This window comes from Salvelinus alpinus, chromosome 1 (genome assembly GCF_045679555.1).
Source record: "Salvelinus alpinus chromosome 1, SLU_Salpinus.1, whole genome shotgun sequence".
NCBI classification, from domain to species: domain Eukaryota; kingdom Metazoa; phylum Chordata; class Actinopteri; order Salmoniformes; family Salmonidae; genus Salvelinus; species Salvelinus alpinus.
Genome location: NC_092086.1, coordinates 62,229,542 through 62,496,496, shown reverse-complemented (window position 1 = coordinate 62,496,496; position 266,955 = coordinate 62,229,542). Strand labels below are relative to the sequence as shown.

The 266,955-nt window shown below is 43.5% G+C and overlaps 4 protein-coding genes and 1 long non-coding RNA gene across 11 annotated transcripts in view; 2 read left to right on the top strand and 3 right to left on the bottom strand.

Moving 5' to 3' along the window:
* Positions 1-5,771, top strand: part of LOC139582897 (heat shock protein beta-1-like) — a 6,087-nt gene extending 316 nt beyond the window's left edge. The window contains exons 1-3 of the mRNA XM_071413334.1: positions 1-317; positions 3,543-3,606; positions 4,720-5,771. The exon at positions 1-317 is cut by the window's left edge and continues 316 nt beyond it. Coding sequence (XP_071269435.1) covers positions 1-317; positions 3,543-3,606; positions 4,720-4,939 — 601 coding nt within the window. The 3' untranslated portion in view covers positions 4,940-5,771. The remainder of the gene's footprint in view (positions 318-3,542; positions 3,607-4,719) is intronic.
* A 7,501-nt stretch (positions 5,772-13,272) lies between these two features.
* Positions 13,273-29,145, bottom strand: LOC139582902 (14-3-3 protein gamma-1). The gene is made up of 2 exons (XM_071413345.1): positions 28,929-29,145; positions 13,273-16,155 (listed from the first exon to the last, which is right to left on the bottom strand). The coding sequence occupies exons 1-2, from the start codon at positions 29,013-29,015 to the stop codon at positions 15,499-15,501; spliced, it is 744 nt and encodes a 247-aa protein (XP_071269446.1). The 5' UTR covers positions 29,016-29,145; the 3' UTR covers positions 13,273-15,498.
* A 6,273-nt stretch (positions 29,146-35,418) lies between these two features.
* On the bottom strand, positions 35,419-48,050 carry LOC139582889 (scavenger receptor cysteine-rich domain-containing group B protein-like). Its single transcript, XM_071413321.1, has 11 exons — positions 45,959-48,050; positions 45,265-45,297; positions 42,675-42,722; positions 41,417-41,719; positions 41,153-41,221; positions 39,730-40,044; positions 39,498-39,575; positions 39,071-39,139; positions 38,549-38,863; positions 37,306-37,380; positions 35,419-37,088 (listed from the first exon to the last, which is right to left on the bottom strand). Exons 1-11 carry the CDS (start codon positions 46,083-46,085, stop codon positions 36,772-36,774), a joined length of 1,749 nt encoding a protein of 582 aa, XP_071269422.1. The 5' UTR covers positions 46,086-48,050; the 3' UTR covers positions 35,419-36,771.
* Positions 48,051-67,792: 19,742 nt separating this feature from the next.
* On the top strand, positions 67,793-261,908 carry LOC139582855 (peripheral-type benzodiazepine receptor-associated protein 1-like). Of its 7 annotated transcripts, none has more exons than XM_071413257.1 (32): positions 67,793-68,050; positions 68,771-70,229; positions 145,897-146,004; positions 154,643-154,771; positions 172,798-172,974; positions 196,574-196,777; positions 207,385-207,567; positions 208,497-208,580; positions 208,949-209,038; positions 209,303-209,425; positions 209,702-209,806; positions 211,757-211,807; positions 213,056-213,076; positions 219,296-219,470; positions 220,805-221,022; positions 231,819-231,925; positions 232,145-232,254; positions 232,735-233,652; positions 233,861-234,012; positions 234,478-235,155; positions 236,256-236,597; positions 238,167-238,322; positions 238,610-239,482; positions 239,939-240,041; positions 241,312-241,454; positions 241,688-241,856; positions 244,909-244,977; positions 245,533-245,580; positions 251,809-251,921; positions 256,675-256,746; positions 257,026-257,154; positions 258,103-261,908. In XM_071413257.1, exons 2-32 carry the CDS (start codon positions 69,156-69,158, stop codon positions 258,454-258,456), a joined length of 7,278 nt encoding a protein of 2,425 aa, XP_071269358.1. In that variant the 5' UTR covers positions 67,793-68,050; positions 68,771-69,155; the 3' UTR covers positions 258,457-261,908. The 7 variants fall into 7 exon arrangements, with proteins under 7 accessions (XP_071269358.1, XP_071269348.1, XP_071269384.1 ...); XM_071413247.1 differs by lacking the exon at positions 213,056-213,076 and adding an exon at positions 212,686-212,718; XM_071413266.1 differs by lacking the exon at positions 213,056-213,076 and having other exon boundaries at positions 67,794-68,050.
* A 93-nt stretch (positions 261,909-262,001) lies between these two features.
* LOC139582886 (uncharacterized) lies at positions 262,002-263,592 on the bottom strand. The gene is made up of 2 exons (XR_011676439.1): positions 263,503-263,592; positions 262,002-262,665 (listed from the first exon to the last, which is right to left on the bottom strand). It is a non-coding gene; the product is annotated as an uncharacterized lncRNA (long non-coding RNA).
* Positions 263,593-266,955: the final 3,363 nt, after the last annotated feature.

Below are 266,955 nucleotides of genomic sequence, written 5' to 3'. Positions count from 1 at the left end.
CTGGCCCGGATACATGCGCCCCGCCCTCAGCCACGACCTGTCCTCTGCCGGCTTCATGCCCTCTATGATGCCCCACCAGCAGAGTGCAATGATGCCCTTAGTCTCAATGATGCCCCAAGCCCCAATGATGGTCCAGGCCCCCATGATGGCCCAGGCTGGGGCAGCATCGTACGCCCGCGCCCTCTCCCGCCAGCTCAGCACTGGCGTGTCTGAGATCAAGCAGACCCAGGAGGCCTGGAAGGTCACTCTGGACGTCAACCACTTCTCCCCTGAAGAGTTGGTGGTCAAGACCAAGGATGGCGTGGTAGAGATCACTGGTAATAAACTCATATCTCTATCTAGCTTTGGCTCTGTCTCTGTCTGTATCTTTCTCTCTCCATAGCTGTGTTTACACAGGCAGCACAATTTAAAAAAAAAAATTGTTTGACCAATATGATCATCGCTGAAAAAGAACTGATGAGAAAATATCTGATGTGAATGGTCAAACGATCAGAATTAGGCTGCTTCTGTCTCACTGGCTCTGTCTCTGTCTGTCTTTCTTTCTGTGTGTCTCTGGCTCTCCCTTTCTCTGTATCTGTCTCTTTCTCTCCCTGTGTCTATGTGTCTGTCTCAGTAGACAAAATCAGTAGAACTTTGTAGCTACCACAGTACATTAAATTGACTTCATAATATGCAGAATTTGTTTATGTGCATCAAAACATTTTATTTTATTAGAATGAATAAAGTATCTGTGTATAGCGGAGCTGATTTCTGTTTTGCATCTCTTAGCATCATAATGTTTTATTTAACCTTTATTTAACCAGGTTAGTCTCGTTGAGATAAAAATCTATTTTTCAAGAGAGACCTGGACCTAATGAGTTTTAGTGGGTATATGTTACACATGCATTTAACGATGAATGAGGTACATGAGATGTCTCACTTACTAAATACTACTAAGCACACTATAGTGCTTCACTTGTCATAGTAAGTGAGTTGTTGCTGTGACATGGAGGACAGTGAGAGTAACACTTGTTGTAGCCCCATGTTGATTGTTTTATGTGAAAGGCTTAGCCCAAAGTCACATCACATAACATCACAATATATTACACAGACATGGTCTCTGTAGACCAAAGGGCTGGAAGGAGGGGAAGATGGACAGAGGGAGAGAGGGGAACAGAGCCCATAGATTCAGAGCCCATAGAGACATTATTCACATTACAACAACAGAGATATGTATTGTACTGTACACTAGTGGAAGTAGACCATTACAACAACATCAAGTGGGTTTAACGTTGTGTCCAAACCCATTTTATTGTGTTATATATGCTAGTTTTGAGTAGACTATTACAACAATAACATTGTTTTATAGTGGGGACTTGGGCAGTATGTCCAAACTGTAAACTAGACTTACAATAAGTCGCCTAGTGGTTAAGAGCGTTGGGCCAGTAATTGAAAGGTTGCTGGTTTGAATCTCTGAGCCGACTAGGTAAAAAATCTGTGCCCTTGAGCAAGGTACTTAACCATAGTTGCTCCCGTAAGTCGCCCTGGATAAGAGTGTCTGCTAAATGAATCAAATGTAATAAGGACCCTGTATTTTATGTTGAAGTATAACATACACTGTTAGGGTTAGGGTGTACAAACTGTAGATTGGACTTAAAATAACACTTTTTCATCTTGGCATTGAATATCTTCCCTTACTTACTTGTTGATTAGTCTGGAACAGAAAGTACTTTCAAGGACCTGTATTAATAATGTCGGAGAATAGTTAATGATATCATCAAATCCATGAGAGAACCCAGACCCTCTCTGGTACCATATCCACTCAAAGAGACAGAGACAGAGACAGTCAGAGACAGAGACAGAGGGAGAGGGAGAGGGAGAGAGGGGAAATTTATCCATGACTCACTCTCGCTGTGTCTCTGATCTGCTACTTTAAATGGGCTGCTGGTCCAGTTCCAGAGCGTATTCTTGTTCTCTCCTCCTCTAGCGGCAGACGGCTATGATCAACAAAGCTCTGACACTGGGAATGAACACTGCATCCTTGTATAGTTCCTTATAACACTTGCACGCTTCTCATGTTCCTATCAAAGCTGAGAAACTGGTGTGGCTGTTTATCAGTGTTTGATAAATGCCTGGTTAAAGGCCCTTTCACAGCGTTGTAGTCCTGCAGGAAAGGGGACTGGTCCCTGTGGCAAACTCCTATTATCAGATCAGCTGTTGTCATAACATAATCATAACAAAAAGATATGCTGTCAGTATTTCAAGCCTGTCATGTGTATTTGTAGGGACCTGGTGAGAGACATAGAGATATAAACCAGTTGGCACATACACTCAGTGGACAGTTTATTCGGGTCAAGAAAATGGATCGCTCCTACTGACAATGAGTCACGTGGCTATATAAAGCAAGTAGACAAGCATCGAGGCATTCAGTTACTGTTCATTGAACGTTAGAATGGGCAAAATGAGTGACATAATAGACTTTCAATGTGGTATGATTGTCGGTGCCAGGCACGCTGGAAAATGGTCGCCCTCCTGGGCTTTTCACGCACGTCAGTGTCTAGGGTTTACCGAGAATGGTACAACAAACCAAAAACATACAGTCAGCGGCAGTCCTGTGGGCGAAAACAGCTCATTGATGAGAGAGGTCAAAGGAGAATGGCAAGAATTGTGCAAGGAACGCACAATTCAATCCTTGTCACGGATGCAGCAGCAGAACCCACACCGGGTGGAACCCACACCGGGTTCCACTCCTACTAGCTAAAAACAAGAAGAAGCAGCTCCAGTGGGCACGCGATCACCAACACTGGACAATTGAGGAGTGGAAAAACATTGCCTGGTCCAACGGATCCCGGTTCCTGTTGGGTCATGCAGAGTCAGGATGGCAGAGTCAGGATTTGACTTAAGCAGCATGAGTCCATGGACCCATCCTGCCTGGTGTTAACGGTACAGGCTTGTGGTGGTTGTGTACTGGTGTGGGGAATGTTCTTCTGTCATACGTTACGTCCATTGATACCAACTGAGCCTCAATTGAAAAACACAGCGTATCTGAACATTATTGCTGACCAAACCCAATAGAGCATCTTTGGGATGAGATGGAATGGGATTTTGAATGTACCGCCGTCCAATCTGTAGCGACTGCGTGATTCCATCGTGTCAGTATGGACCAACATCCCTGTGGAATGTTTCCGACACCTTGTAGAATCCATGCCTCGAAGAATGCAAGGTGTTCTGGATGCAAAGGGGTGTCTGACCCGATACTAGATGGTGTGCCTAATAAATTGGCTACTGAGTGTACATCACACAGGTAACACGCTAGGGAACGTGTCAAAGGGGACATGCATGTACAGTACAGACACCAGGCAGGGGGACAGGGACAGGGACGTGACATCTATTCTCAACCCCTTGTCCAACAGAAAAGAAGGTTTTACTAAAAAAACGAGCAAGGAAGCTTGTGTTTTTGCACAAAATAACATTTATACACAGTGGTCATGGCACATGAAGTGACTGCAGTCTCCAGTGTGAGACAGGGCTAAGACTGACCCGTGTGTGTTTTGTGTCCACAGGCAAGCATGAGGAGAGGAAGGACGAGCATGGATTTGTGTCCAGATGCTTCACTAGGAAATACACGTAAGTAACACAACGAATAACCCATTGTTGCACAACCCGTCGTAGCAATTTTGTCACCATGCTGAAAAAGGCATCATAAAAATGTGTGTAGTGTCTCTGTCAATGACTGGCCAAAATAATGTCTCTCCCATTTGTTTCAATGTTGATTTCATCAACAACAAAAGTCTATTTTCACTGGAGGGTTGATTAAAGCTACTTCAAAGCTATTCCTAAATCTTCTGCTACAGAAATTGGTTGCTTATGCTACTTCATGGCAGCTTTTGTCAGCTTTCCGTCATATGCTGCATGCTCCAGGATTAGTCCAGACTCCAGTGATACTGTTATCATGGGTCTGGTCCTGTGAGCCTCTTTTGGTTGATTGGTCAAGCCTGCAGAGGGTTGAGTGTAGCGGAAGGCTGAGCAAAGCAACACCGGCGGCGACTGACTGTTTGTATAGTACAGCCAGCCGTCCTCCCTCTGGGCTGAGCTCCATGGGTCTCTGTATCGCCATCCATGGGCCACTACATATACCATTACTCTGACAATCAATACTGCCCCACCAGCAGACTGGAAAGCTTATAATAAATGAAGGTTCTATCAAATTACATTTCAAGAAAATGAAGATGTCTCAGTAAAGTATTTTATAGGCAGCATCCAAATAGAAGCCTTCCTTACTTGCTTAGGCTCATACTCCCCCTGGAGCATAAGCCATCGATAACAGCTTTCCAGCGTATCTGGTCTTGTACAGTAACCTGACTGTGCTGTTGTCTCTCCTCCCTGCTCCAGACTGCCCCCTAGTGCTGAAGCTGAATTTATACACCAGTGATTCTGAATAAAGTTGATATCAAATTACATTAAAGATATGGTATATTGCGAGATAAAAGCACTGTCTGCCTCAGTAAAGTATTTTTGTACTGTACAGTAGCCTGACTGTGATGTTTCCTTTCCTCCCTGCTCCAGACTGCCCCCTAGTGCTGAAGCTGAATTTATACACCAGTGATTCTGAATAAAGTTGATATCAAATTACATTAAAGATATGGTATATTGCGAGATAAAAGCACTGTCTGCCTCAGTAAAGTATTTTTGTACTGTACAGTAGCCTGACTGTGATGTTTCCTTTCCTCCCTGGTCCAGACTGCCCCCTATGGCTGACGCTGAGAAGGTGACGTCCACCTTGTCTCCTGAGGGAGTGCTGACCGTGGAGACTCCTCTGAACAGGCAGGCCATCAAGGCTGCAGAGATCTCCATCCCAGTCACCATGGGCAGCAGCAAGACCAAGCCCTACGACATGACGATGAGGAAGGGAAGTGGCAATGGGCACCAACATGATGAGCATCATGAAGAAGAGGAGTGAAACTCCAAACATAAACACACACACTCACACTCACACACACATAGTAGACACAGATGAAATGGTTAGACAGAAAGAGAGAAGGTAGGCAAAACTGTGCTAATTCCACACCTATTGTATAGTTACAGTAGGCTCTGGAAATGCATATATAACGTTATACGTTTCACGTGTGCTCACACTAACACCACTTGCATGCTCTATCCCACACTGCAGTAATTACTATCTGCATTTGAGTCAAGCAACAACAACAAAAAACAGTTACACACACACACATACACACACACTCTCCTCATTCCTATTATGCGCTTGCTAGGAACTGAAAACGATTAGATCTGCAAACAGTGACTGCAGCCCTGCTGTCATCATCATTCTGTGCTTGCTGCCTCTCTCTCTCTCTCTCTCTCTCTCTCTCTCTCTCTCTCTCTCTCTCTCTCTCTCTCTCTCTCTCTCTCTCTCTCTCTCTCTCTCTCTCTCCCTCTTTCTGCTTACAGACATTAACACAGCCAAGAAGAGCCAGGACACCAGTGATACTGTAGCCTAGTCCCAGATCATTTTGTTGACAATGACCATAGGAGTTGGAAAGACTGTACAAACTGATCTGGACCAGGCTAGTGATACACACAGAACACCAAAGAACCAATAAGGTCAGCACATGGGCCTCTGACTATTACACTCATAGAAATTCTATTCATTCTTTTTCTATGATTTCACCATCCTCTGACTGTTACTGGCCAATCACTGTTGTTAAAATATGGTCTAAAATACTGGTCTGTACTGTAGTTGCATTTGGGAAGCTGTACCCACGTATAACGGTGAATAAAGAAAAATCGTAATAGCTCGGGCCTCCTTTATCTGTTATCTCTTCTATTTAGGTAAGATGCGATCTGAGTGATGTAGCACAATTATTAACATGTTGTTTTGAATAATATGATTTCAATTATGTCATATTTTTGTTGTGGCGGTGGCATCAGTAGCATCTGACAATCTACCATGTGTTAGTCTGAAGATAAATGCTGTAGAGAGAACGAGAGAAAGGAGCGATAGATATCAGGTAGATAGATGGCCAGACCGGAGATTGAGCAACACTGCGGTAAATCACATCCCAATACACATGATGGGGTGTGATGGTCACTGACTGTGTCACACTTTGTCACACACCTGTTTCCATGGTTGCAGGTACTGTAGAGGACTCACACAAAGTGTTGATCAGACCACTGTGGAGAAACACAGGACTGGCATTAGAAAAGGAAATTGTGAGAGGAAGTGTTAAAATCCCTACCGCCACTGTTCCTACATGGTTATACCATGCCTTAGTACATATACACACACACACACACACTACACGCACACACACAGTCACTGTCCCCTCCAGCAGCATGGTATTACCTAATGCCATCTACTGAAGTTCCTGTGGTAGTAGGCTACATTCAAAATCACTCAAAATGTAAGTCTATGCTGTAGATTTGCCATTCTGACATTTTCCCTAGGAGGCTGAATTAACTTACTACTACAGTTGTTTGGTTTTCTCCAACCTTCATCCCAGTTGGAAAGGTCTGTCTGAGTTGGCGGTGTAGTAGAAAGAGGCTAGTTGTTGTTTATTTCCAACTTTCATTCTCTTCCACTTGAAACCCAGGCAGTGTACTAATGCACACGCTCCCTAGCTCTCCTCGATTGCTATTTATAGAGTAAGAGGACTGCTTTTTATTCTCTGCGCTTCCGGGCAACTTCTCTGACTACACTAGGAAGAAATCTGATGAGCACCAGGATTTTTTTTCTTTCCCTATCGAGTGAAAAGTTGTTGTTGGCCAGGCATTGGCATCTTGACCACACGCCAGGGTTGGGCGGTATCCAGATGTTCATACCATCCTACCATTTCTGTACCATACCGGGGTATACAGTATTAACGGAAGTGCACACAAATGGCTCTATTTCGAAAAAAACGAAACAATTTAGACATCAGGGATTTTGCAATGAGTAGGTCCGGAGACATGTTGGACAAAACCCAATGAGTCGATGATGGCTCCGAAAGCCTTTTGGAGTGGGTGAATATTAAAGTCGTCAAAAATTAGAATATGGTCTGCCATGACTACAAGGTCCGATAGGAATTCAGGGAACTCAGTGAGGAGCGCTGTATACGGCCCAGGAGGCCTGTAAACAGTAGCTATAAAAAGTGATTGAGTAGGCTGCATAGATTTCATGACTAGAAGCTCAAAAGATGAAAATGCAGTCACCTTTGTTTTGGTAAATTGAAATGTGCTGTCGTAAATGCTAGCAACACCTCTGCCTTTGTGGCATGCACAGGGGATATGGTCACTAGTGTAACCAGGAGGAGAGGCCTCATTTAAGACAGTCAATTCAACAGGCTTAATAATAAGCCATGTTTCAGTCAGGCCAATCGCATCAAGATTATGATCAGTGATTAGTTCATTGACTATGACTGCCTTGGAAGTGAGGGATCTAACATTAAGTAGCCCCATTTTGAGATGTGAGATATCACAATCTCTTCAAAAATGACAGGAATGGAGGAGGTCTTTATTCCAGTGAGATTGCTGAAGCGAACACCGCCATGTTTTGTTTGCTCAACCTAGATCGAGGCAGAGACACGATCTCAATGGAGATAGCTGAGCTGACTACACTGACTGTGCTAGAGGTTATAATTAACTAAGCAGTGGCGTAGCATGCAACACCGCAGCCCCGAGGTGAGGGTCAACCATGTTATGGTCAACCATGTTAATTTATTAGGCACTTAATAGGCACTTACTATAGTCATTCTATAGTAATTTTAACCTCTTGAGATGAGAAAACATGTTTTTTAGGAAGTTGAAGCTCTTTATGATCATGTTAAAATTAGGCAAAATCAAACGTTTTTGGGGACCAAGTTATACTTCTGAAAAGGCACTGAATTGGTTGAACGACTCATTACAGTATTTACTGCAGAGGGAGCTTTGTGGAAGTTCTATTTCAAAGTCACTGATAGGGCAAGACACTGAACTTCAGTCTTCTGCTTTTTTCTCGTATATGACTTACCATTCCCATTCCATTTTAATGTCTTGTTAAATTAGCAATCTCTATCTCATCTATCCTATCCAGCTGCAGCCACCCAGCCAACCCTAAGCCAGAGATATTCAGGGCTCGATCTCCATCTCTCAGCCCTGTGTGTGTGTGGGGGGGGGCACAATTAGCAATCGGCCCTCTTATTGGCTGCTTCATCCCCCGGATCCCTCTCCATCCTCCCCGATCCTCCCTCCATTCTCCCTCTATCCTCTCCACCCAGGCTGACAGGTCTAAGTAGGCCAGCTCGCTAAAGGCAGCAGCCCCCTTAACATGATCTGGAGACAATGTTTATAAATGCAAGGTGGGAAAGAATGGAATTTGTTCAGATGCTTTCCCCACCGCTCTCAGAGGCATCACTTCTGTATCTATGTTACAGTACCAGTTAAAGATGGACTCTTGGTAATTGAGCCTTTTTGGACTGCACTACACCGCACCACCAGCAATCGCCTATAACTACATTTAACAGGCAACATAAAGCCACAGCACCTGTTCACTGTAACATATAACTGTCAGGTAGAGGAAAGGCGAAGACAACCAGCGTCCACAGACGATGCCCCTTTCACACCCAATAAACAAATAAGTTCCTCCCTGAACTCACTCACCACATAGGACAACATCACCCTGAGAAAATTGATTTCAGAATGTTTGTGAGAGGCTGCACCATCAGCAGTACTCTGTGACCAAAAGTGAACACTCACTCCCAAGATCAGATGGATACACTCCAGCAGAGATGTCTGAGAACACAGGGTCACAGAAGCCAGTCGGGCCGCACAGCAGCCTGCAAGACATGAGGACAGGAGACACCTTCCTTATCTGGGAACAAACCAAGAATCCTCTTACCATATTAGTTTGTGACATGATGATGTATGGGGTCTTTTTCTGCTTGGAGGGCTGAATCCCTGTTGGAAATGCAATCCCATCAATCCTGTGTCTCAGACAGTAACAGGCAAAGGTAACCCATGATGACACTGACTGTGCCATGTGCCCCGTTGTTAAAATGTTTTGAACGTGTAAAAGTATGGTTAGGCCAATGCGTTTAAAATGGTCTGATGGCTTTGTAAGATATATGCCATGTGTGTGTGAGAGAGATATATGAGAGAGAGAGAAAGACACACACACACACACATACACACACATATCATATAATGCACTACTGTATCTGTATTAGTCATTCTCCCTCTTGCTGTGTATAATATAATGCATACCAGCAAGCGTGTCCTCATCTCTACCCCTCACTCCATCCCTTACTATATACGTTTATGCCCCCTCCTCTGTTTGTGCCGCTGTGAGGAGAGAAAAATGAGTAAGCAATCCTGCTCTCTGTGATGAGGGCACTTCTTCACAGAATAGTGTGAAGTGTAGGATAATGAGTAAAGGAGCAAATGAGAATGGGAGCAAAGGAAGGAACAGCCTGGACTCAGACTGAATGACAGCTGCATCAACCAATCCCTGCAGTTTATTATGGGCATCAACCAATCACTTCAGCAGGTTGTGGGCATAAACCCATCACATCAGCTCGTTGTGGGCATCAACCAATCATGTCATTTGTCTAAGAGACCCCTTTAGATAGGCTTCTAGTGTATAGGAGGGTTGTAATTTAAATCAATGGTAAATCCATCAGACAAATGCGCTAAGTGTTGTGTGTAGGATAGGACTTTTAACGGACAGAAAGACATCCCAGCTCAGCTATGCTGTCTCTGAGTAGCACATGGATGGAGGCCTTTGTGTCGAGCAGAAGTTATGTCATGAATGAACATCAAATCCTATTGAGAGAGTGGCTGTGGAGGAGGGACATGAGGATGAGCCTTTTGTTATGTAATTATCATCTGCAGACTTTGTACTTTCAGATTTTTTAAATATTTTTTTTATATTATACTTAAAAAATATATATACTGTATATCATTCTGTGCATTTCCAAGCACAGAATGATAGATTATTTGTTTCAACTGTATCTTTCTGTTTCAACAGATAACCATTTCAGCTCCTGCAACAACTAGACATAAAGAGCACACTTCCTCCCAAATTCCAAATGAGCTTCAACACATCTAGCTTTTATCTCCAGCAAAATGGGGATGAGAGAAGTGTATGTGTCTGGTACAGTAGCCCTATAATGAGGAGGGCTGCTGCTGAGAGTGGGGGATGCGTATTCTAGCCTTAGCAACAGCAACTGGATTGGTGAGTGCTGATGCTCTAGCCCGGCTACCATTGGCTAAAGCTTTTACTGGAGAACAGTGCATGATAATACATCTTCTGAAAGAACTTCTTTGAAAAGAAACGGCTTAGTAGCAGAGCCAAGTGAGGATGCATTTGTGTCATTTCATGCTTCACCCTTTCTCACATGAGTAGTCTTTTTCCCCCCAATGGTAGGTAATGAATTTGACTGTCATCATATGAGAAGATATGATGGATATTTACAGTCATTTGCATCTGATACATTTTCAGTCAGTAAAGTAAAGCAATTTCAAAAACAACTGGGTATGTGCACTGATAGATACACGTTTTATCTGGCAAATATGAAAGCTCGGTGCCATTGTAATTTACTGGTAGCCTATGTGATGGGCCCCTTGTTCTCTGTCCATCTGCTGTTCTGGAATAGCCCTGCTCTACCGGAATCGTCTAGTGTTTCATCAAGTGCTTTTCTCCTTCCCCGTCTTCGATTGACTGTGGAGGAACTGAGCCTGTTACCAAAATCAATAACTACTATGGGGAATGAACACAATCTGCTTACAGATGGCCTATTGACTCCATTTTACTCAGCCAGATAGATTGTGCTTTTGACTTTGGAAAGGGGGTAGGGTTGGGGTTGGATGGGGGCTAGGCCCGGTTCAGTTCCTGAGGTAACGTTTCTCCCCTGAGGTACCGTTTCTCCCCTTCAGCATGAGGTGCTCTTCTCTTTCTGTCATCCAGAGCTAACGTAAGACCTAATTTCACCTAAGTATCAAGTCCAGCCTATACTATAACCTATACTGAGGCGAAGCCTGGCTCGTGTGTGTGTGTGTGTGTATGTGTGTGTGTATGTGTGTGTGTGTGTGTGTGTGTGTGTGTGTGTGTGTGTGTGTGTGTGTGTGTGTGTGTGTGTGTGTGTGTGTGTGTGTGTGTGTGTGTGTGTGTGTGTGTGTGTGTGTGTGTGTGTGTGTGTGTGTGTGTGTGTGTGTGTGTGTGTGTGTGTGTGTGTGTGTGTGTGTGCGCATATGCCCATCAACCTTGCGTTGAAAGAAATTGTATTCAGATGCACTTTCTATGAACCAACATTTTTATTGATACATACCAGTGTTGCATTTGTTGGACGAGAAAACATTGGGTTTCAGTCATATGAGGCATCTTAACCTTCAGCCAGGTCAGGGGCGATCATAATAGTAAGGTACAGAAGAGTCATACTTTTGGAATAAGATTTTAAAATCACAATCATATCTAAATGAATGGGAATTCATATTTAAATTCATGTCACATTCACATCTAATACTGTTTGCCGATTGCATTATAAATGTATTCATCAATTGTGATGGGAAACCTGCAGTATCTGCCATAGTTCTTTCTATCAAGATTTATTTGTTTATCTATGTTCATCCGTAATGTCCCCGTGACAAAATAGGTGTATATGGAGAATAGGCAAAAAATAGAAATAGGCAAACAAACAAATAAATACAATTACACTTCACTGTCTTAGCAGGGCAGACAACCATAATCATCACTGTGTTTCCAGGTCAGCTGAACAGGTCACAGTTTGATGATGTCACACTGAGGACAACCAGCGGTTTGGCTTTCAGGATGTGACATAGGCAGATGTTACATTAAACCGACCTTATGTGGTTGGATAAGCGAGTAACCAGCTTTCAAACTTCAGTTGAGAACTGTTGATGCCAGATGCTAGATTAGATGCAGCATTAGTTAAGAGGCCCTCAACAATCTGAGAGATAGCATTGGGTGGCACTGGAGGAAGCCAGGACCAAATGCTGCTTTTCAACATGACAGTACACTACAACACAATCTTAGTTAAGTTACTGCAGATTTTCCCCAGTAGAGCAACTCAGCGGCTTGCTGTTTCTTATCCAAAATGTATGTTATAATTTGTTAACACCAAACTATAAAAATATATATCTAGCTACCTAACTATGTACCTACTTACAATATCTATCTATCTATCTATCTATCTATCTATCTATCTATCTATCTATCTATCTATCTATCTATCTATCTAAAATCTACCTACCTACCTACCTACACTTAGAAAAAAGGTGCCATCTAGAACCTAAAAGGGTTCTTTGGCTATCCCCATAGGAGAACCCTTTGAAGAACCCTTTATGTTCCAAGTAGAACCCTTTTTGAGTTATATGTTCAACCCTTTCCACAGAGGGTTCTACATGGAACCCAACGGGGTTCTACCGGGAACCAAAAAGGTTTATCCTATGGGGACAGCCAAAGAACCCTTCGTGTACCTACCTACCTACAGTACCTAGCCATCCACGAACAACTGTACAACTGCATTGACAACAGATGCAACAGAGGTGTGTTCACAATATATGATAAATATCTCATTATATACTATATAAAATGCAAATGTAACTATATTTAGTGTACAATCAATGTATAATTATATCTATCCATCTATATCTTCCTTCCTTCCTACCTACCTACCTGTAGTGAACAACAGGTATAACAGTATAACATCTGCCTCTTTGTACTAAAACAGTATCCATTATATTGCCATGACAAAAATGGGAATCTAAGGAGCCCCGTTAGATTCATCAAGAAGAAGTAACATTGTAAGAACACAAAGCAAAACAGCATCAGAAAGTCATCTGAAAAGGCCAAACACCTACTGCTGTATATGACGATAGGAATTCAACAACAGCAGCACGGAAATGTGGTTAGAAGAGCTATGTAATATTTGAATGAAGTTGTTATTATCATTGTTGTTATTATTGTCTCTTGTGCAACCGCTACATTATTCACATTTAAGATAGCAGAAGACAGATGAAAGTAAAAATGGTATAAAAAAAAAACTATAATAATGTTTCATGAAAAATCAAACACTGTTCAATCTTGACTATGTCACAGCATAATGTGACATTAAAAGCACAAACAGAAAGGCGACTCAAATAAATGAAAATTTTTACAGTGTGATCATTCTACATCTACACTATATGTCACTCTGACAAAACCTCCAGACGGTAAGGTCGAAGGTGGGTTTTTTTGTTCGGCTTTTATTATAATTGTTTGGGATCCTCCGGTCTTTTGTTATGCAAAAGCACAAATACAAGAATTGCATGTCACTATAGCAATGTCCGTTACAGATCAATTTATTGTTAACAATCATTGTTTTGGCATAGCGTACTTTCAGCAAATGGAGTAAGGGAAACACAGATTCAAATAAAATGTCAACAATCCAATATAAAGTATAAATAGAAAATAAATCAGATTGAAGTCTAGTCATTTCATGTTCATATGAATACGTAACATCCACATCATAAGTTAATAATAATAAAGTCAAGCTACTGTATATAAATACATCACCAGCATGCACAATATTATATTATCGAGAATATTAGAGCAGTTATCATCTTACACTGAAGAAACAGTTTAATAGGCAAGTGCATTTCTTCACAATTCAAAAAGTGAACACAAAAAGAAAATCCACAAACCTCAAATATGCTTTTAGATTGGGAGAGGCTATACACACATTCCTTGTGCCCAAAACTGTCACGCAGCGAGAGTTGAGTGGGAACAAACGGATTCGGTCCAGTCATTTCAGTCCAGGCGTCCTAATGAGCTTTTCCCAGCTAGCTAGTTTATGCTTGTGGCTAGAAACTTCAACCAGACTTTTTAACTTGTCTGCCGAAGCTGGGACTTGGGAGTGTTCAGAATCATTCTGTTTTTAACGGAAATAATTGTTCTTTTTTTAACAACAAAAAATTTACTTTTGGTGAAAATCATTACAATAACTGTGCTTTAGCTGTCACCCGGCCTGATATTGGCTAAACTATCTAGCTACTTTCCTCTCCTTACAGCAGGGCAGCAGTGCTCAGCAAGTGGGGTGAAGGACACACTGTGCCCCATGTTGTTGTGTTGCCGGCTTGCAGTGCAAACTCTCCCCATTGAACAGAAGACTGTATCACGGTGACATCCAGATGGTTACGAAACTACCAATATTACAAGTTATTTCGTCCGTGGAAATAAAAAGCACTTTATTTTACAAGTTATAACTAGTGCCATGCTGCTGTTGTTGCCAGCCAGCCAGCATAAACTAGCTAGCTGGGAAGGGGTCATCAGGACGGCTGACTGAACTGACTGTCAGTACCGAATCCATTCGTCTCCACTCACAGCTGTGACATACGTCATCAATTTTGGGCACCAGGCGTGTCCATATAGCCCAGGTAATGTGTATTTTGTCCACTGAGTATGTGGTTCCAGTCAACTCGGTGTCATGGATCCAAGATTGGATCCAAGATGGATCCATTTCATGATCCAAGATTGTTGTATATATGAATATACCGTAATTTAGGACAAAATATTCTGTTGTCTTACAATATCAAATGATCTCCTCTGCAAGAGAATTGTTTTTGTTGTTTTAGTGATTTTCTTTGTATTAGCATAGTTTGATATTCTATTAATATGGCACCCTTGACAACCTAGGTAAGGGGAGAGTAATAATAATAATAACCAGATGCTTGAAAATGTTTATGTATGTATAGCATATCAGCGCATTAGAGGGCTGTACTGGCTGTGTATTTACTACTTTAGTTACAGTAATATAGTTTGTGACTGAGTACAAACACATTCCTGACATCATGGGAACAAAACATTGGTTATGTATGTTCAATAATCACAGAGGATACCTGCTTTCACACAACGATTACCATTACAGGGTGATGCACACCTTTTAGATTCCATGTTGGTAAGTCTGAAGTGGTTAGCTAGAGGTACGATACCTATTTCTCCCTCTCTGGAACCTATTTGCAACTCTTTCTTTTTGCGAGGCGATGACATTCAAGTTTTTTTTTTTGCACAAGCTTCTATCTCCCCTTACGATTTTGAATGCTCCTCCTCCCTCACCACATCAGTTAAATAAGAAGCTCCATTTCATTTTAGTGCCATAAGAACAGTCTTTATGCCAGTGTGAGGGTGTCATTTCTAACCCAATAGCCAGACTCTACTTCCTGACTGACTGTTTGAGACACAGAACTTCTTCCTCTTTAAGTGGTTTGGCAAATGTCGCAGAGGTAATCAAGAAGGAAGGGGTTCAACTATTTATTTTTTAACTATACTAAAAACTAAAATCATCTCCCCTCCTACTCCTCTTTCAATTTTTTCTTAACTTTTTAAATTTGTGTAAAAATTAAGAACTGCAGCTGCGGTAGTATCATCAACGGCAAAAGTGGTTGCCAAAGTTCCACCAGCCAAATCATTTATTTCTAAGATCTGGTTTCATATTTTGTTGTGATTTGTGAGGGAGCGGGGTGTTGTGTGTATTGGCTGAAACAGGACACAGGGGTCTCTTTAGGGACTCTCTAGTTGTTGGTCTCACCACCCTCGTCATCCTGCTGGTCGCTGGTCCAGAGTGTCAAGTTGTCTCGTAGCAGCTGCATGATGAGGGTAGAGTCTTTGTAGGAGTCTTCGTTCAGGGTGTCCAGCTCAGCGATGGCGTCATCGAAGGCGGTCTTGGCCAAGTGGCAGGCCTGCTCAGGTGCATTCTGGATCTCGTAGTAGAACACGGAGTAGTTGAGGGCCAGACCCAGGCGGATAGGGTGGGTGGGCTGCATGTGCTCCTTGCTGATCTCATGGGCCTCGCTGTAGGACTTCTCAGAGGACTCCACCACGCCGGCCCTCTTCTCGCCCGTGGCCACCTCGGCCAGGTAGCGGTAGTAGTCGCCCTTCATCTTCAGGTAAAACACCTTGCTCTCGTGCTGCGTCTCGTTGCAGTTCTTGATCAGGAAGTTGTCCAGGAGGTTCAGCACGTCCTGGCACACGGTCTCCAGCTCCTTCTCGATTTTCTCGCGGTACGCACGCACCATCTCGATCTTTTTCTCGTTGCCGTCTGCTGAGGTCTTCTGCTCGATGCTGGAGATGACACGCCAGGATGAGCGCCGCGCCCCTACCACATTCTTATAGGCCACAGAGAGCAGGTTCCTCTCCTCATTGGACAAGGCCTCGTTCAACTCTGTCACCTATGAGACAAAGAGGGAGAAAGAGGGACATCAATGTTTCAGAGTTGCAGTTTACCTTAAAACAGTATTTTAATCTTGTAAATTACTTTTATTGTCAGATTTGAAAACTTGGCCGCAATTTTTTGTTAGGCCAATATGCAATCATTCATTGATGCCATGTTCTCTGATTTCAGCCAACATTATGGATAGGAAAGGATATAGTAATGCCATGCCATGTGTTCACTTGCTAGCTGAAATATCCTATTATATTGATATAATCTAAATAGCTATTCACATTTCGTCATTCATGATTCACAACGATTGAGGTCAGAGATGGGCTAACTCCCATGATCTTCTACACCACTGATCATGGCATTCAGAGGCTGCAGGCTGGGGTTGGACCACGCCTGCCTGTAGTAGGCTGACATCATCCCCCTGTCTCTGGCTTCTCATTGGCTTTCTCCTGCTCTGAAAGCTTGTTTTGTTTTGTTTCCACAGGCCTGTGTCTGTCTGGCTAGAGGATTTAATCCTTTATACCCCCACGAGAGGAGACCATGCGGTGCCGCACGCATCACAGCCATCTTTACATACTTAACCCTCTGCTCTGAATATAAAGCCAGCTACTCTCTGGTTGCATGTCCCAAATGGCACCCTATTCCATTTTATAGTACACTACTTTTCACCAGGGCCCAAAGGGCTCTGGTCAAAAGTAGTGCATATGGACACAGCCTCTGTTTCAGGGCCTAAATTCCCCTCCAATCCCATCTCTCCAAAGCAGAGCATGGGGCCCTGGCTGTGGCAGTATAGTTCGCAGCAAGCCCCCTTTGTCTGATGATAGCCCTACTGAATGTGTTGAAGAAAAAAAAAATATATATTCTTAACCTCCCGAACTAGAGAGATTTTGGTGATATTTAAATACACAAATTTCAGAAAAGCACAGAGCTAAACCCACTTGATTGCTTGCTTGCTTTAAGCCGCTTTGCTCTCTTGGCCCGTTGGCCGAGGGGTCCAGAAAAACAATCTACAGCTAGCTGTTTGATGATGTCAGCTTGGGAACTCAACGATAGTTTACTGCCAAAGCTAAAAGCATTGCCTTGAAGGTATATATTGTCATTTTCCAGTGCTGTTAGAACAACGGTTAAACTTAACCTTAACCTTAACGAGCAGTTGCTTATCAACAGATAGTTTGTTAATAGTATGACCATATGTAGAGCATCTACAGATGGATAATCCGGACAATTCAAATAAAGTGTGACACTTTGCTCTACTATATTTCTAATCAGAATCCTCAAAAGTATAACGAGAACAGGGTACTTTTTGAAACTTTTCTCAGCCTGGAGGTTCTGTAAGTCTTTCTCCAGTTTTGAGAGCATAGCACATCCAAGGGTTAGATAGTAACTACACTCCCAGCCCTCCCTTTCCAGTGAAGTCTAGGCCTAAATCACTCCTTTTATCTTTCCATGTCAGCTGTCATTTGATTGAGTAGGAGGAGATTGTTCACTATCATTTATTCTCTAATCTTTCTCAGTTCTCTCTCTCTTTCCATTTCTCTCACTCTCTCTCCCCATCTATTTATCTATCTATAGTCTGGAACATATCCCTTTCCCAGTCCCTTTTTCTGCTTCCCCTAACCAATCAAGAGGGGTTCCACTTTCTCCTCCGACAAATTCTGTACATTACAGCTTACAGTACATGTCCAGAATCAGAGCAAGTCATCTATGAGTCATAGCTCAATCTAATATTCCAAGCCGCTTATGATGATTACAGCCCTCGAATTGAAGAAATAAAGAGATTACTTTGCTGTCAGTGTTTTCTTCTGCTACACATAAAGCTTACTAAATTGTCCAAGTGGGAGTTGTTATTTTCGTTCCCACATGCTTGGAGCCTTGTACTGGCTATACAAGGAACTTTTTATTCCTGCAAAAATTTAATATATGCTGATACCTCTCACACGCACAGGTGTATCCTCCAACACACAGAAATGTTATCATATAGGAGAACACTGATTTCTCCCCTAACTCTTCCATAACACTACAATCCTTCATAGATCAACTTCCTTCAGTGATTCTTCAAAGTCAAAACAACACACGATTTTTTTTACATTTTTTATTTCACCTTTATTTAACCAGATAGGCCAGTTGAGAACAAGTTGTCATTTACAACTGCGACCTGGCCAAGATAAAGCAAAGCAGTGTGACAAAAACAACACAGAGTTACATATGGGATAAACAAATATACAGTCAATAACACAATAGAAAAAATCTATATACAGTGTGTGCGAATGTAGTAAGATTAGGGAGATAAGGCAACAAATAGGCCATTGTGGCGAAATAATTACAATTAGAATAAACACTGGAGTGATAAATGTGCAGATGATGATGTGCAAGTAGAGATACTGGGGTGCAAAAGAGCAAAAATAAATAACAATATGGGGATGAGGTAGTTGGGTGGGCTATTTACAGATGGGCCGTGTACAGGTGCAATGATCGGTAAGCTGCTCTGATTATTAAGTTTATGGTTAGGGCTAGGGTAAGTGGCTAGTTACAACCAGCCAATCCCAGCCTTCCGCTCTGGCCAGATGACTGGCTAGTGTCTACCTACTGTAACAGGGAGGGGCAGAACTCTGAAAGGCAAAAAAGATCTATCCATCATGCTATCTTCAGTTTCCATGGGAACTGACTGAGAGATCTGCTTTGTTTGGGACCACCAGATGTTCTATCTCTACAGCCCAAGGACAGGATAAGGAGAATGGCCAGTGGAGGTAGTGGATTGGGGTATAGTGTGGTAGTGGGTCAGGGGTAGGATCTGCTAATACACACACACACACACAGTCCACAAATAACTATGTCAAAGACAATCCTATGGGCTAATTCATAGTATCTCACAAGGAATTACCTTTTCACCCTATCTGTATCCACTGCTAAAACAACAGATCCTCTTCTTAAAATTTGATTTCAAATGATATAACAGTAGAACAACTAGCATCTCTCTGACACACGCTACAATTTCTATGCTTCCAAGACAATAATTGACACATTATCCTACTGACCTTGAGTTACCTTCATATAATGCAACGTGTTGCATCATAAAGCATCATAAATTGAACAATGACCATATAGATGACCTCTGGACTGGTGTTGTTGTGCTATTACTGAAAAGGTGGGAAAACAGATAAATGCGCATGACCAACAGAACAAACACTTGACACTACTTTTCAAACACACACACACACACACACACACACACACACACACACACACACACACACACACACACACACACACACACACACACACACACACACACACACACACACACACACACACACACACACACACACACACTAAGCAGGCCCTGGGCTGGCTTTGTAAAAACATGGCTGCCTTTATTTCAGCAGCCTGGGGATGAAACAGAAAGGACTGACGGAAGCTGTGGTGCAGGGATCACAATAGACCCCTCTGTCTGCCAGTAAAGCTCATCAATCGCCCTGGCTCTCTCGTGACTCATCCCCACTGGCTGATGTCAACTCCCTAACATCTGTGTTTGTTAAACGATAACAAAAGCAACAGGAAACCAAAATATCAATTATTTCTCTCTGATGGCTGTCTACTGTGCATCATGGCTCAGGCCCACTAATGTCTAATGTCTACAGAAGGGAAGGCGTGTAGGGGAGGAAGTGAGGTTGGTTAAAGTTGGAAAGGGTGCGGAGTGCCACCACACTCATTTTGTTCCACCTCTGCAACCCATCACACCTACTTGAAGGCCACACATGGATGCAGGGCTGGGTCATTCCTACAATCTGGTTCCTTTTGGACCGATATTGTCACGTTCCTGACCTGTTTTCTCTTGTTTTGTATGTCTTTATTGGTCAGGGCGTGAGTGTTGGGTGGGCAGTCTATGTTTTCTATTTCTATGTTGGGTTTTGTGTTCGGCCTGGTATGATTCTCAATTAGAGACAGGTGTGTATCGTTTGTCTCTGATTGAGAGTCATACTAAGGCAGCCAGGGTTTCACTGGTGTTTTGTGGGTGTTTGTTTCCTGTGTTAGCGTTTGGGCCACACAGGACTGTTGCAGGTTAGTCACGTTTGTTGTTTTGTTTATTTGTAGTGTTTGTTGGTTTGCCATTAAAATCATGAATACCTCCTACTCCGCATCTTGGTCCGATCCATGCTCCTCCTCGTCTGAGGAGGAGAACGACATTGACAGCCGTTACAGATATGTTTGACTTTCAAAAAAAGATATTTGTCAAACTCAGGCGCTTAAATCCTAAAAATTATAGGTGGATTGTTTACGCAATGAGATAAATATTTCCACCCTGTTAGGGATATACAACAAATTCGTATCTACAGTTGAAGTCGGAAGTTTACATACACCTTAGCCAAATACATTTAAACTCAGTTTTTCACAATTCTTGACATTTAATCCTAGTAAAAATTCCCTGTCTTAGGTCAGGTCCACTTTATTTTAAGAAAGTGAAATGTCAGAATAATAGTAGAGAGAATGATTTATTTCAGCTTTCATTTCTTTCATCACATTCCCAGTGGGTCAGAAGTTTACATAAACTCAATTAGTATTTGGTAGTATTGCCTTTAAATTGTTTAACTTGGGTCACACGTTTCGGGTAGCCTTCCACAAGCTTCCCACAATAAGTTGGGTGAATTTTGGCCCATTCCTCCTGACAGAGCTGGTGTAACTGAGTCAGGTTTGTAGGCCTCCTTGCTCGCACAAGCTTCTTCAATTCTGCCAAAAATGTTCTGTAGGGTTGAGGTCAGGGCTTTGTGATGGCCACTCCAATACCTTGACTTTGTTGTCCTTAAGCCATTTTGCCACAACTTTGGAAGTATGCTTGGGGTCATTGTCCAGTTGGAAGACCCATTTGTGACCAAGCTTTAACTTCCTGACTGATGTCTTGAGATGTTGCTTCAATATATCCAAATAATTTTCCTGCCTCATGATGCCATCTATTTTGTGAAGTGCACCAGTCCCTCGTGCAGCAAAGCACCCCCACAACATGATGCTGCCACCCCCGTGCTTCACGGTTGGGATGGTGTTCTTCGGCTTGCAAGCCTCCCCCTTTTTCCTCCAAACATAACGATGGTCATTATGGCCAAACAGTTCTATTTTTGTTTCATCGGACCAGAGGACATTTCTCCAAAAAATACGGTCTTGTGCAGTTGCAAACCGTAGTCTGGCTTTTTTATGGCGGTTTTGGAGCAGTGGCTTCTTCCTTGCTGAGCGGCCTTTCAGGTTATGTCAATATAGGACTCGTTTTACTGTGGATATAGATACTTTTGTACCGTTTTCCTCCAGCATCTTCACAAGGTCCTTTGCTGTTGTTCTGGGATTGATTTGCACTTTTCACACCAAAGTACGTTCATCTCTAGGAGACAGAGCGCGTCTCCTTCCTGAGAGGTATGACGGCTGCGTGGTCCCATGGTGTTTATACTTGCGTACTATTGTTTGTACAGATAAACGTGGTACCTTCAGGCGTTTGGAAATTGCTCGCAAGGATGAACCAGACTTTCTGAGGTCTTGGCTGATTTCTTTTGATTGTCCCATGATGTCAAGCAAAGAGGCATTGAGTTTGAAGGTAGGCCTTGAAATACATCCACAGGTACACTTCCAATTGACTCAAATTATGTCAATTAGCCTATCAGAAGCTTCTAAAGCCATGACATCTTTTTCTGTTATTGTCTAACCTTTTTTTCGGCACAGTCAACTTAGTGTATGTAAACTTCTGACCCACTGGATTTGTGATACAGTGAATTATAAGTGAAATAATCTGTCTGTAAACAATTGTTGGAAAAATTACTTGTGTCATGCACAAAGTAGATGTCCTAACCGACTTGCCAAAACTATAGTTTGTTAACAATACATTTGTGGAGTGAGCAGCGTCCGGCGACAGTATCCAGTCCAGAGCGTCCGGCTACAGTACCCAGTCCAGAGCGTCCGGCGACAGTACCCAGTCCAGAGCGTCCGGCGACAGTACCCAGTCCAGAGCGTCCGGCTACAGTACCCAGTCCAGAGCGTCCGGCGACAGTACCCAGTCCAGAGCGTCCGGCGACAGTTCACAGACCGGAACCTCCAATGACGGGCCACAGACCGGAACCTCCAATGACGGGCCACCGTCCGGAACCTCCAACGACGGGCCACCGTCCGGAACCTCCAATGACAGAACATAGAGCTGGCTCAATATGTCCTGGCTGGATGCCCATTCTAGCCCGGCAAATGCGAGGAGCTGGAATAGAGCGCATCGGGGCTAAGAATGGGAACTGGAGACACCATGCGCATCTCTGCATAACACGGTGCCTGACCAGTTACACGCTCCCCACGGTAAGCACGAGGAGTTGGCTCAGGTCTCCTACCTGACTCAGCCAATCTCCTCGTGTGCCCCCCCAAAAAATAATCTTGGGGCTGCCTCTCGGGCTTCCGTGCTAGCCGTGTACCTTCATATCGTTGCCGTTCCTCTATTCTCCGGTATTTTTCCTCGTAGTATTGCCGTTCCGCTTTCGCTGCCTCTAACTCCTCCTTAGGACGGCGATACTCCCCCGGCTGTGTCCAGGGTCCTGCTCCATCCAATATTTCCTCCCATGTCCAGGATCCTTTTCCGTCCAAAATCTCTTCCCAAGTCCATAACGTTTGCTCCTCTTTTTCACGCTGCTTGGTCCTGTTATGGTGGGTTATTCAGTCACGTTCGTCGTAGTGAGGAGACCAAGGCGCAGCGTGATTGGAATACATTCTTCTTTTAATGAAGAATAAACACAAAACAAACTAACAAAGATACAAAACGAACGTGAAGCTATAAACACTGAGTGCTGACATGCAACTACACATAGACAATAACCCACAAAACCTAAATGTAAAATGGCAACCTAAATAGGATCCCCAATCAGAGACAACGATAAACAGCTGTCTCTGATTGGGAACCAAATCAGGCCACCATAGACCTACAATATGCCTAGACAAACAAACACCCCTAGACATACAACAACCCTAGACAGGATAAACAAGCATACCCACCCTCGTCACACCCTTAACTGACCAAAATAATACATAAAACATAGAAAACTAAGGTCAGGGTGTGACAATCATACTTATTGTTTCCCTTTTCCCACCTGCATTGTGGGATATTGTTTTGTTTAGTGCCTATGTGCGCTACGAATGGCACGTTCGTTAATTCTTTGTTTTGAAGTTTCACTGTAATAAATATGTGGAACTCTACTCACGCTGCGCCTTGGTCCACTTATTTATTCAACGAACGTGACATCTAACATAAGTGCAAAAGGGTTTTCTAATGATCAATCAGCCTTTTAAAATACTAAACTTGGATTAGCTGACACAACGTGCCATTGGAGCACAGGATCAAATCAAATCAAATGTATGTATATAGCCCTTCGTACATCAGCTGATATCTCAAAGTGCTGTACAGAAACCCAGCCTAAAACCCCAAACAGCAAGCAATACAGGTGTAGAAGCATGGTGGCGAGGAAAAACTCCCTAGAAAGGCCAAAACCTAGGAAGAAACCTAGAGAGGAACCAGGCTATGAGGGGTGGCCAGTCCTCTTCTGGCTGTGCAGGGTGGAGATTTTAACAGAACATGGCCAAGATGTTCAAATATTCATAAATGACCAGCATAGTCAAATAATAATAATCACAGTAGTTGTCAAGGGTGCAGCACCTCAGGAGTAAATGTCAGTTGGCTTTTAATAGCCGATCATTAAGAGTATCTCTACCCCTCCTGCGGTCTCTAGGAGTGATGTTTGCTGATAATGGGCCTCTGTACACTTATGTAGATATTGCATAAAAAAATATGCTGTTTCCAGTTACATTAATCATTTACAACATTAACAATGTCTACACTGTATTTCTGATCAATTTGATGTTATTTTAATGGACAAAAAAATTGTTTTTCTTTCAAAAACAAGGGAATTTATAAGTGACCCCAAACTTTTGAACGGTAGTGTATATTTTTTATTAATATTAATTTAGCCTAACAGGGTGGACATTTATGAGTGACACAAACAGAATAACTCATGAAAAATATATAAAACAGTGTGTATATTTATTTAGCTTTGCACCGATGTTTTCACACTCAAAGAATTATGACACTTCCTGAACGTTATGTCATTGTGGGAATGGGCTGTTTTTTTTAAAGGGGAATTACAACAAACTAACAGGGTGGAAAGGGAAATCAGGGACCTTAAATACAAGAATAACAAATACAATAATCATGAACATTTTAAGTAGGGTTATAAAATAATGAAGAAAGATTTTGAATACTTTACTTTCTAATGGCTTATATCTCTTATAGAAGTTGGTGAATAGCACCCGGGGACAATGCAAAAATGCCTACATCCACTAAAAACAAAGTGCATAAAATCCCCTTTGAGATCCATTTCTTTGTGTTTTTATGGTAAAGGACACATAACTTTATCTTTAAAGCCCTGTGGAAGCCAAATTTGACACTAAATAGAAGGTGATACGAGGTGATATTTCCTGGGGATAGAAAAGGCACCAGATTGTAGGAATGACCCGGCTAACACAAGAGTGGGCTCAGTCTACATGTCCCTAGCTCCCGATCTCTTCATCGCTTACACCCCCCACCTCTGTTTCTCTCCCCATCTCTCTCTCATCCTTACTGTCATCACTTTCTCCTCATTCCCTTGCACTCCTCCCTTGCTTTCCCTCTCTCTCTAACTTAAAGTGACATCTCTCCTGCCTACCCTCTCCCTCTATCAGGCTACAGAGCACAGAGACGACGTGTGCTAGCGCTACCTGACGTCACTAGATGTGAGAGTGGTGCGAGCGTGGATGGCTGGTTAAAGCAGAGAGAGGGAGAGAGAAAGAGAGAGAGGAAGAGTGAAAGAGAGAGGGCGTGCTGCTGGGAAAGGGGGATGTGAGGGAGTGTGCGTGTGCGTGTGCGTGTGTGTGTGTGTGTGTGTGTGTGTGTGTGTGTGTTAGTGTGGGTGGGTGTGTGTGTGTGGGTGTTTCAGGGAAGGGGGTTGCTTCAAGTAGCTCTTTGTTGTTATATAACCATACATGACTGCAGTTTTTCATAGATGTTTTTCTCTCTCTCTGTCATTGCTGCTGCGGCCGGCTAATAAAAACACAATGCGTAAAAGGCAAGGAAAAAACACGAGTAAGTAACTGCATTAGTATGTTTTTTAAAGCCAGGTCCATGTTGGTAGTGAGGGTGATAACCTTCTCTGCCACAATACAGAGAGTGAGGAGGGTACAGTATTCAAGATATACAGCATCAAGGCAGGATTTACAATTCGACACATTTGAGTAATAGCCTACTGTCATTCAAAATCTGGAGAATGTTACCTTTCAATTGAGATCAAGCGGTATAAAATAATTCATAAGGTGCCAGTGAAAGGAGATGATCACAAAAGCTCTGACGACGGTTCGGGGGGAAGGAAAAGGATAGGGGGATCAGGTAGCTCCCGAGTGGCACAGTGGTCTAAGGCACTGCATGTCAGGTTCTAGAGGCGTCGCTACAGACCCTGGTTTGATTCCAGGCTGTATCACTTTGTTCACCATGGTGTTGTCGATTATTGTTCCCATGTCCGTTGGTGCGTGTGAGTACCTGTGCTATGTGTTTTGGGCTTTCGTGCCCTTGTGGATTGCGCAGATCATTACGGGTCTCGTCCTGTGTGATAATCATTGCGCGCTAGCGTTGTTTATTCGAGGTAGTCCTCGCTCTTTTGTTTGGGTTTCAGCCCTGTGTTTTTGTTACGTGTTTGTTTGGTCTTCGTCCCAGTGCCTTTATACGGCACGCCGTAATTTGGGTAAAATATGAAACCCTGTTTGACAGGTTTGGCCGGGGTAGGCCATCATTGTAAATAAGAATTTGTTCTTAACTGAATTGCCTAGTTAAATAAATGTTAAATTAAAAAATTAAAAATAAAAGCTGCCTATTCAGCAGCATGATGGTCTTTACTTTCTAATATGGTAAAGTAGGACAGACGCTAAAGGAAACATCACAGGGTGACACTGGATGCAACCCTCCTCCCCCCACTTCTCCCCATTCTCTCTCCCCCAAAGGATGAATGAACTGCCTCACCTCAGATAGAAGCCCAGCATGTGAACCATTTCTGACTCAGATTCTGAGTTACAGTGCGAGGGTTCATTCACCCAACTGATGAATCAAAAACATGTTACATCATCAGCCCAACCACATATGCTTTGCTGCTTTGAATTGAGTAGCTGTTAAAAATCCTGTTTATAACAACGTTACATACAACACTCAGTGCTTGAATTTGGCAAATTCACACGGGGGAGGCACATCTACATATCTACTGCTCTAGCCTAGTTTATAAGGATCCCCATTTGCTACTCTTCCTGGGGTCCTCGCTCTAGTACCACAACCAGAATAATTGCTCTAAAATATCAATACCAGTATTGTAAAAATGTCACCAGGGTGAAGGAAAATGTCATTATTGAATGCCATCCAAGCATACGTGCATCACATGCTCTTTTGACACGTTAATGGCCGACTAACTGGCTGACTTTAGAGGAGGGATCCTCTGTATGTGGGTAGTGACAACGAAGTAGAATGCCCGCATACCACTACTGACAACCACTCGTCATTTCCCCCAAAAATGTAACTGATAGCCCGGGAATCCCTTGCCACTGATGCCCAGTGGAGTGGCAGCTAAATAAAAAATCAGTCAGACACACCCTGATACCCACTGCTGCAGCACAGCCAGGGCTGGAGCTGGTGTTGGCGGCTGGCTCGGGCTGCATGGGGCTGGATATAGTGATGGGGCTGCATCTGCAGGGGAGTCAGGCCGGGCTGGGGCTGGGGATAAGGATGGGGGTGGACTTCCTCCGTCTCTGACTCAGCATCATTTAGAGGGAGGAGCCAAAGCCCTTCTCCCCTCTGACATTATCACCACCTGGCCCTGAAGCAGCCTGCTTTCCTGAAGAGTATGATTCATGACTAATACTACTGCCAGCTTCTGTAATTAAATCTGTGTCTGTGTTATTACAGTGTACTAAAGTAACCCCTCAACAACCCACCATTCAACATTATAGTGCACTGTTCACGGTAATTATACCATGCCTTCTATATAGTAGTCTGTGACAGAGCATTTTCTCAGAGGTGGACATAGACAATTTATTTAGGATGTTCTACTTAACGTGGATCGCCTACTATACTCTCTTCCTTCTATTCTATTGATGTAATACAGTTTGCTTTGATGCCTATTCTGAGTTTGTAGAGACTGAATACGCTATTGGGTAGATGGTAGGCTACAGTAATTGGCATTTATGTTTTTTGGGGGTCAGAATGAGGATGAGAGATAGGCTAGACAGGCAACCTCAGTGGATAGATCCCAGGAACACCATACTGGCCTGGCCAGATCATATCATTGGAGTAAGCCTCCATATCATATACTTCCTCAGCTATTGTATATACAGTGAGTAGGCGATATCATCAATGACATAATTCCTGCATTTCTGAATTGTGGGCTACAGATAAATGGGCTGAGTCTGATTCTGAAATGGTGCAATACGGGTACTGCACCTTGGCACACTGCGACACGCCTAGTGCAAGAAACTGCTATGCCTTCCTTTTGAGGGGGTCGAGGAGGACGCACGTATAAAGCATTGGATGCTATAATGTGTCTTTGAGATTGAATTCAGAACCCTGACCATTCGAACACGTTCTAGTCTGCACATTGAATCCACTGCAATATGACAACCACAGAACGTTCTGGAAGGATTTCTGCTGCCACCCACGTTTCACGTTCCCAGGATCATATTTTATGGGGATATTGTGTATTGCCCAAATCGATAACGGCTACGACACTAACGTTTGCGTTAGGCCTATTCTACACAGGTGGGTAGAATTTATGACATTGTGTGTGTGCGTAAATTGATTTCCTCACAATGTTAGATGTGACTAATAATGCATCTTCGCGGGAGATTGTCATGTTTAGGGAACATCATCACAATCAGGGAATGAGACATTCTTATCTCCAACCCTGCTGTCACTCTCATTGCAGTAGCCTACAGTAAACCTAGAGTCGGCTACCAGTAAATTGCTTTCCCTCTGGTGTCTACCCAAATGTTCATCATTTTACGAGAAGATTCCACTGCCCCTCCCTGCCAATTTGATCTGTCCTTTCAATTTAATTCAGTTAGATCAACAATTAAACAAACAGGTTTCATCTCCAGAGCAAGGTGCTTTGTCGGTTATTGCCCCCTATCATTATTGCCATGCTGTCTAGCTGATTAAAAAGCAACCTAGCAAAAGGCACCGCCCTAAGATCACACAGTCCGCATTCGTTCGCTGTTTTCATCATCTGACAGCCGTATTCCACATTGACAACCCATTTCTACTAGGCTATGAGGTAATAATTGACCATAGCTCAATGTTTCAATAAACATACCTTTCATAAAGATAACGAACGGTGAGCAAACAATCGCTGGATAAAAAATAAAAAACAGATGTCGAAAGGTATGGTGAAAGCCCACATGGGCCTTGCCAGTAAAGTTCCAGAAAATGTCACTGGCATGATATATTGGCTTTCCCCTGTCTTATTCCAGTTGAAGGTTTTGACATAATAATGGTCTTTCATGGCATGTTTAATACACCAAATATGGAACACTACAATAATCAGGGAACGATAATTGCCATAGGACACACCACAGTTATTCTTTATGTAGGCATAACTACATGTATATATCAAACAAAACAGAAAAAAATGAAAGTGTAAGTATTAGAAAGTGGAGGTTATTTATGATTCCTTATGATACTCAGAAATATGATTCCAAAGCAGAACTTACCGATTTCATGGCTGCTGCCATATCATCATATCTTTCAGCCTGTTCGGCCAGCCTGGCTTTCTGCACCAGTTGCTCGCGATCAACCATTTTAGCTGTCGTTAATACAATGTTATTCTAGAATTGTTAAAGTTGAAATGGTAATATGTCACTCTCAGCAATGCAGTGAATGTTACCAGAGGTCCTCTTGCTGCAGCTGCTCCCTGCTGTCTGCGCGTGCAGACGGGACACCCCCTCCCCCTCCTTACCACTTTCCCTGGATTGCGTCACCACCTGAAAAGGCGTGTCTATGCGAAGTGATGTAACAATCCTTATTGGGAGAACAGTCAGTGCCTGATACCGGTAACAAATAGGATTTTACCGTTAGACTCAGACGCTATTTACTCTGCGCAGGGTGCTGTGGGAAATGTAGTGGTTTAGGCTGCATCCTTCATTCTAAACCATCAAACACACTATAATTGAACAATGGTATGCATATAATCAATGAATGTGTTTCTGCCTGTAAAGAGAGAGGGTTATTCTTATACAAATTCTGCCACAGAAGGTCTAGTATAGCCTTCAATAGGGCCTTTATGGTGGAACGTGTAGGGCCTAGGCTACCTTTCATATTTGAGTCACTTTGCAAAGTAAGTGCTATCAAATAGAATATAATATTGCAGTCATTTATTAGCCTCTATGTTAAGCAGCAGAGTGCAGGCCTGTAGGCTACTGAACTCATCCACCAATAGCCTGTGTTCAGAGCGCTGCCCATGCAGCTTGACCATGTCAGTCAACCAGCCTGGCCACAGCCTGGCCACAGTGAGCAGCTGTTTGGATGAGTGATGCTCTTGGCTCTGGTAATAGAGAGCACCAAATGGCTGCTGGGTGGGTCGCCTGGTAATCCAAGTAAGGCCTGTTCCTCCCTATAGCAGCTTAGCTCTCAGAGAGTGACTGGTGGGTGGTGGCAAAGAGTGAGTCCGGTCCTACATACAGACAGACCCTTGCTTCGGCACCTATTGCCTAAAAGCTTGAACCTCAACACTATAGCTAGGACTCTGTGTCAATTCAAGTTTGTATTGTCACGTGCACAAGTACAGTGAAATGCCTTTCTTGCTTGCTCTTTCCCCGCAATGCAGTAATCAATATCAGTAGTACTATACAAAACAAATAAAACACGTATGTAGAACAAAATCACATGAGAAATAGAAATAAGAACATGAGAAAGTAAGTCAGCTATATAGAGGGTCAGTTGCAGGGTCAATGCCAATACCATATTAACAATGTGCAGGGATTCGACTGGAGTGGTAGGATTAGATACCGTATATAAGTTGATATACGATAAACAGAGTAGCAGCAGCGTATATGATGATTGTATGTGAGTGTATGTGCATTTGTGTAGAGTCAGTATGAATGTGTGTGCGTGTTATGTGTGTGTGAGCAAATTAAGTGTGTGTGTGTGTGTGTCTGGGTGTGTGTGTGTGTGTGTGTGTGTGTGTGTGTGTGTGTGTGTGTGTGTGTGTGTGTGTGTGTGTGTGTGTGTGTGTGTGTGTGTGTGTGTGTGTGTGTGTGTGTGTGTGTGTGTGTGTGTGTGTGTGTGTGTGTGTGTGTGTGTGTGAGTGTGCATAGAGTGAGTGTGCGTGAGCATATTTTTATAAAATAGAAGGGTCAATGAAGACAATCCATATGGCTTGGGGATAGAAGCTGTTAAGGAGCCTGTTGGTGTCAGACTTGCTCCGGTACTGCTTGCCGTGCGGACACAGATGACTGGAGTCTTTAACAATTTTCCGGGCCTTACTTTCACACCTACAGATATAGAGGTTCTGGATAGCAGGGAGCTTGGACCTGGTGATGTACTGGGCTGTCCGCATCACCCTCTGTAGCGCCATACAATCGAGGGCGGTGCAGTTGCCATGCCAAGCAATGATCCAGCCAGTCAAGATGCTGTCAATGGTGCAGGTGTATAACTTTTGAGGATTTGAGGGCCCATGCCAAATCGTTTCAACATCCTGAGGGTAAAGAGTTGCTATCACGTCTTCTTCACGACTGTTTGCATTTGTGAGGACCATTTTAAGTCCTTAGTGATTTTGACACAGAGGAACATGAAGTTCTCGACCTGCTTCACTGCAGCCCCACTTTCGATGTGGACTTCACGATCAGCTCCTTGGTCTTACTGACGTTGAGGGAGAGATTATTGTCCTGGCACCACACTGCCACATCACTGTCCTCCTCACTGTATACCACCGTCTTGTTGTCAGCAAACTTGATGATGGTGTTGGAGTTGTATGTGGCCACGCAGTGGTGGGTGAACAGGGAGTACAGGAGGGGACTAAGCACACACCTCTGTGGGGCCCCCTTGTTAAGGGTCAGCATGGCAGAGGTGACGTTGCCTACCCTCACCACCTGGGGTTGATCCGTCAGGAAGTCCAGGATCCAGTTGCAGAGGGAGGTGTTCAGTCCCAGGGTCCCAAGCTTGGTGACAAGTTTAGAGGGGACAATGGTGTTGAACGCTGAGCTGTAGTCAATTAACAGCATTCTCACATAAGTATTCCTCTTATCTAGGTGGGTAAGGGCAGTGTGGGAATAAAGAATGCTATGTGTCACTCTGATGCTGCTTCAGCACTGTCAGTGCATTTAAATTTGTACAAATAAAATGTTCTGATTTGAAGAAAGGTTGAGGACGCGGGAGGGCCTTGTATGCTTGCTTGTGGGTAGAGTAGCAGGACTTTATCGGCCATAGTGATGGAGGAGACGTGTTGATAGAAGTTGGGCATTACGTGTCTAAATGACACAAAATTAAACTCACCGGCAACAAGGAAAGCTGCCTCTTGGAGCATGGCTTCCTGCTTGTTTATAGCCTCAAACTGTTCGTTAAGTGCCAGCTTATTATTTTTCTGGAAAATAGGTGGAAAATATGCAGCAATCATGATAACAGCTGAAAGCTCTCTCGGGAGATAGAAGGGTCGACATTTGACCATCAGGTACTCCAAGACGGGTGAACAATGGGTCGAGACTTCCACTGCGCTTGAGTCAGCATACAATTTTCTGTTGATGAAGAGGCAACCCTTCCCCCTCTCTATTTCCCTAAATCCAATGTCCTGTCTACTCGGTGAATGAAGAATCCATCGAGTTGGATAGCCATGGGGGTTATCTTGTCCAAAAGCCATGTTTCAGAAAAGCTGAGAATATTGCAGTTAAGAGTGTCCTGGTGATCGCAAATCCGCGATCGGAGGTCATTCTTATTATTATCAAGAGACAGTACATTGGCCAATAGAATGGAGGGAAGAGGTGGGCGTTTTTCCTTTCGCCTTAATATCGCCAGGGCTCCCCTCTCCTGCCTCTTTTTCGCTGGTGTTTCCTCTTGGATAGCCCAAACATTGCTTCGGAATTACACAAAGAGGGCAGGGCAGATGATTCAAATTCGAAGTTGAAGCCAGAATTGAGGTAACTACCGATCTGATGAAGTGATAGCGAATACATTTTGCGAAACAACAAAAAATTGCTAAATAATCACAAAATAGCAAAGTTGGGTCACACTCGCAAGACAGCAGGCATACAGTTCGGCGCCATTTTAGGAGACATGGCAAAATGTCGTTATAATGATGATGATTATTATAACATTTTATTTGTACACATGTTTATGCACTGACAATGCTGAAGTAGCATCAGAGTGACACATAGCATGCTTTATTCTCAGTTAAATATATCACAAACACCACCTCACAGTAACATCTCTTCACTTTAACATAGCAGTCAATGGTTTAGCTGTATAAACACCACTATTCCGCTCACAGGTCCACAAATGAGGGAGGGAGGAAGATCTACAGGATCCTCTTATCTTTACTGATCTATTTTTTTTTATTGTTTTAATGAAAGTCTACACACCCCTTGCACAGTCTTCACATTTTGCTGCCTTAAAATTGAATCAAAAAATGTATTAAATTAGATTTTTTTTCTACCTATGTACACAACCAACTCCACGTTTCCAAAATGAATGAAAATGTATTTTTTTTAAATCTGTATAAAAATACAAAAAAAATATGTCTTGATTGCGTATGTCTTCAACTCTTCAGCAACATACAGTGCCTTCGGAAAGTATTCCGACCCCTTGACTTTTTCCACATTTTGTTACATTACAGCCTTATTCTAAAATTGACAAAATGGTTTGTTTTTTTCTCATCAATCTAAACACAATACCCCATAATGACGAAGCAAATTTATTACAAATTAAAAACATCAATAAAAGTTGCAGACCCTTTATTCAGTACTTTCTTGGAGCAGCTTCGGCAGCGATTACAGCATCGAATCTTCTTGGCACACCCGTATTTGGGGAGTTTCTCCCATTCTACTCTGCAGGTCCTCTCAAGCTCTGTCAGGTTGGATGGGGAGTGTTGCTGCACAGCTATTTTCAGGTCTCTCCAGAGATGTTTGATCAGGTTCAAGTCTGGGCCACTCAAGGACATTCAGAGACTTTTCCCGAAGCCACTCCTACGTTGTTTTGGCTGTGTGTTTAGGGTTGTTATCCTGTTGGAAAGTGAACCTTCGCCCCAGTCTGAGGTCCTGAGTACTCTGGAGAAAGTTTTCATCAAGGATCTCTCTGTACTTTCCTCCATTCATCCAGATGTGACGCTTGGCATTCAGACCAAAGAGTTCAATCTTGGTTTCATCAGACCAGAGAATCTTGTTTTTCATGGTCTGGGAGTTTTAAGGTGTCTTTTGGCAAACTCCAAGTGGGCTGTCATGTGCCTTTTACTGAGGAGTGTCCAATCGACCATAAAGGCCTGATTGGTGGAGTGCTGCAGAGATGGTTGTCCTTCTGGAAGTTTCTCCCATCTCCACAGAGGAACTCTAGAGCTCTGTCAGAGTGACCAACGGGTTCTTGGTTACCGCCTTGAGCAAGGCCCTTCTCCCCCGATTGCTCAGTTTGGCCGGTTGGCCAGCTCTAGGAAGAGTCTTGGTGGTTTAAAACTTCCTACATTTAAGAATGATGGAGGCCACTGTGTTCTTTGGGGACATTCAATGCTGCAGAAATGTTTTGGTACCCTTCCCCAGATCTGTGCCTCTACACAATCCTGTCTCGGGGCTCTACGGACTATTCCTTCAACCTCGTGTCTTGGTTTTTTCTCTGACATGCACTGTCAACTGTGAGACCTTATATATACAGATCTGTGGCTGTCTATCGAGTCTCATAGGAAAGGGTCTATATACTTACGTAAATAAGGTATTTCTGTCTTAGTTTTTTAATACATTTGCTAAGATTTAAAAAAAATGTTTTCGCTTTGTCATTATGGGGTATTGTGTGTAGATTGCTGAGGATTATATATTTTTGAAATCCATTTTAGAATAAGGCTGTAACGTAACACAATGTTGAAAAAGTCAAGGGGTCTGACAATATCCATTGTTTTTTGTCAAACTCGTTCAAGCTCAGTAAATTTTGTTTTGAGTCGTTGATGGACAGCAATATTCAAACCTTGTCTCTAATTTTCAAGCAATTTTGACACTGGACCATTCAGGATCACTCAACATCGTAAAGAAATTAACTTTTTTGCCTACCAGTAAATAAAAACTACATGCTTGGGTCAAATCCAATAGAACACAACACAGAGTGAACCCCTCTGTATTTTCAAGTATTGTGGTGGCAGCATCATGTTGTGGGTATGCTATTCACTGGCAGGGACTGAGGAGTTTGTTAGGATCAAACAAAATATGAAATCTGAAAGGAGCAAAGCCCAGGATAAAGTTGGAGGAAAACCTGTCTCAGTCTTCTGATTTCCTAACCCTGGAATGTTTAAAGTCAAAGGCAAACCAGAATGGCTTTCTAACAGGTGTTGAGTGTTCCTGAGTGGTCCAACCTCAGTCCTGACTTAAATTTGCTTTAAATTCAGAGACACGGTTTGACTATACTGTAGCTGTCCATCAACGACTCTAAAGCAAATTTACTGAGCTTGAGCAATTTTGACATAAACAATGGATTAATGTTGCCCTAAGAGTTTTGCAAAGTTGGTAGAATCTTATCCAAAATTATTCACAGCTGTAATGGCTGCCAAAGGTGCTTCCACCAAGTGTTAACTCTGGGGTGTGTATACATACGTCATCAAGACAACTTCGTTAAAAGAATTTAACTAATTCTGAAAATGTTCTGTATTTTTTCAATAACTTTGAAAATGTAGAGTAGGTTGTCTAGGAAAAATCCAATGTATTCCCTTTTGAGATTAACTTTAAGGCAGCAAATGGGAAGACTGTGCAAGGGGTACTGTATGTAGACTTTCACTAGCGACTGTACATAACATTTCGCACCAATTTCGCACCATGCCATACAGACTCTGGAATAACTTGGTGAGCCTTACACCTCAATTCATTCAGATTAATTTCCTGACCCCATATAGTTGAGGCATTTCGTTAAACCTGAGAATCGTTGTGCCACTCATGGCAAGAAGCTAACTATTGTTTCTGATGAAGGCTAACCGATTCTTGTGCCCTCCCTCTCAACCCCATTTATGGTGTTATTAAAGTAACATTTCCCAATCATTCATTCCCCATTTCGACTTTTTCAGATTCAGATTTAATCATTGCAGTGACAGATTTGAGTAATCTGACTGCTGCCATATTGTAATAATTCCCCAATCAGTGTACATGTCACTGACTGTATATACTGTACACACACATTCACAAACAGTACAGTAGATCTGACTCACCTGCCAGACACACAAATATTAACTCACAGACACAGAAGCACAGATCCTTACACACTGAAATTAAATGTACACATTGCAGTGCGAAATGTCTGATACAAAATACAAAATGAAGAGGCACGAGCAGATAATTGAAGATAACTCATTTCACATTAAGGATGTAGCTAAGGCTTAGATCATATGCCATACTCCACCTGAAATAGCACTGTGTCTGACAGAGAGAGAGAGAGAGAGCGAGAGAGAGAGAGAGAGAGAGAGAGCGAGAGAGAGGGAGAGACAGTGAAGACAAGCAAGCCTTTTCCAAAACCAGACATCAAAATACACAAGTCAGACAGAAAATAATGGGTCATCATGTTTCATAAGAGGGGAAAAAATAGAACACAAGCTAGCTAGGGTGATTATTTACACAATAAAGGTGTCAAATATAACAAATATTTCAGCAAAATAACCAAAATACTGGGGCTTTGGAAGTCATCATGTTCAGATTTCAGATACACATCCACCTCTGCTCAGGAATAATACATGAAAAAGCTTATCAAATTAGGAAGCATGTGCCAAGAGCACTACAGTGTCATGTACATGCACTGTCCATCTTTCTGCCTATGTTCAAACAAATAGATTTGGCCATAGAAATACATAGCTTTTTCTATAGATAGTCTATAGTCTCTATAGAGTCTATTTCTATAAGTTTGGCTTTGGTATTGTGGGCCTGGATTGTTGTTGTTGTTGTTGCTCACCATGCCCTGGTACAGTACACTATGGCTGTGTGTGCTGCTAGTGAGAAGAGGGTTAGTGGGTTAGTTACCTCTATTTTAGCATCTTGACAAAAAAAGAAAAGAGCCAGAGAGACAGAGAGTCGGTTAAAAACTTTGGTTTCCACTGTTTATCAAATATAAAAAAAATGTGTACAGCGTATTTTATATCATATATATTTATAAAGTGCTTAATAGGAATAGATTATTATAATATTTAATCATCTATCATCATATGTTAGTTTGTTTTCTTTGCTTGTTTGTTTGTTGTTGTTGTGGTCTTCCTTATGTTTGGCATTGGGATGAGCTGTTATTTACATAATGTTTACAAGTCCCGGGTTGTGCTACCCATGGTGCCCGTCCTATTAGTTGGCAGTGGAGTTGGGAGGAGTTTGGCGGCTCCATGGTGGCGAATCACTGCTGGAATCACGACAGTGAGCAGGTGACGCCGGCGTCTTCAGAGTGGTCACAGTTGTGCACTTCCCAGGATATGTGGGAGCACTGCTGGAGCGAGGCCTCAGAGCCGCTGCACTTCAGATTGTCCAGGAGGATGGTGCCGCTGCCGGGCCCAAAGAAGGCCTCCCCACGGGCCGCAGCAGCCTCCCCACAGCCCAGCTGGCGACACACCACCTGGGCATCAGGCATGTCCCAAGCATCGTCGCACACCGTACCCCATTCCGCCCCTGAGAACATCTCCACCCGGCCCTCGCAGCGGTGCTGCCCGCCCACAAGCCTCGCCAGGCCTAGAGGGAGAGACAGGGTAGAAACAGTCACATATACTGGAGCAAATAAACATTAAACACTAGAGACACATATCACATACCTGATCCTAAGACATGATTTAAGTATGATGCATTACATAAGACTGCCTCTGACAAGTGATGCTGGGAAGGTGTGTTGATCTTTGGATACCGTGAAACCCAGAACATGTAGCTAAACCTCAACAGGTACAAGACTCACCTTCACTTGGTGGTCTAGTGGTGGGCGTTCTCTCTGTCATCCCGAAGTCATTTCCAGGTCCCACAAGCTGAAAGGCTGGAGAAGGAGAAGGAGGGGGAGACAGTATGAGACTTTAATCTGCTGTGTATGTTTCCCAAGGGAGTGGTCATCTACTTGAGAACAACTGTTGATACAGTCCTATCAGAACATTCTGGAGCACTCAAAACATTGTAATGAGTTAATCAATTGATCAGTTAATCAGATATATCAGACGAAAACTGCTCCAGAAGTCAACTTAGTGATTCCCTTATCATCTCACTCAGAAATCAAAGGTTCACTGAGGTTCACTTGTTCACCTAGTCTGCTCTACTAACCATGATTTGATGTAGACCTGAGTAACAGGAATGAAGTCTTTGTCTCTTTCATTCTTTCTTTCTCTACTGTTTGTCTTATTTATCCTTAAAGAATGGAGGTTTAGCCTGCAGGCTTCCAGAGAGGCTAATGACCCCTGACTTCTCCACTCTATATTTCATGCCACCCAGCTACTCAACCCTGCACCTTAGAGGCTGCTGCCCTATACAGTATACATAGACATGCAATCACTGGCCACTTTAATAATGGAACACTAGTCACTTTAACTATGTTTACATACTGCTTTACTCATCTCATATGTATATACTGTTTTCTATTTTACTGTATTTAGTCAATACCACTCCGACATTGCTCGTCCTAATATTTACATATTTCTTAATTCCACTTTTACTTTTAGATTTGTGTGTTGTTGTGAATTGTTAGATACTACTGCACTGTTGGAGCTAGGAACGCGAGCATTTCGCTACACCCGCAATAACATCTGCTAAATATGTGTGTGATCAATACATTTGATTTGATTTGATGCACTTTGGACCATCTGGACGGGTGCCTGCTCCTCAGAGACAAACACTCACACAATTAAATGCACCAGCTCAGCAGGGAAGAGGAGAGATGGATGACTGTGGGAATAGTGACTATGGGGTGACTGTGTGAGTAACTGTGAGCGAAAGCTACAGAAGATTTTTGTGTGTGTTCATTTGAGTGTGTGTGTGTGTGTGTGAGTGCGTGAGTGTATTTGCGTGTGTGTGTTTATTTACTTGACTATGTGCCTAGCTGTCTCAGTCTTAACAAGTCACTACTGTAGCAGTACTGTCTGCAGCAGATCAACATATACATTTCTGATTCACATCGGACAACAAAGTTATATTGCCACAGTTCCAGTCGGTCTTACGTGTACAGATGACTCCAGCGTCTTCATGATGTCCACAGTTGTGCTGTCCCCAGCCCAGGTGGAAACAAGCCGCCAGCTCCCCTTCACTGCCCCTACAGTCCACATTGTCCAGCAGGATGGGGCCCGAGCCGTAGCCGAAGTAGGCCAGGACCTTGGCAGAGATGGCAGGGCCACAGCCCAGATGCCTACACACCACCTGGGCATTGGGCAGATCCCAGTCATCGTCACACACCGTGCCCCACTGGTTGTTGTGGAACACCTCCACACGGCCCTGGCAGCTGCTGTTACCATTCACCACGCGGATGGTGGTCCGCTCTAGAGGAGGAGAAGGAGAGACAGAGGGGTATGAGGAGATGAGAACATAATTCATGGAGAGGTTCATCGAAAATGGTGGTACTATGCCTCCCTGTTGCACAATTTAATATTTGTGAATAATAAGCCAATATTATAATAACTGATATATGAGTTTAGAGTGCATTAGCGGGAGTTTATAATTATCACATGGGGGTGCAACATCATTACCTCTTGTTGTCATGGCAACCGTTGTCACAGCCGTAGTTGCTTCGGTGACTAATTCTGTTTGGTCGGTTACTAGAATAATAGGAGAAATGCATTAGAATCAGAATGATGAGTCAGTTTACACATACGCAAGCTGATGCCTACAGTACACAGCAGAGGGTTTTCCATCCTCTGAGATGAGAGACTGGGAGGAGAGTGGGTGGGGCGACATGATTTACTTGCTCCACTACCACCATTGATTGAGTGGCGCTGCTGAGTCACAGATTAAAGACAGAGAAACCTATAGGGGAAACAGCACCGTCTGTTGCTCATAGGATAGAGGTACAGCAGTGTGGCCTGATGATCTGGATCTGATGAGGGCCTACACTGCAGCTGTTATTGCTATTGTAGTACTGCAGTACATGAAAACGGAAATGACTTCAACAATTACCTGCAGTGCTGGCAGTCTGAAAGAATCCCTTGCCCATGGTGTCAGTGTTCATAGGAGGAACGGTAGTGGATCCTGAGCCTGCACAGATAGAATAGACATGAACAGCAGATATTAAAAATAGTGTTAAAAGCCATTAGCGACACGAATTTAAGGAAGAGAGAGCCAGAGTGAAAGTGAGAGAGAGAGAGAGAGAGAGAAAAAGAGGCAGAGAGAATAAGAAAAAGCTTCTCACCTGAACAGACAACCCCGGCGTCCTCATGATGTCCACAGTTGTGTATCCCCCAGCCCAGGCTGTAGCATTTACTCAGCTGGTTCTCGTGGCCATTACAGTTGACGTTGTCCAGTAGAATCAGGCCTGTCCCGTAGCCAAAATAGGCGTTGGTGGTGGAGGAAACGGCATGGCCACAGTATATCTGCTGGCACACCACCCCTGCGTCTCTCATACCCCAGTCGTCATCACACACCGTCCCCCAGCTGCCACGGTAGTAGACCTCCACCCGTCCCTGGCAGTAGTCCAGTCCACCAACTAACCGGATCGTACCATCTCCTAAAATATAGGGGAGGGGAGGGATTCATCACCATTCCATACATCTTCTCAGTCAAAGCCTGGCTTCATTCTGACATACAGTACATGATGGCATAAAATCCTTCAAACTGAATATCTCTCTGTTTCACTATTTAGCTTGGATTCCAGGCTAGATTTATTGAGATCTTGTGTGCAGATGTTGTCTTTATACAACACATTGAATAAACACTCTGTATTGAGCATGTGTGTTCATTCTTTTTCAGTTCATTTTCTCTCCCTCTGTGACAGTGTTTGTAGACGGGTTGGCTGGCAACATCACGAAAATTGAAAAGTTGAAACAATACCAAAGTGTCCTCCCTGCCACTGTTTTGGTAAAAGGCTGAGGGATGGGGCTGGAGAAGTATAACCACTCTCAAATCCATAGATAGCAAAATTATAGTTTTAAGGCCCTGTGCAGGCAAAAACAGGATTTTCCTATGTTTTATATATTTAAACACTACGAGGTTGGAATAACACTGTGAAATTGTGAAAAGGATGATAATGCCCTTCATACGCAAGAGCTGTTTGAAAAGACTGCCTGAAATTTCACGCCTGTTTTGCTGCGATGGAGTTTTGGCCTGACTGGTAACATCACCAGGCAGTAAATTAGTTAATAGACCAATGAGAAAGAGAATAGAGTTTCAAACCTCTGTGCCAATAACAGCTAGTTTTCAGTTTTACCCTCCCCACTCAGACGACTCCCAGACAGTCCTAGCTAAATTCTTGATTGAGAAATTGCTCTTTGCTAAGAAGCTATTTTTGTTTATTTTTTTACCATTTTAATTGAAAACATTAAGAGTAAGGTACTTAAATGTTACCCAGAAATTATTTGATATTGAGATAAAAACAGCTGCATTGGACCTTTGAACATGTTTTGAGGCTATACGGTGTTTGTTTCCATTTTGAAGTTATATTCTTCAAGAATGAATGAGTACATATCATTGATTTAAAAATGGATGTAGCAACTGCAGATTGGTCCTTTAAACCTATTAAGTGAATAAAATAAACTCTTCTTGAATCAATTTTGTTCACTTATTTTGTGTTTGTGTTTGACTGAAATTAGAGAGAAATAAATGAAATGATCACCTACTTAACCCTGAGTTTCTCCTAGACGGAGTGGTGGGCTCGCCCATGCCCCGTGACTCCAGCACTGATGTATCTGAGGAGAGATGAGGTAAAAAAGGAGTGAAAATTTATGTTTTTATTAGTGAAAATATATTATTTTATCAGTCACCAGGGATATGTCCCTCTTAGAGATCTTAGAGATCCTTATAAATTGTAAAGACCCTACCTATAGAAAAGGAATTAGAACAGTTACAGACTAGATTTGTATATATATCTCTATGGGCCCTACCTTTACATGCGACAGACACGTCCTCATAGTGGTAACAGTTGTGGATGCCCCAGCCCAGACTTCCACACTGTCCCAGGTCTGTCTCCCCTCCTTTGCAGTCTACATTGTCCAGCAGGACGGGCCCTGAGCCCTGGCCATACTCTGAGATGCTGCCCACCGCCATGGCCAGACCACAGTCCAACTGCCGACACACCACGTTGGCATCTACCATGTCCCAATCGTCATCACACACTGTGCCCCATGTCCCGTTGTGCCAAACCTCCACACGCCCCTCACACCTGTTACGCCCATTCACCAGACGCACTGGAGAGGAGAGGGAAGAGAGATTCAAAGATACACGGTCAGCGAGATACAAAATAATATTACCAGACGCACTGAAGAGGAGGGAGAGCAAAATACAACATGGTCAGAGGATTCACAGAGGAATCAGCAATCAGGACAGCTGACCTCCCTGCTCCCTCCCACTCCGATGCTGATGTCATGAATGTGACCGTAAGTGTGTGATGTTGTCATATTATCCTGTCAGGAGGCTGGTTTCTAGATCTCATTTAAGTTCATTCAAACCTTGTCCATTTACTCACTTTGACTACACGCTAGCCACTCTTGTTGTGTTCTACATGTGCCACACAACATAGAACAAAAGTATGTGCAAGCACATAAAAAGCCTACTGTCTGTGGGACAGTATATACAGTGTGTTACTGTCTGGAAATATCACTATCATATAATGATAGTTAATAGTGACAAGAATCCGTTTAGAATAGCTTGTGTAATCCCTTCCACCTTCCAATTTAAGGAACAAAATAAGACTAAACAAGCCACATGAGAGAGAGAGGGAGAGATGGAGAGAGAGAGATAGAGTGAGGGATAGAAGGAGATGGCGAGAGAGAGAGAGAGAGAGAGAGAGAGAGAGAGAGAGAGAGAGAGAGAGAGAGAGAGAGAGAGAGAGAGAGAGAGAGAGAGGGAGATGAAGCACACACTGTAGCAGAATAAGTAATTCCGGGGGATTAGGTAAATTGAGAGCAAAGGGAAGTGACCTTGTTGTAGTGTCCCTGGGGCACTGATCTATCTCTCGCTCTCTCCTTTTCCTTCCTTTCCCCTCCCTCCTTCTCTCTCTCTCGCTTCACAAGTTAAGTTTGATAGTCTTTTATTCCTGAGTTGGATGTGGACATGTATTTGTTGAACATGGGTACTTCAGACAGACAGAAGGTGTGGTGGATGTGGTGAGAGTTGGCGAGAGCCCAGCAGCGCATTGCCAACCTTGAGAATGCGTTGTCTTCATGGCAGTCATCGTCGTCGTGCTATTGGCTGGAAAAAGAGGGAGGAAGGAGAGAGAGAAAGAGGGAGAGACTTTGGTCAAATGATTTGTTGAAAGGAGGTTCTTGGCCCTCCATAGTTACTGTATTCTGTATCTACTATATCTATTTTCCTGTAATCCGAGACGCAGCTTGAAAACGCAGCAGGAAGCCTGTTTAAACCATGTAGCTAAACCAGCTAAGAAGTCTACATAGAAATATGTACTGAAGGTTGACACATTCCAGTTTGTGAACTTTGGGGGTTATTGTTTTGAGAATGGAAACATAAAAGTTACCAAAATAATACCCACTGTCTCTTTTATTTTTAATAAGATTGTCAGGTTTTATTTTGTTAAAGTCACTGTAGAGTTGGATGTGGAACTGGGCACTCCAGGAGAGGTTTGGGAACACTAGTTTAAAATAATCCCTCAACAGTGCATTTGGAAAGTATTCAGACATTTTGCTACGTTACATCCTTATTCTAGAATGGATTAAATTGTTTTTTCCCCCCTCATCAATCTACAAACAATACCCCATAATGACAAAGCAAAAATAGGTTTTTAGAAATTTGAAAACTGAAATATTTACCTAAGTATTCAGACTATTTACTCAGTACTTTGTTGAAGCACCTTTGGCAGACATTACAGCCTCAAGTCTTCTTGGGTTTGACGCTAGAAGCTTGGCACATCTGTATTTGGGGAGTTTCTCTCATTCTTCTCTACAGATCCTCTCAAGCTCTGTCAGGTTGGATGGGGAGCATCGCTGCACAGCTATTTTCAGGTCTCTCCAGAAATGTTAGATCGGGTTCAGCTCTGGCTGGGACCCTCAGGGACATTCAAAAACTCGTCCAGAAGCCACTCCTGCATTATCTTGGCTGTGTGCTTAGGGTCGTTGTCCTGTTGGAAGGTGAACCTTCACCCCAGTCTGAGGTCCTGAGTGCTCTGGGGCAAGTTTTCATTGAGGATCTCTCTGTACTTTCCTCCGTTCATCTTTCCCTCGATCCTGACTAGTCTCCCAGTTCCTGCCGCTGAAAAACATTCCCACAGCATGAGGCTGCGGGATGTTTCCTCCAGACGTGACGCTTGGCATTCAGGCCAAAGAGTTAAATCTTGGTTTCATCAGACCAGAGAATCATGTTTCTCATGGTAATTTTCCTTTAGGTGTCTTTTGTCAAACTCCAAGCGGGCTGTCATGTTCCTTTTACAGAGGAGTGGCTTCCTTCTGGCCACTCTACCATAAAGGCCTGATTGGTGGAGTGCTGCAGAGATGGTTGTCCTTCTGGAAGGTTCTCCCATCTCCACAGAGGAACTCTGGAGCTCTGTCAGAGTGACCATCGGGTTCTTGGTCACCACCCTGACCAAGGCCCTTCTCCCCCGATTGCTCAACTTCTTTAATTTAAGAATGATGGAAGTCACTGTGTTCTTGAGGACCTTCAATGCTACCAAATTATTTGGTACCCGTCCCCAGATCTGTCCCTCAACACAATCCTGTCTCGGAGCTCTACGGACAATTCCTTCGACCTCATGTCTTGGTTTTTTCTCTGACATGCACTGTCAACTGTGGGACCTTATATAGACAGATTTGTGCCTTTCCAAATCCTGTCCAATCAATTGAATTTATCACAGGTGGACTCCAATCAAGTTGTAGAAACGTCTCAAGGATGATCAATAGAAACAGGATGCACCTGAGCTCAATTTCGAGTCTCATAGCAAAGGTTCTGAATACTTATTTAAATAAGGTATTTCTGTGTTTTATTTTTTATACATTTGCTAAAATCTCTATAAACTTATTTTTTTTCCGCTTTGTCAATATGGGGTATTGTGTGTAGATTGATGAGGAAAAACGTACATTTTATCCATTTAGAATAAGGCTGTAATGTAACAAAAACTGGAAGTCAAGGGGTCTGAATACTTTCTAAATGCACTATATGTCTTTGACTACGCATTAACCAAACATCTGATAAAAGTCAATACAGATATAATGATTGAACACCTCTTCTCCCATCATTTAGCAACCACACATTCTATAGGGTTGGGCTGTGTTTAGTACTGTGTTGACAAACTTCTAAGCCTCATTCACTTGGCTATATTGGTATGACTGTGAGAAATCTGGAAATTGAGATTGTGCTCTGTATTATTCCTCAGGTTCCTTTACTGGGATTTGTTGGCCTGTATGTCTGGGACCATAAAGTTTGAGGACATCAACTGTGTCTTATAGGGGAAGTATAAAGCCACTGAAACTGTGGTTTATGGTTACCTGCCTCACAAAGAGAGAAGAGGAACCTTTCTAAACATTATGCCAAAAATAGGTCAATTGAAGACTACCTGGCTCATTGAAACTAAAGGCCCTAAACACGTTAACAGTTATGTTATGTTCGTTATGTGAGTTAGTTATTGAAAGCGTCCTGGTATTAGAATATGGTGTTTCTTTGTTTTGTCATATGTATTCATAAGTGACGTAGGACTGAAATCTGGGGTGGGAACAGTAACGTTACGTGCATTTCAGAAAAGATGGGTCAGTAAAACGAGAAGAGATTGACTTGGAAATATACTCACTGGATATGGCTCGTCTGCTGATTTTGGTCATATCTTTTGAAATCAGAAAATAAAGAGTAGTATGTCAGCCACAAAGAGATGTCTTAGATACCACAGCAATCCAATGCACATTTGAAGTTTGTAAACATGTTCTATTTTTAGCTAGGGGTCCGTTCGATCCATAATGTTTAGTAGTATAATCAATAACTATTCAGTCACTCCCCGACCGTATCCCTGTTCCGAATAACTAGCAGAATGTTTGTACTTCAAAGCCTAACTGGGTAACAGCTACTAGAGGCAGGCAGTCCTACGGGGACCAATTCCTCTGTCCCAAGTACACCCAGGTACACCAGGTTCTCTAGCTCTGTAAAGGTTACATACACATGTAAATGTTCTGACTTATTCAGCTCATGACTAGGAAAATCATGACAGATCTGTCTCTTTGCAGTACATATCAAAACTAATTTCACCCACCAATTTATCTGCAAGGAGGGAGCATTCCTTGAGCTGGTGTAATGTTGGTTAATTCACCCACCCCCCAAAGCCCTCTTTTGCCCCCACACACACCCCAAACACCCCCCCCCCCCACTCCTCCCCCAACCACCCTTTCCACCCTTTCCACCCTCACCCCCCAACCCCCTCCACACACACAGCCCAGACAACTATGGGGTTTAAAAATGAGCAGCGGTGAAATAGCACACACACGTACACTCACCGATCTGCAGAATCCCACTGATGCCCACCAGTAGCAGGGAACCTAGCAGGGACAACAGCAGCCAGACAACCACTGTCCAGCCTCCACATGGTCTACGCACACAATCTGCTACACGCTGCCCTCGCATGGCTCGCTGTCTGACTGACGCTCCAATCAGTCTGGGTGCCTGGTGGAACACACACTTACACACACAACCAATCAGTGCACTGGACTCTCTATCTCCGTCTCTGTCTCTGTCTCTGTCTCTCTGTCACTCTCACACACACTATACCTACCTTCCTGCCTTTTTCTGTTTCTCTTCACTACTGAAACAGTCCTGGACCCCTAATACTGGTACTCACTGCCCACCACTAGTCTACTACTACTACTCATAATCAATAACCATTGTATTCTCAACATAGTATTGGATAGTCGTTTCTAGTGCAACCCCCTGCAGCCAAATGACTATACAGTAGTGGAGAGTTAGTATCGATGATAGTATCAGGCAAGTTAAGCTTATGGTTGGTAGTTGGAACATAAATAGTTTCCAAAAACCATGCGCTGAACTGAAACCGGTGTGTGTGTGTGTGTGTGTGTGTGTGTGTGTGTGTGTGTGTGTGTGTGTGTGTGTGTGTGTGTGTGTGTGTGTGTGTGTGTGTGTGTGTGTGTGTGTGTGTGTGTGTGTGTGTGTGTGTGTGTGTGTGTGTGTGTGTGTGTGTGTGTGTGTGTGTGTGTGTGTTCCAGTGATGGAGAGGAGAGGTGTGAGTGGGCACGCCATGCTGTGTGTCTGTGTCCACTCCAGATTGATTGGCACTAAAACAACTCCCAGTGTGCCCCAGGACCTGCTGGAGCATGAAGCCGACTGGCCCATTTCCCCAGGCCAAAATGGCTGCCTAGCTGCCTACTACACTGCCACCCCACCCCACTGCACACTGGCTGGCTGCTAAAACACTGGGCACAGAGAAACTGTTGTGACCTGTGGTGAGCATGCTGGTACAAAATGGATACCAGTGCCATGCATCACCCAGGTGGCAGTGAGTGGACATGTGCCACCGCTACCCCAACAGAGTGGCAAACATTCTATTTTCTTTTCAAATTTGTCTATTCTGTACTACGGAGGGCAGTAAGTAAGGGACACCAGTAGTTATACAGTATGTCTAGAAGGTGTAGACAGTACGGGTGCATCAAAGCTGGGACTAAGAGACTGATAAACAGCTTATTTCTCCGGTACCCTGCCCTGAACCACCTGCTATACTAGGAAGCACAAAAAACGTGACCAAAAAATCTGGTTTCATAGGGAGCAGCAAGAAACATTGCAAACTGCCGCTGCTGCTTGATTTCTCTTGATTTTGCCAACAAACAGCTCTTGCCTGGAGGGATGTTTGTTTTTCAAAATAGGTCTGACTCCAGTAATAAACTCTTTAATTGCATAGAACTATTGTCCTGAAATCACATCCTCATGCTCATATTTATCCACTGAATTCTGAAGAAAAGTTTGGTTTGTATAATTGTTTGATAAAGCGGTAAGCAATCTAAATGTGAAATATTTTCAAACGTCTTTTATTGAGGAAAATGCTTGTTTTGCCTATGTTTGATCAGACTTTTGGGTTGGTTGTTTGTCTTTGTATTGGACCAAAAGCCTCATTGACCTTACAGAGGAATGTGTACTAGTTAGTTTGGGGACTGGGGACGGATGATGAGGGGAGAAGGAGAATATGATATTGGCCCCTAGAGATAGTGGACATTCCGAGCCCAGGGGCCAACAAAAAGACATTTCTGCTGTCTGTGGTCCCGATCGTCAGGCCTAAACGCTGCTTCCTGCAATCTGTCACTGGAACTCTCCGAAACGCTTAGGCAGCCGATGACACCACAGGGGCGCCTCTCGGCTCCTGGGAGAATAGGAGGAGAGGGGGGTAAGCAGCAGCTAGAAGGGGAGGGTGGCAAGACCAAATTCACCCGCTCCTCTACCTGTAGATATGTGTCCAGTTCAGTTGGATTCTTCCCATATGTTGTAGTATAGTGTAGCTACACTGTATATTACCATAGCAGATGCTGTAATGTACTGTAAATACACTGACAGGTCAGCGAGGCCAAGTATCCTCCTCTAACACCCTTCAGCACCAATCAACAGCTTAACAAACCCGTTAACCTTGACCCTGTTCAACTACACTAACCCTGGCCAATGCATTTGGAGCCTCTACCCTGTGTTATTTAATTTAATTGTATTGACGGCCATATTCCATGTATGGAAGGCCATGACATTGAGTTGAAAGGTGAAAGGCAGGAGGGAGGAGGTTGTGGAGAGCAGAGGCAACCAGAGGTCATTGTGCTGTCCAATTAGGAAGCAGGGATTTTAATGCGGAGCAGCCCAGCACCATGGCTGTTCCATTGGGCACAGCATGCTAACAAACCGCTCGAAACCCTGGGACAAATGGTTCAGTTATGAGGGATGAAAAATAATCTAGTCCCCAATGTTGTATTTTTCAATACTCCATTCATAACGGGATGTAGCGCAGATCCGCCGGGGAATAATGTTGCCTTTTGTGTCGGCTGTGCTTCCCCTCCCTCCTCTTTGCCCCGCGCCCTGAGAAATAGCTGAAAGATCCTCTGCCCCATGAAAATACCCCTGAACGTCCGAGATAACCAGGAATATAACACTCTGACTCTCTCTCACGGTCACTCACACTAAAAGGGAGGAATTTTGACCCCTTTAAATTCAGATTCTTTGCGTCGGTCGACAGGTCTATCTGCCCCTTATCCATTTCCATGGGTAACATCATCCCCGCATTGCATATTTCTTGTTCTTTGCCCATTAAGACGCAGCAAATAAGACAGAAGAGTCATATCTTCAATCAGTTATTGACAAAAAGAAAATCATTTTCATGCTAACATAGGGTTGTAATTGTAATTGGTTATAATTGTGATATTATTTTGTAATTTTCCAATTAAAATGCCACTTTAGAAATCCCTCATTATTTATGTTCTTGTTTCATCCACTGAAATATTATTTGATTAACTACAGAGTGAATATAGTTATACAAAACCACTGTGGTGAGACATTCAAAAGGCACATTTCACACTACTATCCAATCACTGGCTTGAAATATAATATCTATTTAAACTAAGAGTTAGGATAATGTGCAATTTGAAAAATTTACAAAACATAAAGAAATTATAATAATTTTCAAAGATACCTGGAATAAAAGTTGCTCTCTTTTCCCACAGGATAAATAAAATAAAATAAATTTCCAAAAATATCTACAAACAAATTGTCCTTCGATTTTCTGATGGCAGGTAGCTCACAGAACAGTTCCCCAACTCTCGCAGCAGAAAAACATAGGAACTTTGTGTGGAAATAGAGGGAGAAAAAAACTGTCGTCCGGCTCTACATGTACCAAGCTGTCTTTCATCTCCTTCACCTTTCCGTGATTATAAGTACCTGGCTTCAGTGACAAGGATTACTTAAAACAATAAAGACAACAGCATTGTATGTTAATATCCTAATGCCCCGTGACTGCCTATGGTTAGAAGAAGCAGAAGAGAAAAAAAGGAAATGTTGAAAGCCAACCCTTCACATGTACATCTCCAGTTTCAGCTAGCGCTCATTCAAGGTGCGGTCTTCCTCATCTAAGGGACTGTACAGTCACAAGGGGAGAATATGGAGGAGAGGGCAGTGGCTGTGGCTGTGGCTGTGGCCGTGTGCATGTGTGTGTGTGTGTGCGTGCGTGTGTGTGCGTGTGTCTCCCACCCACAGTCATAATAGTAAAGTAACACAGTGTGAAACTGATTCAATGTTTCAGGTTCAGAGATTTGAAATAGAATTGCACCTTTAGTGTTTTTTTGTGAAAACAAAGAAACAAAAACGGACTCAAATATGATTGCAACAGCATTCAAACATGAGACACATCTACAGGGCACTGAGAGAGGTATATGTTTTTGTATAAGAGCACAAGCATGACATGATAACTGCCAGGTCTACAAAATAGAAGTTTCCATGAGTTGTGAGTTCAGGTACGCCTCCGCGCAACAGCAAACCAAGGAAAGTAAGAGGGGTGCTCGACAACAATGACAAAATCCAACAAAAGGGCTTACCATGAATAACTTGCAAAAGGTCTAATTCGAGGCGGAAAGGAGTTGGAGCACTCAAACAAAAACGGCAAAAGTCAGAGATTAATTTTATCCATTGTTCAGGATGAGTACAGGTGACTGATGCTTCCTTCCTCGAATAAGTCCTTTTTCATGGTAAGTCCATTTGTTGGATTTCCATGATGTGTCTTTGGTCACACGATACTTCCAGCACTCACTGAAATATACCTAGCATGTTTGTATAGAATAACAACATGCAGGGAAAATAGAGCAGTATCGAGTAGACCCCCCCCCCCCCCCGGCCACAGGGGGGTTCCATTTTTCCTCATAATCAGAATAATTATTTTGAAGTCATAAGAGCACACCTGCTGTGAGGTCAATACAGTGCTTGACCTTTTTACTGTACTCTCAATACCTCTGCACATAAAACCATTCACAGTATACTGTATCATAAGGAACTTTGTTGATATCAGTGACAATATTATATTAATTTGAAGAACTGAGGTATTGACGGGGTGGCCTGTTACAATAAATCACAAAACAACGCAACCAAATATAGCTCTTATCTCTGCTACTGGTCCGGTGCATTGCTACAAGAACAGGAAGGTTGAAAAGATTATAGTAGCAGTAACCCTACAGTCATACAGTACAAGCCGAAACAGGAGGCCTCCATCCTCCAATTGCGTATTTCTCACACAAGAAAAAGCCCTGAGCCCCCCATCCCTCGGCTGAATTGAATTGAGCCTCAGCAGAGAAACGTGGCTAGCTGCTCAGGCTCATTGTTAAGGTTCTCAAGGGCCAATTCAGGGCGCCTTCCTATGTTGTCACCGGAATCATCGGATGAGCCAAAATACAGGAATTTTGTTTCACAAGGCTAATCCTCTATAGTCTGAACCTCCAGGATTGGAGCCCAAACAAATTCTCTAACTGAGATATTAGCTACACTGTTAGTCGGATCATTTCGTAACCTGCTTGTGAGAGAAAAGGAAAAGCTAGCAAAAGCTAAAGCAACATGGTGCCATTATAAACACCACTACCCTCCTTGATCACTACTTCTCTTAATGCCACCACTGACTACAATAATAACAAATGCTACATACGACAACTACCACTGTTAATCTATTCATATAACATATATTCACCCCATTATTGGAGCCCTTGATAAAGATGAGCATAAAAGACTGTAAAAAATAAATTATACAAATACTAAGCTATACCGTATGCTCAAAAAACTAGATTGTTTTATACTAATACAATTGCTCCGAAAAATATTAATATTTTATTTTCTAAGAAAGATAGGTGTCAAAATGATTGCGCACCCTCCCCTTGCTAGGATGACGCAACCTAGTTTTTTTCCTATATATAATGTTTTTGAGATCGGAGAACCTATTGGAAGGGATCTTAGACCATTCTTCCATGCATAATCTTTCCAGATCATTGATATCTTTTGGTCTGCGCTTACGGACTGCCCTCTTCAATTCAAACCACTGATTTTCAATGGGGTTCAAGTCCGGAGACTGAGACTGCCATTGTAAAATAAATATTTTGTGGTCAAATAACTATTTCTTTGTGGATTCTGACGTGTGCTTAGGGTCATTGTCTTTCTGGAAGATCCACTCGCAGCTAAGTTTCAGCCTCCTGGCAGAGGCAACCAGGTTTTTGTCTCAAATGTCCTGGTACTTGGTAGAGTTCATGATGCTGTTGACCTTAACAAGGGCCCCAGGATCAGTGGAAGCAAAATAGCCCCATAACATCAAAGATACACCACCATATTTTGCAGTAGGTATGAGGTCATTTTCTGCATATGCATCCTTCTTTCGACGCAAACCCTCCACTGGTTTGCATTGCCAAAGGCCTCTATTTTCTACTCATCTGGTAAATAGCACCCAGTTCAAAACCAAGTGCCAATGCCGTTTAACTCCAGGAGTTTACACTTGTTGATTGCTCTCAATAAAGCCTTTTTTCTGGCAACCCTTCCAAAGAGCCTATTGGCATGGAGGTGGTTTGTAGATTGTTGGTTTGTAAATTGTAGATTTGAAGACATTGTGACCCTAAAATGCAAACAAATTCTGTAATTCTCCAACTGTGGCCCTTGCCTCCTGAACCATCTTGCTCACTGTGCGTCGGGACAAGATACACAGGCATCCTGTTCCAGTGGTTTTAAACTTCTTAATTATTGCCCTAATGGAGGTAATTGGTATATTTATTTGTTGCTCTTTTTTTTACCCATTGTTGGATTCATGAAGGTCAACAACCATTCGTCTCTTTTAGTTTTTAAGCTCTTTGCCTTTTCCCATGGTGATGGATGACAAATGATTTTTACATGTGTGATACCTCATTTTTAAACCTCAGTGAGACAGGAAGCTATGGAAGGCCACAATACAGTTCCTTAAAGTAACTGCCCAGTGATAATCCAAGCCATATAGTGTTCTCTCTGCTACTGCACGGCAAGCGGTACCAGCGCACCAAGTCTGGAACCAACATGACCCTGAACAGCTAATCCAATGGCTACATGGACTACCTGCATTGACCCTATTTTGCACTAACTCTCTTGCACATTGGACTCTTCCCACTCACTCACACACACTTAAACTGACACCCCAACACACAAATAACATTTTATTTGATTCTATTTGATTTATTTGTGTCCAAAGCATAAATTGGAGAAAAAACACTTCAAAAACTTAATATCAACTTCACTGGTATCTCAAACAGACCGTTTTATGCCATCTCCCTGAGGAGGATCAGCTGGCCAATCAGTGTGGGCTAGAGGAGGATGAGCTGGTTAATAAGCAGAATATTTTTTATGACTGGTACAGTATATGTCCACACCATTCTGTTGTTGGAGTACACCCACACCATTCCAACATAGAAAAGCTGCTTTTTAACATCCCTAATTACCATTTTTTGGAAGGAAAACTATTTACCTCATATGTGACTCATTTCAGGAAACTAGGTGTATGTTGCGCCTCACTACTTCAAAGGAGAGCCATTTGAACATACATTTAAAAAAAAATCTAAATGCCGGAAATGCCTTCTGGACAGCTGCCTCCTCTCTAACACAGCTTTTTTTGAAAGATATCATGTAGTAGAACTGCAAAAGTGTTGCTCTCCACTTTCTGGAGGACAGAGTGTTGAAATTAGTGGAATTAGAGTATGATAGCTAACGGGATGGAGAAAACACCTATCTCCGGATTACATCTTCAAACTAAGGGCAACCATGGGATCCATGACAGAGAGGGAGAAGCATCCATCCATGTATACCCGTAAGATAGTCTAGGTAGCTGCATTTTCAGATATTACACGTTTCTAATTTTGTCAGAAAGTCGTTTTCATTTCAAGTTTAAGTGTACTGTTAGCTAGCTAGCTAATGTTAGCTGGCTGGCTCGCTAGCTAACATTACGTGTAGGATCTGTGTAGTAATATTATTTGTATCTCAGAGCCATTTGCTTTGCTAGTTATAGCCTAATGTTAGCTAGCTAACACTGAACCTGGTTGGTTAGCTACCTGCAGATTCATGCAGGGAAGTATAACATCATAATTTGGGGTTATGGTTCATTGTTTAGCTAGCTAGCTAAGCTAGATGTCTTAACAAGAGACTCCACTATGCAAGTAACCATTTCAATAGAATGTGCATGATGTCACTGTGACAACTGTTGATAGACATAGCTGGTACATTTGCTCTGGCTATCTACTCCAATTTCAGAGCACTCTTGTCTGAGTGTGACAGAGCACAGAATAACTGACAAATTTACAAACGCTCAACACCTGTTGTATATGGCCGGTGTCAGTAAACGTTGGCAAAAAAGCGCAATCAAATTGTTGCCAGCCGCACAGTTGCAGTCACTCTGGATAATATAAAAACAGCCTAACCAGCTCTGCTAGGGCGAGTGAAATGGTTAGAGTGAGCTGTTCTCTCATTTGTGTCTGGAAGTAGCTGGCAAGCTAGCCAACGTTAGCCAGTTAGCTTGGGTGCTTGACTGCTGTTGTTCGGACAGAGCGCTTGGATCAACCCTACTCCTCGGCCTCACATGCAAATCCTTAAAGAGAGGGGTGGGGCTAAAGCTTAAGAGGGTGTGAACGATGCTGAATGGGTGTAGACAAAGAAGAGCTCTCCAGTAGGTGTACCAAAACATTCAGGCCATTTATCCTTTTTCTCAAAAGTGAGGTTACAAGTTTATCAATTTTCAAAGCAGAATTACTTTCCCATTCTTCCTTAACTGTAGTCTATGATATACAAATTTCTAGCTTTGAGTCTCTATACTTTTATCCAATGTAAAAAACACGAAAAACGCAGGGATGTCACTAGCTTACCCCAAATTCCCCTGTAGTAAGTAGTGCAAGGGCATTCTGTAGTGTTGACAACATAATGTAAGAACACAGCCCAAGTGGCCAGGTCCACTCTCTCTCTCGCTCTCTCTCTCGCTCTTGCTCTCTCTCAACAGCTCAGGACTGCCTGCCAGGAAGGTTATGTAAAAAATGAGGGGAAAAAAGATAGAACAAACAAAAGCCACAACGAATCAGAAACGCTCTTGATTGTGTGCCGCCGCAGAAATGTGCAAGATGATACAACGTCCAGAATAGGAAGGCACACACAGTGAGAAAGCCTGTGATTGTCTGATAGGAAAATATACAGTTTAATTAAAAATAACCATTCAACATTTAACTAATGGAGAAAAAATATATCAGTTGTGGGGGAAATAATCTCCAATCAAACTAGCACTGTTCCCCATTCACTAGTCATACTGCCACATGACAAAATCTGGAAAGCCTGATCTTGAATATTATTGTATGTGCACAGATAATGTAGAATCAACCTCCATTCAGATTTTCAATCCAACAAATCTCTTGATTGATAGAATTGTTATATTGAAAAGTGGTGGAGATGCATAATGTATACTTTCTAGATATCTCAATGTTCTAGTTGGAATGAAAACATTGTTTGTTCTTTGTTACCAAAAGGTGCTATGTTTTCTATAAATAGTTAGTTTTCTATAAAAAAAGACACTGATCTAACCCTGTCACAGCTATCAAATGCACATCTATGTACTATCAAATGTACCTATCACATGTATCATATACAGTACAGCAATAAACCATTCAACCAATCATGCCAGTCCTTCCTCAATCTCAGGCCTTTTGTGTCAGATCAAAAGGAATGCTTATATCACACCAGAAAATATTATTCCTAAAACAATGGCATGAATGCTATGGAATTTGGCTGAGATCAAAATCAATCATCTTATTTCTGAAACCTCACAACCATCACCATTCATGCCAAACCTTACCCCATTTCAAGTCGTGGCCAAAGATATTGCCACCTTTGCACTTTTTAGTAACTCACAATTTTCCCTAAAAATAAGTTGAAATTTACCAAAGTATTTGTTCTCCACAATTCTTTATTTCACTGTTAAAGTTACAGAGCCTTTGTTTTTGATTCAGAACTTAATATATCTATTTAAATCAGAAAATAAACAGAAATGGCATCGACAACATTATTGACACCCTAGACTTAATATTTGGTAACACAGCCTTTGGTCAAAATAACTGCAATCAAGCACTTCCTATAGCCATCGATGAGCTTCCTGCACCTCTGTACTGGCAGTTTGGCCCACTCCTCTTACGCAAATTGCTCCAGTTCTTCCAGATTTTAAGGGTGACTTCTCCCAACTGCTGTTTTTAGATCTCTCCATAAGTGTGTTTGGAGTCATTACCCTGCTGGAAGATCAATGACCTTTCGACGGAGATCCAGCTTTCTGACACTTGATCTGATATTGCGCTCCAAAATGCCTTGGTATTCTCCTGATTTCATGATGCCATGCACACGTTAAAGGCACCCAGTGCCAGAGGCAGGAAAGCAACCCCAAAACATCACTGAACATCCTCCACGTTTGACTGTAGGGAAGGTGTTCTTTTCTTTGAAGGCGCTATTTCCTTTTCTGTAAATGATGGTGATGGTGTGCTTTACCAAACAGTTATAATTTGGTCTCATCGGTCCACAGGACATTCTCCCAGAATAATTTTGTTCAGGTGTGTTTTGGGAAATTGCAGTCAGGCTTTCTTATGTGTCTCTCTCAGCAGTGGGGTCCTCCTGGGTCTCCAACCATATAACCCCCTTTCAATGAGTTGGCGACGGATGGTGCGAGTTGAATTGTCATACCTTGTGACTGAAGGTCATCTTGAATCTGTGTGGCACTTGAACAAGGTGCTTTTTCCACCATTTGAAAAAAATCCTTCGCTGCTATCTTCCATCAGGTTTTCTCTTGCGGCCACGTCCAGGAAGGTTGGCTACAGTGACTTGAGCCTTAAACTTCCTGACAACATTACGTACAGTGGAAACAGGAACATCAAGGACTATGGAGAAGGACTTATAGCCTTGAGATTGTCCATGCTTGGCTACAATCTTGTGTCTGACCTCCTTGGATAATTCTCTGGTTTTCTTTATTTTCTCTATGCTCTTTGCAGTACACACAGCGACACAAAACAGGAGAATGAGTCCTTTTCTCTATTCAAACTGGTTGAATGAGTGATTTTTATATTGCAGGCACCTGCAACTCACCATAGGTGAGTTCAATTCCAAAGTAAAGGAGAAGCACCGGCTTGAGATCTAATTATTTTGAATACTTCTAAAAGGTGCCAATAATATTGTCCTGGCCATTTTAGGATTTCTTTGTAGAATAAGCTAAGATTTAATACATTATTCAGATTTTTTTGTTTTGTTCAACTGCAAACCAAAGACATACATATGTGGATACCAAAATATTTTTACATTTCAACAGTTTTCTGGAAGAAATAGTGTGTTATTTGATAAAAGTGAATTGTATGGAATTTGACTGCAATCAAAACCCGTTATTATATTTGAGTTGTTCTAATCCTTACGCAACTGCTGTATCTTATGCATGCCAACACCTACAGATGCCCAATCTTGGCCCATCTCAGTCTTATTGTGTCTGATCAAAAGGTCGCTTACTTTTTTTTTTTTCTTCTCCTTTGCACCCCAGTATCTCTACTTGCACATTCATCATCTGCAAATCTATCCCTCAAATGTTTATTGCTAAATTGTAATTATTTCGCCACTATGGCCTATTTATTGCCTTACCTCCCTAATCTTACTACATTTGCACACACTGTATATAGACTTTTCTATTGTGTTATTGACTGTACGTTTGTTTATCCCATGTGTAACTCTGTGTTGTTTGTGTCGCAGTGCTTTGCTCTAACTTGGCCAGGTCGCAGTTGTAAATGAGAACTTGCTCTCAACTAGCCTACCTGGTTAAATAAAGGTAAAATTAAATAAAACATTTAATTAATAAATAAACATACTTTTCTCTCTCTAAAATATGTTTTAGCTGAAGTCAACACCCATTTTCTTATCTGAAATATTCCCCTCTCAGGCCTATTGTGTCTGGTGTGCTTTTAAGCCTTATTGTGTTACATTCAAAGACATTGTTAACCCAGTTAGTGTCCTTGTTAGATATAGAATCCCACCTCGGCAGCAGCCTGCAGTAAGAATGACTGTTGAAAAGACAATTCATTGCTATCTCCCTCATCCCTCTTTCCCTCTCTTCAAACTACTAGCTGTGACAGCCCAGCATGTGTCTCAGGGTTCGCATGTCGCCAGACGGTGGACGCCATTCATGGAGGTATCTCTCAGATTCCCGGCTGGCGCTGGTGCTGGAGTCCCACAACAATGATGGCTGAGATGGTCACTAATGATTAAGAAGGTATTAACTTAGCCTCATTTCAATTGCAATCTATGGGACTGAATGACCAGAATCCTACAGTGTTATCTCTTCATCTAACATTTGACATTTTGACACAAGTTCGACAAGAACTTGTGTCAACTTGAAAGCAAAAAGTTAAAACGGTGTTACTGTAGCTAGCCTCATCTGAACCTCCAGAAAGAACAACGTCCGATGTCTGTCTCTGTATAATGGATGGGTCAATAAAGATGTATTGTAGTATTGAATCTTACTGTCTTAACTGTTTCATCAAGGTGACTCACACCAAGTGTGGTAACATTTTACATTATGACGCATCGGAAATAGGGGGCAATCCCTAGAGAACTGATCCCTTTATATAATATTGCTCTAGAGACATTATGACTAGGGCCCTGTGTTTTGGGCTATCATGTCACATGACCTAGATTTTAACCTCTATTTCTGTTCCAGAAATTAGAATTACACCAAAAATTAAACTAATTGTCTGAGGAAGGGACAGTTTGTTAAAAAAGCTTAAAATCATTTGTGATTTACAGCACCCTACTAGCGTGGAGGGACTGTAAGAAATACCTGGGCATCTCCTCCCAAATATGCTCTCACTCGCCTATAGTAGGCAACCCAGACTTGCCAAAAGCCCTGAGGGATGCCAACTTTAATCTTTGGCATACTCTAGGAATCAGGACCTTTTCAGACCTATTTCATCAGAAGACCACTACACTGAAATCCTTTCAAGAGCTCTGCAGTGAATTCAATGTGCCAAGATCCCATTTTTTTAAATATCTTCAAATTAGACATGTCATCTCCTCATTTACTTCCAAGAGGAGGTTTAGAACTCAGTTGAACGAAGTTGAAACCCTTCTTGTCACAGCACAATCCATTAAAGGCAAAATATCCTATATCTATAGACTCCTTTCTGAGAAAGGAGGCTCCTCCTTTACTCCTTTGAAAATAATCTGGGAAAAGGACCTTGGTCTGACTATCAGTGATGAGTTATGGGCGGAGGTTTGCGACAGGGTATACTGCTCCTCTACTAATGTAAAAATGAAAGAATCGAATTACAAATTTTTGTACAAATTTTTGTACAAATTTTATTACACTCCCTTGAGACTCCATAAAATGAAAACAGACATTTCTCCTAACTGTAAAAGATGTACCTCTGAAAGTGGAACCTATATGCATGTATTTTGGAGCTGTAGAGAGATTGCCAGATTTTGGCAATCTATACATACTGCTGCACAGAAAATACTAGATGTACAGTTTGATATGACCCCGTGTCTCTATCTTCTTAATGCCCAGCAGGACTTTGTTCTTGATCCTGACAGAGAAAATTTGCTCATGACCATTACATACTTTGCTAAGAAATGTATCCTTCTATTGTGGGCCTCTAGTACCTCTCCTACATTTAAAATGTGGATTGACCAGATTGTTGACTTTCTCCCTCTTGAAAAGCTCACTTATGACCTCCACAAGAGACAGCCCAAGTTTGATAGACTCTGGTCTCCACTACTCCACTATATCTCAAATTGGACAGAGTGAATGGGGGGATCGGGGAGGTGAGCAGATGCGTGTTGTGTAAGGTGCTGTAAAATCTAAAAACTAATCATTGGCTCGTCATCTCAGCTAAGGCTGGAAATAGCAAATAAGAACCTTGATAGTGCTGCTGCAAGTTCTACATTTTAAATTTTGTTATAATTATTATTTGTGTGTATGTGTGTATGTATGTATATGTAGGTATGTATATATGTATATATATATATATAATTTTTTTTATTTTTTTTTTATTATTATTATTTATTTTTTTAAGTCTGTCACATCTGTGAATGTGGAATGTGTTTGGTTGGTTGTTTGAAAACTTAATAAAACTTTAAATAAAAAAAAATAAAAAAAGCTTAAAATAAAGGTAAAAATCCAGGTTATGTGACATGATTACGAAAAACAAGGTGGACAATCCCTACACAGTAAGGAACAGTCCCTACAGAATTGAACAATAAGAAACCCTGCTCAACTAACTTACTATACATTACAACAAAATTGCCATACTACAATATACAATGCTGTTACTAAAGTCATTACAGCATTACTACACAGGGATAAGAGAAACCTAATGTACAGAAAAGTATGTTATCCAAAGAGAGCTCACACTGGTCTCCAACTAAATGTTTGTAACTGTGGTTGTGATAGAATAGTCTTTATCTACCTATGCCATGGCTATTTCAATGGAAAAAAAACATGTACTTTTTTGTTATACTTTAGTAGAATCCAGAGGAGAGAGTCCAATATAAATGGGACTGCTTTTTCAAATACTGTATACACTATCTACAGTTTCATGGTCTTGTACTGTACATGGTACAAAATGTCTCCTATATGCTATTGTTTATCGACAGGAGACCAGCACTGTGAACAATGATGATCCTCATGCAAAAAGAGCAGCCAGTAATGTTAGAGACAGTACCACCTGTCCACAGAGACACCTTTACTTAACTCCTGATAGCTCGAAGACAATAGTGACACTACCGCCCACCTCTCTGGGTGTGAGACATACCAGTACCCACAAAACAATTAGAGAGAAAGAGATGGATAACCCCCATGACATAGTTTTACATAACACTGGACAATCTTAAGGGAGGCTATTACATCCTGTGTTATGTCATTGTGTCACAGAGAGAAATTGGTTATGGTTCTATGGGTTCTCTGTACCTTTTCTCTAAATGTTATGCAGCACCTTGATTGTTGAACATGACAAAATTCTTAGCTATAATATCCTGTCACCTTTGTCATACAGAACCATCCTAGTGGGCCATCACGACATTACAAAGTTCCCAACTAGCTGATCTTACATGTACAGTAGGTCTGTAAAAAAAAAGAAATGTGGTAACATACACATGTATACACACTACATTAACAAAAGTATGTGGAAAAAAGTCTGCTCGTCGAACACCTCATTCCAAAATCAAGAGCATTAATATGGAGTTGGTCCCCCCGTTGCTGCTATAACAGCATTAACTCTTCTGGGAAGGCTTTCCACTAGATGCGTGGACTTGCTTCCATTCAACCACAAGAGCATTAGTGAGGTTGGGCCCTGATGTTGCCGGATTAGGCCTGGGGATATAGGGGATGTTGTTCCCACTGTGATGATTAAAACCTACCCAAACCAAAAACCGTGGATTATGGCAGCATTCACGGAAAACTGAAAGCACAACCACATTTAACCATGGCAAGGAGACTGGGAATATGGTTGGGTACAAACAGTCCAGTTATGCCCTCCGTGAGACAATCAATACAGAGACAAAGTGGAGACAAACTGCTCAGACACGAGATGTATGTGGCAAGGTCAACAGGCAATCACAGATTTTACAGGGACACCAGCCACGTCGCGGACACCGACGTCTTGCACCAGGACAAGCTACACCTTCTTTGCCCACTTAGAGGGAAACAGTGCTGCTGACACAGGCCACAATCTCTCCCGTTGACTGTGAGCTCTCGTTCAACGTGGCCGACGTGACTAAAACATTTAAGCGTGTTAACCCTAGCAAGGCTGCCATCCCAGACGGGATCTCTAGCCGTGTCCTCAGAGCATGCGCAGACCAGCTGGCCGGAGTGTTTACGGACATATTCAATCTCTCCCTAGCACAGTCTACTGTCCCCACTTGCTTCAAGATGTCCACCACTGTTCCTGTATCCAAGAAAGCGAAGGTAACTGAACTAAATGTCTATCGCCCCGTAGCACTCACTTCTGTCATCATCATGAAGTGCTTTGAGAGGCTAGTTAAGGATCCTATCACCTCCACCGTACCCGACAACCTAGACCCACTGCAATTTGCATACTGCCCCAATAGATCCACAGATGACGCGATCACACTGCACACTGCCCTATCCCATCTGGACAAGAGGAATACCTATGTAAGAATGATGTTAATTGACTACAGCTTAGCTTTCAACACGATTGTACCCTCCAAGCTCATCACTAAGCTTGGGGTCCTGGGTCTGAATCCCACCCTGTGCAACTGGGTCCTAAACTTCCTGACAGGCCACCCCCAGTACCTCCACCATACTGATCCTCAACAAAGGGGCCCAACAAGGGTGCATACTCAGCCCCCTCCTGTACTCCCTGTTCACCCACGACTGTGTGGCCAAACACGACTCCAACACCATCTTTAAGTTTGCTGACAAAACAACAGTGGTAGGCCTGACCACCGACAACGATGAGACAGCCTATACGGAGGAGGTCAGAGACCTGGCAGTGTGGTGCCAGGACAACAACCTCTCCCTCCATATGAGCAAGACAGGAGCTGATTGTGGACTATAGGAAAAGGAGGGCTGAACAGGCCCCCATTAACATTGAAGGGGCTGAAGTGGAGCATGTTGAGAGTTTCAAGTTCCTTAGTGTCCACATTACCAACAAACAATCATGGTCCAAACACACCAAGACAGTGAAGAGGGCACGACAACACCTTTTCCCCCTCAGGAGACTGAAAAGATTTGGCATGGGTCCCCAGATCCTCAAAAAGTTCTACAGCTGCACCATTGAGAGCATCCTGATAGGTTGCATCACCACCTGGTATGACAACTGCTCGGCATCTGACCGTAAGGCGCTACAGAGGTTAGTGAGTACAGACCAGTGCATCATTGGGGCCAAGCTTCCTGACATCCAGGACCTACATACTAGGCGTTGTCAGAGGAAGGTCCAAAAAGTTTATTTAGTAAATATATTCTTAACTCTATTTCCTGAACTGCATTGCTGGTTGAGGGCTTGTAAGTAAGCATTTCACTGTAAGGTCTACCTGTTGTATTCGGCGCATGTGACAAATACAATTTGATTTGCACAGCAATAGTTAAATAGGATAGACCTTTTACTAGAACACAGTATATATACTGAACAAAAATATAAATGCAACATGCAACAGTTTCAACGATTTTATTGAGTTACAGTTCATATAAGGAAATCAGTCAATTGAAATAAATAAATTAGGCTCTAATCTATGGATTGCACATGACTGGGCAGGGGTGCAGCCATGGGCGGGCATTATATATTTTATTTAACCAGGCAAGTCAGTAAACAACTAATTCTTATTTACAATGACGGCCTAGCCCGTCCAAACCCGGACGATGCTGGGCCAATTATGCACCACCCTATGGGACTCCCAATCACGGCCGGATGTGATGCAGCCTGGATTCAAACCAGGTACTGCAGTGACACCTCTTGCACTGAGATGCAGTGTCTTAGACCACTGCGCCACTCGGGAGCCACTCGGCATAGGCCCACCTACTTGGCAGCAAGGCCCACCCACTGGGGAGCAAGGCCCAGCCAATCAGAATGAGTTTTTCCTCACAAAATGGCTTCAGAAATACTCAATTTCATCAGCTGTCCGGGTTCCTGGTCTCAGATGATCCCACAGGTGAAGAAGCCGGATGTGGAGGTCCTGGGCTTGCGTAGTTACACGTGGTTGCGGTTGTGAGGCCGGTTGGACGTACTACCAAATTCTCTAAAGGCGGCTTATGGTAGAGAAAGGAACATTTAATGGCAACAGCTGTGATGGACATTCCTGCAGTCAACATGCCAATTGCCCGCTCCCTCAAAACTCTGTGGCATTGTGTTGTGTGACAAAACTGCACATTTTATAATGGCATTTTATTGTCCCCAGCACAAGGTGCACCTGTGTAATCATCATGCTGTTTAATCAGCTTCTTGATATGCCACACCTGTCAGGTGGACGGATTATCTTGGCAAAGGAGAAATGTTCACTAACAGGGATGTAAACATATTTGTGCACAAAATTTGAGAGAAATAATATTTTTCTTTATTTGAAAAAATTCTGGAATATTCTATTTCAGGTCTTGAAACACTTAACATCAGTGGAGGCTGCTGAGGGGAGGATGGCTCATAATAACTTCTGGAACAGAGTGAATGATACCATTCAACAGATTCCGATCCAGCCATTACCAAGAGTCTGTTCTCCCCAATATATACAGTGGGGAGAACAAGTATTTGATACACTGCCGATTTTGCAGGTTTTCCTACTTACAAAGCATGTAGAGGTCTGTCATTTTTATCATAGGTACACTTCAACTGTGAGAGACTGAATCTAAAACAAAAATCCAGAAAATCACATTGTATGATTTTTAAGTAATTAATTAGCATTTTATTGCATGACATAAGTATTTGATACATCAGAAAAGCAGAACTTAATATTTAGTACAGAAACCTTTGTTTGCAATTACAGAGATCATACGTTTCCTGTAGTTCTTGACCAGGTTTGCACACACTGCAGCAGGGATTTTGGCCCACTCCTCCATACAGACCTTCTCCAGATCCTTCAGGTTTCGGGGCTGTCGCTGGGCAATACGGACTTTCAGCTCCCTCCAAAGATTTTCTATTGGGTTCAGGTCTGGAGACTGGCTAGGCCACTCCGGGACCTTGAGATGCTTCTTACGGAGCCACTCCTTAGTTGCCCTGGCTGTGTGTTGCGGGTCGTTGTCATGCTGGAAGACCCAGCCACGACCCATCTTCAATGCTCTTACTGAGGGAAGGAGGTTGTTGGCCAAGATCTCGCGATACATGGCCCCATCCATCCTCCCCTCAATACGGTGCAGTCGTCCTGTCCCCTTTGCAGAAAAGCATCCCCAAAGAATGATGTTTCCACCTCCATGCTTCACGATTGGGATGGTGTTCTTGGGGCTGTACTCATCCTTCTTCTTCCTCCAAACACGGCGAGTGGAGTTTAGACCAAAAAGCTCTATTTTTGTCTCATCAGACCACATGACCTTCACCCATTCCTCCTCTGGATCATCCAGATGGTCATTGGCAAACTTCAGACGGGCCTGGACATGCGCTGGCTTGAGCAGGGGGACCTTGCGTGCGCTGCAGTATTTTAATCCATGACGGCGTAATGTGTTACTAATGGTTTTCTTTGAGACTGTGGTCCCAGCTCTCTTCAGGTCATTGACCAGGTCCTGCCGTGTAGTTCTGGGCTGATCCCTCACCTTCCTCATGATCATTGATGCCCCACGAGGTGAGATCTTGCATGGAGCCCCAGACCGAGGGTGATTGACCGTCATCTTGAACTTCTTCCATTTTCTAATAATTGCGCCAACAGTTGTTGCCTTCTCACCAAGCTGCTTGCCTATTGTCCTGTAGCCCATCCCAGCCTTGTGCAGGTCTACAATTTTATCCCTGATGTCCTTACACAGCTTTCTGGTCTTGGCCATTGTGGAGAGGTTGGAGTCTGTTTGATTGAGTGTGTGGACAGGTGTCTTTTATACAGGTAATGAGTTCAAACAGGTGCAGTTAATACAGGTAATGAGTGGAGAACAGGAGGGCTTCTTAAAGTAAAACTAACAGGTCTGTGAGAGCCGGAATTCTTACTGGTTGGTAGGTGATCAAATACTTATGTCATGCAATAAAATGCAAATGAATTACTTAAAAATCATACAATGTGATTTTCTGGATTTTTGTTTTAGATTCCGCCTCTCACAGTTGAAGTGTACCTATGATAAAAATTACAGACCTCTACATGCTTTGTAAGTAGGAAAACCTGCAAAATCGGCAGTGTATCAAATACTTGTTCTCCCCACTGTATATACACTCTGGGCTCCGACATTGCTTGTCCTAATATATCTTTATTTCTTAATTCCATACTTTAACTTTTGATAACCTTGTGTATTGTTGGATATTACTGCACTGTTGGAGCTAGGAATACAAGCATTTTGCTACATCCGCAACATCTACTAAATGTATTTTTTATTTAACATTTAACTAGGCAAGTCAGTTAAGAACAAATTCTTATTTACAATGACAGCCTAACCCGGCCAAACCCTAACCCATTTTGCTACATCCGCAACATCTACTAAATGTATTTTTTATTTAACATTTAACTAGGCAAGTCAGTTAAGAACAAATTCTTATTTATAATGACGGCCTACCCCGGCCAAACCCTAACCCGGACGACGCTGGGCCAATTGTGCACAGCCCTATGGGACTCCCAATCACGGCCGGTTGTGATACAGCCTGGAATTGAACCAGGGTCTGTAGTGACGCCTCTATCACTGAGATGCAGCGCCTTAGACTGCTGCACTCAATGAACAGGATGCGGTAACATACAGTACACAGGAGGCCAGGCCTCTGTCTTTTTGTCTGTGTGTGTGTCTCTCTATCGTTCTGTCTGTCTCTCACCCTATCTCTGTCTGTCTCTCTTTCTCTCTCTCCGATTCTCTCTTTGGTGCCAGCTGTCTGCCACACGTGAACAGGTAGAGATGGGAATGAGAGAGGGAGCGGCCCAAGGACACCCTGATAACAAAGAGGAGTGTGCAAAACCACACTCTTTCTCTCTTTTTCTCTCTCTTTCCTCAAACATAAAATTGTACTGAATCACAAGTGGACACAATCATATTCACTCTGTATTTTATGTTTTTACATCATCAAATGTTGTGTGTAAGGCTTGGTTCTAAGTAGTTTATTTCACCAGGCTAATGGAGTTTGTTGGTGTAATTACCAGAGTAGCCTAGATAGAAGACAGTCATTCTCCACATAATTTCCTTGTTAGCTCAAACTCCCTCCAGTGGCTAAACAAGATACAGTACATACTCCCCTGGAGGACTTGGCACAATGGAATTGAAAAGATATGTAGCATACCTCAGGGGATTTAATCCATTCAATATCACAGGAAGTATTTTTCCCACATATTTATGCAATCCCAGGTATCATGTTATATGTTCCTGCTGGTCTGGACATATTCTCATGTGAAAAATGTAATAGTGCAATACCTGTGTTATTCTACTCCCATAACTCAAAGCATGCACAAAGACCTATTTATGACAGACAGTTGTCTTCAAAGCATGCACAAAGACCTATTTATGACAGACAGTTGTCTTCAAAGCATGCACAAAGACCTATTTATGACAGATACAGTTGTATTCTTTAATGATGAGTGGGGGTCATGTCAGATTGTGATTAGGGAGCTGAGGTCACCAGGGTCCTCTTCACTTTCATCTGGGGTACTTTACTATAGATATAATCTGGTTAAAAAACGGTGTTCAATCTGGTTTAACATAGCTACTATAGACATGCCCCTAAACATGTAGCTAGTTGAGGTCACCAGGTCTTTTTCACTGTGGTGTACTTGTACCTTAGAGACCTGCCCCTAAAATGTGAAACTCAACCCTTCTCATGTTCCTCTCAGTGACGTTTAAGGTAGAAATCAAATCTCAAGGGTTAATCTGTCACAAAGAAAACAAGGCAAAAACAACATTGATCAACAAAACAATGTAATGCTTCACAAAACTGTTTTTCTCCCTTTCCGAGATTTGGTCACGTGTGGAGCTGGAGGGCAGGGACAGCTTCCTCCTCTCAGAGTTTGGAGATCAGGGCATCAGGCCAGCATGAGAAAACATTTAGAAGAGAGAGAAGATTGAGGGGAAAAGAGTGAAAGAAAGGGAAGTTCACAATGATGTCTCTTTTCCCCAGTGTCTCAACCTGTAGAGACACCTGACACTACTGAGTGAGTAAAAGCATAACCCTGTGATGGCAGCAAGGAATAAAACAGCAGATAGTAGCAGAAGGTTGAGTGTGAGAGGAATGTGCAGAGACAAATAGGACACAAACGTTTCTTTGTCACAACAGACAGAGACACAGAGGAGGGACAGTCACAGGGCACAGCACACAGTCATCTCTGCCCGGGGTAGGCTGTCATTGTAAAATAAGAATTTGTTCTTATTAACTGACTTGCCTAGTTAAATACAGTTAAAATTATTTGATAATGATGTTAGTTCTGTGTGTGTTATAGACCATAGTTACAATGGTGAGGTGCCTGTGTTGAACCAGTTATATTTAGAATCTAATAATAGATAACAGTTATTTGTCATTTCAAATACGACTCTGCTAAAAACTTACAGCCTCCCTTCTTCACATTTCAACATGTGAACTAGTTTTTTTTAATCAGCCTTATAAATAACGGGCCATATGCCCTTGCATGTGCAAGCCACTAGTTGTCGCTCGACTTACGGTCAATTATCTTTGGTCCACTTGATGACGGGGCACGCTTAAGTGCTCGTCCAGAGATACTTAGAAAGGAGTAGGATACTCTACTGAAGCAACTGGTCCTCCCTTGAGATGCGGGTTTCGACCGAGGCCATTACGGTAGCTCGAGTAATATAAAGAACGGTTGTCTTACGTGGGCACCGGTTGAGGGCTTGTTCTAACTTTAAATTGTAAAAGGAATGGCTAGTTATTTTAGTAGCAACCGACTGGGTTATAACGTTAGCTATCTAAGTTTGTGTGTTGCTGTAGCTACCATTAGCTAACTGGTGAGAGGTGAGTTTGTAATGCTGTTTGTTATGTCTCGTGCCTTGATTGTCATCCACGTGTGGCTACTGGTTTTTAATTAGCTCCCGGACTAACTAGCAGTCAGCTGATTAACTAGCAAGCAAGTGGCAGATTAGCCTAGGCAGCCGATAGTGGCTAAGCTAGTACAGTAGCGGATGCAAGCGAGACGTTATCTCACTCTTCACATGTTTGTTGTCAATTATAGCCTCTTCGCTCCAGGATACCTGTACACACAGCTCCTGGAGCAGAGGCTATGCCAATTCTAGTTTTGGGGCACGATGACGTCAATTCCAAACATGGCCAGAGAACTGTCCATGTAACGTCAATGAGCTAGCTAGCTAATGAACATTTTATTAGGCTAAAAACAAACATGTTATTCTTGCCTAGCTATACGGCATCAACTTTGCTCACGTTGCATTGTATGAAGCCACTTGTTGCATTCCCGACATTTTCTTGCTTTAGTATGCATAATCAACTAGCTTAGCTAGCATGCATTTGCTAACATTTCATCCTTCACTGTGTGTATGTGTGTGTGTGGATCTGAATGACGTCTGCTGCACGTGGGCAGGTAGCTAGGTAGGAAGATAGTTACACATTGAGTGACACATTCCAAACAAGTTTGTAGGATCAATGACCAGTCATTTGTCATGCATGTGTATGGAATTTAACTTTTGACAGCTGTTTTCTCATCTTTTGTGGACATGCAAGCAAAGAGTTCCCTAGTCTCACTACATCAACTACCAACCAATTCTCATGAAAAATAGAACATAACTCATGCAATCACAGTGCTTTGACATCCATCAAACACTGATTTGCATCCTGCCATCTGATTTCCTGCCATCCATCCCCTCAACTTCTTTACAGTGATCTACTGTGTTAACTTCATGCTGCTTGTTTGATAAGTATCACCCCATTACATCTCAACCTCCTGCATGACTCCCCCCATAATCATCTGGCCCTCAGTCCAACTGCATGTGTCCTCCCCTTGCCTGAACTGAGTGGGCCTCCACTAAACTGCATGCGCTCTCCCCTGAACTGAACTGAGTGGGTCTCCCCTCGGCGCGCTTGCTTTTCTGTGAGTGCTTCACTGACCATGGGGAAGGACAGGGGAGGTAATGCTATGGTTCTGTCGTCGAAGAGGCCGTGCCACGGGTGGGGGGACCACGGTCGCGACCTGGAAAAGCTGCGTTCGGCCCTGGAGGCAGAGAAGTGCCATAACCATCAGACTCACCAGAGGTTCTCCCTGGAGCTGCGTCGGCTCCGCGAGGAGGCTGAGAGGGAGCAGCAGCGGGCCCTGAGGGAGCTGACGGCCAGGCACGAGCGACAGAAGGCCCTGGAACTCCAGCGGCTACAGGAGGTGCTGAGGAGGGAGCAGGCTGCTGAGGTGAGACACCTGCTGAGATCCAAAGGACAGGAGTTAAAGGCGGTAGGCACTGGGCTGGAGAGGGAAGCTGCCACCAGGCAGGCCAGGGAACTGCAGCGCCGGCTGGCTGAGGAGGCCAACACAACCATCACCAAGTCTGGGTGGAAGAGCAGGGGGGAGAACATAGACAGAGAGCCTGGTTGTGTCTGCAGCGGTGCCAGCTACCGTAAGCTGGAGCAGCTGCTGGTGAGGCTGCAGGTTACGGATAGAGATGGAGAGCAGGCTGTGTTCCTCCAGCGTCTCAGACAGGAGCTGGATCTGGAGAAGGACCTCTACCTCGGCCACCTGCTTGAAGTCGACGGACATGGACGACGACTAGGGACCAGGGAGGTGAAGGAGAGGAACCAGAGCTCCTCCAGGGCTCTCAAAACCAGGCACAGGTCTAAGAGCTGTGTCCATCTCCTCAGCAGCACCACCCAGGACCAGGAAGACCACTCCCATCGCAGTGGGCCTCCACCACTGGCCCGCTCCAGGTCCCTTTCCCAGAGCTCCAAGAGTCCCTCATCCCCTCCACCCAAGAAGAGAACCAGGAGAGAGCATATGAGCGTGGCTTCAGGAAGGAACCTCAGTGCAGCTGCCCGCTGCTCCTCTCCCCTGGCTGGGGACACCTGTCGAAGCTCCAGCCCCCCTCAGACCACATCCTCACCCCATGCAGGCTGGGACCTCCAGTCTAAGTCGCCTGGGTCAGACAAGTCCTCGCCCTCCAAATACTCTGACAAAGACAACATGGAGGACAACATGGAGGTAAGCTGCTTCATATTTGCATTTTCTCACCCCTCTTCCCTTTGACTATAGGTTGATGAGGTCATTTGAGGTCACCTTTCTGGTCTCATTATAGCAAATGCCATGGCTTCTCACTTTCTAGTTTGCAAATGCATTGATTTTGATGTAATGTGTTTCTGATTTGTTATTCAAGTCATTTGGGCATATGCTTTAATAATGCCAGCACAGGCTTTAGAAATGCAACCTTGCATATTTTTATTTTGCTCAATGAGCGTGTAAGATATGCAGTATAAAGCAAAAGCAATCCTTATAGTCATCGTCTTGGAAGGAGATCAGATAAAAGCTCAAGGAAATTGGATTAGGTCCGCTGGTCATAAACACCATGTCATTTCAGCAATCCATGACACCCACCATCACATATTGTTCTGAAATAGTTTATTGTAGTTAGAAACAGGTAAGATTAGCATTCCTGCAGCATTATTTTGTTAGCTTAATTTCTCAGATAAAATTAATTGATTGTGCCCAAATGTGCCCTTTTTTGATTTATAAGATTCACATAAGATTCAATATAGTACCCAACATCCAATGTTAGCCAGGAGTAGCCACTTGGATTGCAGCTAGCTAGCTGCGATGAGCCGGTGTAAAGGTCCAGAGCTTGTGGTAGGAATCCGGAGATGTGGTAGAGAAAAAGCAGTCCGATATGCTCTGGGTTGATATGTGCAAACTGGCAGGTATTGACCGAGCTGAGGCTGGCTGGTGTCCGAGTTAACAGTGAAGACCGCTAGCAGTGGATAACTGACTACTGGTTAGTAGCTAGTTAGCTGGCTAACTTCTGATGGGGGGGGGTTCCGGTTCTAAAGTATAAAAATAGCCGTACCACATTGGGTGAGGCGGGTTGCAGGAGAGTATATTCAGTCCGTAGATTGAAAGTGAGATTAATATATATATATATATATATGAAAAAAGAGAAACTATTTACACGGGACAAGACAAAACACACATCCGACTGCTACACCATCTTGGGATGTAGTCTAACTAGTCTAAAGCAGGCCAGTTTAATTGCTTCTTTAATCGACACGACAGTTTTCAGCTGTGCTAACATAACTGCAAAGGGTTTTCTAATGATCAATTAGCCTTTTTAACATGATGATAAACTTGGATTAGCTAACAACGTTCCATTGGAACACAGGCGTGATGGTTGCTGATAATGGGCCTCTGTATGCCTACAGTGTCTTGCAAAAGTATTCACCCCCCTTGGCGTTTTCCTATTTTGTTTCATTACAACCTGTAGTTTAAATGGATTTTTATTTGGATTTCATGTAATGAACATACACAAAATAGTCCAAATTGGTGAAGTGAAAAAAACTAAAAAAAACTTGTTCCATAAATTTCATAAATAAATATGGAAAGTGGTGCGTGCATGTGTATTCACCCCCTTTGCTATGAAGCCCCTAAAAAAAGATCTGGTGCAACTAATTACCTTCAGAAGTCACATAATTTGTTAGATTGCACACAGGTGGACTATATTTAAGTGTCACATGATCTCAGTGTGTATGTATATATATATATATATATATACACTGCTCCAAAAAATAAAGGGAACACTAAAATAACACATCCTAGATCTGAATGAATGAAATATTCTTATTAAATACTTTTTTCTTTACATAGTTGAATGTGCTGACAACAAAATCACACACAAATTATCAATGGAAATCAAATGTATCAACCCATGGAGGTCTGGATTTGGAGTCACTCAAAATTAAAGTGGAAAACCACACTACAGGCTGATCCAACTTTGATGTAATGTCCTTAAAACAAGTCAAAATGAGGCTCAGTAGTGTGTGTGGCCTCCACGTGCCTGTGTGACCTCCCTACAATGCCTGGGCATGCTCCTGATGAGGTGGCGGATGGTCTCCTGAGGGATCTCCTCCCAGACCTGGACTAAAGCATCCGCCAACTCCTGGACAGTCTGTGGTGTGGCGTTGGTGGATGGAGCGAGACATGATGTCCCAGTTGTGCTCAATTGGATTCAGGTCTGGGGAACGGGCGGGCCAGTCCATAGCATCAATGCCTTCCTCTTGCAGGAACTGCTGACACACTCCAGCCACATGAGGTCTAGCATTGTCTTGCATTAGGAGGAACCCAGGGCCAACCGCACCAGCATATGGTCTCACAAGGGGTCTGAGGATCTCATCTCGGTACCTAATGGCAGTCAGGCTACCTCTGGCGAGCACATGGAGGGCTGTGCGGCCCCCCAAAGAAATGCCACCCCACGACTGACCCACCGCCAAACCGGTCATGCTGGAGGATGTTGCAGGCAGCAGAACGTTCTCCACGGCGTCTCCAGACTCTGTCACATGTGCGTGTGAACCTGCTTTCATCTGTGAATAGCACAGGGCGCCAGTGGCGAATTTGCCAATCTTCGTGTTCTCTGGCAAATGCCAAACGTCCTGCACGGTGTTGGGCTGTAAGCACAACCCCCACCTGTGGACGTCGGGCCCTCATACCACCCTCATGGAGTCTGTTTCTGACCGTTTGAGCAGACACATGCACATTTGTGGCCTGCTGGAGGTCATTTTGCAGGGCTCTGGCAGTGCTCCACCTGCTCCTCCTTGCACAAAGGCGGAGGTAGCGGTCCTGCTGCTGGGTTGTTGCCCTCCTACGGCCTCCTCCACGTCTCCTGATGTACTGGCCTGTCTCCTGGTAGCGCCTCCATGCTCTGGACACTACGCTGACAGACACAGCAAACCTTCTTGCCACAGCTCGCATTGATGTGCCATCCTGGATGAGCTGCACTACCTGAGCCACTTGTGTGGGTTGTAGACTCCGTCTCATGCTACCACTAGAGTGAAAGCACCGCCAGCATTCAAAAGTGACCAAAACATCAGCCAGGAAGCATAGGAACTGAGAAGTGGTCTGTGGTCACCACCTGCAGAACCACTCCTTTATTGGGGGTGTCTTGCTAATTGCCTATAATTTCCACCTTTTGTCTATTCCAACAGCATGTGAAATTTATTGTCAATCAGTGTTGCTTCCTAAGTGGACAGTTTGATTTCACAGAAGTGTGATTGACTTGGAGTTATATTGTGTTTAAGTGTTCCCTTTATTTTTTTGAGCAGTGTATATACCTGTTCTGAAAGTCCCCAGAGTCTGCAACACCACTAAGCAAGGGGCACCACCAAGCAAGCAGCACTGTGAAGACCAATGAGCTCTCCAAACAGGTCAAGGACAAAGTTGAGGAGTACAGATCAGGGTTGGGTTATAAAAAATATTAGGAACTTTGAACATCCCACAGAGCACCATGAAATCCATTATTAAATAATGGAAAGAATATGGCACCACAACAAACCTGCCAAAAGAGGGCCGCCCACCAAAACTCAGACCAGGCAAGGAGGGCATTGATCAGAGGGGCAACAAAGAGACCAAAGATAACCCTGAAGCATCTGCAAAGCTCCACAGCGGAGATTGGAGTATCTGTCCATAGGACCACTTTAAGCCATACACTCCACAGAGTTGGGCTTAACGGAAGAGTGGCCAGAAAAAAAGCAATTTCTTAAAGAAAAAAATAAGCAAACACGTTTGGTTTTTGCCAAAAGGCATGTGGGAGACTCCCCAAACACATGGAAGAAGGTACTCTGGTCAGATTAGACTAAAATTGAGCTTTTTGGCCATCACGGAAAACGCTGAATGTCAACTCAGAATGTCCTTGAGTGGCCTAGCCAGAGCTGTTCAGCAACGATCCACATCCAACCTGACAGAGCTTGAGAAAATAATGGGGGAAAAACTCTCCAAATACAGGTGTGCCAAGCTTGTAGCATCATACCCAAGAAGACCAAGGCTGTACTGAGTAAAGGTTCTGGATACTTATGTAAATGTGCTTTGTAGAGGTCGACCGATTTATGATTTTTCAACGCCGATACCGATTTATTGGAGGACAAAAAAAAAAGCCGATTTGTATTTATTTATTTGTAATAATGACAATTATAACAATACTGAATGAACACTTATTTTAACTTAAAATAATACATCAATAAAAATCAATTTAGCCTCAAATAAATAATGAAACATGTTCAATTTGGTTTAAAAAATGCAGAAACAAATTGTTGGAGAAGTAAAAGTGCAATATGTGCCATGTAAAAAAAGCTAACGTTTAAGTTCCTTGCTCAGAACATGAGAACATATGTAAGCTGGTGGTTCCTTTTAACATGAGACTTCAATATTCCAAGGTAAGAGGTTTTAGGTTGTAGTTAATATAGTATTTATAGGACTATTTCTCTCTACCATTTGTATTCCATATACCTTTGACTATAGGATGTTATTATAGGCACTTTAGTATTGCCAGTGTAACAGTATAGCTTCCGTCCCTCTCCTCGCTCCTACCTTGGCTCGAACGAAGAACACATCGACAACAGCCACCCTCGAAGCAGCGTTACCCATGCAGAGCAAGGGGAATAACTACTCCAAGTCTCAGAGCGAGTGACGTTTGAAACGCTATTAGCGCGCACCCCGCTAACTAGCTAGCAATTTCACATCGGTTACACCAGCCTAATCTCGGAAGTTGATAGGCTTGAAGTCATAAACAGCGCAATGCTTGAAGTGCGGTTTGAATGAATTTTTACGAGCCTGCTGCTGCCTACCATCGCTCAGTCAGACTGCTCTATCAAATATCAAATCATAGACTTAATTATAACATAACACACAGAAATTACGAGCCTTAGTTTCCGGATTCGACCATATTAATGACCTATCATTTAGAATACAAAATGTTTATTATTATCGCGAATACCCTGACTCTGCGTGCAATGAACGCAAGAGAACTGACACAATTTCACCTGGTTAATATTGCCTGCTAACCTGAATTTCTTTTAGCTAAATATGCAGGTTTAAAAATACGTACTTCTGTGTACTGATTTTAAGAAAGGCATTGATGTTTATGGTTAGGTACACGTTGGAGCAACGACTGTCCTTTTTCGCGAATGCACACTGCATTGATTATATGCAACGCAGGACACGCTAGATAAATTAGTAATATCATCAACCATGTGTAGTTAACTAGTGATTATGATTGTTTGTTTTTTATAAGATAGGTTTAATGCTAGCTAGCAACTTACTGCATTCGCGTAACAGGCAGGCTCCTCGTGGAGTGCAATGAGAGGCAGGTGGTTAGAGCGTTGGACTAGTTAACTGTAAGGTTGCAAGATTGAATCCCCGAGCTGACAAGGTAAAAATCTGTCGTTCTGCCCCTGAACAAGGCAGTTAACCCACTGTTCCTAGGCCGTCATTGAAAATAATAACGTGTTCTTAACTGACTTGCCTAGTTAAATAAAGGTGTAAAAAATTATTATTATTATTTTTTAATCTGCCAATCGGTGTCCAAAAAGTAACGATTTCCGATTGTTATGAAAACTTGTAATCAGCCATTCCGATTAATCAGTCGACCTCTAGTGCTTTGTCACTATGGGGTATTGTGTGTAGATTGATTAGAGGGGAAAAAACGATTTAATCCATTTTAGAATAAGGCTGTAACTAGAAAAGTCTAGAGGTATGAATACTTTCTAAAAGCACTTTTAGATGTCTCATGGTAGGGTGGGATATGCAAAAGGGGTCAAATTTGAGAATGTTTATCTCTTGAATGTTTTGGAATTCGGGTCCAAAAAGTCACTTTCTGAGCACTTCTACAATGGGCAAATATGTATGGAAGGTTTCGTTAAAATCAAAATGGGCGCTGTCAAAAACGGATTGAAATCAAAATGATTTACCCAGTTGTCTTGCATGTTTGAACTGCTGCTGGCTGACACTCTGCTCTTTTTCTCTAGCTGTTGTTTTCCTATCAGTGCTCCCCGCCCCCAGTCGGGTTTCAATTAAAGATTTAAAGAGGTCGGACGCAGAGCGGGTGGGAGATTGGGGCTGTATGAGAGGAGAGCATGTTAGGGTTGGTTCCATTCATTGCCAAGGTCACGCTCACCCCAGTGCCGTGTAATTAAAGTTTTAACTGATGAGAAAATGGGGTGAAATGCAGTGAGAAGGAAAGGGTGTATCTGTTCTGTCTTTGTCTGGAGAGGGATGTTCTCTTGCTCTCCCTTTCTGTGCTATAGGCCAGGGCATTCACTTTCCATTTTCTTGCAGAGGCGGTTAGTTATGACATGCAATAAACATGTCTCCTACAGTATTTGTTGTTTGCTAAATCATTTCAATCATTCCTCCTGGCAATGTGCCTCAGGCCCTGCAATGGTCATGACCAGGATGTACAGAATGAAGCAGAGAAATCCTTGTCATCATGACAGGCACCTCTTATCCTCCTGAGGGATTTAGGCTACCAGGGTTGGTGGAGCATGGTGTGGGGATCTGTGGAAGGAGTGATAAAGCATTCTGTTTAATTGAAACAGTGACCGGAGTCTTAAAACTTGGCTTCAGACAGAGGTCGACAGGCCTCCATTTTCATTTTGATTACTCAGTCAGGTGCCCAGAAATAGATCTGCTTTAATGGGATGACATGCTCACTCACCCTCCCTAATACTGGAGAGTGGAGAGACACACGTGCAAACCCATGCTGCTGCGTATTATTACTACACATCTAAATGCATGGGTTCTCTAGCCAGCCAAGCTCCAATCTGTCTGCTCCAGCTAGCAAGAGCAGCTAAAAGTGATGCATACACTATTACAGTGCTGAATTTCCCCTTTTTATAGCTTCAGTTAAATTGCACAGACCAGAATACATGATCAGTCACTTTGGAAGGAAGGCTCTTATTTTTAAGGCAGATTCTAATTTCTCTAGCTGGAATATATGCCCAGCCTTGCCTCAAAATAAAGTGCAGATACCCAGGAGAGGGTTGAATTAAGCAGCAATTAGCTAATACATTATTGAATTACTAATAAGTTAAATTCAAAACCAAGACAAATATTGCACCCTAAATTCACAACTACTTTGTACGAGGCTACAGCAATGTTATGTTTATAAGCTGGTCGGCTACACCACTATTCCAATGTTTTTTGTTGTTGACATATTTCAAGATGTTATTGGTAGATAATCTCTTTACGTGCGCTCTAAACGTGCCGACCCTATGGCATGCTATGTAAACCAGTGGAATCAACCCTTAATGGGGTGATTTGATCTGCGGTCACGTCTCCTTGTTTGAGTTGCTTGGGGATGGGAGAGTGACAGCGTTCTGGGCCAGGTTATAGGTCTGGTAACTGATCATCTGCTGCTTGCAGAGTACTATTTAAACAAGGAAGGTCTGCAACTCAATGTGGGGGAAAGACCTGATATTGCTCCACCATCATTCAGTTAGAAATCCCTATCTGGAAGGAGTCCAACTTTGATATGTCATTTCCTCCTCATGGAATGAGATTCATATTCATTGGACGGCCACTGCAGCATTTACAACTCTCCCCTCTGCCTAGCTACAACTACAGTACGTAAGTCAGTCAGCAGGTTGCTGCCTGCTATAAACCAGGACAGGGTTTTGGCTTCAGCAGCTCACCCCAATTTGTCTGGACTATTGACTGTATGGTTAGTTCATGCTTGGCTATGAGTCTGCCTAGGTTTGTGTTCATCTCCCTGGGAGTACTGTCTCTCCCTCTGTTTGCACGATTGAGAAGCAATTAGTAGAGTAGCTGAATGGTCTGACTCTCAGCTTCGATAGATATGAATCTCAGCCAGCTGAGCTGCAGGATCATATGACAAGTTAATTCGCAAGACACCTGGGTGTGACGGTGACGCTGTGTGTATGTTGGTATTTGTGTGTGTGTGCACAGTATGCCATCGCTCTGCCTTCAGCCAGCCTTCCTGTGTAGCAGTGTGTGTGTGCCTCTTCGACAATGAATAGGCAAGCAACATCATTCCAGCGTCATCTCCGTGGAAACCAGCTCGAGCTGCAGTTGTGATTGGCCACCTCCCAGAGGCTGTCTTGATGTGATAGGAGGATAGAATCCCTTTCTTCCCACCCCCTCTCATGAACACAAACGCACACAGTTTGTTTTTCCCCTTCAGTTGGTCATCATCTTCCTTCACCTTAATGTTGTTATATGGGAAACGGGAATTAGACAGTTCATTGAGCCTCGTTGTTTTTAGCAGCACCGTCAACAAGGAGACCGGCACAGCTGGAGACCACTTGCATCTCAGCCAGCAGAGCGGGAGAGAGAGGACTGGAGAGGAGGTTGGACCTGTTAGTTAAACCAGTAATTTTCACCTGATCTTGTTTGCCTTCACACACACAATATACCAGCAGTGCTTCTTCTGTGCTGTCGTCACAGAGAACCAGAGTCAAGCTCATCTTCTAAGTGACGTACGAACTGCTAATGACTAGGCTTTCCTTTCCTGTTCCCGTTTTGTGGATGAGCAACAATGACAGATCCATCCCTCTGTGGCGTACAGAGGAGTGGGGAGGCAGCCTCCCTCAGTCAACCTAGCAAGTAGGACCCGGACTCAATCTGCACGCTTCACTGTTCTTATTAAATAGGATCACGGGGAAGTACATGCATGATCATTGCATAATTTCTACTGCAAATGCTTCATTGTTTGGTGTCTGTGCATGGACGTGCTATAAGAAGTGTTTGTCGTGAGTACACAATATCCTGCAGTATTTGAAGACTGTTTTTTTGTGGGAGACGTCATTGAGGGCATTTTTCCAGCCCCCCCTAAAAGTTCAAATTTTAAAGGAGGAGCTCTCTGGATTTTTTGTCTTGAGCTGGTTTTCTCTTGGAAATGTTGTAAGGAATATTTTATAAAAGGAACCGAACGAGGCAGTCTACCACTTAGTGCTATTTCTGTCACCGTGAAAGCGTCATCTTAGGGGTCCGACTAGCTACATTAACAAACTTATGAGGCGGCTGTGTTCTGTTACTGATGAGCCTGGTAATTACATCGCTGAGCTTACTGATCTTTTCGTGTCGGACACTTGAACTCAGCTCAGACCAAGTTACTACACCCCCCCCCCCCCCACCACCCCTTTTGTAAACTTACTGAAGATCAAGGAAGAGAAAGAAGGGGACAGGAGGGTGTCAGGGTAAAAAACAATTATCCTTGGTGGAGGCTGATCCATGATAACCTCCACCCCCCCCCAGCAGTGAATGACAAGATTGTGTCGCCCTTGCCCCCCCTGTTGGGCCTATTGATTTCTGCTGCTAATGCACTGCCGCTGCCTGCTTGTGACAGTAGAGAGTAATGTATGACCTGTGCACCAGGACCGAGCAGCCACCGGAACCTGAACCGGAGAAGCCTGCGTCTGCAGTGGATACAGACATGGAAAGGAGCAGTCGTGGAAAGGCTGAGGCCCCAGGACAGCAGAACAGGGAGAGGGATACTACGACAGAGGAGCAGCCGTATACTACTTCTACCAAGGGTGACTTAATGGACAAGGAACATCTAGACCGTGCCACTGTGACACCCACAGCATTGCTGGGCAAGAGGCATCACTCGCTCTATGAGGACCTCAACGACTGCGAGGTGGACCGGTTTCGCAAGGTAAGTCCTGGACTACAGTATGTTGTGATGGTGTACCTGTAACCCATCTCTACCTTTTTAATCCCTGAAATAGTTAAAATTCCTCCAGAAAAGATACACTGGACCTGTAGGACCCCCTAGAGTTTTGCGGTACCGCTGCAAAGTATTGGCTGTTGCATGCATGGATGGTCTGTTAATTAGATTGAACTGCTTATCTGATGCAGATTTTCTGCAGTTTGAAATGGGCCAGTTCTCTCGCAACTCTGCATAGGAACTTGTATGAGTATGTTGTCAGTTAAGCCTGTATGTTTAGGTTGTCATTGAACGTCCTGATCTGATCCTGCTTGAGTGCTATCGTAGGCAGCCCTGTTTTAGGTTGTCTGTCAATGAATGAACTGCCAGTTTGAGTACTGGTCTGAAGCAGGATTGTTTACAGTGGGAGAAAATGAAGCATTATGGTCAGAACAAGCAAGGAGGTGGGCCAAGCATGAGCTAGCAAGATCCTATTGGCGCATTGTAGCATGTATTTGCATATTTCCGTTTGTGCGCACTTCAGAAGGAGGCATTCCCTATCTCAATTCTAAATTCGACCTTGCAGTCCTGCTAAACAACAAAACAAATGTAACATTTTGGCAAAGCGTCATGTCTCCAAAACGTAGTGCACTATATTCGTTACAGATTCTTGTAGCTTTGGTAACTGAAACATTAAGATCAGATGTTTCATTGATGAAAACATTTGCAGAATGTCGGCCCAGTTTCACTCAGTTCCGTCCTCTACCACTACCGTCGACTAAACTTCCTCTCACTACCGTAGTTGGTGATGAGAAAACGTCTAAACGGATGCTTCAGCTTTATAGCCCCTGTGACGTGTCAGGGTAACCCTATCTGTCTGTGACTTCACTGTTAGTTTTATACTAGTTTGGTTGAGAATATAACCATCGGAATGGAGGTAGCCTATTATAAATCACTTACAGTTGAAGTTGGAAGTTTACATACACCTTAGCCAAATACATTTAAACTCAGTTTTTCACAATTCTTGACATTTAATCCTAGTAAAAATTCCCTGTCTTAGGTCAGTTAGGATCACTTTATTTTAAGAATGTGAAATGTCAGAATAATAGCAGAGTGATTTTATTTCAGCTTGTATTTCTTTCATCACGTTCCCAGTGGGTCAGAAGTTTACATACACTCAATTAGTATTTGGTAGTATTGCCTTTAAATTGTTTAACTCGGGTAAAACGTTTCGGGTAGCCTTCCACAAGCTTCCCACATTAAGTTGGGTGAATTTTGGCCCTTCCTCCTGACAGAGCTGGTGTAACTGAGTTTTGCCACAACTTTGGAAGTATGCTTGGGGTCATTGTCCATTTGGAAGACCCATTTGCGACCAAGCTTTAACTTCCTGACTGATATCTTGAGATGTTGCTTCAATATATCCATATAGTTTTCTATCCTCATGATGTCATCTATTTTGTGAAGTGCACCAGTCCCTCCTGCAGCAAACCACCCCCACAACATGGTGCTGCCACCCCCGTGCTTCACGGTTGGGATGGTGTGCTTCGGCTTGCAAGCCTCCCCCTTTTTCCTCCAAACATAACGATGGTCATTATGGCTGAACAGTTCTATTTTTGTTTCATCAGACCAGAGGACAAAAAGTACAATCTTTGTCCCCATGTGCAGTTGCAAACCGCAGTCTGGCTTTTTTATGGTGATTTTGGAGCAGTGGCTTCTTCCTTGCTGAGCGGCCTTTCAGGTTATGTCGATATAGGACTTGTTTTACTGTGGATATAGATACTTTTGTACCTGTTTCCCCCAGCATCTTCACGAGGTCCTTTGTTACCTTCAGGTGTTTGGAAATTGCTCCCAAGGATGTGCCAGACTTGAGATCTACAATTGTTTTTCTGAGGTCTTGGCTAATTTCTTTACATTTTCCCATGATGTCAAGCAAAGAGGCACTGAGTTTGAAGGTAGGCCTTGAAATGCATCCACAGGTACACCACGACTCAAATGAAGTCAATTAGCCTATCAGAAACTTCGACATCATTTCTGGAATTTTCCAGGCTGTTTAAAGGTACAGTCAACTTAGTGTATGTATATTTCTGACACACTGGAATTGTGATACAGTGAATAATAAGTTAAATAATCTGTCTGTAAACAATTGTTGGAGAAATTACTTGTGTCATGCACAAAGTAGATGTCCTAACCGACTTGCCAAAACTATAGTTTGTTAAAAATATATTTGTGGAGTGGTTGAAAAATGAGTTTTAATGACTCCAACCTAAGGGTATGTAAACTTCTGACTTCAGCTGTATAATTAATTTGTTGCCATCGTAAGGTCATGCACTACTCATAAAACATGAGGAGCCTTTCTTGTTCAGAAACATAAACTGGCTCATACTGCCATACCGTCCCAAAAAATGTATACTTAGCAAGAGAGTTGACCTCAACCCATATTTAACACCGCTGCAGACTTCCATTGAAAGTCAATAAGGGGAAGTTTGGAACCCAGAAGATCTCTCTCATAATTGGCATCTACTCGCAGCAAGTTGACTGTAACTAGTAGGATGAGTGACATGGTGATAAAGTCAGTTGTGTTAAAAATGGGGGCACGTGTACATTGTTTATATTTTAACTTTATTTAACCAGGCAAGTCAGTTAAGAACACATTATTATTTTACTATGACAGCCTACCCTTGCCAAACCCTCCCCTAACCCGGACGATGCTGTGCCAATTGTGCACCGCCAAATGGGACTCCCGATTACGACTGGTTTTGATACAACCCGGGATTTAACCAGTGTCTGTAGGGTCGCCCCTAGCACTGAGATGCAGTGCCTTAGACTGCTGCGCCACTCTGGACACCAAGGGTTGTTATGCACACTCATACACACAGTCAAATCAAATCAAATTTATTAGTCACATACACATGGTTAGCAGATGTTAATGCGAGTGTAGCGAAATGCTTGTGCTTCTAGTTCCGACAATGCAGTAATAACAACAAGTAATCTAACCTAACAATTCCGCAACTACTACCTTATACACGCAAGTGTAAAGGGATAAAGAATATGTACATAAAGATATATGAATGAGTGATGGTACAGACGGCATAGGCAAGGTGCAGTAGATGGTATAGAGTACGGTATATACCTATGAGATGAGTACTGTAGGGTATGTAAACATAAAGTGGCATAGTTTAAAGTGGCTAGTGGTCCATGTATTACATAAGATGGCAAGATGCAGTAGATGATATAGAGTACAGTATATACATAAGAGATGTGTAATGTAGGGTATGTAAACATTATATTAGGTGGCATTGTTTAAAGTGGCTGGTGGTACATTTTTACATAATTTCCATCAATTCCCATTTTTAAGGTGGCTGGAGCTGAGTCAGTTTGTTGGCAGCGGCCGCTAAATGTTAGTGGTGGCTGTTTAACAGTCTGATGGCCTTGAGATAGAAGCTGTTTTTCAGTCTCTCGGTCCCTGCTTGGATGCACCTGTACTGACCTCGCCTTCTGGATGATAGCGGGGTGAACAGGTAGTGGCTTGGGTGGTTGTTGTCCTTGATGATCTTTATGGCCTTCCTGTGACATCGGGTGGTGTAGGTGTCCTGGAGGGCAGGTAGTTTGCCCCGGGTGATGCGTTCTGCCGACCTCACTACCCTCTGGAGAGCCTTACGGTTGTGGGCGGAGCAGTTGCCGTACCAGGCGGTGATACAGCCCGACAGGATGCTCTCGATTGTGCATCTGTAGAAGTTTGTGAGTGCTTTTGGTGACAAGCCGAATTTCTTCAGCCTCCTGAGGTTGAAGAGGCGCTGCTGCGCCTTCTTCACAACGCTGTCTGTGTGGGTGGACCAATTCAGTTTGTCCGTGATGTGTACACCGAGGAACTTAAAACTTTCCACCTTCTCCACTACTGACCCGTCGATGTGGATAGGGGGGAGCTCCCTCTGCTGTTTCCTGAAGTCCACAATCATCTCCTTTGTTTTGTTGACGTTGAGTATGAGGTTATTTTCCTGACACCACACTCCGAGGGCCCTCACCTCCTCCCTGTAGGCCGTCTCGTCGTTGTTGGTAATCAAGCCTACCACTGTAGTGTCGTCCGCAAACTTGATGATTGAGTTGGAGGCGTGCATGGCCACGCAGTCGTGGGTGAACAGGGAGTACAGGAGAGGGCTCAGAACGCACCCTTGTGGGGCCCCAGTGTTGAGGATCAGCGGGGTGGAGATGTTGTTACCTACCCTCACCACCTGGGGGCGGCCCGTCAGGAAGTCCAGGACCCAGTTGCACAGGGCGGGGTCGAGGCCCAGGGTCTCGAGCTTGATGACGAGTTTGGAGGGTACTATGGTGTTAAATGCTGAGCTGTAGTCGATGAACAGCATTCTCACATAGGTATTCCTCTTGTCCAGATGGGTTAGGGCAGTGTGCAGTGTGGTTGCGATTGCGTCGTCTGTGGACCTATTGGGTCGGTAAGCAAATTGGAGTGGGTCTAGGGTGTCCGGTAGGGTGGAGGTGATATGGTCCTTGACTAGTCTCTCAAAGCACTTCATGATGACGGAAGTGAGTGCTACGGGGCGGTAGTCGTTTAGCTCAGTTACCTTAGCTTTCTTGGGAACAGGAACAATGGTGGCCCTCTTGAAGCATGTGGGAACAGCAGACTGGGCTAAGGATTGATTGAATATGTCCGTAAACACACCAGCCAGCTGGTCTGCGCATGCTCTGAGGACGCGGCTGGGAATGCCGTCTGGGCCTGCAGCCTTGCGAGGGTTAACACGTTTAAATGTTTTACTCACCTCGGCTGCAGTGAAGGAGAGCCCGCAGGTTTTGGTAGTGGGCCGTGTCAGTGGCACTGTATTATCCTCAAAGCGGGCAAAAAAGGTATTTAGCCTGTCTGGGAGCAAGACATCCTGATCCGCGACGGGGCTGCTTTTCTTTTTGTAATCCGTGATAGACTGTAGACCCTGCCACATACCCCTTGTGTCTGAGCTGTTGAATTGCGATTCAATTTTGTCTCTGTACTGGGACTTAGCCTGTTTGATAGCCTTGCGGAGAGAATAGCTACACTGTGTGTATTCGGTCATGTTTCCGGTCACCTTGCCCTGGTTAAAAGCAGTGGTTCGCGCTTTCAGTTTCACGCGAATGCTGCCGTTAATCCACGGTTTCTGGTTTGGGAATGTTTTAATCGTTGCTCTGGGTACGACATCGTCAATGCACTTCCTAATGAACTCGCTCACCGAATCTGCATATTCATCATTGTTGTTGTTGGACGCCGTGCGGAACATATTCCAATCCGCGTGATCAAAGCAGTCTTGAAGCGTGGATTCAGATTGGTCGGACCAGCGTTGAACAGACCTGAGCGCGGGAGCTTGTAGTTTTAATTTCTGTTTGTAGGCTGGAATCAACAAAATGGAGTCGTGGTCAGCTTTTCCGAAAGGAGGGCGGGGGAGGGCCTTATATGCGTCGCGGAAGTTAGTATAACAATGGTCCAGAGTTCTGCCAGCCCTGGTCGGACAATCGATGTGCTGATAGAATTTAGGGAGTTTTGTTTTTAGATTAGCCTTGTTAAAATCCCCAGCTACGATGAATGCAGCCTCAGGGTGTGTGGTTTCCAGTTTACAGAGAGTCAGAGTTCGTTCAGGGCCATCGATGTGTCTGCTTGGGGGGGAATATATACGGCTGTGATTATGACCGAAGTGAATTCCCTTGGTAGATAATGCGGTCTACATTTGATTGTGAGGAGTTCTAGATCAGGTGAACAGAATGACTTTAGTTCCTGAGTGTTGTTATGATGGTCACACCACGTCTCGTTAATCATGAGGCATACCCCCCCGCCCCTCTTCTTACCAGAAAGATGTATGTTTCTGTCTGCGCGATGCGTGAAGAAACCAGCTGGCTGCACCGACTCCGTTAGCGTCTTTTCAGTTAGCCATGTTTCCGTGAAGCAGAGCACGTTGCAATCCCTGATGTCTCTCTCGAATGTTACCCGTGCTCGGATTTCATCGACCTTATTCTCAAGAGACTGGACATTGGCGAGTAGTATGCTAGGGAGTGGAGCGCGATGTGCTCGTCTCCGAAGCCTGACCAGGAGACCGCTACGTTTGCCCCTTTTTCGGCGTCGTGTAGCTTCGCCGGCTGGGATCAGGTCCATTGTATTGGGTGGAAGGCAAGACACTGGATCCGTTTCGGGAAAGTCATATTCCTGGTAGGAAGGGTGGTTAGTTGACGTTAATCGTATATTCAGTAGTTCCTCCCGGCTGTATGTAATGAAACTTAAGATCACCCGGGGTACCAATGTAAGAAATAACACATAGAAAAACAAAATACTGCATATTTTCCAAGGAACGCGAAGCGAGGCAGCCATCCTGTTCGGCGCCGGAGTCTAGACACACTAAGTGTTTTCTTGTATTGTGCGTGTCACCTTTCTGTGTCCCTACATTTATGAATATGTACTAATAGGTTATTAGCGTAGAAAGAGCTTTGATTCTGGTTATGATTGAATTCTGCGGTTAGCAGCAATTGCAAAACAAAACGTGAGAGAAAATAACTCGGCTCTTTCCAAGCATCAGTAGCCTGTTTTCATATGGAACTGAATTGCTGTTGGTGTTTTTTTATTGAACTGTAGTGTACTAGAAGGAAATTGCATTTTATGTGGAGGGATTTAATGGGTAGCTTACATGATTTTGATCAAACACAAAACAACACTTGCTGATTTATTTAGGGAAGGATGGGGCAGAGATAGGTGGAGGGAGGGCGAGAGGGATGGATAGAGGAAGCAGGAGGGAGGGAGAGTTTGAAGAGCAGAGAGAGAGAGTCTTCCATGTGAGTTCCCCTGAGACGGTCTGTTTTGATGAGCAGAATATGAAGCTAGCTTTCGCGTGGCAGTCGTGAGGTAGGACAATCCCCCGCCCGCCTCAGCTTGACCCCACTATGACATCTCTCTCCTCCCTCCCAAATATCTGCTGAGAGTAACAGAAGCACTCCGTTTCCCTGCAAGGGGAGTGAAACCAGACTACTCAGCTTTTGGAGGAACATTCATTCATATTTAAAAGCCCATTGTAGAAGTACATCAGGTTAGCTTTTTCTTTTTGGTCTTAAAATCGTGTTGGGATTTTCTGAGTATTTCAGAGCTAAAAAATGATCTGTCAATGGGGGACGTCTGTTGCGCTCTCTCAGGATACTGGATGCTGGCCACTGGCCTCTGCCATTGCTTATCCTCATAAACAAAGCAATTAAGTCTCAATAGAAAACAAATATACTGCACCACAGACACACACACACACACATGGTGGTAGATGAATGGCCATCTGGCCACAGGAGCTGAGAGGGAGGGAGCATTTAAATGATGCATTAGCAATTATCTGATAGTCCTTTCAGCCCACTGGGAGGTGATCCCCAAGTATTGTTAAGATGGGAGGTTCTGTCAGTTTTTTTTAGAGATTACTATTTATTTTCTGGTTACATGTGGTGCAGAGTGGGCAACCTAGTGCGTGTCCTTATTCCCCTTTACCATTTCCAGCCTTGTGTGCGGCGTGTGACATTATAGCCCCCAACCCCCACCCAGCTGTTACAGCGGCCTATTATTCAGGAGGTGTGTGTAGAAAAAGGAGTCTATTGTGTGAGATGATGCTGTCGACGTTCCTTTGGATCTCCAATAAACCTCTGGGCTGTGATCAAATGTTTCATATGAGGCAACAGTATAGAATGTCACCTTCTTATTTGAATAATGATGCGTGGAAGGGTACAGAGGTATAAATATCATACACCCCCCCCCCCCCCCCCAAATGCTAATCTCCTGTGTTATTGGTACTGGTGAGAGGTTAGACTGTCTTGGGGGGTATGATCTTAGTGCCTCTATTCATGATTTTCTGTAATCATGGTAGCATCCACATTATTGTAGAAGTGATCAGAAACCTATTCTATTGTTATTTAGAATAAACGGGACTTCAAAATGACATACATTATTTACCATTCATTTCTATTGAGCACAACATCTGAAACACAACCAAAACAAACTGCAAATGCATCCAACAAGTTTGTAGAGTCACAAGCTTGATGTAGCTTTGTCATTGCGTGCTAGGAATATGGGATCAAATACTAAACTTTTGACGACTTTAGCACACACAGATGTGAATTTTTTCCAAATACTTATGACACCTTCCAATAATGGGACTAGATACAGAAAGTGCTTACATTTTCTAAATGGTAAAACAGATATATTAGAAAATGCCCTCAAATAAAAGGTGACATTCTGTACTGTCGCCTCAAATGAAACATTTGATCTCAAATCAAATGCTGGAGTATAGAGCCAAATTATACGTTTATACGTAGCTTCACTGTTCAAATAAATATGTATAGCGGCTGCTGTTTTACGGGCTCCTAACCAACTGTGCTATTTTATTTTTTCCCCCATTGTTTGTAACTTATTTTGTACATAAAGTTGCTGCTACCCGTCTCTTATGACCCGAAAAGAGCTTCTGTACATCGTAACATCGATTACTCACCTTGAACTAGACTAAGATCTTTTTCTGGTGCGCAATGTGTAATATTAAAGAAGTCACAAGGTATTGCTCGCCTAAGGTAGAGTACCTCATGATAAGCTGTAGACAACTCTTGGTAGATGGTGTGTTCATCTATTATTCATAGCCATCTATTTACCACCACAAACCGATGCTGGCACTAAGACCGCACTCAACGAGCTATATAAGGCCAAAAGCAAACAAGAAAATGCTCATCCAGAAGCGGCACTCCTAGTGGCGGGGACTTTAATGCAGTCAAACTTAAATCTGTTTGACCTCATTTCTACCAGCATGTCACATGTGCAACCAGAGGGAATAAAAAACTCTAGACCACCTTTACTCCACACACAGAGACATATACAAAGCTCGCCCTCCATTTGGCAAATCTGACCATATTTCTATCCCCCTGATTCCTGCTTACAAGCAGAAATTCAAGCAGGAAGTAACAGTGACTTGCTCAATACGGAAGTGGTCAGATGACGCGGATGCTACTCTACAGGACTGTTTCACTAACAGACTTTTCCGTGATTCATCCAATGGCATTGGAGTATACCACCTCAGTCACCGTCTTCAACAACAAGTGCATTGACGTCGTCATCCCTACAGTGGCCGTACGTACATATCCCATCCAGAAGCCATGGATTACAGGCAACATCTGCATCGAGCTAAAGGCTAGAGCTGCTAGCGTTCAAGGAGCGGGACACTAATCCGGACTCTTACAAGAAATCCCGCTATGCCCTCAGACGAACCATTGAATCCTATTACACTGGCTCTGACGCTCATCGGATGTGGCAGAGCTTGCAAACTATTACGGACTACAAAGGGAAACCCGGTGACGCGAGCCTACCAGACGAGTTAAATGACTTTTATGCTCCGATGCAAGCAATACTGAAGCATGCATGCGAGCACCAGCTGTTCCGGACAACTGTGTGATTACGCTCTCCGTAGCCGATGTGAGCAAGACCTTTAAACTGGTCAACATTCACAAGGCCGCAGGGCCAGACGGATTACCAGGACGTGTTCCTCAGAGCCTGCGCAGACCAACTGGCAAGTATCTTCACTGACATTTTCAACCTCTCACTGACCGTGTCTGTAATACCTACATGTTTCAAGCAGACCACCGTAGTCCCTGGGCCCAATAATGTGAAGGTAACCTGCCTAAATGACTACCGCCCGGTAGAACTCATGTCGGTAGCCATGAAGTGCTTTGAAAGGCTGGTCATGGCTCACGTCAACACCATCATCCCGGAAACCCGAGACCCACTCCAATTTGTATACCGCCCCAATAGATCTACAGAAGACGCAATCTCTATCGCACTCCACACTGCTCCTTCCCACCTGGTCAAAAGGAAAACCTATATGAGAATGCTATTCATTGACTACAGCTCGGCGTTCAACAACACTCTTGCCCTCAAAGCTTATCACTAGGCTAAGGACCATGGGACTAAACACCTCCCTCTGCAACTAGATCCTGGACTTCCTGACGGGCCGGCCCCAGGTTGTAAGGGTAGGCAACACAAACAAAGTTCAAATGCCTCTCCTGTGAAGTCGTGACTTGCGACATACACCTAGTTTCCTGAAACGGGTCATATATACAGTACTAGTCAAAAGTTTGGACTCACCTACTCATTCCAGGGCTTTTTTTGTTTAGACTATTTTCTACTTTGTAGAGAATTCCAAAAGAGTGCAAAGGGTGGCTACTTTGAAGAATCTCAAATCTAACATATTTTGATTTGTATAATGCTTTTTTGGTTACCAGATGATTCCATATGTGTTATTTCATAGTTTTGATGTCTTCACTGTTATTCTACAATGTAGAAAATAGTTAAATAAAGAAAAACCCTTGAAAGAGTATTTTTTTCCCCCCATTAGTTTATTTAGTAAAAAAAAATCTTTACTCTTTTTCTTGAACTGCATTGTTGGTTAAGGGCTTGTAAGTAAGCATTTCACGGTAAGGTCTACAGTATTCGGCTTATGTGACATACAATTTTATTTGAAGTAGGGGAGTGTAGATTTCCTTATTCCCTGTAGAGTAGACCAAGCCTACAGGGAAATTAATGCATTCATTATTTTTCGGTTATATCTTGACAAATGATTTGCTCCAATGTGTGTATCATCAGTTTGTATTTTTTAATTTTTTATGGCCATACAGATTTACAATGTGAAAATGTTTTGTTGTGCAATAGAATGTTCTAGCTCCATATTCCAGCCAGCTAAATGTGTCCTGCCTGCCTGCTTCAAAAGCTGTGGAGTTTTAACTCAATTCCGCATTGCTGTAGGGCACTATTCATGATTCATAGTCTCTCACTGTAGCCAAATTTGTCTCCCTTCTCAATCCTGAAACCTTTTAGAGGGTTTGGTATGTTATTTAAATAAAATAAAAATCCCCCACACAGCCAGGCACAGATGCTAGACCTAACGCTATTGTGTTTTGTATTGTATCAGTAATGGTTTGAACTGTATAAGTCAGGGTGATGTGGTCATGGTAAAGATTTAAAATCCCCAGAGGACTTAACAATGGCTCACAGGTGTCAAATTGGTATTGTTTGCCACTGCTGGCCACTGTTTTTATGATCTGCTTTGAAGAGTAGTTTTAGGGGATGAGTTTAACATGATGGGGCTATGAGGCTGTTTGATGAAACGCCTGAGGGAGAGCCTAGGGGATAGGAGTGACTAAGCCCCCCAGTGCTGTTTCCTGAGCCCCCCCCCCCCCCCCCACCACACAAGCGCACACACACACACACCTTCTCACCCACTGTGTTCATCAAACAGAATTAATCAGTCTCATATTCTGAAGAAGAATAATCTCATGTTTAAAAAAAAATCCTGTCCTTCACCTTGCTGTCCCATTCTAATTCATCCCCCTTCCATTTTGCAACTTTCTGACTCCACAGGCAGTTGTTGTCCGTCAGCCTTAGTGGCTGGTGTTGGTGTTAGTCTGGTGTGACCTGTGGCTGGACAGATGTCAGAGCAGACCTTCCTTGGTGATCTAAACTCAAAGCACCTGTCTTGATGCCAAATTACATTTCTACTTTTGAGCATCAACCCATCCAGCACAAGGTGTAGTGAGCTGAGGTCATCACTCAATCAATGGCTTTCCACTGGCTGGGTCACACTTCTAGGTTTTCCATGTGAACACAATGAATCATGTTATCTGATTAGCTGTCCATCTCATCTGGACCGTGATGCCTCAGTTACAGCTCAGGCCCACAGAAAATAATGAGTGGAGGAATAGATGTTGGATTGGTTTGGCAGTGTTTCAGAGAGCCTGTTTTATTGATCTGACTCACTCACTGCCTAGTGCTCTGCTGCTCGCTTTGGCTGAAACGTTTAAATTGAAAAGAATCAAATCAAAGTTTTTGTCACGTGCGCCGAATACAACAGGTGTAGACCTTACAGGCTCTAACCAATAGTGCAAAAAAAGGTATTAGGTGAACAATGGGTAGGTAAAGAAATAAGTTAGGCTGATTGAGGTAGTATGTACATGTAGATATGGTTAAAGTGACTATGCATATATGATGAACGGAGAGTAGCAGTAGCGTAAAAGATGGGTTGGCGGGTGGGACACAATGCAGATAGCCCGGTTAGCCAATGTTTGGGAGCACTGGTTGGTCGGCCCAATTGAGGTAGTATGTACATGAATGTATAGTTAAAGTGACTATGTTAATATGATAAAAAGAGAGTTGCAGCAGCATAAAAAGAGGGGTTTGGGGGGGGCACAATGCAAATAGTCCGGGTAGCCATTTGATTACCTGTTCAGTAGTCTTATGGCTTGGGGGTAAAAACTGTTGAGAAGCCTTTTTGTCCTAGACTTAGCACTCCGGTACCGCTTGCCATGCGGTAGTAGAGAGAACAGTCTATGACTGGGGTGGCTGGGGTCTTCTAGGGCCTTCCTCTGACACCGCCTGGTGTAGAGGTCCTGGATGGCAGGCAGCTTAGCCCCAGTGATGTACTGGGCTGTACGCACTACCTTCTGTAGTGCCTTGCGGTCAGAGGCTGAGCAATTGCCATACCTGGCAGTGATGCAACCAGTCGGGATGCTCTCGATGTTGCAGCTGTAGAACCTTTTGAGGATCTCAGGACCCATGCCAAATCTTTTTGGTTTCAGTGATGGGGAATAGGCTTTGTCGTGCCCTCTTCACGACTGTCTTGGTGTGTTTGGACCATTCTAGTTTGTTGTTCATGTGGACTCCAAGGAACTTGAAGCTCTCAACCTGCTCCACTACAGCCCCGTCAATGAGAATTGGGCCGTGCTCGGTCCTCCTTTTCCTGTAGTCCACAATCATCTCCTTAGTCTTGGTTACGTTGAGGGATAGGTTGTTATTCTGGCACCACCCGGCCAGGTCTCTGACCTCCTCCCTATAGGCTGTCTCGTTGTTGTCGGTGATCAGGCCTACTACTGTTGTGTCGTCTGCAAACTTAATGATGGTGTTGGAGTCATGCTTGGCCATGCAGTACAGGAGGGGACTGAGCACGCACCCCTGGGGAGCTCCAGTGTTGAGGATCAGTGTGGCAGATATTGCTACCTACCCTCACCGCCTGGAGGCGGCCCGTCAGGAAGTTCAGGATCCAGTTGCAGAGGGAGGTGTTTAGTCCTAGGATCCTTAACTTAGTGATGAGCTTTGAGGGTACTGTGGTATTGAACGCTGAGCTGTAGTCAATGAACAGCATTCTCACATAGGTGTTCCTTTTGTCCAGGTGGGAAAGGGCAGTGTGGAGTGCAATAGAGGTTGCATCATCTGTGGATCTGTTTGGGCGGTATACAAATTGGATTGGGTCTAGGGTTTCTGGGATAATGGTGTTGTGAGCCATTACCACCCTTTCAAAGCACTTCATGACTACGGACGTGAGTGCTACAGATCTGTAGTAATTTAGGCAGGTTGCCTTTGTGTTCTTGGGCACAGGGACTATGGTGATCTGCTTGAAACATGTTGGTATTACAGACTCAATCAGGGACATGTTGAAAATGTCAGTGAAGACACCTGCCAGTTGGTCAGCACATGCCCGGAGCACACATCCTGGTAATCCGTCTGGCCCCGCAGCCTTGTGTATGTTGACCTGTTTAAAGGTCTTATTCACGTCGGCTACGGAGAGCGTGATCACACAGTCATCCGGAACAGCTGATGCTCTCAAGCTTGCCTCGGTGTTGCTTGCCTCGAAGCGAGCATAGAAGTGATTTAGCTCGTCTGGTAGGCTTGTCACTGGGCAGCTCGTGGCTGTGCTTCATTTTGTAGTCTGTAATAGCATAAGACGATGTTCGGAGCCGGTGTAGTATGATTCAATCTTAGCCCTGTATTGACGCTTTGCCTGTTTGATGGTTCATCGCATTGCATAGCAGGATTTCGGGTTAGAGTCCCGCACCTTGAAAGCGACAGCTCTACCCTTTAGCTCAGTGCGAATGTTGCCTGTAATCCATGGCTTCTGGTTGGGGTATGTACGTACAATCACTGTGGGGACGATGTCCTCGATGCACTTATTGATAAAGCCAGTGACTGATGTGGTGTACTCCTCAATGCCATCGGAAGAATCCCGGAACATGTTCCAGTCTGTGATAGCAAAACAGTCCTGTAGTTTAGCATCTGCTTCATCTGACCACTTTTTATAGACCGAGTCACTGGTGCTTCCTGCTTTAATTTTAGCTTGTAAGCAGGAATCGGGAGGATAGAGTTGTGGTTGGATTTACCAAATCGAGAACGAGGGAGAGCTCTGTACGCGTCTCTGTGTGTGGAGTACAGGTGATACAGACCGCCCCCCCTTCGTCTTACCGGAGTGTGCTGTTCTATCTTTCCGGTGCAGCGTATATCCTGCTAGCTGAATATCCATGTCGTCATTCAGCCATGATTCTGTGAAACATAGGATATTACAGTTTTTGATGTCCCATTGGTAGGATATTCGTGATCGTACCTCGTTTATTGTACCGTAATTTTGACGGTAACGGCAGCTTTCCCTCTCTCCTTTTCCGGGTCCTGACCAGGCAGCCGGCTCTTTGTCCTCTGTACCTGTGTCGCTTCCTCTGGCAAATAACGGGGATGATGGCCCTGTGTTTGGAGAATGTCCTATGCGTCTTGCTTGTTGAAGAAAAAATCTTTGTCAATTCCGCTGTGAGTGATCGCAATCCTGATATCCAGAAGCTCTGTATGTACAAAATAAGTTATACACGACGCGAAAAAAAAACACATAATAGCACAATTTGTTGGACGCCTATAAAACTGCTGCGATTTCTTCCGAGGCCATCTGAAAAAGTAGAAGCAGACGATGTGAAACGTAATTTTCAAACATAAAATGTTTCGGTTGTCAGATGAACAATGTTTCCTCCGACACATTGGTGTTTCTGGGTTAAGCGGGCGGTTAACTTCTTGACGCACAGATCCCTTTATCATTTTCGTAAACAACCGCTGAATTGCAGAGCGCCAACTTCAAGAAAAATAACAAAAGATATTTATCATGAAATCACAAGTGAAATATACCAAAACACAGCTTAGCTTGTTGTTAATCCACCTATCGTGTCAGATTTTGAAAATATGCTTTACAGTGAAAGCAATCCAAGCGTTTGTGAGTATCAATCACTAGACAAAACAGTAAGAACAGCTAGCCGCAAATTAGCTTGGTCACGAAAGTCAGAAAAGCAATAAAATGAATCGCTTACCTTTGATAATCTTTGGATGTTTGTACTCACGAGACTCCCAGTTACACAATAAATGTTATTTTTGTTCGATAAAGATTAGTTTTATAACCAAAAACCGCCATTTGGTTTGCGCGTTATGTTCAGAAAACCACAGGCTCGTTCCGGTCCTGAAAGGCAGACAAATTCAAAAAAGTATCCGTAATGTTCGTAGAAACATGTCAAACGTTTTTTTATAATCAATCCTCAGGTTGTTTTTAACATACATAATCGATAATATTTCAACCGGACGGTAAACTACTCAATACTACAGAGAAAGAAAATGTCGAGCTACATCTCTTGCGCGCTGGAACTAATCAAAGGACACCTGACGCATTTTGATAAATCTCGCTCATTTTTCTAAATAAAATCCTGAAACTATGTCTAAAGCCTGGTCATAGCCTGAGGAAGCCATTGGAAAAGGAATCTGGTTGATACCCCTTTAAATGGAGGAGGGGCAGGCAATGAAACAGGGATTTTTCCAAATAAAAGGCACTTCCGGGTTGGATTTCCTCAGGTTTTCGCCTGCAAAATCAGTTCTGTTATACTCACAGACAATATTTTGACAGTTTTGGGAACTCTGGAGTGTTTTCTATCCTAATCTGTAAATTATATGCATATTCTACAATCTGGGCCTGAGAAATAGTCCGTTTACCTTGGGAACGTTATTTTTTCAAACATAAAAATAGTGCCCCCTAGCTGAAAGAAGTTAAGGAGCGTGGTTTGGTGGTTCATGTTTCGGAGGACGCGTGACTCGACCTTCGTCTCTCCAGAGCCAATTGTGTTGTTGCGGCGACGGGACAAGACATCACGAAAAATGGGTAAAAGAAAAAAAAATAGGGGGAATCTGAAGATGGAACAACTAGGATGAGTTGCTAATATGAATAGGATTGTGCATTTGGTTTCTGGACAATTAAAGAATGTTATGAAAACCAAAAGAAGAGGAGAAATCCAGATTTCAATGGCATATGTGACCGACCGACTCAAATCGATGTTATGTAGCAAAACATTTGAAATTGTGTTTTTTACTTTGGATAAAAGTAGAGACTCTTGGCTACAAAATGGTATAGCATACACTGCATTTTTAAGGAACAATGTGAAAGTAATTCTGCTTTGAAAGTTGCTAAACTTGTAAACTCACTGTTTAGAAAAGGGCCTTTGAATGTTTTGGTACCTACTGGAGTGCTCTACTTCTGTCTACTCCCATTCAGCGTTGTTCACACCTTAAGCCAGCCCCACCCATCTTTTTAAGGATTCACATGAGGTCATGTGCTGAGTAGTGTAGTAAAGATTAAGACTAAAAGTAGTAGCCTACAATAAGGAAAAATTTCAGGTACATTTTAGATGATGCTTACCCAGACACACTTGTCTAAATTTATGAGTCATGTGAAAGAAATGCTATAACCCCCAACCACATCTTGCTAAGTGGATGGGTCTCCACAGAAGGTGTAAACGGTACAGCCAAATGGTTATTTGTACAGTAGCAATAACAGAAATTTTTTAAATAATATACAGTATGTATAAGAACAATATCAATAACAATATCAGTGATAGTTAAGGTAGTTATATGCATACAATCAGGGGTAAAGTGGCTGAGCTGCAGGATAAAAAAAAAATAGTAGCAGCAACGTATGGCGTGTGTATTAGGAGAGAGTCATTTGAATAGAGGCACTGCAGATAGTGCTGATGTCTGGTCCGTCCGAACCACGCATGAACAAGGGAATCTATATTTGGAGAGCCTGTTTCTGTCCTGCCCTTGACTTTGGTGCAGGGCATGTGATGTCCATAGCCTCTTTGTCGCAAAACTCCCTGATCTTCTCGAAAACATAAGTTTGTCTAGCTGTGTCCAGTCTAGGTGTTGCTTGTACAGGCAGACCACCTATGGGAGGAATGATGTCGGAGTTGCACAGCATTTGAAACCTGGTCCCGACTGATGTCGAACGCTCCTTGGCGACAACACCACCAGGCTCCAGATTATCGAAGCTGTAAAACAGGAAATAACCAAAACAATGTAGAAGACATTACAACCTTGCATGACATCAATTCACCTCCCAAGTTTAGATTAGAAGAATAACCTCTTACAATGCAATGAAAATGATATTCACCTGAAGTGCTGGTACTGCTTGAACTGTGGCAGCAGCCTGAAGTACTGTCAGGTGTTGTTGCCAGCCATAGCTTTCCACTAGCACCGTACCATCCTCCAGTCCAACTAGCTGTGGGATGTTGACCCCTGTCACAGTGCTGGTGTTGTGAAGAACAACAATCTCAGACAGTGTTCACTCTGGTCTTTCTGAATGCGCTGCTTGATGAGGCTGAAGCACCAGTCGGGGGGGAAACCTGTGCATGGTCCGCCAGGCACAAACTAGTTCTTGTTTTGGCCACTGCCGTTATCACTATTCAGGTCCACATGTGTTTTCCCAACTCTGTAGTTGGTGAATAAATGGTGCATGTAGTTGATGACTGCGCTGCTGCCTTTGCTGGATGACATGCCTTCTTCAATCAAGTAGTTGACTTGTGGTATACCTTTACAGCAGACCCCAAACAAGCCACACTTGCAAGGAGTTGAAAAGTAGATGGGACCTGGCTGCATAGGGTCAGAAGGATAGTGCACCTGCAAACAACAAAAGAACATTAAGATAAGTTAGTGAAAAGAAAATGTAAAAATGTTTTAATGCATAATTATCAGGTAAGTTTCACTTACCTACAAATGAGCAGAGTGGCAGTACTGCATACAGAAACATCATCCTGGAACCAGAATAGGCTCTGTATGCTGTGCGTATGTGATCAATAAGATACATGAAGACTAACAGAAATACACAGGCCAATTTAATTCCACTAAATGAACCTATAAGCATGACTGTCCAAATGTTTTTTCATTAGCTGACAGATTAACTGTTAACATCCCTAACACACACATCAATCTTAACATCAATCTTAAATATTATCCTCCCTAGTGCTCTCCTCTGCTCCTCTGACTGAAAAAGTAGAAATGTAATTGTAGAGTTGATTGAATTCTCTTATGTTATTGACTATCCTCACATAGGCATTGCCTTAAAAGCTTACTTCCTCTCAGAATTTAATGCAGAAGAGATGCAGAGGTATAGCATAATCACAGAATGTAATGACGTGACACATTATTATTATATATTTTTTTATCAGAGGCAGTGGTGTGAAGTGTTAAGCGAGTGTGTGACTGATGCCACAGCCAGCCCTACAGGCAGCTCTCAGCTGACCCACTTTGGATCCATGGGAAGAGAAAAGTAGAACGAGGCTCCAGAACTTCCTCTCTCTCGCACTCTCTCGACACACAATTACCCCACCAGACATTCCACCAGGGGTCTTTTCACAGTCCCCAGGTCTACATTACATTACATTTAAGTCATTTAGCAGACGCTCTTATCCAGAGCGACTTACAAATTGGTGCATTCACCTTATGATATCCAGTGGAACAACCACTTTACAATAGTGCATCTAACTCTTTTAAGGGGGGGGGGGTTAGAAGGATTACTTTATCCTATCCTAGGTATTCCTTAAAGAGGTGGGGTTTCAGGTGTCTCCGGAAGGTGGTGATTGACTCCGCTGACCTGGCGTCGTGAGGGAGTTTGTTCCACCATTGGGGTGCCAGAGCAGCGAACAGTTTTGACTGGGCTGAGCGGGAACTGTACTTCCTCAGAGGTAGGGAGGCGAGCAGGCCAGAGGTGGATGAACGCAGTGCCCTTGTTTGGGTGTAGGGCCTGATCAGAGCCTGAAGGTACGGAGGTGCCGTTCCCCTCACAGCTCCGTAGGCAAGCACCATGGTCTTGTAGCGGATGCGAGCTTCAACTGGAAGCCAGTGGAGAGAGCGGAGGAGCGGGGTGACGTGAGAGAACTTGGGAAAGTTGAACACCAGACGGGCTGCGGCGTTCTGGATGAGTTGTAGGGGTTTAATGGCACAGGCAGGGAGCCCAGCCAACAGCGAGTTGCAGTAATCCAGACGGGAGATGACAAGTGCCTGGATTAGGACCTGCGCCGCTTCCTGCGTGAGGCAGGGTCGTACTCTGCGAATGTTGTAGAGCATGAACCTACAGGAACGGGTCACCGTCTAGAACAAATTCAAGGAAACATGCAGTATTATAGAGAGCCATGATTGCATGGAACTTCCTTCCATCTCGTATAGAGCAAGTGAACAGCAAACCTGGTTTCAAAAAAACAAATAATGCATCACCTTACGGAACAAAGCCTCTTCCCCATGTGACCTACTTGTTGTGTGTATGTACTGACGTGTGTAACTGATAGATGCACACACACACACACACACACACTACATGTTAATGTTTTTAAATGTATGTAAAGTATTTTGTCTGTATTTTTTTATGTTTCGGAACCCAGTGAGACTAGCTGTCACCATTGGCGTCAGCTAATGGGGATCCTAATCAAATAAAAACTTCTCTCTTTCTCTCTTCTGTCTCTTCTCACTTTCTCTCATCTCTCTCTTTCATCTTTCCTGTCTCCTCTCTTTTCTGTCGATTTTCTTCTTCTGCCTCTCCCCTCTATCTCTCTCTCTTGCTGCTCTGTCTCCCTCTGGCCTCCCCTGCTGCTCCAGTGCTTTCCCTACACATTTTTGGTGCACTACTTATTTATCAAACTTTTTTACACCACAACCAGTCCCCGTTAGATTTGACAAAAGTTTGCAGAACCTTATTTAAATGAAAGATGACCAGTTGTCTTTGAAAATGTTACATTTCACACACTCAGTGGTCTTTTTCAATATTTTGGTGGTATTCTCGTTGAGCAGTTCCCAAACTAGAAATGTTAAATGATTGAGAATCCTCATGGTTTATCGATCCCACCCCTCGTCATCGTACATAACTAGTTCCCGGCTGCGCCTCACAAAAGGAGAGTTTGAAATGCGGCAATTAAGATTATACTTTTTATTACAATGTGTGCATAGGCTCTAGTTGCTTTATCGGAATAGCCTGACTTTTTGTCCAGCTCAGATTTACTTGAGGCATACAACGCAACGTACGAATATATGTACTGTTAAACCCTTAATAACCATAGCCTCTAGCCTGGGAGTTGGGTCCTCCAGATCAGTATCGCCATACATGCTGTCCTGTTCTCTTCCCGTGATTTATAAACCCCTTATCATATGATTCACTCTGCTTTCAAAACATCAGGGGATAGGAAATGCTTGTCTCTGGGTTGTACTGCACCATCTTTTTCAGGTAAGAGTCCCGCCCACACAGTCTCCAATGTAATTCATTGCTGGAGCTTGTAGGTGTTGGCACTTACAAGCTATACAGAGACCTTAAAGGCTAAGACATTTTTCTATTTTCTCCAACAGTGATTATTCCGAACAGTGTTTTTAAAGTCTTTTTTGTTGTTGTTATTAAACCAGTCCTCTTACATAGTCTAGTCTTTGTGGGTTCATACTATACATTTCAATCACCTCGTCCTATGACTTAAGGGTTAAGGGCAGACATCAATACAGTCTAGCCCACCCCACATGTGCCAGGGTGGGGGTGAGTGAATGTCTTATGGCAGTCACAAGGTTTGTGTTGAGACATTTTATTGGTCACGTTCCAGGTTTTCTTTTTGCAGTCGCGCGCCCATATCAGAAGATTTCTGTAGCATATCCAATGTGGTTCCTGAAAAGTCAAACACTTCTCTTGCCATTTTTAGATCTGCGGGCCTGCAATAAAGACAACCTGGAACCTACCATTCCATTGTTTGCCCAGATGTGGAGACTAGAGACTTTTTGTTGGGCTGTAGGAGAGAGATTAGGTTTGTCTGACGATAAAGTAGATACACTTTTGGTTTTATCACTCCGTTTGGTATATCCCTGAGGGATGGTGACTTGACACGATCCTCCTGTATATCCCATCCCAGCAGTTCAGATGAAATCCCCTGGCCCCTGTATGCACACACATACACCCTTCACCCCCAATGACCTGTGAGCTCAGGATGAATGGCCTGTCTCTCTGTTTCCTAGTGTAATACATCTTCCACACACAAACACTGTTCTGCCTCATCATAATTAACGTGTTACAGAGCCCTTTGTATGCTTGGCCATTCACTTGCACATATGGTGATGTTTGGTGCAACAACACCAGGCCATTTGTCTGGAACAAAATAACTGGTGGTGTGCGCTTATGGGTGGATGTTTTCATACACTATCCTACAGTGGTGGAATAAATTCAACTATGCATGTTTGTTTCAGCACAAAACCGGAGGACAACATCTGTCCATTGAAGTCCACTAAGCAAATATTGCACGTAACATGACCTGCAGCAAGTTAATGTTTTTGACAGTTTACTAAAAAACTAGCTGCTGAGTTTAGAACCACCTGAGTTTTACATTTAACCTTTTATTTAACTAGGCAAGTCAGTTAAGAACAAATTATTATTTACAATGACGGCCAACCCCGACCAAACCCGGACGACGCTGAGCCAATTGTGCGCAGCCCTACGTGACACCCAATCACATCCGGATGTGATACAGCCTGGATTCAAACCAGGACTGTAGTGACGCCTCTTGCGCTGAGCTGCAGTGCCTTAGACCGCTGCGCCACTCGGGAGCCTAAATCAGCACAAAGACAACAGGAGCACTGCCTCTGCTATTCCAGCACTATTTCAACTTAAACCTTTAAACATCATCAAATCAACAATGCTATAAATGCTTAGATTAATACACTGAAAACAAACTTAAAGAAACCAATGTGAGTGTGTTGTTGACGCAACATGTTTACTAGCCTGAGTTACAATACTCAATACCATCATACATGTTTCACATCGTGAATTTTGCAAACATTCAAATGAATTGTGTGTTTGTTGTAGGTTTACCTTGGCCTGGCGGTTTTGATAGCTGTGTAATTCTCTCTCTGACAAGTTGAGAATTCCCTGTCAAGTAGACACACGAAAGCTTAGCTAGCCCAGCCTGTAGCCTCAAATAGAGGACTTTAACAAATGTTTTCAACACTGCAGGAGCATATACTTATTTTGCTTTATTCCAGGACAATGTGGACCACCCGAACTTTCAATGTAGCAACTGTTTGCTTGCAGAGGACTACAGGGGCGACATGGCTACTCTTAGCAAACAAGTAGAAAATGTACACAAGCTACTGGGGAATGCACGCTCGCCTACTTTTTTCTTTCTCTTCTACCCCAGTAGCCGGACGCCGCTCTGTCCTGGTGGAAGTGTCGCCGCTGTGTCGGCTCTCCACGGCCAACTGGTCGGTGCTCTGCAGGGATCGCTCCCCAAAGGGGTCTCCCCCTACCCTGGAGAATGGAGCTAGTAGGATTTCTCTGGATGACTTGGTGGATGTTACTGTTCTCGATCCTACCAACCAGTCATGGAGATATGTCACTCTCAGTGGAAGTCGAAAACAGTGACCATTGGCAACGGGGGCCTCCTTGGCAAGGGTTAAGGCTGTGGCAGTCACAAAATTTTGTCAGCTGGTGATTGTCAAGCAAATAACTGTCAGTCTCACAGTAATTGACCGCTAATTAACATAAACACATTTAGCATCTCCTGGCTTCCACAAAAAATCCCTTCAATATAGCCTACACCTTCACAATAAATCAATTATTTATTTTAGACAGGTCTGGAGAAGCATGATATGATTTTTTTTTTGTCTATTTCAGAAGAACAAAATAGAATACTCCGAGTAGTCCTTATGTTAGGTAATGATCTGGCTATGCCAAATGTCTGTGGCTACACTAGTTACTTTAGCAGACAAGATTTGCTTAGAATTCCATGGCATTATTTTATAGTATGAAAAATACAATTGAACAAAGTTGAATAAAATATCTATATTTTCTACGAACGATTTGAGGGTGTGCGCACATGCAGCTATTCTTTGTTGAGTGGTTAACAAAGAAATAGGTACTTCTATATGCTTAATTTAGAGTTATTCATGTAACTTTAGTTGTTCTACAAACGTTGGGCTATATGTTTTGATTATTAGATTGGAAGGCTGTATGATGCGACTCTAATGATGATTTGAAAAAAGCTGCTTTGTATTTTTGTGCAGGCTGTGCAGTCGTGGCCAAAAGTTTTGAATGACACAAATATTAATTTCCACAAAGTTTGCTGCTTCAGTGTCTTTAGATATTATTGTCAGATGTTGCTATGGAATACTGAAGTATAATTACAAGCATTTCATAAGTGTCAAAGGCTTTTATTGACAATTACATGAAGTTGATGCAAAGAGTCAATATTTGCAGTTTTGACACTTCTTTTTCAAGACCTCTAATCCGCCCTGGCATGCTGTCAATTAACTTCTGGGCTACATCCTGACTGATGGCAGCCCATTCTTGCATAATCAATGCTTGGAGTTTGTCAGAATTTGTGTGTTTTTGTTTGTCCACCCGCCTCTTGAGGATTGACCACAAGTTCTCAATGGGTTTAAGGTCTGGGGAGTTTCCTGGCCATGGACCCAAAATATCTATGTTTTGTTCACCAAGCCACTTAGTTATCACTTTTGCCTTATGGCAAGGTGCTCCATCATGCTGGAAAAGGCATTGTTCGTCACCAAACTGTTCCTGGATGGTTGGGGGAAGTTGCTCTCGAGAGAATGTGTTGGTACCATTCTTTATTCATGGCTGTGTTCTTAGGCAAAAGCTTCCAGTATTTTGAAGCTTGCACTCAAACAGCATGACAGAGTGATCTCCAGCCTTGTCCTCGTCAACACTCACACCTGTGTTAACGAGAATCACTGACATGTCAGCTGGTCCTTTTGTGGCAGGGCTGAAATGCAGTGGAAATGTTTTTTGTGGATTCAGTTCATTTGCATGACAAAGAGGGACTTTGCAATTAATCTGATCACTCTTCATAACATTCTGGAGTATATGCAAATTGCCATCATACAAACTGAGGCAACAGACTGTGAAAATTAATATTTGTGTCATTCTCAACTTTTGGCCACAACTGTACACACTTCATTAGTCTGTCATTCTCAATTTGACAAGCACTTAATAATGACACAAATAATAACAACGTGTTTGATTTTAGATTTTCGAACACATTTGAATTGATGTCAAAGTGATTCGAGGGACAATGGCTGAGTACCAGGCAGTTAGCAAGTACTAATGACCATCAGCAGCATCAGAGCTTGGAGAAGCCTAATTACCGTGACTAAACGGTCACATGGAATTTGATTTCCTTCATGACTCGTAAATGCCGGTGTGGCGGTAATATGGTCACCGCAACAGCCCTAGCGAAGGTAAGCCCGGACCGGACATAGTCTAGAAATAGCTTTGCCGCCCTGGATCCAGAGGTTCTGGCACCTTTTTTCCCTGGGAGCTTTCGATTTGAGATCAGATCCGGAGGTGCCTTCGTCCTCTGTTCTGTCTCTTTCTCCAGTGGCTTCTCAGAGCTCCCCCTTATCAGATCGTGAAGCTGTCTCGGACTCCGGCCGATTCATCATCCAAAATGGATACTACAGCTGGCTCGGGTCCATCGGCCCTAATGCCCTTCGGTCCACGGAGTTTGTGAAACCACTCTGGGTGAAAGAACGGCCGGACCTCCTCGGCCACTGCACCTGCTGTTGTCGTCAGCAGCTTTATGGTAAGAAATATTTCAGTACCTGTCTCAAAAACCCTGTGCTATCCTAGAGCACGAGTACAGGACATAACAAGGCTGCTTCCAACGCTGTCGTAGTCCATGTGGTATCAAACGACATTAGGAGGGCTAGCTCGGAACTGCTGAAAATGGTTCTGATTCCTTAAAGCGACCATTATTTCAGGTCCGGTACCATTGTTGGGCCGTGGGTGTGAAAGATTCAGCAGGCTAATGGCATTACACACCTGGCTAAAATATTACTGTAGCTCTGTTGGAATAACTTTTATTGATAACTTTGACAACTTCTGGAAACAGAAAATGCTCTGCAGGGATGATGGAGTCCATCCAAATTATCTTGACACCTGGACATTTCAAGTTTGCGTTGAGACATTGACTTATCAATGACCCAAGCCCAGTTCAGATAATTCCTACCATTGTGTCGAGTCTGTATGTAGGCAGCAGCCTGTCTGTGCTAGTGATGGCTGTTTAACAGTCTGATGGCCTTGAGATAGAAGCTGTTTTTCAGTCTCTTGGTCCCAACTTTGATGCACCTGTACTGACCTCGCCTTATGGATGGTAGCGGTATGAACAGGCAGTGGCTCGGGTGGTTGTTGTCCTTGATGATCTTTTTGGCCTTCCTGTGACATCGGGTGGTGTTGGTGTCCTGGAGGGTAGGTAGTTTGCCTCGGTGATGCGTTGTGAAGACCGCACCACCCTCTGGAGAGCCTTGTGGTTGTGGGCGGTGCAGTTGCCATACCAGGCGGTGATACAGCCCAACAGGATGCCCTCAATTATGCATCTGTAAAAGTTTGTGAGAGTTTCAGGTGCCAAGCCTGAAGTTGAAGAGGCGCTGTTGCGCCTTCACTACACTGTCTGTGATGTGTACGCCGAGGAACTTAAAGCTTTCCACCTTCTCCACTGTTGTCCTGTCGATGTGGATAGGGGGGTGCTCCCTCTGCTGTTTCCTGAAGTCCACGATCATCTCCTTTGTTTTGTTGACGTTGAGTGAGAGGTTGTTTTCTTTACACCACACTTCGAGTGCCCTCACCTCCTCCCTGTATGCTGTCTCGTCGTTGTTGTTAATCAAGCCCACTATAGTTGTGTCGTCTGCAAACTTGATGATCGAGTTGGAGGTGTGCATGGCCATGCAGTCATGGGTGAACAGGGAGTACAGGAGGGGGCTGAGCACGCACCCTTGTGTGGCGCCAGTGTTGAGGATCAGCGCAGTGGAGATGTTGTTTCCTACCTTCACCACCTGGGGGTGGCCCGTCAGAAAGTCCAGGACCCAATTGCATAGGGTGGGGTTGAGACCCAGGGCCTCAAGCTTAATGATGAGCTTGGAGGGTACTCTGGTGTTGAATGCTGAGCTGTAGTCAATGAACAGCTTTCTTACATAGGTATTCCTCTTTCCAGATGGGATAGGGCAGTGTGATGGCGATTGCATCGTCTGTGGACCTATTGGGACGGTATGCAAATTGGAGTGGGTTTAGGGTGGCAGGTAAGGTGGAGGTGATATGATCATTGACTAGTCTCTCAAGCACTTTATGATGACAGTAGGATGTCCACTGTGTGCCTCTCACCCTGCACTATCAGCTCAAACATAAATAATATTTTCATGTCTTCTTTTGATAAGCTTCCGAGGGTAAAGCAATAAATAATCACGTATCTCAGAAAAGTGCTCAAAATAGCTTACATTAACATATGTAGCCGAAGAAACAAGGTTCAAGAAATCCCATTTGCTAGTAACAGATGACATTCATATTTGGATTATCTCTGAAACTCACTTCGATAATACCTTTGATACATTGGTAGCAATACATTGCTATAACATCTACAGAAAATACATAAATGGCAGTGGGGGCGGTGTTGCGGCCTATATACAGGTTCCCTGACTAAAAGAACACCAGAGGGGGTGTGTGTTTCTAGTTCCTAGTTTTTGTAAGAAGTATTGACATGCTGAATGCACCGAGCTGTCTGTTTTGAGCTACTAGCACGCAGCTCGGACACCCATGCATACCCCACAAGACATACCACTAGAGGTGTCTTTACAATCCTAAAGTCCAGAACAGACTGGGAGGCTCACAGTACTACATAGAGCCATGGTTACATGCAACTCTATTCCACATCAGGTAACTGATGCAAGCAGTAGAATCAGATTTTTTTTTAAAGATAAAAATACACCTTATGGACATATGGGGACTGTGAAGAGACACGCACAGACACACGCTTACACATATACATGATATGACACGCACTCTACACATATGTACACATGGATTTTGTATTTTAGATATGTGGTAGTGGCCTGAGGGGGCACACAATGTGTTGTGAAAACTGTTATGAACTGTAATATTTTAAATTGGCTGCAGCTAGTGGGGATCCTTAATAAATACAAAAAATAAAAATACCAAAATCTATTTAGTCCAATAAATGTTGCTCACCTCCCTGACCAAGGCCCTTCTCCCCCGATTGCTCATTTGGCCGGGCAGCCAGCTCTAGGAAGATTCTTGGGGGTTCCACACTTCTCCCATTTAACAATGATGGAGGCCACTGTGTTCTTGGGGACCTTCAATGCTGCATACATTTTTTGGTACCCTTCCACAGATCTGTGCCTCGACACAATCTTGTTTCGGAGCTCTACGGAAGATTCTTTCGACCTCGTGGCTTGGTTTTTGCTCTGACATGCACTGTCAACTGTGGGACCTTATCTCCAATCAATTAAATTTAACACAGGTGGACTCCAAGTTGTAGAAACATCTCAAGGATTATCAATGTAAACAGGGTGCACCGGATCTCAATTTAGAGTCTCATAGCAAAGTGGCTGAATACTTATGTAAATAAGGTATTTCAGTTATTTTTATACATTTGCAAACATTTCTAAAAACCTGTTTTCGCTTTGTCATTACAGGGTATTGTGTGTAGATTGATGCATTTTAAAATATTTAATCAATTTTAGAATAAGGCTGTAACAAAATGTAGAAGAAGGGAAGGGGTCTGAACACTGAATGCACTGTATCTCGCTCTCTCAATTCTCTCTTCACCCCACTCCATCTCTTTCTCCCTCCTCCTCTTCTTTCTCTGTGTAGTGTTGGCCTCATTACATGCATCTTGTACTCCCACCTCGGTCCTCAGACTCCCAGACAGGCTCTGGTTCAGTCGGTCTCCTCTGTTCCTCTGAGGTTTGACTCCTTGCCCTCAGACCTACCCTCTCGACGCTCGGAGAGATGGGACCTATGATTATTGTTAATCTACACAATGAGAAACACTGAGTGGGGTGAGGGAGTGGGGGTTGGCCCGTGTTACTGAGAGAGCTTTTCTGAATGTCAATTGCTCTAGCTATATGTGACCCTGAGCTGAGGAGGTAGCTGGGTTGTAATTTTTTTAAATATTATCTGGGAATATTCGTATCATTGATCTGGTTGTACTTGCACATCATTGCAATACTGTACATGTCTGTTTTGCTGTTATTATAAGAGGGAATCTTCTCAAGATAAGAAACCTTATTGTTAAGATTCTTTTTGAAAAACACATCGCCGCTTTGGGCATATAAATGATGATATTCCTGTATGTTATTAAAGGGATATGATGTGACACAGTAAAGGAAGAGCTGACATTCCCCGTTCCTCTCCAAGGCTCTGAGGCACACTCCGAGTGGTGTGTCCTCTGTTGTCTGGAGTTCCTGTCTGGCATGTCTCAGATTGATGGTCCTGGCAACTCCTCCAGTCCCAGTCTCCCTGCCTCTGTCAGGCTGAATATGCTTTAGGGACCCGGCTCGCTCTGTTTCAGGAACATTCTACTCCTTTAGACACTGTCATGTTCTTCTCTCTCTGCTGTTTATCCTCGATGCTCCTTCATAATGTGTTGGGTGGAAACATTGAATATCTTATAGTCAAACCCTAATGTAAAAGCAGGTGAGCTGGTTCTACTCTTTTTGGCCGTTTTGTGTTGGTAACTGAGCGGGTCGTAACACGTCAACCCTGTTACCTATAGATAGACAGGCTAGAAATGTTTTAACAATAAACATTTTTTTGTGAAGCTTGCATACAATTGCCCCTCCCTGTTGCACATAACAAGCTTCCCTTTCCCCGGTCAAAAGGGAATTCATGGATGATTTAAGATTAAGTAACCCTGTTACTTTACTTGGCACTTAATATAGTCATGTTTTTTTATTTAACCTCTTGATGGGAAAACATGTTTTTATTAAGTTGAACATGTGCTCTTTATGACAATGTTAAAATGAGGTGAAACTGTTTTTTTGTTCACCAGGTTACAGTACTTGGTGGAACGACCCAATACATTTCTTATCTGAATTACAATTAAGCTGCCTAGTCAGTGTTTTTTTCCAACCTGATATAACCAGTCAGGGGCCTGGTGACGACCGGAGCCTTCTGTTGAGAGCCTGGTGAGGACTTGGAGGGGAGGCAGTGGTGTATAATGTAGTGATGGCGTAGTAGCACTTCCGGTGTACTCAGTGAAAACGTTGCTGCTTCTTTATGGGACCAAACTCTTCCTAAATTAATTGACGTCCTATATGATTTGCTCCAAATTTGTTTTGAGTACAGTATACTGCCATCCATTTGGTATAAGTCTATAGTGATTACCATTTCCAAATATTCAAGAAATTACCTGAGTGCCACTGAACTATAGAGCCATACGTTTATTAAGTAAGGTCTATAAATTATATTCATCTATCCTCAACAATAGGCTAATGACCTTTTTGGAGAATCAAAACATTCTGGTGGAAGAACTATGTTTTTTGTAAATCCAGAGCCTGTAAAGATCATATCTTCTCGGCCTGTACAATGATCAGAAATAGATTTCACAAAGAGAATCCTACTTTTGCATGTTTCATTGATTTCCAGAAAGCTTTTGATTTTGTAAATAGGGATATTTTAGCCTATAGGGGTTGATTGGACATTTTATCTCGCAATCCAGTCTCTTTACAAAGTACCAATTGCGTGTGTGCGTGTTAATGAATATCGTACAAATTGGTTTCCCACCCCCTCAGGTGTAAAACAAGGAGACGCCTTATCACCCACTTTGTTTGCTCTGTTTATAAATTATTTGGCAAAGAAATTAAACTGTTAAATATGGGAGTAAGATATGATGATGAAATGCTAAGTATCCTTTTATATGCTGCTATTATTTTGATGGCAGAAACGGAACAAGACCTGCAGAACATGTTATTATATGCAGTCAATTGGTGTATAAGATGGAGACTCGTGATCAACGAGACAAAAACACAGATAATGACTTTTAGAAAACCAGCTACTAAGAGAAGTGTTTTTCAGTTTTGTTTTTGGTGAACACATTTTTGAATTTACTAGCATTTATAAATATTTGGGTATTTTTATTGATGAACATATTACCTTTCTATATGCAAAATCTGCTCTGGCTGACTCAGCAAGTAGAGCTCTTGGGGAAGTTACAGGATGAACAAAAACACTCAAAGATATTGGTAATGCTACGTATTCCAAACTATATCAGACACGAGTGTGTCCTGTTCTGGACTACTCAGCAGGGGTGTGGGGTGCTAAGAGGTATTTTAAAAACGAACATGTCCATAACAGAGCAGTACATTCGTTTTTAGGTGTCTACAAGTCTGCACCTATGCTTGCAATAACTGGGGACATGGGCTGGGAACCTGTGAGGTGAGATGGAATAGACTGTTGGATATGCCAACTGCCAGAATAGCTAGTAAAGTTTTTCAATGGGATTTATCCATAGGGCGAGCCTGGACAACTGAAAGTCTTACCTTTTCCAACAGTCTGACTAAACATCTGTACGAAAACCAAATTAAGGGAGATGTACAGTTGAAGTCGGAAGTTTACATACACTTAGGTTGGAGTCATTAAAACACGTTTTTCAACCACTCCACAAATTTCTTGTTAACAAACCATAGTTTGTGAAGTCGGTTAGGACATCTACTTTGTGCATCACACATAATTTTTCCAACAATTGTTTACAGACAGATTATTTAACTTATTATTCACTGTATCACAATTCCAGTGTGTCAGAAATGTACATACACTAAGTTGACTGTGCCTTTAAACAGCCTGGAAAATTCCAGAAAATGATGTCATGGTTTAAGAAGTTTCTGATAGGCTAATTGACATCATTTGAGTCAATTGGTGGTGTACATGTGGATGTATTTCAAGGCCTACCTCCAAACTCAGTGCAAAAGTGCAAATCAATCCCAGAACAGCAGCAAAAGGACCTTGTGAAGATGCTGGAGGAAATGGGTACAAAAGTATCTATTTCCACAGTAAAACAAGTCCTATATCGACATAACCTGAAAGGCCGCTCAGCAAGGAAGAAGCCACTGCTCCAAAACCGCCTTTAAAATGCCAGATTACGGTTTGCAACTGCACATGGGGACAAATATCGTACTTTTTGGAGAAATGTCCTCTGGTCTGATGAAACAAAAATAGAACTGTTTGGCCATTATGACCATCGTTATGTTTGGAGGAAAAAGGGGGAGGCTAGCAAGCCGAAGAACACCATCCCAACCGTGAAGCACGGGGGTGGCAGCATCATGTTGTGGGGGTTCTTTGCTGCAGGAGGGACTGGTGCACTTCACAAAATAGATGACATCATGAGGAAGAAAATTATGTGGATATATTGAAGCAACATCTCAAGACATCAGTCAGGAAGTTAAAGCTTGGTCGCAAATGGGTCTTCCAAATGGACAATGACTCCAAGCATACTTCCAAAGTTGTGGCAAAATGGCTTAAGGACAACAAAGTCAAGTTATTGGAGTGGCCATCACAAAGCCCTGACCTCAATCCTATTTAAAAAAAATTGGGCCGAACTGAAAAAGCGTGTGCGAGCAAGGAGGCCTACAAACCTGACTCAGTTACACCAGCTCTGTCAGGAGGAATGGGCCAAAATTCACCCAACTCATTGTGGGAAGCTTGTGGAAGGCTACCGAAAGGTTTGACCCTAGTTAAACAATTTAAAGGCAATGCTAACAAATACTAATTGAGTTTATGTAAACTTCTGACCCACTGGGAATGTGATATGTAAACTTCCGAATTCAGCTGTGTGTGTATGTTGTGTGTGTGTGTGTGTGTGTGTGTCTCCCACACACTATTCAGTCAGTGGTTTCCAATGAGGTTAGTTGAACTGCTCTACTGGCAGTTCAACTTCTAGGCAGAGTTGCAAAGAAAAAGCCATATCTCAGACTGGCCAATAAAAATAAGATGGGCAAAAGAACACAGACACTGGACAGATCGAACCCACAAATTCTGATTCTCCAGATACTCAACTAGTTTAAAGAGGGCCAGTTTTATTGCTTCTTTAAAATCAGGACAACAGTTTTCAGCTGTGCTAACATAATTTAAAATGGTTTTCTAATGATCAATTAGCCTTTTAAAATGATAAACTTGGATAAGCAAATACAACGTGCCATTGGAATACAGGAGTGATGGTTGCTAATAATGGGCCTCTGTACGCCTATGTAGATATTCCATTAAAAAGCAGCCGTTTCCAGCTACAATAGACATTGTTAACGTTGTAAATTACTACACTGTATTGCTGATCAATTTGATGTTATTTTAATGGACCAAAAATGTGCTTTTCTTTCAAACTTAAGGACATTTCTAAGTGACCCCAAACTTTTGAATGGTAGTGTGTATATATATATATAAAAATACACTTAACATTAGAGACCAAACCAAAGAGGCTCATGGGTGGAAAAGAGGGGAGCTCTTAACAAAATCACATTCTAAATGGCATGGGGGGGAAACTAGTGGCGATATGAATCATATACATCATTGCTCTCAACTATCAGAAAGTAGTCTGGCCCATTATGAAGTCTCGTAGATCGATGCGTTGCAGTCTTTGTGTTTATAAAGCCCACTTGCATAAACTTCCGTCCCACCTTACTTCATTGTTAACCTACAGACGTACGCGCTACCTGGCGCTGTCTCAGAAATGGCTAACTGGAGATCCCTTCAATCTCCATTGAGTTAGGTAAATCTGCTTTTGTTTTTGCACCTTGTGTGGAATAATCTCCAAAGCTCTCCAAAATTGGAAGAGTTGGTGCCTCTAGGGAAATTCAGTCAGCTGATTGAGGACCTTTTTACTGACGAATGTGTATGTTTTATATGATTGTGTATTGATGTATATTGATGAGTATAGCGTAAATGGATGTGTATTAATGTGTATATTTGATACAGGACTCACCAGCATGATTCCCTGTTAAATAAAAACTAAAACAAATGGGAGATTTTGGTGTACACTAACTCAAGGTTAAAGTACAGTGTAATTCAAGGGACAAATCAGTTATGCACAAGTAGTATAAAGTAGGTGTTTTCGGCTTATGCATCCTCCTGTCTTTATTCATACTGTATGTGACAGGGGAGAACATAAACCGCTTTCTACTGGAATCCTGTTATAATAAAAGACAGAATTCCTCATACCATCTTCAGCCAATGACGAGTAAAAGTGAAGTTCAAAACATGTTGCAGGGCTACTTCTAGACAAAAAAGTGTGTGAGAAGGCACTGAGTGGATTTCTTTCTCTCCTCTTTGTTACCATCGATCAGGAAGTGATATGAAGTGATGAATGGTGGGATAGACCCCCGAAACAGAACCTTTGACGATCCCACTTACTCGTTAAAACTGCAGAAGTGCCAGGGAGGGAGTGATGCAAGAATGTTCTGTTCCCTCTTCTTCCCTCCCAAGAGTGGGAGTATTGTCCTCCAACACAAAAAAAAGAGAAACTAACCATCTCTGACCTACATCAACACTGTACAGTTAGACTCACAATGACCAGAGAATGGAAATGACAACTGCAAAAATGTACTTAGATGTTATTCTGCCATCAGAAGAAGTCTTCTTTTAACACATTACTCTATTCCACCTCAGTTCAAAATGTAATTGAGCTTTTGCCATGGTGCATTCGATGGGAAAACGAACACATTCTGTCTGATCTGTTAGGGAAGATCAATGCCTGCCATCTCTTTTCCAATTAGCCAACGTCTCTTATTTCATTAACCGAGTGCTGAGAATAGTCCCTGTTTATAGCCCGTTTTCCTGAACATCTCCTTTATTTCTCCCTATCCATTTTGGTTTCCTCATTAGAAGCACACTGACAGACCTCACCAGCCACCGGACTGTAATCTTGGTGTGGTGTGCAGAGCTTCAGCGGGTACCCAGACTACAGTACCCACAATCTACCTGTCCCGCAAAGTCCTTACTATCTGCTGAAACAAGCTGGACTAGAGCAACACAGAGCTCATATCAAAGCACAACACTCCTGGGTGTCTGAAATCACAACGGCACAAAAGAGAGGAGCAGAATGGAGAAAAATCCTAGACTTTTAGTTTCATCCTTGAACTAAACTGACAGTCAGATTATCTAAATTCAGCAGTTTGTCAACACTGTTAATCAAGAATCTGGGTCATTCACTTCCAGCATTGGGTTATAATACATGTATTTGTTGTCATTGCAGAAAGCATAAATGGCTGAGAAATCAGTCGTCCCCAGTTTATGGGCTTGTATTGTTGGATGTTGTGAAATAAAATGAACAGACTGCTCTATTAGGATACATAGAAAATTTAAAAAAATAAACTCTCAAATTGGATGGCTGGTATTCAAGAAGCGATGCAACACTCGAGTGGCTTCTTCTAGAACACTTCATCAGCTTGACTTAGTACCATGCTCAAGTAGAAGTAGATCTCCATGTAAATGAATAGCCAGTTGGGGCAATGTTTCCTCAGTCTCCGGTGGTACTAAGTATACTACTGTGTCTACAGCACTTCTTTTTTGGCAAATCAAGCTAGATAAATACTCCAAGTTAATATCGGCATCTTGTTTATAGCACTTATACACTTAACCTCTGCCTCGTTAATTGAAATCTACAGAAGACTGGGACTACGTACAGTGCAAAATCCTAGAGAGAAAAAATGAATACGACAGAACTAGCCTCAGCAGACTCTATAGATTTAATTTCCCAGGATCTTAATTGAGATTATGAGAGGGAAACTGGTAGCTGGCTAGTCTAAAACGCAGCTTAATGTCTCCCAAAGAAGCTGTCGAATCTCAATAAAGATCCAGAGAATGAAACGACAATATCTGTCTGCTGAGGCTAGTTCTGACTGTGGGCTCTGTCTGAGGGGTGATTAATAACAGCAGCTCTCCCCCCTCTCTCCCTGGCCCTCCACTCATCTATTAGTTATGAAACAACCCTTAAGTGTCCTCTCCAATCCCATCCTGCAGTTGTCACCGATCCATCGCCGCCGGACACTTTATGATGAAAGATTAGGGGGGTCTCAGCTTGCGCGCCGCAGACGAACAAAGAGACCCCCCACCAAAACACTCCCAATGTTACACACCACACACACTCCCCCAATAACACCGCTGTTACCCCAAACACACACGTAGACACAAACGCACACTTGCCCAGAACTCCCCTTCTCTCTCTATACTAAAGACCCTGTGGGTCATTCTGTTAATACTCCCCTGAGGCACTGCCCAAAATTAAAAAAGGACAGTCTGGATGTGGCCCCCAAAGCTGGCAGTATGTCTGCCCTCCATATGCTGCTAACGGAAGGATCTGAGACACTGAAGCTCTGAGGTAACATGCGAGGCACCTCTGTCTGGCTCTTACTTAACCTAATCTTAACCCAGGTCTAAGCTAAATCAAATGGTTGGGTGCTGCTATTGACATGTTACTACAGGTTTTAATGGATGATGAGGTTGTTTTGTCAAAAACATGAATTTTGCTCTCATGCTAGCTAGCAATTTCATTCTATTCTAGGTAGGAATTCGTAACAAATTGGCCAGGAAAGCCAAATCAATCATGTGACATACGAACCCCTCCCCAACCCCTCTCATCACCAGCCATTTCATGTTTTACCTGCCCTTTCCAAAGTGTGATCTTAGCAGCTCGTCGTCCCATCATCCTCATGAATCTCCTCTCTACTAAAGACCTAGAGGTCGGCTCAGATTTTAACCCCTCAATAACCTCTCTGCTCATTGGCCTTACAGCAAGAGTATAGTAATTAAGACTGACGCCGCCGCTCATCTCATAGCCCATGCATAAAATACATAAACCAAAGCCAGGGGTCGGGTGTGTGTGCGTGCGTCTGCTAATGTGTGTGTGTTTCTGAGGAGGTGTCAGACATGCAGAGGACATTGTCTGGCCTTTTAAAATTCAAAAGATGGGGGGGGGGGAAACATCAAGGCTCACCAAATTATTCAATGTAGTGCATTGTCAGAATAAAATAGGGTTGTCTGCACTCAGGTAGCCTAGAGATGATTTGTCTACCGTCCCTTCATCCCTCCTCATCCCACTTCCCTCGATCCTCCACCAGAGCCTAAATCCTGGCTGCTTCAAAAGGATATGAAGCCTTAATCTCGTCAAAGAGAAATGCATATTGCAAATGCACATCAACGCCTCTGCTTCCCACCCCGCCATCACCCTCACTTCAGTTGGTCACAACTTCATTAAGAACGGACAATAGACTACAGATTATGGTAAAATGTAACCAATACAGGCAGAATTTGGGAGATTCAAAATCAAATCGTATGTCACATGCGCCGAATACAACAGTGAAATGCTTACTTACAAGCCCTTAACCAACAATGCAGTTAAGAAAATAGTAAATAAGAAAATATTTACTAAATAAAATAAAGAGCAACAATAAAATAACGAGGCTATATACAGGGGGTACCGGTAAAGAGTCAATGTGGGGGGGTACACGTTAGCCGAGGTAATTTTGGTAATATGTACATGTAGGTAGGGGTAACGTGACTATGCATAGATAATGAACAGTGAGTAGCAGCAGTGTAACAAAGGGGGGAGGGAAGTCAATGCAAATAGTTTGGGTAGCCATTTGATTAGCTGTTCAGCAGTCTTATGGCTTGGGGGTAAAAGCTGTTAAGAAGCCTTTTGGACATACACGTGGCGCTTCAGTACTGCTTGCCATGCAGTAGCAGAGAGAACAGTCTATGACTAGGGCGGCTGGAGTCTAAGGGGCTTCCTCTGACACCGCCTGGTATAGAGGTTCTGGTTGGCAGGAAGCTTGGCCCCAGTGATGTACTGGGCCGTACCCACTACCCTCTTTAGCATCTTGTGGTCGGAGGCTGAGCAGTTGTCATACCAGGTGGTGTCGCAACCAGTCAGGATGCTCTCAATGATGCAGCTATAAAACGTTTTGAGGATCTGAGGACCCATGCCAAATTTTTTCAGTCTCCTGAGGGGGAATAGACGTTGTCATGCTCCCTTCAAGACTGTCTTGGTGTATTTGGACCATGATAGTTTGTTGGTGATGTGGACACCAAGGAACTTGAAGCTCTCAACCAGCTCCACTACAGCTCCGTCGATGAGAATGGGGGCGTGCTCGGCCCTCCTTTTGCTGTAGTGCACGATCACCTCCTTTGTTTTGATCACGTTGCGGGAGAGGTTATTGTCCTGGCACCACCTGGCCAGGTCTCTGACCTCCTCTCTATGTGCTGTCTCGTCGTTGTTGGTGATCAGGCCTACCAATGTTGTGTCGTCTGCAAACTTAATGATGGTGTTGGAGTCGTGCCTGGCCATGCAGTCGTGAGTGAACAGGGAGTACAGGAGGGGACTGAACACGCACCCCTTGGGAGCTCCAGTGTTGAGGATCAGCGTGGCAGATGTGTTGCTACCTACCCTCACCACCTGGGAGGCAGCCCGTCAGGAAGTGCAGGATCCAGTTGCAGAGGGAGGTGTTTAGTCAATGGGTCCTTAGCTTAGTGATGAGCTTTGAGGGTACTATGGTGTTGAACGCTGAGCTGTAGTCAATGAATAGATTCTCACATAAGTGTTCCTTTTGTCCAGGTGGGAAAGGGCAGTGTGGAGTGCAATAGAGATTGCATCATCTGTGGATCTGTTTGGGCGGTATGCAAATTGGAGTGGGTCTAGAGTTTCTGGGATAATGGTGTTGATGTGAGCCATTACCAACCTTTCAAGGCACTTTATGGCTACGGACGTGAGTGCTACGGGTCGGTAGTCATTTAGGCAGGTTGCCTTTGTGTTCTTGGGAACAGGGATTATGGTGGTCTGCTTGAAACATGTTGGTATTACAGACTCAATCAGGGACATGTTGAAAATGTAATTGAAGACACCTGCCAGTTGGTCAGCACATGCCCGGAGCACACGTCCTGGTAATCCGTCTGGCCCCGCAGCCTTGTGTATGTTGACCTGTTTAAAGGTCTTACTCACGTCGGCTACGGAGAGCGTGAACACACAGTCATCCGGAACAACTGATGCTCTCAAGCATGCCTCGGTGTTGCTTGCCTCGAAGCGAGCATAGAAGTGATTTAGCTTGTCTGGTAGGCTTGTCACTGGGCAGCTCGCGGCTGTGATTCCCTTTGTAGTCTGTAATAGTTTGCAAGCTCTGCCACATAAGACGAGCGTCGGAGCCGGTGTAGTATGATTCAATCTTAGCCCTGTATTGACTCTTTGCCTGTTTGATGGTTCATCGCATTGCATAGCAGGATTTCTTGTAAGATTCCGGGTTAGAGTCCTGCACCTTGAAAGCGACAGCTCTACCCTTTAGCTCAGTGCAAATGTTGCCTGTAATCCATGGCTTCTGGTTGGGGTATGTACGTACAGTCACTGTGGGGACGACGTCCTCGATGCACTTATTGATAAAGCCAGTGACTGATGTGGTGTACTCCTCAATGCCATCGGAAGAATCCCGGAACATGTTCCAGTCTGTGATAGCAAAACAGTCCTGTAGTTTAGCATCTGTTTCATCTGACCACTTTTTTATAGACCGAGTCACTGGTGCTTCCTGCTTAAATTTTTGCTTGTAAGCAGGAATCAGGAGGATAGAGTTGTGGTCAGATTTACCAAATGGAGGACGAGGGAGACCTCTGTACGCGTCGCTGTGTGTGGAGTACAGGTGATCTAGAATTTATTTCCCTCTGGTTGCACATTTAACATGCTGATGGAAATTTGATAGAACCGATTTAAGTTTCCCTGCATTAAAGTCTCCGGCCACTAGGAGCACCGCCTCTGGGTGAGTGGTTTCCTGTTTGCGTATTTCCTTATACAGCTGACTGAGTGCGGTCTTAGTGCCAGCATCTGTCTGTGGTGGTAAATAAACAGCCACGAAAAGTATAGCTGAAAAAGCTCTAGGCAAGTAGTTTGGCTTGCAATTTATCACAATATACTCTACTTCAGGCGAGCAAAATCTAGAGACTTCCTTAGATTACGTGCACCAGCTGTTGTTTACAAATATGCACAGACCGCCCCCCCTCGTCTTACCGGACGGAATGTGCTGTTCAATCTTGCCGGTGCAGCGTATATCCCGCTAGCTGAATATCCATGTTGTCATTCAGCCACGATTCCGTAAAACATAGGATATTACAATTTTGATGTCCCGTTGGTAGGATATTCGTGATCGTATCTCGTCTAGTTTATTGTCCAATGATTGCACGTTGGCGAGTAGTATTGACGGTAGCGGCAGCTTTCCCACTCGCCTTTTCCGGATCCTGACCAGGCATCCGGCTCCAGAGATGATGGCGCTGTCGGGTGTTTGGAGAATGTCTTGTGCTTCTTGCTTGTTGAAGGAAAATCTTTGTCTAATCCGAAGTGAGTGATCGCTGTCCTGATATCCAGAATCTATTTTTTGCCGTAAGATACGGTTGCAGAAACATTATGTACAAAATAAGTTACAAATAACGCAAAAAAAACACAATAGCACAATTGGTTGGGCGCCCGTAAAACTGCTGCCATTTCTTCCGGCGCATTTAGTAACCAAAAAAGTGTTAAGCAAATCAAAATATATTTGAGATTCTACAAAGTAGCCACCCTTTGCCTTGATGACCGCTTTGCACACTCTTGGCATTCTCTCAACAAGCTTTATGAGGTAGGCACCTGAAATGCATTTCAATTAACAGGTGTGCCTTGTTAAAAGTTAATTTGTGGAATTTCTTTCCTTCTTAATGCATTTGAGACAATCAGTTGTGTTGTGACAAGGTAGGGTTGGTATACAGAATATAGCCCTATCTGGTTAAAGACCAAGTCCATATTATGGCAAGAACAGCTCAAAAAAGCAAAGAGAAATGACAGTCCATCATTTCAGCATTGAATGTCCCGAAGAACACAGTTGCCTCCATCACTCTTAAATGGAAGAAGTTTGGAACCACAAAGACTCTTCCTAGAGCTCCCGCGCCAAACTGAGCAATCGGGGAGAAGGGTTTTGGTCACGGAGGTGGTCACTCTGACAGAGCTCCAGAGGTCCTCTGTGGAGATGGGCGAACCTTCCAGAAGGAAACCCATCTCTGCAGCACTCCACCAATCAGGCTTTTATGGTAGAGTGGCCAGACGGAAGCCACTCCTCAGTAAAAGGCACATGACAGTCCACTTGGAGATTGCCAAAAGGCACCTAATGACTCTCAGACCATGATAAATATTTTAGAATAAGGCTGTAACGTAACAAAACGTGGAAAAAGTCAAGGGATCTGAATACTTTCATAAGGCACTGTATATACATACATAACATATAATATAGAAAAATGAAACAGAAGGCATTTGAGTCAGGCACAAAGAGAATGTGGGACACAAGCCTATACACAATATAAATATATACACACACACGTGCCATTTACCACATAGAAGCTAAATATTGTTTAGAATTTAATTATAGGTAGTCCTTTTTCTTTTATTGCAGGCTTTATCTAAATATTCCGCAAACGGAAATACACAATGGACAAAAATACATTTCAGTTTCCTCATCGCTCAGCCACATAATAACAGGGTATATCTGGTGTGCTTTCTGGAATAAGAGCAATCGTATATCGTGTTAGAAAGGTCAGTAGAGGATTAAATGAGATTCATTCTCTATTTCTTCGAGGTCACAATAGTTACATAGCCTTTCCTCTTCCATTTCAGCACACCACTGACCTGTTTCAACACACAGAGGAAATATCCCTGATCTTACCCGTTTCAATACGCAGAGGCAGTATACCTGATCTTACCTGTGCATATAGCGATCTCTTGCTTTTATGTAAGTTTTACATAATATACAGTGCATTCGGGAAAGTATTCAGACCCCTTGACTTTTTCCACATTTTGTTACGTACAGCCCTATTCTGAAATGGATTAAATTAAAGTTGTTCCTCATCAATCTACACATAATACCCCATAATGACAAAGCGAACAGCTTTTTGGAAATTTTAGCAAATGTATTAATAATAAAAACAGAAATTCCTTATTTACATACGTTTTCAGACCCCTTGCTATGAGACTCGAAACTGAGCGCAGGTGCATCCTGTTTCCATTGATCATCGTTGAGATTTTTCTACAATTTTATTGGAGTCCACCACTCCTCAGTAAAAGGCACATGACAGCCCACTTGGAGTTTGCCAAAAGGCACGTAAAGGACTCAGACCATGAGATTCTCTGATCCGATGAAACCATGATTGAACTCTTTGGCCTGAATGTCAAGCGTGACGTCTGGAGGAAACCTGGCACAAACCTTACAGTGAAGCACGGTGGTGGCAGCAGCATGCTGTGGGGATGTCTAAAAAAAACAGTGTTTGCTTTGTCATTATGGGGTATTTTGTGTAAATTGCTGAGGGGAAAAAACAATTCAATCCATTTTAGAATAAGGCTGTAATGTAACAAAATTTGGAAGAATTCAATGGATCAAAACCCTTAATCAAACAAAAGGTTCTCAATTTGTATTCATGATTAATCTCCTCCACCCAAATGTTTTTCATTATCGCGTCAACAGTTGTTTTTTAATAATATCTACAGTTGGAGTCGGATGTTTACATACATCTTAGCCAAATAAATTTAAACTCAGTTTTTCACAATTCCTGACATTTAATTATTGTAAAAAATTCCCTGTCTTAGGTCAGTTAGGATCACCACTTTATTTTAAGAATGTGAAATGTCAGAATAACAGAGAGAATTATTTATTTCAGCTTTTATTTCTTTCATCACATTCCCAGTGGGTCAGAAGTTTACATAAGCTCAATTAGTATTTGTTAGCATTGCCTTTAAATTGTTTAAATAGGGTCAAACCTTTCGGGTAGCCTTCCACAAGCTTCCCACAATGAGTTGGGTGAATTTTGGCCCATTCCTCCTGACAGAGCTGGTGTAACTGAGTCAGGTTTGTAGGCCTCCTTGCTCGCACACGCTTTTTCAGTTCGGCCCAATTTTTTAAAAATAGGATTGAGGTCAGGGCTTTGTGATGGCCACTCCAATAACTTGACTTTGTTGTCCTTAAGCCATTTTGCCACAACTTTGGAAGTATGCTTGGAGTCATTGTCATTTTGGAAGACCCATTTGCGACCAAGCTTTAACTTCCTGACTTGATGTCTTGAGATGTTGCTTCAATATATCCACATAATTTTCTTCCTCATGATGTCATCTATTTTGTGAATTGCACCAGTCCCTCCTGCAGCAAAGAACCCCCACAACATGATGCTGCCACCCCCGTGCTTCACGGTTGGGATGGTGTTCTTCGGCTTACTAGCCTCCCCCTTTTTCCTCCAAACATAACGACGGTCATAATGGCCAAACAGTTCTATTTTTGTTTCATCAGACATTTCTCCAAATATTACGATCTTTGTCCCCATGTGCAGTTGCAAACCGTAGTCTGGTATTTTAAAGGCGGTTTTGGAGCAGTGGCTTCTTCCTTGCTGAGCGGCCTTTCAGGTTATGTCGATATAGGACTTGTTTTACTGTGGAAATAGATACTTTTGTACCCATTTCCTCCAGCATCTTCACAAGGTCCTTTGCTGCTGTTCTGGGATTGATTTGCACTTTTCGCACCAAAGTACATTCTTGGCTGATTTCTTTTGATTTTCCCATGATGTCAAGCAAAGAGGCACTGAGTTTCAAGGTAGGCCTTGAAATACATCCACAGGCACATCTCCAATTGGCTCAAATGATGTCAATTAGCCTATCAGAAGCTTCTAAAGCCATGACATAATTTTCTGGAATTTTTCAAGCTGTTTAAAGGCACAGTCAACTTAGTGTATGTAAACTTCTGACCCACTGGAATACAGTGAATAATAAGTGAAATAATCTGTCTGTAAACAATTGTTGGAAAAATTACGTGTCATGTACAAGGTAGATGTCCTAACCGACTTGCCAAAACTATAGTTTAACAAGAAATTTGTGGAGTGGTTGAAAATGAGTTTTAATGACTCCAACCTAAGTGTATGTAAACTTCCGACTTCAACTGTATGTTCTCTGAGAACTAAACTGGAAAATACACACACACACACACAAACACACACACACAGGGATGCCATTGATTAGTCTCTCTCTGTCTTAACGCTTCATTGGTGTCATTGTGTAACGCCGGTCTGTGGTGCTGGTTCCCAGATTAATGGAATGCAATTATAAACCAGTCTGGGGTGAATATTGTTCTTGCCCCTCTCTCTCCCTGCTATCGTAATTAAAAACGGGGGGAGCGACTTCATTTTACTGTGTCGTTTTGGGGGATGGAGGGGAGACGTAGAGGTTTCAGTCTTGCCAAGAGCTGTGCACACAAAGTGTCCCAGAGTAGGAGTGCTGATCTAGGATAATTTTTGCTGTTCTGGGATCTGTTTTGCCATGTAGATTATAATGAATAAGATTATATGGACATATCCTAGATCAGCACTTACTCTGAGATGCTTAGTGGATACGGGCCCAGGCCTGTATTCATTAGATATTTTGTTCAGATGCAGCAGCAGACTTCATGGCTCATTCAGGGTTATGAACTCTGGAAGCATTCACACATAGGCTCTAGTTTGCTAATGTTGCATTTTCCTAAATGAATCGGAGGTGAGCTATTACTTAAATGCAGATGGCTCACCAACTTTCACGGATCCCTCTGGAACTTTCATTACGCACACCTGGCCCCTATTCCCAGTGATTAGTAATTGTATAAGTGTGTCCTTGGTTTACCGTTGTCCTGTCGATTATTGTTACAATGTCTGTTGGTCTTGTGAGTACCTGTGCTGTGTGTTTTGGCTTTCGTGCCCTTGTGGATTGCGCTGATGATTTCTGGTCTTGTCCCGTGTGATAATCATTGTGCGCTTGTGTTATTTATTCAAGGTACTCCTCGCTATTTTGTTTGGGTTTCAACCCTGTGTGTTGTATACGTGTTTGTTTGGTCCTCGTCCCCCTGTCTTTACACGGCACGCTGTAATTTGGGTAAAGAAATAAAAACCCTATTGCACATTCCTGCCCCTGTCTCCCGACTCATTCATACCAACGTGACAGCAACTAGGCTACCTTAAAGGTCCGGCACAGTCATCCTATTTCCCAAGTAAAAATAGCCTTTGAATGACCAAAACATCACCCATAATAGTTTACACTATTAAAATGCTCAGATTTGAAGATATTGGACCTTTTCTCTCATCTCTAACTATCAGGAAGCCTGAAAGAACAGGCTTAGTGGCAGGGAGTTTATATTCTAGAGCTCACCTTGACTGACAGCTCTTTGAAACACCCTTTTGGTTGTAGCCAGATAACAGTGTCAATGATGATGACCAAGTAAACAATGGGCCACGTCATTCTGAGCCTAAACAAACTCAGCAAAAAATGAAACGTCACTGGCAACTGCGTTTATTGTCAGCAAACTTAACATGTGTAAATATTTGTATGAACATAAGATTCAACTGAGACATAAACTGAACAAGTTCCACAGATATGTGACCAACACATTGAATAATGTGTCCCTGAACAAAGGACTGCACCAGATTTGCCAGTTCTTGCTGTGAGATGTTACCCCACTCTTCCACCAAGGTACATGCAAGTTTCCGGACATTTCTGGGGGGAATGGCCCTAGCCCTCACCCTCCAATCCAACAGGTCCCAGACGTGCTCAATGGGATTGAGATCCAGGCTCTTCGCTGGCCATGGCAGAACACTGACATTCCTGTCTTGCAGGAAAACACGCACAGAACGAGCAGTATGTCTGGTGGCATTGTCATGCTGGAGTGTCATGTCAGGATGAGCCTGCAGGAAGGGTACCACGAGGGAAGAGGATGTCTTCCCTGTAACGTACAGCGTTGAGATTGATCAGTCCGATGATGCTGTGACACACCACGACGGACCCTCCGCCTCCAAATCGATCAGAATCCGCGAATCCGACCGTCACCCCTGGTGAGACAAAACTGCAACTTGTCAGTGAAGAGCACTTCTTGCCTGTCCTGTCTGGTCCACCGATGGTGGGTTTGTGCCCATAGGCGACGTTGTTGCCGGTGATGTCTGGTGAGGACATGCCTTACAACAGGCCTACAAGTCCTCAGACCAGCCTCTCTCAGCAATTGCGGACAGTCTGAGCACTGATGGAGGGATTGTGTGTTCCTGGTGTAACTCGGGCAGTTGTTGCCATCCTGTACCTGTCCCGCAGGTGTGATGTTCGGATGTAACGAACCTGTGCAGGTGTTGTTACACGTGGTTTGCCACTGCGAGGATGATCAGCTGTCTGTCCTGTCTCCCTGTAGCGCTCACAGTACGGACATTGCAATTTATTGCCCTGGCCACATCTGCAGTCCTCATGCCTCCTTGCAGCATGCCTAAGGCACGTTCACGCAGATGAGCAGGGACCCTGGGCATCTTTCTTTTGGTGTTTGAGTCAGTAGAAAGGCCTCTAGTGTCCTAAGTTTTCATAACTGTGACCTTAATTCCCTACCGTCTGTAAGCTGTTAGTGTCTTAACGACCGTTCCACAGGTGCATGTTCATTAAACAAGCATGGGAAAGTGTTTAAACCCTTTACAATTAAGATCTGTGAAGTTATTTGGATTTAAGAAATATTTTTGAAAGACAGGGTCCTGAGAAAGGGCTGTTTTTTGTTGTTGTTGAGTTTAGTATACCTCTCTATATTCTCTGCAAAATGCTCTCATGGTCAACAGAGCTGATCATGGACTGTTGGATATCAGACAAACAGTAGCAATACACAATTGCGTTTATATTTTTTTGTAACTTATTACAGAATACAGTTAATTTCTTCACAAGAATTAGTAAAGTCACTTTAGAAGCTTAGACATAAGGGAAGGTATGTGAAAACAGCATACAATAAAGTATACTGGACAATTTATTGGTTCTCTCTGTATTAGCTATAAGGCCAGACCCAGATGCAGATGGTTTGAGTCTTATTTATTTTATTCCAAAAAAGGGGTAGGCAAGAGAATGGTCGTGGACAGGCAAAAGGTCAAAACCAGTTCAGAGTCCAGGAGGTACAGTGTGGCAGGCACAGAGTCCAGAAACAAGCAAGGGTCAAAACCGGGAGGACTAGCAAATGAGAATAGAAAAAGCAGGAGCATGGGAAAAACACACTGGTTGACTTGAACAGACAAGACTAACTGGCACAGAGAGACAGGAAACACAGGGATAAATACATCAGGGAAAATAAGCGACACCTGGAGGGGGTGGAGACAATCACAAGGACAGGTGAAACAGATCAGGGCGTGACATTAGCATTATAAATTACAGTTATGTTCAGAGTTTTATGTATTCAGACATTTAAAATAGGCCAACATATCCAAAATATTTATCGACATGAACACGTGAGACATCAATTGACAGATAAAATGAATTAGAGCCATAAGCCTAATATAAGCACCAGGCCGCCCCATTGTGTGCTGCACCCATTGATTCGTACAATTTGTAACACTCATCTCACGTAAAAGTGAATTACTTAGGCTTTAGGAAATGCAACCAACTACAGAGATTGATGGGGAGCGGGACCTATGTACCCCGCTTCAATTAAGCAGACCTCAGTCAACCCCAAGATTGAAGCGGGAGACAAATCCAGCTATGGCCTCCTCCTTATCAGATCTCTCACACTAGGCAGACAAGGGTCCTGGGATGGACAGATCGCACAGCTTCCCCACATACGGCACTGGATCAAGGTTGACCCCTGCATACCCCCCCCCCCCCCCTTTGGTCTGTCTTCACAACATATCCCCCCTTTGGTCTGTCTTTACAGGCTTCACAGCATATCCCCCTGTTTGCTTTTGGGAAAGCTGATTTCGTATCACAGCATTCCTGCTGCGGTGGTTGCCTGTGCAGACAGAATAGATGTATAATTTTGTAAAATGTCTATAATTCTAGCTTGATGATAATGGAAAGTGAAATAGTTGATAAGTTACAACCCACACAATGGAATTGCAAATGTGATTCATGGATAAATTACAAATACTGTACACACCACATCTCCTTTTGTGGACAACATTGCTGTGTGCTGGGAAGTTCTCAGACTCAATGTAGGGGGCTTAGGGATTGTTACGCACGCCTCTGTGAAGAGGGAACGCAACGCCCTGCTACAACTCAACTCCCCGTGAAGTGAAAGAGGTATGGGACTGTAGGTGTGAGTAAGGACGACAAAAGGCAGAATTGACCGCTTACTAGGATTTATTTCCTTTACACGGTAATATGGGGAAAAGGGGCTGGACGGAACCAAAGCAAAGAAAGTAAATATCAAAGCTCCCCCTCTCCTATCTAACCTGCCTACCCACTACTTACCTAACTTAGCACCACCTGGTGCACTAACCAAAATACAGGGAGTGGTCCACCCAGGTCTTACATTGAATATACTACGGGTATATGTATGCCCGCGGGCCTCTTGCCTAAGCACTCCCTAGGTGCCTTCCCCTTCCCCCCTGGGAACAAATGAAACAGAATATTAAACAATCCAAAACTCAGGCCATTAAAGAAGCTCTGACAAAGCAACAAACACAGAACATACCAAAGCTGCTACCAACAACAACTAACATAGTACATACTCACGACCAACATGCTATACCCCTCAGCCATCAACCTTCTCTCTCAGCAATGATCTATATCACATTCAATCTCAGCCAGCAATGATCTCAGCCAGCAATAATTTCTCTCTCCTGAACAGAACACTGGCTTTTATAGCTTCAGGTGGCAATGGTGATTAGAAACAGCTGTATCTTGACGAGGGGGCGGGGTCAGCTCTCCAATCATCAATTGGGGCCGACCAATCAGCTGCTTGGGGAGAAATTCCAGGAAGCCATCTCCTGAAACACACACACTCAAATACAAACTACAACACAGAAACTGGGGAACGTAACAGGGATGGAAGAACAAAAACCATATAGTGACTATCAGGTGTTACAGAAAATATACCGTCAAAGCAGCCACAGTTAAAGTCACAGCCACCGTGTCAGACTCATCAAACTCTGATAGTCACATTATGGTCAGCGTTGGCAAGGTCCACTGATCCACTGTTAATGATGGTGTCTTCAGGATTAGCTTCCTGGCAACACCTATCAAATGTTCTCCCCAATTGATAAAGCAATGTGGATTGCGCACACGTGACATGATTGTAATTTTCGGTGCAGCCTGTCCACCCGAAATGAATAGCAGCCACTGCTGTCGGATGTCTTCATTCTTCTGGAAATAGTGTAACGTTAAATTAACACTATGGCATCCAGTCACAACAGTGTTTTATTTTCGTCATGCTGGTACGTAGCTTGCTAGCTAAAATTCACAACACAAAAAGGGGTTTGTTACCAGTTTCGTTCTGCTTGAATACAGTTTGTTAACAAAGCCGTATGATGTGCACCTGTGACGTTTTTAAGGCGTTACATATTTAAATTGAGATGATATAAAACCTGGCATTACGTGGCGTTGCATAATGTTTGAAGTAATGCCTGCCTATTAAATCCAAGTGTTTGACATGGGTGTGAGGGGGCCAGTAACTTTATCATTAGCTTTCTCAATGTACCAGCTACAGTCATTTTTCATACTTGGGTCAACCTACCATTTGCTTCATGCAGCACAACAAATCTGCTTTGCATAAAGTTGATCAGGCTGTTGGCTGTGCAAAGTTACTGCAACACACTGTTGTACACAAAGATCCAGAACATCCTAAATATGCTCAAAGGGTGACATGTCTGGTGAGTATGCAGGCCATGCAAGAACTGTGCCATTTTCAGCTTCCAGGAATTGTGTACAGATCCTTGCGACATGGGGATGTGCATTATCATGCTAAAACATAAGGTGATGGCGGTGGATGAATGTCACGACAATGGGCCTCAAGATCATCATGGTATCGCTGTGCATTCAAATTGCCATCGATGAAATGCAATTGTTTTTGTTGTCTGTAACTTATGCGTGCCCATACCATAACCCAACTGCCACCATTGGGCACTCTGTTCACAAAGTTGACATCAGCAAACCGCTTGCCCACACAACGCCATACACGATTGATGTCTGCCATCTGCCCGGTACAGTTGAAACCGGGATTGATCCGTGAAGAACACACCTCTATTGAAAGTGAACATTTGCCCACTGAAGTCGGTTACGACACCGAACAGCATTCAGGTCAAGACCCTGGTGAGGACAACGAGCATGCAGATGAGCTTCCCTGAGACGTTTCTGATGGTTTGTGCAGAAATTCTTCTGTTGTGCAAACCCACAGTTTCATCAGCTGTCCGGGTGTCTGGTCTCAGACGATCCAGCGGCTGAAAAAGCCAGATGTGGAGGTCCTGGGCTGGAGTGGTCACACGTGATCTGTGGTTGTGAGGCCGTTTGGACGTATTGCCAAATTCTCTAAAACAACGTTGGAAATGCGGCTTATGGTAGCGTAATGCACATTACATTCTCTGGCAACAGCTCTGGTGGACATTTCTGCGGTCAGCATGCCAATTGCACGCTCCCTCAAAACTTGAGACATCTGTGGCATTGTATTGTGTGACAAAACTACACATTTTAGAGTGGTCTTTTATCGTCATCAGCACAAGTGTAATGTGTAATGATCATGCTGTTTAATTAGCTTCTTGATATGCCACACCCATCAGGTGGCTGGGATCTTTTATTTCAGCTCATGAAACATTGGACCAACATTTTACATGTTGCGTTTATATTTTTGTTCAGTATACATGCATAATGATCTGCATGTCATTTTGGCAGTAAGGGGAAAACACCGCATGAAACCTTCTACTCTTCAGTTAACAGACACACACACACACACACACACACACACACACACACACACACACACACACACACACACACACACACACACACACACACACACACACACACTCTCTCCCTCTCTCTCATAAACACACATCACTCTCGCTCCCACAAACGCACACACTGCTCCCAACTTTAAAAACGTTAGGCATCAAACAGAATGTTAGGAGGAGCACCAGAAAGAGAGAGATCTTATGTATAGTTAGGCCTATATGAATCCTACCTTTTTGAAGCACATCTCATTAGTAGCAGACCCTTTTTTCCCTTTCTTCCTGGGCCAATCAAATTTGCCTAGACCAACTGTCAAGTTACCAGGTTGTTAGCTAGCTAGGTAACATGACTGAACAACGTTGTTTGTTATCAAACCAATAATTAGCAGGCCAGGATTAGTACAAGAAATGGCCGGTCACATAGTTTGTGAAATTATATTAAATGCACGTGAAATCGTACAGGAGGAAAAAAAGGTAGCCCCTGTTATGAGAGTCATATTATTATTATTTTATAATTTATTTGACCTCTTTTTCTCCCCAATTTTGCGATATCCAATACAGTCTTGTCCCATCGCTGCAATTCCCGTACGGATTTGGGAGAGGCGAAGGTCGAGAGCCATGCGTCCTCCGAAATATGACCCTGCCACACTACTCGCTTAACCCGGAAGCCAGCCACACCAATGTGTCGGAGGAAACACCGTACAACTGGCGACCGAAGTCATGGTGGAACAAGGACAAGGACATGATGGAACAAGGACATCCAGGCCGGCCAAACCCTCCCCTAACCCGGACGACGCTGGGCCAAATGTGCGCCGCCTCATGGGTCTCCTGGTTGCGGCCGACTGCGACACAGCCTGGGATGCAGTGCCTTAGACCGCTGCACCACTGGGGAGGCCAAGAGTGATATTGTTTTTAACAATTTGAGCTAGACAAGCCGTTTTCTTTGCTGTAAAACTGCAAGCATGCCTGTTGCGAAGCTGGCACTGCTGCTTGACAGTGAACTTGCAGAGCCTATACTCAGAGTGCCCTGTGCTCTTGGTTATATCAGCGATGAAATTATATACAATTGATCAACTTTGCTCGCTGTGCACGCTGCTCCAATGTTTCAAATGTACCAATGTAACAACAGAAGACTGATCAAGGTCTCCAGGATGGCTAAATTATATTTAAAAGACTAATAGAGGATTAGATGCGCAGCCAGAGCAGACAGAGAGAAATTGGTGAGTGATGGCTGGAAGAGGATGCAGTTGGCGAATTACAGCTGCCACACTTGATATGCGCATAAAGGTGAAGTGGGCATTATTGGACTGGTGCAGACAAGATGCTAGTTGCTTTTGCTTAAAAAATGTAACTGAACCTATAAACATTTTATAACAAGCTCCAGCCAGCGGGTTTTTTAGATTGGTAGAGCCGAAAAAGTACGGGTAGTATCATGTGTTATGACGTTTTGATACCGTGACATTTCCTTGGTACCGGTATACCATGCAACTCTAAACCAAATATCATCACATTTTCACTGTTTGGGATGCTCATTGCCATTATATGATGTGATGTCTGAATGAGGCAATGTTTTGGGGATTTTAAACATGTTCCTATCCTGATGAGAATCTCAAACAGACAGGCAGAATGTTGGATGTTTGATAATTTATGGCATTGAATAATTCTGTTCTATAGAGAACCACATTTTCTTAAGGATGTTCTTCTGTCCCATTTCTGAACAGTTTCTAGCACTACTTCCTTCGTTGAATGGGTAAAAACCTATCCAGCTGTGCCCTTCCGGCTCCAAAGATGAATCTCCTCCATTCTCCGATAGTTAAGAAGTCAGGACGTAACTAGTGAATTGATGGCCCACATCCCTAGCTATTCATCTTAAAACATACATTTTACATGACATGCCTTCTGCTTTTTATAAGAGGGAGAACAATGGGATAAACCCTAGCTTGGTTAAGCCTGTGTAGATAGATGAGGCAGTTATTTTCCACCAACAGTTCCATACCCATAGAAATATAATCACATTTCTATGTTCCAGAATGTCCCGGTGGGATCGCAGGTGGTGTTCAGGTGGCTCTGTGTTGTTACCATAGACAGAGTGTACAAAATATTAACAACACCTTCCTAATATTGAGTTGCACCCACTTTTGTTTTCAGAACAACCTCAATTCATCAGGGCATGGACTCTACAAGGTGTCGAAAGCATTCCACAGGGATCCTGGCAAATGTTGACTCCATTGCTTCCCACAGTTGTGTAAAGTTAGTTGGATGCCCTTTGGGTGGTGGACCATTCTTGATATGTACGGGAAACTGTTGAGTGTGGAAAAACCCAGCAGCGTTGCAGTTCTTGACACACTCAAACCGGTGCGTCTGGCACCTACTACCATACCCCGTTCAAATGCAATTAAATATTTTGTCATGACCGTTCAGCCTCTGACTAGCACACACACTATCCATGTCTGAATTGTAGACTTTTACTACCCATCCCAGTCTGGTTTCAAGAGCGTAGGGTCCACTACCCTGACTGTTGATCTACATTTTCTTTCACATGCAAAATGGCTCTAACAGATATGTTCGATTAGTTGATACTCAGTACTTTTTTACCCCATCCCTAGTTTGAAGCTGTTTGCCGTTCAGTAGACTGTCCTGTGGTCTGTTTGTGGTCTTAAGCTGTCGTGGGGTCTTCTGTCTGTCTGTGTCTGAACAGGTGCTATACGCCGGCCTCAGAGAAAGTGCACACTGCCCTTTCACCTGTGTGTCAATAAGAGAGGATATCTGAGAATCCTAAAGGGTTGAGATGAGGGCGCGAGCACTACAGAGAGGGCCAGAAGGCTTGTCAGCAGCAGTATTCCTTAACACTCTCCCTGTACCTCTGTGGTGGTGGCGGAAACCATACACACTATAGTGCTCCTGGAAACAAGCTATCAAGAAAACAGGCCACTTTGACCTAGATCGTACTGACGTTTCTCACCGCACACGAAAGCATCACACACACACAGACATACCAGCACCTGTCAGGGTGATGTGCAGGTTGTGCGTGTTCTTCTGATCCATTGTCTCCTCTCTCATCATGACTCCTGTCAGCTTCACTACAGTATACCAGGAGTCATACAGAGGCTAGGAGGACAGGCTTCGTCTCAATGGGATGTTTGGCGGGTTTTACAACGCTGTAATGGGTTTCCGTTAGAATAGGCCTAACCATCAATTCAATTCTCACAAGAAAGGACATTTTTAAAATACCACCTTGCATTTTTTATGAAAATGAATTAAATTATTCATTCAGCTTTGTAATATTCATATTGTATCCTGTCTACCCCATTGATGCACCCATTTGATTCTGTTGTCGTGTTTTTTTGAAACACCTATACAGTAGTAACTAGGTCAAGTCTCTGAGTCTGCTAAGATCCATTTTGAAACGGCAACATCTCAATGGTCTTTTAAATGACTTCTGTCTGCTGAGTGAAAAACAACCAGGTTACCATGGCAACCAGAGTTGGCCCAGGCTGGTGATGTCAGCGTGTGTTTTGAAACACAGAGAGAGAAAGAGAAGGACGGCCTTCAATTATCTCTGTTTGCATCCAGCCTGATTATGGACTGACTGGTGCAGGCCACAGCCAGGCGGGGTGGAGTTTGTGTATGTGTTGGGTCTCTGTCTCTGTGAGTGTGTAGTATGTCTGTGGTGTGTAGAATGTGGGGTGGGCCAGCCTCACCTCGCCTCAGGCTTATTACACTCTCTATCTGGCAAATACTGGTTCAGGGACACCTGCTCTGCTGCTGAGTTAAATCTGCCTGCCAGCTCTGCCTGTGTGTGGGTGGATGGGTGGGGGTGGGTGTGTAAAGCTGAGAGTTAGAAGAGCAGTCTGAATACTAAACCACTGGCCCTGCGTGTACGTACCTAGCCTGACAGACAGCCTGCAGCCCCTTCTGTTGTCTGAGAGGGGTCACCATGACCGTTTGTGGAGGGGAACATAAACAGATCACAAACACAACAGACCACACACGGGGCGGCAGGTAGCCTAGTGGTTAGAGCGTTGGGCCAGTAACCAAAAGGTTGCTAGATCGAATCACCGAGCCGGCAATGTAAAAATGTGTCGTTCTGCCCCTGAACAAGGCAGTTAACCCACTGTTCCTAGGCCGTCATTGTAAAGAAGATTTTGTTCTAAACTGACTTGCCTGGTTAAATAAAAAATGACACCCTATTACCTATATAGTGCACAACTTTTGACTAGAGCCCATAGTGCACTATATAGGGAATAGGGTTCCATTCGGAACACAACCATGAAGTACTAGCTACACCACCACTCTGCTAGAAGGGAAAAGAACAGGCCACTACACCACTCCTAAAAGAGAGTCTCCAAAATCAAATCACATTTTATTTGTCACATGCGCCGAATACAATAGGACCTTACCGTGAAATGCTTACTTACAAGCCCTTAACCAACAATACAGTTCAAGAAATAGAGTTAAGAAAATATTTACAAAATAAACTAAAGTTTCAAAAATTAATTAAATCAATAAGTAACACAAGAAAATTACATAACAATAGCGAGGCTATATACAGGGGGTACCGGTACCGAGTCAATGTGCGTGGGTACAGGTTAGTCTAGGTAATTTGTAAAGTGACTATGTATAGATAATAAACAGCGAGTAGCAGTAGTGTAAAAACAAAGGGGGGGGGGTCAATGTAAATAGTCCGAGTGGCCATTTGATGAATTGTTCAGCAGTCTTATGACTTGGGGGGTAGAAGCTGTTAAAGAGCCTTTTTGTCGTAGACTTGGCGCTCCAGTACCACTTGCCGTACGTTAGCAGACTCCAACCAATAGACTCCAGCCTCCTAGTGAACAATGACACCATTAGACATCAGTATAAAGACCAGGCTGAGGCTGAGCTTATTCTGTCAGGCTGGGCTGGAGCAGGGCTACATCTGACCTGATGGATTGGGCCTTAGTGGAGTGGAGTTCTCCACTGGGTCATACCAGGACACTAGGACACAGTTAGTCTGGTCCCAGATCTGTTTGTGGTGTCTTGCCAACTCGGCAAGATGGCACTAACAAGGATACAGGGACTGTGGCTGGTAAAAACCGACGGGCTGAAAATATCTCAAGGACACAGTGCTTCACCACTGAGCTCGATAGCTAGGCCAACTCTTCCGCTGGCACTTGCTGAGAAAAGCAAATAAGTGGGCTTAGTCTTAAGCCTGTGTACGGTGAAGTAAGGCCGGCACAATTACCGTATAACCGTCTAACTGAAGACCGCCATGAAAATAAAATAACCATCATAACCATAACGAACAGCTGACTGAAGATGTGAAGTCCAGGCATTCATGTGGTTGAGTCCGTTTCTGAGGTTACATGGACTCTTCACAATATGATGAAACTTTGTTGCTCCTTGCTGAAACAAGCAAGATCTTTTAGCGAACGAGTCTTTGGTTGCCTAGGCAACACCCTATGTAGCAGCAGCAGCACACATAGAAATAGAATGAATAGAATGGGCTTCAAACGTCTAACCCTGGCAATTTGCCTGGTAAACTCATTGGTCCACTTGCAATCGCTGCCTGCTATTGTGATGCAATAATTTCCATGGTAATGTAGAATGTTAATTCAAATGATGTTAACTGATGTGGCTCATGCAATGGCATGTATATTTTGTAACGTCAGTTGAGTTGAATCAACAAATCACAGCACATATTGATTGGTACACTTCCTGCTTTTACTTCCTGCTTCTACTTCCTGCTTTGCTCCTATGGGTACACTTGCAATGGCCACCAGTCCACCCATTATGTCATCAATGAGTTGAATGGAGATGCCCATTCTGTTGATTCTATTTCTATGCTAGCACATGCAGTCAGAGGCAAAAATGTGTCTTAAGAAAAATCGAAATGTTAATTTGGCTGACCAATAACTGTCATGTAAAATGTGCATACCTTCATTCTCACATCTATCTGCCTTAATAGAAAACTGCTAGTGCTTAGGGCTGAGAATTGCCAGGGACCTCATAATATGATATTATCACTACACTTAGGTACTTATACGATATATATTGCGATTCGATACTGCGGTTTAATTACGAGTTGATGTTCCAAACATATTGCTCACTATACACTGAGTGTACAAAACATTAAGAACACCCGCTCTTTCCATGACAGACTGTGTCACGTTCCTGACCTATTTCTGTTAGTTTGTTGTATGTGTTAGTTGGTCAGGACGTGAGTTTGGGTGGGCATTCTATGTTGTGTGTTTCTATGTTGGTTTAGGGTTGCCTGGTATGGCTCTTGATTAGAGGCAGGTGTTTGGCGTTCCTCTAATTAAGAGTCATATTTAGGTAGGTTGTTTCACTGTGTTCGTTGTGGGTGGTTGTCTCCTGTATCTGTGTATATGTTTGCACCATACGGGACTGTTTGCGGTTTGTTCATTTTATGTAGTCTGTTCCTGTTCGTTTCGTTCTTCACGTTATATGTAAGTTCGTCGTTCAGGTCTGTCTGCATCGTTTATTTGTTTTGTTAGTTTAATCAAGTATAGTTCGTTTTCGTCTTTGTCTCTTTTGTTTATTTAATAAAGCATCATGTCATTTCACTACGCTGCGCCTTGGTTTAATCCCTGCTCCTCCTCTTCGGATGAAGAGGAGGAGGAAAACCGTTACAGAACCACCCACCAATCCAGAACCAAGCAGCGTAATTTCGAGCAACGGGAGAGTATACAGGACTTGTGGAGTTGGGAGCAAGTATTTAACGGAGAAGGACCATGGGCTAAAGTGAATCACCGTCCATGGGAACAGCTGGAAGCAGTTCGGAGAGCGGAGGAAAAGAGAGAGAGGAACCGGCGTTATGAGGGGACGCGTCTTGCACGGAAGCCCGAAAAGCCCGTGAGTAACACCCAAAAATTTCTTGGGGGGGCTAAGAGGTGGTGGGCCAAGGGCAGGTAGGAGACCTGCGCCCACTTCCCAGGCTAACCGTGGAGAGCGGGAGTACGGGCAGACACCGTGTTACGCAGTAGAGCGCACGGTGTCTCCTGTACGTGTGCATAGCCCGGTGCGGGTTATTCCACCTCCCCGCACTGGTAGGGCTAGATTGGGCATTGAGCCAGGTGTCATGAGGCCGGCTCAACGCGTCTGGTCTCCAGTGCGTCTCCTCGGGCCGGCATACATGGCACCTGCCTTACGCATGGTTTCCCCGGTTCGCCTACATAGCCCGGTGCGGGTTATTCCACCTCCCCGCACTGGTCGGGCGACCGGGAGCATTCAACCAGGTAAGGTTGGGCAGGCTCAATGCTCAAGAGAGCCAGTACGCTTGCACGGTCCGGTATTTCCGGCGCTACCTCCCCGCCCCAGCCCAGTACCACCTGTTCCTCCTCCACGCACTCTCTCTATGGTGCGTGTCTCCAGCCCGGTGCCTCCAGTTCCGGCACCACGCACTAAGCCACCTGTGCGTCTCCAGAGCCCTGTACACACTGTTCCTTCTCCCCGTACTCGTCCTGATGTGCGTGCACTCAGCCCGGTGCCACCAGTGCCGGTACCACGCACCAGGAATATAGCACGCTTTGAGAGTCCAGTGTGCCCTGTCCCTGCTCCCCGCACTAGGCTTGAAGTGCGTGTCCCCAGTCCGGTGCCTCCAGTTCCGGCACCACGCACCAGGCCTACAGTGCGTCTCAGCCGGCCAGAGTCTGCCGTCTGCCCAACGGCGCATGAACTGCCTGTCTGCCATGAGCCTGCAAAGCTGCCCGTCTGCCATGAGCCTACAGAGCCTTCCGCCAGACAGGAGCAGCCAAAGCCTTCCGCCAGACAGGAGCAGTTTGAGCCATCCGTCTCCGCAGCGCCATCTGAGCCATCCGTCTCCGCAGCGCCATCTGAGCCATCCGTCTCCCCAGCGCCGTCTGAGCCATCCGTCTCCCCAGCGCCGTCTGAGCCATCCGTCTCCCCAGCGCCGTCTGAGCCATCCGTCTGTCCCGAGCCATTAGAGCCGCCCGTCTGTCCCGAGCCGTCAGAGCCGATAGTCAGTCAGGAGCCGCTAGAGCCAGTCGTCAGTCAGGATCTGCCAGAGCCGCCAACCAGACAGGATCTGCCAGAGCCGCCAACCAGACAGGATCTGCCAGAGCCGCCAACCAGACAGGATCTGCCAGAGCCGCCAACCAGACAGGATCTGCCAGAGCCGCCAACCAGACAGGATCTGCCAGAGCCGCCAACCAGACAGGATCTGCCAGAGCCGCCAACCAGACAGGATCTGCCAGAGCCGTCAGTGAGCCATGAGCGTCCAGAGCCGTCAGTGAGCCATGAGCGTCCAGAGCCGTCAGCCAGCCATGAGCGTCCAGAGCCGTCAGCCAGCCATGAGCGTCCAGAGCCGTCAGCCAGCCATGAGCGTCCAGAGCCGTCAGCCAGCCATGAGCGTCCAGAGCCGTCAGCCAGCCATGAGCGTCCAGAGCCGTCAGCCAGCCATGAGCGTCCAGAGTCGTCAGCCAGTCATGAGCTGTCCCTTAGCCCAGAGCGGCTATTTACCCAGAACTGCCCCTCAGTCCAGAGCTGTCTCTCTGTCCGGAGCTGCCTTTCAGTCCGGAGTTGCCCCTCTATCCTGAGCTACCTCTCTATCCTGAGCTACCTCTCTATCCTGAGCTATCCCTCTGTCCTGAGCTATCCCTCTGTCCTGAGCTATCCCTCTATCCCGGGGCTGCCCCTTGTATTGATGTTACCCAAAGGATTAAGTGGGTGTAGTATGAGGGTGGTCATTTGTAGGGGGAGAGGGAAGCTGGGATTGACTATGGTGGGGTGGGGACCTCGCCCTGATCCTGAGCCACCACCGTGGTCAGATGCCCACCCAGACCCTCCCCTAGGCTTTGTGCTGGTGCGCCCGGAGTTCGCACCTTATGGGGGGGGTTATGTCACGTTCCTGACCTATTTCTGTTAGTTTGTTGTATGTGTTAGTTGGTCAGGACGTGAGTTTGGGTGGGCATTCTATGTTGTGTGTTTCTATGTTGGTTTAGGGTTGCCTGGTATGGCTCTTGATTAGAGGCAGGTGTTTGGCGTTCCTCTAATTAAGAGTCATATTTAGGTAGGTTGTTTCACTGTGTTCGTTGTGGGTGGTTGTCTCCTGTGTCTGTGTATATGTTTGCACCATACGGGACTGTTTGCGGTTTGTTCATTTTATGTAGTCTGTTCCTGTTCGTTTCGTTCTTCACGTTATATGTAAGTTCGTCGTTCAGGTCTGTCTGCATCGTTTATTTGTTTTGTTAGTTTAATCAAGTATAGTTCGTTTTCGTCTTTGTCTCTTTTGTTTATTTAATAAAGCATCATGTCATTTCACTACGCTGCGCCTTGGTTTAATCCCTGCTCCTCCTCTTCGGATGAAGAGGAGGAGGAAAACCGTTACAGACTGACCAGGTGAAAGCTATGATCCCTTATTGATGTCACTTGTTAAATCCACTTCAATCAGTGTAGATGAAGGGGAGGAGACAGGTTAAAGAAAGGTTTTTAAGCCTTGAGACAATTGAGACATGGATTATGTATGTATGCTATTCAGAGTATGAATGGACAAGACAAAAGATTCAAACGCCTTTGAACGGGGTATGGTAGTAGGTGCCAGGCGCACCGGTTTGAGTGTGTCAAGAACTTTCACGCGCTACAATTTCCACCACCCGAAGGACATCCAGCCAACTTGACACAACATTGGGAAGCATTGGAGTTAACATGGGCCAGCATCCCTGTGGAACTCTTTCGACACCTTGTAAGAGTCCATGCCCTGACGAATTGAGGCTGTTCTGAGGGCATAGGGTGGTGCATCTCAATATTAGGAGGGTTCCTAATGTATGGTATACTCAGAATGCTGCAGAGAGACAACAGAGCATGAGAAAATTAGATTTTTTTTTTTCATTCATGGAAAAAAACGCTACCTAACAAAAATGTCAGTATCACTATGTAACTATCGATCACTACTAGTGCTGGACTCATTTGGGGAGTATTGGAGTTTTTAGAATAGATTTGATATTCCGGTAGCAGTACAACTGTGACAGACATCCATTCCTGTAGTCGGTGTATCCATCCATTCATCCATCCATCCATCAATCCATTCATCATCTTTAGCAGGGCTGCCAGCACGAGAGAGGACTATCATTCATTTCTACATCAGTTTCAGCTCTGCCAATTCATCCCCACAAACTGAATCTGAATTATTTTACAGGAAGATGTCATCTAAAATGGATGGCCAAACATAATATCATAGGTATCTGTCTGTTGGGTTGTTTCAGTTGAGGCCTACTGTAGCTAAACATTGCCGTTTTCATCACCAGATAAGATCTGTTGAGATCACCAGTCCAAATGTTGCCTGCTTTCACCCAACAGCATCTGTGGCTTCTGGCACCACCAATCTGCACTAAAATGTAAATGTAAATGCCTGGCTCTCCTTTAGAGTATTCAGACCCCTTAACTTCCACATTTTGTTACTTTACAGACTTATTCTGAAATGGATTAAATAATTTGTTCCCCTCATCAATCTACACACAGTACCCCATAATGACGAAGCTAAAATAGGTTTTTAGAAATTGTAGCAAATTTATAACAAATAAAAAACAAATACCTTATATAAGTATTCAGACCCTTTGCTATGAGACTTGAAATTGAGTTTAGGTGCATCCTGTTTCCATTGATCATCCTTGAGATGTTTCTACAACTTGATTGGAGTCCACCTGTGGTAAATTCAATTGATTGGACATGATTTGGAAAGGCACACACCTGTCTATATAAGGTCCCACAGTTGACAGCCATGAGGTCAAAGGAATTGTACGTAGAGCTCTGAGACAGGATTGTGTTGAGGCACAGATCTGGGGAAGGGTATCAAAACATTTCTGCAGCATTGAAGGTCCTTAAGAACAGAGTGACCTCCATCATTCTTTAATGGAAGAAGTTTGGAACCACCAAGACTCTTCCTAGAGCTGGCCCCCCCAGCAAAACTGAGCAATCGGGGGAGAAGGGCCATGGTCAGGGAGGTGACCAAGAACCCTGCTGGTCACTCTGACAGATCTCCAGAGTTCCTCTGTGGAGATGGTAGCACCTTCCAGAAGGACAAACTCTGCAGCACTCCAGAAATCAGGCCTTTATGGTAGAGTGGCCAAACGGAAGCCACTCCTCAGTAAAAGGCACATGACAGCATGCTTGGAGTTTGCCAAAAGGCAACTAAATACTTAGACCATGAGAAACAAGATTCTCTGGTCTGATGAAACTGAACTCTCAAGAGTCACCTCAGATGGAAACCTGGAACCATCCCTACGATGAAGCATAGTGGTGGCAGCATCATGCTGTGGGGATGTTTTTCAGTGGCAGGGACTGGGACTAGTCAGGATCGAGGGAAAGATGAATGGAGCAAAGTACAGAGAGGTCCTTGATGAAAACCTGCTCCAGAGCGCTCAGGACCTCAGTCTGGGGAAAAGCTTCACCTTCCAACAGGACAACTACCCTAAGCACACAGCCAAAACAACGCAGGAGTGGTTTCGGGACAACTCTGAATGTCCTTGAGTGGCCCAGACAGAGCCCGGACTTGAACCCGATCGAACATCTCTGGAGAGACCTGAAAATAGCTGTGCAGTGACACTCCCCATGCATCCTGACAGAGCTTGAGAAGATTTGCAGAGAAGAATGGGAGAAACTTCACAAATACAGGTGTGCCAAGCTTGTAGCATCATACCCAAGAAGACTCAAGGCTGTAATCACTGCCAAAGGTGCTTCAACAATGTAGAGTAAAGGGTCTGAATACTTATGTAAATGTGATATTTCCCTTTTATATTTCCCTTTTATATATATATATATATACACACACTACCGTCCAAAAGTTTGGGGTCACTTAGGTCCTTGTTTTTGAAAGAAAATACATTTTTGGTCCATTAAAATTACATCAAATTGATCAGAAATTAAGTGTAGACATTGTTAATGTTGTAAATGACTATTGTAGATGGAAACAGCAGATTTTTTATGGAATCTCTACATAGGCGTACAGAGGCCCATTATCAGCAACCATCACTCATGTGTTCCAATGACACGTAGTGTTAGCTAATCCAAGTTTATAATTTTAAAAGGCTAATTGATCATTCGAAAAGCCTTTTGAAATTATGTTAGCACAGCTAACCTGTTTGTGCTAATTAAAGAAGCAATACAACTGGCCTTCTTTAGACTAGGAGTGGGAGGCCCCGGTGCACAACTGAGCAAGAGGACAAGTACATCGCTGGTTCAAATGTCAGTTGTGAAGCTAATAGCAGTGACAGCCATAGCAAGTAGCTCTTGGATGTGCTTTTTAACAATACTGTGTAACTCCGTTAGGGCAACATCTGAAAAATAGCACCTACTTGGTAGTGTGTACCAGTCGGCGAAAGCCAACATCATCCACGACAGAGAACGTTTGATTTTCAAGGGCAATGAATTCAATTATCTTGACGTTAATGGATTTTGCCTTTGAGTTGTCTCGCTGAAATGTTCTTAGTCTTTCAAATGACTGCTGGACTTGAACTTGTTTAGTTGTTGGAAGTGTGCGCTTAGTTTTTTTCTGGTTTTGTTGTAAGTAGTCGCTGAACGTCTGGGGGTGATAAACTTTCAAATTAGTTATTAGTTTTGTGGTATTGAAAGATTTCACTTTCTCCCCTCCTTGGGAAATAATAGCAGCACAAATGTTGCACATGGCCTTTTTGTTATCTTCCTTTGCAACTTCAAAATAGATCCACACAGCAGACATTGTGGGCTAGTTTAGGAATGATGTGTTGCACGTGTAGCGCTGTATTTTTCAAGGCGTCATTACGTCGTCTACCTACGTTATATAGGTTATGCACGTCAGCTTTGACATCGGTTTTGCACATCGCCGTTAAACTAGACATCGGGCCGATGTTGCCATTTTTAGCTAATATCGGCTGATTCTGATATGCTTACCGATATATCGTGCATCCCTAATCAGTAACAGGGTAAATGAAGTTTAATTTAAGATGTTACATAGAATTTATCCTGTAAAACATGTTTTGTAAAGATTCAAGCTAAATATTGACTATAATTGGGATTTCTGTATTTACAGTAGATTTTTGGGGATTGACATACAGAACTTTGTTTCAAAGAAAACAGGACAGGTTTATTTAAGAAATTCTGACATTGATAAAGATGTAGTATATTTCATTCAACTGCTTGTAATATTAGGTACATTTAATATTCACAAATGCAAATGTTCTAACTCAAAACCTAACTTGAATGAATTTAAACAATATGGCACTACTTTAACTAAAATGAAAACAAAAAGGAAATTAAAACTTGTTGTATTATTAATTCATATGATGTGTCTGTTTAATATAAAAGGTTTGTATGTATGCTTGTTTGCATGTGGCTATTTTTTGTTGTTGATATGTTTGTTAACTTTAAAACAGTTGATTAAAAAAATTCTATTCATAATACAGGTGAATGCATATTATTCGATAGGATTGTGTGTATTGGGCTTGCCTTAGCTGATTTAATGGGGCTACAGATAACAAATGATCCCTTCCATGTAGGACTTGTTTTATTGGCAATTGCTCAGAGAGCATATTATTTTATTGTACTGATCAACAACATTTGAACAGAAGAAGCAATCTCTTCTTTTATAAAAGTGTGTGCTGTCTCGTTAAGAAAGTAATGATTTATGAATAATTTAGGAGGCAGAAAGTGGCTGTGCAATCTGACTTTATGGTGATGGAATCTAGTGGCAACTAGACAGGAGGTGGGCGAGATAAAGAAGGTTTTTAGTGACAATCAGCTTTCAAATCAGTATATTTTGCGCTATGGTTAGTATATTATCAGAAAGTACTAGGGTAGGGAATTAATGTTTGCTTCAGCTGTAAGCTAGCAAGGAAAGTTAGCCTACAATTAAAGCTGGAAGCTACCGGTATCGTCTTGCATTGTAAACGTGTTCTAGCCTGTATGGACATTGTTTTGCGAACAGTAATGAACAGTTTCAACATTTCTACATGCTGTGTTGCATTATTCTTCTGTGCAGCATGAGTGGGGAAATAACAATGCAGCCCTGACAGCTCTAGCAAGGAATGAGTGGAGCAGGCACTTTGCTCTTTGTACTATTGTGGGGGTGTCCTGATAGACAGACTTGATCCTCTCAATCACGTGAGACACATTTGACAGTAGTACTGAGCATAACAAAAATTCCACCGTATTTTGTACTATTATTTTTTGTATAAAGGATTCGGTATACCATGCAACACTAATGCTCTGTCCGATGGCAAACCCAGATGACCCTACAGTATAACATACTCTACTCTCTTAGCCGGGGGAACAGTGTGTTGGAGGAGGTGTTTGCCCAGGGGCTGCTAACTGATTGATTGACTGACTGACTCCAAGGACAAAAACCCATCTCACTTCCAGCTCTTCTGTCTGTCCATCTGCTCACTCTCCATCAGAACCTCAACTCTGCCAGGTCTGGCTGCTCCCTCCATCCCTCAGAAGTAATTTAATCAGGGATGTAGTGTTTTCTTCCAGGGGTTCTTCCTTCCTGATTTTCTGGCAGGATCCTTCATTCATACATTGAAATTGATCTACTGTAATTGTACGCCTCAAACTAATATTCCTACTATCTCTCCATACTACACACAGAGCAGGGTGACCTCAACTCATATGTGTCCTCCATATGGGCATTAAGAACATGGCAGGGCCCCTTGTTCAACTGGCCTTCACATAAACACAAGCTCATGATGGGCCTCTGGAACTGGAAATGAAAGTCAGTCACCCCTCTAACGGTTCGTCCAGCTGGCCGTTCATTGGAGGCGCTGAGGATAGCGAGCTTGTTTGTGTTGTGCCAAGGAGTTGACAAGGACAAGTAAGAGGAAGGGACAGGGTGGATCAAGCGCTAAGTCCATAAAACTTTGGAGTCCATGATTACGTCTTAGATGTATGTCAGACCAGATGTAGTTAAGATGGAGGGAGGGCATGTCGGATTATACTGTTGCTCTTTAAATCAAATCAAATGTTATTGGTCACATACACATGGTTAGCAGATGTTATTGCGAGTGTAGCGAAATGCTTGTGCTTCTAGTTCTGACAGTGCAGTAATATCTAACAAGTAAGCTAACAATTCACAACAACTACCTAATACACACAGCTAAGTAAAGGGATGTATTAAGAATATATACATATAAATGTACAGGTAGCCTAGTGGTTAGAGCGTTGGACTAGTAACCGAAAGGTTGCAAGATCGAATCGCTGAGCTGACAAGGTAAAAATCTGTCGTTCTACCCCTGAACACTGTTCCTAGTCCGTCATTGAAAATAAGAATTTGTTCTTAACTGACTTGCCTAGTTAAATAAAGGTAAAAAAATATATAATATATGGATGACCAAGTGGCATAGGCAAGATGCAATAGATGGTATAAAAATTATATACATAGGGTATGAGTAACGCAAGATATGGAAACATTATTAAAGTGGAATTATTAAAGTGACTAGTGATATATTTATTAAAGTGGCCAATGATTTCAAGTCTGTATGTAGGCAGCAGCCTTTCTGTGTTAGTGACGGCTATTGCCAGATATGTGTTTGTGGTCTCTCTTTAGTCTCTACTTTCTTATCCGTGCTCTGAGTGTGACTCACTAACAGGTTATAGGAGTTCAGTGCCAGCCAGGCAGGCTGCAGTGTGGTTGGCTGATTGAGCCTTCTCTAATGAAAAGGCCCACTCATTGAGCTCTCATCTGTCATCCACTACCCTGAGAGCAGCGTTAGTTGTAAGACCAGCAGCGTTGGTTTGAAAGTACAAACAATACAACAGTGGTTGGCAGACAGGGAGAGGAGGGAGGTTGTATAGGGGCTATGGAGGGAGAGTCGGGAGGCTTTTTGGGACTGTGGGAGTATGGTAAGAAAGCGGGACTGTGGGAGAATGTTTCCCCTGAAGGACAGGAGCAGCTGAATGTTAATGACGCAACACCATGCGAATGTGGTCTGTAATAAGAAAGTGGTCTGGAAGCAGTAAGCAATCTCTACTGCAGTGCAGAGATTCATCAAGGGGACCAAAAGACTAATCACCAAACGTACGGCAGCCACGCCACTGGTTTGCTAGAAAGCTGAAATTATTGCGCAGCACTAAATATTGAAGATTGTATCTTAAAGCTGGAATGCTTAATGGTGAAACTGCCACGTCCCTTTGGGATATTACAACAACAAAGACGTAGTTTTTTTCTCCCTTTGACATTTTTTTAAACATTTATTTAACTAGGCAAGTCAGTTAAGAACAAATTTCTTATTTTCAATGACGGCCTAGGAACAGTGAGTTAACTACCTTGTTCAGGGGCAGAACGACAGATTTGTACCTTGTCAGCTCGGGGACTCGATCTTGCAACCTTTCGGTTACTGGTCCAACGCTCTGACCACTAGGCTACACTGCCGTCCCATAATTGCATGCGTGATAGAACAGCAGAATATGTACTGCAATGTTTTTACCACACTGCTTGACACACCTCACTTCCATTCGGTCCACAAAACCAAAACAATAACAAAGGTACTAGGTGTGGACAGTGGCGCTTTTTTCCCTAATGCAGATTCCATCTTTAATGTGATGTCCTGGCAAGACTTGTAAATGTGGAGTGGAAGCATGTACATGGTCTTGATGTGTGTGTTCTACCTCTGTGTTCCAGAATGGCACTGACTATGGGTTCTTGGTGCGTCAGAACTCTGAGCTGCTGCAAGCTCTGGATGAGATGGAGAAGACCTGCACCAACCTGAGAGAGGAGAACGGCCTGCTGGTGAGTGTTTACATGGACTAGACTAGAGGTCTGGACAAGAACTAGGGGCTAGGTAGAGGCCTCGTCTAGACTAAAGTTGATGATAAACTCACAATTCTTTAAGGCAATATTGCAGAGCAATGTTGCCTGCAATGGTTGCAGAAACATTTTTCCATTGAAAATTTGCCATTTTGACCGGCAGCGCCCCCTTGTGGGCAATCTTTAGGAATCCTCCAATCAGAGCACAGATATTGGTTATGTGACCATGGTGGATGTTTTTGAGAGGGAGCGAGCGAGAGAATCAACTCCTGTTTTGAAGTAAAATGTTAGCTTTTCACGTCTCATGTTGCCTCACTACAATTTTTTCTCATGATACGGTAATATATACTGTATACTGACCAAAAATATAAACACAACATGTAAAGAGCTTTAGAGTTTATTTCGGGAGATAGTAACTCTTTAAACAACCGCTCTCGTGGTACCCCAAATTCCAAATTAGTTAATTGTTACATGATTAATTTAATCGGGTAACAATTAAACATAGTTAGTTGATTCGATAAATAACAGTCATCAGATTAACGAAAGTAAAGTCATGGTAGCAGCATAAACATGGTACAAACATTGTTAGGCACAGACAACAGCGCGAAGGGAAAAAAGGTAATGATAATAATTTGTACACTGCAAACTGACCACAACTAATCCCATAAAGAGATTGTATCTGAAAATAACAATAATTTCATACCTTGATTACATTGAGACAGGATCACGTCTCATTTTTGTTCGTAGGAATAGTTGGTGAACAGATTTCCTAAGGGAAACAGTTGTTTTGCTGAATTCCTAGTGATTTTAGTCTTTTTGTAACCAACATTTTTAATTTGGGCGTGGTCCATGAGGGAATGAATCTAAATGGTACAGGCTTGCCACTCAGGTCATTTAGTATCCAATGCCTTAGCCCCTTTTACACACTGGCTGTATGAATACAAATGGTGTGTTTTTTGAGAAGTGGTGTGACCAAGATACAGATCATTCCTTACCTGTGCTCTGTATCCAAAGTTTTATGATTCTTGCAGGCCTTTTGAGCATTGGTAAGGAATGATCAGTCTCCCGCCACCATTCACTATACAGGAGGATGAGGTGAGAACTGTTTTCAAAAAGCAAAGCATAAGGAAAGCCGAAGGGCCGGATCAACTTGCACCAGCTGTGCTCCACTACTATGTTGAACAACTGGCCCTGTTCACTTACATTTTTAACACTTCCTGATGCCAATGTACAGTACCACAGTGCTTCAAAGTACCATCATCCCTGTCCCCAAATCACCTAAAACAACGCCACAGGGCTACGTGCTGTCCCCCTGCTCTTCTCCCTCTTTACGAACCAGTTTACATCTCAGGAGAGCACAGTTAAGGTTTTTAAATAGGCTGAGGACACACTAAGAAGAGACAAGAGAGGGTTGTATCGAAAGCTTCAAAGATCACTGGCTGAGACCTTCCCTCTGTGAGCTCTCTGTATACCAAGCTCTCCTCCAAATGTGCAGAAAAAATTATCAACGATCCCTCCCATCCAGCTAATTACCTCTTTCAGCCCCTACCCCATGGTAGGTGCTAGAGGTCATTGACCACCAAACCTGATTTATTTTCCCCCCCAGCAGTCAGAACATTGAACTCCCTATGGCTACTCCAGGGACCACGCACTTTATGGAGTTATTGACTTTATGGATTGTTGATATTTATATCTATGAATTGTGGGGATGCTATTCTAGTTGCTTGGCACACGTGTTAATGTACACACTGTATACATTAAAATTAATGTGGGTGAATGTTTGTTGTATGAGGTAAGGCTGGAGTAGATGCACTCACCCCATTCACGAAAATGCTTTGCTCCTACAGACAGTGAGTCACGTGGCCGTGGCTTGCTATGTAAAGCAGGCAGACAGACATCCAGGCATTCCGTTACTGTTCGATTGAACGTTAGAATTGGCAAAACGAGTGACCTAAGTGACTTTTAGCGTGGTATGATTGTCGCTGCCAGGCACGCCAGATCCAGTATCTCAGAAACGGCCGCCCTCCTGGGCTTTTCATGCTCGACAGTGTCTAGCGTTTACCGAGAATGGTGCGAACAAAACCAATGGTGCAAACAAAAACCATCCAGTCAACGTCAGTCCTGTGGGCGAAAACAGCTCATTGATGAGAGAGGTCAAAGGAGAATTGCAAGAATCGTGCAAGCTAACAGGTGAGCCACAAACAGACAAATAATGGCGCAGTACAACAGTGGTGTGCAGAACGGCATCTCGGAAGGCACAACTCGTCACTTGGACTATTGCAGCAGACGACCACAACGGGTTACACTCCAATCAGTAAAAACAAGAAGAAGCGGCTCCAGTGGGCACACAATCACCAACACTGGAAAATTGAGGAGTGGGGGAAAAATTGCCTGGTCCGACGAATTCCAGTTCCTGTTGCATCATGCTGATGTCAGAGTCAGGATTTGGCGTAAGCAGCATGAGTCCATGGACCCATCCTGACTGGTGTCAACAGTACAGGCTGGTGGCAGTGGTGTTCAGGTGTGGGGAATGCTTTCCTGGCACACGTTAGGTCCCTTGATACCAACTGAGCAACGATTGAAAAACACAACATATCTGAACATTATTGCTGACCAAACCCAATAGAGCATCTTTGGGATGAGATGGAATGGGCATTTTGCAGCATGAATGTACCGCCGTCCAATCTGCAGCAACTGCGGGATTCCATCGTGTCAGCATGGACCAACATCCCTGTGGAAGGTTTGTAACACCTTGTAGAGTCCATGCCCCGAAGAATGCAGACTATTCTGGAGACAAAGGAGGGTCTGACCCGATACTAGATGGGTGTGCAGTGCCTTCAGACAGTATTCATACCCCTTGACTTATTTCACATTTTGTTGTTACAGCCTGAATTTAAAAAAATTATTAAATATATGTTTTTACACACAAATACCCCATAAGGACAAAGTGAAAATACGTTTTTAGAAATTTGAAAATGATTGAAATTGAAAATGTATTGAAACTGAAAAATGGAAATATCAAATTTCCATAAGTATTCATGGCCCTGAGTCAATACATTTTAGAATCAACTTTTTGTAAGTTTCTCAGAGCTTTGCACATCTGGATTGTACAATATTTGCATATTATTCTTTTTTTAATCTTCAAGCTCTGTCAAGTTGGTTGTTGAACATTGCTAGACAACCATTTTCTTGCCATAGATTTTCAAGCACATTTAAGTCAAAACTGTAATCAGGCCACTCAGGAAGATTCATTGTTGTCTTGGTAAGCAACTGAAAGGTGAATTTTTCTCCAAAAATCCTGTAGGATTTTGCCTGTGTTTCCGTTTATTATTATCCTAAATACGTCCTAATCCTTGCCGATGACAAGCATACCCATAACATGATGGAGCCACCATCATGCTTGAAAATATGAAGGGTGGTACTGAGGGATGTGTTGTGTTGGATTTGCCCCAAACATAACGCTTTGTATTCAGGACATAAAGTTAATTTCTTTGCCACATTTTTTGCAGTTTTTCTTTAGTGCCTTATTGCAATCAGGATGCATGTTTTGGAATATTCTGTACAGGCTGGACTTTTCACTCTGTCATTTAGGTTAGTGGAGTAACTACAATGTGGTTGATGTAACAATGGCGCAGGAGGAGGTGGCTGATGTTTTACAGGTTCCTAACCAATTGTGCTATATTGTTTGTTTTTTCGCATTGTTTGTAACTTACTTTGTATATAATGTTTCTGCTACCTTCTCTTATGACCGAAAATAGCTTCTGGATATCAGAACAGATAACTCACCTCAAACTGGGCGAAGATTTTTTATTTAATGAGTCTGACGCGAAGGATGTACTGTTGCTCCCGGACCAGCCCAAAATCCCCATCATTCGCATGAAAAAAAAAACGGAGATAGAGGGGGCACAGATCCGGGTGCCTTGTGAGAATTGCTAAACTGGATATGTAAAGGAAAGAATGAATGGGGCCATGTATCGTGAGATTTTGAGTGAAAACCTCCTTCCATCAGCAAGGGCATTGAAGATGAAACGTGGCTAGGTCTTTCAGCATGACAATGATCCCAAACACACCGCCCGGGCAACGAAGGAGTGGCTTCGTAAGAAGCATTTCAAGGTCCTGGAGTGGCCTAGCCAGTCTCCAGATCTCAACCCCATAGAAAATCTTTGGAGGGAGTTGAAAGTCCGTGTTGCCCAGCAACAGCCCCAAAACATCACTGCTCTAGAGGAGATCTGCATGGAGGAATGGGCCAAAATACCAGCAACAGTGTGTGAAAACCTTGTGAAGACTTACAGAAAACGTTTGACCTCTGTCATTGCCAACAAAGGGTATATAACAAAGTATTGAGATAAACTTTTGTTATTGACCAAATACTTATTTTCCACCATAATTTGCAAATAAATTCATTAAAAATCCTACAATGTGATTTTCTGGAATTTTTTTTCTCATTTTGTCTGTCATAGTTGAAGTGTACCTATGATGATAATTACAGGCCTCTCTCATCTTTTTAAGTGGGAGAACTTGCACAATTGGTGGCTGACTAAATACTTTTTTGCCCCACTGTATAAGGCCATAAGCAAAGAGAAAATGCTCACCCAGAAGCGGCGCTCCTAATGGCCGGAGACTAAATCTGTTTTACCTCATTTCTACCAGCACGTCACATGTGCAACCATAAAAAAAAAACTTGAGACCACCTTTTCTCCACACACAGAGACATGAACAAAGCTCTCCCTTGACCACCATTTGGCAAATCTGACCATAATTATATCCTCCTGATTCCTGCTTAGAAGCAAAAACTCAAACAGGAAGTACCAGTGACTTGCTCAAAACAGAAGTGGTCAGATGGCGCAGATGCTACGCTACAGGACTTTTTTGCTAGCACAGCCTGGAATATGTTCCGGGATTCATCCAATGGCATTGAGGAGTATACCACCTCAGTCACCGGTTTCATCAATAAGTGCATCGACGATGTCATCCCCACAGTGACCGTACGTACATATCCCAACCAGAAGCCATGGATTACAGGCAACATCCACACCAAGCTAAAAGCTAGAGCTGCTGCTTTCAAGGTGCGGGACACTAATCCGGACGCTAATAAGAAATCTTGCTATGCCCACAAATTAACCATCAAACAAGCAAAGCATCGATACAGGACTAAGATTGAATCCTACTACACCGGCTCTGATGCTCGTCAGATGTTGCAGGGCTTGCAAACTTTTACGGACTACAAAGGGAAACCCAGACGTGAGCTGCCCAGTGACGCGAGCCTACCAGACGAGCTAAATGCTTGCCTCGAAGCGGGCATAAAAGGCAACACTGAAGCATACATAAGAGCACCAGCTGTTCCGGACGACTGTGTGATCACGCTTTCCGTAGCTGATGTGAGTAAGACTTTTAAACAGGTCAACATTCACAAGGCCGCGGGGCCAGCCGGATTACCAGGACGTGTACTCCGAGCAACTGGCAAGTGTCTTCACTGACACGTTCAACCTCTCACTGACCGAGTTTGTAATATCTAAATGTTTCAAGCAGACCACCATAGTCCCTGTGCCCAAGAAAGGGAAGATAAACTGCCAAAATGACTACCACCCCATAGCACTCACGTCGGTAGCCATGAAGTGCTCTGAAAGGCTGGTCATGGCTCACATCAACACCATCATCTCGGAAACCGTAGACCCACTCCAATTCGCATACCGCCCCAACAGATCCACAGATGACCCAATCTCAATTGCACTCCACACGGCCCTTTCCCACCTGGACAAAATGAACACCTATGGGACTGAACATCTCCCTCTGCAACTGGATCCTGGACTTCCTGATGGGCTGCCCCCCAGGTGGTATGGGTAGGCAACGACACATCTGCCACGCTGATCTTCAACACGGGGTGCGTGCTTAGTCTCCTCCTGTACTCCCGGTTCACCCACGACTGCGTGGCCAGGCACGACTCCAACACCGTCATTAAGTTTGCTGACGACACAATGGAGACAGCCTATAGGGAGGTCAGAGACCTGGCAGTGTGGTGCCAGGACAGCAACCTCTCCCTCAACATGAGCAAGACAAAGGAGCTGATTGTGGACTACAGGAAAAAGAGGGCCAAGCACGCCCCCATTCACATGGACGGGGCTGTAGTGCAGCGGGTCGAGAGTTTCAAGTTCCTTGCTGTCCACATCACCAACAGACTATCATGGTCCAAACACACCAAGACAGTTGTGAAGAGGGAATGACAACACCTACTCAGGAGACTGAAAGGATTTGGCATGGATCCTGATATCCTCAAAAAGTTCTACAGCTGTACCATTGAGAGCATCCTGACTGGTTGCATCACCGCCTGGTATTGCAGAGGGTAATGCGTACGGTCCAGTACATCACTGGGGCCAAGCTTCCTGCCATCCAGGACCTCTATAGCAGGCGGTGTCAGAGGAAGACCCAAAAAATTGTCAAAGACTCCAGTCACCCAAGTCATAGACTGTTCTCTCTGCTACCGCACGGCAAGCGGTACCGGAGTGCCAAAAGTCTAGGTCCAAAAGGTTCCTTTACAGCTACAACACCTGTTGTATCCGGGGCATGTGACAAATATAATTAGATTTGATTTGATCCTCAGTTGTCTCTTATCACAGCCATTAAACTGTCTTAAAGTCGCCATTGGCCTCATGGTGAAAACCCTGAGCGGTTTCTTTCCTCTCCGGCAACTGAGTTTGGTAGGACACCTGTAGCTTTGTAGTGACTGGGTGTATTGATACACCATCCAAATCGTAATTAATAACTTCTCCATGCTCAAAGGAATATTTTAAATCAGTGTTTTTTTTTTACCCATCTACCAACAGGTGCCCTTCTTTGTGAGGCATTGGAAAACGTCCCTGGTTTTTGTGGTTGAATCTGTGTTTGAAATTCACTGCAGCTACCATGCTGCACTGTAAACAAATACCACCAACCTTGGTTTCGTGGAAATAAAGTATATTGTATCTAACAGAGGGAAGGCTTTCTCCACTGTTTAAACAGAGTACGACACACTTTCCACTCTGGGTCCTTGAGATCTCCAGAGTGCCGGAGTGAGTCCCTTCTACATGCTCACTGTGTGGTAACAAGTGGCGCGCTTTTAATAAGTGGTGTGACCAAGAATATATAATTCCTTACCAATGCTCTGTATCTGAGGTTTTATGCTTCTTGCAGGGAAAGTTTTCTCTGCTGTTAAGGTCTGTTTAGCCGTTATCTTGGCCTGTCATAGGCTTCGGCAATAAGACAGTAGGAACTTCCTCTGTTATGTCGTTTTATGAAGGGAGCGCATCGCCTACACCCAGTATCCAAGCCCTTAGCGGCGTCTTTAGAGCGGTCTATTGTGCTTGAGGCTATTTCACATCAGCCTTTTTGAGCCGCTGGAATCATGGAGATTAAATAACTCTCCTTCATATCGTTTTACTTAACCGTTTCCAAGCCTTTAGTCCTGTCATGGGAGCTGTCTATTGTGTTTCACCGCAGCCTTTTTTTGAGCCATTGGAAAGCATGGAGATGTAATATATCTCTTTCAAACCGCTTTTCTAATTGCCCTTCCGTCTGCAAAGCAAGTGAGTGAGCTGCACGCACTGTCCGTCCACCATTCTTGCCTATAGTTTGCCCCAGGTTATCCAAAGTAACCTTCTTACCTAACCCCGTCTTCATGCCTAAGGCCATTCATATTTTGTCTCGCCTTAGAGCTTGTGGCTTTACACCCACCATCCTTCACCTCTACGAAAGAAGAGTGTCTCCACTGTTATGTCCAGTACATGCTTTGCACATTTACTTGGACAGAATGAGAGCTTTACGCAATAGCAAACAACTTTTAGTTTCTTGGGCACCTCCCTGCAAGTGGACCCCCTCTCTTGTTAATAGCTATCCCATTGGATACTGGAGGCTATTATATTGGCTTATAATAGCAAGGGTTTACAGCCCCTGGAGGGCCTGAGGGCTCATTCCACCAGAGGTATGGCTACCTCTATGGTACTGTTCAAAGGCATCTCTTTACAATAGATTTGCGATGCGACATGTTGGGCCACGTTTGTTTGAGCTTTTTACCGACTGGACATCACTGCACCTTTGTTGACGTGTACTGTGTCGGAGCCTCTGAGGGGTGATGCTGTTGGGGTTACCCTAGCTTCTGAGAGCATGTCTACGATACGGGAGTTGACCATATCCCCATAGTGATACATCGAAACAAGAATTTGAAGAGAACTCATGATTACTTTCGTAACCCTGGTTCTCTGATCATGAGTGAGATGTATCACCGCATTTCCCTACTCGCAGAGAGCAAGGAAAAAAGGCATGCTTGAGAATGACCAGAGGACAGGCAAGTAGCATCTTATAACGAGGGAGGGGCTCACCTCATTCGCCTCTCAATCTGTCTGTCTCCGAAAGATGTTATGTGATTGGTTCTTCGTGTTGTGATCCGCCTGGAACGAATCCACATAGTGACACACTCATATTATCAGAGAACCGGGGTTACGAAAGTTTGTCTTTGTCTTTTTTAGTCCTCTACTGTGTTATTTTGGTCCAGTCCTCACCATGCCTGTACTGTTCTAGCTGTGTCAGTCAGAGCTGCAGGCCTGTGGAGGAGGTTTTTAAATATGTCTCTCCCTCTATCTCTCTGCAGAGGAAGAGCAGTGTCCCAGAGACTGAGGAGAAGGTGAGGCGTCTGAGGAGGAAGAACACAGAGCTGGCTGTCATCGCTAAGAGACTGGAGGACAGGGCACGCAAACTACAGGAGGCCAACCTCAAAGTGGTAAACTACAAGCCTATCACTGTTTTGATATAGCTATTGCCTTACTGCAGGGTTGTCAAACTCATTTCAAATCAAATGTTATTTGTCACCTGCTGAATACAACAATTTTGACTTTACTATGAAATGCTTGTTTAGGAGCTCTTCCCAGCTATGCAGTAAAAAAAAGTAAAAAATATATAAAAATAGTAACACAAGGAATAAAATACACAAGAATGGAGCTATGTACATGTAGTGCTGGTAATAGATCAATGTGCAGGGGCTACTATGTATTTGATGTAGATATGGACAGTGCATTCAGAAAGTATTCAGACCCCTTGACTTTTTCCACATTTTGTTACGTTACAGCCTTATTCTAAAATGGCTTAAATAAAACATGTTCCTCATCAATCTACACACAATACCCCATAATGATAAAGCGAAATATTTGCATATGTATTAAAAATAAAAAACTGAAATACCTTATTTACATAAGTACCATCTCGTACCATTTGCCGGACGGTAAGAGAGTGAACAGTCTATGGCTTGGGTGGCTGGAGTCTTTTTTGGGGGGGCCTTCCTCTGACACCGCCTGATATAGAGGTCCTGGATGGCAGGGAGCTTGGCCACCGTGATGTACTGAGCTGTCTGCACCACCCTCTGAAGCGCTTTGCTGTCAAGGGCAGTATATTTGCCATACCAAGCGGCCATGCAGCCAGTCAGGATGCTCTCAATGGTGCAGCTGTAGAACTTTTGAGTATCCAAGGGCCCATGCCAAATCTTTTCAGTCTCCTGACGGGGAAGAGGCGCTGCCGTGCCCTCTTCACAACCGTGCGGGTGTCTGTGGACCATGTTAAGTCCTTAGTGATGTGGACGACAAGGAATTTGAAGCTCTCGATCCGCATCACTACAGCCCTGTCAATGTGGATGGGGACGTGCTCTCTCCTCTTTCTCCTGTAGTCCACGATCAGCTCCTTGGTCTTACTGACGTTGATGAAGATGTTGTTTCCCTGGCACCACACTGCTAAGACTCCTCCCTGTAGTCTCTCATCGCCGTCGGTGATCAGGCCTCCCTGTAGTCTACTACTCCCTGTAGTGACCTCCTCCCTGTAGTCTCTCATCGCCGTCGGTGATCAGGCATGTGGTGTAATTATAAGCAAAGGAGAGACTTTTAGATTTCTTCAAAACAATTTAACTTTATTATTTAATTACTGCAGTAATGGAGTTGGTAGGTAACCACCCAGGAGGTGATCACTGAGAAGAGCAGAACTGAGTTATAGCTCTTTATGAATACACGACAAACAGCAGATGTGTGGATTGGGTCAAAAGGTTAGCAGTTGTATGAAAGAAATGAATAATTCACAGCAGACAGTATCTGCTGTGAAGACTGTTTTCATTGTAAGGAAAACAGGGTTTGGCCCCCAAAACGAGGTTCCTCTCAACCCGAGCCATCTCCCTCACATTAATGGAACGTGGCTTGTTAGGTTTATCAACTTAGGCATCGTAAATCTACTGTCAGTGTTAACACAGACACATGAGAGTTCTAACCCTATTCTGTTACATCTAAGAAAAATAGCATTTGATGCAATAACAGTATTATAATAATCTTGTAATTTCGCCACCATAGGCCTACCACCGTTGTGTCGTCAGCAAACTTGATGGTAGTGTTGGAGTCGTGGGTGAACAGGGAGTACAGGAGGGGACTAAACACACACCCCTGAGGGGTCCCCCCGTGTTGAGGGTCAGCGTGGCAGGTTGCCTACCCTCACCACATCGCGCCAGCCCGTCAGGAAGTCCAGTATCCAGTTGCAGAGGGAGGTGATCAGTCCCAGGGTCCACAGCTTGGAGGGGACTATGGTGTTGAATGCTGAGCTGTAGTCTATGAACCACATTCTCACATAGTCTTTTCCTCTCTTGTCCAGGTGGGAGAGGGCCGTGTGAAGTGCAATTGAGATTGCATCATCTGTGGGTCTGTTGGGGCGGTATGCAAATTGGAATGGATCCAGGGTGTCTGGGATGATGGTATTGATGTGTGTCATGACCAGCCTTTCAAAGCACTTCATCATTACAGATGTGAATGCTATAGGGCTGTAGTAATTTAAACAGGTTACCTTGGAGTTCTTGGGAACAGGGACAATGGTGGTCAGCTTGAAACATGTTGGGATTACAGACTGACAAGGAGACCTTGAAAATGTCCGTGAAGACACTTGCCAGCTGGTCTGCGCATGCTTTGAGAACGCGCCCTGGTATTTCGTCTGGACTGGCGACCTTGCGAGCTTTAACATGTTTCAAAGTTTTACTCACATCGGCCATGAATACCAGATCACACAGTCATCCAAAACAACAGGGGCTTTCACGCAAGACTCAGTGTTATATTTCTAGAATCGAGCATGAAACACATTTACAGTGGAAGAAAAAGTATGTGAACCCTTTAGAATTACCTGGATTTCTGAATAAATTGGTCATACAATTTCATCTGATCTTCATCAAGTCACAACAATAGACAAACACAGTCTGCTTAAACTAATAACACACAAACAATTATAATTGTTCATATTTTTATTGAAACATTCACAGTGCAGGTTGAAAAAGTATGTGAACCCTTGGATTTAATAACAGGTTGACCCTTCTTTGGCAGCAATAACCTCAACCAAACGTTTTCTGTAGTTGCGGATCAGACCTGCACAACGGTCAGGAGGAATTTTGGACCATTCCTCTTTACAAAACTGTTTCAGTTCCACAATATTCTTGGGATGTCTGGTGTGAACTGCTCTCTTGAGGTCATGCCACAGCATCTCAATCGAGTTGAGGTCAGGACTGACTGGGCCACTCCAGAAGGTGTATTTTCTTCTGTTCAAGCCATTCTGTTGATGGGTTGTTGTCCTGTTGCATCACCTAACTTCTGTTGAGCTTCAATTGGCAGACAGATAGCCTAACATTCTCCTGCAAAATATCTTGATAAACCTGGGAATTCATTTTTCCGTCGATGATAGCAAGCTGTCCAGGCCCTGAGGCAGCAAAGCAGCCCCAACCATGATGCTCCCTCCACCATAGTTTACAGTTGAAATTAGGTTTTGATGTTGGTGTGCTGTACCTTTTTCCTCCACACATAGTGTTGTGTGTTCCTTCCAAACAACATAACTTTAGTTTCATCTGTCCACAGAATATTTTGCGAGTAGCGCTGTGGAACATCCAGGTACTCTTTTGCGAACTTCAAACAAACAAAAAAATGTTTTTTTTGGACAGCAGTGGCTTCTTCCATGGTGTCCTCCCATAAACACCATTCTTGTTTGGTGTTTTACGTATTGTAGACTCGTCAACAGAGATGTTAGCATCTTCCAGAGATTTCTGTAAGTCTTTAGCTGACACTCTAGGATTCTTCTTAACCTCATTGAGCATTCTGCTCTGTTCTCTTGCAGTCATCATTGCAGGACGGCCACTCATATGGAAAGTAGCAACAGTGCTGAAATTTATAGACAATTTATCTTACCGTGGACTGACTTTTAGAGATACTTTTGTAACCCTTTCCAGCTTTATGCAAGGCAGCAATTCTTAATCTTAGGTCTTCTGAGATCTCTTTTGTTCTAGGCATGGTTCTTCTCAAGCAATGCTTCTTGTGAATAGCAAACTCAAATGTTGTGAGTTTTTTTTATGGGGCAGGGCAGCTCTAACCAAATCTCCAATCTCGTCTCATTGTTTCGACTCCAGGTTAGTTAACTCCTGACTCCAATTAGCTTTTGGAGAAGTCATTAGCCTAGGGGTCCACATACATTTTCCAACCTACACTTTGAATGTTTAAATGATGTATTCAATATAGACAACAAAAATACAATAATGTGTGTGTTAGTAATGTGTGTTATTAGTTTAAGCACACTGTGTTTGTCTATTGTTGTGACTTAGATGAAGATCAGATAAGATGTTATGTCAAATGTATGCAGTAATCCAGATAATTCACATACTTTTTCTTGCCACTGTAGTTATTTTGGGAGCATCTTACGGCTGGGTTTCCCTTTGTAATCCACGATGAGCGTCGGCGCCCTGGTAATGGGATTCCACCTTCCTCTTATGTTGTCCTTTTGCATGGTTGATGTCTCGTCGGAGGTCGTAGCAGGCTTTCTTGTATTTGTCCATGTCTGTGTCACGTTCCTTGTAAGTGTTAGCTCTAGCCTTTAGCCTAGTGCGGATATTTCTTGAAAATCAATGTTTTTTTGGTTTGGATATGTCCATAGTCACTGTGGGGACGACGTCGTCTATGCACTTATAGATGAAGGCTGTGACTGATGTGGTAAACTCTTCAATGCTATCAGATGAATCCCGGAACATATCCCAGTCTGTACTAGCAGTCTGACCAGTCTGACCACTTACGTACTGAGCGCATCAGTGTTACTTCCTGTTTGAGTGTTTGTTTGTAAATGGGAAGCAGGAGAATAGAGTTGTCGTCAGATTTGCCGAAGAGAGGACGAGGGAGGGCCTTGTATGCGCCTCTGGGTAAAATAAAAGTGATCTAGACTTTTAGCGCTCCTAGTAGTGCAGAAGAATTGAGGTAGAACGGTTTTATGTCTACCCGCATTAAAGTCTCCGGTTTCTGTTTGTTTAGTCTCCGGTTTCTTGTTTGTTTATGGCCCCATACATTTTGTTGAGTGCCAAGGTGGTGTTGGCACTCTTACCATGAGGTTTTCTATATCAGGTGAGCAAAAGCTTGAGATTTCCTTCACACTGGAAGCAGCGCACCAGTTGTTGTTTATTAACAAGGCGGCCTCAGGACATACCCGTGGCCGTCCGATCGCGCTGCTGCATGGAGAAACCACTGAGTTCTACGTACACAGTCATCCAGTCACGTCTACGCAAGGTATATAATATTGCAGCTTTTTAAGTCTCTCTGATAGGAGACTCGAACAAAGCTCGTCCATCTTATTCTCTAGTGACTGGCCATTTGCCAATAGAACGGAAGGGAGTGCCGGTCGATTTTCTCTTTGTCTCAGTCTCACCAGGATGCCGGCTCGTCTACCCCATCTACGCCCGTGGCGTTTTGGTAGCCCATGAAACAAAGGCATTGGTTCCGGTATGAACAAGGGAACAGGTGAGTGTGAGATGAAGTCGGATTTGAAGTCGAAATCGAGGTTAGTAACTGTTGATCTGATGTCCAGAAGTGATTGGCGGTCATACACTGAGTATAGAAAACATTAAGAACACCTGTTCTTTCCATGACATAGACTAACCAGGTGAAAGCTATGATTCCTTATTGATGTCACTTGTTAAATACACTTCAATCATTGTAGATGAAGGGAGGAGGCAGGTTAAATATGGATTTTTAAGCCTTGAGACAATTTAGACATGGATTGTGTATGTGTTCAGTTCAGATGGTGAACGGGCAAGACAGAATATTTAAGTGCCTTTGAACAGGGTATGGTAGTAGGTGCCAGGTGCACCAGTTTGTGTCGAACTGCAAGACTGCTGGGTTTTTCACGCTCAACAGTTTCCTGTGTGTATCAAGAATGGTCCACCACCCAAAGGACATCCAGGCAACTTGACACAACTATGGGAATCATTGGAGTCAACATGGGGGGCCAGCATCCCTGTGGAACGCTTTCAAATCTATGCCCCGAAGATTTGAGTCTGTACTGAGGGCAAAAAGGGTGTTCCTAATGTTTGGTATGTCCAGTGTGTGATAATAGTATGAACTTTCTATACAACAAAAAGTAAAGATAAACACAAAAAAAGTCACTAAATAACACAGTCAGGTTAGAACTCGTAAGTAGTCGGCGCCATTTCCTAAGCGGCCAACCTCAGTGGTACACACACTGCCTATTAGAATAGCTAGTGCCTTCCTACATGGCTTAAACTTCTTCCCACTGCTCTGCTGACCTGATTTCAAATAGTAGTTGTTTTCTTTCAAATACTTTGACCTGTGCCTACACTTGAACCTGCCTGCCAGCTACATTTCATTCAAATACAGGTAAGGTATTTGAAATAAATTAAATACTATTTAAAACCAAGGTCTATTTCACACTTCTGCAGGGGTTCCCAAACTTTATTGGCCCACGACCCCATTTTGATATCTGAAAATTATTTCGACCCCAACCATGTGTAAAACAATTATGTCATTAACAGCCAATGTTGACTTTTTGAATTGGTGCTATGGCAGTCAATTGCAAAGTAATCTGACATAAGATAAATTATCTCACCACCTCACCACATTAATGAGATAGGTGTGCTTGATGCAGGTCGCGTTGGAGATGATCAAAGTCAGGGGGTGTGGTTGACAGTGGGCACCTCATCTCTCCTGTCACATCCAAACTGGATTGATATTTGTTTTTAATGCAGATGAGAGCACTAAATCGGCGTTCCATGAGTTATAATGCTCGGAGGGAGACGGCACAGTATCCCTTTGAGTCAGGAACAAAAACTTCTCCATTGTGACCCGTGAATGCGTTGTTTGCAGCGTTCAGTCACATGACAGTTCGATCAGCTGTTCGATTTCACTTACTGGCATGTCAACTGAGCCAGGATCACAGTCAAACGGATTTCGCTGATTCGGTCACTCATCTGTAGAATTTTGTTGTATTTCCCCTGCATGTTTGCATTCAGTTCGTTCACTTTCCCGAATATGTCCATAACATATGCAAGGAGGACACATTTTCTTTTCATTAAACAGAAATTCAACAAAGTCTGTTTTTATATTAATTGAAAATGACAACAGTTCCTCTCTGAATTCAAAAAATCTTCCCAACACTCCCGCTCGATAACCACCAAGCCTCGGTGTGAAATAAAACATTGTCATGCTCTGATCCCATATCTCCAAATAGTTTTGCGAACAGGCATGCACAATGTAGTTTACAATTAAAGTTACCAGCTGCATATCTCTGAGTCCTGTGCTCAGCTCTTTTGCCGTCAGTTGCTCTAGGTGTATCCATTATGGCTCAGTGGGTGATATAATGAGTCCATATGGCAGAGGGAGACATATTCATAATGTGCAAAGTGCAAAGGCCTGCCCGCTGCCCGTAATACAGTGCATTCGGAAGGTATTCAGACCCCTTCCCTTTTTCCACATTTTGTTATGTTACAACCTTATTCAAAAATGTATTAAATAACAAAATGTACTCAATCTACACACAATACCCGATAATGACAAAGCGAAAATAGGTGTTTGCAAATGTATTACAGATAAAAAACAGAAATACCTTATTTATATAAGTATTCAGACCCTTTGCTATGAGACTGGACATTGAGTTCAGGTGCATCCTGTTTCCATTGATCATCCTTGAGATGTCCACCTGTGGTAAATTCAATTGATTGGACATGATTTGGAAAGGCACATACCTGTCTATATAAGGTCCCACAGTTGACAGTGCATGTCAGAGCAAAAACCAAGCCATGAGGTCAAAGGAATTTTCCGTAGAGCTCCGAGGCACAGAGGGGAAGGGTACCAAAAAGTTTCTGCAGCATTGGAGGTCCCCAAGAACACAGTGGCCTCCCATCATTCATAAATGGAAGAAGTTTGGAACCACCAAGACTCTTCCTATAGCTGGCCGCCCGGCCAAACTGAGCAATCGGGGGAGAAAGGCCTTGGTCAGGGAGATGATCAAGAACCCGATGGTCACTCTGACAGAGCTCTAGAGTTCCTCTGTGGAGATGGGAGAACCTTCCAGAAGGACAACCATCTCTGCAGCACTCCACCAATCAAGCCTTTATGGTAGAGTGGCCAGACGGTAGCCATTCCTCAGTAAAAGACACATAACAACCCACTTGGAATTTGCCAAAAGGCATCTAAAGGACTCTGGCCATGATGAAACCAAGATTGAACTCTTTGGCCTGAATGCCAAGCGTCACTTCTGGAGGAAACCTGGCGCCATCCATATGTTGAATCATGGTGGGAATCATTTTCAGCAGCAGGAAGACTAGTCAGGATTGAGGGAAAGATGAACGGAGCAAAGTACAGAGAGATCCTTGATGAAAACCTGCTCCAGAGTGCTCAGGACCTCAGATTGAAGGTTCACCTTCAAACAGGACAACGAGCCTAAGCACACAGTCAAGACATTGCAGGAGTGGCTTTGGGACAACTCTCTGAATGTCCTTGAGCGGCCCAGCCAGAGCCCGGACTTGAACCCGATCGAACATCTTTGAAGAGACCTGAAAATAACTGTGCAGCAACGCTCCCCATCCAAACTTCCCAAATACAGGTGTGCCAAGCTTGTAGCGTCATATCCAAGAAGACTCGATGCTGTAATCGATGCCAACAGTGCTTCCACAAGGTACTGACTAAAGGTTCTGAATACTTATGTAAATGTGATATTTCCATTTTTTTATTTTTTTATAAATTAGCAAAAATGTCTAAACCTGTTTTTGCTTTGTCATTGTGGCTTATTGTGTGTATATTAGAATAAGGCTGAAACGTAACAAAATATGGAAAAAGTCAAGGGGCCTGAATACTTTCCGAAGGCACTGTCCTTGTGAATAGCATCCCCCGAAATGTAACGAACAAAAGTCATTGCATTGGCATCTCGGCCCTCACCGCTAACAACCTTTTGGAGAGTATAAGGTGAGGAGTTTGAGTCGTTCAGTCAGAGTTTCCTCTTGATTGCTAGCTAAGGCATCAATTCTTAGTTTCACAGTGATACCTGGCAAAGGTATTAATGTGAGTTTCTGTCCCTCGCCTCCTCACACATTAATTTTCACCATATCAATTGCGTCCGGTAATATCAAAGTCTCTGCAACAGTGTGTGGTTACATAGCGTTGCGGGCTTAGCCATTCACCGTGGGAATGATTCAAGTGCAACGGTCAAGTGTGGCCTTTCCCACGATCTAAGGGCACACTCTGGTTGAATTTTTACTTTTATATTTGAATCATTTAGATTTTTAAAGTTAACCACATTACAGTTATTTTGAGAGACAAAGACAACATTATAATATATATATATATATATATACAGTGGGGGGAACAAGTATTTGATACACTGCCGATTTTGCAGGTTTTCCTACTTACAAAGCATGTAGAGGTCTGTAATTTTTATCATAGGTACACTTCAACTGTGAGAGACGGAATCTAAAACAAAAATCCAGAAAATCACATTGTATGATTTTTAAATAATTAATTTGCATTTTATTGCATGACATAAGTATTTGATACATCAGAAAAGCAGAACTTAATATTTGGTACAGAAACCTTTGTTTGCAATTACAGAGATCATACATTTCCTGTAGTTCTTGACCAGGTTTGCACACACTGCAGCAGGGATTTTGGCCCACTCCTCCCTACAGATCTTCTCCAGATCCTTCAGGTTTCGGGGCTGTCGCTGGGCAATACGGACTTTCAGCTCCCTCCAAAGATTTTCTATTGGGTTCAGGTCTGGAGACTGGCTAGGCCACTCCAGGACCTTGAGATGCTTCTTACGGAGCCACTCCTTAGTTGCCATGGCTGTGTGCTTCGTGTCGTTGTCATGCTGGAAGACCCAGCCACGACCCATCTTCAATGCTCTTACTGAGGGAAGGAGGTTGTTGGCCAAGATCTCGTGATACATGGCCCCATCCATCCTCCCCTCAATACGGTGCAGTCATCCTGTCCCCTTTGCAGAAAAGCATCCCCAAAAAATGATGTTTCCACCTCCATGCTTCACGGTTGGGATGGTGTTCTTGGGGTTGTACTCATCCTTCTTCTTCCTCCAAACATGGCGAGTGGAGTTTAGACCAAAAAGCTCTATTTTTGTCTCATCAGACCACATGACCTTCTCCCATTCCTCCTCTGGATCATCCAGATGGTCATTGGCAAACTTCAGACGGGCCTGGACATGCGCTGGCTTGAGCAGGGGGACCTTGCGTGCGCTGCAGGATTTTAATCCATGACGGCGTAGTGTGTTACTAATGGTTTTCTTTGAGACTGTGGTCCCAGCTCTCTTCAGGTCATTGACCAGGTACTGCCGTGTAGTTTTGAGCTGATCCCTCACCTTCCTCATGATCATTGATGCCCCACGAGGTGAGATCTTGCATGGAGCCCCAGGCCGAGGGTGATTGACCGTCATCTTGAACTTCTTCCATTTTCTAATAATTGCGCCAACAGTTGTTGCCTTCTCACCAAGCTGCTTGCCTATTGTCCTGTAGCCCATCCCAGCCTTGTGCAGGTCTACTATTTTATCCCTGATGTCCTTACACAGCTCTCTGGTCTTGGCCATTGTGGAGAGGTTGGAGTCTGTTTGATTGAGTGTGTGGACAGGTGTCTTTTATACAGGTAACGAGTTCAAACAGGTGCAGTTAATACAGGTAATGAGTGGAGAACAGGAGGGCTTCTTAAAGAAAACCTAACAGGTCTGTGAGAGCCGGAATTCTTACTGGTTGGTAGGTGATCAAATACTTATGTCATGCAATAAAATGCAAATTAATTATTTAAAAATCATACAATGTGATTTTCTGGATTTTTGTTTTAGATTCCGTCTCTCACAGTTGAAGTGTACCTATGATAAAAATTACAGACCTCTACATGCTTTGTAAGTAGGAAAACCTGCAAAATCGGCAGTGTATCAAATACTTGTTCTCCCCACTGTATATACAGTGGGGCAAAAAAGTATTTAGTAAGCCACCAATTGTGCAAGTTCTCCCACTTAAAAAGATGAGAGAGGCCTGTAAATTTCATCATAGGTACACTTCAACTATGACAGACAAAATGAGAAAAAGGATTAGGATTTTTTATGAATTTATTTGCAAATTATGGTGGAAAATAAGTATTTGGTCAATAACAAAAGTTTATCTCAATACTTTGTTATATACCATTTGTTGGCAATGACAGAGGTCAAACGTTTTCTGTAAGTCTTCACAAGGTTTTCACACACTGTTGCTGGTATTTTGGCCCATTCCTCCATGCAGATCTCCTCTAGAGCAGTGATGTTTTGGGGCTGTTGCTGGGCAACACGGACTTTCAACTCCCTCCAAAGATTTTCTATGGGGTTGAGATCTGGAGACTGGCTAGGCCACTCCAGGACCTTGAAATGCTTCTTACGAAGCCACTCCTTCGTTGCCCGGGCGGTGTGTTTGGGATCATTGTCATGCTGAAAGACCCAGCCACGTTTCATCTTCAATGCCCTTGCTGATGGAAGGAGGTTTTCACTCAAAATCTCACGATACATGGCCCCATTCATTCTTTCCTTTACACGGATCAGTCGTCCTGGTCCCTTTGCAGAAAAACAGCCCCAAAGCATGATGTTTCCACCCCCATGCTTCACAGTAGGTATGGTGTTCTTTGGATGCAACTCAGCATTCTTTGTCCTCCAAACACGACGAGTTGAGTTTTTACCAAAAAGTTATATTTTGGTTTCATCTGACCATATGACATTCTCCCAATCTTCTTCTGAATCATCCAAATGCTCTCTAGCAAACTTCAGACGGGCCTGGACATGTACTGGCTTAAGCAGGGGGACACGTTTGGCACTGCAGGATTTGAGTCCCTGGCGGCGTAGTGTGTTACTGATGGTAGGCTTTGTTACTTTGGTCCCAGCTCTCTGCAGGTCATTCACTAGGTCCCCCCGTGTGGTTCTGGGATTTTTGCTCACCGTTCTTGTGATCATTTTGACCCCACGGGGTGAGATCTTACGTGGAGCCCCAGATCAAGGGAGATTATCAGTGGTTTTGTATGTCTTCCATTTCCTAATAATTGCTCCCACAGTTGATTTCTTCAAACCAAGCTGCTTACCTATTGCAGATTCAGTCTTCCCAGCCTGGTGCAGGTCTACAATTTTGTTTCTGGTGTCCTTTGACAGCTCTTTGGTCTTGGCCATAGTGGAGTTTGGAGTGTGACTGTTTGAGGTTGTGGACAGGTGTCTTTTATACTGATAACAAGTTCAAACAGGTGCCATTAATACAGGTAACGAGTAGAGGACAGAGGAGCCTCTTAAAGAAGAAGTTACAGGTCTGTGAGAGCCAGAAATCTTGCTTGTTTGTAGGTGACCAAATACTTATTTTCCACCATAATTTGCAAATAAATTCATTAAAAATCCTACAATGTGATTTTCTGGATTTTTTTTTCTAATTTTGTCTGTCATAGTTGAAGTGTACCTATGATGAAAATTATAGGCCTCTCTCAACTTCTAAGTGGGAGAACTTGCACAATTGGTGGCTGACTAAATACTTTTTTTGCCCCACTGTATATATATATATATATATGTGTTTTGTGTTTTTTTTATTTTATATAAAAGTAGAGACTTAGAGCTAGAAAATTGTATATCATACACTGCAGTTGAGGAACAATGGAAAAGTAATTCTGCTTTGAAAATTAACTTGTAAACCCACTTTTGAGAAAATGGCCTGTGAATGTTTTGGTACCTACTGAAGAGCTCTTTGTCTACACCCATTCAACATCGTTCACACCCTCTTAAGCCTTAGCCCCACCCATCTCTTTAAGGAATCACATGTGAGGCCATGTGTGAAACAGAGTGAAGAAGGTAGTGTAGTAAAGGTAGTAGTAAAAATGCAATTGATCTAGTCCTTGGCCTATATCCCAGTCTTACTTTGGTGCAGGTCATGTTGTTCTTCACATTACCGTCTCTGGTAAACACACACTATATCAAATACAATCAAAGTTTATTTGTCACATGCACGGTATACAAAAGGTGTAAACGGTACAGTGAAATGGTTACTTTCATAGTGGAGTCTTTTGTTTAGACAAGTATCTAGCTAGCTAAACAATTAACCATAATCCCAACTCATATGACCTTGCACCATGCATGAATCTGCAGGTAGCTGAAGCTAAACAACTAGGTTCAATGTTTGCTAGTTGGCTAACATTAGGCTATAACTAGCCATGCAATGGCTATCTGAGATGTGAATAATATTACTACACAGATCATATGCGTAACATTAGCTAGCGAGCCAGCCAGCTAACGTTGGCCATCTAACTAACAGTACTCTTTAACTTCTCTAGGGTAGGGGGCAGCATTTACACGTTTGGATGAAAAGCATACCCAAATTAAACTGCCAGCTACTCACCCGCAGAAGATAAGATATGCATATTATTAGTAGATTTGGATAGAAAACACTCTGAAGTTTATAAAACTGTTTGAATCATGTCTGTGAGTATAACAGAACTTATTTAGCAGGCGAAACCCCGAGGACAAACCATTCAGATTTTCATTTTTTTTGAGGTCACTCTCTTTTCAATGAGCTTTCATTGGGAAACCAGATTTCTAAGCGACCTGATTGCAGTTCCTACGGCTTCCACTAGATGTCAACAGTCTAGAGAAATTGGTTGAGGTTATTCCTTTGTGTAATGAAGAAATACGGCCATCTTGAAGTCGAGTCACTCTAGGTGTCCTGTTAGATTGAAGCGCATGACCAGAAGGCATGCTACGGTTGGTTTTAATCCTCTATTGAACACAGATCATCCCGTCTTCAATTTTATCGATTATTAACGTAAAAAAATACCTAAAGTTGTATTACAAAAGTAGTATGACAATTTTTGGCAAAGTTTACAGGTAACCTTTGAGATATTTTGTCGTCACGTTTGAGCAAGTTGGAACCTGTGTTTTTCTGGATCAAACGCGCCAAATAAATGGACATTTTGGATATATATCGACGGAATTAATCGAACAAAAGGACCATTTGTGATGTTTATGGGACATATTGGAGTGCAACAACAGAAGCTCGTCAAAGGTAAGGCATGAATTATATTTTTATTTCTGCGTTTTGTGTCGTGCCTGCAGGGTTGGAATATGCCTATCTCTCTTTGTTTACAATTGTGCTATCCTCAGGAATAAAAATTATTATGGGATTTCTGTTGTTTTGAATTTGGCACCCTGCAGTTTTACTGGCTGTTGACGAGGTGGGACGCTACCGTCCCACATACCCTAGAGAAGTTAATTTGCAATGAAAACGACTTTCTGACAAAATTAGAATGTATGATATCTGAAAATGTAGCTAGACTTTTACCTGTATACATGGATGAACGCTTCTCCCTCTCTGTCATGGATGTCATGGTTGCCCTTAGTTTGAAGATGTAATCCAGGGACAGGTGTTTTAACTTCTTGACGCACGGATCCCTTTAGCGGGTTCATTTTCGTAAACAACCGCTGAATTGCAGAGCGCCAAATTTTTGCAAAAAAAAATTATAATCATGAAATCACAAGTACAATATAGCAAATCACAGTTTAGCTTGTTGTTAATCCACCTGTCGTGTCAGATTTTGAAAATATGCTTTACAGCGAAAGCAATCCAAGTTTATCGATCACTAGACAAAACATTAAGAACACCTAGCAGCCATGTAGATATGTCACGAAAGCCAGAAAAGCAATAAAATTAATCGCTTACCTTTGATGATCTTCGGATGTTTGCACTCACGAGACTCCCAGTTACACAATAAATGTTCCTTTTGTTCGATATGTTCCTTTTGTTTTTTATATAAAAAAAACTAAATTTGTTTGGCGCGTTATGTTCAGTATTCCACAGCCTTAGGCAAGTCATCAAGGCTTGACGAAAATTCCATATAGTGTCTGTAAAGGTCGTAGAAACATGTCAAACGTTTTTAATAATCAATCCTCAGGTTGTTTTTAACATCAATAATCGATAATATTTCAACCGGACTGTAAACTATTCAATACTGGAGAGAAAGAAAATGTCTAGCAAACAGTGCCGAGCGCAACAACTAATGGAGGGGCATCCGTGTATCCACTGACGCGTTTTGATAAATCTCGCTCATTTTTCAAAATAAAAGCTTGAAACTATGTCTAAAGACTGTTCACACCCTGAGGAAGCCACAGGAAAAATAATCTGGTTGATATCCCTTTAAATGGAGGATAGGCAGGCAATGGAACAGGGATTTTTCAAAATAGAGGTCACTTCCGGGTTGGATTTTCTCAGGTTTTCGCCTGCAAAATCAGTTCTGTTATACTCACAGACAATATTTTGACAGTTTTGGAAACTTTAGAGTGTTTTCTATCCTACTCTGTCAATTATATGCACATTCTAGCACCTGGACATGAGAAATAGGCAGTTTACAATGGGAACGTTATTTTTCCAAACATAAAAATTCTGCCCCCTAGCTTCAAGAGGTTTTAAACAACAACCTTCTGTGTTTTCTTTTAAACTCTCTCCTCATTTGGGGCTCCCAAGTAATGCAGCGGTCTAAGGCACTGCATCTCAGTGCTAGAGGTTCGATTCCAGGCTGTATCACACCAGCAGTGATTGGGAGTCCCATAGGGCAGTGCGCAATTGGCCCAACGTCGCTCGGGTTAGTGTTTGGCCGGGGTGGGCCGTCATTGTAAATAAGAATTTGTTATTAACTGACTTGCCAAGTTAAATAAAGGTTAAATTAAAAAAATTGGCAATCATCTTTCTGCTTCCACCAGGCATTCCACTGATTTCAAAACTCGGTCAACTTCTTCCGTAAATCAGGGATTTCCTCATCGTCTGATTCATTTTCAGAGTCCGATAGTCAGCATGGCACGATTGTCCTCAAGAAAGTAGTCCATCACAACTTTTTCCCACTGATCTTTGTCGATAGAGCCTGTTAACTTAACGGCAGCAATGTTGAGCAGTAGCAAAAATATTATCTTTCAAAAAAAGCAGTGGTAGAAAGGATTATCTACACATACTGAGCAGCTTATGTTATAGACAGAAGCATGCTACATGGCAGACCAATCCAAACTCATCTCTCGGCTTTTCCAGCCCATCAATTATCTCAGCCAATCATGGCTAGTGGGAAGGTTCCTGTATTTTTCAGTGGCTAAACCAACTAGGCTACTATTTAACAATTGTATTTGTATTTAGAGATTGCATACACGTTTGTTATTGCATACACGTTTGTTTTTTGCATCTTGATAAATAAAAAATTTATAAAAGAATAAGTTCAAATTCCTCTCATATGAAGTATTGACATACGCCTAGCTTCTTGAAACAGGTCACATATTGGTAGATGGGTAAAAACAATCCCTTTGAGCAGGGTGAAGTTATTAATTCAACTTTGCATGGTGTATCAATACACCCAGTCACTACAAAGATACAGGTGTCCTTCCTATCTCATTTGCCGCAGAGGAATGAAACCACTCACGGATTTCACCATGAGGCCAATGGTGACTTTAAAACAGTTACAGAGTTTAATAATGGCTGTGATAGGAGAAAACTGAGGATGGATCAACAACATTGTAATAATACTAACATAAATGACAAAGTGAAAAGAAGGAAGCCTGTACAGAATAAAACATATTCCAAAACATGCATCCTGTTTGCAATAAGACACTAAAGTAAAACGGTAAAAAATGTGGCAAAGAAATTAACTTTATGTCCTGAATACAAAGCTCTATGTTTCGGCAAACACAACACATCACTGAGTACCACTCTTAATATTTTCAAACATGGTGGTGGCTTAATCATGTTATGGGTATGCTTGTCATCGGCAAGGACTAGGGAGTCTTTTAAGCATAAAAATAAATAGAGTAAAACTTAGCACAGGCAAAATCCTGGTTCTTTCCAACAGCCACTGCGAGACCAATTCACCTTTCAGCAGGACAATAATCTAAAACACAAGGCCAAGTATACTCCGGAGTGTCTTACCAAGATGACATTAAATGTTCCTGAGTGTTCTAGTTACAGTATGGACTTAAATCTGTTTGAAAAGCTATGGCAAGCCTTGAAAAGCAATGATCAACAACCAACTTGACAGAGCTTGAAGAATTGTGTGGTCTGAGGCAGGCGTTAGATTACGAGGGTTTTCAAGTGTAACGTTAATAATGATGGTTTTGGGAAACAGATCAGAGATTTAACGATGCTCCAACAAAAGTTTGAACGATTAACTTAGCCTTAAGATGCTTTTGGGAAACCGGCCCCAGGTCATTCCTGTGTGATGAGAGCTAAGATTTGTACCGTTCTGCACTTGTAAAACTACACAGCTGTCTTGTACACTTTGTCTGGACTGTATGAATATTCACTCAGAATAAAAGAAAACAGGGACTGTAGTATTTAGAGGAAGATATTCCCCCTGCACAGATGAGTAACTCCCCCATCCCCCTCTACCACATTTGGGCTAATCAACCACATTTAGTCCAGTGTGCCACCTGTACAACCACCTGTTTGTACCCAGGCCACCAGGCACGCAGCCCATTGGCTACCTCCGTATTCCACACAGCACCTGTTCACCAGCCTGAGAGAGAAAGACCCTTTCTCTATCCCTCTCACCCTCCCTCTCTCTTTTCTTCTCCCCCTCTTTCCCCTTTCCCATAGACAGCAAAAACAATACAAATAAAGCCTCAATCAATGAAAAATGAGAGGAACCTTTAAGAGTGCCAAAGCTAGTTCTTCAGCTATTATATTTGACTTCATTATAAGGGCACAAGGTGAGACCCAGATGCAGACACGGGAAGCAGATGGTTTGAGTCTTTGATATTTATTAAATCATTCCAAAAGGGGTAGGCAAGAGAATGGTCGTGGACATGTAAAAGATCAAACCAGTTCAGAGGCCAGGAGGTACAGTGGCAGGCGGGCTCGAGGTCAGGGCATGCAGAATGGTAAGGCAGGCGGGTACGGAGTCCAGAAAACAGGCAAGGGTCAAAACCGGGAGGACTAGCAAAAAGAGAATAGAAGCAGGAGTACGGGGAAACACGCTGGATGACTTGAACATACAAGACGAACTGGCACAGAGAGACAGGAAACACAGGGATAAATACACCAGGGAAAATAAGTGACACCTGTAGGTGGTGGAGACGATCACAAGGACAGGTGAAACAGGTCAGGGTGTGACATTCATAACAATTGGACAGGGCTGATTTATATATAATGTTATTTATAGACTGTCTTGATATTTAAAACACTTTGAAATGCCAGTTAGGCTTGGCTCGCTTAACTGCCGCTCCCACGGACAGAATGTGGGCAATTGTTTTTATTGTGATTAAGATTGTTTTGTGAGTGAGAATTGGAACCTTGAACGGCTTGCCTCCAGCAAATAGACAGGTGAAAAACAATCCTTTCTGAGAGGGTCAAGGGGTATAAGTATAAGTTTGTGATGAACAGTCCTTCTTACAATTCCATTTTCCATCCGCTTTGTGTTGACCCTTAACCTCTAACCCTTCCCCTCTGTCCAGGTGAACGCCCCAGCTCCGGTGCGGCCGGGGGCGGTGGAGCAGTACAAGAGGGCGTTTGCCCGTCAGAGAGCCCGTGACCTGGCACAGCATGCAGATACACTGCTCTACAAGGACAAGGAGATTTCCGCCCTGCAGCAGGAGTGTAGGCAGCTGGAGACCCGTCTGGGCACAGCCAAGGTACTCCACACCATAGAATCGGAATACCCATTCTAGTATCTGTACTTCTATACCCAATTCAGGTGCAGAACACTCTTTCAATACCAATCTAATGTTTGTGTTTGAGATCGACTACTTTGCAGTCTGACTGTGCAGAATCACTGATGTAAAAATCACCTTGGCTTGCATCCCTTTAAACGCGCTGAACATTTCAATAATAACCTATTATCTAACACTAGCAGTCTGCCCACAAAAGGCTCTCTGTATCATCCATTGTAGTCAGTCCTATTCACTAATCTCATCAAAGGACTAAAATGCCTCAGGCTTGCCCTCTGTTGGTGTGGTTGGTCACTGCTCTTGATAACCCTCTAAGCCTGAACTAGTGACTGAGCTGTACTGATACAGATGTGTAGATAGAGAGGACCACCCTCTCCTCATGGCTGTGAATTAAGTGCCTGATTTAAATTACTCCTCTCTATGCCCGTCTGTGACTAAGAGCTCATTTTCTTGGTCTGAATATCTGCTGGGAGTACTACTACAGAGGGAATCCCAGGATGAGCTGTGGGCTGAGTTGATGGTGATGATCAGTGGCGGACTTACCATTAGACAGAAGAGGCAATAGCTTCAGGCCTCACATCTACAACATCCGTAGAGTACGACCTTTCCTCACAAAGGAAGCAGTATATGTCCTAATCCAGGCACTTGTCATCTCCCGTCTAGACTACTGCAACTCATTTTTGGCTGGGCTCCCCGCTTATGCCATCAAACCCCTGCAACATATCCAGACTTCCAGTACACACGGTGAAAAACGCAGCTGCTTCTTTATGGGACCAAACTATTTCAAACTTTTTTAATTTAAACGTTTTCAATGTTTAAAACATAGCGATCGGATCTTAAATGGAGGCAGCTGAAGTTTGAATCCCGTGAGGGTGAAATACAGTCAATAGACAGACTTGTCAGGGATTGTTTGGCGAGTAATCTGTCCAGCCTAGCTATAACATTACATTTAGTTATCTAGGTATCTAACGTTAACTTGAACAGCAATAACAGAAACATATGGACACCGGTAGAAATCTACACGGTGAGAAAAGCATGGAGCCCGAATTTATCAAAGATAGAAAGTGCCAATAGCATGGCTAATCTCATGACGGAGATAAACAGTCTAGGTACAAAAATGGAAAAAAAGATGGAAGAAATGAAGCTGTGTATTGAAAAACGAATGAATAGTAAAGTTGATAGCTTACGTGCATCTTTGGAGAAAGCCATTTAGGATAATCATACAGCTCTGCTGACTCAACTGGGGAATAATAACAAGCAGCTACAAGACCACATAGCTCTTGAAGTTGGACGTGTAGAATTCCTAGAATCTGGGAGAATAGGCGCTGCCAAAACAAAGTTCGACCCAGACATGTCTATCATACTGGCATGTCTGCCAGCTGATGAAAACGAGGAACTAATCTCCAAAGTGAACCAGTTGATATCGGTAGGCCTAGGCTTCGAAACAGAGGTGATTGCAGTTGAGAGGGAAAGGTCCCGGGGTTGTGAAGGTGGAGTGTCGGTCTGTGAAGGAGAAAGTGGCTCTGTTACGGAAAAAACAAAAGCTGCGAGACCATCCTGATTATAAAGTCTTCCTTCGATCAGCCAAGTCTCACACACGCCTTATAGAACTGAACTTCAAGACGCTGCTGAGAGAAATACCAGGAGGAAAGGATTATTTTGTAATGGGAAGCGGACGGGTCATGAAACGAGAACAACCAGAGGGACAAACGGACAAGGACATGGGGGTGGACAGACCTAGTACATACTGAGGGGCTTCCCATCCCCATGAGATTCGATTTCAATAGCGCATTGGAATGTTAACGGATGGACTACATTGAACAACACATTATGAATAATGGTACTAAAATCCTTAAACCCAGACATTATCTCAATAAGTGAAACGCATTTGCGTCGGCAAGAAACTGTTGATATTGAAGGATATGTATGGTATGGTCACAACAGCAACACTCACAGGAAAGCCCCCAGGGATTGGGGGAGTGGGAATATGTGTAAAGTCTGATATGATGAAAGCATATAAAATTGAAATTATCGATAAAGCCATAGAAGGAATTATTGGTTTGCGCTTTCAACATAGGGAGTCAGATTATTGTTTTGTTTTCATGCTATTTCATGCTATTTGCCACCTGAACAGTCCACAGGGGGTAGAGATGGATCCTCCTCCTATAGTAATTTGTTAAGTCAAGTATACCTATATACAGAAGAAGATGCTATTTACATATGTGGGGATTTTAACAGTCGAATTGGGAGGTTAGATGTCTTTATAAATGATATTGATGATATTCCATCGCGTGTTGCTTTGGATGACTTTGTTAATCATCATGGAGAAACCCTATTAGAATTCCTTCAGGACTCTAAAATGTCATTAATGGAAGGATATGCCCCTACTGCTAATTTGGGGCTAGCTGTTCTAGCATTGATTGATACACTTACAAAAGCTTGGATTGCTTTCGCTGTAAAGCATATTTTCAAAATCTGACACGATAGGTGGATTAACAACAAGCTAAGCTGTGTTTTGGTATATTTCACTTGTGATTGCATGATTATAAATATTTGTAGTAATATTTGGCACCCTGCAATTCAGCGGTTGTTTAGGAAAATGATCCCGCTTAAGGGATCCGTAGCGCCAAGAAGTTTTAAACAGTCCAAAATCACATTACACAATTTCACAAACAGTATCATCCTCACTCATTCATCTTATACAACAATTTGTCACGTTCCTGACCTTGTTTTCCTTTTGTATAGTTGTGTTTAGTGGGTCAGGACGTGAGCTGGGTGGGCAGTCTGTGTTTGTTCTATGTTAAGTGTCAGGTTTAATTGACCTTGTATGGCTCTCAATCAGAGGCAGGTGTTTTATGTTTTCCTCTGATTGAGAACCATATATAGGGAGGTTGTTTCACATTGTTTGTTGTGGGTGGTTGTATCGCGTGTCTGTATTCGTTACCACACGGGACTGTTTTGTTTGTCGTTCATGTATGTAGTCTGTTCCTGTTCGTGCGTTCTTCGTCTATTGTAAGTTCTCAAGTCAGGTCTGTCTACATCGTTTATTTGTTTTGTAGTCTGTTAAAGTGTTTGTGTTTCGTCTTACTTTATTAAAACTCATTATGTCATCATACCTCGCTGCACATTGGTCTTCTGATCCCTCTCTCCTCTCCTCGTCCGAGGAGGAGGAAGAGCTAGAGAATCGTTACACAATTAGATGTAAGCCTCATATCTGAGGCTATTGTATAAACAGCGTTATGGTAATGTGGACGGTATGCCAGCAGCATACCACCCTGCATACCACTGTTGGCTTGCTTCTGAAGCTAAGCAGGGTCGGTCCTGGTCAGTCCCTGGATGGGAGACCAGATGCTGCTGGAAGTGGTGTTGGAGGGCCAGTAGGAGGCACTCTTTCCTCTGGTCTAAAAAAAAATATCCCAATGCCCCAGGGCAGTGATTGGGGACACTGCCCTGTGTAGGGTGCCGTCTTTCGGATGGGACGTTAAACGGGTGTCCTGACTCTCTGAGGTCATTAAAGATCCCATGGCACTTATCGTAAGAGTAGGGGTGTTAACCCCGGTGTCCTGGCTAAATTCCCAATCTGGCCCTCAAACCATCATGGTCACCTAATAATCCCCAGTTTATAATTGGCTCATTCATCCCCCTCCTCTCCCCTGTAACTATTCCCCAGGTCGTTGCTGCAAATGAGAATGTGTTCTCAGTCAACTTACCTGGTAAAATAACGGTAAAATAAAAAAATAAAATAAAAATTGTCTCCCATGAGTTTCACAAAATTGTACCAAACGGACCAGTTCGTAGCTGGATTCTTCGGCGATCTTTTATACCTTCTCCAGAACATAAATGTCGTTCGGTTCTCCAGTTCTGTGAGGTGGAAGAAATTCCTTTGTTCTCTCTATGAAACTCACTCTCTCTCTATACTGTCTGGCCATGAGGCATAATCTTCCCTTGCAATTTACGACCTCTCTGACCACAGCAGCCTGGGTGTGGGAGACAGAGGTAGGGGGATGGTGCAGAGGTAGGGGGATGGTGCAGAGCTGTGTCCAAAGAGGGCAACGTCATGACATACCCCCCTGGTGGTTTGGATCTTGTTTATCCTGCAAGTTACAAATCAACATAAAATCATGACCACGTGATGTCCTGTTTGTAGATCATCGTTGCAGTCCCCTCTGGTGGTCGAACTTGGTAGGCTTCTGAAAGCGAGGCAGTCCACCACAAGGATGGGCAGTTGATGTCCGGTTGGTGATCGCCATTGTGGTCCCCTCTAGTGGTTTACCTTGGTAGGTTCCCTGGAAGCTGCAAAGTACCCCAGGAAGGGCCAGGGGATGTCCTGGTTGGTGATCGCCGTTGCGGTCCCCCCCTCTGGTGATTTACCTTGGTAGGCTCTCTGACAGCGGGGCATGCCGCCACAAGGATGGGCCGTGGGTGTCCGAATTTGGGATCGCCGTTCCGGACCCGTCGTCTGGTCGTCGTCCAGACTGGAAGATCTGGGTAGTAACTTAGGCAGATGTTAACAACGCACACACATTCATGAAATATATATAATTACATTCACTCCCCAATGAGCGGCGTGGTGGCACTAAGTGATGGTTGTATGGGGACTTTCTTTATGGCTCTATCACTTCTAAGTGTCAAAGGAACTGAACCGAAAAGGAATGAAAGCATAAACAAAAGATATACAAAATATAGTTCTCACACAAAAATCATCTAATTGGACGTATATAGAATACAGTCTAATGTTCTGGCAAAATGACTATCATGGCATTGTCTCTAATGCCATATCTAGGGTTTTCCTACTTGGTGTGTTGCTTAGGCACTATCCTAAGTTGATAACCATATGATAAGTCTACAGCTGTAAGGCACTAGTTTTGGGCAGTCTACAGGGATGACCTATGGACTTCTGGGAAGAAAACTGGTGAGTGCTATAGAGTCAAAGGCCTAGAAATAAATGTTCAACTTTACTAAGGCTGGTATTTTACTTGGACCCTTAAACTTCTTGTGGATAGGGGGCAGCATTTTCACATTTGGATGAAAAGCGTGCCCAGAGTAAACTGCCTCGTACTCAGTCCCAGATGTTAATATATGCATATTATTATTTGTATTGGATAGAAAACACTCTGACATTTCTAAAACTGTTTGGATCATGTCTGTGACTATAACAGAACGTATTTGTCAGCAAAACCCCGAGGACAAACCATTCAGATGTTGTTTTTTTTGAGGTCACTCTCTTTTCAATGGGGTTTCATTGGGAATCCAGATTTCTAAAGGACCTTCCTGCAGTTCCTATCGCTTCCACTGGATGTCAACAGTCTTTAGAAATTGGTTGAGGTTTTTCCTTTTAGAAATGAAGAAGTAGCCATGTTCAGAATGAGGCTCCAGTGAAGTGTACTGTTTGTTAGAGGCGCGTGACCAGAAAGCATTCTACACATTGTTTTCCTCCGGTATTGAACACAGATCATCCCATCTTCAATTTTATCTATTATTTACGTAAAAAAATACCTAAAGTTGTATTACAAAAGTAGTTTGAAATGTTTGGACAAAGCTTACAGGTAACTTTTGAGATATTTTGTAGTCACGTTGTGCAAGTTGGAACCGGTGTTTTTCTGGATCAAACGCGCCAAATAAATGGACATTTTGGATATATATCGACGGAATTAATCGAACAAAAGGACCATTTGTGATGTTTATGGGACATATTGGAGTGCCAACAGAAGAAGCTCGTCAAAGGTAAGGCATGAATTATATCTTTATTTCTGCGTTTTGTGTATCGCCGGGAGGGTTGAAATATGATGGTCTGTGTTTGTTTGCTTGGTTGCTATCCTCAGATAATAGCATTGTTTGCTTTCGCCGTAAAGCATTTTTGAAATCTGACACATTGGCTGGATTCACAACAAGTGCAGCTTTAATTTGGTATATTGAATGTGTGAATTTTTATTGAATGTGTGAATTAAATTACTATACATTTTTATAGTAATTTATTTGAATTTGGCGCTCTGCATTTTCACTGGATGTTGGCCAGGTGGGACGCTTCCGTCCCACATATCCCAGAGGTGTTAAGTGATCCTAGCATAAATCCTAATTGGATGTACCGTTGTGCATGTGCATTTATGCTTACACAAGCGTGCATGTCAAGGGAAGAAAACCAAGTATCCTGGCAGATTACAACTTGTTCAGAATGAGTCTGACGTAGTCGGGTAATTTTTAGGTCAATGCCTGGAGGTCAGTCAGAATTGGTGTCGAGGGAGTCTAGTAGTTTTTACTACAAGTCACTGTGTCTTCCACTATTGTAGTGGTGATGGGTATGAAGTCTATTTCATAGCTATGTTATCCACAGAGGAGCTAACCTCATGACGGAAGTACTCTTTAAGTATTGGACCAGTCGTACGTGGTGTGATCATGGTTCATGACTTCTAATCATTTCCCTCCTGAATGGAGGATTCTATATATTAGTGACGTGTGTTAACCATTGGAAGAGTGCACTGGAGATTCCCTTCCACGTGTTGCACTCTGAGTGACTCCTATGTCACTGTTGTCAAGGGTAATTTGATTGGTTAGGTCTCTAACCTTCTTACTGATTGTAGCTGGACTGACTGTTGCTGGTATTGGTACTGGTGCTCAAAGGTGCCAGTTATCCTACCGATTTATTCTGAAATATTATACTACTGGAACACATTTACATTTAAGTCATTTAGCAGACGCTCTTATCCAGAGCGACTTACAAATTGGTGCATTCACCTTATGATATCCAGTGGAACAACCACTTTACAATAGTGCATCTAACTCTTTTAAGGGAGGGGGGGGGGTTAGAAGAATTACTTTATCCTATCCTAGGTATTCCTTAAAGAGGTGGGGTTTCAGGTGTCTCCGGAAGGTGGTGATTGACTCCGCTGACCTGGCGTCGTGAGGGAGTTTGTTCCACCATTGGGGTGCCAGAGCAGCGAACAGTTTTGACTGGGCTGAGCGGGAACTGTACTTCCTCAGAGGTAGGGAGGCGAGCAGGCCAGAGGTGGATGAACGCAGTGCCCTTGTTTGGGTGTAGGGCCTGATCAGAGCCTGAAGGTACGGAGGTGCCGTTCCCCTCACAGCTCCGTAGGCAAGCACCATGGTCTTGTAGCGGATGCGAGCTTCAACTGGAAGCCAGTGGAGAGAGGGGAGGAGCGGGGTGACGTGAGAGAACTTGGGAAGGTTGAACACCAGACGGGCTGCGGCGTTCTGGATGAGTTGTAGGGGTTTAATGGCACAGGCAGGGAGCCCAGCCAACAGCGAGTTGCAGTAATCCAGACGGGAGATGACAAGTGCCTGGATTAGGACCTGCGCCGCTTCCTGTGTGAGGCAGGGTCGTACTCTGCGAATGTTGTAGAGCATGAACCTACAGGAACGGGTCACCGCCTTGATGTTAGTTGAGAACGACAGGGTGTTGTCCAGGATCACGCCAAGGTTCTTAGCACTCTGGGAGGAGGACACAATGGAGTTGTCAACCGTGATGGCGAGATCATGGAACGGGCAGTCCTTCCCCGGGAGGAAGAGCAGCTCTGTCTTGCCGAGGTTCAGCTTGAGGTGGTGATCCGTCATCCACACTGATATGTCTGCCAGACATGCAGAGATGCGATTCGCCACCTGGTTATCAGAAGGGGGAAAGGAGAAGATTAATTGTGTGTTGTCTGCATAGCAATGATAGGAGAGACCATGTGAGGATATGACAGAGCCAAGTGACTTGGTGTATAGCGAGAATAGGAGAGGGCCTAGAACAGAGCCCTGGGGGACACCAGTGGTGAGAGCACGTGGTGCGGAGACAGATTCTCGCCACGCCACCTGGTAGGAGCGACCTGTCAGGTAGGACGCAATCCAAGCGTGGGCCGCGCCGGAGATGCCCAACTCGGAGAGGGTGGAGAGGAGGATCTGATGGTTCACAGTATCAAAGGCAGCCGATAGGTCTAGAAGGATGAGAGCAGAGGAGAGAGAGTTAGCTTTAGCAGTGCGGAGCGCCTCCGTGACACAGAGAAGAGCAGTCTCAGTTGAATGACTAGTCTTGAAACCTGACTGATTTGGATCAAGAAGGTCATTCTGAGAGAGATAGCAGGAGAGCTGGCCAAGGACGGCACGTTCAAGAGTTTTGGAGAGAAAAGAAAGAATGGATACTGGTCTGTAGTTGTTGACATCGGAGGGATCGAGTGTAGGTTTTTTCAGAAGGGGTGCAACTCTCGCTCTCTTGAAGACGGAAGGGACGTAGCCAGCGGTCAAGGATGAGTTGATGAGCGAGGTGAGGTAAGGGAGAAGGTCTCCGGAAATGGTCTGGAGAAGAGAGGAGGGGATAGGGTCAAGCGGGCAGGTTGTTGGGCGGCCGGCCGTCACAAGACGCGAGATTTCATCTGGAGAGAGAGGGGAGAAAGAGGTCAAAGCACAGGGTAGGGCAGTGTGAGCAGAACCAGCGGTGTCGTTTGACTTAGCAAACGAGGATCGGATGTCGTCGACCTTCTTTTCCAAATGGTTGTCGAAGTCATCCGCAGAGAGGGAGGAGGGGGGGGGGGGAGGGGGAGGAGGATTCAGGAGGGAGGAGAAGGTGGCAAAGAGCTTCCTAGGGTTAGAGGCAGATGCTTGGAATTTAGAGTGGTAGAAAGTGGCTTTAGCAGCAGAGACAGAAGAGGAGAATGTAGAGAGGAGGGAGTGAAAGGATGCCAGGTCCGCAGGGAGGCGAGTTTTCCTCCATTTCCGCTCGGCTGCCCGGAGCCCTATTCTGTGAGCTCGCAATGAGTCGTCGAGCCACGGAGCAGGAGGGGAGGACCGAGCCGGCCTGGAGGATAGGGGACATAGAGAGTCAAAGGATGCAGAAAGGGAGGAGAGGAGGGTTGAGGCAGAATCAGGAGATAGGTTGGAGAAGGTTTGAGCAGAGGGAAGAGATGATAGGATGGAAGAGGAGAGAGTAGCGGGGGAGAGAGAGCGAAGGTTGGGACGGCGCGATACCATCCGAGTAGGGGCAGTGTGGGAAGTGTTGGATGAGAGCGAGAGGGAGAGGGAAAAGGATACAAGGTAGTGGTCGGAGACTTGGAGGGGAGTTGCAATGAGATTAGTGGAAGAACAGCATCTAGTAAAGATGAGGTCAAGCGTATTGCCTGCCTTGTGAGTAGGGGGGAAGGTGAGAGGGTGAGGTCAAAAGAGGAGAGGATTGGAAAGAAGGAGGCAGAGAGGAATGAGTCAAAGGTAGACGTGGGGAGGTTAAAGTCACCCAGACACATGGTTGGAGCATTTTACTAGTTGTATTGTAGTTGAACCTACACATGGCAAGGAATGATTATTGTTGCTATTTGTTTTGGAGTTGGACAAGTCCACTGGACTTCCTTTATGACCAGTGTGGTACACCTCAGTACTATCTTAGATGTGTTCTAAGATATACCCCATCTAGGGGCCTGTCTGCTCCTCACTGTTCTCATAAGCGAGTTTACAACTAGATTTGATTTATGTTCTGGCGGCAATGTACGGTGTTGTCCGTAGTCTCGACCCCCCCACCGGCCTCGATGAGGCTCATCATGGGTCTGGGCTACTATTCCCCCCCTTTGTGTCTCGGGACCCCCCCACCAGCGGGTGGTGTTGGTCTCCGAGGCGCAAACGAAAAGGTCGGACCCTATGTACGAATTGTCAGCGGCCGCATTGTTATGAGAATGGCTGTAACCATTCAACCAAATCTCTTGGTGTTTGTGCTTCAAAACGCTCAGTGGCTGTCGAGGCCTGTCAGTCATCACCGCATCCGCGTGTGGCAACCTCTTCAGTACCTGCGAACTGAGACGAGGATATCGGTCTGTGATATCGCAAAGTGTTTCACCAGTGGGAGTCATCGGGTCAGTTGCTGGACTGACGCCATTAGTGTCATTGTAAGGGGTGACAGTCCCCAACAAAGCGGAAGGTGTATCATCGGAAGCAGAGTATACTCTGCGCATCAATGTTTTTCTTGCTGAGACGGCCGCAGTGCTTGCGGAAGTGTCCGAAGAGCAAGAGGAGTTCATCTCAACTACCGTATTGCACGACTGCAAGGAGGAGGGAAGTTGTTTATTCACAGAGACAACTGGCTCAAAATCATGAAAAGAATGGTCAATCAGGTTGGCTGATGGAATGTGTCGAGATATTGTAGAATATTGGAAACCAAGAGGTTTCTAAACGTCTTTTTCCCAAGGGGTGTTTTCGACAGATACCCCTCGTGAATGACTGCGTTGCAGCTAGCGTTAGGGGAAGACAGTGTGGTCAGTGGAGAAGGCACTGTGGCCTGTGACCATACCTGGTTGGTTTTCCAATCCATCAATGGGAGTAACCGATCCATCAAGTCTGCTCCAAGTAGCAGGGGTACAGTTTCGAGGCTGGTAACATACACAGGGTGAACGAGCAATACGTCCTGGAAGTGTAGTTTCAGCATGACTCTCAATGTGAGAGGCGAGATAGTCTGAGTGACCCCTCAAAGTTTAGTGTCGCATCGTTCCACTTTTAACCAACGTTTAGTTGGCTTCAAAGCCCTTTTGAGATCATCAAACAATGTTTGAGAGATAAGTGATATTGTCGCACACTAATCAATTAGCGCATGACAAGTTAAGCAGTCCTCCAGGACTGTTTCCAGGTATGGCCGTTCTGTTCAAGGTGGAAGCAGATTGACTTTTCCGATTTAGAGTCGGCTTTGCTTTAACAAAGCGTTTGACCTTTTCTTCGCAATCTTTGTATCAGAGTCTAAAGACAAAGCCCGGGGGCTTGTTTCTTGATCAAGCAGGCCCTGGATAGGGTCTTGAATGAGAGCGGGAGAAATTTGAACTTTAACGTCCTTGCTATGGGTGTTAATTTCTGCAAACCTGGTGTCCGGTAATTCCCCGTCTAGTCCTTGTGACTTATCTTTTACCCTTTTCTTAAATTGTTCTCGCTTTAGTTCTTCCCGTAGTGGAACTTCTGGAGAACATTGGTCTACGTTTTGATCGTCCTTCAACCCTTTGTTAGCCTTGTGCTCTGACACTTTTTGTGGGTTGGGTGCAGGAACGTAGCGAACAGGTCGATTGTAGCGGTAGTCATGTTGATGGCGACGTACTTTACAGTTATTTCGACCGCTGAGGTTATTGGAATCATGGTTTCGTGGTATAAACTGTTGTTGTGCGTCATCTCTCAACGCTCCAATACCTTATAATGCACCCTCTAACTGGAGTGAGTGCTCCTGGTCAAACTTCAAAACCGAGTGGTCAGGGCTCTTAGCGTTGTGAACTTTTGATGCCTCAAAAGCTGTGCTTGCAAGCTCTCTGAGTTGTAAGATAGGCAAGCCAATGTGGGCTGCAGGGCCTAAGTAGGTAATGCAGGTGGGATACATGTTCGACAAAAACATTTGTTTAAATGGTAACAGGTCTTCCATTCCTGTTTCAGTGAGTAGGCCAAAGTAAGCTGAACGAATCTTATGATAGTAAGCTTGTGGGTGTTCGTTCCGAGCTTGTTTGATGGTGTTAGCAAGTGAGCTATCGTGTTTGCGAGTCGCAGAACCACTGAATTCTACTTTCAAAGCTGTGGCAAGTTTAGTGTAGTCATTTAGCACGTTTTGCTGTTGTAGACGAATTCACCTTGTCACGTGTCTATTCGACGTTCGCTTCAACAGGTAAACCCTGTCAGAACCGGTAGCATTCGGGTAGCCATCCAACGCGTCCTCTATGTCAGCTAGCAACGTCTCAGTATCGTTAGGCTGACCTGGAACGGGGTCAAAGGTGGGGAAATTCTTGACGAGTTTGTCAAGGTATTCCTCGCCAAGCGGGTGGAGAGGGTTGGCTTCATCCTGTGGAGAGATTGGGGCCGAAAGGCCAAGAGGAGAAGCCAAGCCTTGTTGTTGTTGGCCAAGAGGCGCCATATTACTCAGTGCCGAATGGCCAAGAGGAGAAGACTGAGGGACACATGAGGGAGGTAAAGTCTGAAACCTATCGTCTTTACTCCTGTGAGTACAGGGCTCCGGTTGCTTGGATTGGTAGTCACGCTGTAGATCGTGACCATTCTGGACTTCCTCCAGATGGTACCTAAGGGTGGTATTCTACTGCATTGCAAAGTCCACTTGAGCGCTTAGAATACTAATTTTGGACGTGTGAGTGTCGCACTTGCTCCTTTCGGTCTCAAACTTATCTGTCATGGTTTGCAGATAGAGGTATTGAGTACGGAGCGAGAGCTTCAGTGATGACATTTCCTCCGCTTGCTTAGAAATCAATATTTCCATCTTCATCACCTGAGTTCTCTCATCATTCATTTGGTCAGTGACTTCAATGAGTTCTGCTAATTTGTCATCCAACTTTGTCATTGTGTTCATTAACTGATCGTCTTTGGTCTGCAGCGTTTTGAGTAGAACCGTGTTACTTTGAGTAACGTTCAACAAAACAGCATGCATGGTATCAAGTTGAGCGAATTGCTGTGGGGGTGTAGGGCTGTTGACCGGTGTAGGGGTAGCCAGGTGGAAAGCATGGCCAGTCGTAGAAAAATGCTTATTGAAATTCTCAATTATAGTTCATTATAGTTATCCTGAGGCTGCATTTATTGTAGCTGGGGATTTTAACCAGGCTAATCTGAAAACAAGGCTCCCTACATTTTATCAGCATATCGAATGCGCGACCCGGGCTGGTAAAACTCTGTACCATTGCTACTCTAATTTCTGCAACGCATACAAAGCCATCCCTCGCCTTCCTTTCTGAAAATCTGACCACGACTCCATTTTGTTGCTCCCAGCCTATAGACAGAAACTTAAACAGGAAACGCCCGTGCTCAGGTCTGTTCAACGCTGGTCCGACCGATCGGATTCCACGCTTCAAGATTGCTTCGATCACGTGGACTGGGATATGTTCCGGATAGCATCGGACAATAACATTGATGTATACACTGATTCGGGGAGCGAGTTTATTAGCAAGAGCATCGGTGACATGGTACCCACGGTGAATATTAAAACCTTCCCCAACCAGAAACCGTGGATTGATGGCAGCAGACGCCCAAAACTGAAAGCGCGAACGACTGCTTTTAATCATGGCAAGGCGACCGGAAACATAACCGAATACAAACAGTGTAGCTATTCCCTCAGCAAGGCTATCAAACAAGCTAAGCGTCAGTATAGAGACACAGTAGAGTCGCAATTCAACGGCTCAGACACGAGACGTATGTGGCAGGGTCTACAGTCAATCACGGACTACAAAAAGAAAACCAGTCCCGTCGCGGACACCGATGTCTTGCTCCCAGACCAACTAAACAACTTCTTTGCTCGCTTTGAGGACAATACAGTGCCACTGACACGGCCCGCTACCAAAACCATCCCTAGCCGCGTCCTCGGAGCATGCGCAGACCAGTTGGCTGGTGTGTTTACGGACATATTCAATCAATCACTATCCCAGTCTGCTGTTCCCACATGCTTCAAGACGGCCACCATTGTTCCTGTTCCCAAGAAAGCTAAGGTAACTGAGCTAAACGACTATCGCCCTGTAGCACTCACTTCCGCAATTATGAAGTGCTTTGAGAGACTAGTCAAGGATCATATCACCTCCACCCTACCTGACACCCTAGACCCACTCCAATTTGCTTACCGCCCCAATAGGTCTACAGACGACACAATCACACTGCACGCTGCCCTATCCCATCTGGACAAGAGGAATACCTATATAAGAATGCTGTTCATCGATTACAGCTCAGCATTCAACACCATAGTACCATCCAAACTCGTCATTAAGCTCGAGACACTGGGTCTCGACCCCGCTCTGTGCAACTGGATCCTGGACTGTCTGACGGGCCGCACCCAGGTGGTGAGGGTAGGAAACAACATCTCCACCCCGCTGATCCTCAACACTGGGGCCCCACAAGGGTGCGTTCTCAGCCCTCTCCTGTACTCCCTGTTCACCCATGACTGCGTGGCCGTGCACACCTCCAACTCAATCATCAAGTTTGCAGACGACACTACAGTGGTAGGCTTGATTACCAACAAAGACGAGACGGCCTACAGGGAGGAGGTGAGGGCCCTCGGAGTGTGGTGTCAGGAAAATAACCTCTCACTCAATGTCAACAAAACAAAGGAGATGATCGTGGACTTCAGGAAACAGCAGAGGGAGCACCCCCCTATCCACATCGACGGGACAGTAGTGGAGAAGGTGGAAAGCTGTATCACTGCCAGGTACGGCAACTGCTCCGCCCACAACCGCAAGGCTCTCCAGAGGGTAGTGACGTCTGCACAACGCATCACCGGGGCGAACTACCTGCCCTCCAGGACACCTACACCACCCGATGTCACAGGAAGGCCATAAAGATCATCAAGGACAACTACAGGTGCATCATAGCTGGGACCGAGAGACTGAAAAACAGCTTCTATCTCAAGGCCATCAGACTGTTAAACAGCCATCACTAACACTGAGTGGCTGCTGCCAACATACAGACTCAATCTCTAGCCTCTTTAATAATTAAAAATGGGATGTAATAAATGTATCACCAGTCACTTAAACAATGCCACTTTATATAATTTTTACATACCCTACATTACTCATCTCATATGTATATACTGTACTCTATACCATCTACTGCATCTTGCATATGCCGTTCGGCCATCGCTCATCCATATATTTATATGTACATATTCTTAATCATTCCTTTACACTTGTGTGTATAAGGAAGTTGTTGTGAAATTGTTAGATTACTTGTTAGATATTACTGCACGGTCGGAACTAGAAGCACAAGCATTTTGCTACACTCGCATTAACATTTGCTAACCATGTGTATGTGACCAATAAAATTTTATTTGAAAATTAGATCGCTATGTGCACAGGTAAGATCAGGGATATTGTCTCTGCGTATTGAAACAGGTTGGTATTGTGGTGAAATGGAAGAGGAAAGACTAACTATTGTGAACATGAAGAAATAGAGAATGAATCTCATTTCATCCTCTACTTTCTAGCACGATATACGATTGCTCTTGTTAGGTTCTTATTTTTCAGAGTAAATAACCCACGGAGCTTTAACCAAGTTTAATTCTTCCCAAAGGTTCTGTAGAGCTGTAATCAGACAGCAAAACATTTCTCACATCAGTTATATACATCCCACTTAAGACACTCCTCTTTCTCTCCAATCCTTACATTTTATGGCTCTACAGGAAGCTAAAAAAGAGGGTAACAGGATTCCAAACATGTATTACTCTCTTAAGAGAATCTGTCCTCACCTCCTGACCTCAACCCCTCTTTCATCTTATACACAGATGTCCATCTGTCTTTCCTGTATCAACACATCGCTCTCCTCTCATCCCCCCAACACATTCCGACGCCATCTGTCTTTCTTCAGAGACATAAAACCCAGTCTCTTTAATTTCCTATCATTAATTTACTATCTCAATGATCAAAGTTTAGCCGATTCCAACACTCTTATTCCAGAAAGCACATCAGATATACCCTGGCATTATGTGGCTAAGTGATGAGGAGAAATTGAAGTGTTTTTTTGTCCATTGTGTTGTTCCGTTTAGATAAAGCTTGGAATAAAAGAAAAAGGGCTACCTATAGTAAAAAATATTTAGCTTCTATGTGGTTAATGGTGTGTGTATATAGATTGTGTATAGGCTTGTCTACCATATGCATATTTGTGTCAGACTGGGTTCAAGGGACTTCTGTTGCTTTTTATTTTATTCTGTCTTTATTTGTCTGTATATGGTATGTATGTAGGTGTATATATGCAGTGTGTATTTATGTATGTACAGTCGTGGCCAAAAGTTTTGAGAATGACACAAATATTAATTCTCACAAAGTCTGCTGCCTTAGTGTCTTTAGATATTATTGTCAGCATTTCATAAGTGTCAAAGGCTTTTATTGACAATTACATGAAGTTGATGCAAAGAGTCAATATTTGCAGTGTTGACCCTTCTTTTTCAAGACCTCTAATCCGCCCTGGCATGCTGTCAATTAACTTCTGGGCCACATCCTGACTGATGGCAGCCCATTCTTTCATAATCAATGCTTGGAGTTTGTCAGAATTTGTGAGTTTTTGTTTGTCTACCCGGCTCTTGAGGATTGACCACAAGTTCTCAATGGAATTAATGTCTGGGGAGTTTCCTCGCCATGGACCCAGAATATTGATATTTTGTTCCCCGAGCCACTTAGTTATCACTTTTGCCTTATGGCAAGGTGCTCCATGTTGCTGGAAAGGGCATTGTCCGTCACCAAACTGTTCCTGGATGGTTGAGAGAAGTTGCTCTCGGAGGATGTGTTGGTACCATTCTTTATTCATGGCTGTGTTCTTAGGCAAGATTGTGAGTGAGCCCACTCCCTTGGCTGAGAAGCAACCCCACATGTGAATGGTCTCAGGATCCTTTACTGTTAGCATGACATAGGACTAGAGGTCGACCGATTATGATTTTTCAACGCCGTTACCGATTATTGGAGGCCCAAAAAAAGCCGATACCGATTAACCGGCCGATTATTTTTTTATTTATTTGTAATAATGACAAATACAACAATACTAAATGAATACTTATTTTAACTTAATATAATACATCGATAAAATCAATGTTTCCTCAAATAAATAATGAAACATGTTTAATTTGGTTTAAATAATGCAAAAACAAAGTGTTGGAGAAGAAAGTAAAAGTGCAATATGTGCCATGTAAGAAAGCTAACGTTTAAGTTCCTTGCTCAGAACATGAGAACATATGAAAGCTGGTGGTTCCTTTTAACATGAGTCTTCAATATTCCCAGGTAAGAAGTTTTAGGTTGTAGTTATTATAGGAATTATAGGACTATTTCTCTCTATACGATTTGTATTTCATATACCTTTGACTATTGGATGTTCTTATAGGCACTTTAGTATTGCTAACTGGGCTCGAACCAGGAACACATCGACAACAGCCACCCTCGAAGCAGCGTTACCCATGCAGAGCAAGGGGAACAACTACTCCAAGTCTCAGAGTGAGTGACGTTTGAAACGCTATTAGCGCGCACCCCGCTAACTATCCATTTCACATCGGTTACACCAGCCTAATCTCAGGAGTTGATAGGCTTGAAGTCATAAACAGCGCAATGCTTGAAGCATTGCGAAGAGCTGCTGGCAAAATGCACGAAAGTGCTGTTTGAATGAATGCTTACGAGCCTGCTGGTGCCTACCGTCGCTCAGTCAGACTGCTCTATCAAATCATAGACTTAATTATAACATAATAACACACAGAATATGAGCCTTAGGTCATTAATATGGTTGAATCCGGAAACTATCCTCTCGAAAACAAAACGTTTATTATTTCAGTGAAATACGGAACCGGGTGGCATCCATAAATCTAAATATTCCTGTTACATTGCACAACCTTCAATGTTATGTCATAATTACGTAAAATTCTGGCAAATTAGTTTGCAATGAGCCAGGCGGCCCAAACTATTGCATATACCCTGACTCTGCGTGCAATGAACGCAAGAGAAGTGACACAATTTCACCTGGTTAATATTGCCTTCTTTTAGCTAAATATGCAGGTTTAAAAATATATACTTCTGTGTATTGATTTTAAGAAAGGCATTGATGTTTATGGTTAGGTACACGTTGGAGTAACAACAGTCCTTTTTCGCGAATGCGCACCGCATCGATTATATGCAAAGCAGGACACGCTAGATAAACTAGTAATATCATCAATCATGTATAGTTATAACTAGTGATTATGATTGATTGATTGATTGTTTTTTATAAGATAAGTTTAATGCTAGCTAGCAACTTACCTTGGCTTCTTATTGCATTCGTGTAACAGGCGGGCTCCTCGTGAGGCAGGTGGTTAGAGCATTGGACTAGTTAACCGTAAGGTTGCAAAATTGAATCCCTGAGCTGGTAAAAATCTGTCGTTCTGCCCCTGAACAAGGCAGTTAACCCAAGGTTAACAAGTATGACAAGGCCGTCATTGAAAAAAATGTGTTCTTAACTGACTTGCCTAGTTAAATAAAGGTGTAAAAAAATACGTCCAATAATACCGATTTACGATTGTTATGAAAACTTGAAATCGGCCCTAATTAATCGGCCATTCCGATTAATCGGTCGACCTCTACACAGGACTGATGGTAGCAATCACCTTGTCTTCTCCGAACAAGCTTTTTTCTGGATGCCCCAAACAATCGGAAAGGGGATTCATCAGAGAAAAGGACTTTATCCCAGTCCTCAGCAGTCCAATCCCTGTACCTTTTGCAGAATATCAGTCAGTCCCTGATGTTTTTCCTGGAGAGAAGTGGCTTCTTTGCTGCCCTTCTTGACACCAGGCCATCCTCCAAAAGTCTTCGCCTCACTGTGCGTGCAGATGCACTCACACCTGCCTGCTGCCATTCCTGAGCAAGCACTGTACTGGTGGTTCCCCAATCCCGCAGCTGAATCTACTTTAGGAGACGGTCCTGGCGCTTGCTGGACTTTTTTGGGTGCCCTGAAGCCTTCTTCATAACAATTGAACCGCTCTCCTTGAAGTTCTTGATGATCCAATAAATGATTGATTTAGGTACAATCTTACTGGCAGCAATATCCTTGCCTGTGAAGCCCTTTTTGTGCAAAGCAATGATGATGGCACGTGTTTCCTTTCAGGTAACCAAGATTGACAGAGGAAGAACAATGATTCCAAGCACCACCCACCTTTTGAATTTTCCAGTCTGTTATTCAAACTCAATCAGCATGACAGAGTGATCTCCAGCCTTGTCCTCGTTAACACTCACACCTGTGTTAACGAGAGAATCACTGACACAATGTCAGCTGGTCCTTTTGTGGCAGGGCTGAAATGCAGTGGAAATGTTTTTTTGGGGATTCAGTTCATTTGCATGGCAAAGAGGGACTTTGCAATTAATTGCAATTCATCTGATCACTCTTCATAACATTCTGGAGTATATAAAAGTTGCCATCATACAAACTGAGGCAGCAGACTTTGTGAAAATTTATATTTGTGTCATTCTCAAAACTTTTGGCCACGACTGTACACTACCGTTCAAAAGTTTGGGGTCACTTTAAAAAAAATTTTTTTTTTTTTTTAAGCAAATTTTTTGTTCATTAAAATAACATCAAATTGATCAGAAATACAGTGTAGACATTGTTAATGTTGTAAATGACTATTGTATCTGGAAACGTCTGATTTTATTATTATTTTTTAAATATCTTTTTTAGGGGTGGATCAGCTTAATATTGTGGAAAGAGTGTTGCTTCCATCAATATAATTGTCTGCGTTATTTACAATCCTCCATGTCTTTTTTTGGTAAATATATATATATATATACCTTAATTATTCCCCGCAAACCCTACCACCCTTCCCCCAATTGGAGTAAACTAATAAACAATAACACTTAGGCTTCTACCTTCAGTTTATACATATTATACACATTTTACAGACACAATCTATTTTAGAATAGTTATATAAGATCTCGTCCAGTGTCTGTGTTCTTTTGCCCATCTTAATCTTTTATTTTATTTTATTTCTTTGTAACTCTGACTAGAAGGCCATCAGCCCGGAGTCACCTCTTCACTGTTGACGTTGAGACTGGTGTTTTGCAGTTACTATTTAACGAAACTGCCAGTTGAGGACTTGTGAGGCGTATAGAAACATACGCAAACTAGACACTCTAATGTAGTTGTCCTCTTGCTCAGTTGTGCACCGGGGCCTCCCACTCCTTTTTCTTTTCCAGTTAGAGCCAGTTTGCACTGTTCTGTGAAGGGAGTAGTACACAGCGTTGTATGAGATCTTCAGTTTCTTGGCAATTTCTCGCATGGAATAGCCTTAATTTCTCAGAACAAGAATAGACTGAAGAGTTTCAGAAGAAAGGTCTTTGTTTCTTAGCCATTTTGAGCCTGTAATCGAACCCACAAATGCTGATGCTCCAGATACTCAACTAGTCTAAAAATGGCCAGTTTTGTTTCTTCTTTAATCAGCCTAACAGTTTTCAGCTGTGCTAACATAATTGCAAAAGGGTTTTCTAATGATCAATTAGCCTTTTAAATTGATAAACTTGGATTAGCTAACACAACGTGCCGTTGGAACACAGGAGTGATGGTTGCTGATAATGTGCCTCTGTACGCCTATGTAGATATTCCATAAATAAATCTGCCGTTTCCAGCTACAATAGTAATTTACAACATTAACAATGTCTACACTGTATTTCTGATCAATTTGATGTTATTTTAATGGACAACAAAACAAGGATATTTCTAAGTGACCCCAAACTTTTGAATGGAAGTGTATATATGTACGTATATTATTTTACTGCTCTAGGGATGTAATTATTGTTTGAATAACCTTATTTACTATTATGTATTGATTTACTTTTTATTTTAATTTTTTCACTCTTTATGTGATGCACAATGCAGAGAACACCGGAACAATAATTATCATTTAATTACCATAGTGAATTATTGTAATGTTTGTTGTTGTGTCAATTAATCCCATAAGGGATGGGTTGCCAATTGGCGATTTGACACGAAAATAAAATTTAATTCATTCCAGAATGCGGCAGCCCGCATGGTGTTCAACCTTCCTTAGTTCTTCCATGTCACCCCGCTCCTCCACACAGTCCACTGGCTTCCAGTCTAAGCTCGCATCATCTTCAAAACCCAGGTGGTTGCCTGCAGTGCAGCAAGAGGAACTGCCGCTCCTTACCTTCAGGCTATCCTCAAACCCTACATCCCAATCCTAGCACTCTGTTCCGCCACCTCTGGTCTCTTGGCCCTCCCACCCCTACGGGAGGGCAGCTCCCGCTCAGCCCATTCAAAGCTCTTCTCTGTACTGGCACCCCAATGGTGGAACAAGCTTCCCCCTAAAGTCAGGAAAGCGGAGCCCCTGCCCATCTTTCTAAAACATCTGAAACCTTATCTCTTTGAATAGTATTTTAGATATCTCTCACGGCGTGAGAGATATGCTCCACTCGAGGAGGCCCCCCCAACCCCCCCCCAAACCAACCACCCCCCCGACAATCAACCCGCTATAGTGGGCTGCTGGGAGTTTTTTTTGCCTGGCCACTGTGCCCAGGTTAATGAGGCCACATTGTTGACAGAAAAGGCCTCAAAAAAAGTTAATGAATCCATACAGCCAAGTAATAATTCATCATAGATCAATCATTTATTTCCATACATACAGTGGGGAGAACAAGTATTTGATACACTGCCGATTTTGCAGGTTTTCCTACTTACAAAGCATGTAGAGGTCTGTAATTTTTATCATAGGTACACTTCAACTGTGAGAGACAGAATCTAAAACAAATATCCAGAAAATCACATTCTATGATTTTTAAGTAATTAATTTGCATTTTATTGCATGAAATAAGTATTTGATACATCAGAAAAGCAGAACTTAATATTTGGTACAGAAACCTTTGTTTGCAATTACAGAGATCATACATTTCCTGTAGTTCTTGACCAGGTTTGCACACACTGCAGCAGGGATTTTGGCCCACTCCTCCATACAGACCTTCTCCAGATCCTTCAGGTTTGGGGGCTGTCGCTGGGCAATACAGACTTTCAGCTCCCTCCAAAGATTTTCTATTGGGTTCAGGTCTGGAGACTGGCTAGGCCACTCCAGGACCTTGAGATGCTTCTTACGGAGCCACTCCTTAGTTGCCCTGGCTGTGTGTTTCGGGTCGTTGTCATGCTGGAAGACCCAGCCACGACCCATCTTCAATGCTCTTACTGAGGGAAGGAGGTTGTTGGCCAAGATCTCGCGATACATGGCCCCATCCATCCTCCCCTCAATACGGTGCAGTCGCCCTGTCCCCTTTGCAGAAAAGCATCCCCAAAGAATGATGTTTCCACCTCCATGCTTCACGGTTGAGATGGTGTTCTTGGGGTTGTACTCATCCTTCTTCTTCCTCCAAACACGGCGAGTGGAGTTTAGACCAAAAAGCTATATTTTTGTCTCATCAGACCACATGACCTTCTCCCATTCCTCCTCTGGATCATCCAGAGGGTCATTGGCAAACTTCAGAAGGGCCTGGACATGCGCTGGCTTGAGCAGGGGGACCTTGCGTGTGCTGCAGGATTTTAATCCATGACGGCGTAGTGTGTTACTAATGGTTTTCTTTGAGACTGTGGTCCCAGCTCTCTTCAGGTCATTGACCAGGTCCTGCCGTGTAGTTCTGGGTTGATCCCTCACCTTCCTCATGATCATTGATGCCCCACGAGGTGAGATCTTGCATGGAGCCCCAGACCAAGGGCGATTGACCGTCATCTTAAACTTCTTCCATTTTCTAATAATTGCGCCAACAGTTGTTGCCTTCTCACCAAGCTGCTTGCCTATTGTCCTGTAGTCCATCCTAGCCTTGTGCAGGTCTACAATTTTATCCCTGATGTCCTTACACAGCTCTCTGGTCTTGGCCATTGTGGAGAGGTTTGAGTCTGTTTGATTGCGTGTGTGGACAGGTGTCTTTTATACAGGTAACGAGTTCAAACAGGTGCAGTTAATACAGGTAATGAGTGGAGAACAGGAGGGCTTCTTAAAGAAAAACGAACAGGTCTGTGAGAGCCGGAATTCTTACTGGTTGGTAGGTGATCAAATACTTATGTCATGCAATAAAATGCAAATTAATTACTTAAAAATCATACAATGTGATTTTCTGGATTTTTGTTTTAGATTCCGTCTCTCACAGTTGAAGTGTAACTATGATAAAAATTACAGACCTCTACATGCTTTGTAAGTAGGAAAACCTGCAAAATCGGCAGTGTATCAAATACTTGTTCTCCCCACTGTATATTTCATATCAATGTTAAAATAATCCAGGTTCTTCTCATAATAGTAGAAACAAGTGTCATTAATCACCCACAGACGGGTTAATAATAATGGACTATTCCACGTGCATTGTTTCACGCAATATGATTGCAAATGTGACTTTCATTGAAATTAAGCTATGAGGCACTTTCAGAGTGGGGCAGAGAAAATACATTTTTATTTTAACTGAAGTTAACCTTTACCTAAGTTAACAGTTCTTTAGTAAAAAGACAGGTGTTGCTGATAATACTGCCATCTTGTCGAAGCAGAGGAGATGTATGTTTAGCCCATATATCTCATGCTGCCTGGCAAAAAGAGTATGGCATGTCATATTATTTTTGGCCAGACAGTATCAGATATATGGGCTACATATAGTAAGACAGAGGGGTGCTGTTTCCCTCGCTTGGATGCTTTCTCCGGTGAGATAGTTTCAGCCACTTACGAATTGAAAGAAAGTTGGCAGGTGCACATTGCACTGTTAGGATGCTGGAATTATTTTGGATGAACGTGCGAAGGTAGCCTACTTTTTTAAGTGATTTGTGTGTCATTCAGATGAAAACATCATGACTGGTTGTGTTTATGGCACATTAAAAGGTAATACATTTTTACAGTTAAATTACATATCGTTACTCTAAAACCCATACTTAATGTGTGTGGGGGTGCTCAGACTGGCCGCTGCCTGGGGCCTCCAAGTCACTAAGTGTGCCCCTTGTGAGGATAATACTGAGGATGATGATGAGCCTGATGCATCACTTTATAATAATGTGACTAAGACAAGAGGGAGAGAGTCATTGTTTTCCCAGCCTGAGCGGAAAAGTCCTCAAGCATTACAAGGAATTGTTTCACATATCTTTGACATCTGTGTGTGTGTTGCAGGGCTGCCCTGTCCCCTCGGGCGTGGTGGAGTTTGAGAGGTTGCTGAGGGAGTCCCAGAAGGAGGTGCTGAGGCTCCAGAGGCAACTGTCAGTCTCCTCCTCCAGAGTCACCTCCTCTAAGGAAACATTCTCTAAAGAAACCTCCTGCAGGGAGCACAACGGCCACGACAGGCCCTGCACACCCGAGGAGAAGAGGAAAGAGAATGTAAGGACTGGAACTATTTAATAATATAATAAATACCATTTAGCAGACGCTTTTATGTAAAGCGACTAACAGTCATTCGTGCATGGCTCCAACACTGCCCCCTGTTGATGGTAAAGAGCACTACATCAGAGCTGTATAGGACCAGAATACCTTTTGCCCTGTTAGAAAAAGAACTCAAAGCAACGGACCTGGGTTCAAAAAGGTTTAAAAATAAATTTGAATGCTTTAGCTGTACCTGATTGAGCTTGCCTGTTGCAATGTAACCAATAGAAAACTCTTAAATGCACAAACCATACCCACCTGGCACCAGAGATACTTTTGAGGAGATGGGAAACTCCATTGGAATCATATTAACGCCCATTGTGTACTTTGCCTGTACGTTGTCAATGGCCCACGCAGTGCATTTTGGGTACACTCTGACAAGGAGATCTCTCCTTCAAGGCATTAATGGGAGTCAATTGGGCGCTAGCACAAAATCCAAACATGAGCACAAATTGAACAAGAAGCTCAACATTACAAATATTTTCCAGGATTTGAGGTAATTAACTTGTTCTCTGTAATATCGTATAGCTTTGAAATCGTGACATTACGTACTAGAAATCGTGACATTACGTAATAGTCCAGGTGGCCATTGTTCAGCAGTCTTATGGCTTGGGGATAGAAGCTGTTAAGGAGCCTTTTGCCAGGTCTCTGACCTCCCTATAGGCTGTCTCATCATTGTCGGTGATCAGGCCTACCACCGTTGTGTCATCAGCAAACTTAATGATGGTATTGGAGTTGTGCTTGGCCATGCAGTCTTGGGTGAACAGGGAGTACAGGAGGGGACTAAGCACGCACCCCTAAAGGACCCCCGTGTTGTGGAAGAAATAGCACAAGCAATATGTATAACCTAGAAGTACCCACCCAGATGTAACTGCCCATCTAAGTACTATTTATCTCCAAACACCACATTTTGCTTCCAGTGTGCTTCCGTCCAGATGTTGAGGTTTAAACCATCCAGCTGCTGTGGAATGAGTACAGTGCTGCAGCATTTCCCAAAAGGCAGCACAGCGCGAGGCTGAGTGTGCGGTGACGTGACGCAGCGTGTTTAGGGCCAAGTTTGAGATTAGGCTGAAGCTGACTGACTGACACGGACCGGGTCATGTCTTTTCATTACGAGGGGTGGATGGATAGATCTAATAGCTCTCTGTGCTGTGCTGTACTCTCAGGGTTATGCTGATAGAGCTGACTACAGTAATCTGCCTGACTGCCAGGGGACGTAATGAGATGATTCCCTGTCTTGAACTTGGGCCTGATTTAGAGACACAAGTCACACGCTCCCTCTGCTCTCTCTGCAACACTGATGACTAAAGAGTTCTTAGAAATAGTTAATTTCCTCTCACTCACTACACTACACCCAGATGTGACGGCAGGATAAACCAGATGTCAGAAAATGTTCACATTTTGGTTGCAGACTCAATTTAATAAGATGTAAATATATAAATTAATTTTAAAAACTTTGGTTTAAAAAGAAATACATCTTAAGACATGCATTTCAAGACAATACTTATCTTATTTATCTATGTATTGTATGACAACATAAAGTTAGAGTCAAAATTCACTTTGCTCTTTGCAGCTTAGATGAGAATGCTGGTTCTGGTAATCTGTCATTTGTGTGACACACACATACACACAGAGTGACACACACATGCACGCACACCACAGAAAGGGGCCATGTTGTGTGGCTGTCCACTCTAATCCCCTTTAACAACAGAATGGTACAGTCCAGTAATCCTCTCTCTGTTGCCGTGGTAGCAGTGAGAGGGTTTTGGATGGTAGGTAACGTTAAGACTCCAGCCGACTCTCCTACCAAACACTTTCCTAGCCGATCACCCGCCTCGCCCTGCCTTGCCCCTGCTCTGGATAATTGGGGGCCGGGGATAGCCTTGACGTTGCCACAGATCACTGGAGAGGGGTAGGTTGTATTTGGTGGGGGTGTGTGTTGGTGTCTTTATGTCCCAGTAACTCTGTGTTTGTGGTTAACCTTGTAGTATACCCCCTAGGTACTGTAGGACTCTAAGCTAGACAGGACAGTTTCAGGAGAAATAATCAGACATATCTAGCACTTTGCAGAATAATCATCAACGTGCAATATAGTTAAGGTTTAGGAAATCTAGATATTATAAGTCTTTGAAACGGGCAAGTGAAAATGTCATCAGAGGAAAAGATTACCATAGCCCGCTGCCTGTAGCTTCAGCTTGGCTGCTCTGTTGGCATTACGTGTTCTCTATGTTATTATTGCACATGATGAGTCCCAACTAAGTGGATTTCTTCTGCAGATCTAATATCGCTGTTGCGTTTCAATATGCATTTCACTAAAAATCCCACAGCCGAGGACTACTTGTGGAGTCACAGTGACACCTTTCTCCAAAACCTGTTTTGGAACTGTCAGTCAGATATTTCAGATCCCAGATGTGGGAATTTAGACAGCAGCCAGCAGCATATCGTCCGTGAATTAGTGACCGCCAGGCCAGGATTGTGGACAAAGCAGCATTATGATAGCAGTATGGCATCGATGATGATACGTAGCTGTATTAAAACAGAAAACCAAACCAGCAGCCAGGCCAATCCAATCCATTTAAGGTGCTTTTAAAAAGAAGTGATCCAGTTACCTGTTTCAGTAGTCCTCCACAGGGATTACACCAATGTGCTTATTGCATCCTATCCAGGCCCAGGGCTCTGCTGACTGAATGGGATGTGACACTACTGCTGTAAGCATGGACCTGGCCTAGAGTACCTTAACCTAGAGTATAAATCTATGGTATGTTAAGTGTGTACAGTATGTCCATGTACAGTAGCATGGACCTGGCCTTCCATACTCTACCTATAGTATGCGTAGAATAAACATCTATTTTGTGTAAAGAAAGTGTACCCAAACATTCTTCAGCCCAGGTGCTTGACTGAGGGACTTGAAAATAAAGTAAAAACATTCCTCACCTCAGGACACTTCAACGGGTGAATATCAAGGAAAATAAAGAAAAGGCACTGTTTCTGCATAGAGCTGATGATTTATTTATGGGACATACAAACAGGACTGTCTGTAGTATATGTGTAGTATTATGCATAGTATATGCTTTATTAGTTACCAATGTTCTTCTGGCATCCTGGACCAGGGCTGACTGAATGGGTTCTTTTGACACTACTGCAGTAAGCATGGACCTGGCTTACTTTATGGATGGACTACACCTATAGGATGTGTATGGTGCTTTAGTAGGAATGGAGCTATAGTATGTGTAGGTTGAACAGTGTGTGCTTTAGTAAGCATGGACCTGCCCTACTGTCCCTCAGTAACCATTAAATAAACCTAGTGTAGTGGGCATGTACTATTGAAAGCGTGAGCCATGCTTTAGGTCGATGCGCTTTAGTATGTTGTAGTCCAAGTATGAATCAGGTCTTGTGTGACGTTTTATAGGCTCTCCGTTTAGCCATGGACCGGGCCTTGTGTTGCATTGTCCATGTCGTATGTGTGTAGGCATAGTGCACATCATGCTTTAGGAAGCACGGATCCAGGCTACTGCTAGTAGGCATATTGTATAGTTTACCCGCTCAGTAGATATGAACTAGGCTTTTTGTGCAGTTGTTTTATAGTTAATAAACTACTGGTTTGATAACCTCAGGCTATGCCTTGTGCTGTGTCAGGTAAAGTAGTGTATGTGTGGTCCAGAGATGGTTGCCAAGGCCAGGTGTTTGTTGTGTAGTCATGGACCACTCCTGTGGCTTCATGTGGCTGGACACAGAGTTAGGTGGAATTCATGGTTCACACCCTATTATTACAACTTCACAAGCCTCATCTAATTGGCTCTTATCGAGGCATGGACGTGATGTCAGAATAGACTGCAGACTAGTATCATGGCTGTGAACTATGATTGAAGCTTGTGTTTTTTGGGGTAACAAAGCCTCAGGAGTGGACGCAACAGTCATGGTGTGGTCATAATGGAAAGACTTCCCACTTGCTTTACCACCAAACAATGATCAAATACAACTGAAGTGCTGCCGACTCCACACTAACCGTCAGGTCCGCCACTTTCTGTCCTATGGATCTAGCTGATCTATCGTCTCCTCTCTTTCCTTGCTGTGTAAATAAAGTACAAAATCTGGATAAAAACTAACAAATGAAACAATGTATTACACTAAAAACCAACAAAAACAACATTGCTTCTGCCACCTGCCCTGCAAGTACTTTTCTTTCCTGCCACTGCCGCAAGCCGTTACAGATGAGTAGTTACTAAGTAGTTACTGTAATTGAAAAGAAGCCAGCCATACCCATAATTGACTGACAAGTTACATTGCATAATGTTGCACAACGATTCCAACAATGCAATGTCAATGTGCATGTTCTGACATTTGGAGTGATTGGTTTAGTGGAGCGGGTTGTGAGCTTCAAGTTCCTCGATGTCCACATTCACTAAGGACCTATCATGGCCCAAACACCAACACAGTCGGGAAGAGGGCACAGCAACGCCTCTTTCCCCTCAGGAGGCTGAAAAGATTTGGCATGGGCCCTCAGATCCTCAAAAAGTTCTACAGCTGCACCATGACTGTACCATCTTGACAGGCTGCATCACCGCTTGGTATGGAAACTGCTCGGCAACTGCAAGGCGCTACAGAGGGTAATGCGTACCGCCCAGTACATCACTGGGGCCGAACTCTTTGCCATCCAGGACCTCTATACCAGGCAGTGTCAGAGGAAGGCCCTAAAAATGGTCAAAGACGCCAGCCACCTAGGTCCATAGACTGTTCCCTCTGCTACCGCATGGCACTGGGGCGGCAAATCTGGGACCAAAAGGCTCATGAAAAGCTTTTACCCCCAAGCCATAAGACTGATGAACATTTCATCAAATGGCTACCCTGACAATTAACATTGTTTTTATAATTATAAAGGGGTCAATGTTATTATTTAAATTTTTTCACTGACTCTCTTGCACTGGCTCTATGCACACTCACTAGACTGTACCCACACACTCACACATACTACACGAACACTTACACTCACACATACTACACTGACATACACACACACACACACACACACACTACGCTAACACGCACAAAAAACATACATGTATATTGACGCCACACACACACACACACTTGGAAATAGACCCACTTTCACACACTTCACACACAATACTGTTGTTCTGTTTATTATCTATCCTGATTGCCTAGTCACTTTTACCCCTACCTACAGTTGAAGTTGGAAGTTGGAAGTACATACACCTTAGCAAAATACATTTAAACTCAGTTTTTCACAATTCCTGACATTTAATCCTTGTAAAAATTCCCTGTCTTAGGTCAGTTAGGATCACCACTTTATTTTAAGAATGTGAAATGTCAGAATAATAGTTGAGAGAATGATTTATTTCAGCTTTTATTTCCTTCATCACATTCCCAGTGGGTCAGAAGTTTACATACACTCAACTTGGATTCAATATCAGCATGGGACTTGTCTATTTACACACAGAAACAGCACTATACGGGTTAAACACAGCAAGGCATAACACTGCCTGTTGGCTGACAAGTTACTACAGTTTAGTAACAAAATCGCATCCATGGGTGGGCCTGGGAGGGCATAGGCCCACCCACTGGGGAGCCAGGCCCAGCCAATCACAATACGTTTTTCCCCACAAAAGGGCTTTATTACAGACAGAAATACTACTCAGTTTCATCAGCTGTCTGGGTGGCTGGTATCAGACGATCCCGCAGGTGAAGAAGCCGGATGTGGAGGTCTTGGGCTGGCATGGTTACACGAGGTCTGCGGTCTATTCCACTCCTGAGGCCGGTTGGACGTACTGCCAAATTCTCTAAAACGACACTAGCCTAGGCTTATGGTAGAGAAAATAGCATTTCTCTGGCAACAGCTCTGGTGAACATTCCTGCAGTCAGCATGCCAATTGAACGCTACCTCAAAACCTGAGACGTCTTTGGCATTGGATTGTGTGACAAAACTGCACATTTTAGAGTGGTGTTTTTTTGGTCCCAAATACAAGGTTTCTTGATATGCCACACCTGTCAGGTGGATGGATTATCTTGGCAAAGGAGAAATGCTTACTAACAGGGATGTAAACAAATTTCCCCCAAAAAATGTTGAGAAATATGCTTTTTGTGCATATGGAAAGTTTCTGGCGTGTTTTATTTCGGCTAATGAAACATGGGAGCAACACTTTACATGTTGCGTTTTATATTTTTGTTCTGTATATATCACATAGCTCACACTCAACACATTAGGCATTATGCAACATCGTCTCTCTCTGTGTCTTCCCCTCAAATACTATCTGACCTGCATGCCACACTGCCTGAACTCTGATAATCTGTGGCTCTGATCTCTGAACCACAGCATTGTGGGCAAACACTCAAATTCCCTCCTTATACATGCCTATCTGAGCTCAGGGGACCGACTGCTTTCACTCCCTCACTTCCCTAGAACAATGGACTGGGCTTAGGTGTACTGACAGTCGGACAGTATTCTATTCTACGGTTCTATTTTAGGTATTCTATTCCACTCCTGATGTTTCATGAATATTTTTTTTTGCTCATAGTAACCTTAATAATGATAATAGTAATAATAATACAGTTATTTTCCCTGGCTCGTGTTCTATATTGTAAGTGTGTGAGTGTGTGCAAGTATATTATGTGTGCAAGTATATTATGTGGTCTCAAATGGCTAGCAACACTGAGCGGTCTCTTCATAGAGGTATAAGCAGTCACTTCAGAGAGAGTTTTCTCTTCACATGGCGCTGGCTGGTCCTTACTTTGATCCTGTTACTCGGTCATAGCCTTGTCTGCACTAGCCTAGTTCTACAGGATTAGATAAGTAGGTGTGGCTCTAAAATTAGAGACCTGATTCCTGACTCTTAACCCGCTGAAGCTAGGGTGACAAGGAGAAGACACTAATGTCATCCAGATCCAGAGCCACTTCCCCACACTTAGTTCCCCTCCCCAGCCACAGCTGTTATTTCTCTATGAACAAATTAACAACAGACTTTCAGTATGTCTATAGAGAAGGGCATTCTACATGTACTGCACTGACACAAACGACTCTATGATTGGCTGAAAGAAATTGATAATAAGAAGATGGTGGGAGCTGTACTCTTAGATTTCAGTGCAGCCTTTGATATTATAGACCATAATCTGTGTCATTGATATTCTACACAGGGACACTCGAAGTAAATCTTAAGAGTCATTGTTTATTAATAGTTAACTGGAGAGGTTCCAACAATCTTGATGCACCATATTACACGTCTGTCAGGAGCTCTATTGGGGCAGTCCTGTTAGATATCTTATATACTGCTTACAGACACGTTACATACGCATGATTTAGCGTATTCATCATTCATAATTAATTCATCATTAACGTTTGGTTCATGCAAAATATTAAAGTAAGAAATCAATCCAACACAAACTGACATTAACAAAAACAATACAGACATACAAACAGAAACAATACAACACAAAAACAGCATTCTTAATACCACAACTGACTAAACAAGTTCTACAGGCTCTAGTTTTATCATATCTTGACTACTGCCCGGCAATATGGTCAGGTGCTGCAAAGAAAGACATAAAAAAAGCTACAGCTGGCTCACAACAGAACAGAACATATTGCCCTAAAAATGTTCCAAGAGAGCTAATGTCAAAATGCATGTTGACCTTTCATGGCTCAAAGTAGAGTAGAGATGGTCTGCCTTCACTTCTCCGTTTTGTTAGAAGTATGAATGTGTTAAAAACTCCAAACTGTCTATTCAGTCAACTAACTTACAGCTCTGACAGACATTCATATTCCACAAGGCATGCAACTAAAGGTCTCTTCATTGTCCCTAAAGCCAAAATGAATTCAAGGCAACGCACAGTAATATATAGAGCCATGATAGCATGGAACTCCTTGCCATCTCAAATCACTCAAGGAAGCAGCAAAAGTAGCTTTTAAAAATGAATTAAACCTCACATCAAAGCACAACGCCACTGACCTAAATAACTATAGTGTCACCCTCCTGAGCACATCTGGTGTTTGGGTTAAAGATAAGATGTGCCCTTGGCATCAGGATATCAGGGCTTGCTCAGAGAAAGCAATTGTAAGCAAAGCCTCAGTAGAGTAAGGACATACTGCTCCTTATGATATGATAGTCTGGTCAGCTTACTGATGTTAGTTTTATTGATGTGTATAAAAGTCTATTCTTATTTTTTGTGTGACTGGTGAAGGCTGCTGGGTGTGAGTGTGGTGAGGGGAATGGGAAATGGAAATGGGAAACAACTCCATAAGAGAACTGTAGGAAACTCGATATCAAGGGGACTTTATTCATTTTATGAATTTGTCCAAAGGCCACGCACTATACCTCAGTTAAATCTTTGTGGGCGGTAGACTGTAACACGGCAAATGTTTGGTTAAGTTCATATCTATGCACTAGACAGGGCACTAGACAGGACAAAGGACGTAAGTGAAGCCCTTCTGACTTTAAGTGTATTGAACGGACTGACTTTAAGTGTATTGAACGGAGTGGAGTGATGGATCTCTAAAAAGTCCACATATGAAGCTGAAGGATTAAATTGGTACTCTATCTGTAGCTCATGGCTATGAGCAGGGGGTGATATACTTCATAGAAGCCCCAATCTGATGATGAATCTGTTCAATTTATTGAACGGAGTGGAGTGATGGAGCTCTAAAAAGTCTACATATGTAAAGTGAAGGATTCAATTGAAACTTTAGATATAGGAAACTCCAACACAGTTGCTGAGGTGATGGATTAAAGTGAAGCCTTAGCGGGGAGAAAACTCCATCTGTTGTTCATTTATGAGTTGAATGGCATGGTTGCTAGGGTGAAATCTGTGGTTGAAGCCTTAGCTGGAGGAATTATTGTGTTTCCATTGACATTTTCATTGCACTTGCAGTCAGTAGCATCTATGAATCATTATTATTATGAATAGTATTGATGTCAAACGGGAGAACCAAGGACACGGGTGGTTCCTAATGTTGTGAGATTCTCGTTAGTGTTTACAGAACAACTGGTTCTGAGAGATTAGGATCAGGACTTGCATTTGTAACAGTAAGCAACTGTAACAAAATGGATGACTTCAGTGTAGCTGTTATTATGAGTACATGTTGCATGGACTGCTAAGGCATAAAAATATAAAAGTGTGTATTCTTATTTTAAATGTATGTAGTTCTGTACCTGTCTACTCATGCTATGTATTGTAATTTTTTCTACATCTAATTTATGTAGTTTTGTACATGTCTATTCATGTTTTGTATTATGTCATTTTATGTAGTTCTGTCCTTCAGCTGTAATTGTCTATTCATGGTATGTATTATGTCATGTTTTATTTTTTTGGTGGAACCCAGGAAGAGTACCTGCAGCTTTGGCTGTAGCTAATATGGATCCTAATAGAATACTAATACATCAGCGCCTGTATTTAAAAAGCGTCTCAGATTAGGAGTGCTGATAGAGCATCAGTTTTCCCTTCTCCCAATGAATATGAGGGGATACCTGATACTCGATCAGCACTCCTACTCTGCTTAGTTGATACGGGTTCAGAAGTACTCTCTTTCTCCTAACTCGAAGAATCGCCTAACTCTAAGCAGTGTATTATAATCGTAAAGGAATATCAATTAAAGGAGAGGAGGGACTCTCCTTTCTAAAGAATACTTAAGAGTTACATCCAGTCTGCTAGTATTGGTATGTGAGTCACGGTTCAGGCTGGAGGGATTCCCTGTGGATTAGATGACTGTAGAGGAGTCCGAGGAGTCAGGCCACTGGGAAGGAAGAAAGGCTGGAGGATAGCTGTATTATAATCCCTGTCTATCTGTCAATTGGTTGGTGCTGAGAGTCAGGTTTATATTACACAACCTTGAGGTTGATATTACACATTTGTGTTCTGCTATTATTCTGCTATGTTCTCTTTTAGCCCCTTTGTTTGACACAGCTCTCTACACAGGGGGAATGATGCTCACGTCTAATTCATTGAAACGCTTTTCAATCAAGCCGTTAGCCAAAGAAAATTGTTTAGTCATGGTTTCCATAGATTTGAATGATGGGCTTTGCACCTCTGTCGGTCTGGGTATTATTATGTCTAGTCTGGCTTTAGCCTTACAGAGCCAGTGTGAAACTTCTGGGTTCAAATACATTTCAGTATTTGGTATTTTAAATAATTTTTCTGTGTATATGAGTTTTTCAAATACTTTGCAAGTGTATTTCCAAATACATTCACATATCTTTTCAAGTAAAATTCTTTGAATGTATATGAAAGTAATTGAGATATTTGAATCCAGGTCTGTTCATTACGTTGACTTATGTAATACTCAAGGTGTCAAGGTTTTCCCTTGCCTTACCCCATTCTTTATCTTCTTTAATCTGTATCAAGTGAGGTTTAATTATTATGTGCACGGATGCGCTTCACACTGCTACAACGTGGAAACTACGGAACCAAAACAGCGGAGAAGTTTAGCCTCGCTCTTCAACGCTCTTAGTAGTTGCGAAAATTGACCCATTATGTGTTTACTTTGTGCATGCAACGTCATCTCGCAGAGTCTGCCTTTTAGGCATAATTGTGAACTTCCTGGTTTGTGCCCTTGGCAGGTTGCAGCAGAGACCCCGTGTGTGGCGTTAGATGAGGCTCCATCCAGGTGTGAGGAGACTCCCAGAGAGGAGGAGGAGTCAGGGTCGCGAGTGACCCCACCCCCACTGGGTCTCTGCCCCGCCCCCACCCCTAGCCTCTCCCACCAGGAGGAGCACACAGAGGAGCAGCGACTACAGTTGCTGGTGAGAACAAATACATCAATGCCACAAACGCACACACACTCACACACATATGATTGACCCACTCACCTCGTACAATATACAACCCTGTCATGGCTAGCTATACTGACACATACACACATGCACATACCTCTCGTTGGAGACTGGACTGATATTATGAGTGGGATATGATGTAATGTTTGCTTGTAGTCTGGAGGATGGCTCACAGACAAATAATCGTTAGAACAAATCAGGCCACAGGTCTTCGCTTTTTAATAATCAATATTGTCGTGCTGCAGCTGTTGCGTCTCGTCAGTCAATTAGCCACTGAGTCCCCCCACACAGCACACATAACAGTCCTTCTGCAGTCATCATAATGCTTGGTTATTCTGTTGTGTCTGGCGATGGATGTTGAAATAAGCCGATTTTTATTTATTTATTTTTTCCATTTCGCTACTGGGGGGTGGGGGGGCCTGCATGACTGTGCATGTAAGCTGCATTTAGAGTAATTAAAGAATGCTAAGCTTGTTAATACCTCGTTGTTACCATGTCAGAGGTCAATATGGAAATCAAGAGCTTATATTTTATTTTGGAGCCAAAACAGATTGATCGTGATTTGTGCAGACACTTTTTGTCAAACACAAAAATGATATGTTAATATGCTTTGACATCTGATATGCACGACAGGGTATCATAGACATGGTACTGTAGCTGGGTAGGCTCACAGAACAGTGTACATGTGCATGATAGTCTTACTGTCTGACGTCAAATAGGCCTGTCACGTTTAGGAATAGGCAGCCAAAAACAACACACATATGATCACAACACTAAAAGCTCCTATTTCAAACACCGTGTTCAGATTTCAATGGGGCGAATATGGTCAGATATGGATGTTTCTGACGCATGTAGGTCGTGTAGTCGCTGTAACGTGACATGCTCTGGCTTTGTTTCAGGAACAGGAGCTGAGTAAGAAGAGAAAAGAATGTGAAAACCTTGAGCATGAAGTAAGGAAGAGACAGAAGAAATGTCTAGATTTGGTAAGAAATCCTCAGGGCCGTCCACTCGTGTGTTTATTACTGTACTCTCAGCGTGCTACTACCTGTGGACCAGGTGTTATGACCAGCGGAAGCTGGTGAAGTGAGAACATCCCACTGGAATGGAATGAATGGAACAGTATCAACCACATGAAACACAAGGTTCCAATAATTCCATTCCAGCCATTACATTAAACCCATCCTGAAATGAAAGTGACACCAGCCTCCACTGATTACAGCACTAATGTTACGGCTGTACTACAGTATAGTGACTATACTCTCTCTTGACTGGGACTGATGAGAAATAATGGCTTCATCCCTGGCTGTTGAATCTGAGTCTTGTCTTCTTGTTGTCGTTTGTGCTCTGACAGGAGAGCCTGCTTGAGGATGAGCGGGGCAAAAATGAACAACTAGAGGAGGAGGCGGATCTCCTCAGGAGGAAGGCACAGCTGCTCGACCAGGTCAGTCTCCATTCTATTCTATTGAGGGCCTCTTAGGCTTACTGTTGTTTTGATGACAGAATAAATCTCTACATTATGGTTCAAATGGGAACCCTCAACAGTCTTTTCTGTCGTGAACCTTCAGTAGACCGGAAGGGCTTCTGTTTCTATGATGGAATGGGACAGTATTTGTTTTGTCTGTCCTTCTCATGCTAGTCATGAGGAATGTCAGTACTCTCTCTCTATCCCCATCCCTCTCTCTCTCTACCCATCCCTCTCTCTCAGGCCCGGGTTGAGAATGAGGAGCTGAGGGAAGACCTCTCTGAAGTGACCGCTCAACGTGATTCAGTTCTCGAGGAGAACCAGAGACTCCGTGCCAAACTGGAGAACCTAGAGCAGGTCCTAAAGGTACAGGCTCACCTCCAGTCTTCTGTTGCAACACTTCCAAGTTTCACTATTTCAGAACAAATGTGACGAATCCGGAGATCCCTGGGGCCAGGTTCACTTTGACTACAAACATAGTAGTGTTAGCATTTATTAGTAGTGTTGCCAGTATGCATTTGCTAATAGTGTTGCCATTTGTCTGGGAATTTGCCTCATGGAAGCCGAGAGTAGAGACTATAGAGTAATTATGTCAGTGTTGTTTGACTACATGAAATACGTGTCTCCTTTGATTGCTTGCAGCATATGCGAGAGGTCGCTGAGCGAAGGCAGCAGCTGGAACTAGAACATGAGCAGGCACTGGCTATCCTCAAGTTTAAACAGGATGAGATCAAACGGCTACAGCGGGTGAGCAGCACCGTACATGGCCTCTGGTCCTCTGTAGCTCAGTTGGTAGAGCATGGTGCTTATAATGCCAGGACAGTGGGTTCAATTCCCAGGACCTATACGTAAAATGTATACTTACATAAAAATATATATAAATGGCATATACAGTGCATTTGGAAAGTAATCAGACCCCTTCCCTTTTTCTACATTTTGTTACGTTACAGCCTTATTATCAAATGGATTATATTGTTTGTTTTTTCTCATCATTCTACACACAATACCCCATAATGACAAAGCAAAAACAGTTTTTTAGAATTTTTTACAAATGTATTATATCCATTTTTTTATATCCTTATGTACATAAGTATTCAGAACCTTTGCAATTAGTCTTGAAATTGAGCTCAGGTGCATCCGGTTTCCATTGATCATCCTTGAGATGTTTCTACTACTTGATTGGAGTCCGCCTGTGATAAATTCAATTGATTGGTTGCAGTGTATTCAGACCCCTTGATCTTTTTTAGGTTACAGCATTATTGTAGTTTGATTTTTTGATTTTTTTCCCCCCTCATCAGTCTACACACAAAGCAAAAACAGTTATTTAGAAATGTTTGCTAATGTAAATATCAAACTTACATAAGTACTCAATACTTTGTTGAAGCACCTTTGGCAGCGAGTACAGCCTTGAGTCTTCTTGGGTATGACGCTACAAGCTTGGCACAACTGTATTTGGGGACTTTCTCCCATTCTTCTCTGTAGATCCTCTCAAGCTTTGTCAGGTTGGATGGGGAGTGTTGCTGCAGAGCTATTTTCAGGTCTCTCCGAAGATGTTAGATCGGGTTCAAGTCCGGGCTCTGGCTAGGCCACTCAAGAACATTCAGAGACTTGTCCCAAAGCCACTCCTGCATTGTCTTGGCTGTGTGCTTAGGGTCGTTGTCCTGTTGGAAGGTGAACCTTCACCCCCAGTCTGAGGTCCTGAGCGCTCTGGAGCACGTTTTCATCAAGGATCTCTCTGTACTTTGCTCTGTTCATCTTTCCCTCGATCCTGACTAGTTACGTTACAGCCTTATTATCAAATGGATTATATTGTTTGTTTTTTCTCATCATTCTACACACAATACCCCATAATGACAAACCTCCCTGACCAAGACCATTCTCCCCCGATTGCTCAGTTTGGCCGGGCGGCCAGCTCTAGGAAGTGTCTTGGTGATTCCAAACTTCTTCCATTTAAGAATGATGGAGGCCACTGTGTTCTTGAGGACCTTCAATGCTGCAGAAATGTTGTGGTACCCTTCCCCAGATCTGTCCCTCGACACAATCCTGGCTATGAGCTCTACGGACAGTTCTCTCGACCTCTTGGCTTGGTTTTTGCTCTGACATACACTGTTGACTGTGGGACCTTATATAGACAGGTGTGTGTCATTCCAAACCATGTCCAATCAATTGAATTTACCACAGGTACCAATCAAGTTGTAGAAACATCTCAAGGATGATCAATGGAAACAGGATGCACCTGAGCGCAATTTCGAGTATCATAGCAAAGGGTCTAGATACTTATGTAAATAAGGTATTTCTGTTTTTTGTTTTAATACATTTGCAAAAAATTCTAAAATTGTTTTCACTTTGTTATTATGGGTTATTGTGTGTAGATTGCTACGGATTGCTTTTTATTTAATCCATTTTAGATGTAACGTTACAAAGTAGAAAAAGTCAAAGAGTCTGAATACTTTCCAAATGCACTGTATATAACCACAACTGCCAAGAAACCCTGTTCCCAGCAATCACTCCGCAAAACCCAATCAAACTCAAATAAAAAAGGTTGTCATCTCTTATATTATAGGTAATTAAGACTTTGTCCAGTAGGAGGCAGCCTTTGGGTGCAAAGTTGTTTGTTTAGTTCTAGAGAGAACTTTTGAGAGGGACTAGATGTGAACTAATAAATAAAAAAACAGTGTTTATTTTTCAATTCAACAGGCTGAGTTTTTTGCCAAGAGGGAGCATGAGGGGGTGGTACAGTTGCTGGAGGTAAGTCTGGTCTTGATCTTGTATTTTTATGGTGCCAATAGAGGTCTAGATCTTGTACTTCTATGGTGGAGTGCTGCATAGATGCTTTTTCCTTCTGGAAGGTTCTCCCATCTCCACAGAGGAACTTCTATGGTGCAGACAGAGGTCTAGATCTTGTATTTCTATGTTTCTGATGATATTTCTATTGGTGCAGAGGTGCGGTTGTTGTAGTTCTATAGACACTACATTATTATTCCCTCTCTGTCACATGAAGGTAGCCTGGCTGTGTAACACAGGACTGTCTATGAAACGCAGGGCCTCCCTCAACATGCTATAGTATAGGCCTACAGACTTGGCTAATGAGACTGAGGTGAACTTGCACGCTCGAGGGGAATATATCAATATTTATCTAAGCCACAATAGCTAGTGGAAGTCACTGACTCTCTCTCTCTCTCTCTCTCTCTCTCTCTCCCCCCAGAGAAGTGAGGGGTAGAGTGTGTTTGTTTTAGAGCAGGGATCATCAACTAGATTCAGCCAAGGGACGAATTTTTCTAATAATTTGTAGACTGCAAATTGACCGCAAGAAGCCCAAACAGATATAGTATTTTACCAAAGCATAATAATTTCAAACCTTGCTTACATTTGTGTACGACCACATATATCTCTCTATTATGCGTGGGAATACTTTGGAAAAGATTTCCAAACTAAAAATCACTTGGAGCTGATTTGCTAGTGTTTCTACAGTATTTTATGTTCAACAATTTAAACGGTGAAAGAACCTCCGACAGACTGATCATCATAGTGTATATTGTCATTGTGTCAGTAAACCCTTTGTTATACAGTGTGTTCATGTGTTGTGTTTCTCTGTGTAAATGAAGTGTGTATGTATTCTGTTGTAGGACTTGATCCAGCTTGTGTTGCAGAGGGAGCTGGTACAGTACCGTTACGCTCCTGTTTTGTTTGAATTGCTCATTACTATTCCTCCTACTCTCTTCCTCTCCATCTCTCTAAACAAAGACCATCACTTGTAAAAGTCTCTCTCTCCCTCCAGAGGAGGTATGGAAGACAGAGAGAAATAGTGATGAGATTATAGTGTCCATACGGTCCGTTTCTATCCCCATCTCTATGATTTACGCCGACGGACCCTTCTCTCTCAGGACCTGGACTCTAATCTATTAACCATGTTTTTCTTCCTCAACTCCACTTTTCACAAGCATGAGTTTGTTTTTAAAGTGCTTTTTTTCTGTGCTTTGTTTCCCTGCTAACCAGACTACTCTGGACTGCATGCAGGTACCAGCAACACAAAGCCTCTGTCCTGATACTCTAGCCCAGATCCCAACCTCATCCACCCTGTTACCAACCCCCACCTTAAGCCTCTGTGTAGATAGATAGACAGACTACTACACATTTACATTTACATTTAAGTCATTTAGCAGACGCTCTTATCCAGAGCGACTTACAAATTGGTGCATTCACCTTATGATATCCAGTGGAACAACCACTTTACAATAGTGCATCTAACTCTTTTAAGGGGGGGGGGGTTAGAAGGATTACTTTATCCTATCCTAGGTATTCCTTAAAGAGGTGGGGTTTCAGGTGTCTCCGGAAGGTGGTGATTGACTCCGCTGACCTGGCGTCGTGAGGGAGTTTGTTCCACCATTGGGGTGCCAGAGCAGCGAACAGTTTTGACTGGGCTGAGCGGGAACTGTACTTCCTCAGAGGTAGGGAGGCGAGCAGGCCAGAGGTGGATGAACGCAGTGCCCTTGTTTGGGTGTAGGGCCTGATCAGAGCCTGAAGGTACGGAGGTGCCGTTCCCCTCACAGCTCCGTAGGCAAGCACCATGGTCTTGTAGCGGATGCGAGCTTCAACTGGAAGCCAGTGGAGAGAGCGGAGGAGCGGGGTGACGTGAGAGAACTTGGGAAAGTTGAACACCAGACGGGCTGCGGCGTTCTGGATGAGTTGTAGGGGTTTAATGGCACAGGCAGGGAGCCCAGCCAACAGCGAGTTGCAGTAATCCAGACGGGAGATGACAAGTGCCTGGATTAGGACCTGCGCCGCTTCCTGCGTGAGGCAGGGTCGTACTCTGCGAATGTTGTAGAGCATGAACCTACAGGAACGGGTCACCGCCTTGATGTTAGTTGAGAACGACAGGGTGTTGTCCAGGATCACGCCAAGGTTCTTAGCACTCTGGGAGGAGGACACAATGGAGTTGTCAACCGTGATGGCGAGATCATGGAACGGGCAGTCCTTCCCCGGGAGGAAGAGCAGCTCCGTCTTGCCGAGGTTCAGCTTGAGGTGGTGATCCGTCATCCACACTGATATGTCTGCCAGACATGCAGAGATGCGATTCACCACCTGGTTATCAGAGGGGGGAAAGGAGAAGATTAATTGTGTGTCGTCTGCATAGCAATGATAGGAGAGACCATGTGAGGATATGACAGAGCCAAGTGACTTGGTGTATAGCGAGAATAGGAGAGGGCCTAGAACAGAGCCCTGGGGGACACCAGTGGTGAGAGCACGTGGTGCGGAGACAGATTCTCGCCACGCCACCTGGTAGGAGCGACCTGTCAGGTAGGACGCAATCCAAGCGTGGGCCGCGCCGGAGATGCCCAGCTCGGAGAGGGTGGAGAGGAGGATCTGATGGTTCACAGTATAGAGTACACCTTGCCTTTACAAAGTCCTAGACACAAGTGTCCTTGCAGCAAGTAGTGGCTAGTTAGTTTGAGAATCAAGGACAAATTTAAATGTGACCGGTGATACCCTGATTAGGGCTGTGGCGGTGATTGTCAAGCAAATAACTGACAGTCTCACAGTAACTTACCTTTATGAACATAAACACATTTAGCATCTCCTGGCTTCCATGCATAGCCTACAAGCCACTGATGCAGACCTTTGGAACATCTGCATTTTTAAAAGTCTAATAAATCCATGTATTATAGCCTACACCTTCACAATAAATCCATAATTTATTTTAGACAGGTCTAAAGAAACATTATATGAAGAAAATGTAGTCTATTTCAGAAGAACAGAATAGCATACTGAGTTGTCCTTATGTTAGGTCCTGATCTGGCTATGCCATATGGCTGTAGGCTACACTAGTTAATATAGCGAACAAGATTTGCTTAGAATTCTGTGACATTATTTTATACTATTTTATAGTATGAAGAATACAATTTAACATAACTGAATAAAATAGAAATGATATTTTCTCCAAACGATTTGAGGGAGTGCGCACATGCAGCTATTTTGTGTTGAGCGGTTAACAAAGAAACAGCTACTCCTATATGCTGAATGTAGATGTATTTATGCAACTTTAGGCTAAATGTTTAGATGATGGAACTTATGATGATTTGAAAAGAGTTGCATGAAAGGCATCAGTCTCTCATTCACAATTTGAAAAGCACTTTATAATATTCTCATCAGGCCTTATGTAACTTTAGTTGTGATACAAATGTTGGGCTGTATGTTTACATTTTTAATACATTCTAAGGCTGCATTATGCGACTGTAATGATCATTTGAAAAAATGATGCATGAAACGCATGAAAGGCATGAGCTCTGCTTTGTTTTTTGCGCAGGCTGTACACACTTCATCAGTCTCTCCTTCACAATTTGACAAGCACTTGATAATGCCTCGAATTTCCCTGCTGCATTCCCTTTGTGTGGCCATAATGCCTCCTAAAAGGCTGAATGCTAAAAAAAAATCCATACCTTTTGCGGCTAGTGGCCATTGTGCCCTTGGGCTGAATTTAACAATTATAATTCGTGCCGAAACACCTCTCACTCAAATGGCTCTCCATCACGTGATCTGGTCTTTCTCACAGGCTACAAGTACAGGCTGCGCGAAGACATCGGGCATCAACTGCGTGCGTCCTTGTCCAAGGCGCATATTGTAGATATTGGAAGAACTGTCCACATTTACTTTTCGTCAGCTGAAAAGCAAAAGCACTAGCATATGTCAATCTATTTTCCCCCATAGTACAAAAGTTGACCTATAAATATTCCAAACATACATAGTCTTGAACAGTTGTGGGATACGATAGATCCCAAATTAATACAACCACTAGGATCAAAAAACCTGTTTCAAGCAATGAGCCTGACGCAGCAGATGAGAACATTTAGCTCAAAATGTTGATATACTATTAGGCTATTTCTTCACATTATAAGCACAGCAATGCGCACAGGACAGTAGGCTATAAGCGCAGGAAAAGCAGGAAAACACCATTCTCATAAGTGACCACAAATGCGATTTATACATGTTTTGCTTTTATTATGAAGGTAATTTTTATGATGAAAATGATCTTCCCCAAACTATAAACTCACGTATGTATGCCAGTTAGGCTCTACACCCGCTGTAAAGTTATTTGGCCACTTTAGTTGTGATACAAACCTTGTCAAAACATATAGGCCTATGGACTAGGCTACATGAGGTGTGATTTGACTGTGATTTGAAAAAGTTACAAAAATCATAATGCGCTGTTTGCATTAAGCTAGGCTGTCACGCTGGTATAAAGGATTTGGAGACAGGTGCAGGAATACACAATAGGGGTTTTTAATACACCCAAAACAAACACGTATACAAAAACACTGGGCTGTACCCAAACAAACAAGCGAGGGTAAACCTCGTTGAATGACACGGGACGATACCCATAAAACACAACATGCTGTGTGCTTTATATAACAGCTGCACCAACGCATAGGTACTCACACCACCAACGGACATGGGAACAGTAACTGACAAAGACAGAGGGAACAGAGGGCACATATATAACATACTAATCAGGGGAAATGGGAACCAGGTGTGTGTAATCAGACAAGACAGTCCGGGGTTGATGATAATGAATCCCGTTCAGTGAACCCTAGAAAGCCGGTGACGTACTGGTGAACAGAATGAGCATCAGTACCGGGGGGATCCGTGACGTAGGCATTATTCACGAGTGATAATAAATTATTCACAAGTGATATGCTAATGTTGTCACCCATTACACTATTCTTGATTTAATCTTGTCTTTAAATATACTAAATAATATATGTGTGAAATATGTTTTGATTTAGAATGGACCATTATCATGCACCTATCTCGAAACGGGCAATGGAAAAAAATACATGTCATCTAGGCACTTAAAAAGCGATTGGAGGATGCTTTTCACATAGTTCATTTTCATGCCAGCCAGGTAGGCTATAATCCTGTTGTGAAGAGAAGCAATGTGCTAACTTTTAGGAAATTTGAGAAATAAATATGCTAGGCCTAGCCTACAGAAAGCTGATGGGATCCTCCTCTTTTTAATAGAGGCCATCACTCTGTTTTCTGACGCAATTGCATAGCCTATAGAAATGTTACGCAACATGAGCTCATGGGCTCTCATTAAGTGTTTGATTTTCGAATACATTTCCATTGATGTCAGAATGATTAGAGGGACAATAGAGTGCAGAGTACCAGGCAGTTAGCAGCATCAGAGCTTGGAGAAGCCTAATTACCGTGACTAAATGGTCACATGGAATTTGACTGCCATCATGAATCGTGACCGCCGGTGTGGCGGTAATATGGTCACCGTAACAGCACTAAACCTGAGGCCGTATTTATTGTCTCTGGGGACTTTAATAAAGCAAATCTGAGGAAAACGCTACCGAAGTTCTATACCTGAAGTTATTGGTTTCTAGGATGTATTTATGGAAAGGCAAAGATGACCTCATATGTTCTCTAGCTACAGCAGAGGTGGTCTATAGTGTTGTAACAGGCTTTGAATACAACATGACAAGCTTATTTGGGCTCTCTCTGAGAGGTGATAGGCTCCAGCCAGGCCGGCGTGTGTCAGTGTACTGTCCTATGTGCCTTTTCCTACACATCTGTGTGGTTCAGCCAGTTACATAACAAGCCTAGTAGTAATTGTGTTCATTTTAAATAATCCCTTTGTGTTGACACGGAGAAACCCTCTGATGCCGGCTGGCCCTCTGTGTGTGAATGTGTATTAGTATGTGTCCGTGTGTGCGCTGTGTGTATGGACGTGTTTAACTATACACGTCCACACACACACAGAGAGAGAGAGAGTGGAATGTGAGGGAGGGAGTGGAGTGTGAGAGAGTGAGTGAGGGAAGATTTGGAGTGTGAGAGAGTGAGTGTAGGTGATTAAAGTCAGTGTTAAACAGGTCAGGCCGAGTGACGCTGCTGTTAGATTACTCTATGGCATGAAATCCAGTCCCCCGCTGGGCTGAGTAAACTGAACCTTGTTCATAGGAGAATTGGCTTGGTTCTTAAGCTCAAGGTGTTAAGATAGAGTTAGCCTGCTTTCTTGGCAGTCGAGCTGTGACCCTGACATAGTGGGGCTTCTCTCTCTCTCCTCTCAACGTAGTTTTGTATCTCACTATTGGGAGCTTGATCTATCCTATAGTCAGCACAGTGACTCAAATCTCGTAAGAGAACGGGTAGCATGCCCCCACCAAAAGAAAATACTTTTGTGAACCAACACTTGCACTTGACTTTTTCCGCCCCTTACTAGCTCTGACTTTGCTGTTAGCTACTTTATTGAGGAAAGATGTTACTAAAATGTAAAATGTCATACATTAGCTGGATCTACTTGCTATATCTCCCACTTTGTGACTTGGTTCATGTTAGAGTTCGAGCAGTCATTTGGGACAGGCTGTGCTTGGTGGTGTAGGTGAGAGGTTTGACAGGAAGGTGTGTGTGTGTGTGTGTGTGTGTGTGTGTGTGTGTGTGTGTGTGTGTGTGTGTGTGTGTGTGTGTGTGTGTGTGTGTGTGTGTGTGTGTGTGTGTGTCAGTGTGTGTGTGTGTGTGTCAGTGTGTGTGTGTTTCGTTTAGCTAGGGGCCCTGTCACATCACTACCAGGAAACTCCCACCACAACCGGAAGTGAAAGCAGCCGGTTATAGAAACTCACTGGGGGCTGATGCTAAACCCTGTTAGAGCGTTCTGACTGAGCTGTGGCCGTGGCTTTGCTAGTGTGACTGTGAGCGCTGCAGAACTGTGTCGGAGGACATGCAACTCGCTGCAAACTACGCTAGCTACGCTTCAGATTCTGTTTGTCACCCACAAAACCAACACCTCCTACTAAGGCCCTGAAACCTGTTACTCAACCTTCTCACTCCTTTTCCCGCCTTTTTGTCTTTTCATTTGATCCTAAATGTGATTGTAATTGTGAGTGTTTATGCATATAATAAGTACATTTTTTAAAGTTGATATTCCAGTAATATAATTTTTAAATAGGCAGATTGTCAAAGTAGGCCACCACACAAATACCCTTTCATTAGCCTATGATATTTTGTTTGCCTAGGAGCTGAAACTAAATCGTGTGTGTGTGTGTGTGTGTGTGTGTGTGTGTGTGTGTGTGTGTGTGTGTGTGTGTGTGTGTGTGTGTGTGTGTGTGTGTGTGTGTGTGTGTGTGTGTGTGTGTGTGTGTGTGTGTGTGTGTGTGTGTGTGTGTGTACGTGTGTACATGTGTGTGTGTACGTGTGTGTACGTGTGTGTACCTCTATCTCTCTCCGTGCTGTCTTCAGTCTAAGGTGCGTGAGTTGGAGGATAAATGTCGCAGCCAGAGTGAACAGTTCGGCCTGCTCAGCCATGAGCTGGAGACCTTCCGACTGCAGGCCGGCAAACTGGACCTGGCTGGCTCCACACTCCTCACTAACCATGCCCTCTGCCATCTGACCAACGGTGTGGGCCTCGCTGGGGGTAACCATGGCAACCATTATTACCATCATGTTCCTGATACATGCCAAAGGGCAACCGTTATTACCATGATATTACCCTAACCATTAAAACCATATCATAATACCGTCACGACACCAATACATTCCACATACTCACTCATATTCCCTTCATGAAATACACTCCCCATCCCAATAAATGCATCTTCATATGGCCTTTGTATGCCCCCTCTGGCTCATTTTAACTACTAATACCGAATCTCCCTCAGGCACAGTTTACCAATATGGTCTATAGTTCCTACCAAGATTGATTGTACACATGAAGATTGCTAAACTAAAGAGTGTTTGTTCCAACCCTGGATCTCCATGTAGGATTGTGTTGGTATTACTTTTAGATCGACATGATTACGTTTGAAAGGGATTCCACATGATGCAGACCCGGACTGAGAACATAATATATTGTAATCCTGGCCGCCACTGGCTTTAAAGTATCCCTTCAAATCCCTATTGTATCCATCCATCCCTCCCTCCAGCCATGTACAGTAGGTGTTCTGTTTCTGTTGTAGATCAAGGTGGCCTACCTATGGGATGATTTGAACTCTCTGGGTGATGATGTGGACTTCTGGAGTCTGGAGGAGAGAGATACTCTCCCTTAGGACTCCTCGCTACCGTGTACTGCTACTGTTCCTAGAGATCTTGGGTCATTGAGACTGTCACTGCTACCATGAGCACTATCACACCCTTTCCTGGTCTTTTTTGAGTAACTTGGTACCTGAAATCACTGTTAGGTTCATTGTAACAACCCACATATTCACAATCAATTGGTTTGGTTTGGTGGGGCTTGCAGTGAGTGGCTGAATGAATGATGCCACACATATACAATCCCTCTCACACAAAGGTCCCAAACACACACAGAGACGTGGGTCAACAACGGTGAGTGAGTGATATCCGGGCTGTATGGTTAAGCCCCTTAGTTCTTTCTGGCCCCGGTGTGCCATGTATGGTGCTGTGCTCGGGGGTCGTGACCTCTAAGCACAGAGACAGATGGGGACAGGAGGGTTTTACTCCCTCCACTCCACTGTTTAATCAGCCAGGGACCTAGAACACCAACTCCCAATTGGATAACTACAAACAGGTCACAGAAGAGGGTGTATGTTTGTAGCCTGAGGTGGTCCAGCAGTCTAGGCCACTGCCTCCAGACCACATGTACTTGTGCTCACATGGGTTCCAATCCGACCCACTGCTCTTCTAGCACACTTTCTCCTAACTTTCCTGTTACTCTCTCGCTATCCTTTCAATGAAACATGAAAAAAGCAAAGAGATTTGTTTGCTCATGAAGTACCTTCCTCCTCCCTGTAGATGTGGCGGCAACTCTCCAGATGGGGGCCACCCCTCACGCTGCAGGTCTCACACGCTCCCCCACCACCAAGCACCGTGAGCTGCCCACCATCAGCCTGACCAAGTCCTCCAGCTCCCCCAAGTCTGTCTCTGACACCACCCATCTCTCCCCAAAGTCAGCTGAGTCCCACCACAGCCCCCATCACAGCCCACGCAGGACCAGCCCCACGCCACACGAGGTGAGACCTCTAACACTGTTTCACATCATTTAATCCCGATTTATTGCATAGGGAAAGTCACTACTTAATTCATATGGGGAGTTTCTTGTTCAACTTAAAAACATAGTACAGTAGTCTCACTAACGGTAGGACTAGATGACAATTTCAGATTGGCTTAGTATTTGAGTTTTGTTTAAAGGGATACTTCAGGATTTTGGCAATAAGGCCCTTTATCTACTTCCCCAGAGTCAGATGAACTCGTGGTTACTATTTTTATGTCGGTTTCCAGTATGTAGAAAGTTAGAGGTAGTTTTGCGTGCCAATGCTAACTAGCGTTAGCGCAATGACTGGAAGTCTATGGGTATCTACTAGTGACACACACAATAATCTTCTACACAAAGAGATAAAGATACTTTTTTGCATTAGACATGCTGCTGACGTCTTTAGTCATGAAAATAACTGCAATGCTATTTTCAATAATTGGGTTCAAATATTCCTCAAGATCAAACCGCTCGTATGGATTGTCTCCTCCTTTTCAACTCTGTGGTTAGGACAGATTGCTTGTTGAGATTAACAAAATGTCACAGTCATTCCTATGGATTTGCACGTCAGACTTCATGGATTTAAAAACGTCATTTCTCTCTGTCTCTCACACTGTGCTGACTGTACTATCAAACAGCCTAGGCTTCAATAAATAAAGCCAAATACAACACATACATTGCTAGAGATAAGAGAATAGGACCCTGTTGAGGTTGGGTGGTCTGACTCTTCTTTCATACAGTGTCCAGCTTTGTGCCTTAACCTTTCTCTCTCTCTCTCTCACATGGCACTGTCATGTAGCATACTGGCCAAAGACAAATGCAGCACTTATTATACAATTCAAAAGATAAGACCCTTTTGGGTTGGGCTTTTAAACCATTTCTTCCATGTTTTAAAGCAGCAGACCTCTCCCTCATCCAGTGTCCAGCTGTGTGTTGTAGCTAGCTGATGTCTGTCCTGCGTGCCCCAGCCAGCCAGTGTTGGGTCTAAGTCTCTCTGTAGTAGATCTTTATCCTGCCTCCCTCTCATCCATCTAAACCAGCCAGGTCAGGACAGGCAGCACCAGCAGCAGCTAGCTCTCTAAAGCTCATATTTAGTGAGATAATCCCACTGCTGTGGATTATTAAGGTTGTAGTAGTTGTAAGTGATTATCCTTAAAAGGTTTTTTGCTGGCAGAGAGCGATAAAAAATATGCCTGTTACTTATTGTTTATGCATAATGTATCACTCAGACCTTATAATTAGACATACGGCCAGTCGACAAACAAAACACTCAACGTTTGTATCGGTGTGTGTGTATATCCGTGTGTGTATCTGAACCCTATCAAAGTAGTGCACTATATATAGGGATGTAGTGCAATATAGCCTATAGGGAATAGGGTGCAATTTCATCCTACTGGCAGCGATTGTTTGTGTCGGCCTACAGCAGGGGTCTGCAACAAGCGGCCAGTGGGCCAAAACCGGCCTGCAAGTGAATTTTTGGGGTCCTCCAAAGTTTTTAGTAAAGATATTATATATATATTTTTTTTAAATCACCAGGAATGAATCCCCAAAAATATTTGTATGTATGAAATCTGTTCCCAAGTATACAGAGACGTACAGTGGGGCTCAAAATTATTGGATCCCTTGATAACCTGTATGCTCTCGTTGGCTGGCCCTCGCTACATATTCATCGCCAGACCCACTGGCTCCAGGTCATCTATAAGTCTTTGCTAGCTCACTGGTCACGATAACAACACCCACCTGTAGCACACGCTCCAGCAGGTATATCTCACTGGTCATCCCCAAAGCCAACACCTCCTTTGGCCGCCTTTCCTTCCAGTTCTCTGCTGCCAACGACTGGAACGAATTGCAAAATTCGCTGAAGCTGGAGACTTATAGTTCTCTCAGTAACTTTAAACATCAGTTATCTGAGCAGCTAACCGATCGCTGCAGCTGTACATAGCCCATCTGTAATTATCCCATCCAATCTACCTACCTCATCCCCATATTGTTTTTATTGACTTTTCTGCTATTTGGAAAACCAGTATTTCTACTTGCACATCATCTGCACATCTATCACTCCAGTGTTAATTTGCTAAATTAGAATTACTTGCTACTATGGCCTATTTATTGCCTTACCTCCTCACGCCATTTGCACACACTGTATATAGACTATTTTTTTTCTATTGTGTTATTGACTGTACGCTTGTTTATTCCATGTGTATCTCTCTGCGTTGTTGTTTGTGTCGCACTGCTTTGCTTTATCTTGGCCAGGTCGCAGGTGTAAATGAGAACTTGTTCTCAACTCGACTACCTGGTTAGATAAGGGTGAAATAAATAAAAAATAAAGAAGGGCAAAATAAGATAGATTAAAAAGATAAAGTAATACAAATACTGTGCAAAATGTATTAACAACTAAAACTATGTTTTAAGTTAGAAGTAGGCATTGGTCTGAAGCCGAAAAATAAAGGAAATTCACGAGCACCACAATCCCTACTCCTCTCATGGTTTTCCAGCACACAGCTTTGAGCTACTACAGTTGCTATGTTGATCTATTACTTCAAACAAAGTGCAGATTACTTAGGATTCAGACCTTCTGTTATCCTCGCAAGTGTGTGTGGGGGGGGGATGCTGGAGTATTGAAAACAGGGGATCCAATTATTTTCATATTTTTTAGATTTGTTTTTATTACTTCTTAAACAAAATCTATTTTACTGAGCAATTGTATTAGTATAGAAAAAATGTCATTAGCATGCAATATAGCTCAATCAAGGTATAAAATTATTGTTATTTTTCAAATACAGTCACTTTTTGGGCTTGTGGTCGATTTGCAGTGTACGCTATGTGAGTCAAAAGAGTTAGTGCAAAAAGGGTCAATGCAGATAGTTGACAAAATAGCTACCTGGACTATCTTAACTGTCTTATGGCTTGGGGGTAGAAGCTGTTCAGGGTCCTGTTGGTTCCAGACTTGGTGCATCGGGACCACTTGCCGTGCGGTAGCAAAGAGAACAGTCTATGACTTGGGTGGCTGCAGTGGTGCAAAGTACTTAATTCAAAATACTTTAAAGTAATACTTAAGTAGTTTTTGGGGGTATCTGTACTTGACTTTACTATTTATATTTTTGGCAACGTTTACTTTTACTTCACTACATTCCTTTAAAAAAAAAATTTTTTTTTTTACTCCATACATTTTCCCTGACACCCAAAATGTACATTTCAAATGCTTAGCAGGACAGAGAAGTTGTCCAAGTAACTCACTTCTAAAGAGAACATCCCTGGTTATCAGGTTTGAAGGTAAGAGCCGGATGCAGACTGTGTCGAAGTAACAATGTTTATTACAGAAACAGGGCAGGCAAATGACAGGTCAAGACAGGCAGGGGTTGATAACCAGAGTAGTGGGGGATAGGTACAGGACGGCAGGCAGGCTCAGGGTCGGGTCAGGCAGAGGTCGGTGATCCAGAGGTGGGGCAAAGGTACAGGACGGCAGGGTCAGGGTCAGGGGCAGGCAGATTGGTCAGGCAGGCGGGTTCAGAGACAGGACAGGCAAGGGTCAAAACCAGGAGAACGAGAAAAAGAGAGACTGGGAAAAAGCAGGAGCTGAGACAAAAAAACACTGTGAGATATGGGTTTAACTCTGGGCACATGAAAAGTGGGATGTATATGAAGGGTGCGGGGTAACAGAAGACGAACAGCAGAGGGGGTAATAATTTTGGAGATGGGAAATGGGACAATAAACCGGGGGGAGAGTTTGCGGGATTCCACCCGGAGGGGCAGATCCCGGGTGGATAGCCATACCTTCTGCCTGAGACGATACCGGGGAGCCGGGGTCCGATGGCGATCCGCATGTCGTCGATACCTGGAGGTGGTCTTGAGGAGGGCCGACCGAGCTCTCCTCCAGGTACGACGACAGAGGCGGTCAAACATCTGGGCAGAAGGAATGCCGACCTCTTCCTCCTGCTCGGGGAAGAGCGGGGGCTGATTCCCCAGGGAACACTCAAAAGGAGAACAGGGAAGGGTGTTGCGGGCGTATTCGACCCACACCAGTTGCTGGCTCCAGGAGGTGGGGTTGGCGGAGACCAGGCATCGCAGATTAGTCTCCAGATCCTGGTTCGCTCCCTCGCTCTGACTGGCTGTTGGACTGGGGGTGGAATCAGGAGGACAGGCTGGCCAGACGACCCAATGAGGGTGCAGAACGTCTTCCAGAACCGAGACGAGAACTGAGGGCCCCGGTTAGAGACCATGTCAACCGGTTGTCCATGGATCCGGAAAACGTGCTGTGCTGCACCATGAGCTGGGCCATCTCCTTGGCAGAGGGTAGTTTGGGTAGAGGAATGAAGTGGGTGGCTTTGGAAAACGAATTCACAAGGCAGTGCGCGCCAACTGACACCAACAGTTGAACTTGAGGTGAGGAATAATGTTTTAGGCCAGTGGTTCCCAAACTTTTTATAGTCCCGTACCCCTTCAAACACTCAACCTCCAGCTTCGTACCCCCTCTAGCACCAGGGTCAGCGCATTCTCAAATGTTGTCTTTTGCCATCATTGTAAGCATGCCACACATACTATACGATACATTTATTAAACATAAGAATGAGTGAGTTTTTGTCATAACCCCGCTCGTGGGAAGTGACAAAGAGCTCTTATAGGACCAGGGCACAAATAATAATATTATAATAATCAACAATTTTGCTCTTTATTTGACCATCATACATATAAAACCTTATTTGTTCATCGAAAATTGTGAATAACTCACCACAGGTTAATGAGAAGGGTGTGCTTGAAAGGATGCACATAACTCTGCAATATTGGGTTGTATTGGAGAGTCTCATTCTTAAATCATTTTCCACACAGTCTGTGCCTGTATTTAGTTTTCTTGCTTTTGTGAAGACCGAGAATCCAATCTCACATAGGTACGTGATTGAAAAGGGAATCAGTGTTTTAACAGCGCAATTTTCCAAGACAGGATACTCTGAGCGCAGCCCAGTCCAGAAATCTGTCAGGTGGCTTCTGATTAAATTAAATTTTCACAGAACCGTTAGTTGCAATTTTGACGAGGCTCTCTTGTTCAGATATTGGTAAGTGGACTAGAGGCAGGGCATGAAAGGGATAACAAATCCAGTTGTTTGTGTAATTCGTTTCGGGAAAGTACAACTCACTCCGGTGCTTCGCTATATCACATTTGACATTGTCCCGTAAACTTGTGTTAATTTGCACACAAAAAATCATACAATGATGGAAATACCTGTGTGTTGTCCTTGTTAATGCAGACAGAGAAGAGATCCAACTTAATCATAGCCTCAATTTTGTCCTGCACATTAAATATTGTTGCGTAGAGTCCCTGTAATCCTAGATTCAGATCATTCTTTCGAGAAAAAACATCACCAAGATAGGCCAGTCCTGTGAGAAACTCGTCATCATGCAAGCGGTCAGACAAGTGAAAATTATGGCCAGTAAAAATAACTTTAAGTTTGTCTCCCAATTTATAAATATATATAAAAACTGTGTCAATACTTTGCCCCTTGATAACCAGCGCACTTCTGTATGTTGTAAAAGAGTTACATGGTCGCTGCCCATAGTGCAGAAAATACACAAGATTTCAGGGGCCTTGCTTTAACAAAGTTAACCATTTACACTGTAGTGTCCAAAACGTCTTTCAAGCTCTTAGGCATTCCCTTGGCAGCAAGAGCCTCTCGGTGGATGCTGCAGTGTACCCAAGTGGCGTCGGGAGCTACTGCTTGCACGCGCGTTACCACTCCACTATGTTTCCCTGTCATGGCTTTTGCTCCATCAGTACAGATACCAACACATCTTGACCACCAAAGTCCATTTGATGTCACAAATCTGTCCAGTACTTTAAAAATATCCTCTCGTGTTGTCCTGGTTTCCAGAGGTTTGCAGAAGAGGATGTCTTCCTTAATTGACCCCCCCCATAAACGTAACGGACATATACCAGGAGCTGTGCCAGGCCCGCCACGTCTGTTGACTCATCCACCTGTAACGCATATAATTCACTAGCTTGTATGCGAAGCAGTAATTGTTTCAAAACATCTCCTGCCATGTCACTGATGCGTCGTGAACCAGTGTTGTTTGATGAAGGCATTGTCTGTATAGTTTCTTTGGCCTTTTCCCCCAGCGTTGTCCCAGCCATATCCACGGCAGCAGGAATAATTAAGTCCTCCACAATAGTATGGGGCTTGCCTGTCCTAGCCACTCGGTAGCTCACCATATAAGACGCTTCTTATTAATCGTATCTGTTACTCAAAAGTCGTCTTAATTCTCGCTCAAAAAACGGGCTTATTTTTAAGATGGCATGTTTTGTTTCTAAATGTCTGTGCAAGAGTGAAGGTTTCATTGAGTTGTGAGATAGTACTTTTGCACATATAACACACTGTGGCTGAGGAAAGGCACTACTCCCAATATACACTGCTCAAAAAAATAAAGGGAACACTAAAATAACACATCCTAGATCTGAATGAATGAAATATTCTTATTAAATACTTTTTTCTTTACATAGTTGAATGTGCTGACAACAAAATCATACAAAAATGATCAATGGAAATCAAATTTATCAACCCATGGAGGTCTGGATTTGGAGTCACACTCAAAATTACAGTGGAAAACCACACTACAGGCTGATCCAACTTTGATGTAATGTCCTTAAAACAAGTCAAAATGAGGCTCAGTAGTGTGTGGCCTCCACGGGCATGTATGACCTCCCTACAACGCCTGGGCATGCTCCTGATGTTGTGGCGGATGGTCTCCTGAGGGATCTCCTCCCAGACCTGGACTAAAGCATCCGCCAACTCCTGGACAGTCTGTGGTGCAACGTGGCGTTGGTGGATGGAGCGAGACATGATGTCCCAGATGTGCTCAATTGGATTCAGGTCTGGGGAACGGGCGGGCCAGTCCATAGCATCAATGCCTTCCTCTTGCAGGAACTGCTGACACACTCCAGCCACATGAGGTCTAGCATTGTCTTGCATTAGGAGGAACCCAGGGCCAACCGCACCAGCATATGGTCTCACAAGGGGTCTGAGGATCTCATCTCGGTACCTAATGGCAGTCAGGCTACCTCTGGCGAGCACATGGAGGGCTGTGCGGCCCCCCAAAGAAATGCCACCCCACACCATGACTGACCCACCGCCAAACCGGTCATGCTGGAGGATGTTGCAGGCAGCAGAACGTTCTCCACGGCGTCTCCAGACTCTGTCACGTCTGTCACATGTGCTCAGTGTGAACCTGCTTTCATCTGTGAAGAGCACAGGGTGCCAGTGGCGAATTTGCCAATCTTGGTGTTCTCTGGCAAATGCCAAACGTCCTGCACGGTGTTGGGCTGTAAGCACAACCCCCACCTGTGGACGTCGGGCCCTCATACCACCCTCATGGAGTCTGTTTCTGACCGTTTGAGCAGACACATGCGCATTTGTGGCCTGCTGGAGGTCATTTTGAAGGGCTCTGGCAGTGCTCCTCCTGCTCCTCCTTGCACAAAGGCGGAGGTAGCGGTCCTGCTGCTGGGTTGTTGCCCTCCTACGGCCTCCTCCACGTCTCCTGATGTACTGGCCTGTCTCTTGGTAGCGCCTCCATGCTCTGGACACTACGCTGACAGACACCGCAAACCTTCTTGCCACAGATCCTGGATGAGCTGCACTACCTGAGCCACTTGTGTGGGTTGTAGACTCCGTCTCATGCTACCACTAGAGTGAAAGCACCGCCAGCATTCAAAAGTGACCAAAACATCAGCCTGGAAGCATAGGAACTGAGAAGTGGTCTGTGGTCACCACCTGCAGAACCACTCCTTTATTGGGGGTGTCTTGCTAATTTCCTATAATTTCCACCTGTTGTCTTCCATTTGCACAACAGCATGTGAAATGTATTGTCAATCAGTGTTGCTTCCTAAGTGGACAGTTTGATTTCACAGACGTGTGATTGACCTGGAGTTACATTGTGTTGTTTAAGTGTTCCCTTTATTTTTTTGAGCAGTGTATGTGAACTCCAAATCAATGTAGTTCTCATTATATTTGCGCCTCTTCGATGGTCCAACGTCCCTGTCTGTTGTTCGGTGCTTTCCCGGGTAAGGGGGCAGTAGCTCTTCGGCTGCATCAGATTCACAACTGTCAGTGTTCATGCTAGCTGGGCTAACAACAAATGTATAATTACTGATGCTAGCATTGAATGTGGTCGTGGAAGCAGAACAACTTGTGTCGTCGACAGGTGCAGGTGTAGTACTGCTGGTAGTAGCAGTACTACCAGTAGAGCTGGTATGTGTATCTATGGTTGCGGCCTTACTTTTTTTATCCATTTATCAATTTTCGAGCAAACGGAATGAGCAGGTAAAACGGATTTCAGTTTCACTGCATTAAAATCACCGGCCACGAGAAGTGCCGCTTCTGGATGAGCATTTTCTTCTTTGCTTATGGCCCTCTACAGCTCGTTGAGTGTGGTCTTAGTGCCAGCATCGGTTTATGGTGGTAAATAGACAGCTACGAAATATATAGATGAAAACTCTCTTGGTAAATAGTATGGTCTGCAGCTTATTATGAGGTATTCTAACTCCGGCGAGCAAAAACTTGAGACTTCCTTATCATTAGAGATTGCGCACCGGCTGCTGTTAACAAAGATGCACACTGCTCCCCCCTTCATTTTACCCGATTATAGTCATGTTCTGGACAAAAACTGTCCCATGGCTGAATCTCGTTGCCTACCCGTTGCCTACAGTATTAGCCAGAGGTAAACATAGGCAGTCAGATCATTAAGCTGATGCTGTGTGGTATTAAAGGGAGCATTTTCAGAGAAGAGAACATTCTGTATAAGCAGCTTGTTAGTGGCCAGTGTCCCAATCCACTGTGAATTGTGCCCATTGCTCACATTATACATAAATCTCATTGCACAATCTCTGAGGGAGTAAGTCAATGGCAGAAAAACATATCCTGCGTCTGGCCCTGGCCTTCTACTATTCAGGAGGCATTGATCCAGCCAGGTGTTGGGAAGATGTTGACCTGCTGGCAGCTCAAGGTTCCAGTAGAAATTATACACTGCTCAAAAAAATAAAGGGAACACTTAAACAACACAATGTAACTCCAAGTCAATCACACTTCTGTGAAATCAAACTGTCCACTTAGGAAGCAACACTGATTGACAATACATTTCACATGCTGTTGTGCAAATGGAATAGACAAAAGGTGGAAATTATAGGCAATTAGCAAGACACCCCCAAAAAAGGAGTGATTCTGCAGGTGGTGACCACAGACAACTTCTCAGTTCCTATGCTTCCTGGCTGATGTTTTGGTCACTTTTGAATGCTGGCGGTGCTCTCACTCTAGTGGTAGTATGAGACGGAGTCTACAACCCACACAAGTGGCTCAGGTAGTGCAGTTCATCCAGGATGGCACATCAATGCGAGCTGTGGCAAAAAGGTTTGCTGTGTCTGTCAGCGTAGTGTCCAGAGCATGGAGGCGCTACCAGGAGACAGGCCAGTACATCAGGAGACGTGGAGGAGGCCGTAGGAGGGCAACAACCCAGCAGCAGGACCGCTACCTCCGCCTTTGTGCAAGGAGGTGCACTGCCAGAGCCCTGCAAAATGACCTCCAGCAGGCCACAAATGTGCATGTGTCTGCTCAAACGGTCAGAAACAGACTCCATGAGGGTGGTATGAGGGCCCGACGTCCACAGGTGGTGGTTGTGCTTACAGCCCAGCACCGTGCAGGACGTTTGGCATTTGCCAGAGAACACCAAGATTGGCAAATTCGCCACTGGCGCCCTGTGCTCTTCACAGATGAAAGCAGGTTCACACTGAGCACATGAGCACGTGACAGAGTCTGGAGACGCCGTGGAGAATGTTCTGCTGCCTGCAACATCCTCCAGCATGACCGGTTTGGCGGTGGGTCAGTCATGGTGTGGGGTGGCATTTCTTTGTGGTGCCGCACAGCCCTCCATGTGCTCGCCAGAGGTAGCCTGACTGCCATTAGGTACCGAGATGAGATCCTCAGACCCCTTGTGAGACCATATGCTGACATATGCACATTTGTGGCCTGCTGGAGGTCATTTTGCAGGGCTCTGGCAGTGTACCTCCTTGCACAAAGGCGGAGGTAGCGGTCCTGCTGCTGGGTTGTTGCCCTCCTACGGCCTCCTCCACGTCTCCTGATGTACTGGCCTGTCTCCTGGTAGCGCCTCCATGCTCTGGACACTACGCTGACAGACACAGCAAACCTTTTTGCCACAGCTCGCATTGATGTGCCATCCTGGATGAACTGCACTACCTGAGCTACTTGTGTGGGTTGTAGACTCCGTCTCATGCTACCACTAGAGTGAGAGCACCGCCAGCATTCAAAAGTGACCAAAACATCAGCCAGGAAGCATAGGAACTGAGAAGTGGTCTGTGGTCACCACCTGCAGAATCACTCCTTTTTTGGGGGTGTCTTGCTAATTGCCTATAATTTCCACCTTTTGTCTATTCCATTTGCACAACAGCATGTGAAATTTATTGTCAATCAGTGTTGCTTCCTAAGTGGACAGTTTGATTTCATAGAAGTGTGATTGACTTGGAGTTACATTGTGTTGTTTAAGTGTTCCCTTTATTTTTTTGAGCAGTGTATATAACACTAAGGAAGCACTTTTATCCAAAGCCACTTACATTCCAGTGAGTATATGTTTTTTGTATGAATATGTGAAACTGTAGGAATTGAACCTGGCTAGGAATGGACATTGCTAGGAATTGACATTGCTCGCACCAAGCTCTTACCAACTGAGCCACCCAGTATAACAGGTTTCCAGTGGCCTCATTGTTGACTGTCATGTTCTAAGGTTGACACAGCCAGTGAAGTGGAGGAGTTGGACATTGATGTGTCCCCAGCACCTTACACCACTCTCAGAGGAGCCGCCAAGCTACAGGTCTTCATCGGCAGATACAGGTAAGGACTGGCAGACACAGATTTGGCCAAAGCAACAGTATGCCTTCACTATAGTGGCGGTATTTAGTAGATTGAATTGGAGACCAGTTATGATAATTTTGTCTCTCACTAAGAATGTTATCGTTTTTGTCTATCTCAGCATTCAACTGTAACAATGCGATGAGAAGGGTAATGTTTATAATACATTAGTGTTGATAATGTGACTTTATTTTTCCCCAGCTATAACCCCTATGACGGTCCAAATGATAACCCAGAGGTGGAGCTGCCACTCACCGCTGGGGAGTACATCTATGTTTATGGCGGTATGGATGACGACGGCTTCTATGAAGGTGAGCCTTCTCCAAAACCTTAAAGGGGCAATCAGCAGTTGCTACATCCAAAACATTAATTCTTAAAGAAAATAACGTATAAATGCCTCATGAGCTTAGTTCAACTGTTGTACTCCATCAAAATGTAAGGTTGTTTTACTCCAAAGTTAATGTAAACAAATACTATATAGCCTCAAAACATGGTTAAAACTATAATTTTGATATCATGGATGGTCAGTCCTTGCATCCGTAGCTCTGAATTTGAAATTGAGTGGTTACATTTCTCCAAACCCATCCCTCAGCTTTTTACTATAACAGGGGCTGGGATTACACTTTGTTATTTTTTCTACTGTTCATTGCCACTTTAATTTCATAACAGTTTTATAAAGTTAGATTTTTTTACACTGAAAGTTCCCATTTTAACACTGACATCTTAACACGGTCCAGGTTTTTAGTGTCGACATACCAAACACAAGTCTGTCTCTCTGTGTCCCCCTGCAGGTGAGCTGATGGACGGGCGGAGAGGGCTGGTCCCCTCCAACTTTGTGGAGCGCGTCTCAGATGATGACATGATGAGCGCCCACGTTCCAGAGGGCACGGACATATCCCACAACTCCTTGCTGGACAGCAGCCTGCACAGTGCCAGCCACCAGCACCACCTCCGCCTGGGGGGCCCAGGTACCTCTGAGAAGACCGACCCTACGTTTGCAGCCTCCAACCCAGGTCCCCTATCTGTCTCTTTCCCCTCAGGGGAGCAGGTCCCGGCCCCTTCGGACCCCTCCTTCCGACCCCTCCTCTCCCCAGCCCCCCTCACCAACGGCCTGGACCTAGACCTGGAGGTGGGGGTGGACACTGTGCCTTACCCGCGCAAGCTCACCCTCATCAAGCAGCTGGCCAAGAGCATCATCATTGGCTGGGATGGGCCGCTGGTGCCAGCGGGCTGGGGCAATGTGTGGAGCTACAATGTGTACGTGGACCAGGAGCTGAGGCTCAACGTGCCCTTCGGCTCTCAGACTAAAGCTGTACTAGAGAGACTAGACGTCAATCTCAAGGCCTATCGAGTGTCTGTGCAGAGCCTGACTGAGCGCGGCAGCTCGGACCAGCTCCGTTGCTCCATGCTGGTGGGCAGGGACGTATGTGTGGCGCCCACCCAGCTCAGAGTCGACCGTGTCACCGCCACCTCGGCCAGCCTGTCGTGGCTGCCCAGCAACAGTAACTATGTGCACATTGTGTCCTTGAACGAGGAGGAGATGGAGCTGGTGAAGGCTGGCAGCTACTCGCTGTGCCTCAGTAACCTTACCCCCAGCCTGCACTACACGGTCAAGGTGGAGGCTCGGCCACACCAAACCCCCTGGGAGCTTCCCCAGGAGAGGCGGGAACACAAGACCGCCACCACTACCTTTACCATGCTGGCCGCAGGTAAGTGAGTAAACAGGGTAGAGAGATACTGGAGATCAAAGAGGGCTGAAGAACTGCTGGTTTAATTTTTTACATGAAAATATATTCCACTCACCTGGTGTTCCCAGGTCTTTAAAACAGGCCCTGATTAGAGAGGACAAATGAAATCAGGGCCTGTTTAAGACCTAAGATTTGCTTGTCTTCTAATATGTATTACCTCCTCTCCCAGGTCCCCCTGATGCTCCTCTGGATGTGCAGCTGGAGCAGGGGCCCTCCCCGGGAATCGCCCTTATCAGCTGGCTGCCTGTCACCATCGATGCTGCTGGGACCTCCAACGGAGTCCGCGTCACCGGATACACCATCTACGCTGACAAGAAAAAGGCAATATAACTGTAGTGTTGTGTTTCTGGACCTGAATGCACTGGAAACAGAGGAGAGTGTTTAAGGTTTTGGATGTAATGGGGATGAAATTATGCTGAGAGGGAAATGCTTTTGAAATGAGTTTGAATCGGTGTGTCTGTCAAGCCAGTGTTTTCAGAGAGGTTCTGTGCTCTAAAGACCCACTGAGTCTGTTGCTCTCTTCCTCAAGACGCTGGTTTGTGTTTAAATGTGCCATGGTAGTTGCAGTGCTTCAGCTTGGGCTGTGAACAGTATCTGTGATGATGCCCTGTCCTATGCCGCTAACTTTTATATCCTTTTAAGTCAGAAGTGTTTTACGTCTCTGTGTGAGGATAGTGTGTGTGAGGATAGTGTGTGTGAGGAGTGTTTTGCTGTGAGGATATTTTGTGTAGAGAGTATGTGTCTGTGCAGCTGACACTACCCATCTCCTATTTTGCCATACCCTAGGTGTTGGAGGTGTCATCCCCTACGGCAGGCAGTGCCCTAATGGGCCCGTCTCAAATCCAGTCCCTTATGACGGCTCACCAACTCACCGTGCGCACCATGTCCGCCCACGGGGAGTCCACCGACTCTGTGCCAGTCAACGTGCCCGCCAAGCTAGCCGCCATCATGACGGACCAGGCCTCGGCTACCTCCGCCCCATGCTCCTCGTCACCCCCCGTTCACCAGTCACCACCCTACCAGTCACCCCCTGTCCACCAGTCACCCCCCTTCCTGTCTTCATCACCACCCGTACAGCCCCAATCCCCGTCCTATGGGAACTCAGCTGCCAAAGTCTCCACGCTACCCTACGCCACGGCCTCACCGCCGCTAGACGCACACGCCATGGTCCCTAACGGGGGGCTGCCCTCTGCCAACTCTCCCCCAGTCCACACCCTCCACACAGAGGCCTCCTCCCCGCTCCCTGCCTCGTACGCAGAGGCCTGGGCCAACCCCTTAGCAAAGTCTCCTGCTCCCCCTCGGGATGCCTTGGCAGTGCATGAGGCCACCATGTCACCTCCAGTAGCACCAAACTATCAGGCCAAGTTGCCATCAGTACCATCAGCCTATGAGGCTATGATGTCACCACCAATACAACCAGCCTATCAGGCCATGCTACCACCAGCCTCTCACATCAACACAACGGTACTTACAATAATGCAACAACACCTCCTCTAAAACTGTCATCTAGAACTCACCTCATGGCTCCAGACTTACTTTTTCCTGTGGTGGCACTGGTGACACTAACATTTTCAGTTTGTGGCACCAGCCCATTATTCGGTCGCACAAAACTTTGTTGCGGCATCACACAATAGTAAAACATTTGCAATCATCTTATAAAGTAATTCGCAGTGCTACTGAGATGGTATGATTCATGAAACATGTTCAAGCAGGGATTCATGATCAAGATATTTTTATGTGTAACCTAAACCAGTGATTGTCAGGAATTTTGGGTTGATAATTACTCTATTGTTGCTATATTTTACTCTCAATATAAGGCTCCAGAATTGCACATTTATTATGTTCAATAGAGATTAATTTGCTTAGCAAAATTTTGTGTGTATAAATTAAATATCACATAAGGTAATTCATTTCGGGCTAATTCACCATCTGAGGTAGTGGAAACTCAAAATGCATTAGGTAGATCGCTAAATATAATATGTTGCTAGTTAGCCGTGTAATTGATGAATGTAACAGTAAATGTAATGTCCTAAAAACTTTGCAGCATACCCATTTATGTCTATAGCCTGTGCAGTCTCCGCGCACGGTCAATGTTGAGAGTAATACCTGCAGAGAGCTGAGACCCTCCTCTCACCAACAGGCACAACTGCTTTCAAAACGTTTATTTTGGCGCAATTGCATTTTTTTTACGTTGAAATAATTTTTCTTTCCCACTAGCCTACTCAGCGCGAAAGGAGAAACAGACACAGGGACAGGGCAGACACTTTCATACAGGGATCAGGAAAATAATGCACTTTAGGCTACTGTTTTATAAAATCATGCTTTTAGCTGCCCCAAAATATGTTTTGAGTGACCAGCTTGAATTTGCAGTTCACACCGATGCGACCAATCAAACATTTTACTCGCACAGCCTAAGAATCGCAAAATGTGACTAAATGGTCTCAGTCTGGAGCCTTGCAACTGCTCTAAAATATATAGTACTAGAGGTATGTTATTATCTAGTTTACATTATTATAACTATTTTAACTAAGTGTATGTTGTATGTACGCCTGTCTGTTCTCCAGGTCAATGCAGCCTTGCCCCCCAACCAGAGTCCAGTCCCAGGCCTAGTCCCAGCAGCAGCCATGGAGCAGAGCAGAGCAGTCACAGAAATCTCCGGAGCTCCCCGTCCCGCCATGTCCATCACAGACTTTCTCCCCATGGAAGACGACTCCCGTGCATACCTTTCAACCCCTGAGCCCTGCCCCACCCCAACTCAGGACAGACACTCTCTCCAGCCCCCCAAAGCCCCCTCTCCCCTGGAGTCAGAACCAGACTACTCTATGGAGAGGTCGACCACACGCCTGGTGTCCATGGAGGAGTTCCTCAGGCAGGAGAAGGACCCAGGCTTCAGCAGGCAGCCACAGGTTGGTTGGTTGGTTAGTTAGTTATTTAGTACTGACTGTGCTTTTTTGGAATGTGACACATTAAATATCATTGCCAGTTTTCTGGGCAGATGCAATATGCACGGCAACTCTGATGTGTTCTTTATTGTTCCAATGTTCCCCTCACATTGGCTAGAACTCTGTGCTTTAATCCTCTGATGATGTTCATTGGAGAAAGAAACTTTCTCACCCAGCCTTTCTCAACTCTTTCTCACCCAGCCTCACCCCTTGACTAGATGAACCAGTAACTCATCTAGGTCTAGGAAAGGCTGTGGGATCATTACCTCGTATTTATCAACATGGTGCTTTAGACTAGTGGTCGTGATTCCATATGGGGTCATTGGATAATGAATTTATTTTTCAAAATACGTCGTTTTTTTATATATATTATAATATCGTCTTTGTATCTCAAAATCATTGTATAGTGGTTACCCTTAAAAATCTAAATGAAAATTATTCAAATGTAAAAGATAAAATTCAACCAGAGAGCACCTTAGCTCATGGGAAAAGGCCGCACTTGACAATTGCGCTTGAATCGTTCCATTGTGAATGGATAGGCCTATGAAACCACACAATATTGCAGAGACTTTGATATTACCGGAAAATAAAGTGTGAGAAGGTCGAGGCACAGAAACTCACATTAATACCTTTGTCAGATAGGAAAGAATTCTTATTGGAGAGAGTTTTTCAAAAGCGGACCATGCCCCCTTCCCTCGGCTGTGCATGTTTCTAACAGAAAACAGCATCAGTAAGTGTCCTCCTACCAGGGCAAGCACCTCCAATGCTTGGAAGAGCACTTTGGGACCTGCTTCCCAATCAGTTTGACTGTGATCCTGGCTCAGTCGACATGCCGGTAAGTGAAGTCAAACAGCTGATCGAGCTGTCATGGGACCGAATGCTGCAGACAATGCATTTACAGGTCACTACGGAGGAGTTTTGGTTCCTGACTCAAAGGGAATCCACTTCCGTCTCCCTCTGAGCATTAAAACTCATTCATCAGCTCATATCTGTGTGAAGCTGGATTCAGTTGCCTCGTCTGCATATAAAAAAAAAAAATCTATCCAGGTTGGATGTGACCGCAGAGATGAGGTGCGTACTGTCGACCACGCCCCCTGACTTTGAGAAGCTCTGACTCAACATGCATCAAGCACACCCATCTCATTAGTGGTGGTGAGATAAGAGAGATTATGTTAGACTAATTTGCAATTGACTGTAATAGCCACAAATAAAATTAAAATAAAAAATAAAAAAAGTAAACATTGGATGTTAATTACATAATTTTTTTCAAATGGTTGGGGTCGTGCAAACTTTCAGATATCAAAATGGAGTTGTGGGCCAAAAAAGTTTGGGAACCCCTGGACTAGAGAGCATTGAGGATAGAGGCATTATACCAAGACATACCAACGTTCATAGTAACATTTCCTACTATGAAAATGAGCATTTGGAGGATTTACCTAGTCAATTTACGTTTCACTTGTATTGACATGATTGGTTAATCCACATGCTCTAAGCCTGTCCTGTTGTACTGTGTGGTTGTGCTCTGTGTGTCAGGGTTATGCTGTTGGCCTGGTGGAGCCTCCGTACGGTGCAACAGAGAACAGTAGGGGCTCGGACCTGTCTGATATCCTGGAGGAAGAGGAGGAGGACATGTACTCAGACCCCCGTGGACCCACCCTGGCCCGAGGGTACACCACAGGAGCCGACAGGGTAAACATTCACTACAAACACTTGATTTTACTGATCTTGCTGAGGAGGACAGCCTCTGTTTTTGTTACGTTTGCTTTACTTTCCCTCTTTCATTCTTGAATTCTCTCACTGTTTTGATTCTTTTTTTTTTTTTTGTATGTCACACTTCACCCCTACCTTATGCCACCGTGCCCTGCCCAACCTGCTCACATCCGCCTCCTTCCTGACCTCCTATCTCCATCTCCTACATCCAACCTCTTACCTTCAACCTGTTACACCCTCTCCTCTGTGACCCATGACCCCTGTAGCCAGACCAGTGGGAGGTGCCGGACAGTGACGAAGAGATTCTGGAGAGTATCCTGAAGCTTCCTCCACAGGCCCAGGCTCAGGCCTACCACTACCATCACGGTCATCATCACCTCAACAAGCACCTGTTCAGCATCCCAGAGGTCACTGATGAAGAGGACAACAGCGTGGACGAGGACTATAATCACCGGCGCCACCGAAGACAGTCCCAAGCCAGGCCCAGCCGCACACACCTCCACCCCGATGACCCCCACTACCACAGAACCCAAGACCAACCCCAGCCCCACCACCACCACCACCACAGCAGCAGAGCTGAAGCCAAAGAGCCTTTACCCAGACATAGTGGTGGTGCTGTTGTCAGGGCTCGGCCCCAGCACAGGGTCCACTACGCAGACACAGTAGACAGCATCAGCTACCCTGAGGAGGGGGAGCTGGTCCTCGGGCCCAGTAAGGAGATGTGGGTGCGTCAGGCCCCCCAGAAGGCCCACCACGGTGGGGGAAGGAACGGAGTGGGGACGGTTGCCCTGGTAGGCGGGCTAGGGGACAGGCTCAGAAGAGAAGCCTTGCTACGGAGTCAGATGGCGGTCGCTGCGTTAACGTCCCAGGCCACCGGCCACGCACCATGCTCCTACCTAGTCAGCAAGACCGTTCGGACGGTCAAGTCCCCTGTGGGCTCGGTAGCAGAGATCGACATTGAGTATGGGACTGACGAGGAGGATACATTGACCTATGACCACGGGGAACGAGGGGAGGTGGTGGTGGAGCAGATGAGTTCTGAGTGGTGGGTGGAGGGGTCACAGCCTGACCCCCTCACTCTGGCCCTGCGCCGGGGAAAACCTGCCCTCCAGGCCATTGCAGCTGCTGCAGCAGAATGGGTGTGTTCTCACTCGTTGTACCCCGTGGTTGTATTTAAATTCCCTCTTCTCTACCGGCGTCTGTGTAGTTGGCTTGTCATGCGTCGCATGTCCCCTTTATCTGAGATCCTAGCGTCTGTCTGTCTGTCTGTCTGACGGCACCGTTGCTTCTCCAGACTCATTCAACCTGCACAAGGCCTGAAAGACCACCTGATCCTTATTGCATACTACTCATGTCTCTAACCATGCAGTCCCTTACTGTACAACCTGAATGCAAGTTATTGTCTTATGTGCTGCTGTCTTTCTCTCTGACTGTGTGTGTGTGTGTGTGTGTGTGTGTGTGTGTGTGTGTGTGTGTGTGTGTGTGTGTGTGTGTGTGTGTGTGTGTGTGTGTGTGTGTGTGTGTGTGTGTGTGTGTGTGTGTGTGTGTGTGTGTGTGTGTGTGTGTGTGTGTGTGCGTGCGTTTATGTTGACCAGGAGCCTGGCAGAGACCCGTCGATGGAGGCTAGTGCTGGGTGGAGTGGACAGGCTGAGCTCTCCCCTAAGCTGACCAGGGCAGAGGCCAGGCAGGAGCTCAATGGTCAGAATCTCATTCCTCATCCTTCTTCTCGCCACCCCCCCCCCCCCCCCCTTCTCACGTGCTCTCTCTCTTTATCTCTGTCTCTCTTGTTCTGCGATTTAGCTCTCTCTTCCTCTCTGTCTGCCTGTCTCTGTCTCTCTCTCTCTGAGAAAGACACCAGGATGTCAGATTACGAGTTTGTGTGTGTGTGTGTGTGGGGGGGGCCGGGCGGGGGGACTTTAACAGGGATAGGGTGATTGGGGAAAGCGAGAGATGGCCTGTAAGCTTAGAACCGGCATTACTCCAAAATGGCTCGTCATGACATGAGATGGATGAGAGGAAGAGACAACCATGAAAATAGTACCCTAGATTAGCCCACAGTGAAACCAACCAAACTGGAGTCTCTCTCTCTCTCTCTCTCTCTCTCTCTCTCTCTCTCTCTCTCTCTCTCTCTCTCTCTCTCTCTCTCTCTCTCTCTCTCTCTCTCTCTCTCTCTCTCTCTCTCTCTCTCTCTCTCTCTCTCTCTCAATCTCACAGCTGTGTTCTCATGGAAAAGCTCACAGATATAGTTCTGCTATTCTCAGCGGCAGGTGGAAGAACAAGGAACGTGCAGATACATACATAGGACACACACACATGCACTCTGCACGTACGCCCCACGACACTAGAGAGGGAGGGAGGGATCAGCGAAGATGTTGTTCTCACATACAGTATCTCCAGATATCTATACAGACAGAGGATATGAATGTGGTCTATTTCTTCCTGTCAGCTCTGCTCTGCTTGCCTATAGTCTGACTGTTTCTACATACAGATGGGCTGATCCCTCCTAATGAGATCGAACCTTGTCTCATTGGTGCAGCTTAAGTCCTAGTTAACTACAGCAGTTCACATTCCCTACACTGCCCTATAGGCCTGCATATAGGTCTAGGTAATCAGTCATCTTGATCACTACATCACATAGACCAGTGATGGGCAACTCTAATGGGGGTGGGGACCACAAGAAAAGTCTGAATTCATCATAAGGGGGCGCAGTGACTGGCAGGTCTGTGTACCCACATCCATATACACACACATGCAGTCAGAGCTGGCCCAAGCCTGTTGGGGGCCCGAAACAAAACACACACATTTTAACAGAGTGGAAGTGGGCTCTTCCGTGTGGATTTTGAGAACTGTGGGCGTGGGGGATGTGTGTGGGTGTGTGTGACCAGGCAAATCCAGGTGTATGCACCGCAATGCTTAGGCTAACTGTTGCTCCAAATAATGTCGAATCTGTTTGTGTGTTTGCATGAAGAGAGCATGGAGCCTGCACGGCCTATAGGAGACAACGAGGTGCGTATCTTTGTGGCGCTGTTCCCCTACGACCCGGTTAACATGTCCCCGAACCCTGATGCCGCTGAGGAGGAACTGCCCTTCAGAGAGGGACAGATCATCAAGGTATGGAACCCAACTGGTTAAAATGATAGTATTGCCTGCTGGAATAGTGATATCCCTAGCACCATGTTTTACAACTCTCATCTAATCTATCATTAATTATAGGCTGTTCAAGGCAAAACGTTTATCTATGTTATGCTTCTTCTATTAATAAGTTAAGACAGTAATGGCACAACCTAACAGCAGCCATCTTGTTTTCTCTCTTCACCTTCCCCATCCTCCATTTTCCTGTACAGATCTACGGAGATAAAGACTCGGACGGGTTCTACCACGGCGAATTGAACGGTCGTCACGGTTACGTACCGTGTAACATGGTGTCTGAGATTCAGGTGGAGGATGAGGAGACCAGAGAGACACTCCTGCACCAGGGCTTCCTGTCTACCCACGCAAACATGGAGAAGATAGGTAGGCACAACTGTCAGTAACAGCACCAGTCAATCATCAAAGGGTTTTACATCTGTCAATCATATCAACAGCCAATCCCAGCAAGGTTCATCCCACAAGTGTCCAATTAAACAGGGCCCTTCTCTGATCCAAGTAACATACTGCCCATGTAATCAAACAATCAATCAAGTACATTTGAATTGTATTTTTTCTGTTTGGTGTCAGCTCAATGGTTTGTATAGATGTTGTCAGCCTGTACACTTCACTTTAAAATATGCACCAACTGCGGTCTAACACTTTTCAGCAGGTGTGGGTAGGTTCTTTGTCGTTTTGTTTTAATGAAATCTCCATTGTCCATGTTGTGGAGTGGAAGTGAAAGAAAGTAAAAATGGCAATACAGAAGTACTGTAGCTATGACCATTAGGGTGAAGTGTCAGATGTTGTGAGTTTCATAACTGCCAACAGATGCTCCATTTTTATTTTTTACTCCTCTCTTACTAGTCTTGAAATCAACCAGCTGTGACTCAATCATATACTATACTTCAAACTTGAATAATTTGAAATGAAAGCAAAAGTCTGTGTTTCTTCACCACAATCTGTTGGGGGAAATCTTCACAACCGGTAAAATAGCAGCTGCGTCTTAGATAATGGAAAACGTTCATTTGACCTATTAACTTTTTACTGTAATTGAACCATTTACTTTGTAAGAATTAACAAAACTGGCCAAATTGCACTATTTGATTAAATTCAAAATGAAAAAAAAATAATAATAATCTGAGGGGTATCCTACTGAGCAAGCAAGATCTACTCAGGGTTTTCTAAAGCTAACCAGCTTCAGGTAGCCTCACATTCCAGCTCAGGCTTCATCCATATACTACGACGGTGGATATTGCTTGTCCACCCGCCGCTAACTCTAGCAGGCTTGCAACTGCACGTGCACATCCCACGTGGTTAGTCGAACGACGAACTCTTCATTGAGACAATTTGTGCCGAAATCAAAATGAAGCAAAAGTTATCTTGCAAATTCAGCAGGCTATGGTGTGAAATGGGCTTTTAGAAATGCCTTCTGCTCTTTGGTGTGCTTATCAATGCATGAGCACCTTGTTTCCCACTACTATCGATAAAATCATTTTATTAGAGTTCGACCGATTATTATTTTTCAATGCCGATACCGATTATTGGAAGACCAATAAAAGCCGATACCGATTAATCGGACCATTTTTATATATATATATGTATGTATGTTTTTTTTAAAATAATTATTTATTTGTAGTAATGACAATTACAACAATACTGAATGAACAATTTCATTTTAGGAACAACTACTTCAAGGTCTCAGAGCGAGTGACGTCACCGATTGAAACGCTATTAGCGCGCACCCCGCTAACTAGCTAGCCATTTCCCATCGGCTACACCAGCCTAATCTCGGGAGTTGATAGGCTTGGAGTCATAAACAGCTCAATGCTTGAAGCACAGCGAAGAACTGCTGGCAAATGCAGGAAAGTGCTGTTTGAATTAATGCTTACAAGCCTGCTGCTGCCTACCACCGCTCAGTCAGACTGCTATATCAAATCATAGACTTAATTATAACATAATAACACACAGAAATACGAGCCTTAGGTCATTAATATGGTCAAATCCGGAAATTATCATTTTATCTAACGGGTGGCATCCCTAAGTCTAAATATTGCTGTTACATTGCACAACCTTCAATGTTATGTCATAATTATGTACAAGTCTGGCAAATGAATTACGGTCTTTGTTAGGAAGAAATTATCTTCACACAGTTCGCAACGAGCCAAGCGGCCCAAACTGCTGCATATACCCTGACTCTGCTTGCACCGAACGCAAGAGAAGTGACACAATTTCCCTACTTAAAAGAAATTCATGTTAGCAGGCAATATTAACTAAATATGCAGGTTTAAAAATATATACTTGTGTATTGATTTTAAAGAAAGGCATTGATGTTTATGGTTAGGTACACATTGGTGCAACGATAGTGCTTTTTGTCGTGAATGCGCTTGTTAAATCATCACCCGTTTGGCGACGTAGGCTGTGATTCGATGAGAAATTAACAGGCACCGCATCGATTATATGCAACGCAGGACAAGCTAGATAAACTAGTAATGTCATCAACCATGTGTAGTTAACCAGTGATTATGTTAAGATTGATTGATTGTTTTTTATAAGATAAGTTTAATGCTAGCTAGCAACTTACCTTGGCTCCTTGCTGCACTCGCATAACAGGTAGTCAGCCTGCCACGCAGTCTCCTCGTGGAGTGCAATGTAATCGGCCATAATCGGTGTCCAAAAATGGCAATGACCGATTGTTATGAAACTTCAAATCGGCCCTAATTAATCGGCTAACCTGCCCCGGAGCAGGTTAGTTCTGAAGGATTCGTTACCATAGAAATTTACCTGACTAAAAAGTGAGCCACATTCGTATGACTGGTTATCCCAAGTTGAACTCAGAGTTAACCAAAGTTACCTCAATATCTCTTCAAACCTGATTCGTAGGATACCCCTCTGTAGTTCAGCCTATCTGCTTTGTATGCTCTTGTAGTTTGTCTTCACTTAGACTTGATTGTGTCACTGACTGTTTTAGGATAATCATCCCAGCTTCAGCTTTTGCCAAGCCTAATTCTCTTTTATTTTTTCATCGACTCTGTGTCATGCAAATCACTTTAATTAGTGTAATAAGCTCTGGGGGCTCATTGCTTTGGACCCCCACAAACACAGGTGCACACACACACCCTCAGGAACCACACACGTCATTACCCACCCTGCCAACTAGATCAAGCTGACAAACAATGTGCTTCTATTTCCTGCTTATCGTTCCCCCACAATGATCTCTGTAGATGTTTTAACCCTTTCACTTCCACTTGGTCTCACCTGCTGTGTTCTGTTCGCTTTTTATTATTATTGGTTGGTTGGTTTTTAAAATGGCTTTTTACAGCCTTCAAACTCATTCTGTCTCTTGTCTGGTCTGCTTCTTCACGATTTGGTGTCTCTGTCTGTCTGTGTTTTTCTTTATGGTTTCAAATTTGGTTTCCCTTTTTAAAACTCCATAAAGGCACTCGCTCACATGCAAAGCTTCCGCGTCGGCCTGTCCCACCGCCGAAACCGAGACGATCCAAGAAAGGTGTGTCTCGCTGTCGCTGCTGACTGGCTTTCTCTCTCTCTTTTCTCCTTCCCTCTTGCCCACTCTTCCTTTGGTCTGCCTTTTTTTCTCTCTCTCTCTATCACACTCCTTCTTGCTCACTGACCAGAGGGGATTTGTGGATTCACAGTATTAAATATACAGAACGTTATAATGATCTGCTATAGACTGAGATGTAGTAGGTCGTTTTTTTGTTGTTGAAAATTAGGACTAACACTTTTATTAATGCACTTGCACTTATATGCATGGTTAAAGCATTTGGATATAGTTGTTGCCATAGTTTCAGTGCGGTCCCACTCTTCAGCATCCCCTCTGATCTCCTCCATCTATCTGTGCCTCTGTCTACTCTTGTGTGACTGTCTGATATCATATCTGGCCTCAGGCTGCTCTCTCTAGGGTTGGCTTTGGTTTCTACGTTTTGGTTTGGTTGTACTACTGAATGTGTCAGAGCCAATTAGGACCAGAGTGAAATGCTTTAACCTGCTTCTCTCTCCCCACCCTACCCTACCCCACTCCCGTCCCGATCTACTCTTCCAGTTGAGTCTACTGCAATGTGGGAGGATAGCTTAGAATCCTCCAGTCAAGGTTTGTAATGTATCCATCATTGGCTCTCTCTCTCTGCCTCACAAGCATGAAGGGACGCCCGCTCTAGCATCGACTGGAAACCTGCATGTATTAGACAAGATACACATGACATCATCATTATGAGACCTCTCTAAACCTTTCTCTAGCCTCCACCTGATACATGAATTTGAGTCGATCCACGAAATGAGTACCTTTTGGGTAGTGTAACTTTTTACCAAATGTTTACATTCTGCCACCAAGAGCACATGTTCAATAAAAAACATGTTTTCCCATTACTATAGTAAGTGTCAAATAAAGTAATATAGTTGACCATCATCTTTCATCTTAAATCAGCCAGAAATCGCCTTGCGTCAGGGGAAATAGAATATTGTTATGTGTAACAGGAATCACAAAAAAATGTAAGTTGTTATAACATGTCTAGCCTGTCTATCTATGGGTAACAGGGTTGATGTCTTATGCTTGACCAAAACACCAGGAAATGTCCAAAAGGAGAGAACCAGCTCACCTGCTTCTACACCAATAATGTGTATAAACCGTGGATTGCTGATGCTATGTAATGGCCAATGAGAAGCTTGAAGCCACTGGCCGCTATATTAGCACTCCTCAGAAGGAGTGGAATTCTACAGTATTTCAATAAAATGTTTCAAGGACAAAATTCTATGTACAATGAACAAAAATTTAAATGCAACATGTAAACTGTTGGTCCCATGTTTCATGAGCTGAAATAAAATATTCCAGAAATTGCCCAAATCTGTTTACATCGCTGTTAGTGAGCAATTCTCCTTTGCCAAAATAATCCATCCACCTGACTGGTGTGGCATATCAAGAGACTGATTAAACAGCATGATCATTACACAGGTGGACCTTGTGCTGGAGACAACAAAAGGCCACTCTAAAATGTGCAGTTTTGTCACACAACACAATGCCAGAATTGGCAATTGGTCTGTTGACTGCAGAATTGTCCACCAGAACTGTTGCCAGAGAATTTAATGTTAATTTCTCTACCATAAGCCGCCTCCAACGTTGTTTTAAAGAATTTGACAGTACGTCCAACCGGCCTCACAACTGCAGACCACGTGTATGGCGTCGTGTGGGCGAGCGGTTTGCTGATGTCAACACTGAACAGAGTGCCCCATAGTGATGATGGGGTTATGGTATTGGCAGGCATAAGCTACGGACAACAAACACAATTGCCTTTTATCGATGGGAATTTAAATGCACAGTGATACCGTAATGAGATCCTAAGGCCCATTGTTGTGCCGCCATCACTTCGTGTTTCAGCATGGTAATGCACGGCCCCATCCGTACACAATTCCTGGAAGCTGAAAATGTCCCAGTTTTCCCATGGCCTGCATACTCACTCTATAACCATGTGTTCCAGTTCCCGCCAATATCCAGCAATTTCAAACAGCCATTGAAGAGGTATGGGACAACATTCCACAGGCCACAATCAACAGCCTGATCAACTCTATGCGAAGGAGATGTCGCGCTGCATGAGGCAAATGGTGTTCACAGCAGATACTGACTGGTTTTCTGATCTACGCCCCTACTTTTTTTTAAGGTATCTGTGACCAACAGATGCATATCTGTATTCCTAGTCATGTGAAATCCATAGATTAGGGCCTAATGAATTTATTTCAATTGACTGATGTAAAATCTTAAGTGTTGCATCTTGTGTTTATATTTTTGGTCAGTATATTTAAGTATGTATTTGTTGTTGTGGTGCAGTAACATTAGTAAAATATATTGAGGCACCGATATTACATTTTTGGCCAGTATCGATAACCGATATTTAAGATTTTAGGGGCCTTAACTATTTAACTGTACTAGAATGCTTAACACACACACATGGACGCAGCGGTCTAAGGCACTGCATCTCAGTGTAAGAGGCGTCACTACAGTCCCTGGTTCGAATCCAGGCTCTATCACATCCGGCCGTGATTGGAAGTCCCATAGGGCAGCGCACAATTGGCCTAGCGTCGTCCGGGTTTGGCCGGAGTAGGCCGTCATTGTAAATAAGAATTTGATCTTAACTGACTTGCCAAGTTAAATAAAGGTTACACACCACACTGACCACCCCCCCAAAAATTGTTGCCATTTATGTATGTCCCCATTACCAGTAAAACATATTCAAAACCTATTTCTTTCACTTACTTGCTGTGCTGTTTCGTTGTTCATTTCTTCAGTCGTTTCATTCTCAACCAGGATTTCTATGGAACGCCGCTTGGGTCTTTGCGTGTCAAAATAACACTATTTGACGTGTCAAAATAACACTATTTGACGTGTCAAATAAGCTTGTTGACCAATCAGGATCTGAATATAACTGCACGTCACATAATAACTCAACGCATTCGTACGTTTTTTACATAGTTATTACACATTGATTACACTATCACTCGTATTTCATATGTCACAACGATTCATCGATACGTATGCTATGATGCTGGTAAAGTTGTCTCACGCACCTGCAGTGCCTAGCTTATGGATGCAAACACTGTTTTTCCCCAAAAACATATCAAAATGACAATCTGTTTCAGTAGCTGTAGTTAGCTAGCTACATAGCTAGGTGTCATCATCTAAAAAAAAAACTAATTTATAAGACAGTTCTTATTTGATTAATGGTGGTCGGACCCATCCACAGTAAGCTAGCCACAGTAAGTATTAGCCACAATAGTGGACTTTGCGGTTAGCCTTCAAAATAAAAGTATGGCATAATTCTACTATTTGTATTCATTTGTATCACTGTCAATGACAAATTCCACTATTGTCCCTAATCCTTATTGTGGCTAGCTTCACAACACATAACCCGGTCCGGTCGAGCCTCACTAGCCAGATGAAGCTAGCTGGCTGCTTATAACGTTAGCTTTGGGCAACAGGGTTAAGTAGCTGGCTAGCTATTTTGTTCCATGAACTGAATTTCAATTTCAGTAGGCGAACAACAAGTGGCAACCTAGCTAATACTTACAAGGATTCTTAAATCATTGCTAAGAATAATGAACATGACTCCAGTTTCTACTGGTCATTGTTTTCAGGCTGGTTGTATTGGTGCTAGCTAGGTACCCCAGAAGTTGCTGTCGAACAAATTATGCTTTATTACCAACGTGGTATTGTAAACACATCGTTCGTGACCGGTATTTGCTTGTTTGCAGACTTTTTTTGTACAGCTTTGACAGTGCTACTGTATCTTTTTTGACACACAAAGACCCAAACGGCGTTCCATAGTATGTATGTTGTGAAGCTAATAGCAGTGATGCTATTACTGTGTAACTCCGTTAGGGCAACATCTGAAAAATAGCGCACTTGGTAGTGTGTACCGGCGCTCGACCAGTCGGCGAAAGCCAATAGCACCCACGACAGAGAACGGTTGATTGTCAAGGGCAATGAATTCCATTATCTTGGCTTTAATGGATTTCGCCTTTGAGTTGTCTCGCTGAAATTGTCTTACTCTTTCATATGACTGCTCGACTTGTTGACTGCTTGATCCACACAGCAGACATTGTGGGCTAGGTTAGGAATGCTGTGTTGCAAGTGTAGCGCAAAATTTTACGTGGCGTCATTACGTCATGTACCTACATAATATAGGTATGCATGGCAGCTTTGACATCGGTTTTTAACATCGGTGTTAAACTAGATACCGATGTTGGCATTTTTAGCTAATATCGGACAATTACGATATGTTCACCGATATATCATGCATCCCTAAAAATATATATATTTTATGGAAAAATATTGTTTTTATATATATTTTTTGTAATTGTTATTTTCAGTTCATTTGATAAGAATTTAAAAGTGTGCATTAAGATGTCTGTAATGGAAAATGCTTGTCATACAAATGTAGACATTAATAAAAGCATTTCCGTAGCTTCCAAACAATAGGGCTTTACAGTGATTGTGAAAACTTGGAGAAATTTTATGGTTAAGTGGGTTAAAATATTCCTAGAAGTAACGGGCTGCCGAGGGGCACGTCAAAATGCTGAATTTGGCACTAGAAAGTCTTAATTCATATAAAATATCTGATTTATCGAATGTTCCATGTGGCCTATATTACAGGACACTTCATTTAATATATAACCATCTTTTAACATTCAATATTGGTGCACAATTTCTACTTACAATATCAAAAGGACTCAAAAGGGACTCATTTCGTGGAACGACTCATGCATTACACTTGATGACATCATTAACATCCGACCTCTCTAAATCTGTCTCTGATTTACTGCATCATTCTATCAGGCAGATATTAGCCTTATCCTGCTGTTACCAAGGACTGTCTGTGTTTCTCCTATATTAATTTAGCAGTGGCGTACCGCCACTCCCAATAAGAATAATACAAATAATTAACATTTCTACCGAGACAAGCTTTCAACATCAGAATGACATCAAGTTACAGCTCTTCCTCAGATTCTCATCAGGTCATCCGAAAAACCTTCAAGGTAACTAGCTAGATAGCTTGTAATCCTGGAAGTGGAGCCAACTCTGTTAATAGATGTATGTACAGTGCATTCGGAAAGTATTCAGACAAATTGATTAAAAAAAAAAAAAAAAAGATTATTTACATAAGTATTCAAACCCTTTGCTATGAGACTCGAAATTGAGCTCAGGTGCATCCTGTTTGCATTGATCATCCTTGAGATATTTTTACAACTTGATTGAAGTCCACCTATGGTAAATTAAATTATTTTGACATGATTTGGAAAGGCACACAGCTGTCTATAAGGTCCCACAGTTGACAATGCATGTCAGAGCAAAATCCAAGCCATGAGGTTGAAGGAATTGTCCGTAGAGCTTTGAAACAGGATTGTGTCGATGTACAGTTCTGGGGAAGTGTACCAAAAAAATTATGGCGCATTGAAGGTTCCCAAGAACACAGTGGCCTCCATCATTCTTTAATGGAAGAAGTTTGGAACCACCAATACTTTGCTAGAGCTGGCCGCCAGGCCAAACTAAGCAATCGCGGGAGAAGAGCCTTCGTCAGGGAGGTGACCAAGAACCCTGCTGGTCACTCTGACAGAGCACCAGAGTTCCTCTTGAAGATGGGAGAACCTTCCAGAAGGACAACCATCTCTGCAGCACTCCAACAATCAGGCCTTTATGGTAGAGTGACCAGAGGGAAGCCAGTCCTCAGTAAAAGGCACATGACAGCCCGCTAGGAGTTTGCCAAAAGACACCTAAAGGACTCTAACCATGAGGAACTTGAACCCCATCAAATCTCTGGAGAGACCTGAAAATAGCTGTGCAGCTACGCTCCCCATCCAACTTGACAGAGCTTGAGAGGATCTGCAGAGAAGAATGGGAGAAACTCCCCAAATACAGGTGTGCCAAGCTTGTAGCGTCATACCCAAGAAGACTCGAGGCTGTAATCGCTGCCAAAGGTGCTTCAACAAAGTACTGAGTAAAGGGTCTGAATACTTATGTGATATTTCCGGTTTTTTTTTTATATACATTTGCAAACATTTGTAATAACCTGTTTTTGCTTTGTCATTATGGGATATTGTAGGTAGATTGAGGGGGGGGGGGGATATTTAATCCATTTGAGAATAAGGCTTTAACAAAATGTGGAAAAAGTTAAGGGGTCAGAAATACTTTCCGAATGCACTGTAATAATTGTTAGCTAAAATACAGTAACGTTACACTAGCTAAATCATTTTTGGGGTTAATATAGACTTGGCTGGTGATGTCATTAAAATTAAATTAAACTGTCCTTGATTTTCCCCCCTCACCCCCTTCTCGCTACTTCTGCCACCGCTGCTGGAAATAAAACTTAGGGGAAACATTGTCTGCTTGCCTGGTGATAATGATGATGATGATCTCCTTAAATGCATTTCCCTCTTCTCCATCTCCATTACCCTCCTAACCCTGTTTCATTTTATTTTCTAAGTGACATCACTACATGAACTCTCATGTCTTTTCGTGTTTTGCACTTACAGTTCACTAACTGTCGAGTGAAAACAGGCTAAACTGGCGTGACTCTTATGTGACCCTCACCATCTTGCTTGCCTGCAAGGAAATGGGCCAAAAACATCATCATCAAAGCTAGCCACTGCTATTGTTAATCTTTTAATCTTGGTTTTCCCTGTGATGGATTGAAGCTAGCTGTGCACTGCATGATTCTGAGTTACTATGAACTGCATGCTGACATGGAGGTTCAAATGAACAGGGTGTGCCACTCAGAAATTGTAAAACATCTGGTCCGAAATTTGACTCTGTATTTCTGTGTTGGATCGACAGATCCCAGCCAGTCTGGTGTTGCGATGGCGAACCCAACAGGGCCTGTTCCTCGCAGGATGAAGGCCATCTTTGACTACGACCCTCGAGAGAGTTCTCCCAACGCTGACATTGAGGTAAGCGACATAATCGTCTCTGTAACAAAAAAGGCTTGTGTTATAGTAACATTTTTAAAAGAGAGCAAAGTACACATTTCTGATTCAATTGACAATAAAGCTGTAACTATAATGTTCTATTGTTTGCAATGTTCCCCGAAACTGCCGTGCAGAAGAAAGATCAGTTGATGCTGAGAAGCAGAAGATTGAACTTCACTCAACTTTCTAGAGTTTTCCCTGTTAGTTGGCACACTATCAATATTGTGTGCCAACACCTATCAATATTTCCTTTTACTGTGGGAAATGTGATCGAATAAATGCAATATTAGCCACTTTGAATACAGTACCGAAACAAAATGAAATATGCAAGACTTAGTATGCAAAACTAACTATGCAAGAGGTTTTGTTGTAGGCAAAGCACATTGGAGTAGGATTCTATTGCATTGACAAGCACAACTCAGGCCCGTATTCTACAGACCAGTGTGCCATAACCAATCAGAGCTGCAGTAGGCCTATATGCAAACAGACCATTGCCATATATTGATCTGTGCCATTCACTTTGAACTGGACTGTGTTTATAGCATGAGCAGTCGTGAGTGGATGTGCTTGTTTAGAGATCAAAGCGAGAGCTACATGTAGCAACGTGTGCACATTTGTTCATATCATTTGCTAGTTAGTGAGTTATTAGCACAGTTATAGATCACTCCCCTGCAACGGGGGAGTGATTGCTTCCTACAAGAACACAAAACGTGCATTTCTAGCCATCTTTGAAAAGTTAGGTAAAGAGCTGTTTTTTGTCTTTGAGACAGGCTTGAATAAGCTAAGTAGCCAATAGGCAGAGTGTAGCATAATCTGTCTGATTCTCTGTAATAATGGTATGGGAATAACGATGCGTTATATTTTATAAAGTGGTTTCTTGCATCAAACAACACAAAATGTTCAGTCACCTTGTCTGAAGGACAAGTGGATAAACAGATAACAAGTCTCATGGAATGTAGGCCTACATTGAACACCACACATTGGCTGCTACTGTAGGCTGAATAATAGAACAGCTATTTCCATGTTAAAATGTTATGTGATAAATTTTTTCCATTGTTTTTGATGATAGGCCACTCTGGTTGGCCTACATTATGATCAAATAGCCACAGTAGCCTACTTGACAACTGTTAAAACTGTAACTTAACGAGGGTACTGCCTACTGTAGTCCTATTGTAACCATTGACACCCAAATAGCTGCCAACTTGATCCATGGCTTGATCCATAAACATGTATCCCAGCGCGAGACAGAGTCACCTGAAGCAGTAAAGCTAATTGTCGGAAAATGTTACATGTGCATTCTTTCTGAACATTTACCATCAATATGTTACATGTTCTACCCAAAATGAAGCCTGTCTGGACCTCTGTTATGGTAACATCCCAGGTGCGTATTTTTTCAAGGCACTACCCAATCTTGGGGGTTCAGCTCATCCCAGTCTACAAACCGTGTTTGCAGTGAGAGAAGGCTAAAAAGGTGGAGATTGAAAGCTGGACTCGTGAAGCTACTGAAGCCCTGCAGGACTGTTTTGAGTCCACTGGACAGCGCCGATGACCTGGAAGGGATACTGTCTCTGAGTACATTCGTTTCTGTGAGGATCTCGTTATTCCCAAAAAGAAAGTCAACATGTTCCACAATAATACATTGTGGGTAACTCTGGAATTAAAAGAGCTCCTCAATCAGAAAAAAACAAGTGTTTAAATCTGGTGGCAGTAAAGGGGAAAGGAAAAATCTTCAGAGGCAACTCAAAAGCAAAATCAAGAAGTGCAAGGCAGCCTACAAAGACAAATTAGAAAACCTTTTCAAGAACAGTAGGAAAGCCTGGCAAGGGCTACAAACCATCACAGGCTACAAACCAATAACATTCTATGACCGCCAAATGATCTTACTTTTTGCAAATTATTTGAACAGTTTCTATTATAGGTTTGACGTGTGATTTTACATCGCAGAGGAAAGTGTCCTTTGACAGTATAGACAGCATACCAGCTGTTGATTTACAGATCTCTATGAATGACGTCAAGCAAAACTTTCAACGTGTCAACCCACAAAAATCATATGGTCCAGACGGCGTTAGCAACAAGGCACTTCAGGCATGTGCAGACCAGCTCGCATTACCGTTCCAGAAGCTGTTCCAGCTGTCACTGGACAGTGGGATAATTCCAGACTTATGGAAGAAGTTGCTGATTGTCCCAGTAGTTAAAAACAACATGCCAAAAGAAAATAACGATTTACGCCCTTGACAGCCTTGACATCTTGACCTATGACATTTTTTGAAAAAACAAATTCTCTGTGGTCTCTCATCCCAATTAGATCCAAACCAATTTGCCTACCGTGTCTCCAGGGGTGTTGATGATGCGTTACTGGTCATGTTGAACAATATCTACAAACATTAAGAAAAGGAAAATACCCTAGAGAAAATGTTATTCATTGACTTCAGTAGCGCGTTTAACACCATCCAACCACACCTACTGGTGGATAATCTGGTGAATTTGGGTGTCAACTCTTTACTGATCAAGTGGATTAATAGTTTCCTTGTGAACTGTACTCAACAAGTGAAGTTTAACTCCGCCATCTCTACATCTAGAACGGTTAATACGGAAGCCCCTCAAGGTTGCGTACTTTCACCAATACTGTACACACTGTACACAAATGGTTGTCAAGCCTCTGACTCAGCCCACAAATTCGGTCTTATGTAGCAACATTTGAATTTCAGTTTTTTTTTACATTGGATAAAAGTAGTAACTCAGAGCTACAAAATTGTATATAATACACTGCATTTGAGGAAGCAATGGGAAAGTAATTCTGCTTTGAAAGTTGATCAACTTGTAAACTCACTTTTGAGAAAATTGTCTCAATCTTTTGGTATTACTAATGGAGAGCCATTTTTTGTCTACACCCATTCAGCATTGTTCACACCCTCTTAAGCCTTAGCCCCACTCATCTCTTAAAGGGTTGATCCTTGCGTTCTGTACTAACTTTCCAGCTACTTCCAGACATCTAAGAGAGCGAGAACAGCTCACTGAACATTACTCGCCCTAGCAGAGCTGGTTAGGCGGTTATGTTATCCAGAACGTTGGTGACTGCAACTGTGCTGTCAGATTGTCCATTCGTAAATTCAGAGCGCACACTGGATGCTCTGGCCAATAAGTAGTGTTGTTCCGAAAGCTCTGATCTCACAACGACAGTCAAGCACCCAAGCTAACTGGCTAACATTGGTTAGCTACTTCCAGACACATAATGAGAGAACACCCCACTCTGACCATTTTACTCCCCCTAGCAGAGCTGGTTAGGCAGATTTCATGTTATCCAGAGCGTTGGTGACTGTAACTGTGCTGCTGGCAACAATCTGCAGGTAGCTAACCAACCAGGTTCTATGGCTTTAACTAGTCAAGCAAACGTGTCTGAGATATGAAGAGTAAGATCATACACAACGTTAGCTAGCGACCCAGCCAGCTAACATTAGCTAGCTAACAGTACACTTGAAATGAAACCACTTTCTGTCAAAATTAGAAATGTGTAATATCTGAACATTTTGCTAGCTAGACATCTTACCAGTATGCATCATGGTTGGAAGCGTCTCCTGTCTGATTCCATGCATGGTTGCCCTTAGTTTGACAATGTTAGCTAGCTAACAGTACACTTTAACTTGACATTAGGTTTATACAGTTTTACTACGCGATACTTTTTATTTTTTTTAAAGCTCCAATAGACAGACGCGTGCTATACGGCAGACCAATCCAAACACATCTCTCGGCATGTCCAGCCCACTCATTATCTCAGCCAATCATGGCTAGCAGGAATGTTGCTCGCTTTTTCTGTGGCTAAACCAACTAGGCTCGTAATTTAACAATTGTATTCGTATTTACAGATGGCATACAAGTTTCATATTAAGGCACATGAAAGTAAACATGTTCGAGAAGGCATTTATGCCAATAAAAAAAAATATGTTTTACATTCAAACAGCCCTCCTGTGAAGTCGTGACTTGCGACATATGCCTAGTTTCCTGAATCAGGTCACAAATACTTAAAATTTGCAGTTTTGGGGTTTTCTCTACCCAGACCAAGCCTCTCCAAGGTTTTGACAGAGAAATGGCAGAGTTCGTCCAGTGGTGCGCGTTCTTGAAATAAACGTTAAAAAAACTAAATCAGAAGGAAAAAACTCCACCACCCCCTACGAAGATCAATGGGGAATCAGTCGATAGAGTGACCACAATGACGGTGCCTTTGCAAAGATGAAGAAATTGCAACAGAGAATGTTTTTTTTACGCAAACTTAACCATTTTAATGTCGACCGCCATATCTTACAAATGTTCTAGAAATCTGTTATGCGGAGTGTACTGTCTTTTGGTATGATATGCCTGTTTGGAAACATGTGAGTGCAAGACCAAATCAAGCTTCAGCGCTTGATCAAGACGGCGGGGAGGATAATTGGACAGTACTCATCCCTTTCACTCAAAACTCAGTCACAGCAGCAGCCGGACAAGGGGAAAGAGACTTCTTCAAAAGAAAGTCAAAACAGAGATATATGTGTAATGCATCGTCTGTTGGTCCCTCAAGTATACAGCAAATTACACTTTCACTTTAAATGTGTAGCTATAGCACTTTCAATTAATTAATTTGTGTAGATTCTGTGTTTCCATGTTTTATGTACCGTCTTTTTAAGCACATGACCAAATTATTTTCCCCCTGGTGGGATAATAAAGGTAATCTGAATCTGGTCTTCTCTATCGCCCTATGCAGGCTGAGCTGACCTTCAGTGCCGGGGACGTCATTTATGTGTTTGGTGACATGGACGATGATGGCTTCTTCTATGTAAGTGTACAAGCATACACCAAAGAGAACAATGCAGCTATCTCTCATGTAAACAAAAACTCTGAGAAGGTTGTAAGCACTCTCTTTTTGATACCGTTTCAACACTTTAAAGGCATGACCATTTGAATGACAAGGGAAGATGTTGGATTAGATAGTAGTAACATTAGTTGTTCTTGTACTAGTAATACAGTTGTAGTTGATGAAGACTGTCTTTTTTGATTGACTACAGTAAAGGTTATATGTGATGTGGGTGTCTAATGTGTATGCGGGTGTTTCCAGGGCGACCTGAACGGACACAAAGGCCTGGTCCCGTCTAACTTCCTGCAGGCTATCCCAGAGACTCCTCGGAAAGCCCCACCACCTGACCCTCAGCCTCCGCCTCTAGCAGAGCCCAGGAGAGAATTACAGGTGCGTCTGTGTACGGGTTACGCCTATGACACTGTGGATACATGTGTACAGTACATCACCAACTACTTTGTGACCAAACACTGATGATGGCCTAATTGCCAAAAACGTTTCTAGCCCGTTGCCTCTCAAAGCACAAATAGAAGCATGAAAAATGTGAATTGCTTTTGTGAAGGCGGATCCCCCACACAGCATTTGATGTTGCAGAAGACTGCCGATCTTTCTATGCACTTATTATCGACCATTTTCCAAAATATTCCCTTTTAATTTTGTTTTCATATCTATGCTTTTTTAGTCGTTGTATTCATTTGTCTTTTTTTGGTTGTCTCTATAATTTCCGTTCTGTTTTTGCATTTCTTTTGTCCTTCTGTTTCCTGCATGGCCTTTTGCAGAAGCAAAAACGAACTGTGCACTTTAAGACTTGAGCGTAAGTGTCTCTGGGGCGGAAACACCCTCCCAGCAGAGTGCTAGTAACTAGTGCACCCTACTCCCTCCACCTTGTGCTACTCTTTATCATTATCCTTCCTACCGTACCAGTACTAGTATGTGTAGTGTCCTGTCTTTTGGGTCCCCATGTTCATGAGATCAGGCCCAGGGTGGTGTGTTGATGGGTTGAGATTTCTGAACATCTGGGTGTTCTCCGCTTATGCATTCCCTACCCAACCGTTCTCCTGTATCCCTTGGCCTCCATGATTACTTTCAGACTCCCTGATCTTTAACACGTTTAGCTTTAGAGAGTAAAATGTTCTCTCTGTTACGTGTTGATGTTAGTTGAATCAGTTCATGTACAATGTACATTACTGACTCTTAGTAGGAGCGTTGTTGATAGTATGTTACTTAACAGTTTTATTTGGATAGACAGATTCAGTAGAATCTTATAACAATAAAGAAACAGATGATCAGAAAGTTTTCTTTTCTTATACTCTGTTTGCATGGGTTTCCCTCCCCAAGGTGAGCCCGAGCACCTCCATGGAGCAGACAACACCAGAGGAGGTTCCACATTCACCCCTACAGACAGGGCTGACTGGCCCAGTCCACACACACCTCCACCACCTAGACCTGAATCCATCCGCCGCAGCAGCCATGATAGACCCCTCCACGGACCCTGGCCCAGGCGCATACTACCCCAACCCAGCCCCAAGACAAGCCGCCCCCAGAATCAGCACCTCTCCACCCCACGTTCCACCAGAAAGCCCCTCACAAACAGACCAGACAGATGCCTCCCCACCAGGCAAGAAAAAGAAAGGCTTCTTCTCCAAAGGGAAGAAGCTTTTCAAAAAGCTTGGATCCAGCAAGAAGGATTGAAACTTGGGACATTTACCCCACCTTATTGAAAGCACTTTTACATGTTTGTTATCAGTCTTCGTTGTCTTAGTCTATGTTAATTTAGTTGGAGTGTTCTGTAACTACAGATACACTAACTTGTCCTTGGCCGATATTATACAGCTAAATATACCGCTTCAATGGGCTTTCTTGATAATACTACTAAACCAGCTATCAATAGAGATCAATAGTAATGGATTTTTTTTTTAAGGCACTAACTCCACTATGGTGCGTAGGACAAAGCCTATGAGGAGATTATTGCTTTTAAATACGTTTTTGTAGGGTTTTAGGATAAATGTCGAAAATAGGATCTGTGGTAAACACAGGCTTAGGAGATCTTATACGTTTTTTTTATGAGTTCATCTTCATCAGCTAATGTCACTTTTTGTGAACTTTCAACCATTTATGTTAGGAAAAAAAGCACATAAAGGCTTCATAATTCATAAAGGTTATGTTAACTGACTGCTATTATCTCATAGAACAGAAAGTATAAGATCTCCTAAGCTTGTGTTAACCTCAGACATTATTTTCTGCATTTATTTATCCCAAAACCCTGTTTTTTCCCCATTAATTTTCCCCATAGGAATGGTTGAACAAACAAAAGGTAACTAATTTCCGTTTTTTTACGACTACAAGCTGGCGAGCTTTATATGGTGGAGCATATTTTGTCTGTATCCGAAATGGCACCCTATTCCCTTCATTGTGCACTACTTTGGGAATAGGGTGCCATTTCAAACGCAGGGATTGTCATATATAAAATGTGGCAGCATCACTGACAGCATGCTAATGAGCATGTTGAAGTATTTAAACTCCTAACCTGTGCTGTGCTTACAGGCTGCCTCTAAATACCCACCAATTACCTAATACGTGTTAACCATTAGTAGTCCACTCCACTCTGTGAGGGTTTGTACCTGACGTTAATCTGGAAGTAATCTCTGGAAGGATTGGATTTGCTTTGAGTTGATCAGATACAAATGCAGAGGTGATGTTCAAATGCTGCTCTAGACTCTATCCGTGGTCCAACTCTATCCGTGGTCCAACTCTGTCTGTGGTCCAACTCTGTCAGTTCAACTGAGGATGGAAGAGAGCATCTCTTTATCTGTTGGCTGTTGTTTCTCATCCCTGTCACTTTTCAGACCGATCTGGAATCTATTCTACATAGATGTATTTTAAACATCAGTTTGGTCAGTGAGTCCCTCTCTGTCTCATATCAAAAGTATTGAAACTAACTAGGATTGTTTTTAACGCTAATTGTACACTTTCACTCATTATGAGCTCACTACAGTATAGCTGAATGGAAGTTTAACAACAACTCTGTCCATTCATTACGATTGACAACCATAAAGTCATTTATTTTAGATCTTTGTGTTGAAGTTGAGTATGTTTGGTAAATTGTGTTTTTAGTGTGAGGAAGGATGGGTCTTATGGCCTCCTGAAGTGTGTAGACAAAGCGAGACTGACGGTAGCGAGACTGAAACCTATCTATGCCTTTCTGTATAATGTTGGCGCACAGAACTCATACTCGTGTGTGTGTGTGTGTGTGTGTGTGTGTGTGTGTGTGTGTGTGTGTGTGTGTGTGTGTGTGTGTGTGTGTGCGTGTGCGTGTGCGTGTGTGCGCGTGCGCGTGTGCGTGCATGTCTGGGCGTGTATGGGGTAATTTCCTGTCACTGTACTGTCATAGTATAGTGTCTTAGTCCAGGGTCTGTCTTGAGTCTGTCCTTTTTCTTTCGGGTTAGATGTTTATTTTCCTCCATTTTAGGAGTGTTGTAAGGACAATGAACACTAAAACATTTGGAAGTGTTCATTTTTATTCTACCATGGTTAACAACCCAACTCATGCACTGTAGCTGCATTGTTTGATCCAGCTGCTCCATCCAGTATAATATGCAGTAATAGTTTTCTGAAGGTGTCAAAATGACAGACGAAGTTAGTCAATGTAATAAGTTGGTTTTATTTGTTTGTTGTGTTGAATACAGGGCTGGTGTTAAATGTTAATAATTTCTCAGGTTCAACTAGTTTTAGTCACTCAGCTCTGCTCAGTTGAGCCACCTCGTCTCACTAAAATGTGTCTGTTGAACCGCAGAGGGAGATTCTTGCCAAAACATTAGGTGCTTTATCCGTTACTATAACGAGGAGATACCAAGCATGAAACACCAGGGGTGAAATAGCTCGAAATATACAGCATAGAACAGATGTATGTTCTACCTAATAACAGCCTATGTGAGACATGTATGTTCTATAGGCCACAGTTCTATCTGCAACATTCTGAACATTGCTTGCGACCCATTGGATTAGCCCCAGCAGAGGGCGGAGTATAAGCACACCTGACTCCAGACTTTGGAGGAGGAAAATCTGGTTTCTTTGATGTTATGAATGCTTTGTTTTATTTATTTATTATTTTAATTGTATAGTTCTATCAGTGTTACAAATTAAAAGGGACAATAACGAATAGCAGAAAATGAGGAAACATCGGTTGCGCCACTTTTGAGCTGGCCTTGAATAATCCTGGTAAGAAAGCAGAGATAAGGTATCAGTACTGTACTGTACGTGTCAGGTTGTACTTTAAAGTGGCTGAACATTTACAGTGGATATTTGTATTCCTTCACAGCCTTTAATGGACCAATGTTCCCCTACCTACCTGCTCTAATCTGTAGTCAGAAAGCTAGTAGCATTCATTGTTATTGCAAGCTTTAGGAGCGTACTACTACTGCCCATGTCTGTCTCCACATAGGCTACATCTATCCTGCTCTGCTATCTAAATAGGACCTTAACCCTTAGCAAGCATTTTGATATAGTTGATATAATATTTAGCCTTACAAGACCTGTTTAGTCTTAATATGTTGTTTACACTACTTTATTGATTGCATGCATAATAATGATGTTATACCCATATTTGGCCTTATTTATTATCGTCATATTTATGTATAGGTCTAACGTTACTTGGCATTATGTTTGCAATATTTTAGTCATCTGATTGATTATTGATGCAGTGGAAGCCAAGTGTGGAGTATTATGGAGTTTCAGGAGTCTGTGTGTATGTGTATTATAATTTACAGCTAGCTGTAAGTTACTGTAAGTGAGGCACTAAGGGGCTTTGGACTATAAGGTATGATCATATTTTCATACAGAGAATGGAACTTTTTTTGTCTTTCCTGACCTGTATGTATGCTTTCTTTTGAAAACAAGGGGAAGATTTACCTTTTGTATCTTAAGGCTTGTATTACCCATTTTGGAAAAGCTCACCTGTAAATATGTTTTTGTTTTGATTTTGTTAATATTGTTTTTCAGATGTCTTTTTGCATGTGGAGGCAGTGTTGTTGATTGAGGAACAATAACTCAGAAGTAGTGCACAGAGGACTTGTTGACTTGAAATGGTGGCGATTTCTTTCAATATGGATCTTTTTACAGGAATAAAGTATATTTTCACATAAAAAGCAGTTGTGCTGTGGATTATTATGTGAATTTTGATTTTGACTTGGTGTTAAAAATGCAAAATGAAAGTATAGTTATAGAAAATACAAAAAATGCAAATTTTATTTCATTCTTTATTGAGCACAAATTTTGCAATACCCTTACCAATACAGACTTATCAATATGCATCATACATTTCTAAATCAAAAGCATAGAATGATACAACATAGAATGATAAGACCTCTTTAAAGGACCAGACCATTTACAGTTCAACGGAAATGAGTCTATCTATACAGTTTGAGACATTTAAAACATTTAATGTTCAGAATTGTAATACGAAAACGCATTCAGTGCCTAACATTTTTTTAAGGAGACGCATGAGGTATTTCCAGCTTTGTTCAGTGTTGGGTGGGTGCACAGCCCATGTGAACTGTAGGGGGTGACACTCTGAGTTGCGCACACCACCACTATGTGAAAAAAAGCGGGTTCCTCTTTTTCTCATTTCCTGTATGTGAACAGTCTCTCTCTTCAGGCGCCATTTTGGTTGCTATGTCTTTGTCACCGTAGCCAACAGTACACTCATCCATAAAGTAGGAAACACTACACTTTGGTGAGGAGTTTAGTAGTGCTTTCTACTTTATGGATGACTGCACTGTACTTCCTCCAATGTCTTCCTTTCCCGCTTCTTTCGCTTCTTCTCCTGCACCTGCCTCAACACTGGTGCCCATTTATTTATCCATGTTCCTCTCATTGAGATAAACTACATTTTTCAAGAGAGACCTGGTCCAACCAAGACAGCAGCAGGGGGAACAATGTTTGAAACAAATATCAGACATACTGTAACAACTTACAGCCATATACACGTCATAAAATAAAAAAGCGTCATAGATTTTTTTAAATATTGCTATAGAGCTTCCTATAGAGTAATGGTCATGTACAATTGTATAGTTATGAGGAATTATGCAGTTAGTTTCACATATTTGAGAGAGAATAAAATGCACAGGTTTGAGCATTGATCAAAGTTAGTAGAAATGAAGGGGAAAGACAACACCTCCCCTTCCCTCAAACTGTGCCCAGAGTCAGTTTCTCTAACTTAGATCAGTACAATGGCATTGTTCAGTTCAGACAACATACCAACGCCATTGTACTCAGCTAAGATCATTCTATTGAGGCATTATCTGGTGGAAGCCATTTTGTCTTACGTGAGTGCGCTTTTTTCCCCTCTGAAGACAGGTGAAGTAAAAATGATTCTCCTAACAATGTTACAGCAAATATGATTGTTGGTTATAGTAAACTACTTTTTATTCACTTAAAATCTAAAGACAATACAACTCCAAAATGTCTTGAATTTATCCCCATTTCTGTTTTACAGTGAACATTTGGTATGGTTTCTTCTTTTTAAATTAATGAATGAAGATTTCACACTATTACTATATACATTTTTCCCCCACACATTGATCAACACATTCAGAAATGTTTGCGTCGTAGAGAGTGAATGGACTAGTAACAATGGCCCCCATTAGAATGATCTCTCCTTACCTAAATTTGACCATTTCTATTCCATCTCATAACGAAATAACATAATTTTTTACCTAATACAATATGTTCATACTGTACCTGAGTGAAGACCCCTTTGTCTCTACAAAAAGTGAAGAGCTTGTCCAGCGGTCTAGGTGGTGTCTTCTCCCCTCCCTAGAAGAAGTGCATGATGAAGGAGAAGTTGTCTCCTTTTTAAACCTCTCCGCCCACGTGGTACAAACCACAGGAAGAGGTCTAACAGTCACAGGCGTTCTCTCCTTCTCCTTCCGTCTCGCTTGTTCTCCTTCCGTCTCTCTTTCGCTCTTGCAGATGCAGTTTGCAATGCCTATCAGGCATACGAAGAAACACACAACAGACACATCATCCTCTAATCTACATGTATTAGTTGATTTTGAAATCAAACCATTTTGAATCCAGAATCCACCCTGGTTATTTAAGACCTATTCTCTCACAGCCCCATATCCAACTTTAACCTCAGAAATGTCTTCGATCATCTTTCTTGGTAGGAAATTAGGCCAAAGGAGGGAAGTCAATGAGCCAATACATGTCAAAATAGACGGTTTTAGTGCATAAACACAATAATTTATGAAGTAAACGTACTGATATACCAACTAGGAAACTGATAGCCCTCTCAGGACTTTAGCCCCCTAATCACATCTACTGTCACCCCAATAATTTTACAACCTCGTGTTCCTTTTCGTGTAAAACCACGGTTATCCCCTCTTATCTCCTTCTTTCTCTCTTCCATTGGCTTTTGAAACCATGCTCTCATCTGTAATCTAGACTGCTTTATATTGTCAATAACACAGTTGCAAAATGAAAAGAGAAACTGACAAACATTCAATGATGAGAATCAATTGGAAGAGAGATAAACTATGATAGTGTTCATGATGAGTGTATGTCTCTTCACAAATATCACATCTAGTTCATTTTATATAACTTAGTTATAGTTACAAGAATATCAGATGAGATCAGTCAGGTGAAAGAAGTCTATTGGTTTTACCAGTGGAGGTTGAATAAGTCGTGCCAAAGGGTTAGTTGAGCCACCCCTTGTTTCTAGAAAACTCTACATAGAATTAATCATGTGACCAAATATTTAGGAAGAGGTCATCATTTCATGGAGTCTGTGAAGGAAAAAAACACATGGAAAAAGTGGTAAGCAAGATTTTCACAAGTCAAATGCATTTATTGTGTTAAAGTTTTCCTGACGCTTGTATCTAAACCAAAGTAGATCATTTAAATACTGTTTTATACATCAGTTAGGTTCTCTATAAGCTACAATATGACATCCTAAACCTAGTGTGAAAGTGCATCTTCGTAGCTGTGTGGGCTAATACAGTAAAAATGGTTGCTCTGGGGGAAATTGTGCCATTTGGCCAGGGGAAAGTTGGGCCAATGGCTCATTATACCCCATACAAATGATGATTACATTGTCAATTTTATGCATAAAATGTATAGTATTTTTGCAATTTGTCATGCAGATGAATTCAAGATAGTGCATTTTTACTGTTACAGAGCAGACCCAATCATGCCTTGTGTATACAAATGTCAAACAAGCAGGGGTCTTGCCCACTTTGAGGTTCTTGAAAGAGCAGCCAAGGAAGTGAGAGGAGGGAAGAAGTCCATTCAAGCAGCAGCAAGAGATGAAAACATTGATCGAAATGACACTGAAGAGGTACAATGACAAAAAATAAACCAAACATGTACCTGTTCGACAAAGAGGCTAGATAGAGGCACACACGCTCTTGTCTGATGACATGGAGTCTGAGCTTGCTAAACATATCAATAATCTCACAGGGCAGTTTCATGGGCTTAGTAGCCTCAAATGCAGAAAGGCGGCTCAACTTACCCTGTCCCTATGCTCTATTTACCCCATACCCGGGGTAAGTTGTGCCAAGAGACCACTTTTATTGGACAACCTATGCTTTCAAAACTGTTATGTTTACATTAATTCACATTATTTCAAGGGATACACAACATCCTGAAATATATGTAGATATACAGTATTTGTTAGAAAGAATGCTAAATGTAAAGAATAACTCAACATACCACAGCACACTACATGGCATTATTTATTTTAATTCATTGCTCAGTGAATTTACCTGCATTGGTATTGTGCAACTGTCTGATAATACTATTTCAGGAAGTACCTGTTGGGGAAAAAAACATGTTATTTCCTGTGCGAGGCCTACACCTGCACTGTAGTCTTCACACATACTGTATGTCACTCTTAGTAGCTTTCTTTTTCCTTTTCTTGAAAACAGGAAATACTGTATTTGCATGTTTATAGTATGTTTATACTGTATATAGGCTGTATATAGGCATTCTCATAGGTAAGATTAAACTATATGGATTGGATTATGCTATAAAGTAGCATAACATAGCTCCTCCCCTTTGCCCTGACGACCTTTGTAGAAAGGCTCACTATGGTATATCTAAAACGACTTGTTACCCACATTGTTCTTGCTGGCTTCATAGCGAGATATTTTCATGTCTAAGCAACCCACAGCTCAGCTCAGAGAGAGATGGAGGAAGTGGGGGAGGGCTGCCTGCACCACAGCAAAGCACCAGAAATGTGCACATTAGAAAATACACTTGACTTCTTTTAAATGCTTGCAGAAAATATGTTCATTCATTTTCATTTAAGTTAACAGTTTTGAAAGGCCTTGACATTCAACTTTGTATAGAAGGCACAGGGAGGAAATCAGCTTGTGAATCAGTTTTGTGCCAATGCAATCAGACTTGATCACTACTATTTTATCATGTATGTTTTGATTTGGGCGTACACATTTCCAAACCAATGAATGCTTGCCAGTCAAATTCGGATCAAGTTAGGCCTTTGTACTTTATCAGGTGGAGCTGAGCTCTACACAATAAGAGTTAAGTTTTATTTTCCACTCTACAGTTTGTTTGAGGGACTTCACCACCGTTGCTATTCACAGCTGAAAGGCCAGAGAGGTTTCAATTCCCTCTTCGACCCTACGATGTAAGAACACTCTCACCAGTACAGCCGTGGGGGAGTGGTTTATAATTATGACAACTTAGGAGATGGAATGATAATGGGTGGGAGAAGGGGGATCTATGGAGTTGGAAGAGATGAATGGATATGACAGTGGGTGTTGAAATGTAAGGTTACTTGCGTAACCCAGGTTCTCTGATATTATTTGTTTTGATATCTCACATGTGGGATATGCGCAACTCCTGTATCGCAAACATGTGCTCCGATGCCAGGTAGTCTCAACGTTTCAACCCTCAGAGGTCCCGACACTGAGGACAGTATGCGCCAATGAAGGTGCAGTGACGTCTTGCCAGTAGAACCTCATAACAGTATGAGAGGATGCCCAACAAGCCAAAGAGATGCCCTTAAACAGTTCTACAGCTGCACCATTGAGAGCATCTTGACTGGCTGCATCACCATTTGGTACGGCAACTGCAAGGCACCCGACCACAAGGCGCTACAGAGGATAGTGAGTTCGGCCCAGTACATCACTAGAGCCCGAGCTCCCTGCCATTCAGGACCTCTATACCAGG

Excerpts from the sequence above, each read along its gene's own strand:
- LOC139582902 (XM_071413345.1), bottom strand. The coding sequence starts at position 29,015 with ATGGTTGATCGCGAGCAACTGGTGCAGAAAGCCAGGCTGGCCGAACAG. Across the intron at positions 16,156-28,928 it reads TGGCAGCAGCCATGAAATCG|GTGACAGAGTTGAACGAGGC; the intron begins GTAAGTTCTGCT and ends TTTGTCTCATAG.
- LOC139582889 (XM_071413321.1), bottom strand. The coding sequence starts at position 46,085 with ATGCGAGGGCAGCGTGTAGCAGATTGTGTGCGTAGACCATGTGGAGGC. Across the intron at positions 45,298-45,958 it reads CAGTGGGATTCTGCAGATCG|ATATGACCAAAATCAGCAGA; the intron begins GTGAGTGTACGT and ends TGATTTCAAAAG. Across the intron at positions 38,864-39,070 it reads GGTTGCCATGACAACAAGAG|AGCGGACCACCATCCGCGTG; the intron begins GTAATGATGTTG and ends CTCCTCCTCTAG.
- LOC139582855 (XM_071413247.1), top strand. The coding sequence starts at position 69,156 with ATGGGGAAGGACAGGGGAGGTAATGCTATGGTTCTGTCGTCGAAGAGG. Across the intron at positions 235,156-236,255 it reads CCTCTCACATCAACACAACG|GTCAATGCAGCCTTGCCCCC; the intron begins GTACTTACAATA and ends TCTGTTCTCCAG. Across the intron at positions 238,323-238,609 it reads ACACCACAGGAGCCGACAGG|CCAGACCAGTGGGAGGTGCC; the intron begins GTAAACATTCAC and ends TGACCCCTGTAG.